A 288,358-nucleotide genomic window follows, 5' to 3' on the forward strand; every position below is an offset into this window, starting at 1 on the left:
ATTTTGAAAAAAAAGTTGGTTTGAATATCATTATTACACGAAAAATTTTTATGGGCTTACTAGCTGAAGATTTAGAAGTAGCAGCAGCATAGTTTCTCCCAGAAACCTGTTTTTTACATCCACAAACAAACTGACCTGAGAACACTGGGTTATAGTTAGACAGCTGCTTATAAAATGGTCAAAGGGTGATTATTGCTTAGCATTAGCTTACAGAATTTATAATGGAAGGAAAGGAGAAATTGATAAACCTAAAGCCATTAGTAATAGTATAACCTATCCATTGAAGAAAACATGGTAATTGCTTATTCACATTTTGAAAAATTACTAGCTCTTCCTGAATTTGATTTCGCCATTAAAAAAATACAGATTGTATTTCATTATCAGCTTAGTAGGCTAGTAGAATCCATATCAAATGGTAATTAGCATGAATATTTAATTTTGTAAGAACTTATGTAATAATTATTGTTGCTGCTTCTCTCTAAGGAACCTGCAGTTGAAAAAGCAAAGCATAATTTTAAGTAAGGAACAAAGGTTTGTGGAATAATTATTCCATCAAAAGTGGTGGATCCAGGACACCCCTCCCTGCACCTCATGATATATAATACAATTTTCATTTTATCAGAAATGTTATGATTGGAGACTTTCCTACAGTTGCATAATGTGACATGCCTGAAAGCTCAGAATTATTATTATACAGGGACCTCCATGGAGTCCAAAGACTCACTGTGGGAAACCCAATCTATCATACCTCTCCTTGAACTATTAACAGACAAAGCACTCGCAACTGACTCTGGCAACCTATTCCGCTCATTCACCACTCTCCAAAAAATCTAGTCCTCACACCTCTACTAATCACGCCTTTATTCAACTTCCAGGGATGACCCGTTGTTCTGGTTCCTCTAGCCAAGTGCCAAAACATTTTCTGCTTCTATCTTATCCCCCCCTTTTTCTCCTATCAACCAATTTCTGCAATCCACACACTTTCAATCTATCTTCATGGGGAACATTCCAAACGATGCCTACCATTTTAGTCACTTGCCTCTGAATCCTTTCCACTGCTTCATCCCCAATAAACTCAGAGGACCAGACTTAAGCACAGCAATCCAGATGTGGGTATATCAAGGCCTTATAAAGAGAATTAACTTATCTCTATTTGTTAATGTGTTCTTCAGTAGCCAAGTAATCTTATGAGCTACCTTAGCAATATATCATCTAAACTTTAACTCTCAGTCTACGACAACCCCTAAATCTCTAGCTTCATCTATGTCCTGGCGTACGGTGCCATTAATGTGATACACGGCTTGTCATCTATTTATCCCAAAATGCATTACTTTACATTTCTCTATTGACACCCATTAACTTTTGCCCATACTCAGCCTATTTAAATCATCCTGCAAGCTCTCCACATCGCCTTGATTAACTATTACTCTACCTAATTTTGCATTATCAGCAAACAATATTTCCTTTTGGGTTATTTCCTATATCATTTATGTACAAATTAAACGGCAATGGTTACAGCACAACACTAGTCACCCGTTTTTTTTGGCCTCGATTCTGCCTCTCCATGTACCAATTTTTGATATCTGTCCAGCAATCATCCACTTAACCAGTGTCATATCCATCTCCATTTGTACTAATTTGTATAACGAGTTCCATGTGGTATTCTCTCAAATGCCTTTGCAAAATCATTGTGTAGCCATTTCCTTTATCCAACTCAGTGCTGTTCCTCTATTATAAAAGTTTAGTAAATTACTGCGGCATGACTGATCCTTCACAAAGCCATGTTGATCCTCATACAGTTTAATGTTTTTATCTACCCATTCTTGAATTCTATTTTTTGACCAATTTTTCTAGTACTTTTATCGTTACCCATGAGATACTGATTGGTCTATAGCCTTCCTTCACTGTATCTCCAAATAGCTATTCGTGACTGTTAGAATTGGTTGCACAGTCTGTTAAACATGGAACGATTCCCATGCAACCATCTGGCAATCACCACCCGACCTTACCCAGCCTGTAAACTTATGATGGCTCGCCACCCGAATTCATCGGTTAAATGAATCTCGCAGCCATATTCAACAATTCTGCTATCACAAAATATCTTATTCTCACTCCAGACAGCGTTACTCATTTGTATACGATAGCTCGATAGCTAGACTCAATGCCACATTTACATAATGTACCTGACTTTCATATGTGCTGGTTTTTTTTTTTCTTCTTCTTCTTCTCCCGAGTTACTGAAAATTTTCTCTTTCTTCTTTAATTTATGAAAACCAGTGTAATTAATTTTTTTCTACACTGCTCAAAAGTTGTTTTATGAATTTTTATAAAAACACTAAAAATAAATTTCATATCTAGCTGCAAAAAAAAAAAAAAAAGGGAAAGAATAGCTATCGAAGAAAATGAAGTAGAATGCAAAACACAGTGAGCATAATAAAACCTCTTGCATCTATTACAATGCTGTGGTTGGGTGCGTAGGGGCCTATTATAATTTTTTTTTTTTTTTTGCAAAGTTGTCCAATTCATGGAGTGGACATTATTGTCTTTTCTAGATGTGATTACTGTTATCAGAAATGCAGAGAATTTTTTTTTTTTTAATCAGTACATATTATTTAACTCATGAATTTTCTTGTTTTGCATTATTAATAAGGTCATTCATAAATTATATAGTTATTTGTATGACGGTAATATAAATTCTAATTTCAGGTGCACAAATTTATCTTTATTATATAGTTTATGGTGTTTAAGTAACCAACATCCATAATTTAACTCTACAAAATATGGTATAAGGACCAAACTAAAAGTGCTAAAAGTCATACTTTTAATTTAGGCACAACTTTCATTAGAATATCATTTTCTTCTATCATTTTCCTAAATTCTTTAGAAAATACCATTCTGGCAAATTCTCCTCGAAACTTCAAACATCCTACACCTCTGAACGGTAAATCTGCTGCTCCTCTCATTCGAAGGCAATGATGAACTGCGAGTAATATTTCTTTAACACATAACTCTGCTTTGTCTCTTTCCATGCCGCATTTTGCTGCCAGTGATGCCAAATTTAGTCTCACAGTAGGTCGGCTCCCTGCAATCAGTACGTAAACATAAAATACTTGAAGTTAAAACTACAGTGAGGAATATTTTAATATCTCTATAATTTTGATATCATTACTGCTCAATTAAATAATATTTGGAAGTATATTGTAATTGCTAGCAATCACTTGTGTTAAAATTAGCTTTTGTTGTCCTTTGTCAGTAATAGTGATGCCTTTTCATTAAACCAGAGTTCAAATCCTATCTAGGATGCAAAGAATCTTTATAAAGGCTTTTCTCTGAAGTTGAAATCTGTTCTGTCAGAGTGGTAGAGTTTCACTCCAGAGTAAACTTCTGATTTTTTTTTTTTTTTATTCTGTAAAATAGTAAAACAACTAGAAAAAAATGTAATTAACAGACATCAGCTTTACAGCCTTTCTTTGAGCCATTATTCCAAATAAAAATAAATCGAACCCTATGGATGTTCTGTTATTAACTGATATATAAATATATTTGTTTAATTACTATTTTTCAGGAAATTACAATGTATACTAGATATTAATTATAATGATTTTAGTTAGTACTTTTCTATATTTTGGCAATGTTAAATTACCATCATCAGGGATCATAAAACGATATATACTCAGGCACTAATATGGGGCAGAAACTGAAGAAAGGTCTGGCCAAAAATTTAACATGGCGCCCCCTAGTGAGGTAAATTGGGTGGTCTTGACTATTGAGATGAAAATCTGAGGATACGTGCTTCCCAAATTTAGGTATGTACAAAACTCCTAACAAAATAAAAATTAACAAAAATCCTATGGAAAAACAACCTTACAACTATTTACAGGCCATATAAAAATTGGCATCCCTTATCTGCTCTACGAAAGACCAACCATACTCCCTAGACCTACCAGGTCCCTCACAGTTGCAAGCTGTCCTACTATGGCCAAACAGGCAAAGACAGTCAATATCAGAATTTCTGAACACAAGGACTACATCCAGTTCCACCAATACAGACTCAGGACTTGCTGACTATGCTTTGGATGCCAATCTCAGGACATGCTGGAAGAAAGCCACTCTATTGCACTGCAGCAAATACAAATATGAGAAGCTATTCCTGGAATCTGGCTCAGCACTCAGAAACTTTCCAAACCTCGACAAATTTGGGTGTATGAAACTGTCCTAAATTTGTGAGGCATTCATCCTCACATAGCCCAATGGCCAAAACCCAATTTTACCCACTAAGCGGCGTCATTTAGGACTCGAGGCACGACTTTGACTTTCTTCAGAGTCATTTGCCCAGTGCTAGTGCCTGCATGCACATATTGTTTTCTGATTCCTGCTGATAGCAATGTAATGTTGCCAAAATACATGAAAGTATTAATTAAAGTTATCATAACTTTATTAGTTATTATAAAAAATGAGCTAATGCCTGTTTATTCCCGTATGAAAGTAGGCGAGGCCATTTAGTCCTATCTACTTTTGAAACCGAGTGTGCAGTTCAATCTCCACTGGTAGCCAATCAGAGATAGCTGGCCCAAGGCTATCATTAATTAAGCGGCACGCAGTAAAGAGACGGTTCAACAAGTGCCGCCACCTCGTGATACCCTAACACAATGTTTCATGTCTGAAAATGGTGTGGGTCTAAGGACGATTTTCTTGAGTTTATGGGACGAAAAAGCCCGCGACAGAGATCGACTAACTCGAGAACCGGTCGAAAAAAGGCTTAGAAAAGATTATTCTGATTTTTCCCTTTCGTTCTGGTTGTTAATACCGTCCACAGTGATGGTATTAACCTTGCCCCAACATGCTTTGCTCATGAAGCTGTACTACCTAAACAATTACAATGCTACACTCCCCAAATTTCGTTGCCTGAACAAATGTCGATGAGGTCCACGATCTCCATGTGCTCTGCAAAGAATGATTAGTAGTTTTAAAAGAACGGGATTGTTGAGAATTAGATCTGGAAGAGGTCCCAAACCAATAATTCACAAGTGAAGTTGCTACTGCTGTCGTGGAGTGGGCCATAAATAACAGTATTGGTTGTGCTGTATCACGACACATGGATGTGCCTTATACAACTGGCTGGAGAATTTTAAGGAAGATTCTGCATTTCTTCCCATTCAAGATAACCCTGATACATGAGTTGCACCTGCAGGACTTTGAAAGTCGACTGACATTCACTTTAACATTCCTTGCTCGAGTGGAGTTGGGCGCTTTGTGGCTATGGGTGATTTTGTAAGGGAGATGAGGCTCATTTTCACCTGAACGGAGCTGTAAATGCCAGCAATTGCAGGGTATGGACTACTTTAATTTTGATTATTAGGGAACTAACATTCTCTATGAATACTATAGGGAATGTAAGTCATTTACCTGTGAATAATCTTTATATTAGTTTGTAAACTTCTAATTTCTCTTTTGTTTACCAAGTTTTTTGTGGACCAGAGAGTACACAATTAACTAAATCAATGTAATTTTAATCAATAAACATTGTCTTTCCTCAGTAGAGCATTCCATAGCCTAATGCCACTTTAGAAATGAATTTATAGAGTATAATTTTTTCTCACAACACCCAGGTGACAAATCTTTTAACCATAACTGATGTGATTTAGGCTTTATGTAATAGAATAGTGCTTTCCGAATTGTAGTAATCCATTCTGTTTGCAACATCACATTCGTGACAGTATGTATTTTTTTCTTTTAATTAGAAGGTAACTTTGTTAATAGCATTTTGTAGGATATATAATATAAGCACAGTTCTTGAAATCAACCTTAATTCTTGATAATCATGCTGTTTGTAGTTATCATGACATCAATGAAAAACTCTAACCGTATGTTTATTTAGAATTAATGCTACTATGGCATTTAAAGTCATGAGTCAGATCTATCTGTCTGTTAACTGCATGCGTTTCTCTTGTGTTAGCTGTTTTGATGGAGGTGTAACCTTTGTTTCCAGTAGGGAAAAAACACTTGTCTGTAGTCAGCTAACTTACTTTTATTTTTCAATTCAAATAATATATAATTAAATATGATGAATACAAATTCTTCTACTATTAATATAGGAATAAATAAAATAATCTGAACGTTAGTTTTATACAGGGTCCTTTCCATTATTAATACATATCCTAGATTAAATAATTAAATAAAAAAAACTCAAAGGTAATTATATGAATAATAGTTTATAATAAGATATTTACATTAATTAATATCTATAAATGTAGCCTTTGATATGGTGGATTATGTTGGATTCTGAAAGGAGTATTAATAATTTTATTTTCTCTTCATTCAGAATCCAACAACACCTAATTATCATAATCTTCCAACTGGTGATGACCTATTTTTTTTTAAGTTCTTTAGGGGTTCCAAGTATGTTGTTCAGTGGGCCTAAACTCGTTTTTTCCCTCCGACATTGTAAAGTTTCCAGTTTATCGTTTCTTCCTTGGTCGTCTCCAGGTTCTTAAGTGCCTGTGATCGTCCAAAGCATCCTTGGATTTCTTAACTATTTTTTCCACATAGAGTGGTCAGCTCTATGCCTATAGTATATTTTGTATGTAAATTTTGTGTGTTCTCATGGCAGATTCACTTGTATGCGGGATGAAAAACCCGAGTTTCCAGGAGAAAAAATCCTGCTACCTCCATATGAGATAACTTAACTCAACTTCAATTGTAAAGGCCCATATAAAGATTCCTTTCGTCATGACGAGAATCAAACCCGGGCCTTTTTCAGTTGAAGGGTACAATGTACCGATTTCTTCCAATTGTACTACAGAGGCTGTAAATGTACAATAGACATACAGTCTTTTGGATAGGATTAACGTTTAAAAGTAAACAAAACTTTGTGTTTATTTCAGGGCTATCTGTCTCTGTATATGCAATAAGGCTCGTCTTGTCAACACAGTGAAGTCTAGCATTGTTGACATTCTCATTTGTGACAAGTTCTACATATTGATCAGTTTCTTCTAACGTGTAGAGTTGCCTCCTATGATAAATCTTAAGACTCCTTGGAAGCGCCATGATTATTATTGTTATAATATTTTTGCAATAATAACCGACTTTTTTCAGTTCGATGTGCCTCTTTTAGAGATCATGGCAATGAATGTAGTTTTAGGCAGCAGCACTGACATAGAAGCAATGCTGCTCCCTGCAATGAATGAGGTCTGAACTCCAAATAATATTTTCTTTATTGTAGTCATGTTATTGTAAACACTGTATGAGGAGATTTAGTTTCATCCCTTTTTTTTAACTTCATATTTTCTAGAAAAAAAAGAGTGTTTGCCATTTTTTTTTAATCTAGAAAATGTATTATGTATGACGTAAAATGTATGAAAATGTACGATGCCTGGCTCAAGTTCCGTAATGGATTTCATTTACAGATACCACTTATTCAAATATTAAACTAACTTTTCAGCTCATCCATACTTTATATCCAAATAATTAGGATGTCATCAACATGCTACCAAATCATTAAATTGTGTTTAAGATGGGATCATCCAAGTTGACTCTTCAAATTGGTGTATCTAGGTTTGTTAGTAGTTGGCTGACCATATTTCCTTGAGACAAAAACGGGACATTTGGATGTTAAAAATGCGACGAGAGTTATGTAATATTCTGTAATCATAAAAAAGTAAACGATAAAAAAGTTTTATTACATAAACATCAGTGATAGAACCCATACAAAAAATTAAGGTAGACGCAGAGGGGACTGTATTTCATTACGATCGTACCATTAATATTTCTCCGATGTAGTGATCTTACACAGCAAATTTCTGTCTTTCAACACCTTATCATAAAACTTCTCACACTCCATGACACAATTTTGTCTTACAACTAACATAGCCATCATTGTCTCAGCACTTAATCTACATTTCTCCTTTGACCAAATACTGTTCATAATAGAAAATATTCTCTCAAGAGATGCTGTACTTCTTGGAAGACAAAGAATAAACTTTACAATATTACAAAAGACTTGAAAGTCTAGGGTTTTTTCGCTCATTTTAGAAAAAAAAAAAACTGTACCCATCTATCAGATAGAGGAATGTTTTCTTTATTCCATGTATCCAACTGCCTCGCAATTAATAGATTTTATGAGGGTCCACTGATCGAATACACGAGTTTCTGTGCGTGTGATGAGTTCATCGTTTAGGCTGTCCCGTATTTCTTTCCATTCAGGTGTCTTCCTTGATAACACCCACTTGAACTTCTCAGTGTTTCCCAAATTGCACTTCCACTTGTTAACATATTCTATGCTGGTTTCATAGAAATTCTCAATTATCTCAAAAAAAAAAAAATAAATAAAATAAAATAAAATAAATAAAAACACGTAGTCTCATTAATTTCTCCTGAAATTACTAATATTTTCAGTTGCTTTTTGACGTCGGTAGTTACAAACACATCATACAAGATTTTCAATGTTCATGGCTACTTCTGTAGCTGAAATATTATCTTTTTCAATTAAGCTAATGTATGTTTGGAATGTAGACACTTGATCTCTTGCAAATGACAACCGCAATTTCAAACAGGGATCTTTAAACAATTTTTGCAACATCACAGGGCATTATGTATATTATTTCTGGGAAAACTCCCATGTTACTCCTCTTAATAAACTATTATAATTACGGCTATTTAGCCTGCATCAGTTTAGAAGTGCCCCTGTTTAAATGTCATTGGCTATTTACTCATGGATTCTTAGGGCATTGTAGGTGTAAATTTACACCTACACCTACATATACTTACATTGTAGGTGTAAGTATATGTAGCATAAGAAATAGAAATTTACACATACCTTTTTCTGGGTGTTGCGGCTTTTCCTCTTTCTGCGATGTCGAAAAACTACTGAGTGTGGGAGGTAGGCAATTTGGGAGAATTAAGTTAGAAAAACCCGGGTTTTTTTTCGTAATATATATAAACATATATATTATATTATATAGGGTGGGGGGAAAAGGTGAAAGGGTTGATTTTTTTAAATAGGGAGGGGGGAAGGAGAGAGGTGGTTGACGGGGTGCGGTCCGTTTCGACTATTCTTGGTCGTGATCTTGTAATCTTGTATGATGTGTTTGTAACTACCGATGTCAAAAAGCAACTGAAAATATTAGTAAATTCAGGAGAAATTAATGAGACTACGTGTTTTTATTTATTTTATTATTTATTATTATTATTATTTTATTTTTTTTTTGAGGTAATTGAGAATTTCTATGAAACCAGCATAGAATATGTCAACAAGTGGAAGTGCAGTTTGGGAAACACTGAGAAGTTCAAGTGGGTGTTATCATGGAAGACACCTGAATGGAAAGAAATACAGGACAGCCTAAACGATGAACTCATCACACGCACAGAAACAGAAGAAACTCGTGTATTCGATCAGTGGACCCTCATAAAATCTATTAATTGCAAGGCAGTTGGATACATGGAATAAAGAAAACATTCCTCTATCTGATAGATGGGTACAGTTTTTTTTTTTCTAAAATGAGCGAAAAAAACCCTAGACTTTCAAGTCTTTTGTAATATTGTAAAGTTTATTCTTTGTCTTCCAAGAAGTACAGCATCTCCTGAGAGAATATTTTCTGTTATGAACAGTATTTGGTCAAAGGAGAAATGTAGATTAAGTGCTGAGACAATGATGGCTATGTTAGTTGTAAGACAAAATTGTGTCATGGAGTGTGAGAAGTTTTATGATAAGGTGTTGAAAGACAGAAATTTGCTGTGTAAGATCACTACATCGGAGAAATATTCATGGTACGATCGTGATGAAATACAGTCCCCTCTACGTCTACCTTGTACGGCCTGTGTACGTTGATAGAGTTCGCGTCACGCTTTATAGCTATTGTTTCCGATATTCACCGATCAAGCATATAAATACATCTTCAAACACACTGACTACAAACTGGTATTCACCACAAACCAAAAACTGGCAAACTTCCCAAAATCCACCAAACCCCACACACAGAAAGAAATATTTGAACAGCACAACGTAGTCTATAAATTTCCCTGCCAACAAGACTGTGACATCACTTACACAGGTTCCGTGACTGTCACATCCCTATTCCAGAACATTTAAACACTAAAAAACGTAACATCAAAAAGAAAAATCGAATACAAAGCACAGGAAAAACGGAAATAGCTATTCACGCCCTTGAACAAAAACATACCCCGCAGATCGACAAGGTCATCATAGTAGACAGACAAGACAATGAAACAATGCTCAGAATATCGGAAACAATAGCTATAAAGTGTGACGCGAACTCTATCAACGTACACAGGCCCTACATAATCTTCGAGGTTTGGAAGCTTCACAACATAAAATTGAGGTCACAACCCCGACCAATAGGCGACAACACAAACACTTCAAAAGCAGAAGCACCTACCCGACCTGACATAGCATCCACTTTCCCAACGTGTTCAGATGACGACCAAGAATAGTCGAAACGGACCGCACCCCGTCAACCACCTTTCCCCTTTCCCCTCCTTATTTTAAAAAATCAACCCTTTCACCTTTTCCCCCACCCTATTTAATATAATATATATGTTTATATATATTAGTCCGCACGGTTAGCCTAGTGGCTTTGCGCTTCGCAACCATATGCAACCATATCCTCAAGTTCCTATCGTCTTCCCATCGAAGACGTGAGGAACTTGAGGATCTTCCTCAGGCATTGCCAAGTTAGTCGGTTTTGGGCGCGGGCAGTAGGGTTTTTCCGCCAGTTTATCTGGCGTCTTTCATCCCGCAAACAGGCAAACCGGACCCATGAACATACGTCTCTACAGTCCAGAATATATCCTCCCAGCGGCAGACTAGGCGACAGGTCGGTTGGGAGTGGTACTAACAAGTAGTCGCATCCAAGTAACACGCAGACCCTGCATAGGAAGCGGGAATAATGCGCAGTGAAAGAAGAAGAAGAAGAATATGTTTATATATATTACGAAAAAAAACCCGGGTTTTTCTAACTTAATTCTCCTAAATTGCCTACCCCCCCCCACACACACACACTCAGTAGTTTTTCGACATCGCAGAAAGAGGAAAAGCCGCAACACCCAGAAAAAGGTATGTGTAAATTTCTATTTCTTATGCTACATATACTTTTTGGTAAATTTACACCTACAATGCCCTAAGAATCCATGAGTAAATAGCCAATCACATTTAAACAGGGGCACTCCTAAACTGAAGCAGGCTAAATAGCCGTAATTATAATAATAACAGGGCATTTTTCTTGAGAAAGAAAATAAGAACGAAGCCCGTCAAACATGCTTAAAATTCTGTCAATTGACGGACCCAAGGAGAAAAATCTGGTATTGGCATGCCTAACAATTTAGCAGAATTGTTTCCTGCAAAGTCACGTTTTTTAGTTCTTCAACTCTAATTGTGTATATATTGAAGTATTTGTACACTTTCACTGCAAAATATTCAATATCAATTGGTAAACAATCAACAGCATACTGGAGACAATTGTGTATAATCTGTGTGCCCCACAACAAATACTGATAATCTGCCTCTCCAGTTCAGTTTCAAGCTTTTGCTATACATTATTTTTGCCAAGTCTTTTGCAACAACCAAAATTGGTGTTCGTGTTATCTGCACACAAAGCAGCATTTTTTTTTTTTTTTTAAATTTTGTAAGGCAAATTTGTCACTTACTTCGTTTAACATAGCACACTGTAAGTCGGCTGTTTCACCAAGTAAGGAAACAAAGTCTATAATTGTGTCTTGAACACCACAATTGGGCAAAAAGTATACCGCACAACGATTGGAAAAAGTTTGATGTCTTTTTTTGTCTAATGCATCTAAACTAACTGTAATACTTCTTGTTTTATTCAAATCCCCCTATTACTTCGCCCAATATGTATGGTGATAAAACGTTTGATTTGGTATGTGCTTAAGAAAATTTTGGTTCATAAATTTTATTTATCAATGTCGAGAAGCAGTCACTTGCGCGAAAACGTTGGTCGTGACGCACAGTATGGTAAGCAACAAGAGCTTTACTTGCTGCAATTTATCGCTTTCACCATCACATCTCACCATAAACGAGCTGATGTTTTTAACTGAAGCCAGAGTCTTTTCAGCATCCTTATGTTTCTGGCTACGTAGATGTTAGCTGATGTCGCTTCTGCCTCCATGAGCAACGGAAAAATGGACATTGTTAGCATACCTCGTTTGTTCCATCACTACACAGCTTGTCCAGTTTAATAAATTTGATGCTTTCTGAGATTGTTATTAAAACTGCAGTTTCGCCTCTTTGACATTGCAAGGAAAGACTTAAAGCGTTAAAAAAATAAGACTAAAACTTTAATAAAAGATATGAAATTTAAACTACCGGCATTGAATAACAAAGCCACCGGTCAGCATACAGACAAAAAAAAAAAAAAAAAACTACAGCAGAACAGACGCTGCGTTCTGAGACGCGAAAGTGTTGCCAACATGTATTTTTTATTTTCTCTGAATAAATCACTGCAAATATCGATATTTAGTATCGAACAATGCGACTCCATGCTTATACAAATTACTGGTATCCATGATATTGATAATACAATGATTATAGGTTATGAATAATAATTTATAATTGACCAATATGAAAGTATATTTATAGTTTTAATTAAAAACGGGACAAAATTGACATTTTTATTAAAACGAAGGGACGGCCTGGAAATAAAGCGCCTCCGTAGCGCAATTGGAAGAACGACGGTACATTGCGCCCTTCGATTGGAATAGGCCTAAGTTCGATTCTCGTCGCGACGGGAGGAATCTTTATCTGGTCGATTTCAATCGATGGTGAGTTAGCCGATCTCATACGGAGGTAGCAGGGTTTTTTCTCCCGGAAACTCGGGTTTTTCATCCCGCATACATACAAATCGGCCCTTCAGAACACACGCAATTTACAGACAAAAATTACTAGTTGTGGTGGTGTTGGAGGTGGGCGGTAGATGGCGTTGATTCGTAGTAGAGGTAAGGTGTAGAGATAGTTGAAGTTGTCCTCCCGCGATGAGTCTTCGGACTCCTTGGAGGTATCAGGAATAATAATAATAATAATAATAATAATAATAATATAAAAAAAAAAAAAAAAAAACCGGTACTGTCCCGTTTAAAATGGTACATATGGTCAGCCTAGTTAGTAGGATAACAATCAGATAGTACTGTATATTGCAAATCCATAATTTTGCTGATGTATTTTGTTATTCCATTTGAAGAAGTCGATGCTGAGATAAATATCTGCAAACTTGTGATGTCTGGAGAAAATTTATGAAACCTTTAGCAAGGTGTATATATTTTTGTGTGGGAGAAGGGGAATAAACAGCTTGTGTTCTTGAAAGGAGCATTTGATATTTATATGCTATATTGTTATAGGTTTTTTTTACCCTCTTCTTCCATGAAAGGGTGTAAACGAATAGTTCGTTAGTAATGGTGACTTTTTTTTTTTTTAAATAGAGAGAGAGAGAGAGAGAGTAAACATAGAACATTTTCAAGACACTTCAGGCTTCCAATAAGTGGGGCAACAGTCTCTCACTGAGTGATGAAATCCCCGCAGCCTTTTGGTTGGAGAGTGGGTACACTAACCACTTGGCCAACCAGGCTAACATGAAGCAAGAAAGAAATGAACAAAGGTGCAAAGTTTTCTCCTGGATGTATTGCTGCTCCCGGCCATTCAGGTGGTATTATTAGGAACCCACGGGAACTGAGGACGCAGTCATTAACATAACTGTAATATGTGTGTGTGCATGTTATATGTATGTATGTAATTAAATAACATATATACGCACATACGCAAACCATTTTGTATGCATTGCAGATACTTATTAAAATTTGAATATAGGATTAACGGTGAGAGTTCAAAGATAGAGTTCAAATTCTGTTTTAAAAAATTTTTAAAACAGAATTTTAAAAATTTTAAACTGTCATTCTAGTTAAGATTAGGTATTTCCGAAGAGCTTCTTAACATTCTTTAAGTAATTTCTCAAGTATGAATGTTGAGTGAAGAATTTTTGTGTTGTTCTGAAGTCCAAGTATTATATACAATCTATGAAATTGTCAAGACGTCGGATGTGGTAATTACCCCTTACCAAATTATATCCACTAGGCTCAGTCATTTCCATTCTCTCAATCTGTCCTCATATTCCACATTCCAGAGACCAGAAACCAACTTAGTCAATTGTCTCTGAACCCTCTCCAACATCTCATCATCCTTTTGAAAACCTGGCAACTATATATATATATATATATATATATATATATATATATATATATATATATATATAAAAGCTAGATAGGGTTTAAAAGCCTCCTCCTATATATATATATATATATAGGAGGAGGCTTTTAAACCCTATCTAGCTTTTAAAGACTGAATGGACAATTCAGTCTCCAGCAGTATCCAATCGCCAATCAGAGATAGCCAATGTCTATCACTAATTATAGGAAGGGAACCCGGTCGAAGAAAGGCTTAGAAAAAGTTCCTCCAGTCGACGACTAGACTCGAACTTATAAGTCTATCTTCGTGCGGTCTTTCGCAGAGGATGCAAGCGCTACTTCCACTGAGCTACACATTCAAGCGCCTCTGTAACGCAATTGGAAGAACAATGGGATATTGTGCCTTTCGATTCTCGTGGCAGTGAGAGAAATCTTTGTATAGGCTTATCCATCGAAAGTGAGTTAGCTAATTTCATAAGGAGGTGGCAGGGTTCTCTCAGAAACTCAGGATTTTCCTCCCGCATACAGGCAAATCAGCTATGAGAATACACGCAATTTACAGACAAAACGTACTGTTAGAGGTGGTAGATGGAGTTGTGTGTTCAAATCTTCCCACAAAAGAAAATGAAATGTAGGCTAAAAGTATAAACAAAAGCATATCAAGGAGGCATCGTTGCATATCAGAGCGACAATATGTTTAATTTTAAATTTTCCACTGAAAAATGCTGTAAGATCAGAAAGGGATGCTGCCTTTAAAGTTGATAGTATTACTAGATGAACCCACTTCAAGTTTGTAATTCTTCTTTACGATAATTTTCACATACGAATCAAGTTAATACATAAAAAATTACCCATCTTCATCAACTCTATGTTATTTAGAGTAACCTGATGCAGCAACATCCCAAAATATATTTTTTCACTAAGGCTATTAGTTCATTGGAGTATGGAATTGAGACAATCGGGAATATTCTGGGACATCTGGTCATCCTACTTGACGACCCATTTCATCACAACCAGTAAATGAGAGGAGTGGGGGATGAAAACAAAATTATTTTAACAAGTACAACACTAATAGCTAATTGGAAATTACTTTTTAATATTTCAAGATGAGTTCAGTTTTTATGTAACACTTTCCTTATTAGTTTTATTTGATGCAAGTTTTTTGAGTCTAATATATCAGCCTAGAAAGTAGTTAAATGTTTATGATGCTTTACTATTGGATATACATTATGGTATGTGTACTTCATGTTCCAAGTCATATAATTTATCAGAGTTGTATATAAAAAATCTTTTAGGGACTGTTTTAAGACAAGATAGTTAAGAATAATGGCAACATAAGTTTGAATGAATGAAATATCAGTACAACGCAAGCATTGGCACAGAGAAAAAAATTGGCACTGAGGGAAAGATCAGTTTTGATGTAGTCCCAGACGTTAAGTGCAAAGCAGGGTGTTTTCATCAGGACATTAAATTCATGTGTTCATTCTGTAAATATGCAGTGCCAATGCTTCTCAGTAGAACATGGACTATAAATTCAGTCCTTTCCCTAACTTCACTTTGGTATGGGAGGGGGGGGGGATTGTCCCTGGTAGTGTAAAATAAAGCTCTTCCTTTAAACTATTCAAAAATAATTCCTCTTTCTAATAATATTATTTAAAATACATATAATAGAGATAATACTTGACCTTCAGAATAGTGGTTATTATACTTCACACCAAATCGATCTTTTAAATATCCTGACATCCAAAAAAGAAGCCTTTGGTTATACAGATACTTTTGTGGATGATGAGATATCGGAACCTTGATTTGTGTCAAAGTGAAGGTGCCAATCTGTGGAACAAGCACAGCCTGGAATAAATAATAAATTTTTTGCAAATCAAATAGCTGTTTTCATATAGTGCTCTAGTATCTTGGATTAATATATGCATTCGCTGATTTGATTAATATATGCATTCATTAGCTGATTGTATATCTATAGGTAATTAAAAGTTGAAGTAGAAAAAGGACGAAATGTATTGATCTGTGCTAATGAAAGGTTATCAGTTATCATACAGCCCTTACAAACTGGGAGTGCCAACCTCTTACATGGGAAGCTTTGCCACACTTTATATGGAAATCCCATCTCAGATTTTGCTCCGTTGTAGAGCACGCCACTAATATTTCCATCAAAAATCTTAAGTACAAATGCCAATTGAAAATTTCTTGGGAGGACAGTGAATGTTTGTTTATGACTGCTTTAAAATTTTGGTCACATTGGATCTTGTAATCTCACTTATCATGTCGAGTGAAATAGGACTATATGAGACCGACACCACAAGTAAGAGACTCATCTTCAGCAATAGAGCATAACACTGCAAAATTGCTTTTTTCCACTACTTGATCAGCATATCCAATCAAGTTGATAGATCTCAGCAACGAAAATTGATAGGGACACAACGGCTGGGGTTTTACAATGCTGTCTCCGCTTGAAAGACCTCAAATCGAATAATTCTCTTCATGTACAGTAGTGTTTATCATTGAAGAAGGAATTCCTCGTCCAGTAGCTGATTTTTCCTGTTGTTCGTAGAGGGATTTTAGACACTTGTCCACACTTTTATAACGGTTTAATAGACTACCATTTTGCTAGTACTGACTTAATATCATAACAGAGGGGAATAAAAAAAAACGTGAACCGCTTAAAACATCAAAGATTTCATGAATGCATTTTGTTAGAATGAAGTATCAATGATGAGGTCTGTAGTAGCAAATACGCACTTACACACGGTCTTAATTTTAGCTGGGAAAATAAGATATATAAAGAGATTGAGGCTATAACTATGGTTAGCCATCCATTTTCACATTTGATTGATCATTATTTAAACCATATAGAAGATACTTTGTATTCAACCATTTACCCCAACCTTCTTTCTCATGTTGCTATATAAATGGTATATATCTGCCATTTGGCCTCATTCTAAAAATGAACTAACCATATTCCTACATCAAGTCAACAGTCTTTTGAACGAGATCCCTTCTCCACAGAAGCATTTTGAAATATGATTGCCTTCTCAAAGAAAGGTCTGATGCCATGTTAAACCAGTATAATTTTGAATTGGAATGAATATCTCTCTTTTCTAAAAGCTTGGGAGATTCTCATCCGATGTAAATATAATACATGATTCATCATATATTTGATATGAACCTTCCAACGCAGGACACTTGCTGTTATTGGTTAACAGATTATTTATTTGTCGTATATATTTTTCTCTTTGAATTACTTGTTTGTTGCATGGAGAGAGAGAGAGATTTGTTGCACGATCTCATGATGGACAAAATATGAACTGGTTTGATCTCCTTGCAACATTCTTCAAAGGATATGGCAAGATGAGGGAAGGGAAGAATATCTGTTTTGGATTTTTAAAATTTGCTCAGTCTACGAGTGCACTTTAGATCATTTTGTCCAAACGTCACTTATGATTGGTGTTAGAAGGGGACAACGTTTCCTTACACATTTTGCCAAATGAAAAATGAGAAAGCAAATTCTTAATGCAGATTATTTAAAATGAAAATAATATTAAATGCTTCAAAAATTACGTGTTCTATACTAAGCCTGCTTAGTATAGTGGCACAATTCCTGCATGGAATTGTGCCACTCCTAAGTGAGAAAGAGAGATCTACAAACGGGTTGTCTGTATACCAAGCTTTAAAAAGAAATAATTTTATTTAAATACAGTTATAGCTACTTTAGGATTTGCCATTTGTAATTTAGTTTAATTTGAAGGATGGTGATGTATGGTCACTAGTTATGAAGATCGGGAGAGACAGATGAAAACCTTAGGATGGCTGTATATGTTGGACAAAACTGCTCTAGGATATTCTTGAAAACATCAAGAATATTTTAACAATTGTTTTGTTTGTCGCTACGAATGATTTTACTCAGTTACACACTTCCGAAAGCGTAGGCTGCATCACTCTCCCAGAGTAGATGTCAAGTCTCAGTTTCAATCTTCATTCCTCTCTTAGCAAGCGAGTGTCTTAAACAGTGTCATAACGATCAGTCCGCAATCATAACTTCATTTCGAAATGCCTCCCCGCCCCCCGAATGAGTTGCTATTTTTTTTGGGAGACCTAGAACCTTTGATAACATACCAACTTTATTCTGATTCATTTGAACATGAAAACGTGAAATTTAATCCTTGGGGTTAGTTTTAATATAACAATAGAATATGATATCAGATGCAGGTTTGCTAGGAAGTATTGTCAAAGATGAAAAGTGATGTAAGATATTTCTGTTCTGGATGGCTGTTATAAAAAAAATTAGCTGACACCTTTTTTTGTTTATTTATAGGGAGTATGAAAGGCGGTTTCAGCCATTTATAACTTTTGGAGATTGAGGATGAAAGTTAAATCTCCATCGATAGCCAATTAGAGACAGCAAGCCCAAGGCTGTCACACCCTTGAGTTTCCTGGCTGTCATACTCTGTACAGCCTGGAAACCTAAGGCTGTCCAGGTTTCCAGGAGAAAACACCTGGAAGTATTTTTTGGGGGGTCTGTAACGCTATTCGCATGACTATTAGAGCGCAAAAGGGTAAAGTGAAAGAGTTGATTGTTTTGGCTGGAACGGATGATTTCAAAGGAGACAAGTATGGTATGAGGATGGACAAAAGAAAATAGAGAGAGAGAGTTAAGATATGAGTCGATGCATAGGTTATGCAGGAGGAAGTATGTTGAATTTGTGGACTGAGGTTGACGGGTGAAAGGACTTGTACAGGAAGGATGGTTTGCATTTGAATGATTTGGTGTTCAGAGTCTGTAAAAAGTATTGCTGAATGAAGTAAAAGTGAATGTACAGAATCAGGGAAACTATATAAACAGGGTCAAATATAACCTAAAGATTTCTTTCGATATGCTTCAAGTAATATAAAATGTACAGTTGGATGCTTCTTGCTTCTGTAGACTAGAAGTAAAGGATGTGATAATAGTGTGCATCGGCAAATAAACTCAATGAGTGCAGGGCAGATAATTATTATGGGGGACTTCAACTATGGGAACAGATTGGAAGAAGGAAAGGACACATGAGAGGAAGGAAATGGAATTTATGCATTACTAAGGGATAATTACATTAGGCAACATGTAATGAAATGTAGTAGGCATTTGAGAGTGCTGGATCTAGCAATTGCATCAGAGAATGTTTCTATAACCAATATGACCACATGGCTACCAACTGGTGAGAGTGATCATATGGTCTTTTGTATGACAAGTTTAGGAGATCTTGAATCATTGCCATGGCATGTGAAACTGTAAGGGCTGAGTGTTGATAGAGTATGGGAATCGATAAAGGAGAGAAGCAATAGCAGATTGCATACCTATAATCAGGAGAATAAATCAAGTGGGAGTTAAATGGATGAATACCATCATTTAGCTGGTGCAAAAAAAAATGTGGTGGGGAATTCACATGAGCAGTACACAGGCCAAAAGGATAAACAATCTGGTAAGAAAGGTAAAAGCAGATATGAAAATAAATTAGCAGCGCAGGCCAAAGATAACCCTAAAGAGTTCTTTCGATATGCTACAAGTAAAAGGAAAAATGTTTATGGTGGAATGATTTTAATGAAGCCGATGGTAGGGAGGTAACTGAATCAGTCGAAACAGTGGAATTACTAAGTGAACACTGCAAGAGTATATCATCCAGGGGGAGATATTCGGTAAAAGATGGCTAAGGCTTATATGAAAACTGAGGTAAATGAACTGGAGGTGCATAGCATAATACAGAACAATGATGTGGATACTGCTATGAGATTAGATGGTATACCAGCTCGAGTTTTACGAGAAGGTGCTAGGAAATTGGCAGTGCCTTTGACCATGCTGTTTAGTCTAAATCTCGGCTCTAGGTTAGTACCAATGGAGTGGAAATAGGGGAGAATAGTTCCATTTCATAAAAGAGGCTCCAAGAGTAATGTAGTAAATTACAATGATTACCATATCAGGAATTGTAGTCAAGGTACAAAAGAAGTTGATCAAGAGCAAAATACAGGAATAGAGTAGACAGAAATGGGATGCTGCTATATATGGGGAAACATGGTTTAATGAAGTGTTTATGTGTGGTTTTATGCCTCAGTAAATTGTTCACATTTTATTATACAGCGAAACTGAGTAGGATAAAGGTAATAGATTCGCAGTGATTCTGCTGGAATTTGCAAAATCTTTTGACAGGATACTGCATGTATTTCTAATCAGTAAAACGCAGCACATGGAGATGGATATAAAGTTGGTGAAATGGATAAGAGTGGGGCTGATGAAGAGATATCAGTAGTTTATTCAGGAGTAGATGGCCTGTGACTAGTGGTATGCCACAGATCTCTGTTTTTGGCCACTACTATTTAATTTTTTCATTAACAATATAATAAAGGATCTGAGATGAACTATTCAGTTGTTTGCCAATGACGAAAAATTGGGTAAATAGTTAATACAGACGATGTCCAAATTTTGCAGGATGATTTGGAATGGCTAGCAGTCTGGGCAGAAGAATGGATATCAGTTTAATGTGCAAAGTGTAATATTATACATTTTGGTGTGAAAAGATTACTAACTGTGTACCACATTGATGGAACTGTTCCCCAGAAAACTAATGAAAGCAAGGATTTGGGGGTGTTAGTGGAAATAAAGTTCAAGTTTAGAGTCAAAAGTGGCTAAAGCAGTTCATTGGATTAGTTGGTTACTGAAGAATACTCTGACAAGCACAGAAAGGACGTCTTGGCCAGTAGCGTGGATAAACCTCTTTATAGAACCTTGGTAAGACCTCATCTTGAGTACTATGTGTAGATCTGATCACTTGTTTCTAGGGGATGAGGAAGAGGTGGCGAGGATCCAGAGGCAAGTGACCAAGATGGTATGAGGTCAGTGGTCTGAACGTTGTGAGGACAGGTTGAAGATTTATGACTTAAAGAAACTGGTTGACAGGCGGAAAAGGGCTGATATTATTGAGACATACAAACTGCTGAAGATTTTTTACGACTCTATGGAGTAGCCCATAATAAACCAACTTATATCGTTGTCTGAAATGGTTTGAGTTCTACAGTCGATTTTTCTTAGTTTTGCTATTAATGAAGAGAAACAGAAGGTGGGTTAGAATTGTAGGTTCCAGGCTTTCCTTTACTGTTAGGTTTAATTTCTTGTCGTGGCTAAGTGACTTAGCTTATTAGAAACCTGATACTGTTTTGATTGTGTGGTTAATCACATCTGCATTGTACGCTGTAGTTGTAAATTGCATATGTTCCTTTGGAGTGAAGTTATATTTCACAGGACAACTCACATTGTTCAGGCCTCTCTAATTTAAAGGCTTGGCTGATGCCGACTGATCTATGGAAGCTTCATGGTGTATATGCTTCTTGTGCTATTTCTGATTATTGCCAGGAGCCAACGATATTACTTAGAAAGTGTGCAATGATGTGAAATTCAGGCTATATAAAGAAGTTATAAAAATTATTTTTTATGAAAAAAAAATACGTTCTTATAATTTCATCATATATAATTCGTATAAAAATCATGAACAATGAACATTATTTACTCGCCTGATTAATGAGTAGGTGATTTTTAACAAACATTCCAACTGCATCCCATATTCTTCCAATTTCTGTGAATCAAAAACAAAGCGATGAGCATGATGGATATAAAACGATCATGAGATGTCTGTGATTTTAAATGTATAAAATTATAAAATAATAATATATACCGCTATATAAAAAGTGATTTTTCATTTTGACACACATCTCGGTATAAAATTTATTTTGTTCATTCTGACAAAATAGCTTAAACCAAAAGACAATCCCTGACTCAAATGTCATTTGCTTTTGTAACAAAACCATTTTTTACGAACTAATGAATGAATTTTAAATTTTGTTTGACTGTTATTTCAATTGTTTTTAACACGTTGCCGAAGTACAAACTATCACGAAAATGCTTCATCTTTGCAAATGAAAAATAAATCCGCTAATGCTTTGTATTCTCTTTTAGGGATTAGGCAAGGCCGTTTTAACAATAACTTTTGAAGACTGAGGGGGGGGGGTTCAATCTCTGCTGGTAGCCAATCAGAGATAGCTGGCCCAAGACTATCACTAATTATTAATGGTATCTGGTGAAGATAGAGGTGGCCAACAAGTGCCGCCATCTCGTGGTACTTAATCCAAACGCTATATTTATTGTCTGAAAATAGCGTGGTTCTATGGTCGATTTTTTTCATTTTATGAAAAAAAAAAAAAAAAAGCTTACCCGTGCTAGAGATGGACTACCTCGGAAATCGGTCGAACGAAGAAAGACTTAGAACATGTTCCTCTAGTGGACTACGAGAATCTTTCTTAGGCCGGAATGTAATAAGTATAATTATAATTTTAAAAAAGAAGAAAAACTAATAAATTTTCATAATATAAATTTTGGCAGATTTTACTGGTTAGAGAAAGATATTAATTTATTATTATTGTATAAATTTGGACTTTTTCAAACACTTGCAGAAATTAGAATATTTATGAAGATAAATATTCGGACAATCCCTCGTCTTGGCTCATTGGGTTTTAGGTATAATATGATGGATGTGAATCTGAGTTTTAATTTCAAGAAATCCTGGTGAAGGTGAAAATATTTCAATTTACCTAGATTAGTAAAGCAATTAGCATCGACTATGGAGTATGCTTACATTCATGCTTATTTGACTTGCTTCGTATAGAGACTCTTATATGACCTATTTTTAATTAAAAAAAATCTTTAATTCGGTTTTCTTGATGAAACCAAGATTTCTCTACACTTTCAAGGATCGTTGTTCAAAAAAAAAAAAAAAAATCCGCTAACGCCTTTTTATTCCCATATAGGGAGCAGGCAGGGACGTTTTTTTTTAGCCCTATCTAACTTTTGAAGACTGAGTGGGCAGTTCAATCTCCACTGGTACCCAATCAGAAATAGCTAGCCCAAGGCTATCACTAATTAAGCGGCACACAGTGAAGAGAACGAAATCAAGTCTTCCTTCATGCGGCCAAGCGCCATGGTGTGCAGACGCCACACCTACTGAGTATATTTTATTAACACTAAAGCATCTGTACAATCAAAATAAATATATATATAGAATTATTTACAATATATACATTTGTACATAAGAATGCTTACTAATTGGCATTTTGATTTACATTTCTTGATATCTTAATAATATATATATTATGTACAATTTATTTTTTCTTATTTTTAACATCATAATCCGCTCAGTGTCTGCTTCTTCCTACAGTCCTTTTTACATGAGCTGAGCAGTATTTTTCTTTTAACCACCTTACCGGCCATTATGAATCAAATACGTATCCTCATACACTTCGTATCCATCATATATTTCAATGTAATATCAATAGCATTACAATTTTAATATGCACTTCGCATCCATGATAACCTTAACGTCTATAGACGTCTTGGCCGGTAGCGTGGGTTTAATGTAACATAATTTACTATCCATGGAATTCTGTATTATGAATTTAAGTTACCAGTCACATTTCTATTTCCATAAATCATATTTCCTTTTTATAATGAAATTCCTATATTTTTGTGGTATATTTCCAATTACATATGGGATTCGATCTACGTTGTTATCTCTTGTGAGGAGACACTTTTCCTTGACCCCATGTAAGGTTTGTTTTAAAATATACAACAATGGATTTTATATTGTTAACTAATCTGACAATATTCATATATAAATATACATATTTATACATGTATGTACATATACACACATATGCATACACATACATATATACCCATATGTATGTGTATGTATAATACGTCTTCTATGCATATGACTATTTTACCTATAATAAATAATTATTCTTTCGGAGACACTTCTTTATAGACCTTTGACATGTTTGACTTGACATATACATTTTGGATTGTACATTATACATATACAATTTGGATTATACATTATTAACTTATCATGAGTGTCAAGCGCTGTTTACATATACCATATTTATACACACACATGTAGTTACTTTACATATCATAAATATTCTTAACATATAATTACTAAAACTTGTTTTTGCAGTATATCATTACATGGTTTATTGCTTCATTATTACCACTTCGAGACTGCAAACTGTCTATATACATATGTAGTGTTTGTTTTAACATAAAAGGAGAGGGTTACATTTTGGCAGAGATTTGAGTTATCCACCGGTTCAGTAAAATGTCATCAAATTCTTCCGCTATATAGACTGTCATTGACATTTTTGATACATAAAACTAAACTACAACCTGTGTAGTTGACAAATATTATGCACAGAACTACAACTAATTATAGTATAAAGCAATTAATGTACAAGTGGTTATACAGCTTAATGAAAAAGTTTACAATATCCTACTGAGCTACACAGGACTTCGTTGTTCCAAGGAAGATAAATTTATCTTTTAAGTGTTCTTATATATTATAAATGTGATGTTTGCTATATGAAGAAGAAAAAGTAAAGATTGGAAACAGTGGAAGAACGGTCTAAAAAGCATGTTCCATCTTTTAACAAAGATGCTTTTACTCAAATTAATTTTTTATCAATTTAAAATTAATTAAAAAATTAATTAATTTTAATCAAAATAATTAGTGTAATTATTTAAAAAAAATAATTACACTATAATGCTAATATCCTATATCACAATTAAATCACTGTTAATTAGGAAAAAAAAATCTGACTAATGTTGGTAAGTCATTCAAATGTGGTTTACAGTTTTATTGGAAATTAAGTTGGCCTAAACAGCAATCTGAATAAAGAACTTAAATTGAAACCACTCACTTATGATAGCCGTCAGCTTGCGGATTTGAGCCAAGGCACCGAACTACATCGGAGCTATCCAATCTCGGAGGATGGAGGTAGAAGCCCGTTTCGCTTTGAAAAACAGAAGAGCCTGAGAACACTGAACTTGGTAAATATAATAAAGGAGAGAGAGAGAGAGAGAGAGAGAAGCGTGATTAGAGAAAGGCTTCTGTACGGTGTCTTAGATCTTTCTAATATCTTTATAAGGTTGACGATGCCTAAAACTCTTTTTTGTTGTTGTTTTGATTTGTATAGTATTTGTATACATTATATAGCACGTATCAGCATTTGTATATATGTATCTGTTCATATTAACTGAAACACTGTAGCAGCTTATAAAATAAAAATAAAGAAATAAAAAATAAAATAAAAAATCCGCTAACGACTTTCATTCCCTTATAGGGAGTAGGCGAGGCAGTTTCCTCATTTAACTTTTTGGAGACCTCCGGAATTTTTTAAAAACATTATTAAATAAGTGTTCACAAATTTTTGTTTAATACTTGCCGTTTTCAGTAACTTTAACGTCCACTGGGGTGAAGACAATGTTTCTGGCGTGTTTTATAAGAGAAGCAATCCCGCTGGACATTGCAAATATCGGAAATTACATAATGGCCGACTATCCGGAAAAACCTAATGGACCATGTGATTTTAATTCTTCATAGCACTAATTTTATGGATAATTAAACAGCCGTCTGTTGTATTGTTGGAAGCTTAACAATTAATTACCAGAACAAATGATTTACTATCATAAAATAGCGTTTGTTGTGAATGCAAAGGCATTTATTCTACTGGCGTTATATTTTTGAAACGTTTTATCGAATCCACTGTTTATAAATTTCTCTTCTTTTTCTTCAACTTTCTGCACCTTTATAGTACTATTGTACTATAGCTTGAACAACATCTCGGGTATCGGGTTAGCGTGAAATTTTTAAAAAATCGAAGGAATATAGCATAATGATTTATTTATTTATTTATTCTTATAGAGTTTCCCTCTTTCCTCCACCTTTCCTTAGGACTGGTTGAGCCCTCCTAATGAGGGATTAAGTATGAATTCTATGACTGTAGATCCGTGTGTGTGCGCGCGCTCACGGGCCGGTTTGCCTGTTCTGAGGAACGAAAATATGAAAATATTTTCAATGCGGACACGAATCCGACCGGCTGAAATGAGGTTCCTTCGAGGGGTTGCGGGGCTGACAAAACTCGACAGAGTCAGAAGCTCTGCAATTCGGGAAACCCTCAATACTCAACCGCTGCTTCTCCGTGTTGAGAGATCACAGTTACGCTGGTATGGGCACCTGGTCAGAATGCCACAAGAGAGGCTCCCTCAGCAGGCTCTCTTTGCCAAGCCAGAGGGTGGGAGGCCACGTGGAAGGCCAAGGACTCGCTGGATAGATTATATCCAAAACCTTGGGTGGACACGTTTGGGAATCCCACCAGAACACCTGAACTTAGTGGCAGAGGATCGTGACCATTGGAAGTTCCTCTTGCAGCTTTTTCCCCCCACAACCCAATTAGGAAGAGTGGGCCTTGAAGATGTATGTATTTTCATAATGGAATAAAAATATATGAGACCGGCTAACTCATCTTGAGTTCAAGGAGACCAGATAAAGGTTCCTCACGTAATGAACGGGAATAGAACGCAAGTCTTTCCATCCAAAGGGCTAGCATAATGATTAAGATTGTTTAATTGCCTGACAGTATACATATATACAGTTCTTATAAGCTCACTTTCCTAAACTTAGATTTTTTCAAACATTAGTATTATTCAAAATACTGAATTTCAGTAAAATACATTCTCGATATAATTTAAATATATGAATATTTATGAGAGAATAATAGATTTTTCTTTATGATCATAATCAACTTTCAGAGTAGAGTACTAATTTCTACCAATTAGTCTGAAATTTATAAGTCATAAATATAAAAGAATCTAACAAACAATTAGTCAAACGAAAGCAGTAATGAACTCTCATATAAAGCAAGATGGTTCGTAGTTCTATAGAAGTATAGAGGACATATGGGAAACACCCCATAGTCCCACACTTCATTACCATGAGATGTCATTTCACAAAATTAAATGCTTGTAACAAATAGTGGTACTCGGACTCCTGAGAGTAAAAGCATCTGTATATATTGTAAATATTATTTACTATGATATATTTATTGTTGGTATAACAAAGTAGTTCCTGTGCAAATGATATTTGCATTCATAGTGCTAGGCTGTCCAAAGAAAGCACGCTCTGGGTTCAATTTTAGTAGCCAACTAAAGGAAATTGTTCTAAACTGCCATCTCAATTGGGTTTTTCGGCCAATAAACTCAAGAAAATCGAGTCTAGAACCCACATTATTCCAGGTAAGGACTATGAGATGGCAGCATTTGTCTATCCCTCTTCAAAGGGATATGAAATTTAGTTTTGATTAATTAAAATATATAAAAACTATCTCATTATCAGAATAAAAGTGAGTCAAGTACTTAAGAAAGTGGAGTTAGTTATAAAAGCGACTACTGGTTTTAATATTATATCAGCATTGTTGTTATTGCTATTATTGTATTGCTTGAAGTTCAGAGGAGTATTCAATATTCAATTATAAACGGTTAAAACGTTTTAATCGGTTGAATAATACAACGCTTAGTGTTTGTGGTAAAGCGAAACTGCTTATTAACGCGTTGATTCTCTTCTGCTGAAATGTCAGATTTAGAATAAGAAGAAAAATGAATGACAATTTTCAAAATTTAATCACAAGTAATTATTTGTCTGCGCGGTTAGCCTAGTGGCTTTGCACTTCGCAACCATATGCCCGGGGAAGGAGGGTTCCAGGTTCAATTCCCGTCGAAGACGTGAGGATCTTCCTCAGCCATAGCCAAGTTACTCGGTCTTGGGCACAGTAGGATTTTTTCCGCTAGTTTATCTGGCGTTTTTCATCCCGCAAGCAGGCCCCGTGAACATACGCCTCTACAATCAAAAATATACCCCCCCCTCCCCACCAGCGGCAGGTTGGTTGGGAGTAGCACTAACAAGAAGTCGCATCTAAGTAACACACAGACCCTGCATAGGAAGAGGGAATAACGCGTAGTGAAAGAAGTCACAAGTAATTATTTGTACATCTCAATGCTTTGTAATACCTAAAGCGTTTTGCAAATAACCTGATATGTATCTTTAATAAATATATTTTGTTCACATTATATCTAAGGCCTGTGTAGTGTTACAGCAATACAACTGACTCTTCTTCTTTTTTAGCCTCTTTCCATCCACTGCCGGATATAGGCCTCTCCTTAACTTTCTATTTATGTTGCCGTAAGCAAGCACCGGAACAATGCACATATTAAAAAACTTTCTTTTTAAGTAAATAGGCAAATTTCCGAACAGATGATCTTCATACAGCCAAACTTAGCTGTCTTCTTCTGTGATTCTACTTATCTCCCCCCCCCCCCACACACACACCCATAAAACTAACGAATTGATCAAGGGGTAGTCCTCCACAATTTCATTACGATTATCCGTTAGCTTTACTTCTATTTGATGTCAATTTGTTATTAGGTCATTTAGCACTTCTTAAGCTTCTTTATTTTTTGATAAAAGAACAAGGTCATCTGCAAAATGTGACAGATTTTTGCCATTGATGTTAGTTTCATAGATGTTCTTAAAGACTTTTAATGTAGTAGAAAACAAGTTGGGTGATATACAATCTACACTGGTTGGAAAAGTTAATGGACACCATAGTGTGAGAAACAAATAGCCAAGGCTTAATATGTAGGACCACCTTTTGCTGCAAAGACTGCAGAGCAATCCTACGGGGGAACATTTTCCACAAGCGCATGACAGCAATTAATGGGATTATTGAACCATTCTTCATGTAGGCATGTAGCAAGGTCCTAGACTAGTGTGGTTTTCTTGACTTCACTCAAGACGCTCCATTTCATCCCAAAGATGTTCAATAGGGTTGGGATCAGGACTAGTGGAGGCCAGTCAAGTGTGGTGGCGTTCATGTCCACAAACCATGCAGTTACAGCAACAGCAGAGGCCTTATGACATGGTTCATTGTCTTGCTGAAAAAGACATTGGTCAGTACCATAGACACACCACAAAGTAGGAAGCATTACATTGTCCAGATCCTCTCGGCGTCCAATGTTCGTGGCACCACAGAGGTCCGAGGCCAAACCAAGAGAAACAGGACCATGTCATCACACCGCCACCTCCGAATTTCATAGCAGGGATTATGCATTCTAGCAATATTCACTCTGCATCTGCTACACCCACACCTGCTAAGCAGAGTGTAGCATAATTCATCGCTCCATAATACAGCTTTTGAAGCTTCCATTCCCATTTTACACCACTGAACACAACAATGCATACTGGCTCGGGTAATATTGGGTTTGCATACTGCAGTCTTACCATGGCAATCCATGTTGTGGGTCTCGGTTCTGAATGTTTTTGTGCAGATTCATATTCAGTCGATGCCCACATTCAATTCAAGAAATTCGCATTCAAAATGTTGGCCGACGAATGGCAGCTTTTACATATTATCCTTCATAGCACTTGAAGTTTACTCCCTGTGCTTCCATCACTGATTATTGACATGAGATAGCCCAATTCTTCAACAATTTGCCCAGCAGATAGGACTGCAACATAGCATCCTATCACAATGCCTCATTCAAATTCCATCAGTTTCCTTTTCGCAGCCATTTCACCTGAACACAGATGCACTGACTTGGGTGCATCATATTCCTCCATTTTATATCAAGAGACCCACAATAGACACCCCATGGCACGATACCATGGGGTGTCTGTTGACTTCTTTCCAAGCAGTGTATATTTCTTGATGTTCCTCAAGACGAATCTGAGCAGATTCGTCTTGAGGAACCGCATTTCTGGCAAGTATGATTATGTAAAGCAGCGTTAATGTATTTGCCAGAGTTGGGTTTTCTGTATACAGAGAACTACAGACTGCCATTAGGGTGAAGCAGAATGAGAAAGTCCAGAAATGGAAGGCTGTTGTTATTGTCAGTCTTTCATTCAAGGCTTGAATTCAAATTCAAGCGGAAAGTTAATTCTTGGGTTTACTGAATTAATTTTCTCAAGAAATTTGTAGAGATCAGACAAGGAAGAGTTCCATATAGCAAAAACATTATAGACATATATGTACCAAATGGATGGACTAGGTGAAAAAACCTGAGAAGAAACAAGGAAATCTGTCTTTAATTAAAAATTCAGATTTCAAGAATAAAATTGCAGGATTATATTACAACCCACAGATTTTTTAAAATTAGTTTTGATGTAGTTTTGCTCTTCACAAACATCCTTCTTGCTGATACAATTGAATTGCTATGTAATGATTTTCCTCCTGATATTGTAAAATTATTCTATAATTTTGTCGTTAATTCATGATACTTGAGTTGTTAAAACAAATTGTTTAAGCAGATAGAAGGCACAGCAGTTGCCTCAATGCTTAGACTGTAAATTAAAAAAAAAAAACACTAACTTTAGTCCTTGGATATCATGTGTGCTATTGAAGTTTGAATCTTTTTCAGGATAGTCATTAGCATTGCTATCTTATAGTCCCTCTGTCATTGATTTGCATCTATTTCTAAATTAACAGGACATAAGATGTGACCACATGCTGAAAAGTAAAATTTCATGTAATCAAAATCGCATTTGGGTTTGAGGCTAGAAAATGGCGATGTTGTCTGTTGCCATCTCTCTCTCTTTTCTTCCCAAAAGCCTTGGTTCATTGATTGCCAGATATATTGCACTTGTGTGTGTATATGCATCAGACTGTTCTATATTTGACTGTTTTTAACATGCCATGATGTTCATGACAAATCATTATTTTGCATGCTAAAAAGGATCAGTTACACGTACAAATCCTATTAATAGATCAGTAGCATAACAGGTTGACTTAACTGACTGCTGAGTCATCATGTCAGTGCACGTGGGGGTAGAGCATTGACTTCTGATGTTTTGATTCAGCCCAATTGTCAGTGGCAAAGAAGCTAGGTGGCTTATTTGCTAGTGGAGGCTGATAACAAACAAGGCTAATATAGCAACAGGAATCTCTCCGATCAACAGTTTGCAGGTTCAAATACTTCCACAGATATGGATGTTAATTGATTTTAGGCAAGAATTGAATTTCTTTCCCCTTGTGTCCCAGTTAGTTGTATGAGTAGGAGGAATGGAGATTGCCCCATCAGCAAAAGGATCAGTAAGAGAGGTTGCTTATGTATATAAGGAAAAGGGTGGTGTTCAAAATTAGTTGAAAGAGGAAATTTAAGTCTTGTTTTTATTAATCAAACTATAAAAGAAATTAGATGAAACAGATATCCCAGCAGTGCTTTCTGCAGCAATTATAAAACATCTTTCTTAGTGGAATTTGTTTTTCTTTTTCCATGTTAACATGGAAAAAGAAATATTAGAAATGAATTAATTGGAAATGGATTCATTACTTGCACTTCTTATGACTGTTCCTGTAAAGACTTATGTTATACTCTCAATTCTTGAATGGGTTGTTCAGATGAGCATTGAGAAAGCAGTCAGATTTATAATACATTTTGTAATGACATTAAAGTGTGAATTGGCTTCTTACTTAAGTTTTCATTAAAAACAAGTACAGAAAGAGATTAGATGATTACCCAGATTTTTTAGGATTAAATTAACTTCTTTTTTCCTACTGACCCAATGTTACATTATGGCAAACATCATTATGTTTCCACCATTACTTCATTACAACATTAATTTCTTTCTCATTTAATAAATACATACATGAATAAATTTTAATGAAATAAAATGCAATGACTACACTGTTTTAGTGAAGTTATTTTTTTTCCAAATCAAATTTCATTGGTAGTACATTACTTGTTTAAATCAGCAAACTACATACATGTACACATGCATACCTGATGGACTACAAAAAATATAACATGTAGTACAGTAATGGGAAAAACTGGTTCCCAGATTTGTACAGTTTGAGAAACGTTGCTTTAAGATATTGGTTATGGAGTAATTTGAAACCTACAAACCAGTGGCGGCCGGTGAAAATTTTAAGTGGGGGTGCTGCATATACAAAAAAAAAAAAAAAAAAACAATCACCACGCCCACGCACCAATAATAAACGTTTCATATATCTCACAGAAATAAGGCGCGTAAGCAGTTACAATTGGGAACGACATAACGTGCAATGACAAGGGCAAACAAATATCGGCGATAGATCGCAGTGCATTTGTTTCGTAATCAGTTACGAATTTATTAATAAATTTACATATTAAAAATTGCTTTATTAAAAATATTCCATCATCATCACGAACAAACATCAATAATAAAAGTTTCGTATCAATAGCAATGACAAGTGCAAACGAATATCGGCATTAGAACGCAGTGTATTTGTTTCATGTAACGATAATTGAAAAAATATAATTATTTTCATATTTTCAACAGTGACATTCGTCATAATTCAGCCTTGCATCTATAATAAATAAATAATTATGTGTTATTTTAACAAAATAAAATAAGATTTACAAAAAAAAAAATGGTTCACCACGAACACGCGCCAATAATAAACGTTTCATATCTCACAGAAATAACGAGCGCAGGCATAAGATACACTGCCCATGCGGCAGTGTATCTAATGACGTAACGTGCAACGACAGCAAACGAAGATCGCAGTGCATTTGTTTCGTGTAACGATAATTGAAAAAATATTATTCTTTTCATATTTTCAACAGTAACACTCGTCATAATTCAGCCTTGTATCTATAATAAATAAATAATTTTTATTTTATATTAAATTAAATAACATAATAAATATATGTTTTTTAACAAAATAAAATAAGATTTACAAAAAAATAGTTCACTACGCACACGCACCAATAATAAACGTTTCATATATCTCACAGAAATAAGGCGCGTAAGCATACTAAAAATACACTACCACGTGAGCAGTTACAGTTGGGAACGACATAGCGTGCAATGACAAGGGTAAATGAATATCGGCGATAGATTGCAGTGCATTTGTTTCGTAATCTAAAGCGTTAATCGAATAATTCCAATTATTAACTATTCAATCAATGTCAAAACATAAGCGGTAACCTTTAACATGTTGTACTGCATTTATATAATGTTGTAAGTATTGTTATTATTTATAAACACAAACAAAATTTAATTTTTTCCTTGGGGGTGCTGCAGTGCTTATGTACGGGCCGCCACTGCTACAAACACTACAAGATTTGTCATTTAAGTATAGGAGGAAGATAATGGGTATAAGAGAAATCCTAGAATTCATGTGTTAATTAATTTGAATAGAGGAACACTTTTACAATGACTGGGCAAACAGCCAGGGAAGATATGCAACCCAAAGGGGCAGAAGGCAGACCACAAGATGAAAAGGTAGGCCTTTATGCCAGACCTGATCAAATTCCCTAGAAATATCAGCAACCAACAAATGAGTTCCCCCCCAAACCTCTCTAGAGTGTATCTATACTCTAGAGAGGTTTGTCTACAGATGCCTCTTCTCAAGTATGCTTGCTATTGATATGAATATACCTTACCTAGTACATTCAGTACGCACATTCTTCTGTAATTTTCCTTTTTATAGATGAGTACTATGATCTCTATTCCAATCATCTGGAATCTCACCTTCATATCACACTTTCTGAATTATGCAGTACAGCCACTGTAAAAAATTCTATATTTCCATATGTGAAAACGTTTTTGGTCAAATCCTACTCTAGCTGTTTTCCACATTAAGTATTGATACGTACTCCTGACTGTTTATCCTTGAATATTTTCTATCACTGTTCTCTCAGTTCTTATTTTAATAATCTTTCAAAGTAATTATTCCATACATTCAGAATATCTTTATCTTCAGTTATTATGCATTTTATCATAACTGATTAATTTTAGTACTCTTTCCTGCATGCACTTTTAAGCTTTTTCACAGTTCCTCAGAACACTGCCACCTTCGCGATATTCATCCTCTTTGTTCTTATCAGTCTTACTATGAGATTTGATTAGCTACTTTTATACACAGCTTAGCTTTCTCATATTTTCTTTGCATTATCTCAGGACATCTGCTGGCTTACTATGAACATTAAATATGCTTTCTTCTTTTCTAGGCTAGCTCTAACTGCTTGAGTAAACCATGAAGTTTGAATTTTTCATTCCTTGCTAACAATTTCATCACATGCCTTCCTGGATGAATCAGTGTTGTCTGTCAGTTTGCTACTGATATTCCAAGGTTTGTTTCTTGTTTTCAAACTCTTTCATTTTTTTCTGTAGTAATATTTGTATACTTGAGTTAGTCAACTTTTAGTCCAACTCTAAATACTGCTCAACTGTTATTTCTTTGTCAATCAAAGTCGAGTAGTCAACATAACTATTAATTTTTTTTTTTTTATCATACTCAACACTAATTGGTGATCATTTCTTATTTCAAATTCTTTATATACTCTTTTATCCTGAACAAGTATGATGATATCACACTGGTTCAGGATAAGAGTAAAGAAAAAATATCCAGCACATTGCTATATGATGTTAATTTTCTACTCAGCTCTTTAAATCTCCCAGAAAGATCAGCTTTTCAGTTATGTCAGCTGCCTTTTCTAATGACTCAAAATATTCCTCCACTTCTTCTTTAGTAGATCTTTCTGTGGGATACAAATACAAATAACTTCTGTTGTAGAATTCCTCATTTTGAAATGTCCATATCACTACTTGAAACTGCCTTGATCAATCAAGAAGTTTATTCTCATGTTTAGTGTTAACTATTATAGTCACTCATACTGCACATAACATTTATTAGTAAGTGGAATTTCACACTTTTTTTTTTTTTTTTTTTTAAACACCACCATCATCATCATCAAAATCCTGATATATACCCCCCCCAAGAGGTGTATAGGATATGATAGTGTAAAATTCGATGCAGCGTAGATTTTTCCATTTTTTATTTACATAGACTTTTACAGGGGTCACATCCAAAATTCACAAAAGTAGACTTGTAATTTTATATGTAAATAACACTAAAAGCCCATGTATTAAAACCCAGAGGAATTACCATGATAAATTGTGTAAACAGAAAATATCTTAAAATGTTAAGTTCAAGGGCAATGCCTTTGAAATTGGAAATATATTGATGTTAGTATTTAGTATAGAGTGAAAAGGAAACCTATTGTATCCTAAGCCAGTCCGATACCACCTTCAAGGTCAATGGTAAGAGAGGGCGGTATACATCAGATGCAATTCTGCTATTCTGTAAAAAGGATTAAGTGTGCACTTAAGAGAACTAGAAGTCCGCAGTAAACAAAGGTCAAGACAGATTGCGCGGGAATGTTCGGTGGTCTCAAACCTTCATCCAGGGTCCAGCGAAAAACCAAATATAAGGATCATAGAAAAAGGATCGTTATCGACACCAGGAGAAGAAAAAGAGGAGAGAGTAATGTCGATCCACGACTTTCGTCCCGTTCAGATGATGCTGAGACGGAAAGCCCCAGGAGCTAATTAATTACAGTAGGAGCAGCAGTGCTGGACCTAATGCATTGCCAGTGGGATGACCTGCATGAGGTGTTGACCAGACGGGAAATTGTGCTCCAGGTTCTGCCAGCCATTCGTCGATGAAATGTCTGTGTTCTTTAAAATTTCCAAGTGAAAACCCAATACCTGATACGAAAAAGAAGCCAGGGAATCTGTAAAGGAAATGTGAACAAGTGCACTATACTGATAAAGAAGTCATGTGAGTTTATTTTTTTTTATGCAATTTTGTCTATGTTATGAAAGACTGATAAATTTATAGAGTTACTATATGTAGTATAATGAGAATAGTTTGCATAAAGAGAAGTTTATATAAAGTGAAGGCTGGAATTTATAGTATAATTAACAAGGCATGATAATTCCTATATTGTAAATGGGCTGATAGTTTTTCTTTAAATTGCTTAATGATGCATGCTTATGTAAATGTCCTAAAGGAAGTTTTCCTCTAAAGTGTTAAACTTAGAGTGGAGTAAGAAGTAGCAATTCATTAGTGTGTAAATTGTATGATTGTTTCAGTATAAATAAACATGTTTGTTTTATTTACAAAGTGTGCTGCCTGATCTTTTACGCAATGCACTGTTTCCAACTAAACGCAATCTGTGAGCTGGGAGTTTACAACTAGATATGAATTGAAGTTAAGTGTTAGCCGCGACTATAAAATATTATTAAGAAGGGCCTTAAGATAGAAAGCGAACTTTACTGGAAGTATTGATATTTCTTATACCACAAAGAAGCCGCTGGTGGCACAGTCATTATATCAAAAATAAATTTCTAGTGATCTCTGGTATAGGTAAAAGAATACTGAAGGTAAAGCGAGGATATAAAAGTTAATAGAGTACATGAAAGGAGATAAAGTTAAAGGAGGGATTAAATAAGATTAATGAAGAACAGAGATATAGTCAAGTAAATTAAAGTAATAAAAAGTATACAATAAATACAGTAGATTTTGCAATGGTGCAACAGCCTTCAGATTACAATAGTACTACATGAAAAATTACGTCATTACTAACTTCCTATCTACAATTTTCCTCCAAATCAGTCTGTTACCTGTCAAGACTCAACATTATCAGATCTTATATTTCTATCTTCTAAGACACTTTTTACTGTATCAATCCACCATATCTTGGTCTTCCTCTGGGTTTTTTTCCTGTCAACCTAGCAGATAACACTTGTTTTGCTAATCTTTCCTCTCCCATTCTGTTTAAGTGACCATACCACCTGAGATTAGCTCTGCTGATGCATTCCTGGATGATGACAATGTCAAGTTCTTTCCTAATATCCTCGTTTTTAATATGATATTGCCACTGATGCCATCTCTTCATGTCCCTAATCTTTCTCAGGGCTCTCATATCTGTGGTCTCTAGTCTTTGGTCAAGTGTTTTACTTCTGATCCAGCTCTCAGATCTGGTTTAAATACTGTTTTGTATACAGCTAATTTAGTGTTCCAACTAATTTCTCTCTTATTCCATATAAATTTATTCAGTTGACTTCCTACCATACCAGCTTTGTTGATTCTATTGTCTATTTCCATATTTAATTTACCATCTTCACTAAAAATCATGCCTAAGTAACTGAAATGTTTTAGTTATTCTATAGGTTCTCCATTCATAATGCAGTTGATATTTTCAACGTTTCTGCCTATTTTCATTGTCTTTGTCATGCTGACCTTCATACCATATCTATTACTCAGTTATTCACTTTAGTCAGGGAATCTTGCAGATTTGTAGCTGATTTATTTAGAACTATAACATCATCCGCATAAAGTAAAGAGCTGAGATTTTAACATCTCCAATCTTGATATCAGGTTTAATATCACTTTCCTTCATAATGTGATTTATATAGATAATGAATAACAGAGGGATAAAGTGCATCCTTGTCTGATCAGATTTAACATTAAACTACCTTCCTGTACTTCCTTCAATTCTAACTGCTGATTTACAACTCAAATAAAGATTAAGTATTGCTTGATATAATGCCCCATTGATACCATATAACTGTAGCGTTTCGAATAGCTTCTCTCTTGGCACCTTGTCATATGCCTTTTCCAGATCTACAAAACTTACATACAGATCTTTGTTATATTCCTATGATTTCTCAACTATCTGTCGTAAAGTGAAAATCTGATCCTAACAGCTTCTATTTGGCCTGAATCCAGCTTGTTCTTCACCAAGCTTCTCTTCCACAATCCTTCTCAACCGTTCCTCAAGTATACTTGCATTATGCCAGCTTGGTTGAGTGGTTAGTGTATCTGTTCTCCAGTCAAAAGACTGCGGGTTTGAATCCTGCCATGGGCATAGCTGTTTGCAATTGTCTGTGGAAATAGTAGTGGTGGTGGTAGATGGCATTGGTGTAGTTGCAGTTAGTTGTAGGTGATGGATTGAGTGGTGGAGACAGATGTAGAGTAAGTGTCCTCCCTCGATGAGTCTGTGGACTCCCTGGAGGTGTCATGTAATAATAATAATAATATCTTACCAGGAACACTCAGTAGAGAAATACCTCTGTAATTATCACATTCAGTTTTATTTTCCTTTTTAATAAATGGATACTATGAGAGCTCTACTCCAATCATTTGGAATTCAACACCAATAATAATATATAAAAAAAAAGCTGTTACCATACTATTGAGCTTTGGCTTAAAGTAGTGTCTTTTTTTTTATTTATTTTATTTTTATGCCCACCATTGCAGAAACCTAATTTCTGTCACTTGTGCATATAATGAGCAAGACACTATAGTGAAATACTTTTTTTATTGATAATACTTGATATAGCACAAAATATATACAAGTTTTGAAAGTTTCAAACTTGATTTTCTCTTTATTAACTTAAGATTTTACTGGAAAAGCAGAATCGCTTTATCATCCTTAAAAGATTATCAAAAGGTTTTCAAACAAAATTCAGAAGATACACAAATTTACTAATAATGAAAGATTCTTAGTATTTTTTTTTTTTTAAAAAACCTCTCATTTAATTATCTGAATGAACAGGAAACTTCAAAAAACAAATAATATTTATACAAACGTATATTTACAAATGAACATTAATGAATGTTCTTTAAATACTTTATATTTTTGTAACTGTATACTACTCAAAATGTGAACTAATACACTACAAACACATAACGCTAATAATTTTTTTTAATATTAGTTGTATTATAGCAAAAGCATAGATGTTCTGGCTTGTATAGATTTTCCTTAAAAAAATTCACGGTAGATTGAATTTATATTTCCTTATTTCTCCATCTCTACAAGCTGTGAAAATACAAATCCCATCTGATACTATTCTATATACTGGATCAAAATCTGGGCCTGTTAGTTGGATTGTCTCCTCACTACCAGGATCACAGAAAATAGATGTCCCATCAGCTAAAATAAAATTTAATTTTAGTTATTATTAATTAACTTTATAATTTTTATTTTACAAAAATTATAAATTAAAAATAAAAATTTTAATTACCATATATGTCAGCATTTAAGGCAATATTTAAAGTTAAGAAAAACTTGCTGAAATATCATCTTATACTTTTGAGTATAAAATCTGAACCTTTGAATTTGGTGATGGAAATCATCTGGTTATTACAGTAATGTGTACTCTGTAGCAGTGGTATATTAGATACATTTATTGTGTTCAAACAGAGTTTTGCATTTATATTATGTTAATTAGAATATTAATATACTGATATTTTAGTATATTAATGGGTTCATTAGGATAAGCATGTTTATTTTTATTTTTTTTTTCCCATGTAAATCCTAATGAAACATTACTAGAGTGATGATCACATGAATTACAAATATACAATACCAAAGATTGATACAAAACAAACAATTTTACTGATCATCTCATACTGAAAGACATCTTTCATAAAGTATAGGCAGAAAAAAAAAAACCTGCTGTGTGCCTACATTATATTAAAATAAAAATAACGTGTAAGAAGCTGTCAGGTGTGAATGCAAAATTTGTGGTCATCTTATATGACAAGTATAGAACAAAATAAATATTTTGAAAAGCAATTTTGGAGTGGTTGCCATAAAATATGCAAGCATATTTTTTCCCTGATAGATAAGAAAGGAAATGTTAATCAGAAGTCGAAAGCTATTTTAATCCCCTAAAGTAAATTCATATAATAAAAATCATTCATTAAATAAAATTTTGGAGATAAGTATCTTTATGTGTCAATTAATTACTTCATTTTTTTGCTAATTTTACTAAAAACTAAGCTAAAGACAAACTATGGAAGATGCCTTTAAATAATCTGAAACATGTTGATTTTTATTAAATAATTCCAAGTTCATCTTTCAAATCAAAAAAAAAAAAAAGTTGTTGCTAAGGCTCTCTTGTTGATAAAGAATTAAATAGCCATTTTCCAATGAATTTTAGTGTTAAGTAAATTTAAAAAAGAAAGTGTATGATGCCAATAAATAGCATCAGGAGAGTTAAACTGATTAAATTAAGCTATTTAGGAGATAAATAATTTTATTAAATCTTTTCTTTCACAAGCAAAAAATTAAATTATTGTGACAACATGGTACAACTTTTCTTTAACATGATCACAACAGGATGATCATAATTCTCTCACTGCCACCCTAAACCATCTGACAAGAGAAGAAAAAATATGCCCTGTGGTAAATCTGTGTAGAGGGGAAACTAATGTGCTTGTTTTAGGATATATTAGAAAACAATAATTAAGGAGAATGCTATATTCGGTAGGTATATCTGAATTATTAAAAAGTGTAAATATGTTAACCATCATTAATGAGCTATGTGAGAATACTTTCACATTAATGGCAAACAAATTATTGATGATTAACATTTCTGATATTATATGTATGTCCTTATAAGTTTCTGGGTGGATTGAATAACAAGTGATCCTATAAATAGCAATAGGGAGGGGATAATCTAATAAACTAATAATGTTAATCAGATGATTCATTTAGGCATAGCAGGAACATGTAGGTTGATGGAGCTGCAAATCATCTTGTAAAATTTGCGGTGCTTGTTATGTTGTTTGCCAGCCTGGCTGGCAGAGTGGTTAGCATATCTGCTCTCCAGCCAAAAGGCTGTGGGTTCGAATCCCGCTGTGGACAATACTAGAGTTGGTGGTCAGCGGTAGATGGTGCTGGTGTAGTTGCAGTCAGTTGGTGGATTGAGTAGTGGAGACAGAGCTGTAGAGCATGTGCCCTCCCTCGATGAGCCTTTGGACTCCCTGGAATGTGTCATTTAATAATATAAACTCTAGATATGCATATGTGCATTTATGATGGCATAGTTAAAAAAAAAACTTATGAGAAGAGTGAGAGACTTCTTTGAAAAATATAAATAACTACCCAATAAATAAACATCAGTTGTTGAAAGTTTATTTTTCACTTGTTAGACTATAATACATTTAGTTTAATCCTTTATATATATTTAATCCTTTAATAATAAATTTAGTTTAATCCTTTATCCAAGTGTGATAAAGGATTATCACACTTGGATTATTAAACATCAGCTGTATACATTTGGTTGCTCAGTAAATAACTATATGGAGGGGATAATCTAATAATGTTAATCAGATGATTCATTTAGGCATAGCAGGAATACATGGGGATTAATGGAACACCAAATCATCTTGTAAAATTTGTGGTGCTTGATATTGTGTATTTATGTTTTTTTATATTTCACTTGGTTTTCTAAGAAATTTTTTCACTGATGATCAGCATGCATGTTTTACATAGTAATAGATTATATAAATAATTTCCAATTATCATTGGAATTATACACCCTTTCGTGAATCCTACATTCATTATATATCCCCACCCCAGAAGCTCTTCTGTTTTATCAATAAGACTTATCTTGCATCTGCTAGTATTTTGTTGTAGATCAACCACTTATAACGCACATAGGAGAATTTATTTTTATTCTGGAATAGATGAATTTTTCTATACTGCAGAAGTAAGAAAAACAAGGAGTTTCGTATCACTAAATACAGTACAGAGACATTTACAGTCCATGTGCTATATTTAGCAACAATTAGTATAATTAGAGACAGCTGAAATTATAGTTCATAAAGAAAAACTCCCCCCCCCATCCCAAGGTAAGTATGCAACATGTATGTAAGCAAAACAGACTTACTGTAGCACTAAACATAGCATCTAACTAAACACGTTTCTCCTAACATCTTCTCTTTTAAATTTATAGAAAATAGGTGTAAGTACAGAAAGCACAATTTATGTAAAGCAAACCAAGATGCACATAATATACCATATATGGCAGAGTATAGGACAACCGGTGTATGAGACGAGGCCTAAATTTTAGGCTATTTTTAGGTTTTAAGCTTATGTCGGTTGTATAAGATGACCCCCCCCCCCCTAATTTCTTCTTTCTTGTATTAATGCAACGTTAGGTATTGTTGTTATATCCATCATTTTTATATCTATGCATATCCGTTATTTTTTTGCATAGCATAGATTTAGTATTTATGCAAATTACCCTAATTAAAACTGATTAGCCCCAATTTTAATTAATTATTAATTTTGCATTTTTTTTTTTTAAATTTTAGGATTATTAACATTATTATCATTTAAAATCACAGGTCACTACTTCCTGAATATAGAAGATATATATATATTTAATTTTATTTATATTTTAAACTTCTAATTTCTTTATTACCAGGATTTAAATTCATAGCTTAATGGATAAGAGTGGAGATACTATTCACTTTATCAACCAAGCTGGCAAAGTGATTATAAAGGTCATCATTTCTTCCCCCCTCCCTCTCCATATATATAATAAAATAGTTTGGATTGATACACCATAAGTTATCATGTAGATGTGGTGTATCAATATGTAACACATACATTCCTAACATGTATCACCAAGGGATGTACATAATGCTATGAGAGTACTCCGTCATTAAGTTTACATAATTACTAATCTTCTGTCCACAATTTTCCTCAACAACTTTCATCATTCCAATACTTACATGTTGTATTTTTGTTGTTTAGGAGAGTTTTAGCTAATTTCTCTCTTATTTCATGTAAATTTATTCAGCTGGCTTCCCAACATACCAGATTTACTTATTCTCTTGCCTTCTATATTTCATTTGTCATGTTCACCAAAAATTGTGCACAAATAGATGAAATATTTTATTTGTTCTATAGATTCTTTATGGAGAATGCAGTTGAAGTTTTGAATATTCTTGCCTATTTTCATTGTTTTGGTCCTTTTAATGCCAAATTAAAGATACCAAGAAATTATATACTTGGTTTAATCCTTTATCCAAGTGTAAGCAAACAAGTTAGCGCATGAACTATTTTCAGGACTGGGGCAACTCGTATAAAAAAGCTAATGACTTCACATCACTTCCCTTACTATCTCATAATGCAATGCATTATGGGAAGGATCACTCTCCAGACCAGTTTTGACTTTTATTGATGTCTCATCAGTGGGAGCCAGACCCAGAGGTGATACTAAGGTTGAATTAATGCAGAAGTCATATTTTCATATATGAATAGCCAAAAGGTGTCACACCTTATTATTAAAATACTCTGGATTAGAGAAAGTTGTTGGAAGTTTTTCACTTGGTTATACTATAAATTAAAGATACCCAGAAATTATATTTTTGGTTTAATCCTTTATCCAAGTGTAAGCAAAGAAGTTGGCACCTGAACTATTTTCAGGACTGAGCTTCTTTATACGAGTTGCCCCAGTCCTGAAAATAGTTCAGGTGCAAACTTGTTTGCTTACACTTGGATAAAGGATTAAACCAAAAATATAATTTCTAAGTATCTTTAATTTATAGTATAACCATGTGAAAAAATTCCAACAACTTTCTCTAATCCAGGGTATTTTAATAATAAGGTGTGACACCTTTTGGCTACTTGTATATGAAAATATGAAATATGACTTCTGCATTACTTCAACCTTAGTATCACCTTTGGGTCTGGCTCCCACTGATGAGACCACAATAAATGTCGAAACTGGTCTGGATAGTGACCCTTCCCATAATGCATAGCATTATATACCTGTAAGGATATGTGCTTTGCATCATCATCATCAACAATTTCCTGATATGTACCCCCAAGGGGTGTTCAGGTCACTTATGACAGAAATACATGATTAAATTTACCTTATTATTAATCCCCATAGTGCGGATGGAAGAAGGGTGTGTGTGCGAAGTGTGACCTGAACGAGGAACTGATGAATGCAAATATGAAATTGATGACAGAAAGTATTAGTACCGATTGTGTCGCGAGCACACGTCTGAAAGAGAAGGATGGTGAGAAAGAGAGGGCCGAAAAAATGTTAAAAAATCAGGAAAAAAGAAAAAGTGCAATTTGAAAATCGTAACAGATGTTAAAAGAGATGAAAGTGAGGCACTAAAAAACGAAATAGAGAGAACATAGAAATGGCGTGATGCAGAAATCGCAAGTGAAAAAAATCGAAACAATAAATGATAGCGAAAAAAGAATGAATGATGGCAAAAGTTGGATGCATGTTAGACCGAAAGTACTGAAACAAAGAAAGATGAATGACAGTAAAGGCGAGAATAATGATAGCGAAAGTTGGACGTATGTTAGTCCGAAAGTATGGAAACAAAGAAAGATAAATGAGAGGGAAAGTGAGAAGAGGGGGTCAAGAGTTAGAAAGATTTAATGATAGAGAGAATGTGTCGCGAGATTCGGAAGGTGAATTGGATTGGATGAGGCAAGAAATGAACTGAATGGGGAATGAAATTAAGAGAATTAAGGTCAAAACTATTAAAATAAATCATGATGGCATGAAAGAGTTAACGAAAGATGAGCAAGTGGCGTTGTATGGCGACTCCATTATTAAAGGTGTGCTAGAGGATAAAATGCACAAGGTATGTTTTTCCAGGCGGTAAAATGAGTAGAGTGATTGAGGCATTGGATATGAGGCGGGAGTGAGCAAAAGAGTTAATTGTATTAATTGTTACAAATGATTTGAGGGAGAACAAAGGGCATGTCAAAATGAATGTCAGGAGACTGCTTGGAAAGATAAAAGAGACATAGTGTGACAGGAAGGGTAGTCAGTGTGTTGCCTAGGTATGATTGTGGTGAAAAGAGGCGGAGAGCAAGGATTATGAATGATATTCTGGCTGAAATGTGTGAGGAGATGGAAGTACAGTTTGTTAATGTGGGGAATGAGTTTGAGGGACGAAGTGAGCTGTATGGGAGTGATGGACTGCATTTGAGTGGTTATGGTGTGAGTCGCTTGGAGAGACTGCTGCTGGAAGGTAGAGAAGTGAATAGAGAGAATGAATCAGATCGAGAGGGGGAGTGATTTGGAAGAGCAGGAGAGTAAGACAGGAGAGATTGAAGAAGTGGAAATGAATGGGGAAGTGAGTGGTATGAGTATAGAAAATGAGAGAATGGGTGTGCAAGAGGAGCAGGGAAATGGGGAGGCTCAGGGTGAACAGGGGTACACAGCGTGAGAAAGGTAGATGCTCAAAGAGGAGGTGAGAGCATGTGTAGGCAGGAAAGAAATGGGATGACCAGGGATCAAGAGGAAACAGATGGAATTGCAAAGGGTTCTGAAATGAAGAAGCAGAAAGGGAAATGGCCCCAGTCCAGCATGGAGAGATCACATCGAGTGAGTGGTATCAGTGGAACTAGCTGTAGATCCAGAAATGAGCTGTTGTATTTGTATACCAATGCTAGAAGTATAAGAAACAAGGCGGATGAAATGGTTGCACTAATTGCGTCTGTGCACCCAAAGATTGTCGGAATAAGTGAGACATGGTTAGATGAGGACGACATCTTGACAGGAATAGAGATGGAAAGGTATGATGTATGTGTTTCGTGAGGAGAGAAGGGATAAAAAGGGAGGGGGAGTGCTATTGATGATAGAGAAAGAGTTATGTCCATACAAGGTAGAGATGCAAGAGGGAAATAGGGCCAGTGATTTTGAGGCAGTATGGTGTGAGATAGAGGTGAATAGAATCAAATACTTGGTGGGATGTTGTTATAGACCTGGTAATGTGGATGGTGGTGATAGTGAAATGTATAGTCAAATTAGCCAAGCAAATAAGAAAAGGGTGATCGTTATAGGCAATTTTAATTATGGCAATATAGACTGGAATGAGGAGATAGCTACTGGAAGTAAAGAAAATGATTTTCTTGAGTTTTTAAGGGATAACTACCTCAGACAGTATGTAACAGAGGGCACATGAGGATTAAGGGTCTTGGATTTGGTCATCTCATCGGAGGATGTAATTATAAATGAGGTGTCAAATCATCCACTAATTGGTGAGAGTGACCATGAGGTGATTACCTGGGTGGTTGCCAGCAGTGCAAAGACCCCTGTGAAAAAAGGGTATATGTGGAACTATAAGGGGGGTGATTATGAAGAGCTCAGGAAACAGCTTGCAGGTGTAGCATGGAATGAGGAGTTATCTGGAAAAGAGATCAATGCAGCTTGGGGGATTTTCAAAAACTATTTAGTAGATGCAATGTCTAAATGTATACCATGGGTGAGAAGGTTTAATAAGGTAGGTGTGAGATGGATGAATAAAGAGATTAAACATGCGATACAGAGAAAACAGGGCATTGTGGAGGCAATATAAGAGAAGTGGAAGTAACCAATTTCAGGAGGTCTACAAAGACCAGACTTGGTTGGTGAGAGTAGCTAAAGAGAGTTATGAACAGCAGTTAGCTAATGAAGCCAAAAAGAATCCTAGGGAGTTCTTTCGATATGTAGCCAGCAAAAGAAAGAATGATTATGGAAGGATGACATTGACTGGAGGAAATGGTATAAAGACAGCTGATGCAGAATGTGTGGTGGAGATACTTAATGAGCAGTTCATAAAGATCTTTAAATCTTGTGAATGTGACTTCATGGAGAGATTGAGAGCAGTTGATGATGGGGAGGAGAGACTGACTAAGTGAGCAAGAGGTGTTTGGGGAGTTGAGTAAACTAGATATAAATAAGGCTGTGGGAATTTGATAATATATCACCGCGTATTCTGCAGGAATGTGCCAGAGAGTTGACACCTGCCTTGACATATTTTTTTAATACAAGTCTTGCACTTGGTCAAGTTCCTAAAGAGTGGAAGGAGGGCAAGATTGTGCCACTTCATAAAGGAGGTGATCGAACTCAAGCATCAAACTATAGGCCTATCTCTGTGTCAGGTGTTGTGGTTAAGTTGTCGGAGAAGCTTGTGAGAACTAGGATCCAGAGTTGGGTTGACAACAATGGTATAATCTTTGATGGACAGCATGGATTTGCTAAAGGGAGGTCATGTTGGTTAATAATCTACTTACTTATTACAATAAAGTGACTGCTTCCTTGGACAGAGGAGAAGGATACATAGTAATATACTTGGATTTCCCAAAAGCTTTTGATAGAGTACCTCATGATAAGTTGACAGTCAAACTAGAGGAGATGGGGTTGGATATTAGATTAGTGCACTGGATTGGAGACTGGCTATCTGATAAGTATCAACAAGTTGTGTATGGGGGTGCGATATCCAGGAAAAGGAAAGTCACTAGCTGAGTGCCTCAGGGGTCTGTTTTAGGGCCATTACTATTTAACTCGTATATTAATGATATTGGCAAAGATTTGGATGGAGATATTCAGTTGTTTGCAGATGATGCAAAGTTGGGACGAACCATAAAGAGTAGTGAAGATGTTGTGGCCTTGCAAGAAGACTTGAATAAATTGAGTGATTGGGCAAGCAAATGGGGATGTGAGTTCAATGTTGCAAAATGTAAGGTTTTAAAATTTGGAAAACAAAGATGGGATGCAGAATTTATGCTTGGTGAGAATATATTGTTGGAGGTAGAGGAAATAAGAGATCTGGGGGTGATAGTGGATAAGGATCTAAAATTTAGGGGACACATTGCCAAAATTGTGAAGACAACACAAAGACTTCTGAGAATGATGCAGAGGAAACTGACATGTAGAAGTAGGGAGATTCTTGTTCCATTGTATAAGGCTTTGATTAGGCCACACATGGACTATTGTGCCCAGATTTGGTCACCGGGTTTTCAGAAGGATGAAGAGATGTTGGAAAGGGTCCAAAGGCGACTGACTAAGATAGTTTCTGACCTCTGGAATGTTGAGTATGAGGAAAGATTGAGAAGATGTAATTTGCAGAGTCTCAATCTTTCCTCATACTTATTATTTGAGGGGAGATATGATAGAGACCTACAAGTTGGTAAGGGGTTGTTATAAGATCAATGGTGGAGAAGTTCTACAGAGAATAGTGGGAAATCAGGGGAGAACCAGAGGTCATCCCTGGAAACTGTATAAAGAGGGTGTGAGAGGCAGGTTTTTTTCGTGCAGAGTTGTGAATGATTGGAATGCCTTGCCTGAGAGTGTGGTGTCTGCAAGGAGTTTGAGTGTGTTTAAGACACGGTATGATGAGATGTGTGTGATAAAAGGACCTCCCAGATGAGTCTTTGACTCCATGAGGTCTTGTTTAATAATAATAATAATTATTGGATACTAAGACAAGTAATTATTATTATTATTATTATTATTATTCGTGACACCTCCAAGGAGTGCGAAGACACATCACGGGAGGACACCTACTATACAACACTCCATCTCCACTACTACACCGAACCTCTACTACCAATCACCCACATCAACGCCATTCACCGCCCACAACTACCACAGCTAGTATTTTTGTCTGTAAATTGCATGTGTTCTAAAGGGCCAATTTGTCTGTATGCAGGATGAAAAACCTGAGTTTCCGGGAGAAAAAATCCTGCTACCTCCATATGAGATTAGCTAACTCACCTTCAATTGAAAAAGTCCATATAAAGATTCCTCCCGTCATGACAAGAATCAAACTCAGGCCTTTTCTAATGTGAAGTTATAAGCTTCTATATACAAGTTGCCCCAGTACTGAAAACAGTTCAGGCACAAACTTGTTTGCTCGCTCTTGGATAAAGGATTGAACCAAGTATATAATTTCTCGGTATCTTTAATTTATAGTATAACCAAGTGGAAAAACTTCCAACCTTTTAATGCCAAATACAGGGTGTTCGGGATAAATTTGACAGTTTCGTAAGGAAAAAGAAAATCTTCTTTGTATCTATTAAATTTAATGAATTGACAAAAAAACATTACAGGCAGAGTTAATTACAATACTATCAACAAGATTTACTCAAAATAACCACCATTAGCATCGATCACAGCTTCAATTCTGCTTCGGAACCTCGAACAAGCTGATGCTACAGTCTCCCTGGGAAGGGCCGCAAAAACTGTTTTAATTTTATCCATTAACTGGGCTTTTGTATTACTGGAAGTGCGATTGGTGTCTTTTTCAACTGCGCCCCATACAAAATAATCCATGGGGTTAAGGTCTGGGGAGTTTGGAGGCCAAACATTTGGACTGGTGAAGTCGTAGAAATTTTCAGACAACCATTTTTGACTTTTCCCAGAGGTGTGGCAAGGGGCCGAATCCTGCTGCCATACATACGGCCTACCATTGGCTACCCTTGTTATCCAGGGCTTGACTACAGTTAGCAACTCCACGAACAAAGCCCGAATTCCAATGCCAGGGTTCTTCAACACCTGTTCCTGCAGATTTGCGAGGAATTCTGCTGTACGAACGCAATCAGATCGTCTGCTAGGGATCTTTCTTCTTGCTACATCCTCGTAGTCACCATTGCAAGTCTCTAGTTCATGCCTGATTGTTTTTACTGTATTCAGGGAGCATTGGGCAGCAGTCGTAATATCCTTATTTTGATGGCGGGCACGAATCATCATGATACAAGTTATTCTCTTCCATGATTCAGGTGGGTTCCAGCTATCCATCCTTTCTGACATCTTGTATATGAATGAAGAAGGGTCCAAACTTTTAAATGAAGAGAAGTGTGTGTTAATACATGTAACTTACGGAAAAATATAATTAATTATAAATATGTCAAATTTATCCCGAACACCCTGTATGTTAAAGCTATTATTCAATTTAATTAAAGAATCCTGGTAACTTGCACTGGATTTGATTAGAATATAACATCATCCACATAAAGCAAAGAGCTAAGTTTGACATTGACATTATGCCACTCCCCCCCCCCCCAATAATCCATGTACATGAAGAATATGAATGGAAATAGAGTATACTTTCTTTTACACCTAATTTTACATCAAACAAGCTTATATATGGACTATTTACTGATCTGCATAAATCTCCATTCACCATATAATTGGAGCATTCGAAATCAAATACAGATCCTTGTATATGAGGGATGTCTTAAAGTGGAAATCTGATTCTAATGTAATCTAATTTGGTCTGAAACCAGCTTGTTTTACTCCAAGTTTCCCTTCCACAAGTTTTCATAACTTCCTCAAGTATTCTTGCATAAATCTTACCTGGAATATTTAACAAGGAAATTTATTCTGTAATTCTCACATTGAGTTTTATTTCCCTTTTTTTTTTTTTTTTTTTTTTTTTTTTTACAGATGGGAAGTGTAATCTGACTTCCTGAATTATGCAGTGCAGCACATGTAAAACTTTTATATCTCTTTATTCAAGCATTTCTGGTCAAATATCATCTAATCCCAGCTACTTTTAAACATTTCAGGTTTTTGATAGCTTTTTTGTACCTAAACTATTGACATGCATTACAAATTCTATTCCTCTTGAATATTTTCTACCACTTCACTGCTTTATTTCACCTTAATAGTCCTTTAAAGTAATTGCTACAGATATTCAGAACCTCTTAAGCTTCAGTTTTCATGTCAACTCTTTCTTCTTTGATTCTTTTTACTTCATTTCTAAGCTTTTGAATAGCCTCCAGAACATTTTATTGCCTTCCTGATATTTATCTTCTATATTTTTACCAAAGTCCTCCCATGACTTTGTTTAGCTATTTTACACATAGCATAGTTCTCTTACATATTTCTCCATATTCTATTCAATATGCTTTCTTCTTTTCCAGGACTGCCTCTTCAACTTCTTGCATCCATCACAGAGTTCTAATTTTTGTATCCTTGCAGACAACTTCACATGCTTCCTTAGCTGAATCAATCAATGTTTGATTCAGAGTTTGCTGCTGAAACTTCTAGAATTTGTTCTTGTTTTTGATTTTTTTTGTACAATATTTGTGCAGTTTCATCTACAGTTCACCTGAAAAAGATGTTCAAGTTTAATTCTTTTAAAAACTTTCTTACCGAATGGTGAAATCCAGATAATTGGGGGGGGGGGGACTACATAAATCCTTTAAGGAATGTGGAGAACCAAAAAGTTTCTGATGTAATGTCCAATCTTGATCATATGGTGTGTCCTGTTAGTAGATATATACTAGATGCTGAAGAAATGATGATGGCATGGCAACTTGGAACATCATCATCAATTTCCTGATATGTACCCTCAAGGGGTGTTCAAGTCACTTATGACAGAAATACATGATTAAATTTACCTTATTATTAATCCCCATCAACAATTTTCCTCCAAATCAGTCTATTACTTTGAGCACTCCAATATTGTCATATCTAACATTTCTGACTGAATCAATCCACCTAAACCTTGGTCTTCCTCTGGACCTCTTTCCTGCCATCTTAGCATTAAACACCTGTTTTGCTAGCCTTTCTTCACCCATTCTATTTCAGTGGCAATACCACCTCTGCTTACATATTCTTGAATGCTAATAATGTCAAGTTACTTTCTAATATCTTCATTTTTAATATGATTCTGCCACTGATGCCATCGGTTCACTCCCCGAATTTTTCTCAGAACCCTCATATCTGTGGTTTATTTCTAATCCAATTCTCAGATCCATAACTTAAAACTGGTTTAAACACTGTCTCTTATATACTGCTAGTTTGGTGTTTTGGCTAATTTCTCTCTTATTTCACATAAATTTAGTCACCTGGCTACCCACCATAACTGTTTAGCTTATTCAATTGTCTATTTTCAGATATAACCTGCCATCTTCACTAAAAACAGTGCCTAAATAACTAAAATATTTTACTTCTTGTATAGGCTCATCATTCAGAATATAGCTGAAGTTTTCTATACTCCTGCCTATTTTAGTTTTTGTCTTTTTATGGCTGATTTTCATGCCAAATTTATTATAAATGTTATTCAATTTAGTGAGTGAATCCTGGAAACTTGCATTAGATGTGTTTAGGAGTACACCATCATCTGCATAAAGTGAAGAGCTAAGTTTGACATCTCCAATTCTAATATCAGGCTTGATGCCACTTTCTTTCATAATGTGATCCATATAGATGATGAATAAGAGCAGAGATAATGTACATCCTTGTCTTATCCCTGATTTTACATCAAACCATCTTCCTCTATATCCTTCAATTTTAACTGCTGACTGAAAACTTAAATATAGACTATGCATTGCTCTGTATAATGTTCTATTCATCCAATATAACTGTAGTGTTTTAAAAAGATTTTCTCTGGGCACCTTGTCGTATGCCTTTTCCAGATCTACAAAACTTAAGTACAGCTCCTGATCATATTCCCATGATTTCTCAATTATTTGTCTTGAAGTTAAAATCTGATCTTGACAATCTCTATTTGCCCTGAACCTAACTTGTTCTTCTCCAAGTTTCTCTTCCACAATCTTTCTTAATCTCTTTTCAAGAATGCCTGCATAAATCTTACCTGGAATACTTAATAGAGAAATGTCTCTCCAATTCTCACTTCATTTTTATTTCCTTTTTTAACCTGTTTTTTTACTCCCTTGTCTTCTTTGTCTCAATAATGCCAATTATGTCCACATGGTACTTTTCCAATTCTTCTGCAAGTTTGATTTCCTTTCCATTAATACTCCTCATGTTGATGGTCCTATCTTCAGTTTTTGTGATGTGCTTCTTCTTCTTCTTCTAGATGTTGAGTTGGAGCTTGTTCCAGTAGCTGACTTTTCAGTGTTCGCTCTAGTTCCATGACGAAAACATCAGGGGACTTGTTTAATTGGGAGACACCACAGCCAACATGAAATCTCATCATGTACAATCATATGCATTTGTGGTTTAAGCCAATAGAGTGTACAATTTGGTTGGCTAAGTCCCAAATTTCCAGCCCATCCTCAGTTATTTAGTACCCAGTAGATACCTACTAACAGGGCGCACTACGTGAAGATTTGGACATTAAATCAGAAGCTCCAGTCGGTTCTTCGCATTCCTGAAAGGTGATGTGGAGATCTTCTTCTAGTTATTTGGCTTTGATCCTTAAGCAATCCAACTTGGAACTTAGCCAACCAAATTGTAATTTGTATTGGCTTAAACAAGAAATGTACATGATGGTACAACATGATGTAATGTTTCTAAACATTATTTAAGAGTGACTGGAGGAAACTGACCAACCTGGTTGGCCAAGCAATTAGCATATCCTTACCCACTCTTTAACGAACAAGCTGCGGGTTCAAATCCTAGCATGGACACAGATGTTTTGTAAAGGTCATTAAGTGGATGATGAATTTCATTGTCCAGTGGGAGACCATAATATTTAACGAATGCCTAAAGTGGCTTGAAAAGTTCCATGGTTGATCTTTTAGAGCATCATTTCTGAATTATGCAAATAATATAATAAATAAATAAAAAATTAATTAAAAATAATGAACCTAAGTCCATCCATGGTACTTATGTACTATAGGTTTACAACCATTCATGGGTGAGAGTCACCTAAAAGAAACTGGTTATAAATTGTATATAATCAAATCCTGTAAAATTTCAATTCTTTTGAATTGGAAAAATAACCCCAGTTCTTAAAAAAACATTTATTTTAGGATATACAAAACCAAAACCTTTACAAAGAAAATTTTGCATGGAATGTGGAATTGAGTAATTCACATTAAAGACTAATGAAATAACAAACTTTCTAAAATAAATATGTATACATGTTGGCAAAGAATTAGAACCTAGAAGAGATTTTAAGTAAAATGAACAAAATAAAGGTAAATCTGTGAGTGAAAAAAATTTGTCTTAAGATTTCAGTGGAAGATGAAGAAAACAGCATACTGAAACACAACTTACCTTTCCCAACAAAAAATCCTTGTTTATAAGGAAGCAATGACAAAGCTGCAGATGCTGTTTCTTCCCATATCATAACTGGTTCCCTATAAAAGAAATTCTAGTATAGTATATTATCAAAGTTTCTTTAAATACACAGAAACAGAAATATAAAACATATTAAGAAACAACTGCTAGGTATGTTTAAAATTTGGCATAGTGTCAAGAACATGAGCTAATAACACTGGACAGACTCCATCCCCCAACATAATGCTGCAGGATTCCAGTGTACTTTTTTTTTTTGCACTGATCACACACACACACACACACTATATATGTGTTCAGGAACATTGACTCGGTTGTTTTGATACATTTGTATAAAGAGAATTTAATGACTGAAACCAAGAATAATTGTAAGGTTTTAATGGTATAACACACTACGAATTTCAGCTTTTGACAGCCTTCTTCAGGTGTCTTTTAAAAATAGGAAACAGCATTAAAATCACTGAAGCTTAAAAAAAACTGAGAAACATAGCAAAAAAATTGCAGTAAATAATTAACATGAAAAAAACGTTGTAGTTACATTTAAGTTGTTCTTTCAATCGTGGCATTGTTTGGTGAGTGCGTGCTTGCAGTCTCTCGTGAACGCCAGCACTGAACAACAGCAGAATGGCTATCTGGGAGGTTGTAGCTCAAATTGTTATTTAAATGTTCATGATTAAGGATGATTTCTCTGGACTCCTCAATTTTATATATATAGTAAAACTAGGTGTTTTATTTTATGATGTTTTAAGGATACTTATAACATAAAGACTGAATAATATATGCACGTAAACACAAGAAAGATATTTAATTAACCAAATATTTTGGTCTGGAAATAGCAGACCATCTTCAGTGGCACTACAAGAACAGTTAAAAAAAAATACAAGGTGGAATACTAACAATAGATCATTTAGATCTAGCATCTAGCGCATAGCTAGAAAAGCATCTAGCTAGGTGCTAGATGCTTTTCTTTCACTACCTTTAATCAAGTCCTCTCTTATAAAAAATTTATCTCCTTTCAATTCATTCGTACCTGCCACAACTATGAATTCTTTCACCCTCTGTTTTTGCACTCTAATACTCTCACTTACATCCTTAAATTTCGCACCCAGTAAGTACGATTTAGTTAAACTCTCATCTATCACTCCTCTTAATAACGAGTCACCATACAACATTCTTTCCTTCATTTCAGAAACTCTCCCACTCTTACGCTTATTTTTCCTTTCAAACACTTGTTTGTTTACGTTAGCCGCATCACTCTGGAAAAAGTTTTGCAGGTGCTCTAATTGCCGCTGTGCATTTTGTATCGCTGCGTGCAACCTAGCGATCTCACTTCCTACAAATAATTCCTCATTTTTTTAATCATTTAAACCATTTTCTCTCTCTGTATAGTTGCTTTCACTCTTTCTTTGATCACCACTCTCATTGTCATCTTGTACATCGCAATTCCCTATCAAGCCACTATTTTAACTCACATTCTGGCTTTCTTCAACCATAACTATCTCACAACCTGACACATACTTCAACTCCTCACTTTGCTTACACTTTCTGCACATTCTCCCACCACTATCACTTTCAATCCAAACTCCAGCCTCATTCGGGAATGCATACATCCCACACACATCACATTGGACAAACTCTCTCACATTACAATTTTTGAACAATGGCGTCGTATTTTTGGACGCCATTATCTTACGTCGCATTGGCGCCATATGCAAATCTATGAAACGTATCGTGAAATACTAAATTAAATAACGGAATTCACACCAAAATCACACAGACACAACAAGCTACCAAAATTAGACAATATTACATTATGATTTAAACCTATATTCTAATTTTCATTCAAAATTATACTTAGCTTTCGGGAGCTCTCTGAAAACACTACCGACCGTGTAGCCATCTAGCAGGCTTATTTCCATGTGGACCATTTAATTATTCAACCAGAGTTGAATGAACTAATAAAGAAGCTTAAAATTATCAAATCTTAGGTTACTAATTTCAGGACTTGAGCATTGAAATTTTCAAGATGGATCAAATTTTAATTTTAATATTTTTAATTTTTCATTCTTTTTCTGATGCTGTCAGATAGTTTCAACTGATTTTTTCATATGACGAACAGTATCGGTATTCTTAATATCAATGGAATAACACTCTAGAGTATAACCCTGATGGAAGCTACTCAAGATTCATTGAGATCAAGTTTCAAAGTGGTACTGCCAAAGACTGAACCTCTTGTTGCTTTGTATCCATCACTTGGAGTTCTCTATATCTTTATAATTCTTTAATTATGACAAAAAATTGAATATTCTAAATATTCAATGCATGCATGTGGGAATCTAAAAGTTTAAGGACCTCTTCCAGATATGCAAAAGGATCACACTAAATACCGCTGCTTTGAGTGCAAATGAGACAGCCACACTAAAACAACATGAATCTTTCTTTCTTCATCCCATTGTCTCCACAAAGGACCATAGAGTAGATATTAGGAAATATTCCCCTTAAATTCAATATTCCTTAAATTCCCCTTAGTCCTTGATTGACACTGCCTTCAGCTCTGTAAATGAAGCACCTGTACAATTTTTTATATTGTCTATATAGTTTATTCTAGGTCTGCCTTTTTTTTTTTTTTTTTTTGACTTTCTGGAGTAAGTCCTTCAAGAACTTGCATCAGTAGACCATTTGATCTGCTGATACGACCAAGCCACATAACCTACTCGCTTCGAATCTTAGTTATGATGTTATCTCTTTGACCTACAAAAGAACTGATTCTTTGTCTTACTTCCAAATTTGTGATGTGATCAGTGTATGGTATCTTTAGGAATCGTCTATAGCACCTCATTTTGGACTGCTGGTTGTTATACCAACATGAGGTGTTAGAAGTTTGGTTAGATATTTGGCAAGGTTATATGTTAGAAAATGTATTGCATCCACAACTGCTCATAGTAGGGAATGGGAAACTAGGTCCTTGTGAACAAAAAAATAAAACTAATTACCATTAATAATATCCTACTACAATTTCAAAAAGAATAACATGTAAGAAAGTTTTAAAGCGAATAAAAGTTGAGCAGCTCTCAGATGTGAACTGTAGACTAAAATACACAAAGATTATTGAAGAAAAAATGAAAGAGTTTGAGAACAGGAATCAAACCTTGGAGATTCAGTGGCAAACTCTGAAGAAAACGTTGATTGATTCTGCCAGAGAGGCATGTGGTGAGGTTGTCTGCAAGGATAAAAAAATCAGAACTCCCTGGTGCACACAGGAAGTTAAAGAGGCAGTGAAGGAAAAGAAGAAAGCATATCAAAAGTTCCGGTCAAATAAGTCAGCTTGTGCTCTTAGAGAATATAGAGACAAATGCAAGAATGCTAAATACTGTGTAAAACTAGCTAAACAAAAGTCATGGAAGGACTTTGGCAAGAATATAGAAAATAAATATCAAGAAGGTGGCAAAATATTCTGGAGGTTGTTGAAGAAGCTTAGGAATGGAGGAAAGATTGCTGTAAAAGGAGTTAGAGATGATAAATGTGACATGAAAACTGGAGAAAAAGATATCCTTGAAGTATGGAGTAATTACTTTGAAAAACTGCTAAATGAAACAAGCAGTGATGACAGCACAGTGGTAAAAAACACTGACCAGGCATGCAGTCAGGAATATATATCCATACTTGAAGTAGAAAAAGGCATCAAAGACTTGAAATGTGGAAAGGCAGCTGGAGTAGATGATATTCGACCAGAAATGCTGAAGTATGGTGGTATAAGAGTCTTACAGTGGCTGCACTGCATAGTTCAGAAAGCCTGGACAGAGGGACGAATTCCCGATGATTGGAGTAGAGCTCTCATAGTACCCATATATAAAAAGGGAAATAAAACTGCATGTGAGAATTACAGAGGTATTTCCCTACTGAGTGTTCCTGGCAAGATCTATGCAAGTATACTTGAGAAACGGTTGAGAAGAATTGTGGAAGAAACGCTTGGTGAAGAACAAGCTGGATTCAGGTCAAACAGAGGTGGTCAGGATCAGATCTTCACTGTACGACAAAGAGTCGAGAAAGCATGGGAATATAACAAAGATCTGTATTTAAGTTTTGTCGATTTGGGAAAGGCATATGATAAGGTGCCAAGAGAGAAGCTATTCAATACGCTGCAGTTATATGGTGTCAATGGGGCATTATATCAAGCAATACTTAGTCTTTATTTGGATTGTAAGTCAGCAGTTAGAATTGAAGTAAGTACAGGAAGATGGTTTAATGTTAAATCTGGTGTGAGACAAGGATGTACATTATCCCCTCTGTTATTCATCATCTATATGGATCACATTATGAAGGAAAGTGATATTAAACATGATATCAAAATTGGAGATGTTAATGTCAGCTCTTTGCTTTATGCGGATGATGTTATACTTCTAAATAAATCCGCTACAAGTCTGCAAGATTCTCTGACTAAATTGAATAGCTGTTGTAATAGATATGGTATGAAGGTTAGCAATAAAAAGACAAAGACAATGAAAATAGGCAGAATCATTGAAAATGTCAACGGTGTTGTGAATGGATAACCTGTGGAACAAGTAAAACATTTCAGCTACTTAGGCACGATTTTCACTGAAGATGGTAAATTAAATATAGAAATAGACAACAGAATCAGCAAAGCTGGTATGGTGGGAAGTCAATTGAATAAATTCATATGGAATAAGAGAGAAATTAGTCGGAACACTAAATTAACTGTATACAAGACAGTGTTCAAACCAGTTTTAACTTATGGATCTGAGAGCTGGGTCAGAAGTAAAACACTTGACCAAAGACAAGAGACTGCAGATATGAGAGTCCTGAGAAAGATTATAGGCATGAACAGATGGCATCAATGGCAATACCATATTAAAAATGAGGATATTAGGAAAGAACTTGACATTGTCAGCATCCAGGAATGTGTTAGCAGAGCTAATCTCAGGTGGTATGGTCACCTAAACAGAATGGGCGAGGAAAGATTAGCAAAACAAGTGTTCTCTGCCAGGTTGGCAGCAAAACGACCCAGAGGAAGACCAAGATATAGGTGGATTGATATGGTACAAAGTGCCTTAGACGATAGAAATATAAGATCTGATAATGTTGGAGTCTTGACAAGTAACAGACTGATTTGGAGGAAAATTGTAGATAGGAAGTTAGTAATGATATAATTTTTTCATGTAGTACTATCATATCCTGTACACCCCTTGTGGGTACTTGGCAGGAATTTGATGATGATGATGATATAATCTTTCATATATGATAAACATTTATCTTCTTATATGAGAAACTTCATTTATCAAGTTCCAAAGTTTCTATAACTCTCTTCCACAGCTGTTATTACAGTTACTTTTGTAACTTAATTGCTAAATAACTTTTAAAACTTCTTTCTCTCTGAAAGCCCTACTAACAGAACTTAGAACCTTCATAACTGTCAGTATAGATGAAGCCCTCAGGTTGGAAAGATTTGGGTTCGATTTCCATCCATGATGTGAGACACCTTTATCTGGGTCTCTTTCGACTAAAGGTAAGTTAGCCAGTTTCATATGGAGGTAGACGGTTTTTTCACATGGAAACTTGGGTTTTTCATCCTTCAGAACAGACAAACTGGCCCCATGAACACACATGGATTTACAGTCATAAAAAATATATACCTAATCGCCCATTAGGAGAGTGGAATGGGGGAGAAAAGGGGGAACCCCATATGAATAAATAAATAACAGAATTCTCTTAATAATAATATGTTATTTCAGTATCCCACATAAGCAGTAGAAGAATGATAGGAGAGCAGGTACGAGTGGGTAGGCACATTAAAGAGGATAATGTGTTATCAAAAGACAGATGCCATTATCGTCAAGCATAAGCTCAACAATACTGTAATTACAGAGTAATTGTGTCCATTAAAATCACCCATAAGAAAAATGGGAGATGTAGTCAAGGTCATTCTGAGTTAACTCAGAACAAATTAGTAAACAAATAGAACATATTATAATAAGAAATCCCACTTAAAAGGGAATACTATAATTTCCAAGTGGTATCCTAAGTGATGCTGAAAAAAAGGGTACTGTTACCCACAAGGATAGTGACATCTCATCTCCACAAGCAGATTCATCTCTAGTTCTGTCCTTATGAATAATAGTGGAATGCTTTAATGGAGAAGGAAGGATCCACACTGAGTTTTAAATGTCTCGTGCAGAAAGAAATAGGTTTATGTTTCTATATTCATAAAATATCATTGATATTTTAGGCATAGAAAAATTCTTACAGTTCAATTGTAAGAATTTCCCTATTCTTTTGGTATTTTATGCTTATCCAATTTCTAAGAGGTTTTATGGATTATTATTATTATTATATATATATTTTTTTTTTCTGGCTTGTGCTTGTCAGTTGATTTTGGAAAGTACAGATGGCCACTGTCCATCTGAAAAAAAGTTTAATATATCATCTGATATGTCATGGTCAGTGCTTGTGTTTACTTTAGATTCACTGAATACAGAAATATCAATTTTTTTTTTTTTTATGGAGGGATCTGGAAGTTTTTCTTTATGTAGTGCTCTTGCCATCATTTTTTAACAAATGGGTTCTCATTTTACTGGATAGTTCTAGGAGTGATAAAATAACAGTTTGGGCAATTAATGCAATGCACAGAGAAGTACTTGCAATCCTAAAGTTCAGGTATGCTGAAATTGTCAGATGGTGAGATGGACATATGGGTTTGTGTCCTTTTTTGATATTTTCTTAATTTTCATCTTCTCAAGAAAAGAGGATTTCAAGTAGCCAGCTTCCTCTTTGCATCCTAATATGCAATGTTCTGTTTGATCTCTAGTATCTTTTTTTTTCATCCTTCCACCTTTGACAAGCTCAGGAATAGAGTAAATGGTCTACCTTTCCAGTTGATACATTTAGGTTTTGCAAAGTACAATTTATTTATCATGTTCTTTACTGCCACACTAGACAGTGATAAAGCATGATAGGCAGTTGGGGATGCTTGCACTTCTGATATTTAAAGCATCTTAGTGAATCAGAGATATAGGACAGTTGAGTTATCCTGCTTATTATGGATGCTAGAGGCTTAGTTGCATCAAAAGTAAGGATGTTATTCCTGGTTGGAACTGGACCACTATCCCTATGTATATGATGTGTCTCATACTTGTCACTCCATGATGTTTAAGTTCTGAATTTATTTCCTCATCTGGAATGTCAAAGAAATCCCATTCTGATATCAAACCTCTAGAAAAGTTAAGTGTTTTATGAGGTGTGTCCAGAAGTGGCATTCCTCCCTCCCACCAGTGATGTTGCTTGCAGTAGTCTGTGTTATTGATGTCATATTTTCACAAGAACATCACCAACAGATATGGGTTCGAATCCCACCTTGGGCATAGATGTTTATAGATGCCTGCTCCAGACAAGCATGTATATCTCTTTAAGTTCATAAGGCTTGTCTTTTTTTTTTTTTTAAAAATTAAATAAAGAAGGGTAATAACAAGTTAATGGGCAATTTTACCTATTGGTCATTAACTTGTTGCATGATGAGAAATAGTGTATATTTATATGTACATATAAAGATATTTTCTGTTATCAGATGACATCTACAGTATTTGTACTTGGCAGGGGCTTGTGAAGATCTTGAAAAAAAAACTTGACGATGGAGAATTTATGCTCAAAGGGATTTTTAGTTTGGTGCCCGAGTTCTCCACTCACCCCAGAGACACACACGCGTCTGACTCATTCCGTTATTGGTTTATTTAACATGAGCTTAATCAAGGTCTAAAGGCCTACTAGACTGAACATTTTTTCACAATGAATTCCTACAAATAATAAATGTTCATTGGAGTCATTTTTCTTTTTGAGGCCTTTTCTCAAAATATAAAACTTCTTATTAACTTCCCTGGGTTTGCAGTGTTTCCTTATTTGGAATACATCTGTTGCAATCATCCTCACTATTTCACTGAGTGTAATTATTCTTACTTCAGGTACTTTTATTACAAGACAGACAAATCTATTACCAGAGAAAGAAGTTTCTTTTACTACTTATAAACATTGTATCAAAATAGAGCTTTTCATCAATGCTACTTTAGAGTTTTAAATTTCACTAATTCTGTCATTGTTCCAATAATTAAAATCACTGGTATCCTTGAGACAGAAGACTAAACTTTCTATTTTGTCTTCCATTCTTCAAACGTTTAAATATAATGTTTATTTAATATCTTCTTTTATTTACTATTCACTTGTTGACAGTTTCAATTTTCCAATCTAAGGATTTTCCTTGCTACGATTCCTTTTTTCAGAATCCTCTATTAACATATTATGACTGTCAAGTTTCTTAAAACTTCCTAAAACAAAATTCTCTGGTCTGGATTCTCAAACTTCCATTCTCTATCTACTTATTTTCTTCCATTTACCCAGGTACTGAACGCTCTCTTTGTCAGCTATCAATCACCCTTAGTGAGCATGCACACTTGTTCCACTAAGCAGCAATTGAGAGGCTACTTATGGCTGGCATGTTATCATCGTTAGCAAACACTTAACAATTGTGAATTTCAATAAAGAACAATGAAATTATTATGACTATCAGATCTAGTAAGTACAACTTGTTTAAAATACTTTAAAATTTCATTTCAACAGAAATATCAATATTGGGCAAATAGCAAGTGCTGATTATACATGGTTACGAAACCAAAACTAATATCTTCTTTTATTATTATTTACATTTAATAAATTTATAAATTTAATTTAAATGCAGTTAATAAAATTATAACATAGAAAAACAATTGTAAAAAGATTAATAATTTTAAATTATGACTATTTTTACACTAGTGAGGTCATCCAGCCACGTTTTACTGAAGTAAGGGGTAGTCTTGCACCGCTTATTTGCTTGAACTGTGATCCATGGACTACCAGGATCTCCTTTCTGGACATCCATGGATCAAGCTGCATGGCATCATGGCAGCAGGGTATTGAATCCCAGTAATGATCATCTGGAAAATAGAAAAGCAAGGGGGAGTGAGGATAAAGGGTGAATCCCATCACTGGGAATAGATTATAGATTATAAATAGCTTTAAAGGTCTGTTGAACCTTTCTAGTAACCATTCATCAGACTGCCCTGTTAGACTTCTTTAGGTTCCAAGTCTCACATCTATAAGTCAATGTTGAAAAACAGCTGCCTCCAGAATCCTCAACTCTGTTCCCGTGGAAATAGAACAATCCTTCCAGATTTTAGACAGATCTCTGACTGTTGTTTTAGCCATTCCTAATCTTCTTCTGATGTCTCCCGAACAGAAATTCTTCACTTTAATATGGATCCCAGGTACTTGAACTTGCTGGCTTCCTCAATTCTTTTTCTGTTAAGGTACACTTATTTCTCAGGAGTTTTTCCCATCTACACTTCTTTTGACAACCATAATCTTTGTTTTTTGTTTTGCTAGGACTGAGTTGAAGTCCTCTGATCTTACTGATCTCATTAACTTTGTCAAGGATTTGTCATCATCAGAGCACCTCAGATTACCGATCAATCTGCCAACTATCCTAATTCCTGTGATAGATTATAAATAGGAAATGTTTAAAAGCACAAGTATGTTTTCTGAAAATGTTATAGTGCCTACTAGTTCCATTCTAATTTACATGAAGACATAGCCCTCAATAAAGCAGCAACTCTGAACATTGTCTTATGAATCTTAATATTAAGCACATTAGATATATATAAGAAGCATTTAAAATTTTTCTGTGAACAAAATAAAATGTATCCTAATAATAAGGAAATAATTTCTAACCTCATATCCTGAATATCAAAAAGATATAACTTTCCATCCTGAGTTCCACAAATGAACTGATTATTTGAAATAAAGCAGCAACAGTTTACAGCTGATGAGCATTTATAATGAAATACCTGTCATAGCAAAATAAATATATAAAAATAAAAAATACATATACACATAAATTACAACTTAAAATAACCTTGTATTTTTAAAACTGAATTATACAGACCATTACATATTTATTAGAGTCTCCTATAGCTCGGTCGACATAGACAAAGCTCACTGAAAGTTTTTCACTTGGTTATATTATAAATTAAAGATACCGAGAAATTATATACTTGGTTTAATCCATTATCCATTATCCAAGGTTGAAGTGATGCAGAAGTCATATTTTCCTATATGAGTTGCCAAAAGGTGTCACACCTTATTAATAAAATACTCTGGATTAGAGATAGATAGTTGTTGAAAGTTTTTCACTTGGTTATATTATAAATTAAAGATACCAAGAAATTATATACTTGGTTTAATCTATTATGCAAGCAAACAAAGTTTGGTTACAATTGGCTAAGAGTTGCCCCAGTCCTGAAAATTTTTTATAGCCACAGATTGATATTTGTTGCATCTGTGAGTCAAAACAGATCCTCAAGTAAAGACAATATTTCTTCAGGTATATTATAAAATCCATACAATCATTACAGATTTCGCAGAATAGTGCCAGCAGAGGTACATCATGATCCATTTCATCATTTTTAGTTCTTGGTCAGCATTTATAAGTGAAGTTGCAGCTTATGATTTTTAACTGCTTACCAGCCAGGTCATAAGCAACAAGTTTTATATATTATGCCTGTAAATGTGTGTTCTTTGGCCAATTTATTTATTCTTAAGTACTGAAAACTCTCAAGGTAGGACAAAATCCTTTCTACTTTCTTTTACCACTGGCTAAATTGACCTTATATGAAAAAAGACCTACATAAAATTGTTCCCATCATAAGTGGGATTTGAACCAAAACTGCTTTCTCAGACAAGTAATATGTGGCTAAACCATTTGCCCACTAAAGCACCAATATATTTAATTATGACAGAAATATCATGCTATAAGATTGTAATAATTCCATAATTATGAGAAGGAACAGTAAACAAAGTTATGGTAAATACATCAATGCTGAAAGAATCATTCAATAGCTATAATAGTTATTTAGAGAAAACTTTTTGTGTAAAATGTTGTTGGTAACACAGCATGAGAGAGGAAGAATCAACCATACTCCAGCTACAAACATGCCAGTTATGACACAGCACAACCTTTATAACCCATAATGGAAGAGCATGTTTCGATTATCGAGGTGTTCTGATTACTGAATTCTATGTATGCGGGCATGTTTTTTAGAAAAAAAAAAACATTTAGTATGATGTCTAGTAAGTACATTATCATACCAAAACATAAAATTTATACATGCATACAGATTTCTTCTTCTTCTTCTGCAGCTTGTCCCACTTAAGTAGGGTTGCTGCTTTTAGTGAGTCTCCTCCACATCCTCCTGTCTTGGACTGCAACCACATCCAAGTTCTTCATCCTCAAGTCCTCCTCCACCAGCTCCCTCCCCTGCATGACATTTCTTCCCACATACTCGTCCTCCCTCCTTATGGGAATGGAAATTATGATGATGCAAATTACAGTATTTTAATCAAGAAAACATATGCATAACATTACTATTATTAATATTAAAAATCAACTGAAATATTCTGACATCGTTGTTCTATTCCAAGTGCCTTTTAAATTTTAATGAAACCATAGAGCAAAAGACAAAACCTCCTGTGTGAACTAAATGCTATATGAGAAGGATTATACTGCATTTATTTCTTTCAACTTCAGAGAAGATGTGATGTGATATTAACATACCAGTGAGATGATATTCCCTCTAATTTTTGCTGGTGCAAAAATGTTACTTGTTACACAACAGCAAAAGTCACAAGCTGCAATGTGATATGCCTAAAACTGCTGACATCATCTTTGTTAAAAGATTTTGTATGTTGCATGCAAAATATTTCTCTAAGAGCAACCTAAATGCTTTCTTCTTCAGCTATTCAAATACTGCTTATGTATGCAGTTTATTTATTCTTAAGTACTGAAAACTCTAAAACTCTCAAGGTAGGACAAAATCCTTTCTGCTTTCTTTTACCACTGGCTAAATTAACTTTATATGAAAAAAAAAAAAAAACACCTATAAATTGTTCCCATCATAGATGGGATTTGAACCAAAACTGCTTTCTCGGACAAGTAACATGTGGCTAAAATTATGCCACAATTGTTCAGCCATTCAACTTTAAATGAATTTGCAGTTCTTTTCTGCTTTAATTTCTACAGTAACATTTCGAGGGTTTAGTGCACTAAAATAATAATGTGATATTTCTCATATTAATGTTGCCTTTTTTTTTGTTTAGCTATAGCCTATAAAACTGGGAGCATTAAATTAATTTTCTTAAATCCATGTAGCTACAAAAATCTCTCACCTTTTTTCATGAGTTCAAGTAACTGCACTGTCTACACAGTAGACATTCTTAAATATGCCTCTGCACCTTGCTGACATCAGCATCATTTTGCCCATAGGGTGCAGGCTAAAAGTAAGTTGGAATGCGTTAAGAGTAATATTGGAGTGGAGACATTGGAGAAATTACTAAATAAAACAAGTAGATATATGATTTATCATATAATTTGTTTTTATAGTATGTTCAAAAATTATTGACTATAAATCAGAAATTCTGAAAGCAAAAATTTTGTGTGCATAGTTACTAGGTACGTGCACTCTCTTTTGACCAATGTGTGTGTGCACGCACGTGCACATGGGCACAGTTTAGAGGGTCCATTGCTGTGAGAAGTGAAAGTGTTTAAATCAATCTCATAGCATAATAATAACATCTCCGAGCAATGATAGAAACTGTCCTCACACCGTTTGGCTAGATAGTATTTCCCAAATTCATTGAAAGTCCCCTCTCCCATTCAGAAACTACATATAATACAAGTTATAAATATCTGTATGCTGTGGTGAACCCTTACAAGTTTTTGTGGAACCTTAGGGTTCCACCAAACACAGTTCAAGAATCAATAGTATAAAGTATGGTCTCTTTCTCATGTTCACCAACTGGAAAAATCTATTTATCCTAATGATCCACTACAGCATCATTTTCCAGTGATTCTTAATAGATCACTGAAGAACAAAATAGTGATCATCATCATTAGAGTATCTTGTACTACTATTATGAACTTTTGTGATATTTTTTAGAATTATTCATTCACAAATAAAACTAATTTTAACAGGAAGTAAAATAAAAATAATAAACTCACAGATTTCTGACTATGTAGTCCCATTCCTCTTAGCAAACCATCTTCACAGCCAAGAAGTAGTAGTTTACCTTTAGTTCCAATTTCACGATCCCCTATAGGATGTACAGTACATTTCTAAAAACACTGATATATAAATGATTAGTGAGATGAAACTGTTTCTGCTGATACATAATGTATTATAAATACACTTTTTTTTTAGCAACAGAGAAGGCAACAACAACCAAAAAAAACATGCTAAAATAAAAAATGAGATTTTTTAATATATATCAATATCAAAACAATTGTTTCTAATTTGAGATTGTTATGTTCCTCTCCCACTCAGGAAACTTCGTGTACACACTTGTTGTCTGTTTATGGTAGGGTCCTTATGATATTTTAAGACCTGTCTGATGATCTCACTCCAGTAGTAAAAGTCAGAAGGACTCTGGAAAATCTTGAAGATTTTGATTTCAGATCTACTGGTACCACAATCAACAAATGGGAATTAAACTTCTACTGAACCATGATGAAATTCACGTGAATGATTTAATGTTTCATTCTTTTCAACAGGCACAGTTAGAAAAAATACCATGAAACAAAAATGTATTTCATAGTTTAATCAAATTTTCTAACAGCTGTACAGATAGCTTCTGATTTATGTTGTTTTAATAAGAATGTTGTTCTGAACCAAGTGATTAAAAATTTGATTGATGTTAAATGTACTGAAAGTCCTACCCAGTTTCTAGAACAGATTATAGTTAAGATACGCATATTGACCATGCTGGACCTTCTTAAGCTCAAATTACAGCAAATATGCAGTCTGACATAGATTCCACAAGGTGCTGGACTGCATCTATACCATACCAGGCTTCACCAGACAATCCATTCCATTAACTGGAAGCAAGATCTGGGAGCAACAGAACTTTGCTCCAAGATCTGTTTTTTCTAACATGTCCCATACATTCTGAATGGAATTAAGATCAGGGCTTTGTGGTAGTCAGAGAAGATGGCAGAAGTCGCTGTTATGCTTGCCGAACCAATGGTGAACAATAGCATTGCTGTCCATGAAACAACTATCACCTGCTGGATAAAACGTGAACATTACAGGATGGACTTGATTAGCAATAATGTTCAAATATTCATTGGAGGACACCTGACCTTCCAGCAATATTAGGGGATCCATTCTGTACCAACAGAATACCCCACACCATGACACCACCTTCAAAATCTTATAATGTTTTAAATTAAGGGGATATAAAATCCACATTGTTTTAAAACCGAATAAGAAACTCAAAGATTGGAATCAGAGAGTTTCATGCCGAATATAGTAAACTATAAAGTATCAGCGAACACTGGCGTGAGCTAATGTAAGTGACCCTAGTACGTAGTACAATATCGGACAACTCGTTGCAAAGGTGGGGAAAGTTCAGATCACTATTCTTAAGTATTTTCCATAATGTAAAAACACATTTCCTAAGAAATGTATGCTGTTATTACATTATGGAGGGAGGTCACTACCCAGACCAGTTTCAGCCTTTTTTGAGGCCTCATCAGTGAGTAGCTAGACCATAATACCAAAGTGTATAGTGAAAAGAACTTATATACTCTGCTATACGAGTTTCCAAAGAGGTGCTACCATTAAGTTACTTAAATATAAATATAAAGAGCCGGTGAGCTCTTTATATTTATATCTTGTAATGTGTTTATAAGGCAAGCTGGTATCATTGCAGTGAATCAATTAGAATCACTCGTACAGAACAAGGTATACCACGACTTGTTGGACCACATGACTTTTTTCCAGTCTCCGGTCATGGTGTTCCTGACACCACTGTAGATAAACTTTTCAGTTCTTCGCAGAAATCAGTAGTTTCCATATAGGCATGTGACTGCCAATACCAATCCTCTTTGATCCTTTTCATTGAAGGCTTTCACAGACAAGCAGAGCTTTCTCTGTTTGTCCATGAAAGCCTTCTCAGATAAAAGCGATCTCATATCTGACAGACTGTCTTAGGACCACAGTTATGCCTCTTAGACAAGTAATTTGAGTTATTTTTCCACTGATTAAACACCCCAGGTATCTCACCTTTTGAGAAACCAGTCAGCTCTGCTGTTTTCAAAATCGTGGCTCCAGCCCGACAGGTACTTATGATAAGCCCTTTGTCAAGCTCGGAAAGATCCTTTGTTTTTTGTATCATCATCAACACCGTTGATGATTACTGACCAGCAGCATCTTAAATAGTTGCCTAGCACACATGGTGATGCACGTGACCCAGTATTTTTCATAAATGTTTTATAAGTGTCATTTATGTACATCTGTATAAAGGTTTCTAAATTCAATGGCTGGCATGTGTATTTTCGATAGCTTCTTCCAAATGCCATTCATACACTTTCGTCACTTCACTCCATGCTGCATCTTCATTCTTTTTACAATGCAAAATATTCTATCCCTTTCAAAAGTCCCTGAGAGTTTTTTCATCCTCAGCAGTAGCAATAGCCTCAGCAATTGTATTTCTTAAATACTACTGCACATGACCAAGTATTCTACATGCTATGTAAGTGATGTTTATGTACATCTGCATAAAAGTTTCTATTTCATTGACAGTATGTGTATAAATATAATAATAAGAATGACAACAATAAATGCCCCTTGAATTTTATTAAATTAAAATGCTGTAGTATTGAAAAAAAATGCATGTTTTCTTTAACTGTTTTTGCAAAATGCAATGGTTCCTATTAGATTCATTTTGTTCATTGTTTGTCTATACATATGCAGATTATTCCTGGACTATAGCTAGACAAATTCTATAGAAATTTTGTATATGGAATTATATAGGAGCTAAAAAAAGCTCCTATATAGCACAGATGCATAGACATTGTAATAGCTTTCATCATAACATATTAATAATGGATAGTGCACATAATATCATGTGCTTTCAACTGAACTGGTGGTCTCTATTTTTGTGTTTTCCTATAATTGTAAGTATTATTTTTCAGGAAATCACAATGTATACTGAAATATTAAATATAATAACTTTAATTAATGCCTTCCTATATTTTGCAAGGTATTAATTCCAATGTTACTCATCATCAGATTAAAACATCTGCAACACTAAAAGCTCTTGAAACCCAGGGAACTGAGAAACCATATATTGAAACACTAAAACATATTTACAATAATGCAACTTCTGTAATTAAATTATATAAAAACAGTGAAAAGTTCCCAATACAAAAAGGCATCCAGCAAGGTGACACCATATATCTCCCAAATTATTTACAGCTGTACTAGAGGAAGTCTTTTAGAAGCTTTTATTGGGAAACAAAAGAAATAAACATAAATGGAGAAAGGCTGCATCATCTGAAATTTGCAGATGATATTGTCCTAATAGCAGATAATCTTGAAGATCTGGAAGAAAGGCTAAATCAGCTAAATGAAGCCTCCAAAGTAATTGGATTAAAAATAAATAGAGAAAAAAAAACAAAAATAATGATGAACAAATACATAAACCATAGAACTGTCAAAGTTGAAAACCATGAAATAGAACAAGTTACTTTATATGTATATTTGGGCCAACTGTTATCCTTTAAGGATTGCCAAAGAAAAGAGATTGAACAAGGAATTCACCTTACTGAAACTTAAATTCACCTTGGATGGATAGCTTATAGGAAAATGAGAGACATATTCAGAAGTGACATCCCTATGAATCTAAAAAGGAAAGCTTTCGACCAGTGCATACTTCCTGTCCTAACATACGGAGGAGAAACAGACTTTAACAGAAGCCCTAAACAAAAAGATGAGAACAACACATCGCATGGAGAGAATCATATGCTAAAAATAACATTAAGAGATAGGAAGACAAATACCTGTATAAGATCTCAAACAGGTGTCATGTCATGGATATTGCAAAATACATTAAACAGGCTAAGAGGAGATGGGCTGGCCATATTGCCAGATGCAGTGATGGAAGATGAACTAGAAAAACAACAGAGTGGAGACCAATGGATGGAGTAAGACAAAGAGGAAGACCAAGAAGAAGGTGGAGGGATGAACTGGAACAAATTGCGGGAGTGAGATGCATGGGAGAGGCAGAAAACTGAGTGGTCTGGAAAATCATGGGGAAGACCTTCGTCCAGCAGAAATAAAAGGTTGAAGAAGAAGATCCATCATCAGGGATCACGAAAACAATGTGTACACAGGCACTAACACTGGGCAAATGAGGCTGAAAAAGACAGCCAAAGTCAGGCCTAGAGTCTTAAATGGCTCCCTAGTGGGCTAAATTGGGTAGTCTTGGCCATTGGGCTGAAGATCCGAGAATGAGGGCTTTCCAAATTTGGGGCATTCTCATGCCCCCAAATTTGTTGAAGTTTTGAAAGTTTCCCAGGACTGAGGCAGATTCAAGGAACAGCCTCTCATATTTGTACTTGCTGCAGTGTAAAAGTGGCCTTCTTCCAGCATATCCTGTGGTGTGTCCAAAGAATGATCAGCAAGTCCCAAGTGACTGTAATGGAACTGGATATAGTCCTTGTGTTCAGAAATTCTGATATTGGCTGCCTGTCTGTTTGGCCGTAGCAGGACAGTTTGCAACTGCAAGAGACCTAGTAGACATCAGGCAGATCTAGGGATGTGACTGGTCTTTGGTGGAGCAGATAAGATGCCAATTTTTTATGTGGTCTGTAAGTGGTTGTAAGGTCGTTTAGGATTTTTGTTAAGTTTTTTGGATATATGGAATGGTGATATGGTGAAAGGAGAGAGGAGGTGGTTGAGGTTACAGCAGGGTTTTGATATGTTTTTTTTTTTTTTTTTGGGGGGGGGGGGGGGATATGAAGCATTTCCGTTGCTCTTGAAATTTTCTTATAAAAGAGTTATAATCAATATATAGCATTTCTGTTTTTTTTGTCAAAATACTTGGTGGCCCTTATTTGTTGTGTGAAAGGCTAATCCCAATTTGTGCTTCCTTTACTTCCCAACATCCTTTACATGTTCAGACATGTGGATCTCTCCAAACTATCATGCCTGGCCTATTCATTACTCTTGTAGCAAATGCTGTTTGTGGACCTATGGTCTGAGTTTGATGGAAAGAAGGATTTGTATAATGCTGACTGTCTGCACTTGTATGGTTTTGATTCCAACAAATGTGGAATCTAATCTCCCAAGCAATAATATCAAATCAATTCAGGAAGTAAAGGTTTATGGGGACCTAAAGGGATGCTACAGTTTCTACATACTAATACCAGAAGTATCAGGAGCAAGAGGGATGAGTTTGGGACATTGGTTAGTGCAACCTCACCAAAAGATATAGACATTAGTGAGACTTGGTTAACAGCAAATCATGTAGTTACAGGGAGGATAGAGAAGACAGGATGGGTAGGGGTGCTGCTGAAGATAACAGATGAATTGCAGCCAAAAAGAATAGGAGACAGTTGGGAGGGTGACTGTTCTTTTGAAACAGTCTGTGTGAGATTGAAGCCAATAAGACAAAATATATGGCTGGTTTGTGCTATAGGCCAGGATGTTCCAGGGATGATGTGGAAAATATGCATCAGCAAATCAGTACAAGTGCAGGGCAAGTAATTATTACTGAGAACTTCAACAATGGAGATATAAATTGGAAAAAGGATCGGTACAAAATTAATGACGGAAAAAAACTCACGTACAAAGATTATTAAATAGTATAATTTTTCTATGTCTATTCCCTTTATGGGAGATAGTACTTTACAAATCAGCTAATCCTTCCTAACTTTTTATTGTAGTGATTTTTTTTTTTTTTTTTAGGAAATTTATTGACCTTTTTAGTTATCTTACACCAGCTACTTAGGTGCTGCTTTTTGGAATTGTCAGTTATTGTTTAATTTGAGCTTAATATGTACTGAAGATGCCTGTGACACCCAGGCGAAAATTATACTATTAAATAATCTTTGTACGCAAGTTTTTTCCGTTGTTAATTTTGTATCAATATGTCTACTCATGGTATACCTCTTTTAAAACTTATGGAAAAAGGATAGATCACAGGGCAAGAAGGAAACAGAATTATACACATATTGAGAGATAATTACAGGAGGCAACATGTGATGGACAGGACTCAGTACAAGAGTATTGGATCTGGTAATAAGATTATAAGAGTTATCCATAAACAAATGTTGCCATGTTGCTTCTAATTGACCATGCAATCGTGACCTGGAATGTTGTAAAACATGAGAAATATCCTGTCAAGAAGGAGTGTATGTGGAGCTACAAGGTAAGTTATTGTTTATGACAAGTTTAAGAGGAAGTCTGAAGCAGTGCCATGGCATAAAAACCTGCAAGGAGAGGATGTTAGCAGTGCACAGGAGATAGTTAAGGGACACCTGGAGGAAGCAATATCAGATTGTATACTCAAGGTCAGGAAGGAGTTAGATGAATAAGCAGCATCATTAAGCATGAGCTGCAAAACAAAAGAAATTGTTGTAGAGGATATATAGGAAGAAAGGTGACCAGCAAGCTCATGAACATTCCAAGGCTCAACCAAGAAAGGTGGCCAGCATGATAAGGAAGGCAAAATCAGATTATGAAAATAAACCATCTGACCAGGCCAAAGGAAATCCCAAAGAATTCTTTTGCTAGATGGAAAGTAAGAGAAAGAATGACTATGGAAAGATAACTGTAATGGGTGCTGATGATGGCAAGGTGACAAAAACAGATAAAATAGTCGAGATACTGAGTGACCACTTTGCAAGGGTATCATCTACGTGAGGTTGCTGCTGTAATATACATGACATAGACTGATGCAGATACAGAGGTGTTCTTAGGAATTGGAGTTCTTAGGATATTGCAGAATCTCAATGTAAATAAGCTGTGGGATTAGATGGGAGATCAGCTTGCATTTTACAAGAAGGTGCAAGGGAACTGGCAATGCCTCTGACTAGTCTCAACTCTGGCTGAGTCACAAGGAAATGGAAAGAAGGCAAATTAAATCCTTTGTAAAGGGTGCTATATCAAATTCTAATCAAACTTGTATCAAATTATAGACCAATCAGTATCTCAGGAGAATTTGAACATGTAAAGGACATTGAGAAGAAAAGAAAGCATGTATCGGGATTAGCCTTCACACAAAAAACAGGTCGGCAAGTATTTTGGCAAAAAACAGAAATGTGTTTATTGTTCAATAATTCTTTAAAAAAAAATTAAAGAAGTCTGAAAAATTCTCGGTAACCCCACACAGTGTAACAAAAACCAAAGTTTAATCCTACCCCAAGTTTCTTGTATTTATCAAAAATTTGAAAACTGCAGAACTGGGATATGACATGCTTTATGCCACAGAACATGTCAGCAACAACTAACTTTGTTCAAATGCTGCACATTAGTTAATCCAATTTTTTTTTTTTTTTTTTTTTTTTTTTTTTGTCATTATGTTTATAAGTACTAGACCAGTGGTTCCCAACCTTTTTCCACTTGTGTACCCCTTTTAAACTCATTTCTATAAATTGTATCCCATGTTTTTAAATACTGACATTTATTGTTCCATAGCTAACGTTTTGCATTTTGTTTACTTTACTTGTTTTTCCATCATTACTGATTATTTTTTGTGTACCCCCGAACGGCCCAGCATTACAACGCGTACCACCGGTTGGGAACCAATGTACTGGACTGTTGATATTTGTAAAAATCTGTTCATGTGCAATTATTTTTTGTAGTTTTTTTATACAAGTCTTGTATCCCAATAATGTGAGCCCAATGACTTACAAAACTTGTAGGGTTGTATCGTTTATTATAATAAAATCTAATTCTCATTAAGAAACATGTGGTCTCCATACCAGAACATGTCATCTCCATACTAGAAGTTAGAATTAGCTAAACCACAGAAATAATAGATATCAACAGAGTTAATCTAAGTTGGTATGGATACTTAAACAAAATGGGTAAGACCCAACAGAAGATCAAGATATAAGTGGAATGATGTATTTAGGAGTGAAGTGTTTTAGAGGGTATTGTGGAAAATAAGTGTTAATCAAAGAAGAGATTTTAAAAATAACAGACTATTTTGGAAGAAAGTTGTTGTCACATACATACTAAGGATACATACCAGAAAATTATGACTGATTACATTAACAAATACTGAATCATTTATTCTAACCACCAGAATGGTATTGTATGAACAGCAAGATTTATTTTCAGTGGACAGATTGGAAAACTTATCTGAACACAACTCACTTAATTTAAAATTACAGGTATTTTACAAATATACCACCACATTTACTTGAAATTAAAATACAAACATTAAAGGAGATTTTCTACTATAACAATTTCTAGCAATGTTTTTAAACTTTTATACATAAAATTTTTTTAGCCAATTTATACCAATGCAATAGTCTTACCTACTGGCTTGTCACGATGACCAAGGGATACAGTAACAGAATTCAGACAACACGTATTTATAACACCACACGCTTCAATTAATACATCTAAGCATATAGCTTGACCACAGTCCCACAACCTAGCTGTCCCATCTTTAGATACAGAAACTATATTACGGCCTCTTTCTACTATTGCTGTATCTGTTACTGCTGTAACAAGATAAAAAAAAAATATTAAAAGTTTCAAAAGCATCAATAATTTGTTATTATTATTAAGCAAGACCTCCAGAGAGTAAGGAACTCATCGAGAGAGGCCACACTATTCGCACCAACTGTCACATCTCTTCTTGAATTCATTCATGCTACTTGCACACACAACATCTAACAGCAATCCATTCCAATCATGCACCAAAAATCTACAAGAGAAAATTCCCCATCCCTTTCTTGACAACATTCATTCTCAACTTCCAAGGATACCCTCACATCCTTTCCCCACCTTTCATAAAATGAATTTACTGAAATTCTGTATAACCCTTTCAGAAGTCTCTCAATTATATCACCCCTCTTTCTCCTATTTGCTAGTGTCTGCAATCTACAAATTCTCAATCTGTCTTCATAATTAGTATTCCACAATCCTGATATCATTTTTTGACACTCTCCTTTGCATGCTCTCCACTGTATCAAGGCCTTGTAAAGAGGCAAATAACTTTGTTATCTTTATGTGTCAAGGTTTCAATTACAATTGCTCTCTGAGTTGTATTTACAATTTTTGTTATATGACCTTGAATTTCAACTTCCTGTCAACTAAAACTCCAAGATCCCTAGCCCGATCAGTTTCTTCTATTTAGAATCTCACCAATATGATACGACATTGGATATCTAATCACACCAAAGTGCATGACCTTACATTTATTAATATTGAACTGACAGCCATTTTTGCATGCCCACAATTCAAATCATTCAGCCTATTCAAACCATTCTGCAAGTACTGCACATCAGCAGCACTCCTGATTACTCTACCTATCTTTGCATCATCCAAATATTCTCCAATTTATGCAGCAATCTTCCATGCTGTATTCTGTCAAAAGCCTTGGCAATATCCAAAAGTATCATGGTGTATCCATTCCCCTTGTCTAAGTGGTAATATTATTATATATTCTGAGCAAGTTGCTCACATTCTATAATAATAATAAAAATCTGATATCCAAGAGACCCATGGATATCAGATTCAACATGGGAACTAATCAAAAGAAGGCGGATGGAAAAAGAAGAGACACAGGGACTGAAGAATACAAGAGATTACAAAGAGAAGTTAGAAGAGTCATCAAGCAGGACAAGGAAAAGTTCTATACTAATAAATGTGAAGAGATAGAGTTCCAGATGAAGAGGCACAATTATAAAACGATGTTTTATTTAGTTCATGACTTAAAGCACAAGTTTAAGCCTAAATTGAATGTCATCAAAGACAGGAATGGAGCATTACTAACAGAAGAGTTGGAAATCAAAAACAGATAGAAAGAATACTATGAAGAACTGTAGTACAGCAGAGTGGATAAAGAAAATGTGGAGCCTTCTCACCAGGAAAAATTTTGATTTGGAACCTCCTCCACTTAAGCATGAAGTTGAAAGAGCAGTTAAGCAGTTTAACAGCAATAAGGCCTCAGGTGCTGAAATCACAGCAGAGTTAATTAAGGTCACAGGGGGATGGAGGTATAACAGTTTCATAGATTGATTACAAGGATATGGGAGGACAGGATCATGGGCTAGAGACTGGAAGAAGTCGGTTTTCATATCACTACATAAGAAAGGTGATATGAAGGCATGCAAGAATTATAGAATTATTAGTTTAATATCTCATGCAAGCAAAATTTTATTGAAGATCATGCTAAATAGGATTGAGGCCAAAGTTGAGGCAGAGATGCCCAAGGAACAAGAAGGTTTTAGGAAAGGTAAGGGCACCAGAGATCAGATCCTTTGCCTTAGACAGATTATAGAAAAATATAAAGAATTCAGACTCCCTCTGGTAATGTGTTTCTTAGACTACTCTAAAGCTTTACTGTGTTGAGCATGTGAAACTGTGGGAAGTAATGAAAAGAATGGATTTTCCTCAACATACTATCAGGTTGATAGCCAACTTGTATAGGGAGCAAGAAGCCACGGTAAGAACAGGGGTTGTATTGACTGACTGGTTTCAAGTTGGAAAAGGAGTTAGGCAAGGATGTTTACTTTCTCCTCACTTGCTTAGCATATATGCAGAGGACATCATGCATGAAGCATTGGACAAGCTCAGGACAGGAGTTAGGATAGGAGGTAGATTGATCAGTAATCTGAGGTATGCTGATGATACAGTACTACTTTGTAATGACATGGAAGAACTAGGACTAATTCTTGACAAAGTTAACAAGATAACAGAGGACTTCAACTCAATCCTAGCAAGACAAAGATTATGGTTCTCAAAGGAAATACAAACAGAGAAGCTCCTGAGAAACAAGTGTACCTTAATGGAGAAAGAATTGAGGAAGTCAGCAAGTTTGAGTACCTGGGATCCATTATTAATATGAAGAATTGCTGTTCAGAAGACGTCAAAAAAAGTTAGGAATGGATAAAACAACAGTCAGAGACCTGTCTAAAATCTGGAAGGATGGATCTATCTCCACGGGAACAAAGTTGAGGATTTTGGATGCAGTTGTTTTTCCAACAGCAACTTATGGATGTGAGACTGGAACCTTACAAAGTCAGATAAGAAAGGGATATCTGCTTTTGAGATGTGGTGTTACAGAAGGCTGTTGAAGATATCATATGCTGAAAGGCATACAAATGAATGGGTGTTAGAAAAGATCAGTAGAACTTTAAGGCTCCTTAAGGATATTGACAGAAGAAAGTTAAAATATTTTGGACACATAGAAAGGATGGAAGGGGGACTTTCTTAGAACAGTAATAGAAGGTAAAATTCCTGGAAAGAGGAAGGGATAGACCATCAGTGAGATGAATGGATGGTGTGTGTGGAGTGACTGATCTTCAGAGAGTTGAGGCCGCCAGAAAAGCAAACAACAGGACCACATGGCGAGGCCTGGTGTGGCACATCGTCGAGCATTGGAGTGACCATATGGCATCTGTAGATGCCCAGTGAACATAGAGAGAGAGAGAGCAAGTTGCTAAAGCATGACCTTCCCTTAGTAAACTCATGCTGTTCATTGCAAAGTACAGATTCTCTGTCAACCCATTTCTGAATGCGAGCCTTAACCAAATTTTCTAAAATCTTCACCACCACTCCTGAGATACTGATTGGCCAATAGTTGGATACATAGGTCTCTGCACCACCTTTGTGCAATGGGATTATCATACATTCTTTACACTGTTGTGGAATCATCCCTGTTCTGAGACTCAAATTATATAGCCTGGTCAAAGGAATAGCCAGTTCAGCTGAACATTCTTTTAGCATCTCTGCTAATATCCCATCAGTTCCTATTGCAGAATTCTTGTTCAGTTTGTGCAACAGCTCTAGTACTTCCTCCTCATACACATGAATTTCCTCATACAGTAAAGAGGTAGTGGTGAGTTCAATGTTGCATATATTATGTTGATAGCTTTTAGCAAAATAGATACTCATTAGTTGAACAATCACTTCTACATCAGTCACCTGCATACCATCTGCATTCAGTAGTTATTCTTTCAAATTCATCCTTTTCTTTTACTTGCAACATAACAATACAATTCTTTTGGGTTGTCTTTAATTTGAAGAGTCAGTTTCTTTTCATACTCAGACGTTTTCAACTCAAACTTGTTATTTCAATTTTTAAACTAACTCTAGTTTACTCGAGCATACTGCAAAGATGAATTACTTGAAAGTCCAATTAATGATATCAGCAGTATGAAAATATATTCTGATATACTATGCCAGAGTTCATGCCATTTGCTATTCACAAGATCTCGGACCATAATATTATTTTTGTTGTTCAGAAAAGAAACTAAACTAAAATTTTTAATGTTCTCACATTACAATTTTTGTAGTAGTGCTTTGAACACACATGTATTCTAGTGATACAAACTTCACTTTTCAGTTACTTGATATGAATAATGGAGTGCTTAAGGTCAAAGCTAGATAACTGGCAGACCTCTGGCCAAACCTAACTCTCTTGTGCTGCACCTGTGCTGGCAATTTGGGATTTAGATGACCAAACTGATCTTATTTGGTTTGAAAGGTTTAACCAGGCAGTGCCCCACCCAGAATTTCATGCTGGCTGGGGCACTGCCTGGTTAAAAAAAAGGCCCATGTTGTTTTCATCAGGGAACCATGGTAAACAGCAAAAAGTCAGCTACTAGAACAAATCCAACTCAACTTCAACAGAGTTCAAGATGAGCACCATCAACATAAGAAGCATCAATGGAAAAGAAATGGAACTAGCAGAGGAGCTGGATAAGTACCAAATCGACATAATAGGTATTACTGAAACAAAGAAGACAAGAACAGGTGAGATATTTCAAAGCAACAAATACAAGATGTTATACTCAGGCAATAAAAACTGGGGGGAAAAAAAGGAGTAGCTACAGTATTCAACAATAAATATGAGGATAATCTTCATGAACAGCTGTTAATATCAAATAGAGTGATGTGAGCAATATCAAAATGAGAAACTGGAAAATGCAACTCATTTGTGCCTGTGGTCTCATAGAAGGTTCTAATAAGGAAGAAGTTAAGGAATTTTTTGAGGCATTAGAAAAAGCATCTAACACAACAAAAAAGGAAAAGCTGATCCTTGGAGATCTGAATAACAGAGTTGGAAATAATTACCAGACATATAGAAATGTTTTGGGAAAATTTGAAGAAAAGAGCAAAGCTAATAATAATCGTAAGTACCTATTGGATTTCTCTTCAGGACTTGGAGTAGTTATTACTAACACCATGTTCCAACATAAAAATGTTCATACATTCACATGGAGAGAAGATGCAAGAAATAAGAAAAGTCTCGTTGACTTTGTTATTGTTGGTATCGAAGTTTGAACCACTGATTCAAACTGAACACTGAACCACTGATTCAAGTTTTGTATACTTTGTATACTCTTGTGTACAAAGTACACAAGAGTATACAAAGGATTTGAAATTTAAAGTATAGTGTTAAGTAGAATAAAATTGAATTTTTTTCTTGTATAATGAAACCTGTGGAAACATATGCCACAGTAAAAATAAATTTATTATGTAAATATTTCATCTTACATATCTAGACATAAGTACAAACAGCAAACAACAATAAGAAATTGAATAAGAAAACAGAGTACATGCATTAAATTGGAATCCCTCTAGGTATACAGTTGCATGTTCATGGATTAAAACTATTGGGCTGAAATTAAAATTAGCTGAAAATTATATATATATGAGATACAATTTATTTAATACAACTGAAGATAACAATTTCCCACACTTTTGGAATAGTGCATCAGTCATTACAATTGAGATTAGGCTGATGGAGGGCTTCAGCACTTTGTTTGTATACATGTTCATGTTTATATATGGATCTATGTAGCAGCTTAGCGTTTTGCCATTGGATCTTGTGGTTAATGTTTTAAATTCCATGTTGTGCCAGGCTAGATTTGTAAGGTTTGATGAGATGGATGTGGTCTTGATGTTCAGAGATACGTTTATTTACAGATCTTCCTGTTTGTTCAGAGTAAGGCAAGTTGCACAAACATGGTACTTGGGATATGCCAGGTGGCATCAGTGGTGAGAGTTTGTCTTTTGGAGAAGGTAGCAAGTTATGAATTTGGTTGATGGGTTTATAGGTAGCAATGAGTTGATATTTTTCATAATTTTTGACACATTCAGAGATGTCTTTAATATAGGAGTCCTGTAGGCTTATTCTTGTCTGGGTTGCTTTATAGAGAGTGGTTGATTATTTTTTGGATTATTGTTTCTTTGACAATTTCCAATTCTTGTTTTAGAGATTCTTCAGAAGAACAAATCTTGTGTGCTCTGTATACCAGGGATTTTATGATGCCATATTTTTGAGATGGATGGTGAGCTGATGTATTGTGGATATAATGACCTGAAAAAGTTGATTTTTGGTAGACAAAAGTGGAAATGGATCCATTTTGCTTATGCTGGATGAGTATATTAAAAAAAAAAAAACCTTTTGATGATTTTTTTCTAGTGTGAACTTGATACAAGGATGTAGGGTGCTGATTTTTTTGTAGAAATTAGTAGAGTTCTGGTTCTGTGTGACTACAAACTGCAAAGATGGCATCAGTGTAACAGAACATCAGTGTATCAGAACACATAGAAGAAAATTCTTTCTTCTATGTGTTCAAGATAAAAGTTGGCTAGGTTATGTGATAAGGGTGAGCCCAGTGCAGTTCCTTCCTCTTGTTTATATATTTTACCTTTCCATATGAAGTAACCTGATGTAATTGTAAATTTGAAAAATTCCACTATCTGATGGAAATTTTGGGTTAAAAATTCTATTGTCTTATTGTGAGGGATATTGTGAAGGGAGAGACAATGTCAAAGCTTACTAACCTGTCTGTATCTGCCAGCTTAATGTCTTTTATTCTTGTATAGAATTCTATGGAATTTTTTATCAAAGCTGAGTGGCCAATGAGGGGGAGAAGAGAAGGTTAAGTGTGTATACAGTGTGTATACAGAGAAGGTTAAGAAGGTTAAGTGTGTATACATTTTTTTGGGTGTCCCAAAAAAATGTATACACACTTCAACAGCTGATAACTCACTTAATTTTTGTTATTTTGCAGGTTTAACAGATTTGAAATAATGGCTGAAACCAGATTAAGCTTTGAGGAAAGAAAATTTATCCTAAAATACTACTGGAAGTATGAAAACGTAGTGGAAGTGCAAAGACAGTTTAGAAGAGAATTTCAATGAGATCCACCTATGAGACTTACTATCACTCGAATTAGAGATAAATTTGAAGAAGATGGAACTGTTCAAAATGTCCATAAGCAACACTCAGGAAGAGCACGAACAGCTACGAGGCCTACAACAGAAGAAAGGTTGATTGAAATGTATCGTCAAAGTTCAAGAAAATCTGTGCGACAAGCGCCTCATTAAATAGGAGTATCAAAATCAAGTGTCCATCACATATGTTGAAGTGCAGTCATTGGAAAAGTTACATTCCAAGAAGAGTACACACTCTCAACGAAGATGATCTGGATAGGAGAATGCAGTTTAGTGAGTGGTACTTGGAAAAATGTGAAGAGGACTCACAATTTCCAAGATGAATTGTGTGGAGTGATGAGGCCACATTTAAATTAAATGGGTCAATTAACCGGCACAATTGCACTTACTGGGCACCTGAGAATACGCATGTAATGGAGGAACATCATGTAAATTTTCCAGGAGTGACGGTGTGGTGCGACTTATCAGCACACAGATTAATTGGACCATTCTTTTTCGACGGTGCTGTAACTGGTGCCAATTACTTGAACTTGCTGCATGAAGCTGTCATGCCACATATTCAAGAGGACTTTTATTCTCAACAAGATGGGGCACCCTCACACTACCATCGAGATGTGAAGGCCTATCTTGATGAGACTCTACCCAACAGATAGATTGGAAGAAAAGGTTCTGTAGAAATCCCCCCGCATTCACCAGACTTCACGCCAATGGATTTCTTATGGAGATTTATCAAGGATAAAGTTTGCACTTCAAAACTGGCAACGGTCGATGACTTGAAAGCAGCAATCAAAAGATAATGCGCCCAGCTACGAGATGAAATGATTCTCAGTGCTTGCAATTCCATTGCTGCACGTTATCAGCGGTGCCTGGACCAGGACGGTCATCAGTTTGAATACAGATGTTGAGGGATGAAAAGTACATTTATGTAGTGTGCTTTACAATGTAAAAGTTAACTGTATTATAATAAATACTAACTTTATGATATCATTCAAAGTGTGTATACATTTTTTTGAGACACCCTGTAGAATCCACAATAGATCTATCTACATGGACAGTTATTTTTATGTAATTTTAGTTTGGTTTATAGTTTATTTGGAACAAAAACTGCAAAGGTCATACTGTGCCATACCAAGGTTACAACTATACATAAGCAGTTAAAGAAAATTGCAAACAATATGCCTGTACAAAAATTTGGTTCCACAAAACAGCATCAACATATAAATATAACCTTGTGTGTGCTGCTGCAGAGAGCACAGCAGCACACAAGGTTAAATGTCACAGTAGTACAGAAATTATCAACAATACAAGTTAATAAACAAAATGCATGTACAAGACACCAAGCCAAGGGATGTAGTATCTACATATAGATAAAATTATAACAAATGTTTTTACAGCAGTACAGATATAGGCAAACAGGAATTATTATACAACATGCATGCATGCATAAAAATTAAATTTAGCAATGTGGTATCTACATATAAATAAAATTACAAGAAGGTTACACAAATATACAGGTGTCCTACAGCAATACATAATCAGTCGAAAAATAAACTAGTAAATAATATATATGTGCAAAAGTTAAGTTAAACAATGCAGTATCTACATATAAACAAAATTACTACAGATTTACAGCAGTGCATAAATAGATAACACAAGTTAATAAACAAAATGCATGTACAAAATCAAGTCAAGGAATGTAGTATCTATATATAGATAAGATTACAACAAATGTTATTACAATAATACATAAAGAGTCAAAGAGAAAATATGTATGTATAAAAATTAAGTTTGGCAATGTGGTATTTACATATTAACAAAATTACAACAAGGTTACACAAATATACAAGATCAAAGGATACAGAACCAAGGTGAATAATATATACATTAGTACTTAACCTCAGAACAAATATATCACAAAATATTACATATTTTGTAATAAATATGGAAGTGAAGCAATACACTATTTACATATAAACAAAATTACAGTCAAATGTGTTTGTATAAATTAATTCTTTGTAAAAAATTAAAGACATCATGCAATCTGCCTGAGTCTGTCAGCATCTGCCTAAGTGTATATAGTCTGGCCAGACTGGCACTCCACCGGAATATGACAAATAGTGAAATGTGTATTACATTTTTAACACATGGGAGGGTCATCAGCCCTCAGTAAATAAGAATGTGTAAGATGACTGTGACCTATGACAGAACCTAGCAAGAACTTCCTCTCTTCTCTTTATACATTAACTAGAATGCCAATTGTTTAATTTTGAGTTTAATGTCATATAATTTATTTGTTAATGCTTCCTGCCATTGAACAATTAGCTTTGATCTTATAATCTGTCTGTAATCTGTTTTATGGTACTGTCAAACAGTATGCAGAGAAAATGAGCTGATTTAGCAGATGCAACGGCAGCCTCGTTTCCCTTAATTCCAATGTTGCTGGGAATCCAGCAATTGAACATCAAAATTAAGGATTTTCATTTTGTGAAACAGGTGTAACACCTCATAGCAGTTTTCTTTTATATGCACAAGTGCAAGCTGAATGGCATGTAACTCTGCTATACAATTACTGCAATCAGGTGGGATCTGGTTGAAGATAGTAATGCCAGGAAACACTGCAGCACAGCCAACAGAAGTATTAGTTCTTGAACCATCAGTATAGATAGGCAAGAAATCAGAGTGTGCTGCTCTGTGTGCATTAAACAATCGAAGGTAGACAGATGATGGAGTACGAGACTTGTAGCTGAAAAAGTGAGAGGTTGCAGGATGGCATGCAAATCTGCCATGGAGGGATGCTGTTATGCTTAGTGTAGACAATGTTGTCAACATTTATACCAACAGCTTGCACAGTCTCTTTAACATACATACCAAAAGGACGTATGGCAGTTTGAAGTGTGTGGTGTTGAGCTTCCTAATGCAGAGAAAAAAGATTAGTTCATGTAGGATGATTTGGGAGAGACTTTATCTTTAGAGCATAATTAAGAGACTTTCCATCGAAGTGATAGAGCTGGTTCATTTGCTTCAACATAAAGACTTTGAGTGGGTGATGTACAAAAGGCACCAGTAGCTATCCATATACCCTGATGATGGATGGAATCCAACCATTGCAAAGTCACTCTGTCTTGCAGAACCATAGATGTGAGACCTATAATCCAGCTTTGAATGTATAAGAGAACAGTAAAGATGGAGCAATGAAGCTTGATCAGCAACCCACTTAGTAGAAGATAGAGTGCAAAGGAGGTTCAAAGATCTCTTGCACTTTTCTCTTAGTTGACAAATATGTGCTAGAAATGTAAGTTTTCTGTCAAAGATGAGTCCCAAGAACTTGGCTTCTGTAGCTACTGGAATAACAGTGCATCCCAGTCTTAATTCTGGGTCTGGGTGAGGAGTGTGTTTTCGATAGAAGTGTACACAAACACTTTTTTCCTGTTGAAAACCTAAACCCATTATTAAGAGCCCACAGAGAAACATGATCAATTGCTTGCTGAAGTTGTCTCTCATTTACCCTCATGTTAAGAGAGTGACAGTAAATTGTGAAGTCATCAACATATAGAGCATTGTTTACTGTGAGAGGAAGCTGTTCAGTGATTGAGTTAATTTTAATAGCGAAAAGTGTCACACTTAAGACAGAGCCTTGGGAAACACCCTGTTCTTGATGATACAGTCGAGATAGCATATTTCCCACTGTGACTTGGAAAGTCTGCCTGGACGGAAAATTTTTAATAAATACAGGAAGGTGTCCTTTGAGACCTAGGTTATAGAGGTATTTTAATATGTCATATCTCCAGGCTGTGCCATAAGCTTTTTCCAAAAAAAAAACTGAAATGAGGTGTTCTTTGCTTCAGAAATGCATCTTTTATACAAGTTTCTAAACAAACCAAATGGTTTAAAGTTGAACGACGTCTACAGAACCCACATTGCGTATTGGAGAGAAGCCTGTTGCTTTCTAATTACCAGAGAAGTCTGGCATTAACCATCTTGTCTAGTATTTTACAAAGACAGCTGATCAGAGCAATGGGTCAATAATTATTTGCTTGTGTTGGAACTTTTCCTGATTTTGTTTACCAAAATCAGGAAAAGTTTTTAAATTCTTTAATAACTCAATTGTCATTGAGTTATTAAAGAATTTGGAAACTCTTCCTATGTAAATATTCTATTGTATAATAAGAAAAGGAGATCTACAGATGATGATGGTAGATGTTTTATCATTTCATAATGAATGTCATCAGGCCCTACTGCACTAAGGTGAGATAGTAGAAGAGCTCTTTTTAGTTCCTCCTTAACAAATGGCTGATTGTCTGGTTCAAGAACATTGGTATAAAAAATTTAGCCTTTGTTTCTCTTGCTGCTCTTTCAGAATTAAAAATTCAGGAGGATATGAAGCTGTTGCTGAGATTCTGGCAAAATTTTCTCTCAAAGTGTCTGCAATAGTTTTGGGATTAGCAATAATACTTCCATTATGGTCTAAGGTAGACAAACAATGTGTTTTATATCTGCCTTTCATTTTTCGGATTTTATTCCATACAATTTTTGAACTGGTCATTTGATTAACTGATGTAGTAAATTGGATCCATGATTGTTTTTGATTCTGACGTCTCACATAGCGTGCTTTGGCTCAAACACGTTTGAAAGCTATAAAGTTTGATGTGGTGGGATATCTACAAAATCCCATGCTCTGTGTTGGTCTTTTTGGCTGTCTGACATCAGTGAAGCAGTAAATTCTGACATAATTTATTGCTTCACTGATAGATGTTTGACTGATGGTATCAGCATTAAATTTTGCAAGATGAGAAAAAGTGTTCAAGTCAACCTGGTCCATTTTCCATATAGGTATCCGTGTGGGTAAACATAGTTCCTGTGAAGACATCGTGCAAAGAACAGGAAAGTGATCACTTCCATATACATTCTCTTCAACGTCCTACATGAGCAGTGGAAGAATATGCAAGGGGAACAGATTGTAAGATCAATTGCAGAAAATGAATGGGTAGGCATATGGAAGAAAGTATTGAGTTTATTATTTAAAAGGGAGAGGTTATTATTATCAAGGATTCTTTCAATGATTCGACCTTATCTATTGTGACTGTAATGGTCACAATACTACCCCACAGAGTATTGTGACCATTACAGTCACCCATCAAAAGTATGGGTTCAGGCAGTTGCGAGATAAGGTTATCAAGATCAATTTCATTTAACTCAGCACTTGGTGGTAAATAAATTGAACATACTGTAATAAGAAATCCCATGGAGAAGTGAATCGCTACTGCTTCCAGAGCAGTATTAAGTTGGACATGATGGAAAGGAATATGACTGCCCACTAGGATGGCTACTCCTCCATGAGCAGGATCACCTCCAATTCTTCTGTCCTTGTGCACAACAGCGAAATTCCTAAAAGTAGGGTCCTCGTTGTTTCTGCAACAAAATCTTGATATCATCAATATTCTGCTGAAATCCATGACAGTTCCATTGTAAAAATTTTCCCATTGTTTTGATTTTTTAGACTTGTCTGGTTTTCAGGAGGTTGAGGGCTTACCTTTGTCATATTTATATTTATCAACTGTTTTGGGGAAGTATGGATGGCCAGTGTCCATCTCCTCCTTTGGGAGGGTATTCAATATGTTTGATGTGTTAGGGTCAGTTGGTAAGTTTAGTTTACTTTCAGTGAATACTGATGTATCCATTTTATAATTTTGGTGAACCATGTATTCTAGGGTGATCTTGCATGGTATGTTCCATAGATCAAGAAACCATCTTTTGATGGTTTCTTGATCTATGGATGTTGTTTTATCCATTAACTAGTTGCGTTTTTTTATTTGACTTTTTGTAGGATCAGTATTAAGCTGGGAGTATGTGTTGCAATCACAAAGTAAATTCATTTTTTGATCATATGATTTGACATTTAAGACTACAGTGGTATTACCTTTTGTCAGCTTTGGCAATAAGTATTTTATTATTTCACTTTAAGGACTTCAAGGCTTTTAATTCTGATGGTTGGGCATCATAGATCACCTTGGTTATTTCAAAACATAGTCTATTCGCTTCATTGCTACACAGATGACCAGTGTTCTTTTCAATGTCGTGTATGAAATATAAATAGGGAATATGTTTGGGCAAAATTGCAACTTATGACCTTGTGCTAGTACATTCAGTTCATCTTCAGTTAGAGGATGACAGGATAAGTTTACAACCCATTTGTCAGCAAGTAATTTGGTTGTATTTTTCTTAGATCATTCTAAAAATTTGAGTATTTCTTATCAAGATTTATGATACTTTTTTTTTTCCAAATGCTTTAGTGCCAGTATTTATTGATATGTTTATAACCATATATAGCAAGTCTTGATTTAATGTATTTGACAGATCAGCTTCCAATTCTGTTATTTTTATGATATTTAATGCCAATTCCTTTTTTGAAACTTGTAACTGATTAAGCAACAAAGAATAACTAGCTTTTTGATAAATTTAATTCAATTTAGTTAAAATTGAATTTCATATTGAAAAGATGAGTGCATAAGAAAGTTTCAAAGCAAATCATAGTTGCTTTCAGCGGTGAACTGTAGACTCAAATACACAAACATTATTCAAGAAAAAAAAAAAGAAAGATATTGAAAACAAGAACCAAATCTCAGAGATTTGATGACAAATCCTGAAGAAAATATTGACTGATTCAATCAGAGAGGCATGTTGAGGTTGTGTACAAGAACAGAAAAATCAGAACTCATGGTGGACTGAGATAGTTAAAAAGACAGTCAATGAAACGAAGAAAACATAATGAAGTTCCTGGCAATTAAGTTAACTTATGAACTTAAAGAATACAGAGAAAAATGTAAGAAAGTGAAGGACTGTGTGAAACTAGCTAAACTAAAGTCATGGGAAGACCTTGGTACAAATATAGAAAATAAATATCAGGGAGGTAGCAAAATACTCTGGAGGCAATTGATAAAGCTTAGAAATGGAGGAAGGAGTACTGTAAAAGGAATCAGAGATGGTAAAGATGACATAAAAACTGAAGGTAGAGATATTCTATATGTATGGGGTAAGACTGCTAAATGAAACAAGCAGTAATAATATGGATGGTAATAAAAGAAAACACTCAACATGAATGCAGTAAAGAATACATATGGGGGGGGAGACTGAAAAATTCTGATAAACACCTAGAACAAAAATGATATTAAAGCAACTGATATAACCACAAGAAAGAACATACGAGGACATAAGAATATAAGTACGGAATGTGGACTCTAGTAGATGATATTCAAGGTATAAAAGTTTTACAGTGGCTACACTGCATAATTCAAAAGGCCTGGTCAGAGGGTCAAATTCCAGATCTCTCATAGTACCTATCTATAAAAAAGAGAAATAAAATTGAAGGTAAGAATTACAAAGGAATTTCTCTACTGTGTGTTCCTGTGAAGATTTATGCAAGAATACTTAAGAAATGGGGTTAAGAAAAAATTCTGGAAGGAAAGCTTGGAGAAAACAAGCTGGATTCAAGCCAAATAGAAGCAGTCAGGATCAAATTTTCACTTTAAGACAAATAATGGAGAAGTCATAGGAATATAATAAGGATCTTGAAAAGCTATATATAGATAAAGTGCCAAGAGAAAAGAAGTTCAAAATGTTACAGGTATATGGGGTAAATGGGACATTATATCAAGTAATGCTTAATTATATTTCAGTAAGTCAGCAGTTGGAATTTAAGTAGGTACAGGAAGATGGTTTGATGTTAAATCAGTTGTGAGACATGGGTGTACATTATCTGCATTGTTATTCATAATCTATATGAAATCATATCATGAAGGAATGCAGTATTAAACCTGATTTCAAAATTGGAGATGTTCATATATCAGCTCTTTACTTTATGCAGATAAAGTTATACTTCTAAATAAATCCAGAACAAGTCTGCAGGATTACTCTGACTAAATCAAATAATTGTTGTGATAAATTTGGTATAAAAATCGGCAATAAAAAAACAAAGATAATGAAAATAGGCAGAAACAGTGGAAACATCAACTGCATTCTGAATGAAGAACCTATAGAACAAGTAAAACATTTCAGCTATTTAGGAAAAATTTTTAATGAAGATAGCAAATTAAATATGGAAATATTAGCAAAATTGATATGGTATGAAGTCAATTGAATAAATTTATAAAATAAGTGAGAAATCAATCAAAACATTAACTAGTTATATACTAGACAGTATTCAAATTAATTTTAATTTATGGATCGGAGAGCTGGGTTAGAAATAAAACACTTGATCAAAGACTGGATACCACAGATATGAGAATTCTGAGAAAGATTAGTGGAGTGAATATGTTCAGTCAATATAGAAACACCACAATTTTTTTACCGCACCGTGTTCTCCACAGCTGAACGCATAGCAACATTCAATAACATTCTTTTCACTTTTGCACATGCTTGGAAATACATTAGGCAACTTCTGCTCCAGTCCACTACTGTACATTGCCATTATTGATTTCAGCACTGGGCTTGAAATGATGAAGTTCTTTCTTCCCAGTATAGAAAAAAGTTATTTAATTATAACTTTAAAACAAACACAGTTGATAACATTTCTTCCTTTTATGCACTGAGGTAAATTCCCTTAATTACTTTCATAAAATGAATACAGTGGTGACTTTTGCTTCTCTCATGATTGACAACATATTTCATAAATAATGTTCATCTAGATAACAGCGTACCAATATTACACCACTTTACTCATACAAAACTACAATTAAGCTCTAATATCTAACTTAAATAAATTTAATTTATATCTTAGCAAGACTTCCATATGCAAAGATAAAAATAATGTTTCAAAACATCTTGCTTGCGACATACAAAAAGAAACGTTTGGATTGGAAGACCAGAAACAATAGTCCAATGTAGTAGTAGAACTATGTTACATACACTATCTACTTGGTGTATGTAACATAGTAGAACTATGTTACATACACCAAGTAGATAGATAAATCTTGACAATTATTTGAACCATTTTCTAAATAGTTCAAATAATTAGGAAAAATAACTATTAAAGTTATTTTTCCATTTTGCATTCATTTATTATTTCTTTTACTTACAGCACAATGATAAAATTCTTTTGGGTTGTCTTTAGCCTGCACAGCCAATTTCTTTTCCTACTCCATACTCATAACTTATCTGGCCTGAGTTTTATATAGTTCATAACTTCTCTCACTCTTATTCTTATGATATTCCTTCCACATCATCTTACAGATCTCGTGTTTGATGAGACTTCACATCCACTTCACTCCCATTCTATTTATTCTTCAAACTCTAGGGACACAGATACTGCAAATTTCTTTGATCATGAGTTCCTTCTTTTGCATACTGCTAAAGAAAGTTGTCTTGCAGCAACCTAATAAATTCTCCTTCATTCTTATGAGATTTCTCTTCTATCCAATCAATGTTTGGATAATTAAAGTCACCCATAATGCTTACTCTCTTAGTACCCATCATGGTAATTTGATGATGCATTTCATCATCCCCAGCAACTGAACTGCAAGGCCTGTGGAAACACTTCACCATACATTTCATCCCGCTAGCCCCATTTCACCAGATAACTCACTCCTCAAACTCACTACTACGTGGGGCATTATTACCTTTATTGCTTTCATACATTTCTATCCTAACTAGAATCAAGTCATCTGATAATATTAGTATTCTCCCTCCTTTCATATCTCTTCTGCCATTCCTAAAAATACAAAATCCTTTATACTTGATTCCAGTTATTATTAAATCTGATTCAGTTTCACTAATGCCAACAAACTAAACTACTCTGTTTCTAATGCTCCTCACATTTGTATATAGACATAAGTTACCTCATTGCTTACTCCTATACTTAAATCTACAGTCTACTTGACACAGTTGGGCAGCTTTCCATTCCCCAGACACTCTCAAAATGCCTCAAATTCCCTTAGCAGATTCACAACAATCCTAAATGACATTCATATCATTATTATGTCTGCACATCCTAGCTGAACATACTACATACACATTCTCAGCATTCCAATTCCTCCAAACTTGATAAATAATTTCCTTTGTAGTATTTCATAATGTTTTAAAACATCGGCATGTAGTAATTGCAACATGTAAGAAAACAGCAATTAAGAACATGCACTTCACTGATAAAAAAATAATCTATAAAGAATGAAAAAAAAAAACAATTGTAGTAAATCGGAGTTTGGTTTTAGGCCATCTCCCAGAAAGATAATGGATTTTTTTTTTTTTTTTACTGAGCGTTTTTTTTAGTAATATAACAGTAGGATTGTAAAATTCATCATCAAATTCCTGACATTTACCGTCAAGGGTGTACAGGATATGATAGTACATGAAAAATTTACATTATTACTAACTTCCTAACTACAATTTTCCTCCAAATCAATCTGTTACAGTCAAGGCCCCAACATTGTCAGATCTTATATTTCGACCTTCTAAGGCAATTTTTACCATATCAATCCATCTATATCATGGTCTTCATCTGAGTCTCCTTCCTACCAACCTGGCAGAGAAAACTTGTTTTGCTAATCTTTCCTTTCCCATTCTGTTTAAGTGACCATACCACCTGAGATTAGTTCTGCTAACACATTCCTGAATGCTAACAATGTCAAATTCCTTCCTAATATCCTCGTTTTTGATACGATATTGCCATTGATGCCACCTGTTCACACCCCTAATCTTTCTCAGGACTCTCATATCTGCAGTTACAAGTACAACATCATCTACATAAAGCAAAGAGCTGACATCAACATCTCTAGTCTTTGGTCAAGTGTTTTACTTCTGACCTAGCTCTCAGATCCATAAATTAAAATTGGTTTGAACACCATCATGTATACAGCTAATTTAGTGTTTCAACTGATTTCTCTCTTATTCCATATAAATTTATTCAGTTGACTTCCTACCATACCAGCTTGGTTGATTCCATTGTCTATTTCCATATTCAATTTACCATCTTCGCTAAAATTCGTGGCTAAGTAGCTGAAATGTTTTACTTGTTCTATAGGTTCTCCATTCAAAATACTGTTGACATTTCAATGCTTCTGCCGATTTTCATTGTCTTTGTCTTGTTAATGCTGACCTTCATACCATATCTATTACAACAGTTATTCAATTTAGTCAAGGAATCTTGCAGATTCGTAGCATATTTATTTATTATTATTATTATTGTTCCGGGAAACTCCAAGGAGTCGACAGACTCATCGAGAGAGGCCCTAACATCATGTCTGGAACAACTATTCAACATTTACACAGTATCTATCATATCTTGCCTTGAACTCATTCACGGTCGTAGCACCCACAAAAGACTCTGGAAGCTTATTCCACTCATTCACCACTCTCCAAGTAAAAAACCTAGCTCTAACACCCTTGTCAACCACGCTCTTGCCCAGCTTCCATGCATGGCCCCTAGTCCTCCCACCACCAGTCATATTTTCAAAAATATCTTCTGGATCAATCTTATAAAAACCTTTCAGTAATTTGAATGTCTCAATCATATCACCCCTCCTTCGCCTATCGTCCAATTGCTGCAACCCACAAATCCTCAACCTATTCTCATAAGGTTCATTCCACAGACCTGCTATCATCTTGGTCACTCGTCTCTGGACCCTCTCCACTTCCTCCCCATCACGAAGAAACCCTGGTGCCCATAACTGGGCACAGTAGTCCAGATGGGGTCTTATCAAGGCTCGATACAGAGGAACAACAACTTGCTTCTCTCTGCATGTTAAAGTATTTTTCATAAGCCAAGTGATTTGGTGAGCTGTTTTAGTTACTTTTGCAATGTGCCCCCTAAACTTTAACTCCCTATCCACCAGTACTCCCAAATCCCTGGCCTCGTCAATCTCCTGGAGTACGGTTCCACCTATGCGATATACTGCTGCTATTCTTTTCACCCCAAAGTGCATAACCTTACACTTTGCCACATTAAACTGACATCCATTTTTCCTAGCCCAGTCCTCCAAACTATCCAAATCATCCTGTAAAATTTTGACATCCTGTGCACTCACAATTGCTCTACCCAACTTTGCATCATCAGCAAACAAGTGAACACTATCTCTCAAATCCTTTCCAATATCATTGATGAACAAATTGAAAAGCAGTGGTCCAAGAACAGAGCCCTGCGGCACTCCACTAGTCACAAGTCGTCTTTTTGACTCCACTCCTGAATAAACCACTCTCTGGTATCTCTCCTTCAACCACCCTCCTATCCATCTTACCAACCCTATATCTATCCCCATCTGCTCCAGTTTACTGATTAGGGTTCCATGTGGTATCCTGTCAAAGGCCTTGGCAAGGTCCAGTAGTATCACTGTAAACCCATTACCCCTATCCAGTTCAGCCGTCACTGTGTTATAAAACGTGAGCAAGTTACTGAGGCATGATCTACCCTTCACAAAACCATGTTGTCCCCCATACAATATCCCATTTTCATCTAACCAATCCTGTATTCTTTTCTTGACTAATTTCTCTAAGACCTTGACAATGATTCCTGATATGCTAATTGGTCGGTAATTTACAACAGCAGTCTTGGAACCACCTTTATGCAGTGGAACTATTTTTCCCTTCCTTCCACCCGCTCGGGACTAACCCAGACCTGAGACTCAAATTGAACAAAATGGTCAAGGGTACTAACAATTCTTTAGCTGCTTCTCGTACTACACGAGCTGGTATACCATCCAATCCCACAGATGTATTGACATTGAGGTTATGCAATAGACTACTCACCTCCACTTCATTCACCACAATTCCCATATAATCTACTGGTTTATTCGTTTCTGCAATGTCACCACCTGGATAATATATTCTTGCAAAGTGCTCACTCAGTAACTCAGCTATCTCAACCGATTCAGTTACCTCCCTACCATCGGCATTCTTTAAAATCATTCTGCCATGTACATTTTTCCTTTTACTTGCTACATATCTAAAAAACTGTTTAGGATTCTCTTTAGCCTGCATGGCCAATGTTCTTTCGTAATCCTTTTTTGTTTTTCTTACCACACTCGTCACCCTTCTGGCCTGCGCTTTATATTGTTCATGTGCCTGCTGGTCACCTTTCTCCTTAAATTCCCTCCATAGTTGTTTCTTTTTTTGCAGCTCAAGCTTAATGGTGTTATTCATCCATTTAACCCCTACTTGATTTATTATTCGGACTCTAGGTATACAGTCAGATTGCTTCATGCAAGCACTTCTTAACTACCTCCCATGCACTATCAACTTCTAGTCCTTGCAGTTGTACATGCCATGGCACTGAGCCAATCAAATTCCTAAGCTTGTCATACTTTCCAGCCCAATAATTCCACATGTACCCTGTCTTAAATGAAAATTCTACACCTTTAGCCACCTCCCAAGTCAAGACCCTATGATCACTCTCACCGATTGGTGGCAATGTGGTCATATTTGTTACAGCCTCAAATCCTCAGATGTAATTACTAGGTCAGACACTCTCTGACCCCTAGTATTTTCCATTACATGCTGTCGCAGATAGTTATCCCTTAATAACCGCATAAAATCCAATTCCTTCCTCCCATGTGTCCTCTCCTCACTCCAATCAATGCGACCATAGTTGAAATCTCCCATAATAATCACCCTCCTTCCACTCATTTCTTCTATTTGCTTGTGCATATTGTCACCACCATCTTTTCCATCACCTGGTCTATAGCAGCACCCAATTGTATATTTAGTTCTGCTAGCCACAATCTCACACCAAATGGCCTCAAATGTGCTCTTTTCTCTATCCTGCAATTCAACTTCTATTCTCCTTGGCTGTAGCTCATCAGCTATCATCAACAATACTCCTTCCCCCATTTTATTCTCTCTGTCATTCCTGAACACACTATACTACCCATCACATTCAATCCCACTAGCTATATCATCTACAGTATTTACAAGTATAACATCATCCGCATAAAGCAAAGAGCTGACATCAACATCTCCAATTTCGATACCAGGTTTAATACCACTTTCCTTCATACTGTGATCCATATAGATAATGAATAACAGAGGGGATAATGTACATCCTTGTTTGACACTAGATTTAACATTAAACCACCTTCCTGTACTTCCTTCAATTCTAACTGCTGACGTACAACTTAAATAAAGTTGTACAATTTTTGTACAACTTGATGTACAAAAAAAAAAATGCCACTGCCACCATACAATAGTAGCATTTTGAATAGCTTCTCTCTTGGCACCTTGTCATATGCTTTTTCCAGATCTACAAAATTTACATACAGATCTTTATTATATTCCCATTACTTCTCAACTATTTGTCGTAAAGTGAAAATCTGATCCTGACAGCCTCTATTTTGAAAGAGAAGCTTGTTCTTCACCAAGCTTCTCTTTCAAAATTCTTCTCAACCGTTTCTCACGTATACTGACATAAATCTTACCTGGAACACTCAGTAGAGAAATACCTCTGTAATTCTCACATTCAGTTTTTATTTCCCTTTACTTATATGGGTTAGATAGGCCTAAATGCCTTGCCTACTCACTATATATGAAAATAAAAAGGTGTTAGCTGATTTTTTGATACTTATATGGGTACTATGAGAGCTCTACTCCAATTATCTGGCATTCATCCCTCTGTCCAGGTCCTCTCAGCTATGCAATACAGCCACTGTAAAACTTTTACACCCTCTGTTCAAAAAGAAATCAAACTTTTCAAAAATAGAAGAAACTAGTGGCACCACCTGTTGTATCATTTTTTTGTTGTCAAAAGCGCAACCTTCATTAGTGTTGTGTCAAACGTTTATGACATTTGTTTCATTAGAAGCCAAGTTATAGTGCCAAGAGTGACAGTGTGTTTTGACGAACGGTCGGAAAATGAGGTTCAAACAGGGACCTACGATTGACTTTCGTGTTAAACTTGGTAAAAGTTTTACCGAAACACATCAAATGCTTCAAAAAGCATACATTGATTGAATGCTTATCCAGTACTAATTATGCAAGTTTTACGAGTGGTTTAAGCATCAAAGTGGTCATGAGACTTTTAAGGACGACGAAAAGCCGGGCTGTCCAAAAACTGGACTGAGCAAAGTTAACACCCAAAAAGTGCATGATTTCATGAAAGAACACCCGAAATCGTCTGTGAGATTGATTGAAGATGAATTGGGGATTTGAAAATCTGTGCACAATATTTTGACCGAGAGTTTGGGACTTCGTAAATTGTATTCGCGATTTGTTCCCCAGAAGTTGACCAATGACTAAAAAATGTATCGAATTGAACACAGCAAGGACCTCATTAAAACCGCTTGTAAGGACTCAAACTTCCTTAAAGCGATCGTTACTGCTGATGAAATGTGGTGTTTTGAGTATGAGCCTGAAACAAAGCGCAAGAGTGATGAGTGGAGACCACCAGAAGAGGGGCATATGAAAAAAAGTCGCTTGGAGAAGTCAAAAGTAAAGACAGTGCTGATTTGTTTCTACGATTCCAAGGACATTATCCACAAAGAATTCGTTCCACATGGCCAAACAGTCAATGGTAAGTTTTATCTCGAAGTTTTGAAGTGATTGATAGCAAGAATTCATTGTGTATGGCATGAATATCATGATGCAGGCAGCTGGTCACTTTTACACGACAATGCACCATCTCATCGTTCGAACATTGTGCAGTTTTTGAGCAAAAACCAAGTTTTTCTGTTGGATCACTTACCGTATTCGCCTGATTTAGCACCCTGTGACTTCTTTTTCTTCCCCCAACTTCATTTGCTGATGAAAGGAAAGCGATATGACACCATTGAAAACGTTCAAGTGGCAGTAACCATGACTCTCAACAGTATCCCAAAAACCGATATAAAAAACTCATTTAACGAATTAATTGACTATACCAAATATTGTATCGAAGCTGAGGGAGAGTATATTGATTGAAATAAATAATTTGAATAATTATAATTGGCATGTGTTTTATTTTCTATCAAAAGTTCGGTTTCTTTTTGGACAGAGGGTGTATACCTCCATAATTGAGCATTTCTGGTCGAATATAATCTATTCCTGCTGTCTTTCCACATTTCAGGCCTTTGACGGCTTTTTCTACCTCAAGTATGGATATCTATTCCTGATTGCATGCCTGGTCAGTATTTTTTTTTTATCACTGTGCTGTCATCACTGCTAGTTTCATTTAGCAAATTTTCGAAGTAATTACTCCATACTTTAGGGATATCTTTTTCTCCCGTTTTCACATCACCTTGATCATTTCTAATTCCTTTTACAGCACTCTTTCCTCCATTTCTGAACTTCTTCAACAACCTCCAGAATATCCTGCAACCTTCTTGATATTTATTTTCTATGTCCTTACCAAGGTCTTTCCATGACTTTTGTTTAGCTTTCTTACATTTGTCTATGTATTCTCTAAGAGCACAAGCTGCCAGGAACTTTTGATATGCATTCTTCTTTTCCTTCACTGCCTCTTTAACTTCCTGTGTCCACAATGGAGTTCTGATTTTTCTATCCTTGAAGACAACCTTGCCACATGCCTCTCTGGCTGAATTAATCAATGTTTTCTTCAGAGCTTGCCATTGAATCTCCAAGGTTTGATTCCTGTTCTCTTTCATTTTTTACATGTTTGTATATTTTAGTCTACAGTTCACATCTGAGAGCTGCTCAACTTTTATTCGCTTTAAAACTTTCTTACATGTTCTTTTTTTCAACATGAAATTCAATTTTATCCTGCTCAAGACTAAATGGTGATCACTTCCAATTTCAAATCCTCTGTACAGTCTAGTGTCCTGCATAAGAGAGAGAAAAAACATCACTATCAACAATAACATAGTCAATGAGACTTTTTTTTTATTTCTTGCATTTTCTCTTCATACGAATTTGTGCACATTTTTATGCTGGAACATGGTGTTAGTAATAACTAGTCCATGCCGTGAGCAGAAATCTAACAAGTATTTGCCATTATTGCTTTGCTCTTTTCTCCAAATTTTCCCAAAATATTTTTGTATATCTCACAAGCATTTCCTACATTGCTATTTAGATCCCCAACAAGGACCAAATTTTCATTTTTTATTGTGTCAGTTGCTTTCTCTAAAGCCTCAAAAAATTCCTCCACTTCTACCTTAGTAGAACCTTCTGTGGGACCATAGGCACAAATAAATCTCATTGCCCAGTTCCCCATTCCCATATTTGCCCACATTACTCTACTTGAGACTGACTGCCATTCAAGAAGATGAGGCTCGTATTTTGTGTTGAATACTATAGCTACTCCTTCTTTTCCTTGATTGTCATTGCCTGAATATAACATTTTGTATTTATTGCTCAGAGAAAGATCTCACCAGTTTTTGTCTTTTTTGTTTCAGTCACTTCTATTCTATCGATCTGGTACTTATCCAATTCCTCAGCTAGCTCCATTTCTTTGCCATTCAGGCTCCTTATGTTGATAGTACCGATCCTGAACTCTGGTGATGTTGAGTTAGGACGTGTTTCAGGTTTTGTTCCGGTAGCTGCCTTTTTTGCTGTTTGACCTAGTTCCCTGGTAAAACAATGGTGGCTTTGTTTAATAAGGTGGCACCCAATTGACACGAAATTCTGTCATGTTGTACCATCATTTTATATTGTTGTTTAAGCCAATAAGAATACAATTTCTAAAAGGCATGGTAGTAAAAATCTTCAGGTTGTTTTCAAAACCCTTTTCTCACTTCTGCTTTGACTTTTCATCATTTACAAAAGGGATATACCATTGAGATGTTTTCAATTTAGAAAATAATGAGTTGAATGAAGGAATGTTCTGCAACTTCATTCATTTAAATGGTTATTCAAGAGATTGCATCTGAAGTGGAACATCTTCCCTACAACTCAGACTACGTTCCATCAGACATTTGTTAGTTACTATATTGAAGACACATCTCGAGGACACTTGAGTTTTACTAAGATGCCTTTTATAAACGTTTGTTATGCATTAGAAAAAAAGGAAGGCTTTATACTGAGAAATTGTGTATAAAAATGACAGACTTGAAACTACCTTTTGTTTATTATTTCACACATCTCTCTTTCTCTTGGATGGGTCCTATCAATCAAAATGGAAGCATTACTTTCATACAGACACACACACACACACACACACACACATATACACAAACAGAAATGAAAATTAAAATTTATAAAACTGCAAATGCAACATTGTTTAATAAATCATACACTAATAAATTATAAAACTTGATATTTATAACTTATATCCATATATAATTTAGAAATTCGTATCGTAAAAGATTACCTGCAGTATGGCCATTTAAAGTAACTGGACAATTTCCAGTTTCTGCTGACCAAATCTTTAACTGCATATCTGCACCACCAGATAATACAACAATTCCAGATGGAAAGAATCGACAAGAATATACATCCCATACATGACCATTCAGCTGCCGCTAGAAAAAAAAAAGTGACAAGATTGGTTTATAACATCTTCTTAAACTGTTGGAATTTACACTCACAAGAGAATCTTATTTTTTAAATTAAAGAATGGACAAGTATGCAAATTATTACAATTATTTATTTAATGAATACTCAAGGAAGCAACATATTAAGGAAACCACCAACAATTTTAGAAATGCTATATTCTGAATTTCACTAACTCTCACTTGGTTAATGTGAGGTGTTTCTATAGGAATGATGAAAATGCTGCAGCAGCACTTCACGAGTAGAGACATCTGAAGACTTTGCAAAAAGGCCCAATGATACCATACGTAATGCAAATGCATGGTTTGTCAATTTGATTTATGCCCTCTTCCAACCCAGGAAGAGGGCATAAATCTGATATTTTGCAAATGACTGACAATGTTGAGCAGCTAAATGAGAATGCTGTAGTTTCATGAAGTGCACTAGCAAAACAATTAGATTTGCCACACACAACAGTAAGGAGAACTTTGTGTAAATCACTGCAATGTTGCATGTATAAACTCAGCCAGCCAAGGGTTGCAAAAAGGAGATGCCAGCATCCAAGAAATGTATGCATTTCTTGGATTGACATATCTGGCCTGAATGGAGAAAGACAGAGATTGTCCTTGGAACATCCTATGGAGTGATGAAGTGCATTTTCATGTTTGTGGAACAGTAAATACTCAGAACTGCCACATCGTGGACGTGTCTGAGAAGAGCTCCTGATTGAGATAAGTTATTCTAGGAATAATTAGGTATATATGTGTAATTGTTTGAGTAAGAGTGGCTGTAAACGTTGTGCGCTACCGGTATTATTAGTGTAGGGGATTTTTCTTGCCTAAACTTAATTACGAAATCGCTATTATTAGACCTAGTAACCTGCAGTGAAGAAAAAAAAAATGGCGACAGCATTGTCATTCCATGATTTTAATTTAGATTTCAGTCGTTCCGTTAAGTGTGAGGTCTGCTATATGTATTCCTTCGATTACATAAATGATTTGTGGATTTTTAGTGCGGATGGAAGAAGGGGTATGTGCAAAGTGTGACCTGAACGAGGAAATGATGAATGCAAATATGAAATTGATGACAGAAAGTGTTTAGTAATGAGAATGTCGTGGGGAACATGTATGCACGTGTGAAAGAGAAGGATGGTGAGATAGAGAGGTGAAAAAATGTTAAAAAATCAGTAAAAAAGAAAAAGAGCGATTTAAAAACTGTACCAGATGTTAAAAGCGATGAAAGTGAGATGAGAGTGGTGCAAGGAAACGAAATTGAGAGAACGAATGAAACTAGAAATGGTGTGAAGAAGAAATTGAAAGTGAAAAAAAATCGAAAGAATGAATGATGACGAAAGTTGGATGCATGTTGGACTGAAAGTACTGAAACAAAGAAAGATGAATGAGAGTGAAGGTGAGAAGAATGATAGCAAAAGTTGGACGCATGTTAGACCGAGAGTACAGAAACAAAGAAAGATAAATGAGAGTGAAAAAATGTGAAGAATGATAGCGAATGTTGGATCGAAAGTACGGAAACAAAGAAGGATGAATGAGAGTGAAAGTGAGAAGAGGGGCCAAGAGTTAGAAATTTTGAAAGATTTAATGATAGAGAGAATGTGTCGCGAGATTCGGAAGGTGAATTGGATTGGATGAGGCAAGAAATGAAATGAATGGGGAATGAAATTAAGAGAATTAAGGTCAAAACTATTAAAATAAATCACGATGGCATGAAAGAGTTAACGAAAGATGAGCAAGTGGTGTTGTATGGCGACTCCATTATTAAAGGTGTGCTAGAGGATAGAATGCACAAGGTATGTTTTCCAGGTGGTAAAATGAGTAGAGTGATTGAGGCATTGGATATGAGGTGGGAGCGAGCAAAAGAGTTAATAGTATTAATTGGTACAAATGATTTGAGAGAGAACAAAGAGCATGTCAGAATGTATATTAGGAGGCTGCTTGGAAGGATAAAAGAAAATAGTGTGACAGGAAGGGTAGTCAGGTATGACTGTGGTGAAATGAGGTGGAGAGCAAGTATTATGAATGATATGCTGGCTGAAATGTGTGAGGAGATGGGAGTACAGTTTGTTAATGTGTGGAATGAGTTTGAGGGATGAAGTGAGCTGTATGGAGCGATGGACTGCATTTGAGTGGTTATGGTGTGAGTCGCTTAGAGAGACTGCTGCTGGAAGGTAGAGAAATGAATGGAGAGAATGAATCAGATCGAGATGGGAGTGATGTGGAAGAGCAGGAGAGTAAGACAGGAGAGATTGAAGAAGTGGTTATGAATGGGGAAGTGAGTGGTATGAGTATAAAAAATGAGAGAATGGGTGTGCAAGAGGAGCAGGGAAACGGGGAGGCTCAGGGTGAACAGGAATACACAGTGTGAGAAAGGTGGATGCTCCGAGAGGAGGTGAGAGCATGTGTAGGCAGGAAAGAAATGGGATGACCAGGGATCAAGAGGAAACAGATGGAATTGCAAAGGGTTCTGAAATGAAGAAGCAGAAAGGGAAATGGCCCTGGTCTAGCATGGAGAGATCACATCAAGTGAGTGGTATCAGTGGAACTAGCTGTAGAAATCCAGAAATGAGCTGTTGTTTTTGATTCCAATACCAATGCTAGAAGTATAAGGATTCATATACCAATGCTAGAAGTATAAGGAACAAGGCAGATGAAATGGTTGCACTAATTGCATCTGTTCACCCAAAGATTGTTGGAATAAGTGAGACATGGTTGGATGAAGACGACATCCTGAAAGGAATAGAGATGGAAGGGTATGATGTGTTTCGTGAGGATAGAAGGGGCAAAAAAGGGAGTGGGAGTGCTATTGATGATAGAGAAAGAGTTATGTCCATACAAGGTAGAGATGCAAGAGGGAAATAGGGCCAGTGGTTTTGAGGCAGTATGTTGTGAGATAGAAGTGAATAGAATCAAATATTTGGTGGGATGTTGTTATAGACCTGGTAATGTGGATGGTGATGATAGTGAAATGTATAGTCAAATTAGCCAAGCAAATAAGAAAATGGTGATCGTTATGGGCAATTTTAATTATGGCAATATAGACTGGAATGATGAGATAGCAACTGGAAGTAAAGAAAATGAGTTTCTTGAGTTTTTAAGGGATAACTACCTCAGACAGTATGTAACAGAGGGCACACGAGGATTAAGGGTCTTGGATTTGGTCATCTCATCAGAGGATGTAATTATAAATGAAGTGTCAAATCATCCACCAATTGGTGAGAGTGACCATGAGGTGATTACCTGGGTGGTTGCCAGCAGTGCAAGGACCCCTGTGAGAAAAGGGTATATGTGGAACTACAAGGGGAGTGATTATGAAGAGCTCAGGGGACAGCTTGCGATTGTAGCATGGAATGAGGAGTTAGCTGGAAAAGAGATCAATGTAGCTTGGGGGATTTTAAAAAACTATCTAGTAGATGCAATGCCTAAATGTATTCCAAGGGTGAGAAGGTTAAATAAGGTAGGTGTGAGATGGATGAATAAAGAGATTAAGCATGCGATACCGAGAAAAAGGGCATTGTGGAGGCAGCATAAGAGAAGTGGAAGTAACCAATTTCATGAGGTCTACAAAGACCAGGCAAAGAGGGTGACTTGGTTGGTGAGAGTATCTAAAGAGAGGTATGAACAGCAGTTAGCTAATGAAGCCAAAAAGAATCCTAGGGAGTTCTTTTGATATGTAGCCAGCAAAAGAAAGAATGATCATGGAAGGATGACATTGATTGGAGAAAATGGTACAAAGACAGCTGTTGCAGAATGTGTGGTGGAGATACTTAATGAGCAGTTCATAAAGATCTTTCAATCTTGTGAATGTGACTTCATGGAGAGATTGAGAGCAGTTGATGATGGGGAGGAGAGACTGACTGTAAGTGAGCAAGAGGTGTTTGGGGAGTTGAGTAAACTAGATGTAAATAAGGCTGTGGGACTTGATAATATATCACCGCGCATTCTGAAGGAATGTGCCAGAGAGTTGACACCTGCCTTGACATATTTTTTTAATACGAGTGTTGCACTTGGTCAAGTTCCTAAAGAGTGGAAGGAGGGAAAGATTGTGCCACTTCATAAAGGAGGTGATCGAACTCAAGCATCAAACTATAGGCCTATCTCTGTGTCAGGTGTTGCGGTTAAGTTGTTGGAGAAGCTTGGGAGAACTAGGATCCAGTATTGGGTTGACAACAATGGTATAATCTTTGATGGACAGCATGGATTTGCTAAAGGGAGGTCATGTTTTAGTAATCTACTTACTTATTACAATAAAGTGACTGCTTCCTTGGACAGAGGAGAAGGATACAAAGTGATATACTTGGATTTTGCAAAAGCTTTTGATAGAGTACCTCATGATAAGTTGACAGTCAAACTAGAGCAGATGGGGTTGGATATTAGATTAGTGCATTGGATTGAAGACTGGCTATCTGATAGGTATCAATAAGTTGTGTATGGTGGTGTGATATCCAGGAAAAGGAAAGTCACTAGTGGAGTACCTCAGGGGTCTGTTTTATGGCCATTACTATTTAACTTGTATATTAATGATATTGGCAAAGATTTGGATGGAGATATTCAATTGTTTGCGGATGATGCAAAGTTGGGACAAACCATAAAGAGTAGTGAGGATGTTGTGGCCTTGCAAGAAGACTTGAATAAATTGAGTGATTGGGCATGGAAATGGGGATGCGAGTTCAATGACTCAAAATGTAAGGTTTTAAAATTTGGAAAACAAAGATGGATGCAGAATTTATGCTTGGTGAGAATATATTATTCTCATATTATACTGAATATAATATTCAGAATCAGATCATCACTTTACGACAAATAGTCGAGAAAGCATGGGAATATAACAAAGATCTGTATTTAAGTTTTGTCGATTTGGAAAAGGCATATGACAAGGTGCCAAGAGAGAAGCTATTCAATACGCTGCAGTTATATGGTGTCAATGGGGCATTATATCAAGCAATACTTAGTCTTTATTTGAGTTGTAAGTCAGCAGTTAGAATTGAAGGAAGTACAGGAAGATGGTTTAATGTTAAATCTGGTGTGAGACAAGGATGTACATTATCCCCTCTGTTATTCATTATCTATATGGATCACATTATGAAGGAAAGTGGTATTAAACCTGATATCAAAATTGGAGATGTTAATGTCAGCTCTTTGCTTTATGCGGATGATGTTATACTTCTAAATAAATCCGCTACAAGTCTGCAAGATTCTCTGAATAAATTGAATAGCTGTTGTAATAGATATGGTATGAAGGTCAGCAATAAAAAGACAAAGACAATGAAAATAGGCAGAATCATTGAAAATGTCAACTGTGTTGTGAATGGAGAACCTGTGGAACAAGTAAAACATTTCAGCTACTTAGGCACAATTTTTACTGAAGATGGTAAATTAAATATAGAAATAGACAACAGAATCAGCAAAGCTGGTATGGTGGGAAGTCAATTGAATAAATTCATATGGAATAAGAGAGAAATTAGTCGGAACACTAAATTAGCTGTATACAAGACAGTGTTCAAACCAGTTTTAACTTATGGATCTGAGAGCTGGGTCAGAAGTAAAACACTTGACCAAAGACTAGAGACTGCAGATATGAGAGTCCTGAGAAAGATTAGAGGCGTGAACAGATGGCATCAATGGCAATATCATATTAAAAATGAGGATATTAGGAAAGAACTCGACATTGTCAGCATCCAGGAATGCATTAGCAGAGCTAATCTCAGGTGGTATGGTCACTTAAATAGAATGGGATAGGAAAGATTAGCAAAACAAGTGTTCTCTGCCAGGTTGGCAGGAAAACGACCCAGAGGAAGACCAAGATATAGGTGGACTGATACGGTACAAAGTGCCTTGGACGATAGAAATATAAGATCTGATAATGTTGGAGTCTTGACAAGTAACAGATTGATTTGGAAGAAAATTGTAGATAGGAAGTTAGTAATGATGTAATTTTTTCATGTAGTACTGTCATATCCTGTACACCCCTTGAGGGTACATGGCAGGAATTTGATGATGATGATGATGAGAATATATTGTTGGAGGTAGAGGAAATAAGAGATCTGGGGGTGATAGTGGATAAGGATCTAAAATTCAAGGGACACATGCAGCAAAGAGTGTGCCTGAACACAACAGTGTTGGCGCAAAGTGAAGCACTTCCCCACATAGGACCTGAAGTTCAACAATTATTGCATCAATATTTCATAGTGTATAGAGTAATCGGTCACTTATTTTCCATGAAATGCTCATTGTGTTCTCAAGACCTTAACCCCGTGAAACTTGGCTTTGGGTTACATCAAAAGCATAGTGTGCCGAGAGCCTCCATAGCTCAGTTGGTATAGAAAAAGCCCTTAGGTCAGAAAGACCTGGGTTCGATTCCCATCCATGACACAAGGAACCTTTATCTGGTCTCTTTCGAGACCAGATAAAGGTTCCTCATAGGAGGAAGTAGAGGGTTTTTTCACCCAGAAACTTGGGTTTTTTGTGCCACAGAACAGGGAAACCAGCCCTGTGAACACACACAGATCTACAGTCAAAAATACATACTTAGAAGTCTCTCATTGGAGGGCACAGCCTTAACCAATCCTAAGGGACGGATGAGGAAATTTGGGAGGAATCCCACATGACAACAACAGCATGGTGTTGAGGCAAAGTTCCTCACTTGGCAGATATGAAAGACAAAAATCACACATCATGTGGAAAGCCTTTCGACAAATCAATTCTGCTCTGTCATAGACAATGCTGTGTGGCAGTATCAGCTATTTGTCCTGCACAAAGACCAACACATTCGTTGTCACCTCCATTGATCATCAAGATCTCCTTGACAGCTCTTTAGAGCATGTCAGTTCTATGTGTATCACATTATTTTAGGAAATGAGTGAAATAAACATTATCGAATAACTTTGTTTGTCACTGACTCTGAATCATTTCACAATCACATACCATTAGGTTCATATCAATGTAATTTTTTCCTGCTCACAGTGCCATATTTCCTCCTATTGGTAATTTTTGAACTAATTTTTTTTTTTTATTGTCAAAAATTTTTCCCCCATGATCTGGTTAGGGACCTACCAAGTTTGAGGGTATTTTATCAACTGGTTCTTTCTACAGATTGCTCTGAATGGTAGTATTTTAATTTGAAACGCCCTGTATATATACATAGGTTATTCATAACAGAGTTTTGAGGTATAAACCAGCAGAAGGAAAAGTACTTAATTTCTTCTTCTCTTCAAGGATTAGACATTTGCCTGTTCCAGCGTCATTGGTCTTCCTATATCTCTTTCCCTTTTGTCTATATTTATCCATCTCTTTTGGCAGCCAATATATTTCCATCCTAAATAGACGATATTTCCATTTCTCTCTTTATTTCTTCATTTTTTTCATTTGCATTGCAAATATCTAGCTCTCTTCTGATGTCTTCATTTTTTATATAGTCCAATTTTGTTCATCCTTTAATTGCTCCTAAAAATCTAATTTCTGCAGTTTGTATTTTATTGTCATCTTTCTAGAAAGAAAGAAGATGAAAGTAAAATACAAGTCCATGTTTCTGTAGCCATTACTTTATAAAACTTTAGTTGAGTTTCTTGTCTTTCTTTTTTATTATTCAGTGTCCTTTTAATTGTTCCACAGATTTTCTGAAATTTCTTTATTTTTTCATCTATATCTTTATCTTTTAGACATGTTATTATGCATCCTAAATAATTAAACTGCATCACCTGTTCTATTATTTTATTTTCTACAACTATTTTATTTAACATGATCCTGACCTTTAAATGCCATGACTTTTTTTTTTTTTTTTTGTCTGAAATTTTTAAATTGTATTGATAAGATGGCAGCAAATAGATCCAGAGGAAGACCAAGGTCTTCCTCTGGGTCTATTTCTGGGGTGATTGATTGTCAGAAGTACTGTACCTTAGAAGAATGAAATGTTACATTTAACAATATTTCAGTGCTGACAAATAATAGACTAATTTGGAGGAAAATTGTTGATAGAGATTAATAATAATAATGTGTAGTTAATTCATAAATTAATTTTTGAATGTCATCTTCATTGTCTTGTAATGTAATTTGATCACCTGTATTCAGCACTGTATTGATAACAGTTCTTCTTCTGGTTAACCAAATACCATGTTTTATTGTTGTTTTCCATATTTTAATAATCTGATCAATATATATATATAGAGAGAGAGAATTGAATGACTGAAACCGAGAATAATTGTAAGGCTTTAATGGTATAACACACTACTAGTTTCAGCTTTTGACAGCCATCTTCAGGTATCTTTTAAAAATGGGAAACATCAATAAAAACACTGAAGTTTAAAAAAAACTGCAGTACATAATTAACATGAAAAAACGCTGTAGTTACATTTAAGTTGTTCTTTCAATCGTGGCATTGTTTGGTGAGTGCGTGCTTATATATAACAGCACTGTATATATATATTGGTTTGACAACCAAGGTTCCACTGTGTGTATATGTATGTATGTATTAGGATAACCAAGTTATTTTATTATAGACTTGGTTATTTTAACTCCTAATCCCAAGTATGCAAACAATCCCAAGTATGCAAACAATTAAGTTTGCACCTGAAACAAAGTTCACGTCTAAAGGTGGTGCAACACCAGGGCAACTCATTGTAAAGGTGGGTAAAGCTCTGATCACTAGTCTTAGTATTTTCCCATAATGTAAAGCACATCTCACTAAAAGATGTATACTGCAATGCATTATGGGTGGGGTCACTACCCAGACCGGTTTCAACCTTTTTTGAGGTCTCCTCAGTGAGTAGCTAGACCCTAAATACCAAGGTTATAGTAATACGGAGCCTAACTTTACCTATAGAAGTTGCAACAAAGTGTTTTTATTTTTAATAAAAATCTCTGGAGGAGATATAGATGTAATAAATTTTTTAACTTGGGGATATTTAAAAAATTTAGTACATCTATATCTCCTCCAGAGATTTTTATTAAAAATAAAAACACCTTGTTGCAACTTTTATAGGTAAAGTTGATAAGGCTCCGTATTACTATAACCTTGGTATTTAGGGTCTAGCTACTCACCGAGAAGACCTCAAAAAAGGTTGAAACCGGTCTGGGTAGTGACCCCACCCATAATGCATTGCAGTGTACATCTTCTAGTGAGATGTGCTTTACATTATGGGAAAATACTAAGACTAGTGATCAGAGCTTTACCCACCTTTACAATGAGTTGCCCTGGTGTTGTACCATCTTTAGACTTGAACTTTGTTTCAGGCGCAAACTTAATTGTTTGCATACTTGGGATTAAGAGTTAAAATAACCAAGTTTATAATAAAATAACTTGGTTATCCTAATATACAATATCCCCAAGTTAAAAAATTTATTACATGTACATATATATACACACACACACACACACACACACAATATGGAACCTCAGTTGTCAAACTTAATTCATTCCCGAAGGCTGTTTGGAAACTGAATTGTTCAAAAACTGAAACCATTTTCCCATAAGAATTAATGTAAAATGGATTAATTCGTTCCCGAACCCCCAGATGATTGTTTATTTAAACCTTTACAACAGTACTTCATGCATAAGTTCGTATACAAACATAATGAAAATGCATAAAATCTTACATAAAAAGAATAAACACAATAAATAGATAAAATAAAAATGAAATTTAACTTCACTTTAACTATACATACAGGAGAGTTGATGAAAAAATATAAGTGGAAGGAGGTGAGTAAGGGAAGTCCCCTTCCATAAAAGCATCAGGTTACTGTCCTGGAGTTTTTTTCTCTTTCTCTTTTCTGTCTCTTGGGACAGAAAAGAAAATGTCCTGTTGGGCATTTTCTTCCAAAATAACCCAGTCTCATCACAATTGAGAACTTGTTGAGTTAGGTATTCTCCTTCTTCTATAATTCTTGTAAAGCTATTGACAAATTTATCTGCTGCTGCTTTGTCAGCACTAGCTGCAGAGGCCCAGTGTCTCTGCTTGAGACACTGGGCCTCTGTCTCACTAAAAACCTGTCCAATGACATTTGTTTTTGCCTGCGTTTTAAAATGTTTCGGAAGTGAGACATGGCACTGTCATTGAAATGGTTTATGATGCGGTTTGCTACAGCTTTGTGAGGGTGATATCTTGCCACAAAACTTTGCACCTCACCCCATTTCGCACACATTTCTTTGATCAAAGAACTAGGCACATCCTCAACCCCTTCCTCTGTGTCTGAAGACATTTCCTCTGCCTCCATCTTTTGCTGCTCCTTCTGAAGATGTTCCGGTTCTTCCATGGTGAGCTCATTCCTGTGATCCTCCACATCGACATTGTCAACTTCCAAGCCCATGCTTTTGTCCAGAGATACAATATCATCGCCAAGAACAACATGCTCAGCCTCAATGTCTCTGTCTGCTACACAGCCTGGCCACAATTTCCTGCAGGCCGAGTTCATCATCCTGTAAGTCACTTGCGCACAGGCTTTGTCAAGGATACTTAAGCAATGGAGGACATTGAAGTGATTTTTCCAGAATTTTTCCTGTGTCAGAGGTCACGCCAAAACACCTTTAAAACAGTGCTTTGGCGTAGAGTTTCTTAAAGTTCGAAATAACCTGCTGGTCCGGGGCTGAATTAGAGAAGATGCGTTAGGGGGCAGGAACTTTACTGTGATAAAATCAGACTCCTTCACTAACTCATCCTCCAAGCCTGGAGAGTGAGCAGGAGCATTGTCCATCACAAGAAGGCATCTAATTGGCTTCTTTTTTTTTTTTTTCTTTCTTGAAGGTATTTTTTCACACTTGGGGCAAGGACTTCATGGATCCACTCAATAAACAACTGTCTGGTTACCCAAGCCCTACTATTAGCCCTCCACATAACAGGCAATTTACTTTTCATCACGTTATTTTTCTTAAACACCCTCTGATTCTCAGAGTGGTACACAAGCAATGGCTTGACCTTGAAGTCCCCACTTGCGTTTCCACATAGCAAAAGAGTCAGCCTGTCATTGGCTTGTGTCCTGGCAATGCTTTTTCCTCCTGAGTGATGTAGGTCCTCTTTGGCAATTTTTTCCAAAATGGGCCGGTTTCATCACAGTTGAACACTTTGCACTTTACATAGTCACTAAATTCTTGCACATATTTCTCAGCAACTTCTCGGTTCGAACTTGCAGCCTCCCCATGCCTAACCACACTATGAATGCCGCTTCTCCTCTTAAATTTCTCGAACCACCCTCTACTAGCTTTGAACACATCAGTATCAGCACTTGTACCAGTTTTTCTTTAACAGGTCATCATGTAATCGCCTTGCTTATTCACAAATTATAGCTTCAGAAACACTATCACCAGCTAACTGTTTCTTGTTTATCCAAATCAGCAACAATTTTTCCACTTCTTCAATCGTCTCTTGCAACATCAGCTCTCTTGATTGCCTCTTTATTTTTGAGTATTGTACATATTGTTAATTTCGCCATACCGAACTGCATAACAAGATTTGAGACACGAACGCCATTTTCATGTTCGGATATGATTTCTTTTTTCATCTCTATCATGGTTCTAACAACTTTTTTTTTCGCTTTGTTGCTATCACTATTCTTCTGTGACCCCATGGTGGCTTAATTAATAATAATTTATGAAAAAAAAAAACAACAAAACACAAAGAAAATCAAGAAAATTCACTGCAAATTCGAGCAGGTGTCTGCACTGAACGAAGGCTGCCGCATAACTGCCGCTTTCCCGCCTTACAGTTCAGCACGCGAAGCAAGTGATTTCCGTTTGCCTGTTCGAGAACCGAAATTCTCTTCAGAAACCGGGACTTTTTTGTTCGGAAAATATGTTTGGGAACTGAATTGTTCGAGAAGAGGCATTTGACAACCGAGGTTCCACTGCACATATATGTTGAATAGAGTTGGAGATAAAGTATATCCCTTTCTAACACCCTGATTAATTTCAATCTCTCTGAATTTATTAATAACTGTAACTGTATTTTTGTATCTTTATATTATATATTTATATCTTATATATATACAATGGTGCCCTAACTGTATGTTATTCCTATTATTGTTTTAAACTACTGTATTGATGATGTCCTAAGATACTTAGGATGAAATATTTACAATTAAATAATTTTCACTGCCGTTAATAGGTGTGTTTCTTTTAATTATGACCGCACCACAGGTTTCGTTATTTAAAAAAGTCCACCTAGATCCGAGTCTTTTTCCAGCATCTTGGCAAAGAATACTTGTTTTGTAAACCTTTCCTTTTCCATTCTGTTTTATGTGACCATATTGTCTGAGGTTAACTATGCTCAATCACTGCTCAATGCTAACAATATCAGATTCCTTCCTAATATTCTGGTTTTTAATATGATTCTGCAACTGATGTCATCTATTTACCCTTCTAATTTTTCTCAGAACTCTCATATTTGTGGTTTCCAGTCTTTGATCAAGTGTTATAATTTCTCTCATATTACATATAAATTTATTCAGTTGATGTGCCAACAACACCAGTTTTTCTAATTCTATTTTCTAACTACTACTTCTTCCTTTTCAGTAATAGGCCTAGTGGCCTGTTACAGTCTCTTTCCATCTTTAAGGCCATCCTCTATTCCTTCTCCCTTGAGGTTGATATCGCTGTACCTCTCTCTCTCTCTCTCTCAGGAGAGTCTTCCTTTACTCACTCATTCTTTCTGTATGTTGTCTCCATCTCACTCTATAAAGATTGAGGTAGTTTAAAACAGATATCACAATTTCTTTTGACTAGTTTATTATACCAGCTATTTTGCACATGAATCTCATTTCAGAGCTTCTCAGTCTTTTTCTATCTGCTTGAGTTATGGTCCAGGCTTCTGAACCATATGTTAATTAATACATTCAAATATCTAGGCTACCACTTATCTTATGAAAGAGAGAAAGCCATGCAACATAAAATAACCAATTATTTAGGAATAATTGGTTATTTTATGTCAAATATTCAATCCCAATTCTTATTCTTGCTCATTAAATTGGGATTGAATATTTGATTGGTAGTTTTTGTTACTCCTATATAATTAGTTATTTTCTGTTGCATGGCTTTCTCTCTTTCATAAGATAAGTGGTAGCTTAGATATTTAAACATATTAACCTGTTCTGTAATATCATTGTTGGCGTAAATTTTGCTTCTGATTGGGTCTTGGCTTTTAAATGCTTTGGTTTTGGAAGTGAAGATTTCCATGTTGTATGTTTTTCCTATTTCATTTAATGAAAAAGCTGCTTGCTGTAGTAATTCTTCATTATCTTCAATTAGAACCTGATCGTCAGTGAATAAAATTGTATTGATGCTGGTGTAATCATTTATGTGAATGCCAAAACTGGTTGTTTCTCTCCACTCTCTTATAATATTATTAATATAGATATCAATGAGGAGTGGAGATAGTCTACATCCTTATCGAACACCTGCATTTATGTTCCGTGGTCAAATTTTTGACCACGGAATATATTGAAAATTACATTAATTAATTGGGTAGGAATGTTCTCATCTCTTAAAATTTCCAGTAGCTTATTATCATTGACTTTATCAAAAGCTTTTTTATAATCAATGAATAATATATGGATCTCTAAATTGAAAATTCTCTTCTTTTTTCTGTCAGGAGCTTGAGTGAAAAAGGCATCAGTGCAGGATCTGCCTATACAGAAACTGTTTTGTTCTTCTCCAAAAATATTTTCATGATATTTGGTTAATTTAGTCTTTAAGAGACATGAATATATTTTATATCTGGTGTTTAAAAGGCTAATGCCTCTATAGTTTTGAGATTCATTAATACTGCCTTTTTTCTTGAAGATGGGGACGATCATAGCATTTTGCCAGTTTTTCTGGGGTAATTGGCTTATTTGTGAATTCTAATAGTTTGTATCTGAAGTTGTCTCCAGAGTAAAGTTCCATATTGATACCATCTTCTCCTGGGCTTCTATGATTCTTGCATTGTTTAAGTGCTAAGTCTAAATCTTCAAGGGTAAAGGAGTCTATTGAATTATTTGCAGATAATGGTTCTGAAAGTAGGTTGTCATCAATTGTTCATAATTCTTTATAGTATTTAAGTCCTATAAAGGTATGGTATTGATCCTGATTGATTCTCTAAGGTTATTATTCACGTGTCTTATAAATTTATATGTTTGAGGTTTACCAATATTGTTTTCTAAATTGGTAATGAAGTTGTTTCATTGAACTCTTCTACATGTTTCTCTTTTTGCTATTGCTCTTTTGTGTTTATATTCAATTTCATCTTCTATTTTGTTTGTGCTTAACCATTTTTTATAGGTCTTCCTTTTTTCATCTATGATTTTCCTGATTTCTGGATCTCAGTTACAAGAATCTTTTTTTCATTCCCAAGATTTCTCATGCTGAATCTCCTATAATATTGCAGAGATTATTCCACTCTTCATAATAGATTCATCTGAGGGTAGTTGCTGTAATTTATCACTTATTGTTTGCTGATACTACATCACCAGCATATGCTAATACCTTATTTTCCTTCATAGTTGAAGGAACTGTTATTCCTCACACAAAGTGTATATTGTTGACTTCCTGCAAGAAAGGTTCCAGAACCAATGCAAAGAGTAATGGACTAATAGGGCAACCTTGCTTGACTCCTTTTTGAATTTTGACCAAGTCTGATTAGAAACCCATTAACTAGGAGGTGGGTAGTTGAATTGGCACAGACTCCTTTAACACGTTCATTGCCAATCACGCGATATCGCGTGATACGAGTTCTCACCTGCCGGCCAATCACACGTTATCGCGTAGATGTCGCTAACTAAATAAAAAAATTTTAAAAAATTTGGCCACCACACGAAATTCCAATTTTCAGCTTGGCAATGAACGATATTGCGTGATGCGAGTTCTCACCGAACGGCCGATCACGTGTTATCGCATGGACGTTGCTAACTAAATAAAAAAATAAAAAAATTTTGGCCACCACACGAAATTCCAATTTTCAGCTTGGCAATGAAAGTGTTAATAACAGATGGCAGCTTTTTACCCTTGCCAATTTGCTGGAGGATGTGGAACAGAAAGGAATGCTGGACATTATCAAATGTCCAGCATTCCTTTCTGGTCTACTGATAGCACTGCCATTGGCTGCTTTTTCATATTAACTAAGCAGAGTATTATGTAGCAGAAACAGATTAAATTCTACTGCTCATCCTGAAACTCCATACACCTATATGCTTTTAATTATGTATCTCATTCATATTTTGAGCCTGTTATTGATAATGTGGAAAAGTATCTTGTAGTCAGTATTAGATAGAGAAATAGGTCTCCAGCTGCTGATTAAGGTATGTTAGGTTTTGGAATGAGGACAGTATGGCTTGCTACAAATTCACTTTGTACATATCCTGACAAGAGAAAAGAATTAACTAGAATGGGAAGAATAAAATCCCTTAAAATAAAATTCTTGATTTAACGTATTTGACAAGTCTGTTTTTAGTTCTGTAATATTTAAATTGTTTGTTGCTAATTCATGCTTAGAAACTCGTAACTGATTGAGTAGAAGGAATGACTTGCTTTTTGATAGATTTAATACATTAAATCAAGAATTGCTATAACTAATTATAACTGTCTCAAAGAATTCAGGAAAAAAAAAGCTTTTGATAAAAGCAATAGTGCTCCACATATTAAATACCTTAATCTATTAAATCGATCAAAAAAGATCATTAACAAATTACCAACGGAAAAATGGATAGTCAATTTATCTAACCGTCAACTAACAAAAGATGAATTAAATGTTCTAGCAAGAGGCTATAAATTTGCGATTTCACCTAAATGTTTCCCATATTTAGACTTTATACATAATATAGAAAGAAATGTCAACCATCTCTCCAGTATTGAAGCCAACAGACTTCGATTTGAAGTATCTAAAGTGATCTACAATGCCAAACCTTCGGAATTAAATATCCCACCTTCAGAATTGAAAGCTATTATTTCCTTAAAACGTAATAAAAACATAATCATTACCAGAGCCGATAAAGGAAATACCACTTTGGTTCTTGATACAAACTCATATGACCGAAAAATGAATTTACTTCTTCGAGATCGTAATACTTATGCCAAATTGGATTATGATCCTACAAAATGTCAACTCAGAAAATTTAATAAGGTACTTAATGAAACTTCCTCCTTAGATGAAGAAACAATCAAAAAACTTAAGACATACCATGCAAGAGACCTCCTAGAATTTATGGCTTACCTAAGCTACACAAAACTAATGTTCCACTTAGACCCGTCGTAGACTGTATCAGCAGTCCAACTTACAAGTTATCAAGATTCTTATCTAACCTCCTCCTCCCTCACATAAGCCACTCAGTCTCTTCAATCAAAAATTCTACTGAGTTTCACACAAAAATTAAAGACATTCAACTATCAAAAACTGACTTGTTAATCAGCTTCAACATTGTCTCCCTCTTCACAAACATTCCCCATAAAGAAACAACAGAATTACTAACTCAAAATTTTCCGTCTGATATAGTTGAATTGTTCATGTTTGTTATTGCATTATATTACTTCACCTGGAAAGGTCAACTTTACAAGCAAGAAGAAGGAACAGCAATGGGATCTCCTTTATCACCAAACCTAGCAAACTTGTTTCTAGAACACCTTAAGGAAAAAGTATTCACTTTTGAACCCAAACCAAAAATTTGGTTAAGATATGTCGACGACGTATTTGCAGTCTGGGATCATCCATAACATGAATTACAACTGTTTCTAGATAAAATTAACCTTCTTCATCATCACATCAACTTTACGTTAGAAAAAGAATCTCCACAGGGTATCTCCTTTCTGGATTTACACATCCAAAGAAAAGAAGATGGTTCCATCGCCACGTCTGTCTTTCGCAAGCCTACATTCTCAGGTCACTACATTCACAATTCTTCCGCTCATCATCCATCTCAGAAATCTGGCATTATTATTATTATTATTATTATTATTATTACCACGGGCTACTCCAGGAGTCCTTAGACTCATCGAGGGAGGCCCTAAACATCATGTTCACACAGCTCTTCAACATTCTCACAGTATCTATCATACCTTGCCTTGAACTTGCTCACTGTCATAGCACCCACAACAGACTCTGGCAGCTTATTCCACTCATTTACCACTCTAAAAGTAAAGAACCCAGCTCTAACACCCCTGCTAACCACGCTCTTGCCCAGCTTCCATGGGTGTCCCCTAGTTCTCCCACCACCAGTCCTGATCTCAAAAATATCATCTGAATTAATCCTATAGAATCCTTTTAGCAATTTGAATGTCTCAATCATATCTCCCCTTTTTCGCCTATCAACTAGTTTCTGCAACCCACAAATCTTCAACCTGTTCTCATATGGTTCATTCCATAGACCTGCTATCATCTTAGTCACTCACCTCTGGATCCTCTCAACCTCCTCCCCATCAAGAAGGAACCGAGGTGACCAAATCTGGGCACAGTAGTCGAGATGAGGTCTTATCAGGACTCGGTACAGAGGTACAATAACTTGTTTTTCTCTGCTCGTCAAGGTATTTTTCAACAACCAAGTGAGTTGATGAGCTGATTTAGCTACTTTCGCAATGTGCCCCCTAAACTTCATCTCCCTATCCACCAACACTCCCAAGTCCCTGGCCTCATCAATCTCTTGGAGTACAGTTACACCAATGTGGTATACTGCTGCTAATCTTTTCACTCCGAAATGCATAACCTTACATTTTGTCACATTAAATTGACATCCATTCTCCTTAGTCCAGAACTCCAATCTATCTAAGTCATCTTGCAAGACTTTGACATCTTCTGCATTCACTATCGCCCTACCCAACTTTGCATCATCAGCGAACAAATGAACTGTCCCACTTAGACCATTCCCTATATCGTTAATGAACAGATTAAACAGCAGCAGTGGTCCAAGAACAGAACCCTGTGGCACACCACTAGTCACAGGCCGTTTTTTGGACTCTACTCCTGAATAAACTACTCTTCGATATCTCTCCATCAACCACCCAGCTATCCATCTCACCAACCCTATATCCATTCCCATATGTTGTAGTTTACGGATTAGAATTCCATGTGGTATCCTGTCAAACGCCTTTGCCAGGTCCAGCAGTATCACTGTAAACCCATTTCCCTTATCCAGTTCAGCCGTCACCTTGTTATAAAACTTGAGCAAGTTACTGAGGCATGATCTACCCTTCACAAAGCCATGCTGTCCTCTGTACAGTATCTCATTTTCATCAATCCATTCCTGTATTTTTCCCTTGACTACTTTCTCCAAGACCTTGACAACAACTCCTGATATGCTGATCGGTCGGTAATTTGCAACCATAGTCTTGGATCCTCCTTTATGCAGTGGAACTATTTTCCCCTCTTTCCACGCCTTCGGGACTAAGCCAGACCTGAGACTCAGATTAAACAACATGGTCAAGGGCACTGATAATTCATTAGCAGCTTCATGCAAGACCCGTGCCGGTATACCATCCAATCCCACAGATGTATTCACATTAAGGTTCTGTAATAGACTATTCACCTCCACTTCATTCATCACAATTCCCATATAAACTAATGGTTCCTTCATTTTTTCAACGTCACCACCTGGATGATATACTTTTGCAAAGTGCGCGCTCAGTAACTCCACTATATCGACTGGTTCAGTGAACTCTTTACCATCGTCATTCCTTAAAATCATTTTGCCATGTACAGTTTTTTTCTTGCTTGCAGCATATTGAAAGAACTGTTTGGGATTCTCTTTTGCTTGCATAGCTAGTTTCCTTTCATAATCGGCTTTTGCTGTTTTTACCACACTCGTTACCCTTCTAGCCTGTACTTTATACCGTTCGTGTGCCTGCAGGTCACCCCTTTCTTTAAATTCCCTTCATAGTTGTTTCTTTTTTTGCAGCTCAAGCTTAATGGTGTTATTCATCCATTTAACCCCTCCTTGTTTCACTATTCGGACCTTAGGTATACAATCAGCCATAACCTCCTGTAAATGCTCTTTGATCACTTCCCATGCTCTATCGACGTCGAGCCCTTGCAGTTGTACATGCCATGGCACTGATCCAAGCAATCACCTAAGCTTGTCATACTTGCCAGCACGGTAATTCCACATATACCCTGTCTTAATCACAAATTTCACACCTTTAGCCACCTCCCAGGTCAAGACCTTATGATCACTCTCACCAATAGGTGGCAACATGGTCATATTCATTACAGTCAAATTCTCAGATACTATTACCAGGTCAAGCACTCTCACATCCCTAGTATTTTCAATTACATGTTGTTTCAGATAGTTATCCCTTAATAATTGAATAAAATCCATTTCCTTCCTCACATGTGTCCTCTCCTCCTTCCACTCAATGTTACCATAGTTGAAACCCCCCATAATAATTACCCTCCCACTCATTTCATCAATTTGTTTATGCATACCATCTCCACCATCTATTCCATCACCTGGTCTATAGCAGCACCCAACTGTATATTTTATTCTGCCAGTATCAATCTCACACCAAATAGCCTCAAATGAGCTCCTTTCACTATCCTGCAATACTTCAATTCTCCTTGGCTGCAGTTCATCAGCTATCATCAATAACACCCCTCCCCCAATTTTATTCTCTCTGTCCCTCCTAAACATACTATAACCTACACATTCTATCCCACTAACTATATCATCTTCCGTCAGCCATGTTTCACTAATGCCAATAACCTGTGGCCAGGAAGAGCCAATCAAGGCCAAAAATTCTTCCTTCTTGTTCCTAATACTCCTGGCATTAGTATACATGAATTGCAGTGTTCCCTTTGTCCCACCCCTATCTTGATGCGTTATTCTAAATATCCCATTCCCATTTTTTGTCCTTATTGCTGGCTCAGGTACATTATATACATTTTTACACTCAACTGTCTCACTGATGTCTGGATATCCACTTCCCCCCCCTCCTTGGTAGTTCTAGTTTCCCTGGTTCTGCACATCCATTTTCACTTCATTCAGCAACACTTTTTCCAGTCTCTGCACACCAAGTCCATTCAAATGCAGTCCATCCATCTTGTATAAGTCCTTTCGCCCATCAAACTCATTCCACACGTCCACAAATTCCACACCACACCGTCCGCATAACCTGCGCATAATATCATTTGCGATTATGGCCCTCCTTCTAAACTCCTCTCTGTCATACCGCGGTAACAGACTCACCAATCTAACTCTGTCACTCTTTTCTTTCGCTACCTTTAACAATACTTTCAAGTCCCATCTCATAAAAAATTTATCACCTTTCAATTCATTCGTACCAGCCACAATTGTTATTTCTTTCACCCTCTGTTTTTGCGCTCTAATGCTCTCACTTACATCCTTAAATTTCGCACCCGGCAAGTACGATTTAGTTACACTCCTATCTATTACTCCTCTTAATAACGAGTCACCATACAATACTCTCTCCTTCATTTCGGAAACTCGCCCACGCTGTTTATTTCCGTTAGCCGAATCACTCTGGAAAGAGTTTTGCAGGTGCTCTATTTGCCGCTGCGCATCTTGTATCACTGCACGCAGCCTAGCGATCTCACTTCCTACAAATAATTCCTCATTTTTTTTATCATTCAAACCATTTTCTCTTTCTGTATAATTGCTCTCACTCTTTCTTAGATCACCGCTCACATTGCCATCTTGTACACCGCAATTCCCTATCCCTATCAATTCCCTATCCTTATTATTATTAAATCACTAGTTTCCAGAGCACACAAATTCTGCTTCTCTGAAGAATCTTTAAACCAGGAATTAGAAGTAATCAAAAATACAGCCATCCTAAATGGATATAATCCGAAAACAACTCAAAAAATCATCAGTCACTTCTCCACACATCAAACCAGACAGGAAGAAGTCTATAGGATTCCCATACCTTATGTCAAAGGCATCTCCGAACGTCTTTCTAAAATTATGAAGAAATACAATTTTGTCACTACTTACAAACCTATCAACCAAATTTCCAACTTATTACCTTCTCCTAAGGACAAACTCTCACCTTTGATGTTGCCTGGCATTTATGAGATTCCATGCTCATGCAAATTGTCTTACTTTGGACAGACAGGTAGGTCTGTTCAGAAATGCAGCTCGGAACATCAAGACCACATTCATCTTTTTAAACTGCAGAAATGTGGCCTCTCTTAACACGGAATTGAAAATCCAAACCATAGGATCCACTGGGAAAAGTCTAAACTTATACATAGATCTTTATATAAACATGAGCATTTATACAAAGAAAGTTCTGAAGCCCTACTACACAGACCAAACTTAAACTGCAATGACGTTCTTACTATTCCTAAAGTATGGGAAATTGTCATACAAAATTGTGTTAAATAATTTTTTTTTTTTTTTTTTACTTCTGTAACACATTACGCACAAGATTCTATTGTAATCATGTGCCCTAACTGTATGTTATTCCTATTATTGTTTTAAACTACTGTACTGATGATGTCCTAAGATACTTAGGATGAAATATTTACAATTAAATAATTTTCACTGTGGTTAATACGTGTGTTTCTTTTAACTAGGTGGACTGATACAGTAAAAAGTGCCTTGGAAGAGAGAAATATAAGATCTGGCAATACTGCAGTCCTGACAGATAACAGATTAATTTGGAAAAAATTTCTGATATGAAATTAGTACTAACTGAAAAGTTTACATCATTACAATCATAATATCCTGTATACCCCTTAAGGGTAAATATTGGGAATTTGATGATGAGTACTGCATTAGCAAATAATAATGCTATGGATATGAGTTTTATAAATTTAGAACTGTTACTCCGCTTAATAAAAATTTTATTGCAGACAGGTTTTAGATGAATAACATGCATTTTATAAATGAAAATACAAATATTTTCAATGGAAAACATTATTCTATCATCCACAGTTTGTGTCACACTTCAAGAATTTTGCAAAGTGTCATTTTTCCTCCTCTCATGTTTAGGACTTGTCCCATAGCTTCAAATATTGTCTCACAACTTTTATGTTGAATTTAAATTGCTAGTAATTTTTAAACAAATATCTTTGACTCTGCAAGTTTTAGAATGCTATATACCAATTATTCAAACATTTCATATGCAAAGAGCAAACTTGTAACAAATCTCAAGGGCAAAATTTTGCTCCACTTCACAAAAAGCCACAAAACTGATTTTAGCTGTAGATGATCAGGACAAGACATGGTCACAGTCTTTTGACAGACTGGTTAAATAGGTCCTCTTAAATGCTACTCAGTTTTCCAATAATATAAAGAAAATAAAACAAAAAAAAACATTTAATGAACTGTTATTATTTCTGCTTAACAAATATATGAAAATTAGATATTACTGCCAAGTCTAAATATACACTCAATGGACAAAACATTAGAGATGGGGTGATGGGAAGTTGACATTGGCATTCCACATGCAGAGTGAAACGTACCCAAACTGAACACAGATAGTAAAGGCAGACATCGGGGCATCTCAACAGTCTATCGCAATCGACAACATGGGTAAATGTGGTGTGGTGATCTTAGTGACTTTGATCGCGGATGTATTATCAGTGCAAGACAGATGCATTGATTCTATTGCTCAAGTGGTAAGAATCCTAGGGTTCTCGATGGCAACTGTATCAAGGGTCTACTGCAAGTACACCATCAACGGACGTACCAGCACCCAGTGAGCAAGTGGTGGCCAATCAGATGCCACTGACTGGTGTTGATGTAGATTGTCCATGTTTATATAGACCAACCACAGGGCAACAGCAGCACAAATCACATCCACTTTCAATGTTGGAGGTCCAAGCAGTGTCAGCAAGCAAACAGTACAGTGTACCATGCATAGGAGCTGACACCCTAATTGTGTACCACTGTTGACAGCTAGTCATCAGACACTCCACCTTGCCTGGGGTCGAGACCATCAAAACGGGACCTCTGCAAAATGGATGAATCCCGTTTTATCAGTTGTGCCGAGCTGACAGAAGGGTGCAGGTGTCGCATCTACAGCATGAGGCCATAGTTGTTATTCCAGGTCGGCTCTGTGATGGTTTGAGGAGCCTTCTCATGTGACACATTAGGTACCTTAATGTGTCTGGAGAGATCCTTAAATGCCACAAGCTACCAGAATGTGCTAACTGATCACCCACATACTTTCATGGCCTTCACACATCCTGCAACTGAATGGTCTGTTTCAGCAGGACAATGCACTGCCCTACCAGGCTGCAATCACCCAGCCATGGTTCAAAGAATATTCATCTAAGTTTGGGATCATCCAGTGGCCCCACAGATTTAAATGCAACTGAATCTCTTTCCCTCTCTCTGATATGTCGTAGAGCGAGACATCAGATCCATGTATCAGAGACTGATGCCTGAGGCACAGTTGTGGACAATGTTGCAACAAGCATGTCTGGAATTATTTCCGGCATCTGGCACACTATTAGGTACATGGTTTTAATGTTTTGTCCATTGTGTGTATAGTATAGTACAGTACTCAATTTCCTAGAACCAAATTTTTTGGTTCTAGGAAAATTCGCCGTAAACATCTTCACCGTAGGAAAATTCACCACAACATTTTCATCGTATGACATTTTGCATTAATTTTTGTAAATAATCAATGGATGATAAAGGTATTATAAATTCATTAAAAAGGCCAATTTTTATTAATGTGAATGTCAGTGATACATAACATTATGAAATCATTTAAAAATTCTGCAAATTAAAAGAGATGCTGCGTAAATAATTAACTTTTTTTGCTGTGGGTCGTCAATTCAACAAATCCATCAGTAACATCGCTCATTGGAAAAAATGCTAATGCTGTGAAGCATTTAATTTTTGTGTTGAATTCAGCATCTGTTCGATAGCGTAACTTGAAATCAATGGCAACAATTTTACGATATAGATTTTGTACCATATGAAATAAACAACCTGTTATAGTTGTTGATGTTAATATGTTAGAAAAAGCGTTGATAGTTGCTTTCTCGAAGTCAACCATTAATGTTTCGGGATCTAATGATGAACGTAAGCCCTTTAAGGCACTGAATAATCTGCTGTAAGTTAATTCTGATTTGCCAGGAAGCAAAGCAAAAAGCTACATGGAATCCTTAGGGGTTTCATGCCAGTCCCAAGCCTGGATAAAGGAGGGGGGTCGGTCAGATGAGTGTCGATGCTCTGACAGTAAAGAAAAAACATGATTGGTATCTGATACACATACGATAAACAGCTACAACATGCCAACTTGGACGTCGCCTGGATCAACAAGGTCCGCGATACCATATCATACTCATTACCTTCAATTCTTCAGTCAGTTTCCCATTGCTATCTAAATCCAGCTTTTTTCATATAACTCACTACAGTATCTTGTCCATCGCTGTACAACTTTATCTTTATTCATCAATGCTTTGCTTTTTTTTGTCTTTAACTGTATTCTGTTTTGGGTGCCACCTTCTATTAATAGTTCTAATCATTTTGTACACCTCCCTAGTTTTATATTCTCCATAGTACTGTTCTATATTATTGCATTGGACTTCTAACCATTTCATCTTATCTGGCTGACTGCTTTTTTCACCTCATTACACTTTCTTCTATATTCTTTTCTTCTGTACTAACTTCAGTGTTTCTTGTCTAATCCATTTCTTTTTGATCTTTTCTTCTTCTGGTACTGTTTCTTCAACTGCATCTTCTATCGCCTTCATTACTCCTTTCACTCTTTGATTCGAATTTTTTTCTTTGTCCACACTTTTAAGTTTCTCCTCTAACACTGTTCTGCACTTTCTTCCTATTTCTGCTTCACTTGTTCTTGCTCCCTTCTTTTCTGATGATGGGGTTTATATTTTCTTTTTTAATTTCAACTTGATGTTTGCAATCACTAAACTATGATCTGAGTCTATATCTGCTCCTTGAAAAGTTCAACACTGCTGTACTGATGAATTCCATCTTCTTTTAATCATATCAATCATGTTCTTGGTTTTTCTATCATTTGATCGCCACGTCCACTTTCCACACTCCTTTTGCTGGAATCGTGTTACAGATCATCATATCGTGGTCCACAGCAAATGCTAACATTTTTTCACCTCGTTCATTTCTTTCTCCGAAATCATATTTTCCCATGACTCTTTCCTAATGATCATTATATATTCCGACTTTGGCATTCAAATTTCCTTCAATAATTAGTACATCTTGTTTTGGTATTGTTTCTATTGTCTCTGTCAGATCTTTGTAAAATAAGTCCATATCTTCATCTGTGCTGTCAGATGTGGGTGCATATATCTGGACTATTGATATATTAAATGGCTTTGCTTGAAATCTTGCTGCTATGATTCGTTCACTGACTATATGTCAGTGAACGACATATAGTCAGTTGTCGTATGGTCATGCCATGACCATACGACATAAAGTCATATGGTCATGGCATGACACCAAGCATGAAGCAGGAGTTGGTTTCCTTACAAAAATAGCTAGAAATGCACTCTCAGGCTACAAACCAACTCCTGCTTCATGCTTGGTGTCATGCCATGACCATATGACTTTGCATCTATTTATTTTTCCTGCTGATGTCCATTGCAACTCCACCAGTCCTAGTATATCACACCAATATCTCTTCATTTACTCGTGAAGTAATTCCAGTTTTCCTGCCATCCAAAGTGTCCATACATTCCATGTTCCTACTGATAACAGTTCTGTTAGTTTCAGTTTCTGTTGCCTTTTGGAATCCCACTTTTCGATTTAAACCCCGATCGCTCAATTGGTATCGTGGACCTTGTTGATCCAGGCGATGTCTGAGCTGGCATGCTGTAGCTGTTGATCATGTATGCATCAGATACCAATCGTGTTTATTCTTTACGGTCAGAGCATCGACACTCATCTGACCGACCCTCCTCCTTTATCCAGGCTTGGGACTGGCATGAGACCCCTGGCAAATCAGAATTAACTTACAGCAGATTATTCAGTGCCTTAAAGGGCTTACGTTCATCATTAGATCCCGAAACATTAATGGCCGACTTCAAGAAAGCAACTATCAATGCTTTTTCTAACATATTTACATCAACAACTATAACAGGTTGTTTATTTCATATGGTACAAAATCTATATTGCAAAATTGTTGCCATTAGTTTGAAGTTATGCTATCAAACAGATGCTGAATTCAACACGAAAATTAAAGCTTCACAGCATTAGCATTTTATCCAATGAGTGATATTACTGATGGATTTGTTGAATTGATGATCTGCAGCAAAATGTTAATTATTTATGCAGCATCTCTTTTAATTTGCACAATTTTTAAATGATTTCATTATGTTATATATCACTGACGTTCACCTTAATAAAACTTGGCCTTTTTAATGAATTTATAATACCTTTAATCATCAATTTGATTATTTACAAAAATCAATGCAAAATATCTTACAAAATATATTTACACCGTATATGTTTTACGGTAAAAATGTTTACGCCAAATTTTCCGGTCACCCTCAAATTTATGATCATCCAAAAGGTATTTTATACAGTGAAGACTTACCAAGGCCACTGGAAAAGTGGTGTGTAGATGATGAAAATGAAAGAAAAACAATGTAATGATAAAGAACTTGATATGATTAAATTACTGAGAAATCAATATGACATTTATTACTTTTTGAATTGCAATGTTCAACAGTCACATTCTTTTAAAAGAGTAAAGTTTGATTTTTTTTTTTCTTTATGAAACCATCCAAAGATCACTTTGAGAATGTGTTGATACAGTGAAGAAATGGAAAAAATTGTAGAAAAGAGGATAAAGCTATAGCAACAAACTATACACCTACGAGATTGCACAATACAGAATTTTTACTTCATGAGCTAAGTAAGAACACAGGAAATCCTTTCTTTCAGGAACGCAGGAAATAGATCACATGTTTGAGAATGAACACCACAGGAGCACAATTGTAGCATTAGTCTTTTTCCAAGCATGCTACATCTAAAACACTTCTAACTTCATTGGCTCACCTGTGTCTTAGTTGTACCATGAATCTCTTCCCCATCACAAAAACTTGTTTGCAAATCTTTTATTTCCTATGTTGTTTTATGTGATCACATCATCTTAGATTAGCTCTGCATACACATTCTTGAATATTAATAAATGTAGTTGTTTCTGATATCTTTGTTTTTAATATGGTTCTGCCATTGATGTCACTTGTTTTCTCTCCTAATATTCCTCAGAACTCTCATATCTCTGGTCTCCAGTCTTTGATTAACTCTTTTTTTTTTTTTTTTTTTTTTCTGACTCAGCTTTTCAATCCATATGCTAAAAGTATTTTGAATACTATTTTGCAAGCTCTAGTTTGGTATTCTGATCAATTTGAACTTTGGTTTATATATATTTAAAAATACCCTCCCCCCCATTATTAAGATCGTTGTAAATCATCATCTAATCCAATATCTAAGGTATATTACATTATGATCATGTGAGCGGATGTGAGAGAGACAGAAGTGAGGCTTATTTTGTCTTTGCTGCATTTACATGTGAGCCAGCAAATGCAAAACATAATATATAAATTATACATTGCAGTTTTGAATAACTTCATTTTCTTCAAGAATATATCTTTCGTAATTATCAAGGTATTATTATTATTATTATTATTATTTGACACCTCCAGGGAGCCCAAAGACTCATCGAGGGAGAGTGTGCCAACAGCATTGAACGATTGGTCCCCTTCCAACTACTAACCATGCTCAAACTTACTTAACTGAGCCATTAGTAGCGGAGGCTCTACCATCGACCAACCTTTGCTGGCAAGAATATGCTCACATATAAACATATTAAGAGTAATTAAATCACTGATCAGGAAAAAAGAAGTGGTCTTATAAAAAGTGAGCAATCTAGTTTCAATAAATGTGGTTATTTAGTTTAAAGTGCTAAATAGCTACATAAGATTTTGAATATTACAATTATTAAATCTTGAAAAAAGAACAAAAAAAAATGACCTTTTGAGTAAAGCAACTACAAACTCTAAGAATTTGTTGACATACCCTGATTTCTCCAGTGTTTGTATCCCATATGTAAAGCTTATTTTGTGAACATACTGATACACCAAGACCACCAGGTGTAACATCTAAACCAACCACCTGTAAAAAATAAGTTATTTCTGAGGTTAGTTTAATAATAGAAAAAACATATTTCAAAACTAATTAAAAATAGAAGTTTACACTTACTTTAGTGAAAATGTATTATTAAATTACACGTTTTATTAATATTAAAAAAGATTGTTTCATTAATGAGCTACAGAATGCTTAACACAATTGCAATACAGGTTGAAAGGCCATTTATTTTAATCTCTTTCCTTAACTAATAATACTATAATCTACAATTTACATGATACTGTTGGATTTAATTCTCTCTTCATATGAAAGATATTCTTCTTTTTCTGAAGCTTGTCCCACTTTAGTAGGGTCGCTGTTTGTAGTGTGTCTCCTTCATATCCTCAACCACATCCAAGTTCTTCATCCTCAAGTCCTCCTCCACGATCACTCTCCATCTCTTCTTTGGCCGCCGTGCGTCCTCCTCCTCTGCACGTTCATCTGCATGACCTTTCTTCCTACATACTTGTCCTCTCTCCTCATCACATGACCAAACCATCTCAACCTTGCCTCCTGTATCATTGCTCTTAAGTTCGTAACTTTCACTGTTCCTCTTACATGGTCATTTCTCAGACGATCCTTTCTGGTCACACCACACATTCACCTAAGCATTCTCATCTCTGCTACCTTCATCCTGCTGATGTTATTTTTCCTCAGGGGGCCACAGTTTCCATAGCATACATCATAGCTGGTCTCACTACTGTCCTGAAGATTTTGCCTTTTAGATTGATTGGCACCCTCTTATCGCATAAAACTCCAGGCATCTCATTCTCTCTCTCTCTCTCTCCAGTTCCTCCATCCTGCTTGTATCCTGCATCCCACTTCCTTCTCAGCCTCTCCATCCTCTTTCACTGTTGAACCTAAATATCTAAAGTCACTGACCATCCTCATGACATTTCCTTCCACTGCTAGATCTGTCTCTTGGCTGACATTCACTTTGGAACATAATACTCTGTCTTACTTTTGCTCAGTCTCATACCTCTCTCTTTCAGTACTTTCCTCCAACTTTCCAGTTTAGCTGCTACTTCTTCTCTTGATTCTGCACACAACACGATGTCATCTGCATACAACATAGTACAAGGCATGTCTTGTCTCACTTCCTCCGTCATCACCTCCATCACAATATTAAACAGAAAAGGACTTAATGCTGATTCTTGATGCAAGCCAAACGTGACTTGAAAACTTTCTGTCTCTCCCAGGTAGGTCCGAACTCTTGTCATCACATTTCTGTACATCTCCTACACCAACCACACATATTTCTCCGGTAAAAGATATATAACATAAAATAACACACTTATGGATCATTTTCTTAAATAAAACTTGCATACAATCAGTAGTTAACTCTCACAATAATAACTACTATTATAATTTGTCCACTGTAACAAACTACTAAAAGTCCTAACCAAAGTCTAATAGGCACAGTGCTATTGAAAAGGAAATTATTATAACAAGCTATCCACAACAACCAGTTCCTGTAGTCCCTAACAAATTTGCTCCAGTGAGCCACCTATACATCAAACTAACAACCAAACAAGCTGCTGAATCATCAAAAAATGGCAAAATGACCTCAGTTAATTCAATATCTGATTGAATCCAAAGTAATTCCATTCTCCCTGCCTATGAAATATAATTTTGCATAATTTTCAGTTCCATCATCATCATCATCATCAAATTCCTGACATGTAGCCTCAAGTGATGTACAGGATATGATAGTACTACATGAAAAATTTACATCATTACTAGCTTCCTATCTACAATTTTCCTCCAAATCAGTCTGTTACTTGTCAAGACTGACTCCAACATTACCAGATCTTATATTTCTATCACCTAAGGCACTTTGTACCGTATCAATCCACCTATATCTTGGTCTTCCTCTGGGTCGTTTTCCTGCCAACTTGGCAGAGAACACCTGTTTTGATAATCTTTTCTCACCATTCTGTTTAAGTGACCATACCACCTGAGATTAGCTCCGCTAATGCATTCCTGGATGCTGACAATGTCAAGTTCTTTCCTAATATAATCGTTTTTAATATGATATGGCCATTGATGCCATCTGTTCACGCCTCTAATCTTTCTCACGACTCTCATATCTGCAGTCTCTGGTCTTTGGTCAAGTGTTTTACTACTGACCCAGCTTTCAGATCCATAAGTTAAAACAGGTTTGAACACTGTCTTGTATACAGCTAATTTAGTGTTCCGACTAATTTCTCTCTTATTCCATATGCATTTATTCAATTGACTTCCTACCATACCAGCTTTGTTGATTCTGTTGTCTATTTCCATATTTAATTTACCATCTTCACTAAAAATTGTGCCTAAGTAGCTGAAATGTTTTACTTGTTCCACAGGTTCTCCATTCACAACACGGTTGACATTTTCAATGATTCTGCCTATTTTCATTGTCTTTGTCTTTTTATTGCTGACCTTCATGCCATATCTATTACACAGCTATTCAATTTAGTCAGAGAATCTTGCAGACTTGTAGCAGATTTATTTAGAAGTATAACATCATCCGCATAAAGCAAAGAGCTGACATTAACATCTCCAATTTTGATATCAGGTTTAATACCACTTTCCTTCATAATGTGATCCATCTAGATAATGAATAACAGTGGGGATAATGATGTACATCCTTGTCTCATACCCGATTTAACATTAAACCATCTTCTTGTTCTTCCTTTAATTCTAACAGCTGACTTACAACTCAAATAAAGACTAAGTATTGCTTGATATAATGCCCCACTGACACCATATAACTGCAGCGTATTGAATAGTTTCTCTCATCACCTTGTCATATGCCTTTTCCAAATCGACAAAACTTAAATACAGATCTTTGTTATATTCCCATGATTTCTCCACTCTCTGTCGTAAAATGAAGATCTGATCCTGACAGCCTCTATATGACCTGAATCCAGCTTGTTCTTCACCAAGCTTTTCTTCCACAATTCCTCTCAACCGTTTCTCAAGTATACTTGCATATATCTTACCAGGAACACTCAGTAGGGATATACTTCTGTAATTCTCACATTCAGTTTCATTTCCCTATTTATATATGGGTACTACGAGAGCTCTACTCCAATCATCGGGAATTCGTCCCTCTGTCCAGGCTTTCTGAACTATGCAGTGCAGCCACTGTAATACTTTTATACCACCAAATTTCAGCATTTCTGGTCGGATATCATCTACTCCTGCTGCCTTTCCACATTTCAAGCCTTTGATGACTTTTTCTACTTCAAGTATGGATATGTATTCCTGACTGCATGCCTGGTCAGTGTTTTTTATCATTGTGCTGTCAACACTGCTTGTTTCATTTAGCAAATTTTCAAAGTAATTACTCCATACTTCAAGGATATCTTTTTCTCCCATTTTCATGTCACCTTTATCATCTCTAACTCCTTTTACAACACTCTTTCCTCCATTCCTAAGCTTCTTCAACAACCTCCAGAATATTTTGCCACCTTCTTGATATTTATTTTCTATGTTCTTGCCAAAGTCCTCCCATAAGTTTTCTTTAGCTAGTTTTACACAGTGTTTAGCATTCTTGCATTTGTCTCTGTATTCTCTAAGAGCACAAGCTGACTTATTTGCCAGGAACTTTTGATATGCTTTCTTCTTTTCCTTCACTGCCTCATTAACTTCCTGTGTCAACCATGCAGTTCTAATTTTTCTATCCTTGCAGACAACTTCACCACATGCCTCTCTAGCTGAATCAATCAGGGTTTTCTTCAAGGCTTGCCACTGAATCTCCAAAGTTTGGTTCCTGTTCTCAAACTCTTTAATTTTTCCTTCAATAATCTTTGTGTATTTTAGTCTACAGTTCACATCTGAGAGCTGCTCAACTTTTATTCGCTTTAAAACTTTCTTACATGTCATTCTTTTCAATATGAAATTCAATTTTATCCTGCTCAAAACTAAATAGTGATCACTTCCAATTTCAAATCCTCTGTACACTCTGCTGTCCTGCACCAGGGAGAAAACATCACTATGAACAATAACATAGTCAATGAGACTTTTCTTATTCCTTGCCTCTTCTCTCCATGTGAATTTGTGCACATTTTTATGTTGGAACATGGTGTTAGCAATAACCGGTCCATGTCCTGAGCAGAAATCCAACAGGTATTTGCCATTATTATTAGCTTTGCTCTTTTCTCCAAATTTTCTCAAAACATTTTTGTATGTCTGACAATCACTTCCTACTCTGCTATTTAGATCCCTAACAAGGACCAACTTTTCCTTTTTCATGTCAGAAGCTTTCTCTAGAGCCTCAAAAATTTCCTCCACTTCTACCTTAGTTGAACCTTCTATGGGACCACAGGCACAATTAAGTCTCATTGTCCAGTTCCCCATTCTGATATTTGCCCAAATCACTCTACTTGACACTGCCTGCCATTCAAGAAGATGAGCCTCGTATTTTGTGTTGAATACTATGGCTACTCCTTCTTTTCCTTGATTGTCATAGCTTGAATATAACATTTTGTATTTATTGCTCAGAAAGATCTCACCAGTTTTTGTCTTTTTTGTTTCAGTCACCCATATTATGTCGATCTGGTACTTATCTAATTCTTCCACTGGCTCCATTTCTTTGCCATTCAGGCTTCTTATGTTGATAGTACCGATCTTTAACTCTGGCGATGTTGAGTCGGGGTGTGTTTTCAGATTTGTTCCAGTAGCTGACTTTTCACTGTTCGCCCTGGTTCCCTGGCGAAAACAACGGGGGCCTTGTTTAACCGGGCGACACCCCAGCCGGCATGAAATTTTGTCATGTTGTACTTTTGTATTTTGTATTTGTATTTTGGTTTAACCAACAGGAATACAATTTGGTAGGCTAAATTCCAAATTGCCAGCCCATCCTTGTTCATTCAGTATCCAGGTAGATACCCAACATGGTGCACCACAAGAAGGTGAGGATTGGACATTAAGTCAGAAGCCCTGGTCGGTTCTCCGCATTCCTTTTAAGGCTATGTGGAGGTCTCCTCTCAGTTATACAGCTTTGACCCTTAAGCACCCCAATTTTCAGTTCCTTTATCCTGAAATACTTAATTGTTAATTCTATAATTTCTGTCACATGTGAAAGCCGTGAAACTTACTTTAATATGTCTAATGTACATGTTCCATTAAAGCTATTAATTTTTAATTCTAATACACTTCCATTTAGTTTCTATTAATTCAAAGCTTCCAGTATTATAGCTACTCAAAAAAAAAAAAAAAATTCTTCCCTGTATTTTCACTTTGTGTCTGCTACTTATAATTTTCAACAATAAATTCTCATTTTCTGCACAACTTCAAAGTAAAAAATAGAACACAAAAAAAGAATCAGAGTGTTTTATAGTTGTCATAAATCAAAGCACATTTTTAGAACAGGATTTATTTTGAATAATCGGATAAAACAATTAGTTACTAGTTTTAAAGCAAAATCACCAAGACTTTGCAGTTTGAGGTTAAGAGGAACTTTCTTTAATTACTGCTCATGCATCAACTGATGAAAAGGATGAGATATGAATAATATTGAGAAATATGAATGCCAAGATTGGTAGAGAAAATAAGTATAGACCAATAATTGGAAAACAAGGATTACATGATGAAACTAATGATAATACACAAAAACTCGTCTGCTTTGCAGCTGAGTACAATATGACTATTGCAGGTACATTATTCCACCATAAGAACATCCATAAAATAACATGGAAATCTCCTGATCAAATCGATCATGTCATTATTGATGTAAAACATCTATCAGACTTATTAGTTGTCAGGTCCTAACAACTTTGATTCAGACCACTATTTAGTGATAAATAAATTACGAGCCAGAATTTCAAATGCACATAAGACTTGAGGAGAATGCCTACAGACATTCAACTATGATAAACTTAAATATTTAGAAATAAAACACAGAAGTTCTTAAACAAATGTGAAACCCAATTAAAGCAAAAGAACATCAAAATTATTGAAGATGTTAATACAAAATGAGCCTGTGCAGCTCAGTGAAAGTGGTGTTTGCACTACTCAGCACTAAACCGCCCAAAGATGGACTTCAAGTTTAGTCGCTGACTAGCGGAACTTTTACTAAGCCTTTTTTTTGACCGGTTCCTGAGTTAGTCTATCTCTGGCATGGACAAGAGGGTTTTTCTCCCAGAAACTCAGGTTTTTCATCCCATAAACTCAAGAAAATCGGCCATAGAAACCCCACTATTTCAGACATTAAAAAAATATTGTGTTAGGGACCATGAGATGGCAGCACTTGATGAGCCATGTCTTCACTGTGGGCTGCTTAATTAATCATAGCCTTGGGCCAGCTATCTCTGATTGGCTACCAGTGGAAATTGAACTGCTCACTCCAAAAAGTTAGACAGTGCTAAAATGGCCTTGCATACTCACTATACAGGAATAAAAAAGTGTTAGCTGATACAAAATGGAACACTTTAAAAAAAAAAAAATTCTTCTAGATTCAGGTAATGTCATTCTGGGTAAAGCCAGAAAATAAAGCATGATGATTGGTTTAATGCTGAGTGTGTGGCAGCTACATTAAAAAAGAATGAAGCTTAAAAAAAAATCATTTTTTTGTAAGCTTCATTGAGGTCAGCGTAACAGGACAATAGTTTGATGGTTGACTGTTATCTACCTTTTCAAGAACAGGCTGAATAAAAGCTTGCTTCAAAGCAAGCTTTTGCATAGCTGCCAGATAAGTATGATCAAAAAAGGCACAAAGGAAATGCTGTTAAAGAATATAAAAGCGGAGGTTCTTGGATGATCAATTTAGAAATGCTGAACATCTTAGGGTATCCAACGAAAGCAGGGCTTTCTTCAGAAAAATAAATATAGGTTTTAAAGACTTTAAATCTAGAATCACTCTATGTAAAAGTAAAAGTGGAACCCTGCTAAGTAACAAAACTGATATATTGCAAAGACGGAATGAACATTTTGATGAATTGCTGAATCATGAAAATACAGATAGTGAAGAACTTGATGTCACTTCAAGTGGCAATCAAGAAATGATTGAACCTCCATCACTAATTGAAATAGAGGAAGGGCTTAAGAAACTGAAAAATAATAAAGCAGCTGGACCAGACTCAATACCATCTGAACTCCTGAAGAATGCAGGTACAGTTGTTACAGAAGCAATTCATATTTTACACTCAATCTGGAGTAATGAAATGCTCCCCTCAGAATGAAAAAGCATAATATGTCTCACACACAAAAAAAGGAAATATTCTTGAATGCTCCAATTATAGAGGGATAAGTCTACTATGTACTGCTTACAAAATATTCTCGAATATCCTATTTAACAAGCTATCCCCTTTTGTTGAGGGAATTATCAGGGATTATCAATGTGGATCCAGAAAGGGAAGGTTCACTTTAGAACAAATATTCAATCTTCAGATTCTTGAGAAATGTAATGAATATGGTATCGATACATACCACCTTTTCATAGACTTTAAAACTGCCTATGAGAGTATAAACAGAATGCTACTCATAAGAGCCATGAGAGATTTCAACTTCCAGGAAAAGTTAGTAAGGCTTACTGCACTTACTCTCAAAGAAACAACATTGAAAATTTGAATCCAAGGAAGTTTTTCAGAAACTATGGAATTTAAAAATGAAGTAAGACAAGGAGATGCCCTGGCTAGTCTTCTCTTTAATATTGCTTTGGAGAAAAAAATCAGAGATTAAAACATTAATACTAGAGGAACCATTTTTAACAAATCCTTGCCTTTGCTGATGACACTGATATCATAGCAAGAACACCCATAGCCCTAAAACAGGTTTTTTTTTTTTTTTTTTTTTGGCATTAGAAAATGAGGCAAAGAAAATGCACCTTATAATCAATCAAAGTAAGACCAATGGATAAGACCTATACTTACCCATTGGTCTATGTTTCGGATGCATATGTATATGCCTATACATATGCATCCAAAACATGGACAATGTCTGTGAGCGATCTAGAGGCCTTTTGAATTTTTGAAAGAAAAATTCTACAAAGTATTTTTGGTGGTATTCAAATTGATGGAATATGGTGAAGAAGGTCAAACTTAGAACTGTATCGTGCCAATAAAGAAACAGACATTGTGAAGTTTATCAAAATTCAACAAATGAAACGGGCAGGCCATAAAGTGAGAATATGTGATGAAAGAAATTCCAAAAAAGTATTCTCACATAACCCAACGGGAAATCAACCATGAAGAAGGCCCAAATTACGATGGATTGACAATGTTGATAGAGACTTCACACTTTTGAAAACCAAAACGTGAAGTATAACTGCCAAACAAAGGACAGAATGAGAAAAAGCTCCTTGAGAAGAACAAGGCCCACACAGGGCTGTAGAGCCACTTAAGAAAAAGGAAGCTGACAATCCATTCACAGAGGGAAGGAGGAATACCATAAAATGGTAGCTAGGTAAGAAAACCACAATGCCAGCCTCAATGAAATTCCTTGGAAAAATCAAGACGAGTTTCTCTGAACGTTTCCACGGCTTGCATCCAAAGGTGGGTAGATAGCTAGGAAAGTTGCTGTGGAATGAGAATGGTGGAATTCATATTGCTGATCACTAAGTGATTGGTGAGTCTCTAAGCAGTGGAACAACGGTTGCTGATTAACTTATTCATTTTTTTTGAGTATTGAGGTCAGAGTAACAGGGCAATAGTTTGATGGTTGACAATTATCTTCCTTTTCAAGAACAGTATGAATAAAAGCTTGCTTCAAAGCAAGCTTTTGGGTAGCTGCCAGATAAGTATGATCAGTATTTGATGATGGTATTCCTTTAGTACAACTAAAGGAATACCATCAGGTCCAGGAGAGACATTGTAAAATTGCTGTAATATATGTTCACTACCCTGCTTTGTCTTTACTTTCTCTTTATCGTTAATGGTTTGCTGCCTTAACTTCCAACTGCCGCCACATATATTTTATCTCCCACACTCTACAGTCTAACAAATTTATTTGTTTAACGACTGCACCAGTTAGACTATATAACGAGTGTGGGGGTATAAGATCTTAAACCAAAGATAAAGCAAATATCGTTCGTATTACCCACTTAATATTTATTCTAACCTAAAATTAGTCGTGACAAAATAAAAATCGTATGTATTTCTCTTATGCAAGTTTGAAATTTTTAAGGATAGTGCATTGGCATTTTACAGTTCATTATGTTGTTTACAAACCATTCAAATTAAGCCAAAAAGAATGTTTACAGAGTGATACAGTATGTACACAAAGTTGTCACAATTTCCTTGCCACTCTAAACTTTAGTTCTGAGCTAGATTAAGATCTAAACATAACATTTCTTAAATTAAGGGGATATTAAATCCCACATAGTTTTAAAACCGAATAAGAAACTCAAAGATTGGAATCAGAGAGTTTCTTGCCGAATATAGTAAACTATAAAGTATCGGCGACACTAGCGTTAGCTAATGCAAGTGATCCTAGTACGTAGTACAATACCGGACGACTCGTTGCAAAGGTGGGGGAAGTTCAGATCGCTATTCTTAGGTATTTTCCATAATGTAAAAACACATTTCCTAGGAAATGTATGCTGTTATTACATTATGGAGGGAGGTCACTACCCAGACCAGTTTCAGCCTTTTTTGAGGCTTCATCAGTGAGTAGCTAGACCTAATGCCAAAGTGTATAGCAAAAAGAACTTATATACTCTGCGAACGAGTTTTCTAAAGAGGTGCAACCATTAAGTTACTTAAGTATAAAGAGCTAAAAAGCTTCATTTCGGCAATGAAAACATTACTTAAATTAAGGGGATATTAAATCCCACATAGTTTCTTTGAGTTTCTTATTCGGTTTTAAAACTATGTGGGATTTAATATCCCCTTAATTTAAGTAATGTTTTCATTGCCGAAATGAAGCTTTTTAGCTCTTTATACTTAAATAACATTTCTTGATTATGAGACATGCACTGGTTAAGCCTAATTTACCATTACTATACAATGTCTCATAAACAATTTACATACAATCTTTACATACATTCACTTCACATACTTTCAGTAATACAACTACTTACAAGTCCCTTTTAGCAGACAGTCTTTCTAATGTTCCATGATAATCTTATTCTTCTCTTCACTTACTGCATTGCTCCTCCTTTCACGTTAATTTCTTTTCTTGCTCAAGAAGTCGACCGTCCCTTTCTTTATTAGATCCTTATTATAGCGACAATATACAGCTCCTTTCTTTCCCGATGACTCGACACAATATGTCCCCCATGGCAGCAATCTAAGTGGACGACGAATGAAGCTTCTCTTTCAATTCCCAACAATGACGATGATATTAGGTAAGAAAAATCCTTGAGAATCCTGGAGATGAACAAATGAAGCGTCTCTTTCACTTCCCGACCACGAATGGTTATGATCTCAAGTAAGCGAATGTCTTGAGAAACCTGGAGATGAATGAACGAAGCTTCTCTTTCACTTCCCAACCACGAATGGCAGTGATCTCAGGTAAGAGAACGCCTTGAGAACCCTGGAGATAAAAATTCCTTTCTGACAAGCTGTCTTATATAGGCCTAGTTTTCCGTTTGGCACATGCGTGTGTTTCTCGAAGCTGGTTACGTACTCACCTTTGGGCATGTAGATGTCACTCTTCGCATGTCTTTCGAATTCCTTCTCCATGGCACTCGTTGAGCTTTGGATATGATGACATCATTCTTCGCAAGTCTCTGTAACTTTCCACTTATGGTAATCCTCTTAACTCTTTACTAATCTTGCCATTAGACTTGATGACTTATTAGTTTTACAAGATGATCTCATGTGCCACATTATTGTAACAAAGGCTGAATACAATAATTTACAAAAATTATTATTTGAATGAACATTTAACAAATCTTTTTAGTACATTTTTCTGAATTAAAAAACCATGTGAAACTGAACATAAGTTATGAAGTTACTTTTCATGAGAGACTTTACATTATTGGTATTAAGGCTAGTGAGTATGTTTCTGATGTCCTTCTGGCAAAATTTCAGGCATATTGTGGATAGAGTGTGGAAAGGTGGGAGGAATCTGCCTTGGTCGTCTATACAAGAGTTGGGGAAAAAACTGATGTCAAGAGTTCCTAATCTATAAATGCTACCTTATACCATCAGGATGTGAGAGAGGTCACTAGACAAGGCTTGACTGCCATCTGGACAGGATACAAGCTTAGTGCATTTGGCCCTTATAAACTCAAAAACAGAATTTGCATGTATTGTCAACTGTTTGGAATGAATCCAGCTCATTCTTCTCCAAGTTTTGATTCCACAATTTTTCTCAGCCTATTCAAAGTATGCTTGCATAAATCTTTTCTGGAACATTCAGTAGGAAAATTCCTCTATAATTCTCGCATTGTTTTATTTCACTTTTTACAGATGGATACTATGACAGCTCTATGCTAACCACTGGAATATGATCTTATGAACGTGCCTTCTGAATTATATGGTGTAGTCAATGTATCACTTTTATGCCTCCATTTCTGATCAAATATCCAAATGCCTTTCTAAACTTCAGGTTTCTACTGCTTGCTTTCTAACAAATATGGAAAAGCAGCCTGGAGAAGATGACATTTATTTATTTAATTTTATCTTGGTTTCATCCTTTATCCAAGTGTAAGCAAACAAAGTTTGCTTACACTTGGTTTGAACGTGAAGTCATTTCATATACATATTTATATATGAGTAACCCAGTCGCGAAGTGACTTCATGTGCAAACTTTGTTTGCTTACGCTTGGATAAAGAATATCCAATAATATAATTTCTTGGCATTTTTAATTTATAGTACAACCAAGTGGAAAGTCTTTCAACATCTTTCTCTAATTCAGAGTATTTTAGTAATAAGGTATGACACCTTTTGACTACTTGTATATGGAAATATGACTTCTGCATTACTTCAACCTTGATATCACTTCTGGATTTGGCACCCAATGATGAAACTTCAATAAAGGTCAAAACCCTTTATCAAAAACTACTACATCAAAACCTGTAGTAGCCCTTCCCATAACGCATAGCATTATACATGTCCATAAGATTATGTGTATTACATTATGGGATACTAAAGCAATCGATGTGAAGTTATCAGCCTCTATATACAAGTAGCCCAGTCGTGAAGTAACTTCACACACAAACTTTGTTTGCTTGCACTTGGATAAAGGATGAAACCAAGAATATAATTTCTTGGCATCTTTAATTTATTTCAGTTAACTACTTTTACATGTAGTCTTCTTACATTTTTTTCTGTATTCTCCTAGGGAACCTGTTGAATCAATTGCTAGGAACTTCTAATATATATATTTTTCTCAGTATCTGGATGGATACTCAATAATGCTCTGCACCACGAGACGGGAGGACTGGGCAAAGCTAGAAGCGTCCAGTGGATTTTTTGCATTCCTTAAAGGCTGTGTGGAGCTCTCCATCCAGCTTAAATTTGATTCATAAGTGACTCCATTATAATTCCAATCACGATAAAATTGTTATATGGAAAAATCATAACATGTTCTGATATTTCATTAAACAAAAAATCATAAAATCACTAATGTTGCTGTATCTAATCTAATCTAATCACTAATGTCGCCAGCAAAGGCTGGACGATTGGTAGAGCCTCTGCTACTAATGACTCACGAAAAAAGTTAACCAAGTTTGAGCACGGTTAGTAGTTGGAAGGGGTTCAATCGTTCGATGCTGTTGCCACACTCTCGCTCGATGAGTCTTTGGACTCCCTGGAGGTGTCAAATAATAATAATATACACTTACTTTTCAACTAAAGATTTATGAACATTTATCATCTATAAAATACTCATATGCACAGAATATTCATACCAAGTTAATTGCCAAGAAGTTAAAATATAGAATATTCATTACAAATATCCATTAAATAGGCATGTGTGCTCCCTACACACACAAACACAAGAGACAGTACAACTGTTGGAAAGAAAAAAAAGTTGTGCATCATATATATAAAACTGATATTTAAATATTTTGAGATTTTTCCCCTTATAAATGTTATTGCGACCTTTGTATCTCATTTTCTCATGATTATTACCAATTTTACCTCCTTACCTATTTTAACTTAGTAACATGTGTGTGTATATATATAAATTATTTATATATATTTATTTATATATGGGTGTGTGTGTGTGTATATTTCTTTTTTTACCTGCAAAGTCTCAACCTATCAACAATGCTATTCTAAAGAAAATTCAGTATAGCAAACCTGTCATAGAATACCATTTCTTTGGTTCCTATAAGTTTGCTATAGTGAAAGCTGACTGTACGAGAGAGAGAGAAGGAGGGGGATCAAATTTAAATGTTATATATATATATATATATTCTGTAAAATGCATAAACTTCAAAATATGAAGTACTATTCTAACATAAGTTCAAATAAGAAACTGATACAAAAAAAAGTTCCACAAAATAAGGTTAACCCATGCATACATGCTGCTCTTTTGAAACAAGCTCAGCAGTTTAAGAAATTCTAATATATAGGAAAATAATATTCATAACTATTACTTACACTTTTCAAGTGAAGTTTAAATGATAATAGAGGTGCCACAAATGTGCATTTAGAATTGGGATCTTCATGATACAGGATTACACGCTTCTAAATGAAAAAGTATTATTTGCAAATGACATTAAAATATTAACAGATGAGCTTCTTATTAATGATATTCCAGTAGATATTTTCCACTATTTGAATTAAGCATTTTCTATACAAATTTGTAAAGTAAATGATGACAGTTTGTTTTCGTGTCTGTTTTAATTATGTTATAGAAAAATAAAGCAGAAAAGTATAGTCATCATAAAATGGAAAATTTAACAGTCTAAGGGAAAAAAAATTCTCAATTTCATCCAATGCTCCCTCTAATTTTTGCCAGCCCTTGTGCACACAACAAACATTTTATGTGCAAGTTTCCAGTTCTAGTCTCAAACTCAATGCATACAGTATTCTGTGCTCATAATAGTGAAAGTAGCAGGCCATAAACTCTTAATTTGATATGCCTAAAACTGGTGACAACATCTTTGTTAAAATATCTTTAAGTGGTATGCTAAAAAGGCATGGTCACAGTCAGTAGCATTTGCGATGGAAAAGAATATAAGCTTCTGCTATCTAGTATAGTTGAATGTGGCGTTTATATTTATTTATATATATATATATATATATATATATATATATCTATATCTATGATACAGTGTTTATATAGCATTTATATATATTTTTAGCAATTAGTTTAGTAGTTACTTGGCAGTAAGGAATGATGGCAGACGCAGCAATCACAACTGGCATGTCACGAAGTCCTCCGCCATTTAAGAACTCTATTATACGTAACATAATAAAGGACTTTGTGGCATGTATGCTTCCCGGGAGTTGGATATGTGGCCGGTGAGAGAAGAGGGAGTGCATATATACAAAATGCAGGCAGTGGGAGGAAATCAATGAATTAGATATTTCGATAACTGACCTAGTTGCTTCAGGAAAGGGAAATGAATGGCAAGTAAGAGCGACTAACTTGCAGACAGGGATAGATGAGCTGAAAGAGGAGGTGGAATGTCTTGTGAACGAGATGAGAAGTATGAAAGATGAGATAAGGAGAATGGAAGAGATGAATGCAAGACGAATCAGATTAGGAGTGAGAGAAAGTTTTGGGAATGATAGAAGAGGAGAGAATAGAAGCAGTAGGAGTGAGGGAATGAGAGAGAGGTATTCATAACTATTACTTATTATACCTCTCTCAAATGTTATTTGAGAGAGGTATTCCCATACCTCTCTCAAATAACATTTGAGAGGGGGTATGGGAATGCTAGAAAAGGAGAGAATAGAAACAGTAGAAGAGAGGGAGTGAGAGAGAGTTATAGGAATGATAGAGGAGGGGGAGAATGGAAACAGAGAGAGGAAATGTGAAGGAGTGCTGGAACTAGGGATAGAGTGATGCCGGGACAGCAGGTGAGTAGAGGAACACAGAGAGAAAGGGTTAGAGGAGAGAGTGAAGGATGCAGGTGAGCAATTAAGGAACAGAATGGTTAGGGTGTGATGTATGGAGACTCAATGATCTTAGGTGTGCAAGATGCGATGCCAAAGATGTGTTTGCCTGAAGGGAGATAGAAAATGTGGTAATGTCAATTAAGAGGGGTGAAAGGATAGATGAAATGATTGTCATGGTGGGTACAAATGATTTGAGAGGCAATGTAAATCGGGCAGCGAGAGATCTGATATTCTTGCTTGAGGTTGTGCAAAAGAAAACACAGAGAGGGAAGATTGTGTGTGTTTGTTGCCCAGGTACGATAGTGATGAGTTGAGCAGAAGCAGTAATACTGAATAGCATAATAGCCAGAATGTGTCAGAAGAGAGGACTGGAATATGTGGATGCTTGGAGAGCATTTGAGGACAGAGGGGGAAGTGTGTGCGAGAGACAACTTGCATTTGAATGAGGAAGAACGAAGGCATCTGGAGAGATTACTGTTTTCTGAACGCGTCAGTGTGTCAATGCAGGGAAATTAGAATTCCCAGGGTGGATGGTAGCAGGGGTGGCCTCTTGTGAGAATGGGTGCTTGGGGGCGGTGGGGGGGGACGACATCAGATAACACTGAGCCCAGTGGGCTCAAGAGGAGACAATGACAGGTATAGAAGCAGTGACATTTTTATGCTCTATACTAATGCCAGGAGTATCTGAAATAAAGGAGATGAATTGGTGGCGCTGGTAGCTTCAACCTGGCCAAAGGTTATTGGGATCTCTGAGACATGATTGACAGAGGATGATATAATAACAGGAACTGAAGTGGCAGAATAGGAAAGGAAAACATGGTGGTGGAGTACTGCTTATGATAAGTGATGACTTATGTCCTTTAAGAGTGGAGGCTTTGGAAGGCAAATGGTTTTGAAAGCATATGGTGTGAGGTAAAAGTGGGCAAGACAGGATATTTAGTGGGGTAGTTGCTATAAACCAGGGAGCACAGAGGGTGGGGACCAAGAGATGTTTAGGCAGTTGGGCTCAGTAAGAAGAATGATAGTTATGGGGGATTTTAACTATAGCAGTATAAGTTGGGAAGAGGAAAATGCATGCAGTAATAACAGGATGGAATTTCTAGAATTTCTGAGGCAACATGTAATAGAGGGAACAAGAGGTTCAAGAGTTTTGGATTTGGTCATAGCGTCAGAAGAGCTGATAATAAGTGAAATGACATCTCTCCCACCATTTGGGGAGAGTGACCATGTAGTTTTGACTTGGAGGATAAATAGACATGCAGGTGTATCAAAGAAAAGGAAACGTATGAAATTATAAGGCAGATGATTATAATAGTCTTAGGTATCAACTAGGGGCAGTTCCATGGAGGGCAGAATTGGAAAGCCAGGATATCACTAGTGCTTGGGAAACTGTGAAAGAATATTTGTTAGCAGCAATACTAAGCTGTATTCCACGAGTGAAGAAGCGGACACAATTTGGTGTAAAGTGAATGACAATATCAAACAGGAACTGCGGTTGAAAAAGAGATTATGGAAAAGATATAAGGAGAGAGGTGGAGGGCAGATACATGAAGAATATAAGATGCAGCCCAGGAGAGTGACCACTATGATGAGGAAGGCAAAACTGGAATATGAGAAGAGATTGGCACTAAGATCCAAAGAAAATCCTAAGGAATTTTCTTTGGATCCAAATACTGAATACTCTGGATACCAGTAAAGCTGTGGGACTGGATGGTATTTCACCACAGGTTTTGAGAGAATGTGCTAAAGAACTGACAGCTCCATTGACCTGGCTCTTCAATAAAAGTCTACCTGTGGGAAAGGTACCCAAGCAATGGAAGGAAGGTAAGATAATGCCGCTACACAAGGGTGGTAGCAGACTGGAAGTGTCTAATTATAAGCAAGTTTGTGTGTCATCAGTAGTTGTTAAGGTCTTGGAGAAATTAGTAAGGGACTATACAGAGCATTGGGCAGATGAGAGTAATGTTATTTGTGAGAATCAACATGGATTTGTTAAGGGGTGCTCTTGGTTTAGTAATATGATTGCCTTTTATAATAAAGTGACAAGAGCAGTTGATGAGGGAAAGGCATATGCTGCCATTTTTTTAGATTTTGCAAAGGCGTTTGACAGGGTGCCACATGATAAGCTGATATTTAAGTTGCAGCACATGGGTTTAGATTTCGGGTTAGTCAACTGGATTCAGGATTGACTGTCTGATAGGTATCAGAGAGTTGTGTATGGTGGGCAATATCAAGGAGGCAGAAGGTTACAAGTGGTGTTCCACAGGGCTCAGTACTGGGACCTGTATTGTTCAACCTTTCTATCAATGACATTGTCAATGGATTGCAAGGGGATATTCAGTTGTTTGCTGGGAAGGGTTATCAGTAATAGTGCAGATGTGGCAGCCCTGCAAGAGGATTTGAATAAACTAGACAGATGGGCAAATGAATGGGGGTATGAGCTTAATGCAGCAAAATGTAAAGTCTTGAAGTTTGGGAACCACTGATGGGAGGATGCATACTCGATTGGAGGAGCTATACTTCAGGAAGTAGGGGAGACAAGAGATCTGGGGGGGGAGGGTGATTGATAGAAAACTGAAATTCAGGGAGCATATTGCAAAGGTGGTGAAGGTAACCCAGAGGATTGCTGCAATACTGAGAAGGTCACTGACCTGCAGAGATAAAAGAGTTATCATTCTGTTATATAAGACCCTGATCAGACCACACTTAGACTATTGTTCTCAGGTTTGGTCCCCAGGATTTGAAGGGGATAAATTAACTGTGGAAAGGACACAAAGGTGGATAACAAAGATGGTTTCAGGACTGTACAATGTCAGTTACGAGGATCGACTGAGGGAATGTGGACTGCAGAGTTTCGTGGATAGAAGGAGAGGTGATATGATCAAGACTTTTAAACCGTTGAGAGGCAGTTACAGGGTAGACATTGGGGGTGTTCTTTCGCTTGGTCGAACAACGGGAAGGAGTGATGACAAAGGGGGCCATCCCTGGAAGTTACAAAAGGAGACTTATGTCAATTAACATTGTCAGTTACGAAGATCAACAGAGGGAATGTGGACTGCAGAGTTTGGTGGATAGAAGGAAGAGAGGTGATATGATGTCGAGCGGTATTGAGAGGCAGTTACAGGGTAGACATTGGAGAGTTCTTTCGCTTGGTCGAACAGCGGAAAAGAGTGATGACAATGGGGCCATCTCTGGAAGTTACAAAAGGAGAGAGTGTGAGCAAGAGAGTGAGGAGTGGTTTCTTTGTATGGAGGGTGGTTGAACCATGTAATGCATTGCCTGAGAGAGTGGTCAGAGCAGGAACGGTCAATGGGTTCAAGGAATGGTATGATAAACTTTGTGTTTCTTAAAAATGACCTCCCACGATGAGTGTTTTGACTCCATGGAGGCCTGAATAATAAAAATGATAATAATAAATATTTCTATTCATTTTGTGAATTTTGAGAGTTTAATGCACTAAAACTACTAATGTAATATTTCTCATATTAATAATGCTCTTTTTTCGTCTGGCTGTAACCTGTAAAATTGCAAGCACAAAATTAATTCACTGAATGTGTAACTACAAAAATTCATGACAGTTTGTACACGTTCAAGTGACTGAACTATCTAAGCAGTAGACATTATACAAATATATCTCTGCGACTTGCTGATTCAGCATCAGTTTAACCACATGCAACAGGCTAAAAGTAAATAATTACAGTGTATTAAGTATAGTTTCTGGGAAATTCCCAGAAAAAACAAAAAAAAAAAGCCGTTAATTATATTTACAGTGTATTAAATTGGAGTGGATTAGAGTAATAGTGGAGTGGAAATACTGGAGAAATCACTAAATAACATATGTGGCAAGAATGATTTATCATATAATTCGTTTTTATAGTAGGTTAAAAAATCATTGACCATAAATTAGAAATTCTGAAAGCAAAAATTTTGTGTGTGCAGTTACTAGATGTCCACCCTCTTTTTGACCAGTGTGCACACAGCTTAGAAGGAACATTGATTTCATCTCATATCTAGTTCTAATATCTTGTAATGGTGGCAATACATAATACTAACCATTTACCTTATTAATCAATATATTTAAAGAAGCAACAGTTGATCTCATGCAAAAAATTCCACCAGAGTCATCAGATCAGAAGAGTTTTTAAGGATTATAATAAATTTGCAGTCATGTTGGGGAATGTTTACATGAAACAGAAACCACAGAGAAGAAGTGGAAAATAAATTCCACCCTACTCCAAATCAGAAGCGCTTTTAAGGATTAAAAAAAAAATCTGCAGTTCTGTTAAGGAATGTTTATATGAAAAATCATCAATGAAGAAGTGGATAACAAACGAAACTTCACACATTACAAAATAAGCATATTCGATTAAATTACTGGCATGTGTGATGGATATAAAATATAGAGCAAAAACAGCAACTTTTCTCACATCTGAAATGCAACATATAAAATTTTATAAAACAGAGATTTTCATTTCCTTGAAACACTATGAAATCGTCCGAACCTGAACCAAACAGACTGTATGCCAACATCCAAATTTTGGGAAGTGATCACTATTAATTGTTCATAAGTTTTTTTAATCGATAATTAATTATTTTAAATTTGTTTATTATTATAATAACGGCTAATATAGCCTGTTTGTGTTTAGGAGTGTCTCTTATTTTAAATACATTGGCTATTATTACTCAAAAAAGGGGGTATATATATTTTAGGGAATTATGGGTGAGTATAGAAGGCAATTATAGCAGAATAAAAGAGGGAAAAATTTTGTACATACCTTGTTTTGATTCCAGGATGTCTTCCAATTTCATGATCCTGCTTAAGGTTTTTATAAAGGGGGGGGGGGGGGGAGAGGAAGGAGGAAGGGAGCTTGGGTGTGTGTTTTGACGTGGATTATAACCCGGGTTATGTATTAATAATATATATATATAAATATATATATATTACTGTGTTTAGGGGCACATTTTGTGGGGGGGAAGGAGAGAAGGGGAAGGGTTTACTTATGTGGAAACTGGGGCAGGGGAGGGGGTTAACGGGATGCGGACCGCTTCGGTCGACTGACCATCATCGGAACTTTTTCGGAAAGTTCCGATGATGGTCAGTAGACCAAAACAGTCCGCACCCCGTTAACCCCCCCTCCCCCTGCCCCAGTTTCCATATATAAGTAACCCCCTTCTCTCCTTCCCCCCCACAAAATGTGCCCCTAAACACGATAATGTATATATATTTATATATATATTATTAATACATAACCCGGGTTTCCAAATTTATTTTTGCATGTCAAAACACACCCCCATGCTCCCTTCCTCCCCCCCCCTTTATAAACAACCTTAAGCAGGATCATGAAATTGGAAGACATCCTGGAATCAAAACAAGGTATGTACAAAATTTCGTCACCTCTTTTATTCTGCTATAATTGCCTTCTATACTCACCCATAATGCCCTAAAATATATATATCCCCTTTTTTGAGTAATAATAGCCAATGTATTTAAAATAAGGGACACTCCTAAACAAAAACAGGCTATAATAACCGTTATTATAATAATAGCGTTTAAGAGGAGTAGCATGGGAATTTCCCCAGAAACTATACCTAATTTAAATTTATTTATTTCAATATCCAATGTTGAAAGCCACTCTAAGGCTTCCATTGACACTTCATGTATCTCCTGCAGTCTGTGGAACCAGCAAAAGGGGCAGTCACTGATGATATGTTTGATAGCCTGTAGAGTATGGGTGCAGTCACAGTAAGGACTATTTGCCATATTCCATTTATGTAGTAAATAGCCATATTTGCCCTGGTTCACTCTGATTCTGTTGACAGTAGTCCACAGCTTTCTAGAAAGGATAAAGCTGGGCTGGTGGCTGCAGGGGGGGGGGGGTCTTTCACAAGAGAGCCATTTATTGGCAAGTTCATAGCCCATTGTTGGTTCCACATGCCGTAGGTTGAAAGTGCTGGGTCAAAAAAGACTCCGGTTATGTCCCAAAATGGGTACCTTCAGGTGGGTTCTAGGGAGATTGATGAGGACTGAGTGGAGAGGCAGCAGGGAGTTAATTGTGATTTTCTCCAGTTCATTTAGTTCATGTTGTCTTCGTATATTTGGTGGGGCTATGTTGGAAAGCACTGGTAGCCATGGAAGAGGGGCGGATTTCAGGGTCCTGCTAATCGTGCACATGGTTATATTAATTTAGGAGTCAATGATGATCTAAAATTATTTTAACAAATTTTTATAATAAAAGTTCAAGATTGGTACTATCAACATAAAAAGCCTGAATGGAAAGAAATGGAGCTAGCTGAGAAATAGGATAAGTACCAGATCGACATATTAGGATAAAAAAAAAGACAAAAACTCATGAGATCTTTCTGAGCAATAAATACAAAATGCTATATTCAGGTAATAACAATCAGAGAAAAGGAGTAACTATAATATTCAGCATTAAATATGAAGCTAGCTAATCTTCTTGAATGGCAGGCAATATCAAGTAGAGTGATGTGTGCAAATATCAGAATGGGGAACTGCACAATGAGACTTATTTGTGCCTATAGTCCCACAGAAGGTTCTACTAAGGTAGAAGTGGAGGAATTTTTTGAGACTTTAGAGAATGCAACTGACATAATGAAAAAGGAAAAATTGGTCCTCGTTGGGGATCTAAATAGCAGAGCAGGAAATGATTGTCAGACATACAAAAATATTTTGCAAAAAAAATTTGGAAAAAAGAGCAGAGTTAATAATAATGGCAAATGACTGTTGGATTTCTGCTTGGTACATGGGCTTGGTTCATGGAGAGAAGTGGCAAGGAATAAGACAAGTCTCATAGATATGTTACTGTTGATAGTGAAGTTTTCTCACTAGTGAAGGACAACAGAGTGTACAGAGGATTTAAAATTTGAAATGATCACCATTTAATCTTGAGCAAGATAAAATTGAATTTCATATTGAAAAGAAAAACATATAAAAAAATTTTAAAGCAAATAAAAGTTGAACAGCTCTCAGATGTGAACTGTAGACTACAATACACAAACATTATTTAAGAAAAAATGAAAGAGTTTGAGAACAGGAACCAAACTTTGGAGATTCAGTGTCAAATCCTGAAGAAAACATTGATTGATTCAGCCAAAGAGGAATGTGGTGAGGTTGTCTGCAAGGACGGAAAAATTGGAACTCCATGGTAGACTCAAGAAGTTAAAGAGGCAGTGAAGGAAAAGAAGAAAGCACATCAAAAGTTCCTGGCAAATTCTCTAAGAGTACAAGCTATTAGAGAATGCAGAGACAAATGTAAAACTAGATAAGCAAAAGTCATGGGAAGATTTTGGTAAAAACATAAAAAATAAATATCAGGAAGATGGCAAGATATTCTGGAGGTTGTTGAATAAGCTCAGAAAAGAGAAAAGAGTGCTGTAAAAGGAATTAAAGATAAAGGTGACATGAAAACTGGAGAAAAAGATATCATTAATGTATTCAGTAATTACTTTGAAAAATTGCTAAATGAAACAATCAGTGACATGACAGTGAAAAGTGCCTTAGAAGGCAGAAATATAAGATCTGATAATGTTGGAGTCTTGACAAGTAACAGATTGATTTGGAGGAAAATTGTGAATAGGAAGTTGGTAATGATGTATGTTTTTCATGTAGTACTATCATATCCAGTACACCCCTAGATGGTACCTGTCAGGAATTTGATGATGGCAATGATAAAAAATTATTTTAAATAATTTTTATCTACACAACTTACTAAAATTGTTCCTTTGAACTTCCTGAGTTCTAAATGTTCTATCCTTTCAAACAACTTCACCACATTCTTCCCTGGTGGAATCAATTATTTTCTTGGATTATTCTATTAATGAATAATTTTGTATATTCGAGTGTAGAGTTCATCTCTGAAAGCAGTTCGACTAATTCTTTAAACATGTTTACATGTTTTTCTTTTCAATACAACATTCAATTTTATCCTGCTCAAAAGTAAATGGTTATCCCTGCTATTTCAAATCTCTTATATCCTTTTGTGTCCTTAACCAGCATGAAGCTAATGAGTGAATGAGACTTTTCTTATTTCTTGTGTCTTCTCTGCATGAATTTTTGCACATATTTATGCTGGAACATGATATCTGTAATGATCAGGGCATGTTCTGAACAGAAATTCAGCAGGTACTTGCCATTCTTATTAGCTTTGCCATAGTGATATTATTTAAGGCAATTACATTTAGAAAACTATTTGACTTTAGGCTCATCTCTGTTGCTCTGCTTCAATCTTACTTACCATGTAGTGTCTGTGTGCAAGTGTCAGTTTGTTCATTGTTCCTTGATAATGGCAGTTTGACTTTAATAAAATATTAAGTTATTCTAATTTATATATAGTCCACATCGTGATTTCCTTAAATAATATCAGTATGAAGAACCAATGTATAAGCTTTAATACCAGACATATTAGCATTACTCCTTTCTCCAAATTATCCCAAAACATTTCTGAATGTCTAGTATTCATTTCCTACTTTGGTTAAGATTTCCAACAAGTACCGTCTTTTCTTTTTTCTCTATGTTAGCTGTCTTCTCTAATGACTCGAAAAATTCCCATATTTCTTCCTTAGTAGAATCTTCAGTGGGACAATAGGCACAAATAAGTTGCTTTCTCAAATTCCTCACTTTGATGTTTTTCCACATCACTTTGCTTGATACTGCCTACCATTCAAGAAGTGTTGAATGCTATAACTACTCCTTCCTTTCTCTAATCATTACTGCCTGAATATAACATCTTGTAAAGATTATTTAGAAGAATCTCATCTGCCATTGTCTTCTTTGTTTCAGAAACACCAATTATGTCAACATGGCACTTCTCTAGTTCTTTTGCTAGTTCCATTACTTTTCCATTGATACCTCTTGTACTGATGTGCCAATCTGGAATTCTGCTGATCATGATATATAATTCTACTTATTTAAGGCTATATATTTCATCTTGTTATAGATCATCAACTGTGGTGACACTGAAACAAAGAAACGTGTACAATCAAAATAATTGATTCTACCAGGGAAGAATGTAGTGAAGTTGTTTGAAAGGATAGAACATTCAGAACTCAGGATGTTAGTCAGTCATGTAAAAGAAGAAAGCACATCAAAGGTTTTTAGCAAGTAAATCAACAATGTGCTCTGAGAGAATACAGAGAAAAATGTAAGGAAGTAAAACTGTGTAAAAGCAGCTAAACAAAAGTCATCGGAAGACTTTGGTAAAAACATTTTAGTATTATCAGAGACCTGCAGGAAAGCAAGGACTCATTGAAAGAGGCCATGATATGCAAGGAACTGGAACTCTATGTACTGTTTCCGATTCCTTACATTTCTGGCATCTCAGAACCCCCATTTCCAGAATTCTTAAGAAATACAATTTAGTGGCTACTTTTCTTCCTGTCAACAAATTTTATTACTTTATCAATAAATTATCACTTTTGATGGAAACAGCATGGTTTCCATCATCAAAAGATAATCAGTCTCCTCTAGCTCTCCCTGATGCCTACCAAGTTCCTTATGACTGTCATCATTCTTACTTTAGACAAACTGGATACTCTGCAGAAAAGAGAATACAAGAACACCAGTTGTACATTAGCAACAGTAAAAATCTGAAAAATTCGGCTTGGCACAGCACAGAAAGACACAGACCACAACATCCTATGTTCTATGAACATACCAACATATTTCAGTGATGTTGGTATGCTTGTTTAAAGAAAGCACTGAGGCCTTACTTTACCACATAAATTCTTTCCCTAAATCGAAATGATTGTCTTTCTCTATATAAGATATGGAAAAGCCTTATTTTAATCACATACTAATATGTTTTTTTTTTAAACAACTAATGAATTTTCAATATTTCCTCAGTTCTACCATTGCATTGTTTTATGTATAACATCACGCGCCTCTTACTTTTTCAAATCAATCAGTTGTTCACATTCTACTTTGTAATTAACTATTGTTGCCACTGATGGCCTGTAATATTCAAGATGAAATATATGGCCTTAAATAAATAGCATTACTTATACCCTGTGTTTTTTCATGTTAACTGAAGAAACCTCTCATGGCACAAGTATCTCTTAAACAACAACTGATCATGATATGGAGTTAATATTCTTCAAAAAATATCACTAATCTAATAGTTTACAATTATACAAAGTTATAAATAAAATAAAAAACATATACAACTAGACAATAAAATAGCTAAAAAAACTTCTCTTAATAATCAGCAATTCTAATGATAAAATCATTAATATAGCAATATAATAGCAATAATTGAAATAGCAATTTTCATGCATATGACAGTGTCTTGATTTCAGAAATACACAGAAATACTGTGGAAAACAGAAAATGACTACAAATGATCATGTTCTGACCATAAACAATGTATTTGAATTTAGTTATTTCCTCATTGACTTTAAGCTAAATCTGATTATAGCGGAGGGTCTTAGGTATTTAAAAACAGACAGAATAACTGCATTATTATATATGAAATATGACATTTATACTAATACAAAGATTATTTACATTATATATAAAAAAATCCTACAAATGTTATTTTATATCCAAGTCCTTTGTAGCATTGTTTTTCATATATGTATAATGTGTCTGCTTCATTAGTTAACTTTTGACAAAAAAAAAACTTTTGAGCACATTAAAACTAATTACAGAATATATTAGCAATTTAGGAGTAATAATTCTGAAAATATAAGGTGGGGGAGGGGGGGGAGGAGAATGATCTGAAACAAGTAGGACTAATATGTGGACCCTGAGTGATAAAATGAACTGGAAAAACAGCTGTGTGTCTTACAGAGCAGATCATGTAGCAAATCCTTAGATGGAACTTATATTAAACAATGTGGTATTAAGAAATCTCTTATTAGATTGCAGAATGTTAACAAATCTTGAATACATCATTATCCTTTTTCAATATGTCTTCAGTATGTGTACTGAATATCATGATTGTCCAACCCAAGGTTTAATGACCAACTAGTTTCCTAGGAACAATTTTTTTTCTTCTTTTCTTTTCTTTTTTAACCCCCAAATTGGTCTCTTATTTGGTCAGCTCTTATATTTTTATGAAGTACTCCTAACTCCACCAATTCACTATACAAGGCATGTTCAAAAAAGATCGAACTTTTGCTATAAAGACTTTATTGCTCATTTTACAACATTTTAAGCACTGTCGCCTTCAAAGTAGTCCCTTCTACTGGTGATATACCGTTCTCAACGTTTCTTCGATTGTTGGAATGTTTCCTGGAATGCACTTTCTGTGATGGGTCGCAGTGGTCTTGCTGCATTTTCCTGAATCTCCTCTATGGTTTGGAAACGACGTCCTTTCAAAGTGGTTTAAGTATGGGAAAAAGGAAAATGTCTGCTGGGGCTAAGTCCAGAGAATAGGGTGGATGGGGCACAATGGATCTGATGTTTTACCACATAACTGTAGATGAGGAGCAATGCATGAGCCGGCGCATTGTCGTGGTGCAACATCTAAGTCTGGTTTTTCCACAATTCAAGCCCCTTCTTGTGCACAGCATCCCTCAAATGTGCTAAAACTTCCATTGTACAACTCTTTGTTTACCATCTGACCACATGGTACAAATTCATAATAGACAATTACCTTTCCAATCAAATAACACAACCAACATCACCTTGATCTTTGACTGACTCATCCATTGATGCTTAAACCATTCGTAGCACTGAATTCAGCTCATACAGTCCTCCCTGTATGCTTCGTTAAGCAATTAAAATATCTCTGTAAAATTTTTACCAAGTTTGCAGCAAAATTTCAGACACACATTGTTCTTCAAACTCTTTCATTGTCACTTTATCACTAATCCGATGAACAATTTGTGCACGTGCTCACTTCAGCGGATCTAACTCGACGGCTAATGCTCATACCAGAATAGGGCAAATGGCAGTTTGTTGCCAAAACCTGCCGCAGTTTGTGCACTATTTAAAAAGTTCTGTCTTTTTTGAACATACCTCATATCTTATTCTTCTTGCTAATCTTGAATTTCTTATTCTGTGCAGATTTTAACATTGCACAACACATTGTTTTCTGGAATATATACTTTCAAGGGGTATCAAATATGACAGGCAAACACACTATTTCATTACTAGTTTCCTATCAACAATTTTGTTCCAAATTGAATATTTATAAAAAAATTATTTAATGCAGTTCTCACAGTTAGCTTAAACTGCATACCCTTGGTGATTGAAAACTTCTCTTAATGAACCCTTTTTCTAGATCAACACTGGATGCATTAGAAATTAGTGCCTGATTAGAAAGGTAGCTTAACAGTTAATTTAAGCTACCTCTCTAATCAGACAGTTTCCAACGTGAAAACAGACACTCTAAAAAGTGTTTCTTTTGTATTTTTAACTTCTCCCTAATGAACAGTTCTGTACACCCGAGTAAAGAATTCATGATTAACACAAATTTCTACTCCGTGAATAATCCATAACCACTAAACAGAACATACGAAGAGGTACATAAAAATAACTGGAATCTGAACTTGGCGTGTGTTCGCATTTTCTAGTTACAGATGATGTCATTAGGCAATGTGAGTATGCAGTTTTCCACACCAGTCTGGCAAGTGGCGTCATCCTGTGTGGACTGCTTCGCTGTTCTGGCTACTTTTCTTGTAAGTGTTTACAAGTAAGTTTGGCGAGTTTGTGATGTATGACCACAAGGAACAGAGAGCGTGCATAAAATTTTGTTTTATTTTGATTATGGCTGATTGATTAAAACTGCCTGAAACTACTGCTATACTTCAGCAAGCCTTTAAAGACAACATTTTAAGTAAAAGGCAAGTGTACAAGTGATTTTCCCATTTCAAAAACTTGTCAGTTGAAGAAAAACCACGATCTAGCCCACCTTCAACAAGCAGAAATGATAAAGACATCAGAAAAAGTCTGCCAGGCTTAATGTTGGTTTTTTTTTTTGTCAAAAGACCATTAAACAAGTTTCTGAAAAGATGAATTTGTCATGGAGTTCATACCAACAAATTTTAACAGAAGATTTGCAAATGAAATGTGTGTCTGCTAAATTTGTGCCTCATTTGCTCACAGAGGATCAAAAAAAAAAAAAAAAAATTACGTGAATGGTTGCCAAGATTTGAGGGAGCACGTTCTTAATGACCAGAACTTTCTTTCAAAAGTTGTGACCAGGGATGAGTCTTGGTGCTACGGTTATGATCCAAAAACAAAAAAGCACCAAGCCAATGAAAACATGCAAATTCAGCAAGATCCAAGGCAGTCAAGTATGATCAAATGTCAAGACAATGTTTATTTGTTTTTTTTTATGTGAATGGAATTGTACACAAAGAATTTGTTCCTCCTGGACAGACAGTAAATCAACATTTTTATCTCAACATTTTGAGAAGACTGCGCAATAGTGTGCGACGAAAACGGCCAGCAATGTTGAGTAGCAGAGATTGGTTGCTGCATCACGACACTGCCCCAGCCCACACGGCCTTGTCTAACAGTTCTTGACAAAAAACATGGGAGTTGTTCCCCACCCTCCCTACTCACCCAATCTCTCTTCATGCGACTTTTTTTTTTTTATTCCAATGGATAAAGAAAACCATGAAAGGCAGCAATTCGTTGATGTGGGTGAAGTGAAAGAAAAGTCGCTGAAGGCCATAAACCATATTCCAGTTGAACCGTTCCAGAACTGTTTCCAGCAGTGGAAAAACGTTTGGGATAAGTGCATTGACTCACATGGAGAGTACTTTGAAGGATTAGAATATGGTATTTATAAACTATAATAAAATTTAAAAAAAAATAATAATTCTGGTTATTTTTGGGTGTCCCCTCATAGTTGTTAACTACATAATAGCTATTTAACTAGTACAACATTATATATTATACTAGTAAATAATAGTACAAACATTAATGAATAAAAATATAATTATCATATGTTGTACATGTACAACATGTAATGATTCATCCAACTCAAATGGCATCACTGCTATCCATATTCAGCAGATAATTCAGAGAAATTTGAGCTCTAGATCTGTTATGGATTCATGTCTCAAAAGTTGTTAAAAGATGAGACATGTCAGGAAAGAAAAATGTGAACTTTATAACTTAACTGAACATTTCAAAATTTATGAAACTTCAACAGTAGTAATTATTAAAAATCATACTTTCTTAAAAACAGTGATGGATAAATGGGAATGGAAAGCAATATCATATATTCTTTAATAGCAAAGGTGCTTTAGTGAATAAACTGATATTTCAATTGTGCAATGTTAAAAAAAATCCTGTTCTATTTCATTTATATCTTCTTTGCTTATGATCAGTATATTAATGCTATCGTTATCATCCAATTCCTGTTATGTATCTTCAAAGGATGCACAGGATACTATAATAGTATTACAAGTTTACATTACTACTAACTTGCCATCAACAATTTTCCTCTAAATTAGTTTGTTACTTCTCAGGACACTGGTTGTCATATCTTTTATTTCAATCTTTTCAGCATTTCTAACTATCAATCCACCTAGATCTAGATTTTCTTACGTCTTTTTCATACCATCATATAGAGCTGTTTTGCTAACCTTTTATCTCTCATTCAATTTAAGTAACCATACCACTTCAGATTATTCCGTACATGAATTCTTGAGTTGCCAACAACAAGTTTCTTCCTTATACTTTCATGTAGTTCAGTGGAAGTGCCATATGCCGTCTGCTGCACTAGACCACCCGAAGAAAGAGTGCCTTAAGTTCTATTCTAGTTGCCAACTAGAGGAACTTTTACTAAACTTTTTTTTTTTTTTTTGACTGGTTCAAGTTAGTCAATCTTTGGCACAGGCAAGCAGGTTTTTTCTCCTAGAAACTTGAGTTTTTCATCCCTTAAACTAAAGAAAATCGACCTAGACACCACACTATTTTCAGACAGTAAACACAGCGTTAGGATTATGGACTACAAGATGGTGGCACTTCTCAAATGTCTCTCTTCACTGGATGCTGCGTATAATTAGTGATAGTCTTGGGCCAGCTATCTCTGATTGGCTACTGGTGGAGATTGAACTCTCCCCCCTCAGTCTCCAAAATTTAGATAGCTAAAAGTCTCACCTACTTCCTATATGAGAATAAAAGGTGTTAGATGATTTGATTTACTCATATGATTTGTTTATTGCCCTCCAACTCTCATAAACATAAGTTAAAATCGGTTTGAACGATGTCATATATACTGCTAGTTTAGAGGTCTGGCTAATTTTTCCCTTATTCCATCAAAGAAGAGAAATTAAATATGGAAATAGACAAGAAAATAAACTTTGCTTATTTTCTTGTCTATTTCCATGTTTATTTTCTCATCCTCATTAAAAATATCTACATATATGTATTGTTTTATTTGTTTCCAATTCAAGATGCAGTCAATTTTTTTTTTTTTTTACTGCCTATTTTCATATAATAAATTTAGTTTAATCCTTTATCCAAGTGTGAGCAAACAAAGTTCGCGTCTGAAAGTATCTTCAGGACTGGGGTAAGGTGGTACAACACCAGACCACTCCTTGCAAAGGTGGAGCAAGCTACCAACACTCCTATCTCAGTATCTTCCATAATGCAAAACACATCTCCTTGCAGATATGTCTAATGTTATGCATTGCTATATGCGAAACTAGTCTGGGTTGTGGCCCTTCCCTTAATGCATAACATTAGACATATCTGCAAGGAGATGTGTTTTGCATTATGGGAGATACTGAGATACGAGTGTTGGTATCTTGCTCCACCTTTGCAAGGAGTGCCCTGGTGTTGTACCACCCTACCCCAGTCCTGAAGATACTTTCAGGCGCAAACTTTGTTTGCTCACACTTGGATAAAGGATTAAACTAAATTTATTATACTCTAACCAAGTGAAAAATAAACTTTCAACGCCTATTTTCATAGTATATTTTTATTGCTGATTTTTTATACCAAATCTGTTACAGCAGTTATTCAATTTAGTTTAGGAATCCAGAAGATTTGTACTAATTGATTTATGAGTAGAACATCACCTGCATAAAGTAATGAGCTGAGATTAATATCTGCAATTTTGATATTAAGTTGAATACCACTTTCCTTCATAATATGATTTACATAGACGATAAATAATAGTGAAGACAATATGTATCCTTGTCTTACATTAAACTGCCTTCAGGCCCTTCCTTCAATTTTAGATGCTGACTTACAACTTAAATATAGACAATGTATTGCTTTTTGTAATGTCCCATTTACTCAATATAATTATAGTGTTCTGAGCAGCTTTTCAAGAATAAAACAGGCACCATCAACATAAGAAGTATCAATGGAAATGACAGGGAATTGGCAGAAGAAGCAGCACTGCTTTTAATTAGATTATATAAAAATTCATCATACAGTTTTTGAATTATCAGGATTTTTCTCTTTGTACTTTAATTTATGGAAACCAGTGTAAATCTAAGAAGTGAAGAGAATCTCAATACTTCTTCTGATATATAACAAACAAACAATATAAATAGCTGTTGTATATTATAACTATTTAAAATATATTATAATTATTTATTTAAAGTATATTATTGTTATCCATAACTATTGTGACGTCAGCAGCCTCTATATACATAAGTAGATTAGTTGTGAAGATACTTCATGTGAAAACTTTGCTTGCATATGCTTGGGTAAAGGATTAAAAGAATATAATTTCTTGTTGATTATAATATACAACACAAGCAGCTACTTTTCATTTTTAAACTTACAAACATTTAGACAAAGTTATATTATGAGACAAAAGTTTTTCATCTCTCCTTGAGAGAAGAAGCAACTAAACTACTAACTTGTCAAAGTGGAAGCTTTTCTCCACCAATATAGCAGAAAGTGTGTAAAGCAATATTCCCAGTTTGAAGGCAAGAGTAAGCTGCATCCACTGAATAATCTTATTTTGTATACAAGGGAAAGAAATATACATATATAGACTCCAACAGTAATGAAAATTTAAAAATATATCAAAACTAATAATTTCACAACCATTATGAATTGTTTGATTTGTATTATAACATATTTCATACTTTAGCCAATTCCTAAATAGTATTTTTTTTCTTTTCAAAATTTCTGCTTTGACTAAGGCTATAAGCCTTTTCAAGAAGCCAAATTGGCTTCTTGAAAAGGCTTACAAAATGTTGCTGAATTCCTTCAGGGATTCATACTAAGACCATACCAGTAATAACATATCAAACAGAATAGGGTATTTTATTTTTTCATAAATCAATATTTACTAAAATAAAATAAAAAATGTTGATCTTTTTATATTCATTGCTTTAAAAATATGTAATGAAAGCAAATTTCTTTGAGCAGCATAATATATACTAAGTTTTTTTATAATTAAGTAACTGGAATGAAGACATTAACTAAGTAAGTGTGCATCATTAAGATTATTATTAAGAATATTATATTCACTATAATAAAAATTATCAATATATTGTATATAACTCAAATCTGGCTTCTTTTACCTTTCCAAAGTTTTCAATTCTGAATCCTTCAGATGCCACAATACTCGGGAGCAGAGTTCGAGATGAAGTAACATTTGATATTTCACCATGTTTTCCAACATTTCCTATGAATATCTGCAAGTTAATTCATTTATGCTATTTTTATGAAATATTTAATATTTATAAAAAATCAAATTTAAAAGTACTTTTAAAAAATAATTGCTTGCTATGGCAAACTTGCTCACTATTACAAACTACCAAAAAGTTCCAACCAAAGTTATTATCAATGCTTTGGGGACTATGGCTGGGAATTTTGTTACAAAAAAGAAAATTCACTAAAGGAATTTAACTACAACAAATCTTTCACTATAATAAATTGTTCCCTTAGTCCCTATATATAGGGACTAGTCTCTTATATATAGTCAAATCTCACTATAGACAAGACAGGGGAAGCAATGATAAATGTAAAGGAAAAGTGGTGAAAAGAGAATTTAGCAAAATTCAACTAAATAGATGGCAATCAACCTGGCTACCATCCTTTTACAGCTGAACACATATTCTGCTGAATGCTGCAAAGTAGCTACAGAAGATGACAGAATAAGCTTATTAGTATGCTAGAGAACAGAATAAGACATAAGTCATTAATCAATCTGATTGCGCTAATGAACAGAGTTCAGGATTTTTAAGAGGTTCTGGCATACCTCCTCAGAGAATAGTATAAGAAAGGCTCAATTTTATTATTATTCTAAGTTGGAAAATCTCTTATTTGAGGGATCTGCATATTATAAACTGAGTTTTTTTTTTTCCTGAGAAACAGAAATGAATTTTAGAGATTTTGAGTTAAGCAGTAGTGTGAAGATCAGCATTTACATTTCAGATGTATCTTTTTTCACACTGCAAGAATGATGAAATTAAGAGAAAGGAGTGCATATTATGAAGTAATTAACCTTCCATTATACATTGGGCAGCTCACCATGTCTCCTCTGATCTTTTGGCAGAAAAACATTCAGAAAAATCTTCAATTAGTGTGGACACAAATAAGTCTCCAGAGACCAGAACATCCATTCAACATTGCCTGTTCAAGCTGATGTACTTGTCCTGGCAACTGCATAACAGCAGTTACCAGAAGCAAGACAATATACAGTTCATTCCTAAAAAGACAAACATAAATTAGCCAACAAATTATCATCCCACTTCACCTCAGTCTTCTCAAAAAACAATGGAGGACATCAACAGCTAACTTTATTACCTGCAGGCATAATTTTTTTACTCTCTTGCTCTCTGGTTTTGTATCAAGAACCTCTTCTGCTGTTTGTTTTATTACTTTGCTTATGTCCATTCTTTATTTATATCAGAAGAGAGAGGAATTTAAGATGAATGCTGAGTGAATTCAGTTTTGATTGAGATTTCTAATGCTGTTTTTTCTGGAGCAGGTAGGTTTATCATTTCTTTCTACACATTTCTGTTCACGCAGTTTTTTCTTTTTCATTTTGCTTGTACTATTGTTTTTGAATTTACCATAAAATGGTCTGAATATATATCATTACCTTTTGTAATAACTAACTGCTGTCTCTTATTTGTAAACAGTTTTTTGTTTATAGTCTATTACTGATCATAGTCTTCTGATACTCCATGTATATTTATGGATAATTTTTTTCAGAAATATGTGTTTATGATTTTTAATTCATAAAACGATAAAATTTCTCGGTTTATTAGTATTTTGATTTAAATTTGTTCTCTGTATCTGCCTACAATCTGGAGTATACTTTGGTTCCCCACTCTAGCATTAAAACTTCCATTAAAAACCATTAAAACAATTATCAATAATCTTTTTCTTTTTTTTAATTACATTTCATCAACTTTTCTAAATATTAAAATAATTCATTTTCATCTACTTTTCCTTCTTCTTCTGGAGAATATATTCCCTCTACTGTTAGATAAGCTCTTTTAAATTTCAGCCTTACAGCTGCTATTCTTTCATTAATAATAGTGTACATCTTAATTCTTGTCTTCCATTTTTGATATCTATCATTATAGCTACCATACCTCACTCTTTTATTCTGTTCTACACCATATCATTACATAATCTTCCATTTCTATAGTTCCCCGTAATTTTTTTTTCTTAGTTATTACCACTATATTTATCTCTCTCTTTTAATCGTTTGTTGAGTTATGTTTCTTTCTTAAGTCCCTAGCAATCCAAGTGGAAACATTTAGTATATCTGTTATTTCAAATTATTTTCCCTTATTCTAGATGCTGTTGTTCTCAATAAATTCATCCGTTTTTGATTTTGGACGCTTCCAAGTATATCTGTAATTTACAAGAAGAGGTTACCAGACTTTTGCTCAACCCCAAACTTGAGCACCAGGGTACCACCTCTCCCTTGTCCAGCTAGGGTGTCCTTACTGTAACTATACTATCACCAGCATAGTTCTCAAGGTTCTTGGTAAATCCAAACTCACTACAATGAAGTGGAGATAGCATCAAGGAGAACTATTTGTCTTAAAGTAAAAATCATGTTCTGACAACAGCACTGTATGATCTAAACCTAACTTGCAATTCAAGTTTCTCTTCAATTTTTATTAGATTATTCTTGAGCATGCTTGCATGAACCTTACTTAGAACATTCAGTAGGAAATTATCACATTTATAGGAAATCTATAATTCTCATATTGTGTTATTTTACTTTCTTTTTTAAAGACAGATGTTAGGAATACTCTACTCCAAATGTTTGGAATTGACTTACTAAATTATCCAGTGCAACCACTGCAATTTTAACACCTTTATCATCTTCTGATCCCTTTTGTACTGTATCCTCCATATTATTATCTAAGTGTTTAGAATTTAAATGTCTCTAAAATTTCAACAAACACAAAAACAACAGTAACAATATAGCTACAAAAATACTAATAAAAGTAATGTCAACTATTTTTTTTTTTAAGAAATTAAAAACATCCAACTTGAATAAACTGCAGTATCAATAGAATCATTGGGATGAGCTAAGGAGATGTGACTGCAAAAGAGAATGCTATACAGCTCATGGGCATCTGGATTGATTTTGACATAAAGTGTTCTGCATCTACATGATGGGCAGAACTTGAATGGATCTGATCAGACATTGGAGAGAACCGTTTTGTATGAGAGTAGGAGAAATAGACTTCTTATAAGGGAGCATATTAATAAAGGGAAAGTTAATAGAATGAGCATAAGAGTGATTGAAAAATGGGGGGAGGAGACAGGTGAAATGGCAGAGAAAATCTCAGGTCACTTATTTGAGCATTAGAATTGTTTAAAAACTATGAAATCATAAGACAAGATAGGCCTACAGACCAAAATGGAGGAGAGCTTCTGACACTAATCTGAAACTTGTCATATAAAGTTGTTGAGTTAGACATAGTATCAGAAGGAACTGAAATACAAGGAATCCAAATACTGGAACCAAGTAAAAAGCCATTAAACATATTCAATTGTTATCATCCTCCTGACAAACCTGGCCCAAATCTTTCCATCTATCCCATCTCATTGAAGAAAACTCCATTATCTTAGGAGACATGAATAGCAAACACCTGTTATGGGGTTCTAAGGAAATAAATCCAAGAGGAGAAAACCCTGAGTAATTTCTTAGATGAAACAGGGCTAATAACTCTCAACAGTGGAGAACCTACTTATCTGTCTCATTCTTATGGTACAAAAGATGCCCTAGATATCACTGCAGTATCTCCTGATCTTCACAACAAAGCTATTTGGTCTCTTTTGGAACCAGTAGGAAGCGACCATACTCCAATATTAATCAATCCGAACCCAAAAATGACTAGCCCCACCCAAAAAAAAAAAAAAAAAAAATCATTGGAACTTCCAGAAGGCAAATTGGAAGAAATACAAGGATGAAGTAAATAAAATGCTGAAAGACCACACATACCATAATGACTTAGACAAAGACTATATAACTTGGAAGAATACTATCCTAAATGCAGCAAAGTATCCCAAAGGGCTACCAGGAGAAAAGTTATTTCAAACTACACAAAGGTTCACCAGGAACTTTCCAGTAAAATAACTAAACGAAATGAATTATTTGATATCGTAAAAATTGAAAGCTCTCCAGAAACCAGGATTGAGTACAAGATAAATGCTGAAATTAAACAAAAATATAATATATTACAAAGAACTAGGTGGCAAGAATTTTGCCACAACTTAAATCCAAACACTTCAGATACCAAACTTTGGAAACTGACTGCTAATTTACAAAGAGACCTACCAAAGGCAAGTGAGACTAACACGCTAAAAGATCCATATGGAAATATCAAAATTGGAGATAGAGAGATCTCAAATACCTTGGCCTTTCATTTTCAAAATATAAGCAAACTAGAGATGAATACTAGGAAAGACCGTCAAATATCAAAACAGGCTCAACAGCAGAAAAATGCTGCAACTCCCCAAAATATCAAAACAAACTATTCTGGGATCCATTTAAAATCTCTGAATTGGGAGATTGCCTTCGAGAGACTAGATATAAATAAATCATCTGGACCAGATAACATACAAGGAATTATGATCAAACATCTTCCTTCCCTAGCGCTATATTGGCTACTTCGCCTATACAACAATAGCCTAAAACAAGGAAAAGTTCCGAAAGACTGGAAGACAGCCACAATCATACCAATCTTAAAGCATAACAAACCGCAAGACCAACCAGGAAGTTATAGTCCAATTTCACTGACTTCAATTCCAGGCAAATTAATGGAAAAAACGATACTCCAATGTTTGAATTACTATCTAAACAAAAATAGTATACTACCACATTTTCAGGCTACCTTTAAAAGAAATCACTCAACAACTGATCAACTTTTCTACTTAACCAAGACAATTCAAGATAACTTCCGGACCAAACCTGCCAAATCCACCATTGCAGCTTTTATAGATTTTAACAATGCCTTTGACAAGGTGTGGAGGCAGAAACTCTTTTCCAAACTTTGTCATATTGGAACAGAAGGGAAAGTTCTTAACTGATTTATGACTTTCTAAGAAATAGAACAATTCGAGTTAGAATAAATAATACCTTTTCCAAGAAAGTGAAAATAAGACAGGGACTCCCTCAGGGTAGCATTTTGAGCCCACTCCTTTTTTCCATCTACTTAAATAACTTAGATAAAAATATAAATAAAGAAACAAAGATAGCTATAGTTTGCTGATGATTTGGTCCTATTCTCATCTCACAACAACCTAGAAACAGCAGAAGGTCACTTAAACAAAGCCATTGAAAGTTTAGCTACATACTGTGAAAACCAAAAAAATCAAAATTAACTCTACTAAATCAGAAATCTGTGTTTTTACTATTAATAACCACCTCAGAAAGTGGAGACCAAAGATTAAGCTAAACAATCAACTAATTACATTTAATGAAAACCCCAAATACCTTGGAGTTACTCTGGATCCATCGCTAAGCTAAGCTTCAATAAACATATCAACAATGTTGCACTCAGAGCAAAAAGAAGACTAAATATCATGAAAAGTATTCCACTCAGGTAAAGAGTGGGAAGCCGATGCTAAAACCTTAAAAGTCACATATACCTCTATTATCCGTCCCATAATGGAATATGCTTCACCAATCTGGATGCAAACATCACAAACCAGTTTAGACAAGCTTATAAAAATTCAGAAAAATGCAGCTAAAATCATATGTGGACTAAGGAATACAACTCCTGGAAAAATAGCAGCATTCAAATCCAACCTTGTTCCTTTAAAAATTAGGTGGCAAGAAAATCTTACCAAATTTGTAGAAAAAAGAGCCAACCTTGTACATCGTAGAACAAGTGAACTTTTTAAAAACTGGAAACCAACAAACAGAATACAGAAAAAATCAACAATGCATGAAATCATAGAAAATAAAATTCCCTTGGATTGTCCAAATAAAATAGCCGACTACAGCATTTCCTCCAAATCAAGACAGGAAAAATATAGTTATCAATTCTGAAATAGGGAAACATGAGAAAAAAAGCCTAGAAAACCCTGAAATCTTGAGATCATTATCCCTTTCAAAAATAATGGAATATGGACCTGACTCAATAAAGATCTACACAGATGGCTCCAAAAATCCAAATGGCAATTCTGGGAGTGGCATACTGATCTATGGCTCTCATAATATAGAACTAAAAACAACTAACAGTATTGGATGCAACTCATACCATGCAGAATTAATAGCCATTAACACAACACTGCAATATTTGGACAAACAAAACCCCAAGGAGTTTATACTTTTCACAGGTTCCTTAGCAGCCCTTCAAGCTATTAAGAACTGCTACACTAGCCATCAAGAAATACTTAGAGACATAGCAAAAAACATAAACAAACTACATAAGGATTCCGAAATAATCTTCCAATGGATCCCATCCCACATGGGATTAAAGGGAAATGAAACTGCAGATGAAGTAGCAAAAATGGCCGCAATCAAGTGATACCACAGATTTCGATTTTTTTAAAACCACCCAAAAAGAAAACATAAAAAGAACAATTCTTCAGGAAATGACTCACCACTGGCACTCAGCAGAAAATCCAGGAGCTACCATCTACTCCCAGTTTAATCGCAGTGCCACTACCATGATCTCTCACCTCAAGACCGGCCACACAAGACCAATCAAGTTTAGCAATGGCATAAAAGTCTTCCCCACCTGCAAAATCTGTAACATTGAGAAACCATCACCAATGCATTTGCTAAACTGTATGAATATTTCCAAATGTGAACTCTATAACAACCCAGAAAAGGTGCTGCATAAAATACATGAACTTGACCTCTATGATCTGGTGTAATAATACCATGGGATAAAAAAAAAAAAAAAAATAATAATAATAAAAAGAATTGTTAAAAGCAGTGTGGTCAGCTGTCATGAATGTTTATACATAGTTACTAAGGACAAAGCATTAGGAATAAATGAGAGGAATTTTGGCATTAGGCTTGATATCAGAATTGGAGATATTCAACACAGCTCTTTACTTTATGCTGATATTATACTGTTAAATAAATCCACTACAAGTCTACAGGATTCCTTAAGTAAACTGAATAATTGCTGCAATGAATTTGGTATGAAAATTGGTAATAAAATGACAAAAACTATAAAAATATGCTAAAACGCTGGAAACGTCAACTGCATCCTGATTTTTTTTTTTATTATTATTATTTTTTTTTTTTTTTTTTATATGTTGGGCCCATATACGAGAGGTTGGCTGGTCAACCTATAGTACTTTAGTACCGTATATGGGTAGTGGGATGGGAAAGGAGAAACTTGTTGACATTCGATTTAAAAGTCTGTATATTGTATTCCTTGGGAAATACATCAGGGAGAAGATTGTTCCACAGTACAGCGGTAACAGGGATGAAGGAGGAGGAAAAGAAATTTGTTCTGTTAGTTTCAAGGTGTACTGTGAAAGGATGTTGAGAGATAGCTGTACATGTTCCAATGGGTTTAGTACAGAGGAGGAATTATTGATGCTGTTTCAGATGAGCATTTACCATGAAAATATTTGTAGAATATACAAATTGCAGAGACTAAACGTCTATGTGAAAGTGAGGGGGAGGGAGTTGGTAAGAGATGGATCATTTATCAGTCTAATTGCTCTCCTCTGTATTGAGTCAAGCATTTTGAGGGAGCTTTTGGGATCCCCACTCCAAATGTGGGAACAGTATTCGATAGCTGGGCGGATTTGTGATTTGTATAAGGTTAACAGCTGTTTTGAAGTGAAGTAATGTCTTGAGCAAAAGAGAAAGCCTAGTTTTTTTTTTTTGGAAGCTGAGGATGCAATGGTTGTGATGTATTTATGCCATCACAACCATCAAAATTTCATCTTGTCTGGGAATTTGAGTGTTATCAAAAATAATACTGGGGGAAAATGGTTCTTTTTTTGTGGGAAATAAGACAGAACTGGGTTTTACTAGCATTGTAGTTAACGAGGTTATCTGAGCCCCATCAGAGGATGTCTTGGAGGTCTGAATTAAGGGAAGTTGTGTTTGATATTCTGTGGGTTGAAGTGAGTTGTATAGGGTAAGGTTTATCAAATGAAAGGGAGGAGTGTAACGTGCTGTCATCTGCAAAACTGTGTATTGGGTTGGAATGGAAATCTATAGAACAAGTAAAGCATTTCAGAAATTTAGGCACAATTTTTAGTGTGGATGGCAAACTAAACATGGAAATAGACAACAAAATTAGCAAGACTGGTATAGTAGAGAGTTGAATAAATAAATTTATATGGAATAAGACAGAAATTAGTCAAACACTAAACTAGTTGTATGCGACAGTGTTCATACCAGTTTTAACTTGTGCATCTGAGAGATGGGTTAGAAATGAAACACTTGCTGAAAGACTGGAAACACTGATATGAGAGTTCTGGGAAATATGAGAGGAGTGAACAGATGGCATCAATGGGAGAATCATATTAAATTAAAAGCAAGGATATTGGGAAGGAGCCTGACCAGGACTCAATAAATATGCTCAACTCTTGCTGGCAAGTAGCAGCAGACTGGGCAAAACAGAATTTTTTTCATCATCATCAAATTCCTGCTATGTACCCTCAAGGGGTGTATAGGATATGATAGTACTACATGAAAAAAATTACATCATTACTAACTTCCTATCTACAATTTTCCTCCAAATCAGTCTGTTACTTGGCAAGACTCCAATATTATCATTATCAGATCTTATATTTCTATTGTCTAAGGCACTTTGTACAGTATCAATCCACCTATATCTTGGTCTTCCTCTGGGTCGTTTTGCTGCCAACCCGGCAGAGAACACTTGTTTTGCTAATCTTTCTTTGCCCATTCTGTTTAAGTGAACATACCACTTGAGATTAGCTCTGCTAACGCATTCCTGGATGCTGACAATGTCAAGTTCTTTCCTAATATCCTCATTTTTAATATGATATTGCCATTGATGCCATCTGTTCACACTATAATCTTTCTCAGGACTCTCATATCTGTGGTCTCTAGTCTTTGGTCAAGTGTTTTACTTCTGACCCAGCTCTCAGATCCATACGTTAAAACTGGTTTGAACACTGTCTTGTATACAGCTAATTTAGTATTCCGACTAATTTCTCTCTTATTCCATATGAATTTATTCAATTCATTTCCCACCATACCAGCTTTGCTGATTCTGTTGTCTATTTCTATATTTAATTTACCATCTTCGCTAAAAATTATGCATAAGTAGCTGAAATGTTTTACTTGTTCCACAGGTTCTCCATTCACAACACAGTTGACCTTTTCAATTTTCATTGTCTTTGTCTTTTTATTGCTGACCTTCATACCATATTACAAGAGTTATTCAATTTAGTGAGAGAATCTTGCAGACTTGTAGCGGATTTATTTAGAAGTATAACATCATCCGCATAAAGCAAAGAGCTGACATTAACATCTCCAATTTTGATATCATGTTTAATACCACTTCATAATGTGATCCATATAGATAATGAATAACAGAGGGGATAATGTACATACTTGTCTCGCACCAGATTTAACATTAAACCATCTTCCTGTATTTCCTTCAATTCTAACTGCTGACATACGACTCAAATAAAGACTAAGTACTGCTTGATATAATGTCCCATTGACACCATATAACTGTAGCGTGTTGAATAGCTTTCCTCTTGGCACCTTGTCATATGCCTTTTTCAAATCAGAATTTTTTTTTAATTAATAAAAATAACTTTCTAAACAATTTTTTTAACTTTAAGAAAACACAGAAAAATGTATGTAAAAAGACTATTCTAGTAATACAAATTAATGCAATCAATTATATTTTATAAAAAATCAATTTTTTAAATGTTCTTTCTTTTTCTTAGCATTATATCACGCTTGGTGCATGGTCCACTGATTAATTAGTTGTGTCTACTTCTCCCATGGTGACCCACTCCATCTTGGGAGAGTGTATATAATTGTATGAGTAAATGTATGAAGGTGAAAGACAATCACAACCATCCATGCCCATGGCAGGATTCGAACCCACAACCTTTTTGGCTGGAGAGTAGATAAGCTAACCACTCAGCCAACCAGGCTGGTTTTTAATGTTTGTCCCATTCTTATTATTTAATGACTTCTTGTTGGAATTGCTTTTACACAAAGGAAATGTTCTCAAAAATAATGATAGCACCACTAATGACTTTATAGAACTATTGACTTATTGAGAAATATCATTAAAAAATATTGGAGTGGGGGGAAGAGTCATGGGTAATTGTGGCAAGTAGGATTTTGCATACTTTATTAAGTCCTGAGTTTGACATTGTTAGCAGCCAGGAATGTGGAAATAGAGCTAATCTTATGTGGTATGGTCACTTAAACAGAATGGAAAGGAAAGGTGAGCAAAATTTGTTGCCAGAATGGCAAGAAAAAAAAAGACCCAGAGAAAGTTCAAGATCTACTTGGATTGATACAATAAGAAGTGCCTTAGAAGGCCAAAATATATGATCTGACAATATTAGAGTCCTGACAGATTAACAATATCCTTCCCACCCCAGGGACCATACCAGGAACAAGTCAGCTAGCTAGTTATTCACATGTGATGACATTCATGAATATGATCACTCCCATACTTCATAAAGTTTTGGGAGTGAAGCTGTTTGCTAGAAGACATAGCAGGATCACAGATGCCCCTTCCACACTGAGTTAGTAAGACAATCACACAATTACAAACATCCATGCCCATGGTGGGATTTGAACCTACAGTAACTTGGCTGGAGAGGAGATTTGCTAACCATTCCACCAAATAGGCTGGCTACCAGGAATGTGATGATTTTTTTTTTTCTTATATCAATCCCACATGCAAAACGATACAAAACATATAACACATTAATGCCACATAAGTTTGTGTGTATGTTTGGGAGGGGGTAGGCAGAGTTTTCTTAATTTTTATATTTTATTTGCAGCATTAACAACCTGCTTATGCTGCTTAAACAAAACTGTTTATGCTGACATAGTTGATCTGTTTGGAAAGAGGTTAAAGAGTGGAGCAGGTAGTGTAAGCAAGCAACTTGTGGGCATGCCTTCCACATAAAGAAAGTCCCCAGTGTCCAATCTAGTGCATAGCCTCAATAGTTCCTCCTATATACCACCACACTCTAACTCAATTCAAGCACAATATGGCATAGTAAATGACTACTTTAATTTTTTACCAGCTAGTCAGGAAGTCTTCTGAATGTACCTTACTAGTACATTCAGACCCATGTAACATCTAGCTGATGGCCTGTGGAACCATGGTGCTGTATCCTCAAATGGCAGAAGACAAGGGGTCCCTATAGGGATACCAATGCTACATGTAAAAAGAAAGGGGAGGAAAAGAAATTGGAAACCCAGCTCTGGGGGAAGCACACATAACATCAGCCCCCTCCAAATAAGCCAGGATGTGGTGTTTCACCAGATGATGAAAGTTGTCTAGTACCTACAGTACTAGATATGTGCAACCTGAACCAAAAATTACCGATTAGTGAGATCTGGTAAACAGAGGAGAATATTCAAATACATGGAAAGGCTTATGTGCTCACAGTAAATGTTATTTATTTTCACAGTATTGATGACAACACAGAATGATAAGAAAATAATATTTATTAACTTATTTGCTATTATTTTACTGGTATTATAGCCAGCATCTTCAGAGCACAAAAACAGTTTGCCACAGTAAGCGAAAAAACAATATGGTATAACAGTGGAACTAGTTTAAAAAAATTGTAACAGACAACACAAGGAACTAAAGTCCTAATTAGGTGCCATCTATGTTGGAAAAACAGAGAAAACAAATATTAATTAGATCTTAAAATGACTGTCTCCCAGATTTCTGGTAAATTTATATAGCCAAACTTGTTGAGGTTTGAAGTATATTTTAAAGCTTCTGTTTATTTCAAAAACAATCTCTCTGACCTATAATGATTTCTGTGTAGCACTTTTGTTTTCTTCCAATTGATCCTGTGTGAAGTTGTATCCAAGGCAGGATCTGCTAGATCCAACTTGCCATAACGATAGTGCCAGATGTATTTTTTTATGTTCACTGTTGACATTCAAGTGAATGTCAACAGTTCTTCCTGTCTGTCCATAGTAAGCCCAGTCACAAGAACAGAATAGTTCATAACTCCGAATGTGATAAAGAAAAGAGTTTACATTTAGGTGAATGGATGAGAGTTGCCAATTTGACATAAGGTTTAAATATGGTGTGTAGCTGATATCTATTGAGCACTCAGATGTGCCTTGAATGTATAGGATGGTAACAGTTTTGCTGCAGTCTAGTCTGAGTGATAGGCAATGCTCTAAACTCCCCAGAAATCCCCTCTATTATCTATAAAACAAAATGATCCAATTCTTGTGTATAAAATACTTCTTCAGATGTAATCTACAAAACAATCAATTCACATACAATTATAAAGATGTATAATGCAATAGCGAAGCAGCTGTCTTTTATTATTTAAATGAATACAAGATTAAAAAACATTATTCATTCAAAAATTGAGAGGAAGTTAAGTTTTGTTCTGGGTTGTCAGAAAATTGTTTTTTTTTTTAATATTTACTTGTTTGCTTAATGATTTGGCAACTTCATTACATCAGCAATAACTTTTAACTATATTTTTAAACGTTTTATTCTTCTGAAGTGTGCTTATAAAGATATACAAATGTAGCACTCACCAAAAACTTTGCATGTTACCCATGCTTTTCCATGAGGTTCTCTGCAAAGTAAAAAATAAACGAAAATAAATCAAGAAATGTACATATATTTACAAATAAATTATTTCTATATCATAACTCCTATATAGTTATATAACATAATCCTGGTGGTAAAATATTGTGTATTTAAGCTGCTGACTGTTATATTATCTCATATTATCACTTAATGCAATGAAATCAAAGAGGTTTAATGCAAATTTTTAGATTACGACCCAACTGACTCCTACAAGAAAACATTAAAAATATTACTTAAAAATGCTATCTCATGGTGCTCTGAATTAACTAAAAAACCCAAATCTTTTAATTCTCCCCCCCTTCAATAAGTATATATAAGTTTTCAAAAAATTCATAAACCCAATAACTATCTCTGTCCTATAATACATGCTAATGACTCCCTGTAAATTATCAAAACAACTGTTAATGCCTATGCCGTCCACCACTCCCAAATGGCCATACTTCATCTTTTATATTAAAAAAATTCTAACCATTTCATCTTTTTAATTCAAAATTTAGTTGTATGTAGTTGATATCAAGTTTAGTTTTGACATCACTTCTTCATTGCCAATATCCTCATTTCTGACACATTAGCATTATTTAAAAATTCCCCTACAGCTCCTATACTACTGATGTCTTCAATTTTGTCATCAGTGGAAAGATGCCATATATAAGCAGAAGATATAACAATGGGCTCTCCTCCCCTAGCAAAGTTTTCTTTTATGAGTATTATTATCAGACTTCCACAGTCAACGACTCATCACGGGGGTCCTCAAAAAAAAAACACAGCTCACCATACCGTGACTTGAATGAATTCAGTCTCCACATCCACCACACTTCCAAGCAATGCATTCCAACTACCTACAAATTTTCACACAAAAATCTACTCCTCGTCCCCTTGCTCACAATCTCCTTACAACTTCCAGGGATGGCCTCTTGTTCTCTGTCTCCACCAATTCTATGAAAAATCTGATTTGTATTAATCCAGTAATAACTCCCTTCCCAACCTATATTTCCTGATCATGTCCTGCCTCATCATTCTATTAACTAGACTCAGCAATTTGCATTCTTTCAATCTGTCTTTATGCTCATTTTAGCAAAATGTCCCTGAAATTTCAAGTCTTTATCCACCAACATCCCCAGATCCTCTACGATATCCACATCAATCTTATAATCTGCATCCCATCTATGCTTCCCAAACTTTAATCCTTACACTTTGCTATGTTCAACTGGTAGCCCCATTCCTTCATCCATTCAAGTCCACTTATAAGACAACATATATTCTATTCCTCATAGTTCTCCCCAACTTTGTATAATCTGCAAAACAACTATATATCACCATTCAAGCTCTTTCCAGTATCACTTACACAGAAAGGAAACAGCAATGGCTCCCAAACAAACCCTTGGGGCACACCACTAGTGACATCATTTTTTTCCTCTTCTGGAATAGGATACTGCTCACTCATACACAACTTACTGATACCTATCAGACAGTCAATCTTCAATTCAGTACACTAATCTACTATCCAACTGTTCCAGTTAATTACCACAAATCATATGGCAATCTACCAAAGGTTTTAGCACAATCAAAATATACAACTGTATATGCATCTCCTTTATCCACTTCACCTGTCACCTTGTTATAGTAAGTAGATTGCTAAAACACGATCCTCCTTTAGCAAACCTATGCTGTCCATCAAAGAAAATGCTGTTGTTGTTGTCAACCTAATTCTGAATCATGGTCCTCACTAGCCTCTCTAATGCCTTTACCACAACTCCAGACAAATATATTTGCCTGTAATTCAAAACCTTATTCTTAAAGAATAAATGATTATAGTAAGATGACACAAATGGATGAAAGTAGGAAATTGGTAACTGCAGAAATAGGGAGGGTTTTGGTTCCATTGTATAAGGTCTTGATAAGGCTTGTATGGATTATTATACACAGATTTTATCCCCTGGTTTTCATGGTGATGGATATTGGGAAGGATTCAGAGAAGACTGACTAAGGTGATAACTGTCCTTTGGGATGTGGGATATGAAGACAGACTGAGGGAATGTAGTTTGCAAAGCCTTGTGAATAGGAAGAAGAGAGGAGATGATTGAGACATTTAAGTTGGCAAGGGTTATTACTGGATTAATGTGGAAGAAATTTTAGAATGGGGAAGGGAGCAGAACAAGGGGACATTCCTGGAAACCATATAAGGAGGGCATGAGCAGGGATATAAAGAGCAAATTCTTTTCATGGAGAGTAGTTGGTGAGAGGAATGCATTGCCTGATACTGTGATGAATGTAGATAGATTGAATGAGTTTAAAGCAAAGTTTGATGGGCTTTATATGTAACAGTGTGTGTGTTTCTCACATTGAGTCTTTTGACTCCATGGAGAGTTGGTGTTAATAATAATAATATATAACCCTCTTTATGAAGTGGAATAATTTTGCCCTCTTTTCACTTATTTGGAACTTGGGAAAAGCTAAGACTCGTGTACATTCCCTCAAGACATGCAGTGATATACCATCAAGTCCTACAGCCTTACTGACATCAAGTTTACTCAATTTCTCATATATCTTCTGCTCACTCATCAGTGGCTCCTTCCCTACCACTATAATGTTCTGGTTGATGTTACTTTCACAACGATAAAATACCTTTATGAATTGCTTTTAATATCTCTATATCCTCCTCAGTTGTTATCATTCTGCCATTCTCTTCAACAAGTAACATCTTTCCATAATCATTCTATCATCTACTGGCCACCTATTGAAAAATCTGCCTAGGATTTCTTTGGGTTTTATTAGTTAACTGCTGCTCATACTGCTCTTTTGCTACCCTTACCAAGGAAGTTAACTCTCTTGCTTGCTCTTCATACTCCTGGTGCAACTATTACCACCACCACCACTGTTCTTATACTGCCTCTTCTTCTGAACTGCATTCTTTCCTTTAGTGTTACATGGTGATCAACATTCGCTTCAGACAAATTATGGAGACTACAGCCATGTTAGAAATAATTATTTTAATTTCCTGATGTTTTGACCTTCATATTAAGGTCAAAACATTATCATCTGGAGTATAGACATATATATACAGAGACAAGTTATATATACTGTATTACATATCACACTGTATGTAATACAGTGTGATATGTAATATCACACTGTATTACATACAGTGTGATATTACCAAAGAGACAATGGTTTGATCAATGGTTATTCTACTAGACTGATCTCTAGTGAAAAAAATAAAATAAATAAATAAATAAAATAACTACATCAAAGCTATATTCTATTTATGACATCATCAGAGAACAATTTCATATAGATAATTTTATTACAGAAAAGTGATGTCCTAATTTAACATGAGAGTTCTTATATTAGAGTTAAGATCCTGGATTACTTATAATCGTATTTATAATTGACTCTTAGGCAGAAAGGTTATGCAGATAGAATATGTGCCTTCCATATTCTTGGGATTTTTAGACCATCATTATTGTCAAGATTAGGATGGTTGATAAGAATTTCACAGGCCTCCTTAAAGTTACGTTCATACCACATTTTGGTGTGACATAAACAACAGGTGCTTTTCCAGTCAATTCTATGTAGAGTATTCAGGGTATGATCAGAAAGGTCGGCTTTACCATAGTTATTAAATTTAATGTGCTGTTTATGTTCTTTTTTCTGATAGGAATTGTGTATCCTTTTTCTCCTATATAGAGCAAATTACAGGTGCAATGAATACAGTATACTCCAGGGTGAGCCAGCAGAGGGAATGGATCCTTGGATGAGTTGAGTAAGTTCTTTAATTTTGCAGGAGATTTAAAGGTGGCTTTAAGGTTGTATTTCTGTAGTATTCTGTTTATTTTATCTGATATCCCTTTAATGTATGGAATGGTTACAGTTTTACTGTAGTTTAGTTTAGTTTATTTATTTATTTTTTTGGTGAGGTCTTGTGAAGAATTTTGTTGATAGTATTTTGGCTGTAGCCATATTTTAGGAAGGTATTGCTAATAATGTTACATTCATCTTAAGTGCTTATTCATTACAACAAATCTTCAAATCCCTGTTTTTTAGTGTGTTAATGACACCTAGATTTGGTGTTTGGTGGTGGTAGGAGTTTATGTGTATATATATTGGCCAGTATGTGTAGGCTTCCGGTAAACACTGAAGGAAACACTGCAAGAAGGAAGACATGTGACAAGTGTATCTAGAAAAGGAAGCATGTTCTGCTTTTCAATCTCAATCATGAATTATATGCATTTGTGTTGTTTAGGTGGCTGAGGAATGTGTCTAATGTCCGGGGCCATGGGACCAGATATCAAAAACATTATCAACATATCTAAGCCAGACTTTGGGTTTTAAGGGAATCTAGGGCACATTACTCAAAAGCTTCCATATAAAAGTCAGCAACTGGGGGGGGGGGGGGGGGAATAATGGTGAGCCCATGGCTGTGCCTTCTTTTTGTGGGTAGAAAGTGTTTTGCCACACAAAATAGCTAGAATGTAGTACATGTGCAAAGGGCGCTGTGATACCTGTAACAGAAGAATTGTATCATTGACTGGAACATTTGTGAAGAGGGCAGAGATTCTCAACTGACTAAAAAATCACTTTTTTCCAGTGTGATGTCTTTGATTTTGTTTACAAGTGTTGTGTGTTTTAAACATAGAAGGAGGAATGACCAACCAACTCCTTGAGTGTTGATGCTAGTTTCTTGGCTAGATGATAATTGGTCTGTCTAAACCTTCGACTATCGGCCAGAGTGGTACATTTTGTTTGTTCATTCCCTGAGAATTTATAGTTTACCAAAGATTCACAAACATAACGTACTGCTCCAATTATCATCGAGAACGTGTGTAAGTTTAGCGTAGGTATTCAAATATGATAATGACGTGAATATCAATGAATGTGATTATGAATCTGGTGAAGGGAGGGATCTGTATGCTTGGGTGTTTTTGAGTGTCCCTTGGAATGGAGAAAGAAAAAGTTGCTCATCTAAACCAAGCAGATGAAAGCATATGAATGAAAAAAGCCAGGAGGTAACTTGTTACGCCAATACAAAAATGCCAGGAGCATCAGGAACAAAGGGACTGAGTTTGGTGCATCCACTTTGGTGAATTTTGTAGCCTAATATTGTTGGCATTAGTGTAATTGGGCTCTCAGTCAGATGTAGTAACTGGAATTGAGTGTAGAGGACATAGTATTTTTAAGGACAGAAGAGATAAAAATATGAAAGGGGTAATATTAATAAACAGATGATTTGAGTCTAGTTAAGGCAGACTCTCATGAAAATAATAATAATGTCCCATGCAGAAATGAGTTTGCGGCTATCTGGTATAAGTGGAGCTAACAGGATAAAATATGTGGTGGGGTGTTTTACAGACCTCACAGTTCAGTTGCTGGTGAGGAAGAAATGCATCAAATTACTCTGATAGCACTAAATAAGTAATCATTGTATCTTAAACTTAGATTTGATCAGAGAGAGAGAGAGAGAGAGAGAGAGTCAGAAAAGGTCTCAGTTAAGGATACAATTATTTTCAATCAGCTGGTAACAGTGATTATGCTGTATTAACCTGAGAAGTAGCTAGGTTTACAGATGTCCCAATTAGGAAAGGTTACATGCTGAAACTAAGGAAAATACCATGTTCAGTAATTAAATGGTAGGATATTAGCAGTGCATGGGAAGCATTGAAAAGACGCTTAAATAATGCAGCATCTAATGTAAAAGATCAATAAGAAGATGATGTGAAAGTAATACCATGAGATAAGAGTGACAGAAGTTATAAAATACATAAAGTGCAGGCCAAAAGGTTATGAGCATTATATGGAAAGCTAAGTTGGAATATAAAAAGAAATTACCTATACAGGCTAAAGGCAATCCAAAAGAATTTTATCATTATGCTGCAAGTAAAAGAAAGAATGAACGTGGAAGAATAATTTCACTGCATGCAGATTTGCATCTGCTTCTTGTGTCAGAAGCAGAAGCAAATGTTCAAATAATGAGTGTCAAATAATGAGTTCAAATAATAAACACAGAACAGAGATAGAGGTGCATAAGGAGGTTCTAGAGATGATGCATAACCTGAATAAGAATTCAACACGAGAAACAAATAGAATATCAGCATGCAAGCAAAAGGAATGTTCAGTTGGACTGGCTAGACCCTTGGCATGTTTGTATAATTTGAGTGTCAGCTCAGGAAATATCCCACAGGAACGGAAAGAATGTATAATAATCCCATTGCACAAGGGTAGTGAAAAGATTGTTACATATAACTATCAACCTATCAGTATCTCTGGAGTTGTAAAGATTATAGAATGGTTGGTATGAACTCAGATAGGGAAATAGGTTAATAGACAAATTCAGTTGAGTAAAGAGTATGGGTTGGAGGTCATTGTCTAAGCATTATACTCTTAGTTTATAATAATGTTATGGCTGAATCATATAAAGGAAATGGATACACTATATATATATATTGTTGAACTTTGCTAAGGAATTTGAGAGAAAAACCATATGAAAGGCTGTTGCATAAACTGGGGAATATAGTCTTGGAATATAAGCTATTAACTTGGAAAAGTGGGTGGCTGAGGGACAGGCATCAGAAAGTGGGATGTGGGAAGGGGGGGGAGAATCTGCCATATTTAAAGTGACCAGTTGTATAGCCTGTGAATCAATCACTGGACAATAGTTGTTCAGTCTATACATGAAGAGTAATGGGAAGGAACTGACATGTTCAAAAATTTGTTTGTTAATGCAAAAAATGGCAATTAGGGATGGTAGTGATATTAACAAACAAATTTTTGAACATGTCAGTTCCTTCCCATTACTCTTAATGTTATTTCATGACACCTCCAAGGAGTCGAAAGACTCATCGAGAGAAGGCACCTACTTTATAACTCTCTGCGTCCACCAAAACTACACCGAACAGCCACTAACATCACCATCTAACCAATGCCATCTACTGCCCACACCACCAGTACTTTTTGTTTGTAAATTTGTGTTCTAAAGGTCGATTTGTCTGTATGTGGGATGAAAAACCCTGATCAGCTAACTCACCTTCATTTGGAAAAAAAAAAAATTAAGATTCCTCCCATCACAACAAGAATTGAACTTAGGCTTTTCCAATTGAAGGGTGCAATGTACAGTCATTCTTCCAACTGCACTACAGAGGATATATTGCATCTATGATTCAAAAGGCAGGAAGCGTGGGCAAATGATAATGGTTATCAATTCAATTCAATTCAATGTTAGTAAGTGCAAAGTTATGAACTTTGGTATGATGAGCTATTCGATGGCATATTATATCCTATCAGTGGAGACTATGCTTGAAGAAACTGATGAGGCTAGGATCTTGGCAAATGTCACATAGCAAAAATTACAAATACATTTCAGAGGATAGCTGCAATGTTGAACTGAACATTGACAAGTAGGGAGAAGAAAGTAACTTTGCCTCTTTACAGGGCCTTGATACAACTGCACCTAGACTACTATGGTATGCCCACAGATACGAGATCCTTCGACATTTCTGCACATGTCAACAGGAGGATCCATTCCGATAATAGGGTAATCAATCCATATTGTGGGATGAGTTGTTTATTATTACACGTCAGAAAATTAACTTCACTTTTATGATCATTGTAGTTTTTAAAGTGGTAACTATTTTGCTTGTATAACAATGCTGGCAACCAATTCGTACATCCTTCATTTCTTTCTCCCCTTCAGCATGAATTGACTATTCTTGGCCCAAAGCCAAGCGAAGCTCTAGCAAGTGTGGGTGTACTATATGTATAGATTTGGTCTCCTGGGATCAGAGGGGATAAAGAAGCTGCAGAAAAGCTGCAAAAAATATTACTAAAATAACAAAAAATAACACTTATTTGCTAATGTTGCTGCTCTGATATTTACACCTAAAACTAAATTTAGTTCGAATTAAAATGAACTTTTTTCCAAATTATATTAAATGTATTTAAATACCATACCTGGGTGTGTACTTTTAACAAGGGATACATGATGTTTGGTACCAAAGCTGACTGAGCCAAAAAATGTATGGTAAGAAAAAGCTGAAAATGAAGATTATCCTTTAATCTGTATATTAATGACACAGAGAAAGATTTAAGGGAGATATTCAGTTTGCTGCTGATGCAAAAGTGGGGAGGGTAATAGTTGATAAAATTCATGTAGATATCTTGCAGGATGATTTAAATCATCCTGCAAGGCCTGGTTGGCTGAGTGGTTAGCATACCTATTCTCCAATCAACAAGCTGCAGGTCTGAATCCCACCAGGGAATTGGATGTTTGGGATTGTCTTTAAGTGAGAGATGAATTTCATCACCCAGTGTGAGACCACTGCTCCACTTATTGGAGGCCTGAAGTAGCTTGAAAAAGTCCCATGTTTGGTCTCTAGAGAAGGGTTGCTGGACTACGTAAAAATAAATTTAAAAATACTAAAAAACATATAAAATTGATTTTAAAAAAAATAGAAAAACTTTAGCTCACCCACTGTACAAAACTTACTATAGCTTAGAAAATAAAATTCCATGGATTTGGAGCAATATACCAAAAATAAATTGGCATTGTGGGCAAAGGATAATGGTTGTCAATTATATATTTGGTTTAATTCTTTATCCAAGTGTATGCAAACAAAGTTTGCGCTTGAAGTATTTTCAGGACTGGGGCAACTCATGGTAAAGGTGAGATAAGTTCTGATACTTGCCTTAGTATCCCATAATGCAAAACATCTCCTTGCAGACATGTATACTGCTATGCATTAAGGGAAGGGTCACTACTTAGACCGGTTTCGACCTTTATTGAGGTCTTGTTAGTGGGAGCCAGACCCAGAGGTGGTGATACTAAGGTGGAAGTAAATGCAGAAGTCATATCACCATATACCAGTTGCCAAAAGGTGTCACCACTCTAATCACTCACATTCTCTAATCCAGAGAATTATTACTAAAATTCTCTGGATTAGAGACAGTTGAAGATAATGGTTGTCATATTTAATGATACAAAATGTAAGGTTATGTATTTTGGGTTGAAAAGGTTACATACTGTGTATGGTACTGGACTACAGGAAATTGATGAGGCTAGGGATTTGGGTGATAATAGTGAACAGGGAGTTGACATTCGTAATTAGTGTGTTAAAAAACACACTAACAAGTAAAGATGGGAAGGTTATTATCTCTTTTCATAAAGCTATTATTTGATCACCTGGGTTTCTTGAGATTAAGAAATGCTGGAGAGGATTCAGAGATGAGTGACTAAGCTGGTGACAGCTCTGTGAAACACTCCCGATGAGGAGAGGTTGAAGGTGAGTGGGTTGTCAAGTATAGTGAATATGCAGAAAAGAGAAAAAAATCATAAAATCTTACACTTATGAAAAGAGTTCTATAAGAATGACACAAAGGAGATTTTTCAATACATGACCAAGACCCTAGAAAATGTTTAAAGGTGGTGCAGAGTAGCTTTTTTCACTTGGAGAGTGGTGAATGAGTGGAAAGGATTGCCAGAATTAGTTGCAGGTGCTTCCCTGACAGTGAATAAGTTTAAGGAAGGTGTCATGAGTACTGTATTTAGAAAGGTTGTGTCGGTCTCTTATGATGAGTATTATGACTCCATGGAGGTATCCATAATAATAATAAAGAACAAATGTGTGAACATAAAGATATATAATCAATAGCCAATACATGACAAAAAATATATATGTGAATGGAATAATGAATAAAGTAGATAATGAATTTTGAAGGATTAAGAATTTTAAAAATTTGAAAGCTAAAAAGTTAAAAGAATAAAAAGGAAAAACTGTATAAAATATATACAAAGCCATTGATATAGGCCTGTGCGAATCAGTGGAAATGGCATTTGCTTCCACAGCACTATGCCACCTGAAGAAAGATCTATATTCAATTCTAGTCACTAACTAAGGACCTTTTTATAAGTCTTTTCTTCAATTGGGTTCCAAGTTAGTCTATCTAGGGCAAAGTCAAGCAAGTTTTTTTCTCCTGGAAACTCAGACTCTTCATCCCATAAACACAAGAAAATTGATCGTAGAACCCATACTATTTCACACAATAAATATATCATGTTAGGGACCACAAGATGGCAGCATTTCTCTGCATCTCTTAAGTGGATGCCACTTAAAATTAGTGATAGTCTTGTGATAGCTATCTCTGATTGGCTACTGGTGGAGTTTGAACTTCCCACTCAGTCTCCAAAAGTTAGATAGGGTTAAAAACAGCCTCAGCTACTCCCTATAAGAAAATAAAAGGCATTAGCAGATTTTATATTACATACAAAGCTAGCAGCAAGAAAGAGTGCTGGCCATTTTGAGGGAATTATCTTCAGATGTTATAAATAGTTTTGCCTAACACCTGAGGACAATTCGCATGAAACAATCACTCATATAATTTCCTACTGTCTATTTTATTCATTATCTCTCAGCAATTAATTCCATTCATGCTTTGTTTTGTTTTAGCCACTGAGTCTATATCTTTACATTCACATATTTGTTCTTCATATTCCAAACTTTTTCCTACTATATGCTTTTCAATTCAATCAGTTCAGTACCAAACATCATATCATCCCTACCTTCTTAAAAGTATGTTTTCCCAGCATGCCATTTAAATGCTTTTGGAGTAATCTGTAAAAAAATTCATTTTAATCAGAATTAAATTTGGTCTTAGGTCAGAATACATGGGCAGTTCCATTACCAAATTATAATAATTATTATTATTTATATGTGCACTCCATGGAGTCAAAAGAACCTTTGCGGAAGACCCATTCTATCCATTAACACAATACCTATCATACATCCCTTTAAACCTATTCACTGTTGAAGTGCTCACAACACTTGTGGCAATCCAGTCCAATCATTCAACACTCTCCAAGAAAAGAACTTAGTCCACACACACACCCTTACTAACCACACTCTTAGACAACTTCCAAGTGGGATCCCATGTTTTACCCCTGCTCTCCATGTATTGAAAATTTTCTTGTGTCAATCTTATAGTATCTGTTTAGTAACTCATAAGTTTCTATCATATCTCCTCTCCTCTGCCTCTCAGCTAAACTCTGTAACCCACACACCCTCAATCTATCCCCGTATGGAACATCCCACAGACCTGTCACTTGTCTCTGAATCCACCCCACCACTTCCCGATCCCCAAGAAACACGTGATGAAAACTGTGCACAGTAGTCGACATATAGCCGAATCATAGCCTTATAAAGAGAGATAATAACTTTGTTTTCTTTACTTGTTAGTGCGTTTTTCAACATCCAAGTAATTCCTTCAGCTAGGAAGTATTTTACCTTGGGTATAATAAATGTTAAAAAATACCAAGCAATTTTATACCTGGTTTTACTCCATTTCCCAAGTAAGCAAACAGAGAAACAAGTCAAGTTTGTGCCTGCATGTATTGGAAGTCTAACTGACCCTCAAAGTAGTGCAAGACCAAGGCAGCTCTTGGTAAAAGTAGAATAAGCTCTGTGCTTTGCATTAAGGGTAAATATTAAGATTAGTGATCAGAGCTTATTCTACTTTTACCAAGAGCTGCCTTGGTCTTGCACTACTTTGAGGGTTAGTTAGACTTCGAATACGTGCAGGCGCAAACTTGACTTGTTTGTCTGTTTGCTTACTTGGGAAATGGAGTAAAACCAGGTATAAAATAGCTTGGTATTTTTAACAATTCCTTCAGCTATTTTCCAACTGTTGCAATGTGCCCTCTGAACTTTAACTCTTTGTCCACCATTATCCCCAAGCTGCTAGTCTCATCAATTTCCTGCAAACCAATGCCATCGACATGATACACCATATGCAACCTTTTCAATCAGAAGTGCATAACTTTACATTTTGCAACATTAAACTGACAATCATTATCCTTTGCACATAATGCCAATTTATTTAAATCATACTACAGGCGTGAAAGCTAGATTTTTCTTTCCTTTGATGAATCCTTGATTTCCTGAGAGTTAGATGTCACTAATAATAATAATCAGACATCAACGGGCAGTGAGCCCATGGTTCGTGATGAATAATAATAATACACACAAACACATTTCCTTTTCTCTTTTTTGCAATTAAGAAAAATATTGTTTTCTGATGGTTATTATACAAATGTTCCCTTTAATAACTTAAAAACTTGAGATCCGAACTGTCCCCGATGGGATCAAGCCTTCACATTTTCTTTTATGGTCCATACCTGCCGGCATGTTATTGAACGTATCTCATCATTATTACATATGTCAGCGTTCATGTAAACAAATATAAAATAATCCCACTTTCCATATACTTTCGGGAGAAATGATTTAAAATATTTGGGTAATGCGTAAAATGAACAGTGACGTTTATTATGGAATCTGATGATTACAGGGAGGATGTGATTACACTAGTGGCATAACAAGTAATGAGAATTAGAATAATTAAACCTATAATTACTGTACCGCAAAACTTCGTTCCAGTCACACTGCACACCAAGAAATGGCCTGCTTACTGTCGTAGGAGCCATTATTGTTATTTTAGGGAATCGAGAAAACCGCGATTTTGCGTTACTAACAATATACTTCAAAGATTACCATACAAAATAAATAGATCATTATTTATACATTGACTACAGAAAAATCTTAACAAATTCGTCAATATCCAGTAAAGGTTCCATGCATGTTTGTGTGTGTACGCATGCATATACTGGTGAGGGAGGCAATCTGAATTCCTGTCAATTCAAAACACAAAAATACAGCACATTTTTAGCAGAAAAAAGAATTTGATCTAAATATTTTTTGAGTTAGAGTTCATAAATTTAAAAAAAAGAAATAAATGTTATTTTTGAACAACTGAAGAAAACTTTATTACGAAAACAAGAAACGTATAAAATAAAATAATCAAATCAGCTAACGCCCTTTCATTCTCTTTAAAGGAGTAGGTGAGACTGTTTCAGCCCTATCTAACTTTTTGGGTCTCCTTAGCTCAGTCAGTATAGACGAAGCCCTTTGGTCGATTCCCATCAGTGACGTGAGGAACTTCATCTGGTCTATTTCGACCAAAGGTGAGTTAGCCGGTCGCGTAGGGTTTTTTTTTCACCTGGAATCTCGGATTTTTCGTCCATAAGAAGAGGCAAACCGGACCCGTGAACACACATGGATTATAGTCATGAATATGTCCCAGCTATATGCCGGTCCCGAGCACGATAAAATTGGGTGGTTGGGAAAAGCAATGGTGAACTACCCTGTAAAAAATCTCACCAGAAATACTTTGTGGACAATGCCTACAAATGCCAAACTACGGTCGGAAACGACTGAAAGGGCAAGATCAATCAATCAACTTTTTGGAGACTGTGTGCGCAGATCAATCTCCGAACCAAGCAGAAATAGCTTGCCCGAGACTAACACGGATTCTAAGCAGCAACCGATGAACAGAATAGTAAACAAGTGCTACTGTCTCGCGACCCTAACGCTAATAGGGTATGTTATTGTCTGATATAGTGTAGATACTCCAGTCGATTTTCTTGAGTTTATGGACGAAAACCCGAGTTTTGGAGAAAAATCCTCTTCTTCATGCCAGACCTCAACTTACTCAGGAGTTAGTTGAAGAAAAGCTTAGAAAACGTTACTGTAGTCAGTGACTAGGGTAACTTTTTTTACTACTACTAAGATACGGAGGCCTTGAATTAAAATAAAAATTAACTATTTCTTACCATCCAACTAACTATCCATTCCTATCCTCCTCAATTTCAGAAGTAGTATGTCATCGATAACAACAACAACAACAACAACAACAACAACAACAACAACAATAATAATAATAATATTATTATTATTGTTATTATTATTATTATTATTATTATTATTATTATTATTATTATCATTATTATTATTATAGGACAAAATAATAATTCTCAGCTACTGGGCGGGTCTGCAGGTGGTGGATAGTGGAACGGCTTGCAGATATGTAAGCTAGCTGCAATGAGGGGAAACCTGAGCAGACCCAAACTGAGGCGATAGTGCTAATAGGGCATTACCAAACACTGTAACATGGTCAGGTCATCATACAATGATCATACCGCATTGTCCGTCGCGCGGGTTACCAAGGGACACGTTTGGGTTTTAGGCAAAGGGATCCGTTCGAAAATTATGTTACAGTCTCCTTTAGATGCAATTCCTCAGCACTCTGCAAAAGTAAACTCCATCAATGGCTCGCTACCTGTTTGGGGAGGTGTTTAGGCAGCACAAAGAATCGGGCTGCAAAAGGACGGAAATAGCAAAGACAACGGCACCAGACTATGGCTTTAGGCAACTGGAACATCTTTTCTCTGACAGGGAAGGAAAAGGAACTGGTCGAGAAAGCCAAGCGCTACCAACTAGATTTAGTCGGGCTTTCTTCGAACAAGAGGAGAGGCTCTGCAACTGTCGACTTGTTGAGGGGTGGAAGCTCTACTACTATTCTGGTGTGAGCTTGACAATGTTTGATCATGCAGATGTGGGGATACCCACAAGCCCCCGGCTGTCAGACTGTGTTGCTAAGTGAATCCCATCCCATTGGGGGGACGAGTATGTGTGTTAAGACTCCAGATGAAACCACAACTTGGCTGTACTGCAAGTTTACGCACCTAATCTGGAGTCAGAATACTCTGCCTTCTTAGAGGGAATGGATGCTGATTTGACCAGTTGGCAGACATGGAATCAGTCCTGATAATGGGTGACTTCAATGCACATGTTGGAACAGATGACCAGACATGGAGGGGGTGTAGTTTGGAGGAACGGAGCCCTTGACCTTAACGCGATTGGGTTGAAATTATTGGACTTCTGCTGTACAAACAGACTGTCTATAATGAATACCTTCGTCCAGCACTGAGAAGTCCATAATATACCTGGTACAGGGACACACTTGAACAAAGGTCTCTGATTGACTTCTTTATAGTCTCAGCAGACCTATTTTACTCAGTGCTGCTCCTTCGGGTAAGGAGAGGGGTCAGAACTGTCAACTGACTATCACCTTGTTGTCTGCACTCAACAGTAACAGAAACCGAATGCTACTATCAACGCTGGTGGACCTAAGCAGTTGATACCGCATAAAATGGGAGGCATTGGAAAATGAGGTTGTGAGGAATAAATTTACAGATAACATCTCCTCTAGGGTCAAAGAGATTCCCAGACATACTGCAGATGTTGAGGAGTGGGAGCTGTCCAGAACAGCTGTCACTGCCTCTGCACTCTCATGCTGTGGCAAAAATCGGCTCGGCGTGGTGATGGGCAGTGAAAAAAGGACACCTTGTTGGTACCAAGAGGTCCAAAAAGCTGTCCTGGCAGAAAAAAAAGAGGCCTACCTAATATGGCTTAGAGTCAGGTTATACACTGAGGTGCGAAACGCTGCTGCTGAGGCAGTAAAAACAGCAAAGCAGAAGGCTTGGGAATCCTTTTCGAGAAAGATTAGACTCATCCTATGCAAATGTAAACAAGGTATTCTGGCAGACCATCAGTCGCCTTCGAGGGAGGAAATCGTGCACAGCAAGGGCAATTAAGGCCTCTGATGGTGCACTTTAAGAGAGCCGTCTTAACTCAGATGGCCTGGCAGCTGTGGAAATCAAAAAGGTACAGATCGGGGTAATGACTGCTCTCACAGCTGAAGAGGCCCCATTTAGCAATAAAATCGCTAAATTCGTGCAGGGCTGCTGGTGACGATGAAATTCGACCCAAAATGCTAAAATCCATAAATCGAGAGGTGTTCTTTGTCTGACTCGAGTGAGGCAGGCTGCTTGGATATCTGAGCGAGCACCAAAGCAGTGGCAGACAGGTTTCAAGAAGGGAGACCAGAGAGATTGCAGCAACTATCCTGGCATCTCTCTGCTCAGCCTGTGAGGAAAGTATATGCTAGGTGCTTGGAAGGAGCATAATTGAGTCATAGTTCCAAGAAGAACAATGTGGCTTTCATCCTGGTAAAGGCACAACTTCACTTTAAGGCAAGTCTTTGCGAAATCTTGGGAATATGCCAAGAATGTCTACACATGTTTTGTGCACTTGGAGAAGGCATATGACCCGGTTCCTCGGGATATGCTTTGGCAAGCAGTACAGGAGTATGGTTTGGATGGCCAACTATAAGCTGCCATCAAGTCCATGTATGAATGCCCAGAGTTTTGTGTCAAGGTAAATTGCACAATGTCTAAAATCTTGCACAGCCTCCGTTGGTCTCTGACAAGAGTGTGTTCTGTCATCTCTCCTTTTCATAATATTTATGGACTGGATTGATAAGCACAGCCTAGGCAGTGAGCGTGTCAGAACTGGAAGATGTAGCATTGGATGTCTGCTTTTTGCAGATAACATAGTTCTGCTTAGCTCTTCCACAGATGACCTACAGTGGATCCTGGATAGGTTTGTAGCTGTTTGTGCAGAAGCCGGGATGAAGATCACTGTGTCCAAAACGTAAACATTTGTAGTCTCAAGACAACCATCCCAGTGCACTCTACATGTGATTGGAGTCCCACTGAGGCAGGTAGAGTAGTTTAAATACCTTGGCGCCATATTCACGAGTGATAGAATGTGGGACGTAGAGCTAGATACTGGAATCGGCTCAGCAAGCACAATATTGCGGGAGTTTAGTCGTGCGGGAGTTAAGAGAGAAGTCAAAACTGGCTGTGTTCAATACAGTTTATCCCCGTCCTTACCCATGATCATGAGAGCTGGAAAATGATTGAAAGAAAGCGGACACAAATCTAAGGTTGAAATGAGGTTCCTTCGAGGGGTTGTAGGGCAGACAAGACTCAGTATGGTGAGAAGCTCTGTAAATTGGGAAACCCACAATACTCAACTGCTGCTTCTCCGTGTTGCGAGATCACAGTTACGATGGTACGAGCACCTGGTCAGAATGGCACAAGAGAGGCCCTGCAAGCAGGCCCTCCTTGTGATTTGATGGACGGCCACTGGGAAGACCAAGGACTCGCTTGATAAATTATATCCAAAACCTTGGGTGGACACGTCTGGGAGTTAAGCCAGAATACCTTAGCTTGGTGTCGGAGGATCATGACCATTAGAAGTCCCTCTTACAGTTACTGCCCCAACAACCCAATTAGGAAAGTTGGGCCTTGTAGATGGATGGATTATTATTATTATTAAAAAAAATTAAAAAACTAAACGCCTTTTATTCCCTAATAGGGAGTAGGTGAGGCCTTTATACCCTATCTAGCTTTTGGGGACTGAGTGGGCAGTTCAATCTCCACCGGTAGCCAATCAGAGAGAGCTGGCCCATGTCTATCATTAATTATAGCAGCCACCGATGAAGAGGCTGGCAAACAAGTGCTACCATTTCTTGGTACCTAACCCTGACAAGATATGTCACTGTCTGAAATAATGTGGGTACTACGGTCGATTTTCTTGAGTTTACGGGACGAAAAACCCGAGTTTTCGGGAGGAAAAACCCGCTTGTCTGTGCCAGAGATCGACTAACTCGGGAACCGGTCGAAGATAGACTTAGAAAAAGTTCCTCCAATCAGCGACTAGACTAGAACCTATCATCATCATCATCATCATCATCATCTACAAGTAATCCTTATAAGCAAATGCAGAAATTTGTATCTATAATCACACTTTCTCAAACTTTAAAAAAAATAAAAAATAAATAAAAAAATAAAAAATTATACAAAAAATTCTGTTTGATCTTCATTGTTAATATTGGAAGAACACGTGTTGTAAATACATAATATAAAGGCAAAAAAGTAATATTAAACATTTTAATTGAAATCCAATGTAGGAATTGCAGACTTAGTGCTGAACTCTGTAAAATTATAAGGTGCAATGTCACACAAGATGTTTATTGTATGTATAACTATTTTAGCAATCAATAAAAAAAATAATAAGTAAATAAATAAAAATATTATTATTATTATTATTACTACTACTACTACAGACCAATAGCTACACTACCAGTCATCTCAAAAATTCTAGAAAAAATAACACACACCAGACACTACAGAACTATTTACAGAAGTACAACATCATCTCACAAAACCAATACGGCTTTCGGGAAACAAAAAACACCATCTCTTTATTAGAAGACATCGCCGACACATTAAACAAAGCTCTCGACAAAAACAAGTATGCCTTTCTTATACTGCATGGCTTAACCAAAGCATTTGATACACTTGAACATGACATACTATTCACCAAACTATACTCAATAGGTATAAGAGGAACACTGCATACATGGTTCAGGAACTACCTCTCAAACAGAACAAAAGTAACAAACATAGGTACATGTCACAGCCGGGTATACAAATAAAACACAGTGTTCCTCAAGGTGCCATGTTATCACCCACTCTATTCAACATATACATTAACGATGTTCATAACATGCCCATAAGAAGTCAAATATTTCAGTACGCAGATGACATCGCACTACTAGCAATCCACACAGACATCAACACGACTCTCTTCAAAGCACAACAAGACCTAAATGAAATCACAACATACTTCTACCAAAACGCAATTCTGATCAACGGCACCAAAACACAGATGTTGATAATACACAACCCAAGAATTATGCGTCCCGCACCACTATCGATACACTGTCACACATAGTGCTGCATTAACAACAAAAATACCTGCCAGTGTCCCGAAATCAAACCTGTAACACATGCAAAATACCTTGGTCTCTATTAGACATTATTCCATCTAACATAAAAAAACTCCTATAGCAGGGTATCTGCGAATCCCTACTCAGATATGGTATAACAATCTATGCAAACACATCAAACAGCCACATAAGAAAATTAGAATCATTACACAGGAAAATTGTGTCAACAGGATTTGGATACCTTACACGCAACAACCAATATCCGACCAACACATGTCGATACACAGAATCCTGATCATTAAAAACCTGAAACACTACATGACATTAACAAGGAATTACTTGAACATCACTTATAGAAACAACAGAAACACATATCGTATAACATGACCTACAACAACTCTCTACATCCCTACACCCTTCAACAACTCATACAGTTCTTTTGTGAGATCACATCAGATACCCACGCAACTCAACCAGGGCCGGCCATATAGGGGGGGAGTATAGTAGGTGCAATGCACCCGGGCCCCACCATCGAGTGGGCACAGTCGGTACACATTTGAGGAAATGTATTATATTTCGAATGTGGTTTGTTTGTTTTGTTTTGTTTTCCTGTGCCAAAATCAATTGCAGGTAAGAGGTTTTACAATACGTTTATTTGGAATCCCTTAATTTTTATCTTTGAAAAATATTTTAGGGCCTCAAAAGGTTTCTTGCACCCGGGGCCCTTTATAGAGAAAGCCGGTCCTGAACTCAACAACTTACCAAGAAATTTAAAACATATAAATAACTACAGAACATTAAAACACGAACTCTGGAAAATATATCAACAATGTTAATATACCATTAACACTAATATACACATCACAAATCACCAGCATCCAATGCCTACATCCCATACATAACGGTAACAACAACATAAATAATGAAGGCTAACTCCCACTCTCTTCATAAAAGCTTACCCAAGCTTCGAAGTAGGTGAAATTAACTCGCCTCACTCATCTACACGTAATTCTTATAATCAAAGAATGCAGATTATGTAACAAAACAGTGAGTAAAGTATATAACAATAAAGAAGATACTGAAGATACTGATTATTATGTGATAATATCATTAACATATATTACTATGTAACATAAAAATAATGTAATAAATTATTCTTATTATTAAAAAATTATGTAAATAATGAGTTTACATTGTATGTTTGTGAGAATTAAGAAATATAATATTTTAATTGCATATGTGTAAATACTTTGTATAATCACACTTTCTCAAACTTTGAAGAAAAAAAAAATAGTCAACTACAACATGTAATATGATATAACTTGTGTGACTCTGAACTATATAATCGTAAATTATTACTCTGATTGTTATTTTAAAAAAATAGCAAAAAAACTATGTTATCATCATTATTATTGAAATCCCATTATATGTAGCACTCAGTGCTGAACCTTGTTAAATAATATACTGAATGTTATTAAAGATGATCATTGTATATATGTAAATATTTGAGAGATCGATAAAAAAAAATTAAAAATTATTATTATTATTGTTATTTAGAGCCTGTGTAGCTCAGTGGGTGTGGCGTTTACACACCATAGCGCTTGATCGCACGAAGGAAGCCTTTGTTGCGAATCCACTTTCTTCTAACCATGTAAAAACTAGAGCAGCCACTGGCCAACACTCACAAACTGCCCAGCTTCAATCACACTAAACTAACTTCCCATCAGTTTGAAATATCAACAAGTTAAATTTTCTCCCTAATTACAGTCATGGCCGAGCCGTGTGGTTGTGCAGATTGTGCACCGCACAAGGGCACATGAAAATAGGGGCGCCATTTCACCACGGGAAATAATAAATAAATAAATAAATATATATATATATATATTTATAAATACCCTGGCGTATATAAAATATTATGTGACTGCGATATTCCTTATTTCGGGCAGACAGACAAATCTGTCGAAATGCGTATGGAAGAACACATGAGAGACATTACTTACAAGAGACAGCGAGCAAGTGCATTATCAAGTCATATCCTCTTCTCGGCTAATCCTAATGATAATAACCAAAGTCACAAAGTCTGCTGGAAAAATCTACAAACATCTTCCGTTGCAGTGACGAAATAGAGAGAAAAATTGTGGAATCGAGAGAAATCATCTTCAATCCTGTTCATCTAAATAACAACTTAAGCTACAACCTCCCGGATAGTCATTCAGCTGTAATCATGTACTGGCGTTCACGTGATGCAGCAAGCACGCACTCTCCCAACAATGCAACAAACGAAAGAATAGCTTCAAATACCACTAAAACGTTTTCATGCTAATTATGTATAAAGACTGTCTATGTTGTTCATAGTCTTTTAATCCTCAATGTTTAGTGTTTTTCTTTTATAATGTCACATGAAGAAGGCTGTTACAGGCCGAAACTAGTAGTGTGTTTATATTACAACCTTATGTAATGTGGTGTATATATATATATATATATATATATATACACCACATTTTCACATTATATATATATCACATTCATAAAAGCGGAATGAGTTACTAAATATATGAAAATAATTGTTCTCAAACAGCAGCAGTATATCTGAAGCTGTAAGCATACATCTATCTTGGAAATCACCAAAATATTAGATTGAATTTCCTAACTGAGGAAATCCAAAGTAACACAGGTTCACTCTTCTAGTCAGGAGGTCAAAACCATTACAAATCCCCTATAGTTAGTCATTTCCATTATTTCCGATGTTCAGTTGACAGTAATAGCCAGAAAATAATGATGTGCACTTTTCTAAAATCACACAAAGAAAGTACATTATAAATTACTTTATTCTGATAATCTCCACTCAATGAAAGTATCGCATCTTTTCTTATCATTATTATCATCATCATCATTATTTGACATATCAGTACAAACAAGAAATGACCGCATATTTTTAAAAGATATTTCAGCTAGTTAAGATCGGTGGCAAATTTTGAAATAGCTATGTACTTTTAGTACAATAAAATGCATGAGTATGCTGCCTAACCTAAGCGCTTTCCGTTCGTAACAATTGTGTTATGAACGATACTGAAAATATTTTTTTTTTAACATCAGCAGATTAATAGGTGGATCCTTCCCCCACAAAAAAAGAGAAAAGGTGGATTCTTATGCAAAGGTCCGGTTTTACTATTAGGCGAACTTCTGGGAGCCAGATTTTGCTACATATTTCGGGGGAAAATTACAACCTTCGAAAAAAATTGGTAAAACCTTGATTACTAATTAAAAAACCAAAAAATTAGATAAGTCAAGCCGTCCTGCTGCTCGCTGATGATCCTACATATTTTCGCAATTTTTCCCACGAGTTTCTCAAAATTAAAACTTAAAAAAAATTACACTCGCTCTAAGATGGCTCAGGAACGACTCACTGGTCTAATAATAATAATATCTATATAGCATGCTATTGCATCTACAATCAATATAGATGAATTAATTCGAAATGCTTGAGGCTGTTTAATGCGACTTCTGAAGGAATACAACCATTCTTTCTCAATAGCATTGAGAGTAATCTAAGCTTTTATCATTTACCTCCAGCTGAGAACATTATTGTCTATTATTTCGGAGACAAAGTGTTTCCTGGGAAAAGAAGTTTATTTTCTAGTGTTTGTGATGATGAAAATATAAAAAATTATATCCAGTCGCAGTAACATTGTCAGTATTTGATTTTTTTAAGAAACAAACTGCCACTCCACTACTGAATTTGTTTATTATTATATTTTATTTTATTAACTGGGAATAATGTCAACACACACCCACAAAGAAATACGCCGGAATTCGCCGAATACAACAATATTCTTGGTATTCTTATTTTAATAAACGTTAAAATGAAAAAATAGATATTGATTACTGTCTAGTGAAAACTTGCAGTAGAAAATTAGAGTAGTTCTTTATAATTCATGGGAGAGAGAGAGAGAGAAAGGGGTTAATTGGAAATGTTCATAATTAGCATAAATTCTGATTCAGTCTGTGCAGAATATCGCTCATATATTTTCTCCATATCTACGGAGTTTCATATTATTATTATTATTATTATTATTATTCAGGCCTCCATGGAGTCAAAAGACTCATTGTGGGAGGTCATTCCTAAGAACATAAAGTCTGTCAAGACTCATCGAGGGGGAGGTTCCCCCCCTAAGAAATACAAAGCCTATCATACCACTCCTTAAACTCATTGACCGTTCTCGCCCTCACTACTCTATCAGGCAATGCATTCCACAGCTCAACCACCCTCCATGCAAAGAAACCACTCCTCACCCTCTTGCTCACAGTTTCCTTTCGTAACTTCCAGGGATGGCCTCTTGTCATCACTCCCTCCCGCTGTTCAGCCAAGGGAAAGAACTCCCCAGTGTCAACCCTGTAACAACCTCTCAACAGTTTAAAAGTCTCAATCATATCACCTCTCCTTCTTCTATCCGCCAAACTCTGCAGTCCACATTCCCTCAGCCGATTCTCATAACTAACCTTGTACAGTCCTGAAACCATCTTTGTCATCCGTCTTTGTATCTTTTCCACAGTTAATTTATCCCCTTCAAATCCTGGGGACCAAATCTGAGAACAATAATCCAAGTGTGGTCTGATCAGAAACTTATACAATGGAATGATAACCCTCTTATCTCTGAAGGTCAGTGTCCTTCTCATAATTGCAGCAATCCTCTGTGTTACCTTCACCACCTTTGCAATATGTCCCCTAAACTTCAGGTTTCTATCAATCATCCACCCCAGATCTCTTGTCTCCCCAACTTCCTCCAGTATAACTCCTCCCATAGAGTATGCAGCATCCCATCGATGTTTCCCAAACCTCAAGACCTTACATTTTGCTGCATTAAACTGACACCCCCATTCATTTGCCAATATGTCTAGCTTATTCAAATCCTCTTGCACGGCTACCACATCTGCACCATTACTAATAATCCTTCCCAGCTTCGCATCATCCGCAAACAATTGAATATCCCCTTGCAATCCACTGGCAATGCCATTGATATAAAGGTTAAACAATATAGGTCCTAGTATTGAGCCCTGTGGGATCCCACTTGTAACCTTCTGTCTCCTTGAAACTTCTCCACCATACACAACTCTGATACCTATCAGACAGCCAATCCTGAATCCAGTTGACCAATCTGACGTCCAGACCCATGTGTTGCAACTTAAATATCAGCTTATCATGTGGCACCCTGCAAATGCCTTTACTGAGTCTAAGAAAATTGCAGTATATGCCTTTCCCTCATCTAATGTTCTTGTAACTTTATTATAAAAGGATAGCATATTGCTAAAACAAGAGCGCCCTTTCACAAATCCATGTTGACTCTCACAGATAACATTACCCTCATCTGCCCAATGCTGTATACGGTTCCTCACTACTTTCTCCAAGATCTTAACAACTACTGACGACACACAGACTGGTCTATAATTAGACATTTCCAGTCTGTTACCACCCTTATGCAATGGCACTATCTTACCTTCCTTTCATTCCCTGGGCACCTTTCCTGCAGCCAGACTTTCATTGAAAAGCCAGGTTAAAGGTACTGTCAGTTCCCTAGCACATTCTCTCAAAGCTCGTGGTGAAATACCATCCAGTCCCAAAGCTTTATTGACATCCAGAGTTCTCACTATCTGAAACACACTCTCCTCCTGTACCTCTAAACCTTGAACCTGCCCTATCCCTCTAACATTAAAACTGACTCCTCCAGGATGAAATACTCCAATAAAGTGGTCATTGAACAATTCCACTATATCCTCTGCATCACTCACTCTATTCCCATTTTTATCCCACAATATCATTCTTCCACAGTCATTTCTCCTCCTACTGGTCACATATCTAAATAAATTCCCTAGGATTTTCTTTGGATCTTAGGGCCAATCTCCTCTCATATTCCAGTTTCGCTTTCCTTACCACACTAGTCACTCTTCTGGCTTGTGTCTTATATTCTTCACGAATCCTCTCTACACCCGTCTCCTTATATCTCTTCCATAGCCTCTTTTTCACATGCAATTCCTGTTTAATATTGTTTGTCATCCACTTTACTCCAAATTGTGTCCTCTTCTTCACTCGAGGTATACAACTTACCATTGCTGCTAACAAATATTCTTTCACAATTTCCCACGCACTAACGATATCCCGGCCTTCCAATTCCTCCCTCCATGAAACTTCCCGAAGTTGACGTTTAAGACTATTATAATCACCTGCATTATAATTCCACATGAATTCCCGTCTCTTTGATACTCCTGCATGTCTATTGATTTTCCAAGTCAAAACCATATGGTCACTCTCTCCAACTGGTGGGAGAGATGTCATCTCAGTTATTATCAACTCTTCTGATGCTATAACCAAATCTAAAACTCTTGAACCTCTTGTTTCCTCTGTTACATGTTGCCTAAGACATTTTCCCCCCAAGAATTCTAAAAATTCCATTCCACTATTGCTACATCATCTTCCTCTCTCAATATACTACTGTACTTAAAATCTCCCATAACAATCATTCTTCTTGCACTTGCCAAACTTAGCTGTCTAAACATCTCCTGTTCCCCATCCTCCGTGCGATGAACGATGATATATATATATATAATCGTTCTATATATATATATATATATATATATACATAGAAGATCGTTATATATATATAGGGGCCATCCATGGAAACTGGATGGCCCCTAGTCCAAGAGAGTGTGGTCAGCAAGGGTGTTAGAACTATGTTTTTTACTTGAAGAGTGGTGAACGAGTGAAATAAGTTTGCCAGAGTCTGTTGTGGGTGCCATGACTGTCAATGAGTTCACTGTGTGGATGTTGAGTAGTTGTTTAGAGCCTTCCTCGATTAGTCTAAGGACTCCTTGGAGTTGCCCGTAATAATAATTATAATAGTTGCAAAAAAAAAAATACTTATTTATAAATATTAAATTCATGCTATAAAAACTAGAGGCTGCTGAAAAATTTGTGAGGCCTCCCACTTCCATTTGAAATACATTGTTTTTTCCTTAGAATATAAAGCTAACAGGAACTGCTGTATGCATTCCATGAAATTAATGTATGTAAGTGTACCATTTTTTTTGCTGGACGTATATACACGTCCAGCAAACCTGGATAGTTATTATTTTAGTTATTAGTGGTTATTTTTTTTAATTTTAATATGAACTGATATGAAGGAAATACCTGGATAGTACAACACCAAGCATCTCATAGCCCACCTGGTAGTGCAACACATAGGCAACTCATAGTAAGGGTGGAGCAGGCTCCGTTCACTGTTCTTGGTATTTACCCATAATGTGTCGCCCAGCCTCCTAGCAGCTGTATTACTGTTTTTCATTATGAGAGAAGGTCACTACCTAGATTGATTTCAACCTTTACTGAGGTCTCATCAGTGAGTAGGTAGACCTAGATTTAATATGAAGGTTTTGTAGCAGAACAAATTGGGATGTAATGTCACTTAATTTTAATTATCATTTTATATTATAGAGTATATATATATATATATATATATATATTAAAAAATCAGCTAACGCCTTTTTATTCCCGTATACGGGGAGTAGGCGAGGCCATTTAGCCCTATCTAACTTTTGGAGACTGAGTGGGCAGTTCAATCTCCACTGGTACCAATCAGAGATAGATGGCCCAAGGCTATCACTAATTAAGCGGTACTCAGTGAAGAGAGACGGCTCAAATGTGCCGCCATCTCGTGGTCCCTAACCGTAACACAATATATTTAATGTCTGAAATAATGTGGGTTCTACGGTCGATTTTCTTGAGTTTACAGGATGAAAAACCCGAGTTTCCGGGAGGAAAAACCTGCTTGCCCGTTCCAGAGATCGACTAATTCGGGAACCGGTCGAAAAAAGGCTTAGAAAAATGTCTCTCTCTATATATATATATAGAAGAACGATCACAGACATATTTAATGCACGAATTCCCAATTTCAAATGTAACTATTAAATAAGCACTTCGTAGATTAAAATGTGATATTAACAATATATCATGTTCATCGCTCTCTAAATGCTGCTATACAAATCGCCCGCGAAAACGATGATCAAAAGCGCCATCTTACTACAGCTGTTGCATTTACTGGCCATCTTCATCCACGTGGTGGTGGTTGCCAGCTGTAGGGAGTTAGTTGTTGTTCGTGATATGTGTGCATTCGTTTTGTAAAAAAAAAAAAAAAAAAAAAAAATATCTAACTTTGTCCTCTCTTACTTAGTATGTGCTGCTTGTATTGGTTATGTTTGGATCTGTATGTATGTATTTAGGAATTGTCCATTGTATGGAAACCGACGCTACCATACAACCCACGACATCCAGCAATCACACCGACGTTGTCTGCGTATGGCGGATACCATGTTCGGTTGCATTTTCCTGCCAGTGACGGAACCGTAACAGTAGCCAAAAATATGGAGTCATGATAGCGTTTGCGTGGTGATAGCAAACACGAAACGAATACCCAACTCATTTTTGCTTCATTTCTGGTATGCTGGTTTTATTTATATTCTCCTCAGTGCTGCTTGTGCTTGTTAAGTGTTATCGACTACTATTCAACCGACAACATTGCATCGTGCATGGGATATATTTAGTTCACCGCATATGCCCTTCCAGCGCCCGTAATGTTACGAAAGATACGTCAGCTTCTCTAACAGGTTTCATCTGTGGTGACATCTAGCAAAAATGCTTCTTATTTGTGTTATAGCTGTTTTCTTTATATCCTATGTAAGTTCAGTTCCTCTGGTAAAGGAATGTTCGTTTCAAAATCGGCGGGCGAATTATTCATGATGCTACCTCCTCTACACATCGGTGCGTCATTGTGACGTCTGCCTGATGTAACCCTCTCTAGGGTTTCCACATCACAGTGATAACCAGGTGACCAGAGCCAAGCAAAATAGTCCATATGTGGTCTGACCAATGCCTTATATAGAGACATTATCCCTTATCCCCCAGATGTCAATGTACTTTTTATCATAGCCCCTATATAATGCACAGTCTTTGCATCGTGCAATGTACCCTCGGAACTTCAGTCCACTGTTCACCATCACTCCAAGATCTCAAATCTCATCCACTTCCTGAAGTACAGTTCCACCAATTCATTATGTAGCCTTATATCTCTGTATCCCAAAGTGTAACACCTTGCATTTATTATCATTAAAACAGCTTCCCCATTCATTTGTCCAAGCCACAAGTCTATTCAAATCTTCCCATAGAGAATTAACATCAGCACTATTCTTGATAATTCTACCTAACTTTGCATCATTGGCAAACATTTGAAGATCCCAGTCTATCCACATGAAATATCATTAACAAACAAGTTAAGTAGCAAGGGCCCAAGAACAGAACCCTGAAGCACACCACTAGTCACCTTCCTTTTCTGTGACACAGCTCCCTCATAACAACTTGCTGGTATCATTCAGACAGCAATCTCCGATCCATCTAACCAATGTGCTATCTATTCCTGCCTTCTAGCTTGTACACCAAATTATCGTGTGGTAATCTATCAAACGCTTTTGCCAAGTCCAAGAATATCACATGATTCTCCCTTATCCAACACATTTGTCACCATATCACAAAACATAAGCAGATTGCTAAAACAAGACCTACCCCTCACAAACCCATGCTGACCATCATAGAGAATGTCCATCAACCGAATAACTCAGTTTTTCCAACACTTCGATCACAATTGCAGATATACAGACCAGTCTGTAATTGGAAACTTAAGTTCTCAAACCATGCTTCTGGGGAGTGATTATTTTGCCTTCTTTCCACTGCAAGACTTTCATTAAATAACCAGGCCAAGGCTAATTCTTTTGTACATTATTTAAAAATACATGGCGATATGTCATCCATTCTCACAGCATTATTAACATCTAACCTAGGCAACACTTGCTACACCTCTGATTTCTTCACCTTTAATTCTCCTAATCCTTGCCTCCCTTCTACATGCTGCACAGCATCATTCACACCACAATGATATACACTGATGAAGTGTTCGTTAAATAATTCCACTATATCATTTGCTATGGTTACTCTGCTTCCATAACTATCCACCAGTGTCAACCTGCCATACTTATTTTTCCCCTTGCTTGCCATATAGCAGTAAAATTCACTTGGAATTAGCTTTGACCTTACTGGCCAATCTCCTCTCATATATTCTATTTATATAATGTTGCTACTAATTTAGTTGAGCACACATTTTAATTTAGGCTATGCAATCACAATAATACTTGAGAGGATCAAGAGGTGAGTGACCAAGATGGTGACACATCTGTGGAATGTCCCTTATGAGAATAGGTTGAAAATTTGTGGGTTACAAAAAATAACAAAATTGATTGATAGATGGAAAAATAAAAAGGGGGAGGAGAATATCATAGTGATATTTAAGTTACTTAAATGTCTAACTGGTTTTGACCTTTATTAATATAGGTCTCATCAGTATACAAGTAGCAGTCTAGTTGTAAGATATTTCATGCACAATCTTTGTTTATGCTTGAATAAAGGATAAAATAAAACAAGTATATACGATTTATCTATTATAATTTATTGATATCTACTAGTCAGGTCAATCAAATCCTTATTGAAGTCACCAATCCATTCTGATTTCTTTTCATTTAAATATCAGCATTATGTCTAAATGTTATCTTTATGTCTTGGAAAATCTAAAATCTGAAATCCCCTCTAACTAATGCTTAAAATTATATCTATTATAATTTATTGATATCTACTAGTCAGGTCAATCAAATCCTTATTGAAGTCACCAATCCATTCTGATTTCTTTTCATTTAAATATCAGCATTATGTCTAAATGTTATCTTTATGTCTTGGAAAATCTGAAATCCCCTCTAACTAATGCTTAAAATGCAAATGAGTTGCTAAAAGAAGATCTCTGAGCAAACTTGTACTGTTTCCCAATATTTTTTGTCTTTCTCTAGAATTCTTATATTCATCCTACTTCTGCATGCTTCAAGAATTATTACATATGAGAAATACTTACTTTTATTTAAAAGCTGTGTTAGGTTGGTCGATTGGTAGAGCCTCTGCTACTAATGGCTCAGTTAAGTAAGTTTGAGCACGGTTAGTAGTTGTAAGGGGAACCAATCATTCGATGCTGTTGGCACACTCTCCCTCGATGAGTCTTTGGACTCCCTGGAGGTGTCAAATAATAATAATAATAATAATTTATTGAAGTATGTGTATTTTATTAGAGTTAAGGACTAATAAAAGCCTTGTGTCATGATTCAAAGTAACATTAATTTTTATTCTTCTTCAGCCATTACATGTCCATTTTAGCTTTTTGTTCATCCTCCACCTAGTGATATGCTTTTTTCTTTTCCCTCGGGCCTCTTTTCTCTGTTAATTGGCTTTGTGATAGATTCTCTTATATTTCCAGCTCTTTACATGAACTAATATATTCACTCTTTTCTGTAGTGTCAGATTCAAATATTCTTATTATGCTGTATGGTAACATCTTTGTTATTATTATTTTCATTAATTTATGAATCACGGTGTCTCCATAGCCAATTGAAAGAACAGTGGAACATTGCATCCTTCGATTAAAAAAGACATTGATCCAATTCTTGTCTTGACGAGGGGGAATCCTTATGTGGGCTTTTTCAATTGAAGGTGAGTTAGCTGATCTCCTATGGAGGTAGCAGGGTTTTTTCTCCCAGAAACTTGGGTTTTTCATCTTGCGTACAGACAGATTGGCCTTCAAAACACACAATTTACAGATAAAAAACACTGTTGTTAGTGATGATGGGCAGTATAGAGTAGTGTCGTAGTACAAGAATTAAGTAGTAGTGGAGAGGGCGAGATGTATTTAGCAAAGCAGAGTGCCCTCCCGCAATGAGTCCTTGGACTCCCTGTAGTTGTCACATAATAATAATAATAATATGTGGAAAGGATTCAGAGGCGAGTGACTATGATTTTGGGTGGTCTGTGGAATGCTCCCTGTGAGGATAGATTGAGGGGTTTGTGGATTGCAAAAGTTGATTGATAGGCAAAAAAGATGGGATATGATAGAAACAGGCTAGAAGGGTTAGAACAAGAGGTCATCCCTGTAAGTTGGGTAAGAGTGTGGTTAGCAAGGGCATGAGGACTAGATGTTTTGCTAGGAGAGTGGTGAATGAATGGAATGGGTTGCCTGAGTCAGTTGTGAGTGCTTTGTCTGTTAATAGTTTCAAATAGAGGTATGATAGATATTTTGGTAATAGTTAGGGCCTCCCACAATGAGTCTTAGGATTCCATGGAGGTGCCTGTGTCATAATAATAATATTAATATTATTAGATGTTAGATAGGAACTTGACTCCATTAACATTGAACAGAGTTAATCTAAGGTATAGTCACTTAAGTAGAGCCCCCGTAGCTCAGTCAGTATAGATGAAGCCCTTTGGTCGGAAAGACCTGGGTTCGATTCCCATCTAAGATGTGAAGAACAAGGTGACTTAGCGGGTCTCATATGGAGGTAGGGGTTTTTTGTCCCCCAGAATAGGCCAACTAGTTCCCGTGAACACACACCTACAGACATAGGACACATTGGGAGGCATAGGGCCAGCCACCTCATCCTCATGATGGTCATGGTTGTAAAGTCCACAGCTAAAGAACATCAGTGGTTTGCGAAAAAGCTTAAGACAAGATGACAATAGTCACTTGAGGGCACCTGCTCTACACAATACCATCTATGATAGTGACACATCCATCACCAAAGAATGCCACAGTCCATGCAATAGAATGGGGAAAAAGATTAGCAAAGATTTGATCACACGTTAGCAAGAACCCAGAAAAGCAAAAACTGCTGGTGATAGTCCCTTTTTCTATCCTTTGAAAAATCTTTGTAATATGAAAATGTCTCACTCTATACTCATAGTCAATGTTTCACAATCCTGATATCATTTTTTAAATTAAAGTTTCTTCATTCTTACAAGATTCCTGCAGCCAGATTTTTTCTGATTAGAACTTTTTCAATGGAACTGCTATGCCCTTATTGCTACAGTACTGGTTGTCTTCACTTTGTAATGTATCCCTAAACTTCACATTTCTATTTACCATTATTTTGAGATCCCTAGGTCTACCTATAGAGTATGCACTTCCCATCTATGGATCCCAGAGTTCAAAGCTTTCCCCTCAGCTATACTATTCAGGCATCCAAAATATTTGCCTCTCTTTTCAGCTTCTGAAAGAGCCATAACATCAACTTCATTACTAATAATCCTCCTCAGTTTCATATTATCACAAGTAACTGTAGAACTTGTTAAACTGTTGGACTCCCTGGAGGTGTCACATTATAATAACAAGTAATCCCAGATAATATTAACATGAAGACTAAATAGTAATGCCTTGAGTACCGACAGTGGAACTCCTCCACCACCTCTCCCCCTGCTCCCAATACTCAATTTTTTGGTATGTCTGACAGCCAGTTCATTAGATTGATATTTGAACTCATTCATTGCAATTTAAATATCATCTTGTCATGTGACAAGATATTTAACTTGCAAATACTTTTTCAAAATTCAGAAAAACAACAGTATTTGTAGTTTCCTCATTAACTATACTTGTTTCTTTATTATATAATCCCATCAATGCCAAAGTTTTTTTTTTTTTTTTTTGTGTATGTGTGACTCAGTCCAGCAGTGTGAGAGGTCCTGTGTTCAAATCCTAGACAAGCCCTTCAATACCTTTTGTGGTCTATGAAAAGAAAGAAGGTTAGTACTCCTGATAAAGACAGACTGGCTTCTGGAATTAATTCATATGAGATTAAGGCTCGGCTGCTTACTTCACAGCACGTGATCAATTTTTTTAGTTGAAGGGATATTACCAGATTAATGTGGAGGAGATATTTTCATAGGGTAGAGAGAGAGACAGAGGAGAACAACAAACCATTCCTAGAAGCTATATAAAGAGCATGAGCAAGGGAGTGAGGAGCAGGTTCTTTTTATGGAGGGTAGTTGATGAGTGGAATGTATTGCCTGAGAGCAGTAAGTGCAGAAACTGTGAACTGGTTTCAGAAACAATTTGATATATTTTTGTGTGCGAGTGTTAACTTCCTGCGATGTGTATTTTGACTTCTTAGCAGTCTGATGTTAATAATAAGGTGACCAGCTTACTAAGACAAGAGTGCTCCTTAAAGAAATCATGCTGATCTCCATAAATAATATTTTCATCATCTGTCCAGTTCTATAATGCATTCCTACTAATTTTTTTCCTTAAATCTTAACAACTACAGAAAAATACAAATGGATCTGCAGTGTGCTGTTGCCATTTTACCACCACTTATGCAGCGACACTGTCTTACCCCTCTTATAGTATCAATAGCTGTTACTGTTCATTAGCATATTGCCTTAAAACATGAAGTGAGGTCTCAACACCATGTTGTATCTTAAGTACCTTGAGCCATATATTTCTCGTGCAGCTACTCTCTCTCTCTCTCTCTAAACACATACACACACACACAATACACTTTTTTTTTCACCTTACATTTCAATCTTTCTCAATTTTTCATGTTCTACTGACCTCTTTTACTTCAGATTCTTTTATACATTGTATTGCCTCAAGCTGTGTTTCTAAGTCTATATACCTGCCTTCTAATTCCACATGACTTCCTTTTATCCTATTCTCAACTCAGGACTGAGATTGCGCTCACAACTAGAACAAGGATGCCATCTCAGTTGAAATCTGTCATAATTACATGTTCACACTTCCTGAACTAACTTGCCTAAAGATTTTTCTCCTCATTGTCTTTTGTTCCATAGTCTATAGCAGCATTATTTTTGTCCTGTCTGTCATACCCTTGCACCATACACTCTGAAACCTGTCATTGCTATTTTCTTTTTGTTTCTCTCTCTCTCTCTCTGTGAGAGAAGGTGTGAAGCTTATGTGTTATCATATACAGTAGAATCTGCTTATTGTGTTCCTGGATAATATTATCAATCGGCTATTATTATCATATTGTTATTGTTATGTCTGTTCCAAAACACACCATTTAAAATGAATTAAAAATAATCCATTTATTATAATCAAAGTTTTGGTTATTGTTATCAAAATCCTGAAATATTTAGCCTTTTGCATCTCAGAATTAAGAACTTTAAGGATTAATCAGGAGAAAATTTGACAAAGAACATTTTTGTTGAAATTTGACTTTTGTGTTAATCTTCTTTTAATCTTATTCTTCTGTAAATCTTAAATCTTCCAGGCAAATGCAGGTGGGTATAAATACAGTCGAATTGTAATTTTTCAAGTTTATTTTTGTGACTTCTTTCAGTAAGTGAATTTGACTTTAAGTGCTCGTTAAAACAGCCCTTAGCATTATGGCAGAAGCAAGAAAAAAAGTAAAGATATAACCTTTATGTTGTTTTAATTTTAGAAGCTCCTCCAACCAATGCCCAAATGCAAGAAGTCATGGTGTGCAACATAAAGCAACGAACTTTGAAAGGCATTATGGGTGAGCAATTTATTCATGAAGTACACGACAGACAACACCAGATAAGTTTTTAAAATAAATTTTATGTTGTTGCTTATTAAAAAGTTATTTATAACAATAAATTAAATAATGTTCATTATAATAAATTGGAATAAATGATGCAATTTTTTATATCCTCTGCTTAATGTTATCATCTGGTTATTGTTATCGAAAAGTTACTGTCCCAAAGTGATCACAATAAACAGTGTTCCCTCCCCTGTCCCCTTGAAATACTTTCTTTTAGCTATTTGCATACCAGTAATCTACCAATAATCCTGTCTTGTCAATTTTATCTCTGATGCTTTCATAAATAGTTTATTTCAGATGTTTTATACTTTTATTTTTTTATGATTGATAATTGAATGTCATACATTAGGTCCTTTATTCTGGTTCTACAGATACAAGAAAAAAAAAAAGTAAGGGGGGGGAAGTTATTGCAAGTTATGTATAGAAATGCATAATTTGCAATAACTTTACTCCCTACATAAAAATCTCACGTACTGGAATCTTTTACGTAGGATAGTTCACCAGCATACTCCTGTGGACACATCAAAAAGTCATGGTTGTGATATCAAGTTTATAGTACTAGACATTGTATATAAGCTTGACTTGTAAAAATTTAAAGGTCATAATGGCCCATTCTAGATTTTTAAAAAATTCACCATTTGAGATAGGAAATACATGTTTGCAACAACTTTCAACTTCTAACGTTTTTTTCATTATTTTTCCAAATAACTCTTATTTGGCAAAATACAGCACAGACACAAGGAGCATATAAATGCCCTTTCTGTCTGTAAATGGCTTTTCAGCTAAGATGGATTGGCTAATCTCATGTGGAGGTGACATGCTTTCTTCTGGAAATTGAAGTTTACTTGGTGTGCAAAACAGACTGGCCTGAAAACACACAAATTGACAGACAGCAAACTATGATTATAGGATTGTTTGGCCATTGAACCTGATAAATAAGGGAAAAAATGGGATAAGATAAATATTCTCATCTACATCTCTAGGTAATGAAAGAACTCCAGTTTCTGCATACTCTTTCTTCTAATGTGCAGTGGTACAGATAATACTCTCCAAGGACATACACTGTAGGGACCCAGATCCTTCCCCCCATTTGATGACACTGTAGCAGAATGGTGTTCCACAAGCCAGCCACTGGATACTGCATAGGACTGAGCCTAATAGCTATGGATTACATGGCTTCCCAATCAGCTAGCAGAAATTCTGGTGCCACTTACTTGGAGGGAGTCCAAGTATGGCAGCATGTGGAGAACCGTTGAGGCCACACATGGACATATTTAGTTACCTTTGTGTTGTGGGTGATATATTTGTGAGTCTCTTTCTCTCCTTGCTTTGCAGTCTCATTATTTCTTCTCTACACTAACAGTGAACTGCTCTAACCAAACAGTTATACTGCAAATCATAAAAACTTTTGCAAAAAATATTAGAAAAATTAATAAAAATCCAATAAAAAAAAACCAACAGACAAAAAATTCTTACAGAAAAGTTTCCACATTGATTTTATCAACATTTGTAGCCCTGGGAGCAACATAAATGATGTTCACAATTACCACATAGTCACCCAACCAGGGCCTATTATTTCCAATGAAATCCTAGCTGGTAATCTTGACCTAATTTTGTGCATTCATCAGAACTTATATCTTATTGCAGAGAATGCAAAACCCTGAACCCCCCCCCCTCCCCATTTTTTTTTTTTTTTTTTTAAATGTTGGGCCCATACACAGGAGGTTGATTGATCAACCTATAGTACATTAGTACCGTGTATGGGTGGTGGGTTGGGAAAGGAGGAATTTGTTTACATTTGATTTGAATGACTTGTATTCGTTGGGAAACACAGCAGATGGGAGACTGTTCTACAGTGCAGCAGTTGCAGGGATGAGGGAAGAGGAAAAGAAATTTGTTCTGTTTGTTTCTAGGTGTACTGGGAAGGGATGTTGTGCAGCAGCTGCACGTGTTCCAATGAGCTGAGTACTGAGCGGGGGAATTATTGATGTTATTTCGGATGAGCATTTCCCATAGAAATATTTGTAGAATATACTTACTGCAGAGACCAAACGTCTGTGTGAAAGTGGGGGGAGAGAGTTGGTAAGGGATGGATCATTGATAAGTCTAATTGCCCTCCTCTGTTTTGAGTCGAGCATTTTGAGAGAGCTTTTAGGGACCCTACCCCATATTCTGGTTCTCTGCTTATTATATGTTGTTGAATCGACCAACCTTTGCTGGCAAAGGGTGGTCAATTGGTAGAGCCTCTGCTACTAATGGCTCACGCAAAAAGGTTAAGCAAGTTTGAACGCAGTTAGTAGTTGGAAGGAAATCCGTCGTTCGATGCTGTTGGCACACTCTCCCTCAATGAGCCTTGGGACTCCCTGGAGGTGTCACATAATAATAATTATTAAAATTATAATAACGGAATTAACTCACTTAAAATATTATTTATTAGTATCATTTTCGCCTGAGTATCACAGGCATCTTCAGTACATGTATAAAGCTAATTAAACAATAACTGACAATTCCAAAATCACCACCTAAGTAGCTAATGTAAGATAACTGAAAAAGGTCAATAAATTTCCTAACTTATATAAAAAAAAGGATAAATAAATAAATTATATATATATATATATATATACACACACACAATTAAAAAAAGATAGAAAAGATTAGCTGACTTATAAAGTACTATCTCCCACAAAGGGAATAGACGTAAACCATCGCCTGTGATACTCAGGTGAAATTATACTAATAAATAATATTTTACTTGAGTTAATTCCATTATTATAATTTTAATTATTATGTCTACTCACGGTATTTCCTTACTGAAACAATAATAATAATTCATTTGTGATGCAATTACCCCTCCCACCCCATTATGCTAAAAACTTGTGCTCTAGAGCTAACACGAATCATCTTTTGCTTCTTCAGTTCTTTCTGTTACAGTCATCTACCCTACAACATGGAAACAAAGCCACATTCAGTTGATTCGAAAAAGGGGATGGAAAGATAAAAGTGAGCTAACAAAGTACCATCTAATTGCATTTACTTTACTTCGGTTTTCTCAAATAAAAAATCATAGATGGTCCTGAAGCAAGAGGGATTGGATGGCTAACTTTAGGTCTCTAAAATCACAGATTCACAGCTGATCTTGTAGCCTTTACTATACACTTTTGTACAGAAGGCCATGGAAAGGTTGAAGAAACTTATGTTTTTACTCTTAACATTTCTGTGGCATTTGACTGGGTCTGGCACAGGCTTCAGCCTACTACCATACTATATGTCTTCTGTCCTTTGCAACTTAGTTGCAATCTCTCCTATAGCCTTTGCTGACTGCATGTCATAGTAGATGATTTTCTCACCAGTGCAAGAATAGAAGTAACCGTGGGCTATGTACTCTACTACTATCTTCCGCTCCTAAACTATTTTCTCTCACCAATGAAGGTTAAATAAGGTAGGTGTGAGATGGATGAATAAAGAGATTAAGCACGCAATACAGAGAAAAAGGGCATTGTGGAATCAGCATAAGAGAAGTGGAAATAACCAATTTCATGAGGTCTAAAAAAGACCAGGCAAGGAGGGTGAATTGGTTGGTGAGAGTAAAGAGAGGTATGAACAGCAGTTAGCTAATGAAGCCAAAAAGAATCCTAGGGAGTTCTTTTGATATGTAGCCAGCAAAAGAAAGAATGATTATGGAAGGATGACATTGATTGGAGAAAATGGCATAAAGACATCTGTTGCAGAATGTGTGGTGGAGATACTTAATGAGCAGTTCATAAAGATCTTTCAATCTTGTGAATGTGACTTCATGGAGAGATTGAGAGCAGTTGATGATGGGGAGGAGAGACTGACTGTAAGTGAGCAAGAGGTGTTTGGGGAGTTGAGTAAACTAGATGTAAATAAGGCTGTGGGACTTGATAATATATCACCGCGTATTCTGAAGGAATGTGCCAGAGAGTTGACACCTGCCTTGACATATTTTTTTAATACAAATCTTGCACTTGGTCAAGTTCCTAAAGAGTGGAAGGAGGGCAAGATTGTGCCACTTCATAAAAGAGGTGATCGAACTCAAGCATCAAACTATAGGCCTATCTCTGTGTCAGGTGTTGTGGTTAAGTTGTTGGAGAAGCTTGTGAGAACTAGGATCCAGAGTTGGGTTGACAACAATGGTATAATCTTTGATGGACAGCATGGATTTGCTAAAGGGAAGTCATGTTTTAGTAATCTACTTGCTTATTACAATAAAGTGACTGCTTCCTTGGACAGAGGAGAAGGATACACAGTAATATATTTGGATTTCGCAAAAGCTTTTGATAGAGTACCTCATGATAAGTTGACAGTCAAACTAGAGGAGATGGGGTTGGATATTAGATTAGTGCATTGGATTGGAGACTGGCTATCTGATAGGTATCAACAAGTTGTGTATGGGGGGTGCGATATCCAGGAAAAGGAAAGTCACTAGTGGAGTGCTTCAGGGGGTCTGTTTTAGAGCCATTACTATTTAACTTGTATATTAATGATATTGGCGAAGATTTGGATGGAGATATTCAGTTGTTTGCAGATGATGCAAAGTTGGGACGAACCATAAAGAGTAGTGAAGATGTTGTGGCCTTGCAAGAAGACTTGAATAAATTGAGTGATTGGGCATGAAAATGGGGATGTGAGTTCAATGTTGCAAAATGTAAGGTTTTAAAATTTGGAAAACAAAGATGGGATGCAGAATTTATGCTTGGTGAGAATATATTGTTGGAGGTAGAGGAAATAAGAGATCTGGGAGTGATAGTGGATAAGGGATCTAAAATTCAGGGGATACATTGCCAAAATTGTGAAGACAACACAAAGGCTTCTGGGAATGATGCCTCCCTCACTCCATTCCCAAAGACTCTGCAACTATCATCTATTCAAGAAACAGATTAGCAGATTTTTATATATATATATATATATATATATATATATACATACTTACACACAGCACTTTTGTACCATAGGTCTTGTGACTTATGTGTGGGTGTAATATGTGCCTCTGTGTGTGTGTTTAAACTTAGTTTAATGGCATGTCACATCCAAGTAAGTTTACTCTGCACAATTAACCTGTTCGTATAAACTAACCTACTAAACTTATAATAAGATGCTTAAGTCTATTGGCATAGTGTGCTATGTCCATCAATTGAGTGCGCTTTCTTGCCATGGGATTTAAAAAAAAAAACGTTTTTGGGAGGGAACCTGCTGCTGCTGCAGATCTTTGATGTCATTGTTATTGATTTAGCCTTGGAGACTTCAGAATATAGCTTAGCTCACTGATAATGTTAAGCTGTAGATTTTTCCAACTTCTTGTGGATGGGATTATCATAAAATATAAAAATGTATATTAATATATGAATATACAGTAGTATATTCATATGTTAATATTATATTATATATTATATATCTGTATATTTTCAATATTATATATTTAATAATAGGGTCATTCCAAGTAAAATCATCAGACGACATGCATATTCCATTGCATGTATAAATGAAACAAAAAATTAGACCACTAGCTTACTCAGTATTTAATATTGGTGGGGGGGGGGGCTGAGTTGAGTAGTCGATTTGAGAATACACATTACGCACGGCATACGACCTATGACTGAGCATCTGCGATGTTGGCTAATTCATAAGTAGTATAGAAATAGAAGATACGACACAACATAAATTTAAAAAAAAATGAATTTTAATTAAGAAAAGATTTTTGGAAAATTTTCTAGTGTTTTTTTTCTCTTTTTCTTTGGGGAGACAGGGCCCCTTGCCTTCCCCCCCCTCTGGGTGTGCCACTGAATTAGACTACTTGTGGATTCAACTTAGAGTCTATAGAGTAGAGTATAAAATGGGGGTGGAGAGCACTCAGAACACCTACAGCAGGTGGCTGTCGTCTTTAATAAAATTGGTTTGTCAAAAGTGCAAATAATTCAAAACGGTGTATGCCTCGAGGATACCTGGGGAAAAAAAGTTCTTTCATCTGAAGGATAGTATAACCAATTAATTTGCTTTCATCAAAATACAAATTTATGTAGCTTCAGTTTAATCTTTAATTTGATTTCACATGGAATGACTCAATGTATAAATACTTCAATTAAAGCACCATTATTTACATTATGCTGTTCTAGTTGTTTATTATGCTTTTCATATTTAATAGACTAAATGGGAAAGAAATGTGGAAGGAGTTTTCGAGTACGGCAACAGAAAAAATTAAAACAATCAGATGCACTTGATGATCCTAATCTCTCGACTTTCCATAATGTATATATTTATAAACACTTGATGATCTGGATGAAAAAAAATGGCTTTGTGCCATCAAAAAAATTAAAGCCTGTTGTTTTTAGTGGTATGTATCATATATTTATTCTCAGAAAAAAATAAATGGAATTTATAAATTCATTACTATACATACAACTCCATAACTGGAATGCATAAAACTTTTTAAAGAATTCTCTATATGCAACATGTTATAAAAAGATGAGAGGTATGTATTTTATCTAATTCAAACACTTATTAACATATAAACTAATTGAATAACTCCTTCCCTTCCATTCAATCTACTTCTGTTCTTTGGAACAGAAATTGTTCCAATCTTATAGCTGGTATGGAAAGTTTTAGCATTAGCATCTAACATGCTTAACAGCTAATACGTGTTAATTTATTTCTAATCTATGTAGCATAGCATTATTCACACCAGTATGAAATATAGTTGATTCACAATAGAGAATTTGTAACAATCGCAGGAATAATTTTCTTTAGTAGTTTGTATAAATGGTGTTTGTATAGTAAAAGTCTACTGTACAATGAATTCATGAGAACTTATTAAACAGTTTCACTACATCATCTGTAGTGGTTACTTCACCACTATGACCTTCTATCATTGTCACCTTTCTGTGATCATTCTTGCTGTTGCTATATAGGCCTTGAATTTTCTCTAGCATGAATGGACAGTTTTCTCTCATGTCTTTTTTCTTTCCATAATCGCTCAGTGATTATGGAAAAGGTATGATTTCCTTATGGTATTCAATCATTTATTATAATTGCCAAAAGACCAACTAAGTTTATCTCCTATGGAAACGCTATTATTACTGATCTCAGACTCAATTATTAACTCAATTCAAAGAAAACATAATCATTGTCTGTTATAATTGAAGTCAGTTATTATGCCAATTATATACAAAAAAAAATGTAATAAATCAAATATTATTTACAGTTATTATATCACAGAGAGTCAGGGAATCTAAATTATAAAGGGAGGAATGTTATGAATGTGAGTGTAAGAGCGACAATGTTATATAACTGTGTTCATGAGGGTAATGGACTTTGTCATGGAAATGTTGATGAGGAGAGAATGATTTCAGCTTTGTGTTCATCTAGTTCGGACCCAACAAACGTGTGTAAAGATGTCTACATGTATAAGGGATTAGAGAAGAATAGAGATCTGCAAGTTGTCCAACTGTGTCAGGCAGACAAGACTATACAAAAGAACAAACAGGTAGATTATTATGTCTGTACATGAATGATAGGAGTATCAGAAACAAAGGAGTAGAGTTTGTTGCCTTAGTCAATATGTTGCGACCTCAGATTGTAGGTATTAGTGATACCTGGCTATCAGAGTCAGACCTACTAACTGGTATCGAGTGTCAAGGGTACAGTATTTTTAGGAAGGGTAGAGAGGATAGGAGAGGAGGGGGGGGGTGCTGCTAATGATATCGAATGACTTGAATCCAGTTAGAGTTGAGACCTGTGATTGTAGTAGTAGTACTACTACTAACCATATATCATATGGCAGTGAGTTTGAAGCCATCTGGTGTGACTTGAAATCTAAGAAGATCAATTACATAGTGGGGTGTTGTTGCAGACCTGGTGGATTGGCTGCTAATGATGAAGAAATGCATCACCAAATAGAAAAGATGAACGTGAAAAGAGCAATCATAATGTGAGACTTTAATTATCCAAATATTGATTGGGTAGCAGTAGAATCTCATGAGAAGAATGAAAATGTATTTATTGGGCTGTTGTGGACAACTTTCTCAAGCAGCATGTGACAGAAGGAACTTGAGGTCAAAGAGTGTTAGATTTGATTATAGTGTCAGAGGGCGTTTCAGTTAAAGACATAACTGAAATTGGTGACAGTGATCATGTGGTACTCACTTGGGAAGTGGCAAAGTTTATGAATGTTCCACTCAGAAAAGTTTACATGCTGAACTACAAAGCAGGAAATTATGACCAACTAAGGAGTATACTGAGTTCAGTGGAATGGGATTGGTTGCTGGATGGAAAGAATATCGACAGTGCATGGGAAGCATTTAAGCAATGCTTAAATGATGCGATATCAAAATGCGCTTCGAGAGTTCTAAGAATAAATAGGGTAGGAGTCAAATGGATGTGCAATCTTATTAAGCAAAAGATTCGTAAGAAAAGGACGATGTGGAAGGAATACTGTGTGCGTAAGGATGACGTCCATTATGAACGTTATAAGCAGCAGGCCATAATAGTTGCAACTGTTGTATGGAAAGCAAAGTCTGAGTGTGAAAAGAAACTGACTCTGCATGCTAATGACAACCCACAAGAATTCTCTCAGTATGCTGCAAATAAAAGAAAGAATGAATATGAAAGAATAACTCTTCTAAATCCAGATGGCGTGAGGGGTTACAGATGTAGAAAAGAGGTTGTTCATCTAACGTGTGCCCATTTTGTTAAAAGCTATCAACCTGGTGTATGCAACTTTAAGCTCACTGCTACCTCTTCACTGGATGAAGAAATGCAGGTGTATAATAACAAGGTATTAGAGCTATTTCACAAATTGAATAAGAATTTGAATTGAATATTTCACAAATTGAATAGGGACTGATGGGATATCAGCAAGTGTGCTAAAAGAGTGTTCAGCTGAACTGGCTATTCTCCTGATCAGGCTGTTTAATATGAGTCTCGTAACAGGGAAGATTCTGCAGGAATGGAAGGAATGCATGGTAATTCCATTCCACAAGGGTGGTGCAAAGACCAATGTATTCAACTATCAACCAATTAGTATCTCAGGAGTGGTGGTGAAGCTTTTGGAAAAATGGTTACGGCTTGCATTCAGAAATGGATTGACAGCGAATTTCTACTTTGCAATGAACAACATGGGTTTACTAAAGGAAAGTCATGTTTTAGTAACTTGCTCACATTCTATAATAATGTTACCATTGAACTAGACAAGGGGAATGGATACTTTTGGATTTTGCTAAGACTTATGACAGAATACAGCATGGTAGACTGTTGCATAAATTGAAGAAAATGGGTTTGGGTTCAAGAATATTATCATGGATAAGAGGATGGCTCACTGACAGATATCAAAAATTGGTATATGGGAGATGTGAGTCTGCAAAATTTAAGGTAACAAGTGTGTACCACAAGGATCAGTGCTTGGTCCACTGTTATTCAATCTTCAATATTCTATACATTAATGACATTGGGAAAGATATGATAAGCAATATACAGCTATTTGTTGATGATGCAGAGATGGGTAAGGTAATCAGGAATGCAGCTGATATGCAGTACTTGCAGAATGATTTGAATAGATTGGAATTATGGGCATGGGGAAATGGGTATCAGTTCAATGTCAGTAAATGTAAAGTTTCACTTCGGCGTGATTAGATATCCAGTGCTGTGTTATATTGGTGGGATGAGGCTAGGGATGTTGGAGTGTTAGTAGATAGGAAGTTGAAGTTCAGCGGCCATGCTGCAAAAATTGCCAATACAACTCAAAAGATAATTGCAATGCTTAAACAAACGTTCACATGTAAAGATAAGGATGTCAATTTGCCTCTTTACAAGGCTTTAATAAGACCTCACTTGGACTATTGTGCACTGGTCTGGTTTCCTGGTTTCCATTGTGATTCTGATATATTGGAGAGAGTACAAAGGAGAGTGTTAAAAATGATATCAAGATTGTGGAATACTGATTATGAAAACAGATTGAGAATTTGTAGACTGCAGACACTAGCAAACAGGAGAAAGAGGGATGATATGATTCAGACTTACACACTTCTGAAAGGGTCATACAGAATTCAAAGGGGTGACCTGCAGGCACACGAATAGTATAAAGTGCAGGCCAGAAGGGTAACGAGTGTGGTAAAAAAAAAGCAAAAGTGGATTATGAAAGGAAACTAGCTATGCAAGCAAAAGAAAATCCCAAACAGTTCTTTCAATATGCTGCAAGCAAGAAAAAAACTGTACACAGCAAAATGATTTTAAGGAATGACGATGGTAAGGAGGTCACTGAATCAGTTGATATAGTGGAGTTACTGAGCGCGCACTTTGCAAAAGTATATCATCCAGGTGGTGACATTGAAGAAATGAAGGAACCATTAGTTTATACGGGAATTGTGATGAGTGAAGTGGATGTGAATAGTCTATTACAGAACCTTAATGTGAATACATCTGTGGGATTGGATGGTATACCGGCACCGGTCTTGCATGAAGCGGCTAAGGAATTATCAGTGCCCTTGACCATGTTGTTTAATCTGAATCTCAGGTCTGGTTTAGTCCCGAAGTGTGGAAAGAGGGAAAAATAGTTTCACTGCATAAAGGAGGATCCAAGATTACGGTTGCAAATTACCGACCGATCAGCATATCAGGAGTCGTTGTCAAGGTCTTGGAGAAAGTAGTCAAGGGAAAAATACAGGAATGGATTGATTAAAATGAGATACTGTACAGGGGACAGCATGGCTTTGTGAAGGATAGATCATGCCTCAGTAACTTGCTCAAGTTTTATAACAAGGTGATGGCTGAACTGGATAAGGGAAACGGGTTTACAGTGATACTGCTGGACTTGGCAAAGGCGTTTGACAGGATACCACATGGAATTCTAATCCGTAAACTACAACATATGGGAATGGATATAGGGTTGATGAGATGGATAGGTGGGTGGTTGATGGAGAGATATCAAAGAGTAGTTTATTCAGGAGTAGAGTCCAAAAGACGACCTGTGACTAGTGGTGTGCTGCAGGGTTCTGTTCTTGGACCACTGCTGTTTAATCTGTTCATTAATGATATAGGGAAGGATTTAAGTGGAACAGTTCATTTGTTCGCTAATGATGCAAAGTTGGGTAGGGCGATAGTGAATGCAGAAGATGTCAGAATCTTGCAGGATGACTTGGATAGATTGGAGTTCTGGGCTAAGGAGAATGGATGTCAATTTAATGTGACAAAATGTAAGGTTATGCATTTTGGGGTGAAAAGATTAGCAGCAGTATACCACATTGGTGGAACTGTACTCCAGGAGATTGATGAGGCCAGGGACTTGGGAGTGTTGGTGGATAGGGAGATGAATTTTAGGGGGGCACATTGCAAAAGTAGCTAAATCAGCTCATCAGCTCACTTGGTTGTTGAAAAATACCTTGACGAGCAGAGACAAGCAAGTTATTGTACCTCTGTACCAAGCCTTGATAAGACCTCATCTCGACTACTGTGCCCAGATTTGGTCACTTCGGTTCCTTCTTGATGGGGAGGAGGTGGAGAGGATCCAGAGGCAAGTGACCAAGATGATAGCAGGTCTATGGAATGAACCATATGAGAACAGGTTGAAGATTTGTGGGCTGCAGAAACTAGTTGATAGGCGGAAAAGGGGAGAAATGATTGAGACATTCAAATTGCTAAAGGGATTCTATAGGATTAATTTAGAGGATATTTTTGAGATCAGGACTGGTGGTGGGAGAACTAGGGGACACCTATGGAAGCTGGGCAAGAGTGTAGTTAGCATGGGTGTTAGAGCTGGGTTCTTTACTTTTAGAGTGGTAAATGAGTGGAATAATCTGCCAGAGTCTGTTGTGGGTACTATGATGGTGAGTGAGTTCAAGGCAAGGTATGATAGATACTGTGAAAATGTCGTATAGTTGTGTGGACATGGTGTTTAGAGCCTCCCTCAATGAGTCTAAGGACTCCCTGGAGTCGCCTGAAATAATAATAATAATAATAATAATAATTTCATTTGATGAAATTTTTCGATTTATGGAGGGTGGAGAAAGGACAAGAAAGCATCCATGGAAGCTGAGAATGAAGGCTGCTAAGAAAGAGATGAGGGCTAGATTTTTCTCTCAGAGGGTGGTGTGTGATTAGAATGGATTGCCATTGGATGTTGTGAGTGCAAGCAGTGTGAATGAATTCAAGAATAAGTATGATAGAAGGTGTGTGGAATATGTGGCCTCTCTCGATGAGTCACTGACTCCCTGGAAGTCTCTTAATAAAAATAATAATATATATGACCTATAAGGATTACTAAGTTACTTACATATTTTCTCTCAAATAAATTGCTCATACAAAATTAGAGATAAATGTGCAGTGAGCTCAACTTAAAAGTTTAACTCATAATGACAACCATGTAAGCTAAGATGTAACACTAGCCCTTCAAACTACACTTTTTACAACAGAAATAAAACTTCTGCAGTTCTGAGTGGACTGAACAGATTAAATAATCTCATCAATATTCAGAGTTCAAGTTATGCATGATTTCGTTATTGGCATTTTCACCTATATGCGTTTCATTATTATGGTACCTAAAAACTATTGCTGTTTCCTATTCCCATCTGCTGAGTCCATTTTGTGATCCTACTGCCTTATTGGTTTATGCAGTATTGTCTATCTGTAAAAAAAAAAAAATCTGCTCCCTTTGAGCAGGATGCCTAGCAAGAGAAAAAAACAAATTAAACTAAGTGAAAAGAAGAATGTGAATTAAGACCATATGAAGAAAAGGCCTAGGAAATCCCATTCTTCAGTGATAAAATTGGAAGTTCTGAATCTTGATAGAGGTGAACATAGCATGGACATTCAGAGGGTCACAGGATTGAGTGATTCTAGTGATAATAGTTGATGCAACTTGCAAGAGTGCTCAATTCTGCATGAATCTGAGCATGACCAGAGTATCGAAATCTCAATGTCATGCAATTGAAAAAGCAGAAAGGATATGAGGATCGAGCACTACAACCAGCAGAACATGCTTTTGTTTGGAGCAGTCATATGAGAGAAAGCAAAAGATTTGTATGAAGATCTGACAAAAGATGAAAAGCAACCACTGAAGTTTGGGTAGTTTGACTGCTATGAGTTGCTATGCCTTCCACAATCTGAACATGGCTGCCTAAGCTGCAGCTCATGTTGCCATTGAAGAATTTCATGAATTTCTCTTCAAAGATAAGATAGCAGAAGAAGGTTACACACTAGGAAGTTATAATCAGAAATTAAAAACTACAAGTTGGGTTTCAATTGAGAGATTATCAAAAAAGATAGCCTTCACCCTCATACAAGTCTTCAACTTTAGCATGCCAGCTAAAGATGTAGTTAAAATGTAATCATGAAAATAAAGAACTACATACTTTAATAGTTATTTGTTTTATACATACTGAATATTTCATTTACTACTTTTATATCTTAACATGTATGACAAATAGGTACATTTTTTTTTATTAAATTCATCTTGAAAGGTTGCAGTCTACTTGGAAACACAACCTTTGTTATCCCATGTTATAAGCCTCCCATTTGACAGATTTTGATATATGCAGCAATTCTTGAGAATGCAATTACCACATGTATCAAGTTACCTGCATTAGTAACAGTTCATTTCACCTTCAACATGAGAGAAGTAGAGAAACAAAACAGTCCTTCCTAGTTGAGAAAAAATTCAGACAGAACACTGCTTTCATTTCAAAACAGAGAATACAATTTCTTACATAACATAATGGAAGTACATATAGTTTCTTCTATTCCAATCACTGTAGGAATTATCAATAGTTCTTTTACTTCAGTTGAACAAATTCCTGTAAGAAGGCTTGAAAATATTGGCATATACCAGTTGCCATTAATAGAATGTAAATCTGTGCGCTTCTTAAATAAAAGCTCAATCCTTAAATTTAATGAAAATTCAGGATCCAAATTATTCCATACTTGAATTTACCCCCCCTCATTGTTATGTTATCTTTCTCACCTCTCACTGTTATTCTTCTCTGTTGCTAGTCAATGAAATGCTATGATTATTATAATTATTATTTTCATCATCCTAAGACCCCATGGAGTCACAGACTCATCTAGGAGGTCCATTTTGCTATACACACAGTTCATCATACTGCACCTTAAACACATTCAAACTCTCCACAGACATCACGCTCTCAGGCAATGCATTCCAATCATTCAAAACTCTCCATGTAAAAAACCTGTTTCCCACCATTTTATGAAAAGCCTCTTCAGTGTTAATCCTATAACAACCCCTTACCAACTTGTACATCTCTATCATATCACCCCCCCCCCCCCTCTTTCTCCTATCTACTAGACTGCAAATTGCATTGTCTCAACCTTTTTCTACATTCCAGAGATCAGAAACTATTTTGCTGAATCGCCTCTGGACCTTCTCCAACATCTCTCCATCCTTTTGAAAACCAAGCGACCAAATCTATGCACAGTAGTCCATATGTGGGTATCCATATCAAGGTATGGATACCCACATACCTGATATGGACAGTAGTCCATATCAGGGCCTTATGAAATAGAACCAGAAATGGATCCTTCCTTCTAAAAGTCAGTGTGCTCCACATCATTGCCAGAATTCATTGTGTTTTCTTTTCAATTTTGGCAGTATGTCCTCTAAATTTCATATCTTTATTCACCATCACCCTGTGATCTCTTATTTCCTCCACCTTCAACAATATATCCCCACCAAGAGTAAATTCTACATCTCATTTTTGTTTTCCAACTTTTAAAACCTTACATTTCACAATATTGAACTGTCATCCCAACTCCCATGCCCATTTAGTCAGTCTATTCAAGTCTTCTTGCAAGGCTACAACATCTGCTCTACTCCTCATAGTTCATCCCAACTTTGCATCATCTGCAAACAACTATATTTCCATTCAAATCTTCTCCAATATCATTAACATACCAGTTAAACTGCAGTGGCCCTGAAGCACACCACTAGTGACTTTCCTCTTCTGGGATATTGCTCCCAAATACACAACTTGTTTATGCCATCAGATAGCCAATCTCCAACCTAATGCACTAGCTTAATATCCAATCCCATCCACTCTAGTTTGAATATCAATTTATCATGCAGTAATCCATCAAAAGCCTTTACAAAGTCTAAGTACAATAAGTAAGTAGATTACTAAAACATGACCTCCCTTTAGCAAATACATGTGTCCATCAAAGATAATAACAATTGTTTGCAACCCAATTCTGGATCCTCATTCTCACCAGCCTCACCAACACTTTAACCCAAACACCTGATATATAGATTGCCCTATAATTTGATGCTTGAATTCTGTCACCTCCTTTATGAAGCAGTACAACCTTGCCTTCCTTCCATTTCTTTTTTGAACTTGATCCAATCTAAGATTCATATTAAACAAATATGTCAAGGCAGATATCAACTCCCTGGCACATTACTTCAAAATACGTGGCAATATATCATCAAGTCCCACAGCCTTGTTAATATCAAGTTTGCTTAATTCTCCATATATATCTCTTCCTCACTCCCAGTCAGCCTCTCCTCCTCATCATCCACTGCTCTCAAACTCTCCATGATGAAAGACTTTTACAAACTGATCATTAAATATCTCAACCTATACTCTCTGCAGCAGTTGTCCTTATACCATTTTTCCCAATCAATACCATCCTACATAATTGACCTTTTTTGACCTTTGGAATATATTTACGCATTGCTTCTACTAAATTGTTCTTGAATATCATCAAAGCAGCCTTGATCTTCTTTCCATCCAATCAAAAGACAATTATTATGGGTTACTTTAACTATGGGAAAATCAATTGGAGGGAGGAAAGGGGGTCATATCAAGATGGAAATGGGATTTATACAGTTGCTAAGAGATAATTACATGTTATAGAGGGGACAAGAGATCTGAGGGTGTTAGATCTGATAATAGCATAAGAAGATGTATCCATAACCAAGGTAGACACTCTGCCTCCAGTTGTGGAGAATGACCATGCGGTCTTGTTCTGGGAAGTTGCCAAACACATTCAATTCTCTGTCAAGAAGGGGGTTTATGTTCAGTTATAAGGCTGATGATTATGAGAGACTCAGGAGTCATCTTGGAACAGTGCCATGGCTTGAGAAGCTACAAGGAAAGAATGCCAGTAGTGCATTGCAAGTGGTCAGAGATTGCTTGAAGGTAGCAGTATCAGCCTGCATACCCAAGGTCAGGAGGATAAACCAAGTGGGAATTAAGTGGAGGAATAGGGATATAAAGCAAGAGCTGCAAAAAAATAAAACATTGTAGAGGAAATATAAATAAAAAAGTGATTGGCATACTCATGAGCAGTACAAAGTGCAAGCAAGAAGAGGACTAGTCCAAATCAGACTGTGAGAGAGAATTAGCCAAACAGGCCAAAATAAATCCAAAAGAGTTTTTTTGCTATGTAGCAAGTAATAGGAAAAACTACTGTGGTAGAATGACTTTAAACAATACTCATGGTAGAAAGGTGACTGAACTGAAAGAAATAGTTGAGTTGCTGTATGATCATTATGCAAAGGTATATCATCCAGGTGGTGATTTTCCAGTTGCTGATGTTACAAAGGTATATATCAACAATGAGATTGATGAACAGGAAGATGTTCAACACATTAAAAATATGAATGTGAACACAACAGTGGGATTGGATGGCATATTAGCCCATGTACTGCATGAATGTGCAAGAGAATTGGCATTGCCTCTAATGAAATTGTTCAATCTAAATCTCAGCTCTGGCAAGGTTCCAGAAGAAGAGGGTAAAATAGTTCAGCTTCATAAAGGTGGCTCCAAAACAGAGGTAGCAAACTAGAGACCAATTAATATATCTGGAATGGTTGTTAAAGTATTGGGAAAGTTGGTTAAAGTCAAAGCCAACATTGGGTGGATAGGGGGTGTGATACTCTATAGTGGGTAGCATGGCTTTGTAAAGGGTACTTCCTTTTTTTTAGTAACTTATTAACATTTTATAATAAAGTGACAAAAAATTGGATAAAGGAAATGTCTATACCATGATACTACTGGACGTTGCAAAGGTATTTGATAGAATACTGCATGGAAAAACTATTACAAAAGTTGGAGCAAATGGGAAAGAATATGAATCTAGTTGTATAGATAGCAGTGACTGATAGACGGACACCAGAGAATATTATATAATGGAGTGAATCTAGGAGAATGAAAGTAACTTGTGCAGTATTTGAAGGTATAGAACCTTCAGATACTGCACTAGTTATTCAGGAGCCACTACTATTTAATTTGAATATCAGTGATATAGGAAAACATTTGAGGGGGAGGGTACATTCAGTTTTGCTGATGATGCAAAACATTGGGGAAGGTAATAGTTCATAAAGAAGATATAGATATCCTGCAGGATGATTTAAATAAATTGCAGAAAAAGGATAATGATTATCAATTTAATGTTGCAAATTGTAATGTTATGCACTTCAGGTTGAAAAAGTTTCATATGGGGGTATCATGTTTGATGGTACCGGATTGCTGGAAATTGATGAGGATGGGCACTTAGGGATAATGCTGGACAGAGAGGTGAAGTTCAGAGGGCATATTGCAATAAAATAGCTCAATGGCTTACTTGGATATTGAAAAATATGTTAACAAATAAAAATGGGAAGTTATTTTCTCCTCTTTATAATGCTATGATTTGGCTGCATCTTGGCTACTATGCACAAATTTGGTCATCTGGGTTTCTTGGGGACAAGGAGGTGGTTGAAAAGATTCAGAGATGAGTGACTGGTGACAGGCCTACAGAATGATCCCTATGAGGATAGATTGAAAGTGTGTGGGTTATAATGTTTAGTTGATAAGTGTAAAACAGGGAATATGATAGAAACTTTTAAGATAATTAAAGGGACTTTATAAAATTGATGCAAAGGAAATTTTTCAATATATGACAAATAGTCAGAGAACTAGGCTTCATCTGTAGAAGTTGTGTAAGAGTGTGGTTAGTAGAGATGTGCAAACTATATTTTTTCCATGAAGTGTTCATAAATCCAAGTTTCTAGGCAGGACAGTGTTGTGAACTGACACGTAGGTGTCAGTTCTGATAGGTGAATGAACAGTACCGTCGACAGTGTAGCACAGAGGGAGCCTGCCTCATGGCACGACTTAATAAGGGCGCTTGTTCAGCCATATTGCAGTAGACTCCATTGCTACGCTAACAATTCCTGTTAGCATAGCAAGTGTAGAAGGAAGTTTTTCCAAGCTTAAACTAATTCAAAATTATTTGCAACCAGCAATTACACAAGAAAGATTGGTTGGTGTAGCAACTATATTGATAGAGACGGACATAGTTTATAATTTAAATTTAGAAGAGCTTATAAACAGTTATATTGTGCGATATCCCTGTAGAGCAGACATTTAATTATTATGTAATTGTTTTGCATTAATGTTTCTCTTGTAATAAAAACAAAATAACAATTGGAAATTTTCTTATATTTTTGTCTTATAATCCATCAGGGGTGATATTTAATTTTTTGTCCTCAGAGCACAATCTAATCTGGCGACGGCCCTGTGAATGAGTGAAATGGATTGCTAGAATTAGTTGAGTTTCACTGACAGTGAATGAGTTTAAGTAGAGGTATGATAGGTTTGCATATAATATTTATTTTCAGTCACTCATGATTAGTCTCGGACTCCATGGAGATACTGTATAATAATAATAACAGATTTTTTTTTAAAGTTTTTTTCCCTCAAAATTTTTTATTTTAATTTTTTTTTCCCTCAAAAATCATTATAACAGATTTCATATCTGAAATCTGTTATAATGATTTATGTTAGGAATATGATGTTCCCAAGTCAGTGCAACTGTGTCTGGGTGAAATGGCTGCAAGAAAGGAACTGATAAAGTTTGAAAGAGGTGTTGTGATAGGATGTCATGTTGCAAGCCTGTCTGTTTGTCAAATTGTTGATAAATTGAGCCATCCCAGGTCAACAGTCAGTGATACTATATTGAGATGGAAGTGCAGGGAGTCAAGTGCTACCTGCAATGGATTACCCACCATACTCACTGAATGTGACGATAAGATGCTATGAAGGATAATGCAAATACTGCCATTCATTGGCCAACATCTTGAATGCAGAGTTCCAGGCATCTGTTGGAATACAAATCTGCACAAAAACATTCAGTTTTTGCTTCGAACTTTTTTTTTTTGGAAAATTTTGGTTTGAACTTCATAATAAAAAGAAAAATAAATACAAAAAAGTTTGGAAAATATTCCGTCGAGCAGTGTTCAGAGGTGAACTGTAGACTCAAATATACAAATATTATTATTAGACCTCCATGGAGTCAAGTGACTCATTGTAAAAGGTCCTTCATCTCACACCTACACAGCTGATCATACCATGACTTGTCTTCACTGTCTTTACACCTACCACACTTTCAGGAGGTATGGTATTTATCAATTTTATAAGTTTACATCATCTGTTTGCAAGATGAAGTCTGTCTGTCAGTACCTACATCAGTATTGTCTTATATGATACAAAACACTGTAGATCTTATAACCTTAGAAATCAAAAATGAAAAGATAATGTGAAAAAGAAATTCATATTTATTTTCAGGTATAATGATTCATGCATTGATAATGAAGAAGTAGCAGTGTGATTGCTTTATGGTAGACTATTGTACACAATATGATTGCTTCACTGTAGCCTAGCCTTTACACTAATGAATGAATTTTTATAAAATTTTTATTTTTATGCTAATTAATTAATTTTAACTAATTAATTCATAACCGTTGATTTTATGGAATTAAAATTCATATTTATTTTCAGGTATAATGATTCATGCATTGATAATGAAGAAGCAGCAGTGGTAGCCTATTGTACACAATGTGATTGCTTCACTGTAGCCTAGCCTATACACTAATGAATGAATCTTTATAAAATTTTTATTTTTATGCTAATTAATTTTAACTAATTAATTCATAACAGTTGATTTTATGGAATTATGATTTAATCCTGCATCTTTACATTTGTTGACGTTTTTCTCGACTGTGAATAGTACCATGTACAGTCTGTAAGTGTTAGGGTGCGTAAGTTTGATAAATTTTAACTTTTTATTATAAATTTGTGTATATTTTATGGTATTCAATGATAAAATAGACTAGTATCTAACTAACTTTTTCTTTATTGCGAGTTTTTTCAAATTGCTGCAAATCTCAAAAAAATTTCCAGTATATTTATTGAAAAAAATTAGCATATAAGTGGACTCATGCAATTCAAACCCATGTTGCCCAAGGGTTAACCGTATATAGAATTTGTACAGCAGTAGTCCCAAAACAGACCCTTAGGGACCACCACTAGTGATGTCACTTTCCTCTTATGGGATATCACTCTCCCATACACAATTTGTTCTTATCTTTCAGACAGCCAGTCTCCAATCCAGTGCACTAATCAACTATTCCTTGACCCCATCTATTCCAGTTTGATGACCAGCTTGTCATGTGGCAAATTATCAGAGACTAGAAAAATCCAAACATACCACTGTCTATGCATCCCCTTTGTCCAATTTATCTATTACCTTGTTATAGTAAGTAAGTAGATTGCTAAAACATGATCCTCCTTTAGCAGACCCATGCAGTCCATCATATTTGACATCAAGTTTACTCAGTTCCTCATATATGGTACGGTGCAAAAAAAGTACTGAACTTCGACACCCCCCTTTCTGTACACATGCTATGAGAGACACCATTGAACTGCATACACATTAATATGTTGTTTTAAGGATACTTGCGACATAAGACTGAATGATATAATCACGTAATCACAAGAAAGATATTTATTTAACCAAATATTTCGGTCTGGAAATAGCAGACCATCGTCGGTGGTATTACAAGAACAGTTTAAAAAATATACAAGCTAGAATACTAACAATAGATCGTTGAAATTAGAACATGCCGCGTGATGTTATATCACTAAGTATGAAACGAAATATTTTGAAGTAGAAACATGATTGAATTTGCTATTAAAAAAAAAAAAAAAAAAAAAAAAAAAATTAATGGGTAATCTTGATTAGGCTTTCCTTTTTTTTTTTTTTTTTTTTTTTTTTTTTTTTTTTTTTTTTTTTTTTTAATAGCAAATTCAATCATGTTTCTACTTCAAAATATTTCGTTTCATACTTAGTGATATAACATCACGCGGCATGTTCTAATTTCAACGATCTATTGTTAGTATTCTAGCTTGTATATTTTTTAAACTGTTCTTGTAATACCACCGACGATGGTCTGCTATTTCCAGACCGAAACGTTTGTTCAAGGAAAGCGTGGAGGCCTTGCTCCATCATCCCAACCTGAATCGTAATGACTGCATATCTATATCAAAAATCTGGGAAAGCCTAATCAAGATTACCCATTAATTTTTTTTTTTTTTTTTTTTTTTTTTTTTTTAATAGCAAATTCAATCATGTTTCTACTTCAAAATATTTCGTTTCATACTTAGTGATATAACATCACGCGGCATGTTCTAATTTCAACGATCTATTGTTAGTATTCTAGCTTGTATATTTTTTAAACTGTTCTTGTAATACCACCGACGATGGTCTGCTATTTCCAGACCGAAATATTTGGTTAAATAAATATCTTTCTTGTGATTACGTGATTATATCATTCATACACATTAATAGAAAAGCATGTGTAGAGTCTATACCATTACATTTAACTGTAGCAATGGTGTTGACGTTGGAAGAAAAGACATTTATTGTTGAGTGTTATTTTCATTTATACAAAGTTGGTAGATCAAATGGTCCAAGCTTATGACATGCTTGTGAGCAGTTTGTTTGTCATTTCTGTAAGCGCACCTCGAGCAATAGTGTCATCATTGCCTTAATTGAGAGGTTCTGACATACCAAGAGTGTTCTGCTGCAATGCAAAGGGCATTTGGGGAGACCATGAACTGTTAACACAAATGAGAATCACAGGCATGTGCTGGAGCAAGTAATACAGTTATTTCTTTCATTTATGCTTTAATTCCTTCAGTCTGTTTTGCAATCATTAATTTGTAGTCTACAAAATAGAACACTTTCTACAAATCCATACTTTCTCTCGTCTCCTGTTCAGTATCTCCACAAACATCTTTTCACACACATTTTGGCACACATACATGTTGCACTCATGACATCAAACCATTTTCGAAAAGTCTGTATCGATAATAGCATTCTCAAATCCACAAAGCCAATAATCATGCAGACATAGTTGTTATTATATGCCATCCAGTCGTTTTCGACTCTTGGTGATCTTGTGAACAAAAGCTCTCAATCCCACTCGACCTCTTGTCCTTTCTTTAAGTAAGTTCAAGGTGGTGCTCTTTCCTCTTCTTCTCATTACCTCAATCTTTCGCAGCATAACTGCCTTTTCCAATGATTCATCAGCTTGCATAATATGACCAAAATACATCAACTTCTGTTTAGTGATCATCGCCTCCAAGGAGCATTCTGTCTTTATATTTTTTAAAACTTTCTTATTGGTCATTCTTGCAGTCCATAGGATTCTTAATCTCCTCCACGCCTGTAATTCAAATGAATCAATTCAGTTTCTGTCTTTCTTCTTAATAATCCAGCTTTCACATCCATACACTACTACTGGAAATACCATTGCTTTGACAATTCTAACTTTCGTGGCCTTTCTCACACCTCTAGTTTTCATAATTTTTGTCAGGTTTAACATTGTTTACCATATTTACCATCATTTCTGATTCTCAACTCCAGTAAATTATAACTTTCAACGATTTCTGTTTCATTTCCCTCTATTATAAATTCATTTAAATTGGCAGAAGCTATCACTTTTGTTTTGCTGATGTTTAAATTAAATCTGCTTTTTTACTTTCTGTCTTAACCAATAGAATCAACAGCTCTAGATCTTCCTTAGTTTCTGCTATGAGGGTTGTATCATCTACATATCTTAAATTATTTATTTTTCTGTCACCAATCTTAATTCCAGCTGGATCTTTGTCTAAATCAGCCATTCTCATAATATATTCATTATAAATATTAAAAAGGTAAGGCGACTGCATACAACCTAGCCACACCCCTGTTTCTACTTGTATACTGTCTGTTTTTATTTCTTATTATTGTGTTTATTATACATTTGCATTTTATTATACTACTGTATAATAAAATGCAAATGTATCGCCAGTTATTACACAAAATAGCACTTATCTTTTCTGCAGCCTTCACCAACAGAAATGAGTTCAAATCCCATCTAGGAGGAAAGAATCTTTGTTAGGCCTTATCAATTGAAGATGAGTTAGCTGGTCTCATACAGAGGTGGTGGAAAGATTTTTTTTCCTACTGGAAACTTGGGTTTTTCATCCCACAAAATATCCCATAAAGTTGCACCTCCATAGTGCAATTGGAATTGCACTACGGAGGTGCATCAATCAATTCTCATCCTGATAGAAGGAATCTTAATATGCATTTTTTTCAATTAAAGGTGAGTTAGCCGATCTCATACGGCAGGTTTTTCATCCTGCACATAAACAAATCAGCCTTCAGAACACACAACTCACAGACAAAAATACTAGAGTGGTGGCAGTGGGCAGTAAATGCTATTGGTGTAGATGATGATGGTAGTGGCGGTTTGGTGTAGTTGGTGGATTACGTGGTGGACGCAGAGAGTTGTAGAGCAGGTGCCCTTCCTCGATGAGTCTTTGGACACCTCCAAGGAGTGTCTTAATAATAATATTAAGAAATAATAAATAAAAAAGAAAATAGCCAAGCTAGCCAGAAGTACATGTAATTTACAGACCTGACATGCTAGCCTCATATCCTTCATTACTTCAGCTGTAAAATAAAATTTTAAAAAAAAATTTTTTTTTAATCATCAAAAACATGAAACGTGGAAAGGCAGCATGATATTTGACCAGAAATGCTGAAATATGGAGATATAAAAGTGTTACAGTAGCTGCACTGCATAATTCAGAATGCCTGATGTTCAGAAATTTAAATTCTGGACAGATGGAGTAAAGTCCTCATAGAACCCATATATACCAAGAGAAATAAAATGAAATGTGAGAATTATAAAGGACTTTCTCCATTAATTGTTTTAGGTATGATTTATGAAAGCATATTTTACAAGAGGCTAAGAAAAAGTGTGGAAGATAAACGAAGAAGAAGATTAGGAGTGGGTAAAACAAAGTCAGAGACTTGCCTAAAATCTGCTGGAAGGATGGATTTATCTCCACAGGAACAAAGTTAAGGATTCTGGATGTAGCTGTTTTTCCAACAGTTACTTATGGATGTGAAGCTTGAACCTAAAGAAGTCTGATAGGAAAAGGATAGCTTCTTTTGAGATATGGTGTTACATATACTGAAAGGTAGACAAACAGATGGGTGCTAAAAAGGATCAGTACAACTTTAAGGATCCTTAAAGATATGACAGATGAAAGTTGAAATACTTTGGACACATTGAAAGGATGGAAGGGAACTTCTCAAAACATTAATTGAAAGTAAAGTTCCTTGGAAAAGAGAAAAGGGGAGACTGCCAGTGAGATGAATGGATGCATGGTGTGTCTGCAGTGACTGATTTTCAGAGAGTTGAATCCTCCAGAAAAGCATACAATGGGACCACCTGGCAAGGACTGGAGATGGATGGAACTAGAGGAAGAACAAGTTGAGTGCTGGCAAAATAAATATCAAGATCTGATTTCAACTTTAAGACAAATAAATCAGAAATCGTGGGAATATAACAAGGATCTGTATTTAAGTTTTGTAGATTTGGAAAAGGTATATGATGAGGTGCAAAGAGAAATGCTTTTCAAAATGTTGCAATTATATGGTGTATACTGATTATTATATAGAGCTATTCTTAATCTAAAGTCAGCAGTCAGAAATGAACAAGGTACTGGAAGATGTTTTGATTAAAATCAGGAGTGCTACAAAGGTGCACACTGTATTCACTTTTATACACATTATCCACTTTTATTTATCAGTTGTGTGGATCACAGTATGAAGAAAAGTGGCATTAGGCCTAATATCAAAGTTCAACTATTCAGTTCATCTCTTTATGCAGATGATGTTGTATTTTAAATAAATCAAATATATGCATGCAGTATTCTTTAATTAAATTGAATAACTGCTTTAAAAATTCTGGTATGAAAATCGGCAATTAAAATATTAAGGTCTCTACCAATAGGAAGGAACTTTTTAAAACATTAGCGTTAAGAGAACTTGCAGAACAATAAAACATTTTAAATTAAAGATACCAATAAATTATATACTTAGTTTAATCCATTATCCAAGTGTAAGCAAACAAAGTTTGCGCCTGAAGTATCTTTTAGGACTGGGGCAACTCGTGGCAAAGGTGGTATGACTTCACATCACTTGCCTGAGTATCCCATAATGCAAAACACATCTCCTTACAGACATGTATTATCACTACCAAGAGCGGTTTCGACCTATATGAGTTGCCAAAAGGTGCCAATATAGAAAAATATGATTTCTGCATTGCTTCAACCTTGTATCTCACCTCCGGGCCTGGCTCTCACCGATGAGACCTCAATAAAAGTCGAAGCCGGTCTGGGTAGTGACCTTTCCCATAATCCATAGCATTATACATGTCCGCAAGGAGATGTGCTTTGCATTATGGGATACGAAGGCAAGTGATGTGAAGTCAATACCACCTTTGCCACAGTCCTGAAAGATACTTCAGGCACAAACTTTGTTTGCTTGCACTTGAATAATGGATTAAACCAAGTATATAATTTCTTGGTATCTTTAATATATAATATAACCAAGTGAAAAACTTTCAACAATAAAACATTTTAACTCTTTAGGCACAATTTTTTTTGGAAATTGGCAAATTAAATATTGAAATATACAATTAGAATAAGCTAACTAACATGAGAGGAGTTTCAGCTGAATAAATTTATATGGAGTAAGAGAGAAATTTGTCAAAACACTAAACTAGTTATGTGCAAGACATTGTTCAGAAACAGTTTTAACTTATAGTCCTGAGAGCTGGGTTAGAAATAAAACATTTGATCGAAGACTGGAGGTCCCAGATACGAGAGTGCTGAGAAAAATTATAGGAGTGAAGATGACATCAATAGCAGAATCATGTTAAAAATGGTGACATTAGGAAAGATCTTCACATTTTTATTATTCGGGAATGTTGAACAGAATGGGAGTGGAACGATTAGAAAAGTGGTATTTGATTGCCAGTAAAAGACTCAGACGAAGACCAAGATCTGAGTGAATTGATGTAGTTATAAGGCCAAAATATAGCCATATCCTGATCATATGACACATCAGGTTCCAAATCATCGTCATATAGCAAATCGAAATCAGTCTTTTTACTTGTAGATGCATTTAGTAGCCTGTTTAGTTCAGTTGATTTAGACAAGCCCTTTGTTTAGAATGACCTGGGTTTGAATCCCAGGTATTTCCAAACAAAGGGCTTGTTTAAATCAACTGAACTAAACAGGCTCCTATATGCATCTACAAGTAAAAAAATAAATAAATAAAATAATAATAATAATAATAAAGACTGATTTAGATTTGCTATATGACTGCAGTTTGGAACCTAACTAGTTTTCAATGAAATGGTGAATTAGCCAGTCTCATAGATAGATGGAGGGTTTTTTCTCCTGGAAACTCAGGTTTTACGTCCCTCAAAACAGTGAAACTGACCAAAAGAAAACATGCAACATACAAATATTGGACACTATAGGAATAAGGGTTAGCCTACCCCATTCCATCCAATTGGGTTTCAAACACTTACACAGTGAAGTGTGGGTCTGTGTATGAGTATAAATTAGGAGAAGATGCATGTTATGGTTTAATAGCATTTGTAAGCATATATGTGCATGACTGTAGCACCTATTTACATAAATAAAGCATTTATTTACATAAGTTAAGAAAATGAAAAAAATATAGAAACATTGAAAGGTGGATCATCTTTGCTTAACTCTGTATATTTCTCTATAACTTGCATATTGGTCTAAAATATGCCTTATCACTTAGTTCAATCATTTTAATCTTGCTATCCAATGTAATATGTTTACAAATCTTCCTTCTTTTCAATTGAGGTAACCCTCAAGTGAAAAGAAGGAGAACTTGTACAGTATACATTTACATTGATTATCTGCCATTATTAACAACAGTAAATTAATAGTTATAAACAGTTTATAATTCACTGCAAAATACCAAAACACAGAGAGAGAGAGAGAGAGATGTAGCAAGCAGTGACTTTATAAATACATCTGTGCTTAAGTTGATTCCTGGCATCATGCCACTAGAACTGATATAAATGTGCATTAGTTATAATTGAAAATTATCACATGATGACAATCATGCGATGGTCATCATAAAGTGAAATGTCATAGGCAGGGCTTTACTGTATAAGATCTGGTAATGTCAGAGCCCTGACAGAAACAGACTTTCTTTTAGGAAAACTTGTGACATAGTTTGCATATTATTTACATGAAATAATATATACATACATATATATATATATATATATACACACACACACATATCAATGCATATTATTTACATGAAAACACAAGGCAAAAGTAATATTTATTTGATTAGAAAGCCATATATTTTGGTCTGAAACTTACGGATCATCTTCAGTGACAGTTGAGTACAAGATAGAATGCAAACAGTTGATTTATTTGAAATAGAATGAGCTGCATAATGTTATATTTCCAGCAACATTATAACTGTAAAAAAAAAATATATATATATATATATAAAATAATAATAATTTGTAGTGTCATACTCTACAGATCACCCGATAGATACAGCATCCTGTTAGTTTCTTGAGACTTTATGACTTCATAAAATACCATTCATGGTTTTAATAGCAAGTTTAAAAAAAAAACAAAAAAACTTAATAATACATTATTCTAATCAGATTTTACCATATTTTTGATCAAGATAGGCAGTCATTCTGATTCAAGTTCAGGCAGTTGCAAAGCTTCAGCACGCTCCTTAAATAAACGTTCAAATTTGTATTGACAGTGATGGAGTAGGTGTGTTTCAGACCAAAGAATATTGTAGTCTTTGTCTATTCTGTGTTGATCCAATCCAGATTTATTAGATTTCCTATGGTAAATATATGATTGATGTTTTTGTATTCTCTTTTCTATTGAGCATCCAGTTTGTCCAAAGTAGGATAGATGGAATCACAAGGATATAATAAATTTAGTTTAATCCTTTATCCAAGTGTGAGCAAACAAAGTTTGTGCCTGAAAGTATCTTCAGGACTGGGGTAAGGTGGTGCAACACCAGGGCGACTCCTTGCAAAGGTGGTGCAAGCTACTATCACTCCTATCTCAGTATCTCCCATAATACAAAACACATCTCCTTGCAGATATGTCTAATGTTATGCATTAAGGGAAGAGCCACAAGGAACTTGGTATACACTTGGAAGAGACATCTGTGAGCATTTATCTTTTGAAGAGGGGGGGGGAAACAAGTTGAGAGTTTGTTGATAGGTATAAAAGTAACCACTAAATCGTATTTCTTCAGAATTCTGGAAATTGGTTCCAAAATGCCTGAAATATATAGGATTGGAACTTGACTTACTGTTTCCTTGTTGTTTAGTTTGGATTTGTAGGAGTCAAGCAGATGTTGTGTAGTCCTTTCTGAGAAACCATTTAATTTCATATATTGTTTGTATTTGGGTTGGCTCAACATGGAATAGACAATATTCTTTGATTTGAAACACGCCTACTACATCACTGTTGATGCAAATTTTAACGTTTATTTAAGGAGAGTGCTGAAGCCTTACTTCACTGCCCGAACTTGAAGCAAAATGACTGCCTATCTTCATGAGAAATATGGGAAAGTCTGATTAGAATAACACATCATTAAGTGTTTTTATTTTATTTTTATTTATTTATTTTTTTTAACTTGCAATTAAAACTATGAGTGATATTTTATGAAGTCATAAGGGCTCAAGAAACTAACAAGATACTGTATCTATCAGATGATCTGTAGAGAATGACACTAAATTATTTTTTATGTACAGTTATAATATAGCGTTGCTGAAAATATAACATCATGTGGCTCATTCTATTTCAAATAAATTCATTGTTGCATTCTACCTTGTAATCAATTGTCATTGCTACCGAAGATGGTATGTAAGTTTTAGACCGAAATATATGGCCTTCTGATCATATAAATATTACATTTGCCTTATGTTTTTGTGTAAATGAAACAGACTAGTGGGTAGGAAAATTGTCAGTAGGAAGTTAATACTAATGTTAACTTTTTATGTGATAATATTATAATTTCTTGTATATCCCATGAGGGTACATATTAGGTATTTCATTTGGAAGATATATATATATATATATTACTTTCTGCAGTAAAGTAAATTTCTGCTATTGTTTTTTAATAGACACTGGTCGAGGACTTTTGGCATGTGAAGCTATTAGAAGTGGAGATTCACTTATTGCTGTCCCACATAAACTACTTCTTACACCGCAACTAGTACTGAGGAGTTATCTCCAATCCTTTTTCAACTTGTAAGCAGTTGATTTGCATTTCTCAAATTCTGATATCAATGCATATTATATGTGCAATTTTACTACAGTAAACCCTTTAAAAAACATCTTAAAACTTGTACTTTTGATCCAATCATACTGATCATGTATGTATACTTAGCGATCACCACAGGATAATAATACAAATATAATCAGAAACCAAACTGATTACTTGCTAATTAATCAACGATTTTGAAGTTCCATAAAAACTACAAAAACCTATCCTAGTGCAGATATTGCTTCTGATCATAGACTGAAAGAAACATCAACAAAAAAGGTTTGATCTAGGAAAGTTAAAAAAAAAAAAAAAAACCAGAGATAAGAAAAAAACTGAGTCGAGATCTGAATCGAGCAATAGCACTTATCAAGATTGATGATGTCATGAGGGTTGATGAATCATGGGACAAATTAAAATCTGTCTTCATAGAGAAATGTGCCAATACTTTGCTTCCTGATGGAGCAGTAAAAAAGAAAGATTGAGTAACTAATGAAATTCTTGCTCTTAAAGAAATAGAATTTCTACAGGAAAAGCATGCAATCTTAATCTACACAAAAAAGCTGAAAGAGGTCTCAGGTATATTTAAGAAAAAACGACTGTGTATCCTTCGAAATAAAAAGGGAGAAATAATATCCAAAAGGAAAATACAAGAATGGATGAAATATATAGAACTCTTTACTGATAACAAATAAAACCCAGAAAATACTTATGAACAGATGGGAGGTCCATGCATTCCAAGATCAGAGGTAGAATATGCACTGAACTCAGCTAAAAATGGTAAAGCCTTAGTCCCTGATAGAATACAAACAGAAATTGTAAAGTTATTAGAATGTGACACCATTACTATATTAGTAAAGCTATTTAATAAGATCTACGATACAGGCATAATCCCTCATGATGAAGGTCAACTGTAACCAGTCGACCTTCATCATGCTACTTAAAAAAGCAAATGCGAAAACTTGTAATGACTATAGAATGATCAGTCCAATGAGTCATGTTCTCAAAATGTTTCTGAAAATAAATCAAAAAAGGATATACAGAAAATGTGAAGACACCATCAGTAATACCCAATTCGGCTATAGAAGTGGTTTGAGAACGAGAGAGGCCCTTTTCTGTTCTCAAATGTTATTTCCAAATACGTAGTGACCAAAACAAAGAAGTATTTTTGCTTCATCGACTTCAAGAAAGCATTTGACAAAGTCCAACATACTAAAATGATTGAATTAAAAAGAATTGAATTAGATGGTAAAGATATCAGGATCATCGAAACCTTATATTGGAACCAAAAGGCATCTGTTCGAGTTGATGATATTATTACACACTCTATTAACATCAAACGAGGAGTAAGGTAAGGATGTGTGCTGTCACCTCTCCTTTCTAACATACACTCAGAAGACATATTTCAAAAAATCTTAAAGGAAGAGAGGAAGGGATTAGGGATTAATGTAAATAGTGAAATCATCAATAATATCTGATATGCTGATGACACAGTTCTCCTATTTGACAATATTCAGGATCTTCAAAATCTTCTTGGACTAGTGAATGAAGATAGTGAAAAAATGGGATTAAGAATAAATATCACCAGAACTAAATTCATGATCATAAGCAAGAAACCAATTTTTAATTCAGCACTTTCTTTAAACAGGAAACAAATAGAAATAGTGACAAAATTTAAATATCTCGGATGCTGGTTAAATGAAGAATGCAATCCAGAAATGGAAATAAAAGTTAGAACTGAAATGGCAAGAAAAAATTTTCTCGTAACAAAATCAACACTATATAACTGCAATTTAGAGCTTAGAGAACACATGGTTAAATGCTGTGTATGGTCTGTACTGCTGTATGATGCATAAACTTGGACCTCAACTTATAAAAAAAAACAAACTTGAAGCCTTTGAGATGTGATTATGTAGACAAATGTTAAAAATCCCATCGACAGCAAAAATGTCCAATCAAGAAGTAGTGGAACAAATGGGGAAATCATGTGAACTTTTAGATACCATAAAAAGAAGAAAAACTGCGTATCATGGTCACCTACTTCATAATGAAAAATATAAGATATCCTTTCTTTTAGGCTTGCACGGTGATCCGAATGCATTTTTGGAAATTATGGAGACAACTACCGTGTTTGAATAAAAACTTTAGTTTACTATTACTAAAATTTTACAATTCGACGTTTCGACCTTTATGTTAAGGTCATCTTCTGGAGCGTACAAATATACACAGGAAACAAGCTATACCACAATCATACTGGTTCGTTAAAGACACTGTGGTAGCGGTTAGTCAGTGTCTTTAACGAACCAGTATGATTGTGGTATAGCTTGTTTCCTGTGTATATTTGTACGCTCCAGAAGATGACCTTAACATAAAGGTCGAAACGTCGAATTGTAAAATTTTAGTAATAGTAAACTAAAGTTTTTATTCAAACACGGTAGTTGTCTCCATAATTTCCAAAAATGCAAAAATATAAGATACTTCAAGTGATTATAAAAGGGAAGATAAATGGAAGAAGAGGACAAGGAAGATGAATAAAATCTTGACTGGCAGACATCAGTGGAGTGGCATGAACTCTGAGGGACTGTTCAGAGTGGCTGAGGATCTCAAAATTTGCCAAGGTGATTGCCAACCTCTAATATGAGATGACACTCAAAGAAGAAGATACTGATTGTGTAATCAATATGATTGCTTGATATATTTTCCTAAGGTTGGTTTGTTATCTTGATGGATCAAGAGAAGAGATAAATTGTTCTAGTGTTCTAACTTAAATAAGTTAGAACAACCAAGTGTTCATTATTCCACATCTGACAGATTTGTACAAAATTTATGGGATAATACTTTAATTAAATGTTGCCACTATAGATTGTCATAGTGCACCATACAGTGGCATCATATTTACATTCCACTTTACATCAGGCTCTTCTTAGACAAGAAAAGTTTTTTTCTCCTGAAAAAAAAACAAAAAAAAAATTCCTACATATATTACTGTCAGCAATAACAGAATATGACTTTAATTTCTTATATTCTCTAAAGTGAATTAATGCACTTTAGGTTAATAACCCCATAATTCAGAAAAATTATCTGTAGAATCCTATTTCAGACAATAATATACTCTTTTGGATTTTGGAATAGGGAAGGTGCAACAGTTGCCTGTTGTACAACTATATCTCTGAAGTTGTGAAATCAGCAGTGGCTATGAACTCAACTACTTATGACTAAGGTAGAGACTTGCTGCCTGCTAATTTCCAGAAAAATGTAAGAGATAGAAATTATTAGCTCTAACCAGAATGAATGCTAAAAACCTAGTGTGATTTGCATTCATTGTAGCCCGGTAATGCCATTCATTTAATCGTGCTGTACTTCTGGTATCATCAGCAATATTTTCTAAAGGTTAAACAAAAATCATTCAGCATTGTTTAGCTGAATGGTTTTTGTTTAACCTTTAGAAAATAGAGTGACATAAACTTTTTTTCAGCTTGACTTTGATTTGCACAATTGAAATTAAAAACAGCAAAAACCAATTCCTAATGTAATTATTCAGCGAAAAAAAGTATAAATTGAACGTGATTGCTTATGGATCAAAGCAGATAACTGGGAGGAAACTTCTACATATCCTGAAAGGAATGTAGGGAACTGACCATGTTTTATGACCAAAATGTTCCACCTCACCCTGATGTTCAACCTTCTTATAGTGTGCCTCATTAATATGTCTCAACCTGGATATTGAACAAATTATGGTGGTCTGGCACTTCAAAACTTAGCAGAAAACTCCAAGCAGAATTTCCTCCTGATATCTCAGCCCTTTTTCAGTTCACTATGAACTCGGGCTATTTTGTTTGGCAAGGAAAATTCCACAAACCAATCAAGAATACAAACATGCCCCCCCCCCCAGCTAACTTTTTCATGGAGATATTTGAAAAGAATGTCCTAAATTCCTCCCATCTTAAACCCACTATTTGTCTATGTTATGTGGACGATGTGTTTGCAATTTGACCACATGGTTGGGACACCTTACACAACTTCCTTTCCCATTTGAACAGCCAACATCTAAGGATCCAGTTCACAACAGAAATAGAAAGCAGCAATAGCCTACCCTTCCTAGACACCCTAGTTACAAAACAACCAAATGGAACCCTGACCTTTACAGTCTACAGACCCACCCCCCATACACACAGGTAGATACATCCATCAGCAGTCAACCCCCCCTTCTAACAATTTGGGACTATAAAAACCTTAGTCCACTGGGCAAAATTAATTTGCTTAGATAACAATGCACTCAACACAGAACTCACCAACATAAAAAACACGTGTTTGGCCAATGGCATACCCACACCAGCCCTCCCAACATATTACAGTAAATCTATCATCATCTCCTATATCCGGGGCATCTCAGAAAAGGTGGCCAAGATATTAAAAAAATACAATCTTGTGACCATCTATAAGCCACACAAAAAGCTAGCAGCCCTTATCCACTCCCCCAAAAACAAAAGACCCTCAAGATTGGCAGATCATGCCCTGTATAACCGGCACAACATCCATTGGAAAAGAGCCACCTTACTCCACCAAAGCAAATTCAAGTTCGAGAGGCTTTTCCCTTGAATCAGCTGCAGCTCTCACCAACTATCCTAACCCAAAGAAATATGGTTGTATCAGACTCCCCTCCCCCCATTTGGGAAACCCTCATTCACAGACAGTCAGCTCAACAACCAAAAATACCTAACTGAAGCCAATGGATGATGTAATTGTGAGACTTTGGGTCTCCCTGTACCTCTCCGGTTTTTCTTTATTACTGAAGTGTCTAATCTTTCTCCTTTGGAGAAAGATTAGACTCATCCTATGCAAATGCAAACAAAGTATTCTGGCAGACCATCTGACGCCTTCGAGGGAGGAAATCGTGCACAGCAAGGGCGAATAAAGCTTCTGATGGTGCACTTTTAACAACCGAGAAGGATATCCTCCACAGATCGAGGGAATACTTTGAGAGAGCTTTCTTAACCCGGGTGGCCCAGCAGTTGTGGACATCCAAGAGGTGCAGATCGGTGCAATGACTAATCTCACAGCAGAAGAGGTCCATTTAGCAATAAAATCGCTAAAAATCGGGCAAGGCTGCTGGCGATGATGAAATTTGGCCCGAAATGCTAAAAGCCTTAAATCGAGACGTCTTCTCTGGCTGACTCGAGTGTGTCAGGCTGCTTGGATATCTGGGCGAGCACCAAAGCAATGGCAGACAGGCATAATAATACCAGTCTTCAAGAAGGAAGACCAGAAGGATTGCAGTAATTATCGTGGCATCTCTCTGCTCTGCCTGCCTGGGAAAGTGTATGCTAAGTGCTTGGAAAGACGGTGCAGGAGCATAGTTGAGTCAAAGTTTCAGGAAGAACAATGTGGCTTTCGTCCTGGTAGAAGCACAACTGACCAAATCTTCACTTTAAGGCAAGTCTTTGAGAAATCTTGGGAATATGCCAAGAATGTCTACACATGTTTTGTGGACTTGGAGAATGCATATGACCAGGTTCCTTGGGATAAGCTTTGGCAAGTAGTACAGGAGTATGGAGTGGATGACCAACTATTAGCTGCCATCAAGTCCATGTATGAATGCCCAGAGTTTTGTGTCAGGGTAAATAGCACAAAGTCTGAACCTTTCACAGTCTCCGTTGGCCTCCACCAAGAGTGTGTTCTGTCACCCCTCTTTTTCATAATATTTATGGACTGGATTTATAGGCACAGCCGAGGCAGTGAGTGTGTCAGAATCGGAAGATGTAGCATTGGATGTCTGCTTTTTGCAGATGACCTAGTTCTGCTTAGCTCTTCAACAGATGACTGCCAGCGGACCCTGGATAGGTTTGTAGCTGTTTGTGCAGACGCCGGAATGAAGATCAGTGTGGCCAAAACTGAAACATTTGTGGTCTCAAGACAACCATCCCAGTGCACTCTACATGTAAGTGGAGTCCCAATGAGGCAGATGGAGAAGTTTAAATACCTTGGGTCCATATTCACGAATGATGGAAAATTGGATGTAGAGCTAGATACTCGAATTGGCTTAGCAAGCTCAATATTATGGGCGCTTGCACTTTCTGTAGTATTGAAGCGGGAGTTAAGCCAGAAGGCAAAGCTGGCTGTCTTCAATATAGTCTATGTCCCCATCCTCACCTATGGTCATGAGAGTTGGGTAATGACCGAAAGAATGCGGACACGAATCCAAGCGGCTGAAATAAGGTTACTTTGAGAGGTTGCGAGGCTGACAAGACTCGACGGAGTCAGAAGCTCTGCAATTCGGGAAACCCTCAATACTCAACCCTGCTTCTCCATGTTGAGAGATCACATTACGTTGGTATGGGCACCTGGTCAGAATGCCACAAAAGAGGCTCCCTCAGCGGACCCTCTTTACCAAGCCAGAGGGTGGAAGGCCAAGGACTCTCTGGATAGATTATATCCAAAACCTTGGGTGTACACGTTTGGGAATCCCACCAGAACATCTGAGCTTGGTGGCAGAGGATCGTGTCCATTGGAAGTTCCTCTTGCAGCTGTTGCCCCCACAACCCAATTATGAAAGGTGGGACTTGAAGATGTATATATGTATGTGTATGTACTGAAGTGTGTCTGTGTGCACATGTCTAATATAAGTGTATTAATTCCTGATGATGCCAATTTCACTTCGGCAAAATATAGGATAATAAGTTCATATATTAACAAATACATTGTTCATCATCATCATCAAATTCCTGCCATGTACCCTCAAGGGGTGTACAGGATATGACAGTACTACATGAAAAAATTACATCATTACTAACTTCCTATCTACAATTTTCCTCCAAATCAGTCTGTTACTTGTCAAGACTCCAAGATCATCAGATCTTATATTTCTATCGTCTAAGGCACTTTGTACCATATCAATCCACCTATATCTTGGTCTTCCTCTGGGTCGTTTTCCTGCCAACCTGGCAGAGAACACTTATTTTGCTAATCTTTCCTCTCCCATTCTATTTAAGTGACCATACCACCTGAGATTAGCTCTGCTAACACATTCCTGGATGCTGACAATGTCAAGTTCTTTCCTAATATCTTCATTTTTAATATGATATTGCCATTGATGCCATCTGTTCACGCCTCTAATCTTTCTCAGGACTCTCATATCTGCAGTCTCTAGTCTTTGGTCAAGTGTTTTACTTCTGACCCAGCTCTCAGATCCATAAGTTAAAACTGGTGTGAACACTGTCTTGTATACAGCTAATTTAGTGTTCCGACTAATTTCTTTCTTATTCCACATGAATTTATTCAATTGACTTCCCACCATACCAGCTTTGCTGATTCTGTTGTCTATTTCTATATTTAATTTACCATCTTCAGTAAAAATCGTGCCTAAGTAGCTGAAATGTTTTGGTTGTTCCACAGGTTCTCCATTCACAACACAGTTGACATTTTCAATGATTCTGCCTATTTTCATTGTCTTGGTCTTTTTATTGCTGACCTTCATACCATATCTATTACAACAGCTATTCAATTTAGTCAGAGAATCTTGCAGACTTGTAGCGGATTTATTTAGAAGTATAACATCATCCGCATAAAGCAAAGAGCTGACATTAACATCTCCAATTTTGATATCAGGTTTAATACCACATTCCTTCATAATGTGATCCATATAGATAATGAATAACAGAGGGGATAATGTACATCCTTGTCTCACACCAGATTTAACATTAAACCATCTTCCTGTACTTCCTTCAATTCTAATTGCTGACTTACAACTCAAATAAAGACTAAGTATTGCTTGATATAATGCCCCATTGACACCATATAACTGCAGCGTATTGAATAGCTTCTCTCTTGGCATCTTGTCATATGTCTTTTCTAGATCGACAAAACTTAAATACAGATCTTTGTTGTATTCCCATGCTTTCTCGACTATTTGTCGTAAAGTGAAGATCTGATCCTGACAGCCTCTATTTGGCCTGAATCCAGCTTGTTCTTCACCAAGCTTTTCTTTCACAATTCTTCTCAACCGTTTCTCAAGTATACTTGCGTAGATCTTGCCAGGAACACTCAGTAGGGAAATACCTCTGTAATTCTCACATTCAGTTCTATTTCCCTTTTTATATATGGGTACTATGAGAGCTCTACTCCAATCATCAGGAATTCGTACCTCTGTCCAGGCTTTCTGAACTATGCAATGCAGCCCCTGTAAGACTTTTATACCACCATACTTCAGCATTTCTTATAACAATGCATTTCTTCAAATACATTGTTAATTTCCTTAAACAATATATGATGGTTTGAAACTTAGCGAACCAAATTGTGTTCTATATTGATTTAAACTCCAAATAGTGGTACATCATCATCAAATTCCTGATATATATACCCTCGGGGGATGGGGTACAGGATATGATATTACTACATGAAAAATTTACATCACTACTAACTTTCTATCTACAACTTTCCTCCAAATCAGTCTGTTGCATGTCAAGACGCCAACATTATCAGATCTTATATTTCCATCATCTACATCACTTTGTACCATATCAATCCAGCTATATCTTGGTCTTCCTCTGGGTCGTTTTCCTGGCAGAGAACACTTGGTTTGCTGATCTTTCCTCGCCCATTCTGTTTAAGTGACCATACCACCTGAGATTAGCTCTGCTAACGCATTCCTAATATCCTCATTTTTAATATGATATTTCCATTGATGCCATCTGTTCATGCCACTAATCTTTCTCAGGACTCTCATATCTGCTGTCTCTAGTCTTTGTTCAAGTGTTTTACTTCTAACCCAGCTCTCAGATCCATAAGTTAAAATTGGTTTAAACACTGTCTTGTATACAGCTAATTTAGTATTTTGGCTAATTTCTCTCTTATTCCATATAAATTTATTCATTTGCCTTCGTACCATACCAGCTTTGTTGATTCTGTTGTCTATTTCCAAATTTAACTTACTATCTTCACTGAAAACGTGCCTAAGTAGATGGAATGTTTTAATTGTTCCACAGGTTCTCCATTCACAACACAGTTGACATTTTCAATGATTCTGCCTATTTTCATTGTCTTTCTCTTTTTAATGCTGACCTTCATACCATATCTATTACAACAGTCATTCAGTTTTGTCAGGGAATCTTGCAGACTTGTAGCAGATTTATTTAGAAGTATAATATCATCTGCAAAGAGCTGAGATTAACACCTCCAATTTTGATATCAGATTTAATACCACTTTCCTTCATAATGATATCCATATAGATAATGAATAAGAGAGGGGATAATGTACATCCTTGTCTCACACCAGATTTAAATTTAAACCATCTTCCTGTACTTCTTTCAATTCTATCTGCAGACTTACATCTCAAATAAAGACTAAGTATCGCTTGATATAATGCTCCATTGACACCATATAACTGTAGCGTATTGAATAGCTTCTCTCTTGGCACCTTGTCAAATGTCTTTTCCAGATCTACAAAACTTAAATACATATCTTTGTTATATTCCTATGATTTCTCAACACTCTGTCATAAAGTTAAAATCTGATCCTGACAGTCTCTATTTGGCCTGAATCCAGCTTGTTCTTCACTAAGCTTTTCTCCCACAATCCATCTGAACTGTTTCTCAAGTATACTTGCATATATCTCGCCAGGAACGCTCGGTAATGAAATGCCTCTGTAATTCTCACGTTCAGTTTTATTTTCGTCTTTATATATGAGTACTATGAGAGCTCTAATCCAATCATCTGGAATTCGTCCCTCTGTCCAGGCCTTCTGAACTATGCAGTGCAGCCATTGAACGACTTTTATACCTCCATACTTGAGGGTCGGATATTATCTACTCCTGTTGCCTTTCCACATTTCAGGCTTTTCATGGCTTTTTCTACTTCAAGTATGGATATGTATTCCTGACTGTATGCCTGTTGAGTATTTTTTACCACTGTGCTATCATTGCTTGTTTCATTTAGCAATTTTTCGAAGTAATTACTCCATACTTCAAAGATATCTTTTTCTCCTGTTTTCATGTCACCTTTATCATCTCTAACTCGTTTTACACAACGAATTAGAGATGTTAAAGGTTTTTGCCAAAGTCCTCCCATGACTTTTGTTTAGCTAGTTTTACACAGTGTTTTGCTTTCTTAATTTGTCTCAATATTCTCTAAGAGCACAAGCTGACTTATTTGCCAGGAACTTTTGATATGCTTTCTTCTTTTCCTTCACTGCCTCTCTTACTTCCTGGGTCCACCATGGAGTTCTGATTTTTCTATCCTTGCAGACAACCTCACCACATGCCTCTCTGGCTGAATCAATCAGGGCTTGCTACTGATTCTCCAAGGTTTGGTTCCTGCTCTCAAACTCTTTAATTTTTTCTTGAATAATATTTGTGTATTTTAGTCTACAGGTCACATCTGAGATCTGCTCAACTTTTATTCGCTTTAAAACTTTCTTACGTGTTCTTCTTTTCAATATGAAATTTAATTTTATCCTCCTCAAGACTAAATGGTGATCAATTTCAAATCCTCTGTACACTCTGGTGTCCTGCACCAGGGAGAAAACATCACTATCAACAATAACATAGTCCATGAGATTTTTCTTATTCCTTGCCTCTTCTCTCCATGTGAATTTGTGCATATTTTTATGTTGGAACATGGTGTTAGTAATAACCAGTCATCCCATGTTCTGAGCAGAAATCCAACCGGTATTTGCCATTATTATTAGCTTGGCTCTTTTCTCCAAATTTTCCCAAAATATTTTTGTTTGTCTGATAATCATTTCCTACTCTGCTATTTAGATCCCCAACAAGGATCAACTTTTCCTTTTTTATTGTGTCAATTGCTTTCTCTAAAGCCTCAAAAAAATCCCTCCACTTCTACTTTAGTAGAACCTTCTGTGGGACCATAGGCACAAATAAGTCTCATTGTCCAGTTCCTTCCCCATTCTCATATTTGCCAACATCACTCTACTTGATAATGCCTGTCATTCACGGAAATTAGCCTCATATTTAGTGTTGAATACTATAGCTACTCCTTCTTGTCCTTGATTGTCATTACCTGAATATAACATTTTGTATTTATTGCTCAGAAAGATCTCACCAGTTTTGTCTTTTTTGTTTCAGTCACCCCTACTATGTCCATCTGGTACTTAACCAATTCCTCATCTAACTCCATTTCTTTGCCATTCATGCTACTTATGTTGATAGTACCGATCTTGAACTCTGGTGATGTTGAATTGGGTTAAGTTTTAGGATTTGTTCCAGTAGCTGACTTTTGCTGTTTGCCCTGGCTCCCTGGCGAAAACAACGGGGGGGGGGGGCTTTTTTAACCAAGTGATGCCCCATCCGGCTGTAAGATGCTACTGAATTGCCAGCCCATTCCTCATCCGTTCAGTATCCAGGTAGATACCTAACAGGGTGTACTACGAGAAGGTAAGGATCGGACATTAGGTCAGAAGCCCTAGTCATCTCCGCATTCCTTTGAAGGCTATGTGGAGGTCTCCTCTCAGTTATATAGCTTTGACCCTTAAGCACCCCTTGTGAATCGTGTTGGTTGGGCATCACTTAGTTAACAAGTCCATGTTTTATCAAGGAATCAGAGTGAACAGTGAAAAGGTTGCTACCGGAATAATCAAGTATTCCAGTACTCATTAGAAACGAAGCCATTACCTTTAGTTGAAAGGTGAAATCAGTGGAAAAGAAATGAAGTTAATAGAGGAATTACAGAAAAACCATGGTGTCATTATTGGTGTTCCTGAGACTAAATGAATTGAAATGCTTCTAAATAATAATTATAAGATGTTAAATTCATCAATAATGATCAGGTAACGAAAGAGTTTGGGGCATGGGTCCCATGCTACCAAGCACATCCCCAGGTTGCGGATGTCGGAATGGCCTCTGGATACAGAGGTTAGCTGCGAATAAACAGGGAAACCTGTGAATAAGCAGTCGTGGACAATGGGACGGCATCTACCAACAGGAAGTGGTGAGATAGACAGTGGCATGGTTATCTCTGTAAAAAGCCACACATTTCCACTGATGGGGATGCGACATGGCAAGATGTAACTGCCATTAAATAAGTTACAGTCCTCTGGAAGTTGGGACAGCAACAACTTTTATCCTGATCAGCGGAAGATCACCATAAGTGACAACGGTGTTAAGGATACTCTGGTAAGTGAATAACCACAAAGAATGAGAAACGGCTAGCACACTGAGCCTCTTTAGAAGGCTATTGCTGGACAAGGAAGGTAAGGGGATACCACCTTGTTCTATTGTTCCCTAGTAAGATAGCAGTATGGATGGACATTCGAAAAAAAAAAGAAAGAGTAACTATAGTATTCAATGATATTAAATGTGAAGATATGAACTTCATATTTAAGACAACCAGTCTGAAGTATTGAGCAATGAAGTTGTGGTTACACAAGAAGATTCTTGCAGAGAAAATGCAGAGGAATTTTTTAAATCATTAGAGAGGATAGTTGATCTAAAGATAAAGAAAAGTTGGTTCTTGTTAGATTCCCCTTTGTTCTCCTTGTTGGAGAACAAAGAGAATGTAAGATAGGATATCAGGAGGTTGTTGAAAAGGATAAAAGATAATAGTGTGATAGGAAAGGTAGTCAATGTGTTGCCCAGATATGACAGTGATGAGATGAAGCAGAGAGCAAGAATTACGAATGAGATGTTAGCAGAAATGTGCAAAGAGAAAGGAGTGCAGTTTGTTAATGTTTGGAATGAGTTTGAAGGAAGAATTGAATTGTATAAGAGTGATGGACTGCATTTGAATGGTATTGGTGTAAGTCATTTGGAGAGACTACTACTGGAAGGGAGAGTAATGAGTGCAGAGAATGAATCTGGTCAAGTAAGAAGCAGTGTGAAATATTAGAAGAGTAAGGAAGGAGAGATTGAATTGGTGTTTATGAATGAAGAAGTGGGTAGCACTGAGTGTAGAGAATGAGAGAAAACTATGCAAGACAAACAGGAAAATGGAGAGACTCATGGTGGACAGGGGAACACACCATAAGAAAGGTTGATGCTCCAAGAGGATGTGAATGTGTGTGTGTGTGTAGACAAAAAGGGAAGAGAGGATGACCTAGATGAAGGGAAAATAGTTGGATTTGAAGAGGGTTCTTTGACAAGTAAGGAGAAAAAGAAATGGCTCGATGAAAGTGTGGAGAAGTCGCATCTAATAAGTGGTATCAGTGAAACTTATAGATCCAGGAATGCTAGAAGTATCAGAAACAAGAGAAATTAAATGTTGCATTGATTGAGTCTGTTCATCCAAAAATTGTTGGAATAAATGAAACATGGTTGGATGAGGATGACGTTCTGACAGGAATAGAATGGAAGAGTATGATATATTTTGTGAAGATGGAAAGGGTAAAAAGGAAGGTGGAGTGCTATTGATGATAGAAAAATAATTATGCCCATACAAAGTAGAGATGCAAGGGGGAAATAGTGGTTTTGAGGCAGTATGGTGTTAGATAGAGGTGAACAGAATGAAATACTTTGTTGGATGTTGCTATAGACCTGGTAATGTGGAGGGTAGTGACCAGGAAGTGTATAAGCAAATGATAAAATAGTTATCATTATGGGTGATATTAATTATGGTAGTATAGATTGGGATGATGAGATAGCAACTGAAAGTCAAGAAAATGAATTTCTTGACCTTTTGAGGGACAACTACCTTAGGCATTATGTAACAGAGGGCACATGAGGATTGAGGTGAGATTCTCATGTTGGTGAGAGTGACCATGAAGTGATTACCTAGGTAGTTGGCAGCCATGTGGAGATTTCTGTGAGCAAAGAGTATATGTGGAACTACAGGGCTGGTGATTATGTGTAGCATGGAATACAGAGTTGGGTAGAAAGGAGAACAGTGCTGCTTGGGTGATATTCTAGAACTATCTACTTACCTACCTACCATCCGACGTTACAGCCCGTTGTGAACCTTAGCCTCCTGTACTACTTGCCTCCACAATCTTCTATCCTTGGCTAATCTTTGCCAGTCTTTCACTTTCATAATAGTCAAGTCTTGGATTACGTTATCAATCCATCTTAATCTCGGTCTTCTTTTTTTCCTTGTTGCATATATCTTCTCTCTCGGCATTCTTCTTGGTATACGGAAGTCTTCCATTCTCTCTACATGACTTGACCATTGCAATGTCTGTGCTTTTATGAACCTAACAATATCTTCTTCATTTAGTATCTGACCGATTTCTTTATTATACCATATTCCCCATACACTGTTTTCTTCAATAGGTCCATATATTCTTCTTGTAATCTTCCTTTCAAATTTCCTCAAACTGTTTGGTTTTTTTCAGTAAGAGTCCAAGCTTCACTTCCATATATAACCACGGGTCTAATGAGCATTTTATGTATAAGTATTTTAGTATTTTTGCTTATTAGCTTAGTTTTAATCATGCTCATATTTGCATGGTATGCTTTATTACCAGCTTGAATGCGTTCTTTAATTGCTATGGTTGATCGTGCCTCATTCTCAACCATATCTCCTGGATACTTAAATCTGTATCCATATCCCCCTTCAAAAATTTTCTGTCCAACTTGTAGATGCAGGTTTCTTCTTATTTCTGAAGTTGACATCACCATATATTTATTTTTATTTACATTGATCTCTAATCCCATATCATTAGTTTTTCTTTCCAGTTCATTATACACTTCAATTAACCATTTCTTAGTTGATGCGATGACTATATCATCAGCATAAGCACATTTGATTTATTAAAAATTGTCCCTCTTTGATCTAAATCTTTAATTGCATAATATAAAGCTATGATGCATAGTGTTGTCGATAGTGCATCTCCTTGTTTTACACCTTTTTTAAATTCGAAGGGTTCACTAAATTTATTATCTATTTTAACTTTTGCTTAATTTTCTGTCGTTCATTTCCAGCTTAATGTTTTTTCCATTGTTATCATTACTAATATGATTAATTTTAGTCTAATTCTTTCATAGCCTTTTGTAAACTATCTGTTTAGACTGTCAAATGCTTGCTTAAAGTCTATAAATAACATATGTAGGTCTATTGCATGCTCAAAACATTTTTCCATCATCTATCTGATAATGAAAAGTTGATCAGTGGTACTTCTATTTGATCTAAATCCATATTGGTATTCTCCTATTTTCTTTTTGGTAATTTCTTTAAGTCTCGCATGTATTATGGATGTAAGAATTTTATAAACTACATTAAGTAACATAATATCCCTGTAGTTACTACAGTAAAATTTATCTCCTTTTTTATAAATAGAGCAGATTATGTCAACATTCTAGGTCTGGCATTTCTTCCTTGGACCAGACTGTTGAAAATATATCCTGTAACACCAAACATATTGAATCCCCTCTGTATTTCAGTAATTCTGCAACTATATTATCTTCTCTTGGTGCTTTATTATTTCTCAATTTTTGTATTTTAGCTTCAATCTCACTAGTTGTCAGTGGTTTTATGGGGTTATTCTTTTCTACATCATTGTCCTTTCTTGTTTCTAAATGAATATTTCTCCTATTTTATTCTCTGTTTAATAAATCCTTAAAATATTCTGCCCATCTGTCTACTATTTTCTTTTCTTCTCCTAGTAAATTTCCTTTTTTATCTTTACATCCACTAGTTCTTGGTTGAAATCCTTTTTTCGTTTTTGGATGTCAGCATAAAATTTTTCAAGAACTATCTAGTAGAAGCAATGTCTAAGTGTATTTCAAATGTCTGAAGATTAAATAAAGTAGGTGTGAAATAGATGAATAAAGAGAAGCATGCAATACAGAGAAAAAAGGCAACATAAGAGGAGTAGTAATAATCAGTTCCATGAAAAATACAAAGAACAAGAAAGGAGTGACTTGATTGGTAAGGGTAGCAAAAGTTCAGTATAAGCAGCAGTTAGCTAATGAAGCCAAAAAAAAAAAAATCCCAGGGAGTTCTAATATATAGCCAGCAAAAATAAAACTAATTATGGTAGGATGGCATTAATTGGAGAAAATGGTATAAGAACAACTGCTGTAGAGGATATAGTAGATATTTAATGAGCAGGTCATAAAAGTTCTTCATCTTTGTGAATGTGACATCATGAAGAGTTTGAGAGCAGTGGATGAGGAGGACAACAGGCTGACTGTGAGTGAAGAAGAGGTATTTGATGAATTAAGCAAACTTAATATTAACAAGGCTGTGGGACTTGATGATATATTGCCACGTATTTTGAAGGAATGTGCCAGGGAGTTGACATATTTGTTTAATATGAATCTAAGATTAGGTCAAGTTCCAAAGGAGTGGAAGGAAGACAAGATTTTACTGCTTCGTAAAGGAGGTGACAGAATTCAAGCATCAAATTATAGGCCAATCTGTGTGTCAGGTGTTGTGATTAAAGTGTTGGAAAGATGTGTGAAAAACAGAATCCAGAATTAGGTTGACAACAATATCTTTGATGGACAGCCTGGATTTGCTCAAGGGAAGCAAATTTTATTTGCTGATTTTCATCATATTTGTTACGGTAGTTATTTAGTTTGGTTAAGGAATCCATTCTTGTACTGGATTTATTTAAGAGTATAATATCATCTGGTTGAAAATCACAAATTTTGAATCAGGGCTAATGCCACTTTCCTTCATGATGTGATCTATATAGACGATAAATAGCAGGAAAGATAATGCACATTTGTCTCACAAGTGATTGTACATCAAAAACAATCTTCTTGTACCTCCTTCAATTCTAATGCTCATTTATAATTCACATATACACTATTGCTCGATATAATGTTGGTTATATTGAGAATATATAAAGCACTACAATATAGGCTCAATATAACCTACACTATATTGTAGCGCTATAATCTTGATAACACCACTGCAGCATTTTGAATAGAGTCATGCTGTTTTTGTAGTTTAAATTTTTTGTATTTTCTATTTATCTTAAAGTGAAAATCTGATCCCTTTGGCATGAATCCTGTTTGTTTTTCTCCAAGTTTCCCTGCTCTAATTTTTCTTAGTCTCTTTCTCAAGTATGCTTATATGAATCTTTATGTGGAACACTTAGTGAAAATTACAGAGGAATTTCTCTACCCAGTTTTATTTTCCTTATTACACATGGATACTACAAGGGCTCTACTCCACTCATCCAGAATTCAGTTCTCTGACTAGTCCATCTGAATTATGCAGTGCAGCCACTGTAAAACTTTTATAGCCCCATATTTCAACATTTCTGGTTGAGTATCATCTACTATAGTCACCTTCTTATTCACTTTTTGAGCTTTTTCTATACTGAGTGACAGAACAGTATACTGTTCTGTCACTTTGTTTCATTTTAGCAATCTTTCAGAGTAATTCATGTCACTTTAATCATCTCTGATTCTGTTAATGGTACTCTTTCTTCCATTTCTAAGCTATTTCTAAGGTAATATATGAACACTTCAACATAATTGGAGAGGTATCTTAGTAGATCACTAGAATGTCACAAAATAGCCCAAGGAAGAGCAAGTTCTAGATAGATGCAGTTTATAGTGAACTTATTAAACTGGACTTATTAAACATTTAAGTTAATCTTGCAGTATTGGAGACCTAACTTAGATGAATTTGCAAGAAAATTGTTGTTACAAACATACACTGAATATTTTCTATATGATTACTATATTTTCTAAATGATTACTATAGTAAGAATACACTGAATATATCCTCAAGGGTATATTCAGTGTATTCTTACTATAGTAATCATTTTTAGAACAGACTTGCTCCTTATGACAAACTACTGAGAGGTCTTAACCAAATTCCCTTAGGTACAATACTGCTCTAAAGGAAATATGCTGGTGAGAATGAAATGTGTCAAAAAATTATACATTCAATTCTCACTACAGGAATAACTGTGGACAAGTTTCAGTCTCATTCTCTTTTGCGTTAGACTCAATGGTCTGTCACAGCCAAGCAACTTGGCCTCTTACAAACCTGATATTTATTATGATAGAGCAGTCAATCCTGTCTGTATCATGCACTATGACTGTAAATTGTGTATGTTCTTCTGACTAGTTTGCTTTGTGGGATAAAACCCCAAGTTTCTCGAAGATAAAATAAAACTCTGGAATCCCTATATTAGAGTGGCTAACCTACCACTGGTTAAAGTCCTGATACTTGTTCTTCGTGTCCTAGACAGGATTCAAACCCAGGTCTTTCCAGCTAGAAAGCTTCATCCAAGATCTACATGTGGACAATTCTGAGAGGTCTATTTGAATCTCTTTATGATTCTATCTATCTATATATATATGTTCATTGGACATCCACAGATGCCGTATGGTCACTCCGATGCTCAATGATGTGCCACACCAGGTCTCGCCATGTAGTCCTGTTGTTTGCCTTTTCTGGAGACTTCAACTCTCTGAAGATTAGTTTCTCCACACACACACACACCATCCATCTCATTGATGGTCTACCCCTTCCTCTTTTTCCATGAACCTTACCTTCAATTACTGTTCTGAGAAGTCCTCCTTCCATCCTTTCAATGTGTCCAAAGTATTTTAACTTTCTTTTGTCAATATCCTTAAGGAGCCTTAAAGTTCTAATGATCTTTTCTAACACCCATTCATTTGTACACTTTTCAGTATATGATATCCTCAACAGCCTTCTATAGCATCCAAAATCCTCAACTTTGTTCCCATGGAGATAGATCCATCCTTCCAGATTTTAGACAAGTCTCTGACTGTTGTTTTAGCCATTCCTAACCTTCTTCTGATGTCTTCTGAATAGCAATTCTTCACATTAATAATGGATCCCATGTACTCAAACTTGCTGACTTCCTCAATTCTTTTTCCATTAAGGTAAACGTGTTTTTCAAGAGCTTCCCTGTTTGTATTTCCTTTGAGAACCATAATCTTTGTCTTGCTAGGATTTAGTTGAATTCCTCTGTTATTACTGATCTTGTTAATTATGTCAAGAATTTGTCCTAGTTCTTCCATGTCGTTACAAAGGAGTACTGTATTATCAGCATACCTCAGATTAATGATCAATCTACCTCCTATCCTAATTCCTGTCTTGAGCTTATCCAATGCTTCATGCATGATGTCCTCCGTATATACACTAAATACAAGTGAGGAGAAAGTAAATATCCTTGCCTTACTCCTTTTCCAACCTGAAGCCAATCAGTCAATCCAACACCTGTTCTTTCTGTGACTTCTTGCTCCCTGTACAAGTTGGGTATCAACCAGATAGTGTGTTCAGGAAAACCCATTCTTTTCATTACTTCCCACAGTTTCACATGCTGAACACAGTCAAAAGCTTTAGAGTAGTCTAAGAAACACATAAAATATAAAGAATTCAGACTCCCAGAGGGAGTTTGAATGCTTTATATTTTTCTATGATCTGTCTAAGGCAAAGGATCTGATCTCTGATACCTTTCCTAAAACCTGCTTGTTCCTCGGGCATCTCTTCATCAACTTTGGCCTCAATCCTATTTAGCATGATCTTCAATAAAATTTTACTTGCATGAGATACTAAACTAATAGTTCTATAGTTTGCTTTTATATCTCCCTTTTTATGTAGTGATATGAAAACAGACTTCTTCCAGTCTCTAGCCCATGATCCTGTCCTCCCATTTCCTTGTAATCGATCTATGAAACACTGTTATACCTCCATCCCCTGTGGCCTTAATTAACTCTGCTTGGATTTCATCTGCACCTGGTGCCTTATTGCTGTTAAGCTGCTTAACTACTCTTTCAACTTCATGCCTAAGTGGAGGAGGTTCCAAATCAAAATTTTCCTGGTGAGAGGGCTCTTCCACATTTTCTTTATTTACTCTACTGTACAGTTCCTCGCAGTATTCTTTCCATCTGTTTTTGATTTCCATTTCTTTTAGTAATGCACCATTCCTGTCTTTGATGATATTCAATTTGGGCTTAAAATTTTGCTTTAAGTCACGAACTAAATAAAACATCCTTTTATAATTGAGCCTCCTCATGTGGAACTCTATCTCTTCACATTTATTAGTATAGAACTTTTCCTTGTCCTGCTTGATGGCTCGTCTGACTTCTCTATATAATCTCTTATATTCTTCAGTCCCTATGTCTCTTTGTTTTTCCAACTGCCTTCTTTTGATTAGTTCCCATGTTGAATCTGATATCCATGGGTCTCTTGGTCTTCTTATTGGGACGAGATACTTCTTGACTGTATCCTGTATTATCACTTCGATTCCTTCCCAAATCATTTCTTTAGTATTATTATTATTATTACGTGATACCTCCAGGGAGTCCAAAGACTCATCGAGGGAGGGCACCTAAATTATTTATGATTAACTAAGTTGTTGTGGTACTACTTGTTGCACAATAAACTCTGGATTACTGATAATCTAGATGCATATATAATTATCTTTAATTATCCTTTCATCATCCATTATTTCCTCATGAATTGATATGGTTCATGGTTGACATGTCAGCCATGAAATTCTAAGTGTTCTGACAGCACAAAATGTAACATCTACATTGGCAGAAGCAAAATTTCACTATGGGGAAAAGGAGATTATCATATTGTTTTCATGCTCTTATTATCATAATTTCTACAGTCAGTTGTTTTATTTCAGATCCACAAGTTAAAATATCATACAGATTTATTCAGATGGTCCCTCAGCATGACAACTTTTTTTTTTATTCTGTTACCAATTTCCATATTTAATTTTTCATCTTCATTAAAAATTTATCAAAATAACTGAATGTTTCACTTGTATAGGTTTCCCATTAAGAATGCAGTTGATGTTTTCCATGTTTCTATTTCCATAGTTCTTTTTTCTTGTCAGTTTATACACTAAGTTTGTTGCTGTCTACCAAATGTGTTTATAGTGGATTTATTTTGAAGTATAACATAATTTGCATTAAAGTGAACATGGTGGTACTTGTTGCATGATAGACTTTGCATCACAACATAAATTAGAGATATTAAATAGCTGAGTTTAATATCCCTAATTTTGATATCGGGTTTAATGCTATTATCTTAAGAAAATGACCAGTTCCTGTTAGATCCCACAGTCATGTTTCTTGAACCACTCTGAAGATACCACTGTCAACAGTAATATAATCAATAAAACTTATTTCTTGTTTGTTTTCAGCTTTATAAAGATGGATATGAGAATTTCAGCAGATTATCTGCACTGAGTGTTCCAAGTAAGATTTATGCATTACTTGAGGCTCAAAATGTAAACATGGGGATAAACAGTTTAGGTCAAACTGGGGTCAATTGATAAGCTCTATGCATTGACAGAAAAGTAGGAATCATCATGTTTCTCAAAATTTACATTTACTGACTTACTTTTTTTCTACATGAATTTTTACTAAAGTAAGCATATTATGTTTTTTTATGTTGTTTTTGGATCAGTGTTTGTAGGAAAAATCTGCATAATAAATTAGAGACCAAGAATTGAATTCTGGATTTGGTTAGGTGGGCCTTTAACATATATCTTAGCAATTTCATCAAGGCATATTTAATTTCCATGTCAGAAATTAAATATGAACCTGAACATATGACTTTTCTTTTAAGATAATTTAAGTTAAATATACCTGATTCCAAAAAACTGTGTTGTTAAAACCAATTTCATTATTTCAGTTTAATTACTCTTTTGTTTTTGCAGGATACATGACTCGCTAATTCCTCAAGAAACATTGGCCATTTTTCTTATGTGTGAAAAGATAAGAGGAATTTCGTCATTTTGGCATCCTTACATTAAGGCACTGCCTACATCATATGAGATGGCAGTATATTATCCAAAGCGTGTTCTTAATAAACTTCCTCTAAATATTTGGGATGCATTGATGAAACAACGTAAACAAGTGAGCACATCTTTTCAAAAATTAAAACAAATTTTATCTACATTAGAACTTGCATTTCCAGACTTTTGTGGAAAATTTTCATATCAGTTGTACTGTTGGGCATGGTGTAGTGTTAACACAAGATGTGTTTACTTTGATTGTGGTAGACCTTACTGTAATGGAAGCTATTGTGGTGGTCATCTTGCATTAGTTCCCTTTTTGGATATGTTAAACCATTCAAGTAATGCCAGTGTAAGTATTTGTACATTGTCCAAAATTCATACGAATAAACTGATTAATCTCCATTCCTTCCTTCCTTCCTTAGTGGAGGTTTTATTAATAATATTTCAATAACTCTTCTGAAACTCTTTTTGTATTTTTATAATTTTTTTTTTAAGTCTGTCATGCAGTAATATATATATATATGTGTGTGTGTGGGAAGATTGATTTACTCGGTTGATATACATTTAAAAAAAAAAAAAAAATTGAATGACTAGAAACTGAGAAAAATGAAAACAAAGTTTATTAGCACAACTAATTTCAGCTTGTATCAGCCTTCTTCAGGTGCACATTAAAAAAAAAATAACCAGTAAAACATAGAGGAAATAACTGTAAACATCATGGAAAGTTAATGTATATATTTCAACGTTGAAATGTTGAAGTCTATGCATTCAAAACTGTTCTCTCATTGACTTCATTGTTGGGCATATGCATGCATATAGCATCTCGCAAATGCCAGTATTTGATTGTAGCACAATGACAATCTGAAAGTTTGTAACTCAGGTTGTTGTTGAGATGTAGGGGTTGAGAATGATTTTTTTTGATTCTATTATCTTCCTTTCTAATTCATCGTGGCAATGGAAAATGTTATTCGACTTGTCCCATAGGACTGTATGGCTAAGGTTTACTTCATTAGAATTGGCTGAGAACAGAACATGACTAGACAAAGCACTGGCTTGTGTCCTCCTGTAACTGACGTCTCTCTCTCTCTCTCTTATGTTCTTCAATGTGTGACTCAATCGATTTCTTTGTTTGGCCAAAGTAAGGTATATCACAGTTGCACCAAATCTGGTAAACACTGGGATATTTAAGGTTGTGATGTCTAGGTTTCGGACGACTCACTAAGGAGCGGATTTTCAGAAGAGGAGTAAATAAAGTTCTTATGTTTTATTTCCTAAGAACCTTGGCCAGTTTGGGGTGCGACAGAGCTTATGTATGGTATAGAAATATTACCTTTCACACTATCGGTCTCTTCATTATTGCGAGCAGGTGAATTTAATAGGAATTTGTCATTTGTTTTTTGAGAATAATCATTTAGTTGAAAAGTAGAGCTGAGAAAATTGAGTTCTTTATGAAGTTCTATCTCATCATCAAGAAGAGAGCAAGCACAATGTCCTAGTGTAGAAATCATTCCAAACTTTTGAGGAGGATAATGGTGAGATTGATTGTGGAGATATCTGTTGGTGTGCGTAGCTTTTCTGTAAATCGAGATTTTTAGTTTCTCTGAGGAACGGGTCAGTTTGATGTCCAAAAAAGGAAGAGAACCATTAGCTTCAAACTCAGCCGTAAATTTTAAAATACATCCGAACATAAAATTTTTATGTTCAGATGTTGATTATTTAGATGTTCTAGGAAGTTCAGGAGAGATTCATGGCCATGGCTCCAAATCAGGAAAATGTCATCAATATATCTTTTCCAAATTCTTGGTTTTAAAGGATAAGAAGAGATAGCTTTAACTTCCAGATCTTCTAATAGATGTTTGCAAGTACAGGTGACAACAGATTACCCATTGCAAGACCATAATTTTGTTTATAGATGGTATCCTGAAACTTGAAGTATCCTGAGTGGATGCAATGAGTAAGTAAGGCCATGATCTTTTTAGATAATTTATCTTTGAGTAGTACAAGAACTTCGTGTGTAGGAACATTGGTAAATAAGGAGACAATGTCAAACCTAGCCATGATTTCATCTTCCTTAATAATAATATCTTTTATACATGATACAAAATCTGCGGAGTTTTTAATAAAAGACTATGACTTACCAAAAAAAAAAAATATATATATATATATATATGGCTTATTGATTTCATTATATTTATTTACATCTTTTACAAAGTGAAAATGGTATATTTAATTCAGGTTAAATCTCATTAAAATGAAACACTTGGGACTAGGCAAATCACTTTGTTATGCTGAAATTTTATTATACTGGATAAGAAAAGAAAACAAATTATAAATTCGTTAGAATTCATTATTTTAGAATAATCTTATAAATGCAAATAATCATTGCAAGGTTTTATTTGATTTATTTTTTATTAAGAAGTGAATTATTTTTGACTATCTCATATTTTTAGTAATCATTAAAAATTTTATTTTAATATCATTTAATTTCTGTTCTAGAAAATATTTTCTGGGACATCAGTAGTAGAGGACATATATGCATGAACTTTTTAAGACTGTTTAAAACTCTCTAAGAGTGGAAGTTCTTCATCACTCAACAACATTTCGTCATCATCTTCATGTAGGCATTATATGGAGAGGCCTATATGTACAATATTTAGTAATTTCCTGGTCTGCAAACTTGTTTTTAGTCAATAAATTGTCATCTGTTTCGGTGTAATCTTCATAATTAACTGTGCTTGGAACTCTTGTAATAGCAACTATAGAATTCCACATTTCTCTAACTTCCGTTCCATTTCCATTCCAGTCATCTCTATTATAGTTGTCGATATTTCAAGACTGCTGTTTGCAAGAACTGACTTGAAGCTAATGGTTGACTTTTTTACAGACCATCATGCCACAATGATTGTACTATAAAAACAATCGTAATTTATTGTTTTTTGTGCATTATAATTCTTTTTAGTTTTGGTTTTGTAATCATATATGATTGGCACTACTATGTGTTATTAGAAATTGATATTAATGTTTAAATCAAAAATGCAAAGTGTTTTAGATGAAATGTGATTAGGAGATATCTGAGAGTAAAAGAAAATTTTAAAATAATTATGATTCTAACATTGATATTGGCAAGAGAAGTGTCAAAATACTCTCAAGGCAGCTCAATTTCTGAAAGTGGTGTTTAATGTGCACCAGCTCCTTATGCTAATAAAGAAAATCCTTAGATAGTTCTGCAAGAAAGCTCTGAGGAAGGACAGAAGAAAGTTATTAAAAAGGAAAGGATAAATAAGGATATGAAACAAGACTTGATAGGACTGAAGGAAGACAAAGTAGTTAATGCTGTAGAATTGGAAAGTTCTGTGGATAAAAATACGTTTATCCCTAAATTATTCAAAACATAAGTCCTTTCAAGAGGAAATTATGTTCGTAAGTCACAAAGGTAGTAATGCTGAGGGTGCCCAAATAAATTCTCAAAAGGAGGGAGAGCAAATTGAAGACATTAAGGTAGACAAAGTAAATGAGGCACCCAAACAACAAAATTGGGGAAAGTTCAGTATGATTGTAACTCGTACTAAGAGCTATAAAACAAGAATATTTGTTAATAGGAGTACGAATCGCCTAAATTTAGATAAGCCCACAACTTACGGATAAAAATAATCTGAAGGGGGGCAATGAATATAAATTTAGGAATAGTGAAGGTAATCTCCTGAAGGCGTGGGAAAAGAATTTTTTTTTTTTTGAGAAAGATTAAGCCTTTGTAAAATCTCTCATGATAAGTAATTTCATAACTTATCTTGTTGGTTTTACATGTTTTTAATTCAGGAAAAAGATATGTAAAATATCCATTGAAATAATATTTTTCGCAATTCATCATGTTCAGCCTTTGTTACAATAATGTGGCACATGAGTCAGCGAGTTTATGGTAAGATTAGTAAAGAACAAAGAGGATTACCATAAGTGAAAAGTTACAGAGACTTGCAAAGAATGACAGTGTATCCAAAGGTCAACAAGTTCCAAGGACAAAGATTTCAAAAAGTGCTTGAAGATGACATAAACATACCCGAGGGTGAGTTTAGACTAGTTTAGAGAAATGTGCATGTGAAAAAGACGGAAATCTAGGCCTATATAAGGCACCCCATCAGTAAGCAAATTTATCTAGGATTCTCAATGCTTACTTTTGCCAGTGATCACTCATGGTTAGGAAGTGAAAGAGAAGCTTTGTTGATTGATCTACAGGATTCTCAAAGCTTCCTCTTATCCGAAGATCACCGCCATTCGTGGTCGGGAAGTGAAAGAGAAGCTTCATTGGTTCATCTTTAGAGTTCTCAAGGCATTCTCTTATATGAAGATCACTGCTATTCGTGGTCCAGGTAAGGAAAGAGAAGCTTTGTTCATCGTCTATTGACCCACAAGGGAAACATTGTGTCGAGTTGCAGGCGTAGACTTCTGTGGCTAATTGGTTCAAAAGATATTTCGGCGATTACACCACATTTTTTAATTCAGTTATTCAGTTATATAAAACACTGAAAGTAGGAAAGTATGTATAGTGAATATATGCAAAGATTGTATGTAATATGTTTGTGAGACATTGTTATATATATTTGCTCTTCCTTAAATATTTTTTTCTTCCTTTATGAATTGACCTCTCTACAATAACTACATGACTTATAAAATTTCCCTGACTCTAATATCTGTATCACTTCTTATGATACAGATATTAGAGTCAGGTGAAGTCCTTCACGTGAAGGACTGTTTGTGAAAAAGGAACTTGTAATTGTATTACTAAAAGTATGTATAGTGAGTGTATGCAAAGATTGTATGTAATATGTTTGTAAGACATTGTTATATATATTTGCTCTTCTTTAAATATTTTTTACTTCCTTTATGAATTGACCTCTCTACAATAACTACATGACTTATAAAATTTCCCTGACTCTAATATCTGTATCACTTCTTACGTGTTCATTCTATAAGGAAAGCAAATTCTTTATCTCTAGTCGATTCCTAATTTTACTCACGTGCTTACCCTGACTGTTAAAGGTCATTCCTTGCTAAAAGGAACGAATCCTTTAATTTCTTTCTGGGGCTATCTCCTCTTCAGATATTGACAAATTTATTTTTTAAAGCTGCACCAGCCAATATCTTAGAGTGAACTCTTATTCAGGGAGACTTTTCCAGACCTTTGGCGCACATAGGTGAATAAATTTAGTGCTTAAACTCATAAATTAAATGCTCTACTGTGGCTAAGTAAATTCTGGTTTGCAGTCGTAACCTCTATAACATGTTATGCCTTTCTTTCAATCCCCCCCCACCATGGTTCAGATTAATGACTGGTAGTTTTGGTTCATATCACAGGCAAAACTCAGGTATAAAAGAAAAAACATATTTATTGGAATCTAAAGACATAATATACACTTAGACCAATCTCACTTTCAATTGGTTCAAGGACATGCTAAATCAAACTTTTTCAAACTGATTAATACTCTAATTCATGAACAATGAATCCTTCCTTTGAGTTAGAGACTTAACACACATAATATACACATTATACACTTCTACTCAGTTTTCTACCTACTATTTTAGTCTTGCATAATAAACTAGTCACAATCATCTATAATTATTCCTAACAATTTGTCTTATGGATATCAGCCACTGCTAAATAATCACTTAAAGTTCTCAAATACTGTCCATACTTGATTAATACACTACAATGATCTTTCCCTTTTTCTGACTGGGTAATTATACAACAAAATCTGTACTTTACCATTTCTTGGGGCAGGGTCTCCAGGTCCATCTGAACTGTCCTTCTTTGTTTGAATTCTCTTTCGATACTTCCATAAGCCTGCATCCACGTGGTGGGTCACTATGGTCATCAGATTAAACTATGCTCTACACCTGGCGTTTTTTTTTTCCTCGTCTATTCTCGATCTGTTTCAGGCCATCCTTGTTTATAGCTGCCGGTTCATAATATACGTCCGCGATAGTATTCCATCGGAACTTTCAGCAAAGGCAGCATGTGCCGACATCTCATGCTTTAGTACCAGCAGAAATTCAGACATCGAAGGGAAAGGCGCACCCTCCGATATCGAATTATCGCCAAGAAACACCATCGGGAACCACCGGTCCACGAGAGAAGTCAAATCATCATCCAGCAAAACAGGTGAAAAAAGCCTTTAGAAAGGGGTGCAAACCCTTTTTATTCTCTCTCTTCACTTCCCCCCTTTTTAGCACCCTTTTACTAGCTGCGATAGCGCCCTCTTACTACTTTCTGCGATCTTTTCCTGCCCACTACTGTCTTTGTCTGCGGGCAACTTCTGCACATCGTGAGATCATAGCAGCGTCTTCCGGGAAACGAATGTGCATCGCTTTCCGAGATTGCCAATGCCTCAGGCTCGCCTATGACCTTTGGACTAATGTTTACATCTGATTTACCCATTCATTGTATACATGATGCATTTCGTATAATACTAATTTATACACGAAGTTCTTTACATGGTATTACAATTCTACTAAAAGGAGGTAATTCTATTTCTATTTACAGTTAGTACTTTATTTCTTCTGCTTGAGTACAAGTTTTTTTCTCTCAGCTGATTTTTCTGACTTGTTAAATCCTAAATGAATTGTTTCTTTAATAAAGTGCTTCATTCAGGATGTAACAACATTATACAAGAAATAGCAATTTAGGCTTAACCAGCATGTGTCTCATAATCATGTAATGTTATGTTTAGGTCTTAAACTGGCCCAGAACTAAAGTTTAGAGTAGTAAGGATTTGTATTTACTTTGTGTGTGTAACTAGATTTGATACTGTAAATACTCTTTAGATTTAAATGAATGGTTTGTAAACAACACACTGAACTGTACTTTGTCAATGCACTATCTCTAAAAAATTCTAACCTGCATGAGAAAAGTATATACGAATTTTATTTAATTGCCACAACTGTTTAAGGGTAGAATAGATTAAAGCAGGGAATACGATTAAGATATCTGCATTGTTTTTGTATTAACATCTTATGCTCTCACTCTCAATATATAGTCTAGCTAGTACCATCGACAGGGTGTAGCATAGAGGCAGCCTGCCTCACGGCGCAGCTTAATAAGGGTGCTCGTTCAGCCATATTGCGGTAGGCACCATTTGCTATGCTAACAATTCCTGTTAGCATAGCATGTGCAGAAAGAAGTTTTTCTAAGCTTAAACTGATTAAAAATTATTTGCAAACAGCAGTGACCGAAGAAAGATAGTTTGGTCTAGCAACTATATCGATAGAGGTGGACATAGCTTATAATTTAAATTGAAAGACAAAGACAATGCAGGTATTACTAAATATAATATATATAATTTGACAATGCCGCAGCCATTAGAATATATGCCGTAATTTTTACATCTTCCCAAAACTTTACATCAGTGAAATATGCACCTGAGACATAGGTGCATATTTCACTGATTTCTTCTATTTTGTTTAACAAAATTAAAACTGTAGTACCTAATGATATTTCAAATTTGATTTATCAAATTAAGCTAAAGAATATTTTTGAATTAGAAATTTCTGCTAATAAGCAAATGAACTCTTATTTCATTCTCCTATTTTCTTTTGAAAGTTTGTTATCCAGATAGTCTTTTCTTTCAGAATCCTCTAATCCAAAAGTGAAAGTAACATTTAAAATTGGTTTCTTAAAATCCTTGTGTAGACTAGAATACTGTTTGACAGGATGCATCAAGTATACACATGCAACCACTTAAAGAAAGGAAAATAATTGCAACATGTGAACTGCAGAGTTTGGTAGATAGAAGAAGGAGAGGTGATATGATTGAGACTTTTAAACTGTTGAGAGGTAGTTACAGGGTTGCCACTGGGGAGTTCTTTCGCTTGGTGGAACAGCAGGAAGGTGCGATGACAGGGAGCCATCCCTGGAAGTTACGAAAGGAAGCTGTGAGCAAGAGGGTGAGGAGTGGTGTCTTTGCATGGAGGGTGGTTGAACCATGGAATACATTACGTGATAGAGTGGTGAGAGCAAGAACAGTCAATGAGTCCAAGTCGTGCTATGATAGACTTTTGTGTTTCCTGGGAAGGACCTCCGACGATGAGTCTTTTGACTCCATGGAAGCTTGATTAATAACAATAATTTTTTAAATCAGCTTTATATATATTTTTCATCTTTTCACAGAGGATATTCTTTCAATGTCTTGCACTAATGTAGTAGAACACCCAGTACAAATTTATACTGAGTGTTCACCTTAGTAATGCATTACTAAGAAGTTGTCTGCACAGTTAGCCCAGTGGCTTTGCACTTCGCAACCATATGCCTGGGGAAGGAGTGTCCTGGGTTCGATTCCCGTCATCGCCGTGAGGAGCTTAAGGATCTTCCTCAGCCATAGCCAAGTTATCCGGTCTTGGGCGTGGACAGCAGGGTTTTTTCCCCAGTTTATCTGGAGTTTTTTCATCCTGCAAGCAGGCAAACCGACCTCGTGAACACACGGATCTACAGCCATAAATACTTAACCACCCCATGAGGGGGCTCAACTTGCCCCAATAGGGATAGGGGAGAAAAGGGAGGAAACTCCATATGAATAAATAAACTAAGAAGTTAATGTTTCACTAATAATGTGCTACATTATTGTTAACAAAAAAGGGAATGAATGTCTTTAACATAAATTTACATTACTGTCATAACAGCTGTGAATTAGAACAAATTACCAATGAAATTATTATAATTATCAGAGATATGGTTAAGCACATTTAATCCAAGATGCTGCATTTTTTTTCTTTAAACATAAATATCAATTTCTAATAAGGAACATGACAGGCATAATTAGTATGGTTATGAACCTGAATCTGAGAAGAATTGTAAAACACAAAGACATTTGTAAAAATATTCATATTGTAAATATGATTGTTTTTGTGATGTTCTTAGTAACACTTAACCTCTCAAAACTAATTTCACCAATAACATTTTTGAAAGTTGACTCCTCTGATGTATTTAATGTTCAAATTATGTATCAAGCAATTATGAATAATGAGGATTTTTATTGCTGGGTCTTTTCATTTAGGTATCCAAGTTTTTTAGTTATTTATTAAATATTAATTGTGTCATCCAGGCATGTTTGTACAGTAATCACCAGTAAGTGATCAAATATTCTTAAAACATCATTTTCTGTTGCAATAAAACAAGACAATTACATGTTGTTTTGATTTCTTCCCTCCTCTGCATAGATCTCCCATAACAGTGAGGTGTATAGTGAGGAAGTAATTGACATAACATCCTCTTCTCATCAGCCTTTTAATTTCACTAGCACACCATTCATTAACTCAATCCTGTGGTACCTTTTTCTTATATGTAGATTATTCTAGGAGCACTTTCATGGTATTCTTGAAACCATCAAGCCATCCAAACATTCATGAAAATTACTGTGTCCAAAAATTTCCCAAAATCTAATGTCTTCATGCATTATTGGACCACTAATTGGGATATTTCTTGAGTGAAAATTTTAAAACCATGAAAAAAACAGCTTTATCAATGCCATCGCATAATGTCCCAAGGCTCTCTCTTCCTAATCTTGCCCTTCAGTCTTTTAAAATTATAGACATTGTTGAAGGACCAGTGCCAAATTCTTTTTCATTAATTTTTTTTTTCTTCCAAAATTGACAATTTTTCTTTTAATTTGAATTATTGTCATTTTTTGTTATCTTTGCACGTTTTAATAGTTGCCGAAATACAAAAAAATAATGAAATCATTTTGTTATCTGCATTAATTCTGACTATACATGATACAACATACTCAAGAACTGGAGACCAAACAAATCTATCTATGGAGTAACTCTTGATAATACAAATAAAATGGCACCACTACTTGAAATACAGAGGTATTCTGAATAATGAGGTAGGGGAAGAGGTAGTAATATTGTTTTCTTTCCTGCAGTCTGTTATCTTGTTTATTTGTTCATTTCATGATGGATTTTTGTGCTGAACTTAGTAATACTTAACCATTGTCATCATTGGCAATGCTGTTAAGGTGAAACTAGTCAAATTTAGCCAAGGTACCCTGTGTTTATCTACAATAAATAAATGTAATTGTGTTTGTGCACAGGTATGGAGTTTTATTTTCATCAGTGATAAATATTTGTTATAAAATTTTGATTCATTATAATGAGATCTGTTTAATATATTTTATTAAGTTTCTATAAACACAAAAAATTATTTGTTATTATGATAACAAATAATTAATAATAATAATAATTAATAATGTGCAATAAGTTTATAACCTTTTGTGGGTGAGATTCCCATAACAGAACAGCGATAAAAGTTACAAGGAAACTGGTATCATTTATAATTAGAAGAAAAAATACACGTATAAACCACAGTGAAAATTATTTAATTGTAAATATTTCATCCTAAGTATCTTAGGACATCATCAGTACAGTATTTAAACATAAATTAGGAATAACATACAGTTAGGGTGTATGAGTACAATAGAATCTCATGAAAACGTGCATAACGTGCTAAAGTAGTACAAAAAAAAAAAAAAAAAAAAACGTTAATTATTTAACACAGTTTTGTATGATAATTTCCCATACTTTAGGAATAGTAAGAACGTCGTTGCGGTTTAGGTTTGGTCTGTGTAGTAGGGCTTCAGAACTTTCTTTGTATAAACGTTCATGTTTAAATAAAGATCTATGTAAAAGTTTAGCCTTTTCCCAATGGATCCTATGGTTTAGATTTTCAATTCCGTGTTGAGAGAGGCCAGATTTCTGTGGTTTAAGAAGACGAATGTGGTCTTGATGTTCCGAGATGCGTTTCTGAACAGACCTGCCTGTCTGTCCAAAGTAAGATAATTTGCATGAGCATGGAATCTCATAAACACCAGGTAACATCAAGAGTGAGAATTTGTCCTTAGGAGAAGGTAATAAGTTGTAAATTTGGTTGATAGGTTTGTAAGTAGTGGCAAAATTGTATTTCTTCATAATTTTAGAAAGACGTTCTGAGATGCCTTTAACGTAAGGTATGGGAATCCTATGCACTTCTTCCTGTCTGGTTTGATGTATGCAGAAGTGACTGATGATTTTTTGAGTTGTTTTGGGATTATATCCATTTAGGATAGCTGTATTTTTGATAACTTCTAATTCCTGGTTTAAAGATTCTTCAGAGGAGCAGAATTTGTGTGCTCTGGAAACTAGTGATTTAATAATGCCAGATTTCTGAGATGGATGATGAGCAGAAGAATTGTGAATGTAGTGACCTGAGAATGTAGGCTTGCGAAAGACGGAAGTGGCGATGGAACCATCTACAAATCGTCAACTCAGAAAATTAAATAAGCTACTTAATGAAACTTCCTCCTTAGATGAAGAAACAATCAAAAAACTTAAGACATACCATGCAAGACCTCCTAGAATTTATGGCTTACCTAAGCTACACAAAACTAATGTTCCACTTAGACCTGTCGTAGACTGTATCGGCTGTCCAACGTACAAGTTATCAAGATTCTTATCTAACCTTCTCCGCCCTCACATAGGCCACTCAGTCTCTTCAATCAAAAATTCTACTGAGTTTCACACAAAAATTAAAGACATTCAACTATCAAAAACTGACTTGTTAATCAGCTTCGACATTGTCTCCCTCTTCACTAACATTCCCCATAAAGAAACAATAGAATTACTAACTCAAAAATTTCCGTCTGATATAGTTGAATTGTTCAAGTTTGTTATTGCATCAGGTTACTTCACCTGGAAAGGTCAAATTTACAAGCAAGAGGAAGGAACAGCAATGGGATCTCCTTTATCACCAAACCTAGCAAATTTGTTTCTAGAACACCTTGAGGAAAAAATATTCACTTTTGAACCCAAACCAAAAATTTGGCTAAGATATGTCGATGACGTATTTACAGTATGGAATCATCCCGAACCTGAATTACAACTGTTTCTAGATAAAATTAACCTTCTTCATCATCGCATCAACTTTACGTTAGAAAAAGAATCTCCACAGGGTATCTCCTTTTTGGATTTACACATCCAAAGAAAAGAAGATGGTTCCATCGCCACGTCTGTCTTTCGCAAGCCTACATTCTCAGGTCACTACATTCACAATTCTTCCGCTCATCATCCATCTCAGAAATCTTGCATTATTAAATCACTAGTTTCCAGAGCACACAAATTCTGCTCCTCTGAAGAATCTTTAAACCAGCAATTAGAAGTTATCAAAAATACAGCTATCCTAAATGGATATAATCCCAAAACAACTCAAAAAATCATCAGTCACTTCTGCATACATCAAACCAGACAGGAAGAAGTGCATAGGATTCCCATACCTTACGTTAAAGGCATCTCAGAACATCTTTCTAAAATTATGAAGAAATACAATTTTGCCACTACTTACAAACCTATCAACCAAATTTACAACTTATTATCTTCTCCTAAGGACAAATTCTCACCCTTGATGTTACCTGGTGTTTATGAGATTCCATGTTCATGCAAATTATCTTACTTTGGACAGACAGGTAGGTCTGCTCAGAAACGCATCTCGGAACATCAAGACCACATTCGTCTTCTTAAACCGCAGAAATCTGGCCTCTCTCAACATGGAATTGAAAATCCAAACCATAGGATCCATTGGGAAAAGGCTAAACTTTTACATAGATCTTTATTTAAACATGAACGTTTATACAAAGAAAGTTCTTGAAGCCCTACTACACAGACCAAACCTAAACTGCAACGACGTTCTTACTATTCCTAAAGTATGGGAAATTATCATACAAAACTGTGTTAAATAATTAAGGTTTTTTTTTTTTGTACTACTTTAGCATGTTATGCACGTTTTCATGAGATTCTATTGTAATCATGCGCCCTAACTGTATGTTATTCCTAATTTATGTTTAAATACTGTACTGATGATGTCCTAAGATACTCAGGATGAAATATTTATAATTAAATAATTTTCACTGTGGTTTATACATGTGTTTTTTCTTCTAATTATGAACGCACCACAGGTTTTGTTATTTAAAAAAAAAAAAAATGGTATCATTTATGTCAGGAAGCTATTCCTTTTTTCATGATGAAACATGTGGACTGCAGAGTTTGGTAGATAGAAGAAGGAGAGGTGATATGATTGAGACTTTTAAACTGTTGAGAGATAGTTACAGGGTTGTCACTGGGGAGTTCTTTCGCTTGGTGGAACAGCAGGAAGGTGTGATGAGAAGGGGCCATCTTGGAAGTTACGAAAGGAAGCTGATGTTCTTCTACATTAGTGCAAGACATTGAAGGAATATCCTGTGTGAAAAGATGAAAAAAATATATATAAAGCTGATTTTAAAAATTATTATTATTATTCAAGTTTCCATGGGTGAGATTCACATAGCAGAACATTGATAAGAGTTATAAGGAAACAGTTCAAGGAGTGGTATGATAGACTTTGTGTTTCCTGGGAAGGACCTCCCACGATGAGTCTTTGGCTCCATGGAAGCTTGAATAATAATAATAATAATTTTTAAAACAGTACTCTTTGTATTTTTTTTTCATCTTTTCACTGAGGATATTCTTTCAATGTCTTGCACTAATGTAGTAGAACACCTCTTCCTTTCGTAACTTCCAGGATGGCCCCTTGTCATCGCACCTTCCTGCTGTTCCACCAGGCGAAAGAACTCCCCAGTGGCAACCCTGTAACTACCTCTCAACAGTTTAAAAGTCTCAATCATATCACCTCTCCTTCTTCTATCTACCAAACTCTGCAGTCCACATGTTTCATCATGAAAAAAGGACTAGCTTCCTGACATAAATGATACCAGTTTCCTTATAACTCTTATTGCTGTTCTGTTATGGGAATCTCACCCACAAAAGGTTATAAACTTATTGCACATTATTAATTATTATTATTCATTGCAATAATAATTCATTGCAATGAAAACTGTGGGTGAATGGAACATATTATCAAAATATGTTGTTAAAGCAGGAAATGTTAATTTAAGATTCAATCTGATCAATATGTTGTCTGTTGAATGAACCTTCCACGATGAGTCTACTGACTACATGGAGATTAGTAATAATAATTACCACTCTCCATCAATTACCATGATGATGATAATAATAATAATTAATAATGTGCAATAAGTTTATAACCTTTTGTGGGTGAGATTCACATAAGAGAACAGCGATAAGAGTTATAAGGAAACTGGTATCATTTATGTCAGGAAGCTAGTCCTTTTTTCATGATAAGGAGAAGGAAGAATGATTATGGTAAAATAACTCTCTGAATGACCAACCATTGTTATCAATTTATATCATGGCATGGGGGAAGGAGTTTTATAATTTCCACCTATTAGCTTAAAGAATCCCATAGGAAGGTAAAGTAATCTCAAGCTTCAACTAGGTAGTATTGCTAGAGTACAAGATAATGAAATTCATCTTCCACCTAAACTAAAGTCGATTGAGATGATGGTAGATGAAATTCATCGATCCATTTCTGAATCAGTCCCTAATCTATTTCTCCAGGTCTTCATATATTTAATTCATTATGAAGATTTCAGGTAAGTGACATGAATTTATGCCTGTGTAACATTTAGAAATTTAAATGTTCATTCAAGTTTGACTTCAAATATTTTGTCATCCTCAGCTTCCAAAAATATACAACCAGGTATGTCTTTTAAATTACTCTTCAGTATTTTGGCTGTGTGGCAAGTAGGAGGAAAAGTGATATGGACAGATTACCTTGTTGGATGGAGGTGGGAATTGGGTGACGAAAGCAGATGACATAGTTCAGCTATTTAATGATCCCTTTATTAGAGGGTTTAATCCTGGTACTACAGGCTTTATTCCTAGAAGGATAATGAGTGGTAAAGTGTTAGAAACAAATGAAGAAGATGTATCCTGAATACTAAGTATGATAAATGCCAGTAAGGCAGAGGGACTAGATGGAATTTCATCATGTGTTTTAAAAGAATATGCTATGGAACTGCTGCCATTAACTTGGCTGTGTAATGAAGGTCTTGCAATGAGATAGGTTCCTGTAGAGTGGAAGGAGGGTAAGATACTACCTTTGTATAAGCATGGCAGAAGAATGGAGGTATCAAACTATAGGCCTGTTTGTATTTCTTCTGTAGTTAAGATTTTGGAGAAATTGGTAAGAACTCATATACAGAATTGGCCAAATGAGGGTTATATTATTTATTCAGGCTAGCATGGATTTTTTAAAGAACACTCTTGTTTTTTTATTATTATTATTATTTCGTGACACCTCCAAGGAGTCCAGAGGTTCATTGAGGGAAGGCACCTACTCTACAACTCTCTTTCACCACTTCCATCCATCACCAACACCATCTACTGCCCACCACCACTAGTATTTTTTGTCTGTATGTGGAATGAAAAACCAGAGTTTTTGGGAGAAAACACCATGTTACCTATATATATTATTAATCTGGTTACCTTTTACAATAGAGTAACAAGAGAGTTGATCAGGATAAGGCATATACTGTAAATTTTTTTTATTATTTTTCCAAGGTATTTCATAGGGTGCCACATGACAAGTTTTAAGTTGCATCGTATGGGTTTGGATATCAGGTTAGTAGATTGGATTAGTGATTGACTCTCTGATAGATATCAGAGAGTTTTCTATAGGAGAGCAGTATCAGGGATTAGGAAGGTTACAAGTGGAGTTCCATAGGATTTGGTACTGAGACCATTACTGTTCAATCTTTATGTCAATGATATTGTCACAAGACTACAGAGAGATATTCAGTTTTTGTAAATGGTGTGAAGCTTGGGAAGATTATTAGTAACAGTTTTGGTGTTTTGGCTCTTCAGAAGGATTTGAATAAGCTGGAATGGTAGGCAAATGAATGGGGATGTCAGTTTAATACAACTAAATGTAATGTTTTAAAATTTGAGATCCACAAATGAGATGCTTCATACTCACTTGGTGGAGTTATACTGCAAGAAATGGAGGGGTGATTGTGGATAGAGATATGAAGTTCTGAGGACATATTGCAAAGGTTGTGAAGACATCTCAGAGAATTGTGATAATGTTGAGGAGAACATTGACCATGAGAGATAAAAGTGTGCCGATTTCATTCCATTGTATAAAGCTTTGATCACACCACATCTGGATTTCTGTGCTCAGATCTGGTCACTGGGATTTGAAGGGGGATGAAGTAATCTTGGAGAGAGAGAGAGAGAGAGAGTGCATAGATGGATAACAAAAATTATGTATAATGATGAGTGTGAAAATGAAAATGAGTGTCTATCCTTATAATCAACATTGTGCACTCATTTTTATTCAGACTGCAGAGATTGGTGGATAGAAGACAAAGGGGGATATGATCAAGACATTTAATTTGTTGAAGGGTTATCATATTAAAACTGAAGAGATTTTTCGTATGGTGGAATAAGAGAAAAGAGTGAGAAGAAGGAGTGGGCATCCCTGGAAGTTGCAAAAGGGAGTGGTGAGTAAAAGGGTAAGAAAGTTTTTTTGTATGGATTGTGGTAGGCGCATGGAATGCATTGCCTAAAAGGATGGTGAACATGCAGACGGTGATTGAGTTTAAGGAGTGGTATGATAGACTTTGGTTGACTAGTGTTGACCTCTCATGATGAGTCTTGTGACTCCACGGAGGTCAGGAAATAATAATAATAATTTATTAAAATTTTATATTAGTCTTTTAACTTAACTTTTGATTGGAGATAGTTACCAAGCTTTGCTATTTTTTTTTTCTATTATCTGAAATCAAGAGCAACATGAAACCTTAGATTCAGAAAATCCATGTGTCAATTCTGAATTTTCATTTTTATAATTTATACTTCTTTCCTATGTCTGTCTCCTTTTACTGTTTGTACTTTTTGTGTTGTCATTTTGTCTATGCTCTTTGTATGGTTCCTATCATACAAATGTCCTTTGTGTTCTGTTATTAGTGATTATTAAGATGTCATTTTGTTAGGAAATTTAGTTCACTGTCCTGAAGGCTTGAGCTTTTACCATTTTCACTTTGTAATAATGAACTTAAAATAGCATTGATTCTGTGAGACTTTCCCTAGTAATATCAAATTTTGTTATAATGGTGTTTGCTACAGTGCATGTGTGTCTGCTGTAAATGTTTTCATTCTCATAGTTCATATTTAGATTTAAGCTAGTATACTTACACTTAAAAGGTAGCAATTATTAAGCGCACACTTATAATCTTATTATTTTTTGAATCTTCCACCATACGTTACATGTTCAACTTACTGTGATTATGTGTTTTAAATTATTGAAAACCCACAGGTTATATATTAGAATCCAAATCATTTATTTTTATATATAGTTTAAAGTCACTGATTTTTATTATAGATTCTTATAATTCAATATTTATTTCAAATTATTTTGTATTATTATTAACATTTTTAAATATGAAAATTGAAACATTTAAGTTGTTTAAACAATTTACATTTGAAAATTTAGAAACAATTTAAACTTAAATTGTTCCTAAATGGCTTCATCCTTCAGAACAACCATCTTTCTCAAACAATTTTCAAAATTTTCTAAACAATTTCAGGTTCGAGCTGGTTATAATAAAGAAACAAGCTGTTTTGAAATAACTGTACAACAGCATTTCAAAAAGAATCAACAAGTATTTATAAATTATGGCAATCATGATAACCAAAAGTTATTGCTTGAATATGGCTTCATTATTCCTAATAATCCTAATGACATGGTTCTTATTACAACTGGTAAGTTGATTTTTGATTATTGTAGAAATTATGAAATCTGAATATTTCATTTAATTCATTTAATTGATACATCTTATGTATAGCAATATGTATTTACATACAGTGTGCAGGTGCACATCTTTATATCATAAGATGCTCCTACTGCATTGTGCTGACTATGTGCCAATACTTATTTGTTTGCATATAATAAATTGAACTTTAAATTCCTTCTCATTTTTTTCATTTGTAAATCTCTAAAAAATGTTGGAAAGTGAGGGAAACATGAGCGATTCCTCTTATCTACTTCTTCCCAGCAGAAGTAGAGCCAGCTATCTTTATGTATAAAATAAGTAATCCTGGAAGGAGGTGGGGGAAAATCACATAGCCAATCTGCATGTTAATACTGTGTCATCCTACTTATATATTTGAGTGATTATCAATGTCAGCATGTTTTTGCTACGTTCTATCTTAAACAAAAGAAAATGATGGTACAACACGATGAAATGACATACCAGGTGGAGACGTCACCTGGTTAAACAAGGCTCTTGCTGTTTTTGTCAGGAAACCAGAGCAAACATCGAGGTCAGTCACTGGAGCAAACTCCAAATAATCAGTAGAATTCAAGATGGGCACCATCATCTGTACCACAATAACAAATCAGATCAAACAAATGTAAGTGCTGTATTCTGGCAACAATGAGAATCAGAGACAGAAAGTAGTAGATATAGTATTTAACACAACATGAAAACAAGCTTCTTGAATTGGAAGCAGTATTAAGCAGTGATATTATTAACATCTGACCTCCATGGAGTTAGACTCATCGTGGGAAGTACACACTATCGCACACAAAACTCATCTACCCATGCCTTATACTGATTAAATATGTTTACATTTGCAATACACTAAGGCAATGCATTCTACTCACTAACCACTCTTCATGCAAAGAACCTACTACTCACTCCTCTGCTCATACCCTCCTTATACAGTTTCCAGCGATGGCCTCTTGTTCTATCCCCCCCTTCCTCCCATTTTATAAAAAATCTCTTTCACATCAACCTGATAAGATCTCCTGACTAGTTTATATGTCTCAATGATATCCCACCCCTCCTCTTCCTATTCACGAGGCTTTGCAATTTACATTCTCCCAATCTGTCCTCATACTCCACATTCTAAAGACCACTGACCACTTTTGTGAATCTTCTCTGCACTCTTTCTAACATACCTTCGTCACCATAAAAACCTGTTGACAAAATCCATGAGGCATAATTCATGAGGCATGATCAAGGCCTTATACATTGGCATCATAACCTTTTTATTTCTGCATGGCAGGGTCCTCTGTATCATTGCCATAATCTGATGCAACATCCTTACTATTTCTGCAGTGTTTGCCCTCAATTTCAGGTCCTTGTCCTACACCACCACTCCCAGGTCTCTCATCTCCTCTACCTCCATTAGTTTCTCCACCAAATGTATACTTTGCATCCCATCATAGTTTACCAAATTTCAAAACCTTACACTTTGTAACATTGAACTGATAGTTCCACATATCTGACCAATTCATGCAATCTATTCAAGTCCTCCTGTAAAGCCATAACATCTGCTTGACTTTGCATTGCTCTACTGAATTTTGCATCATGTGCAAACAGCTGCATATCACTAGTTAAATTCATCCCAATATCATGTACAAATTGATCAGCAATGGTCCCAAAACTGACCCCTATGGCACCCCACTTACCTTCCTCTTCTGGGATATTGCTCCACCATACAACTTTCTGATACCTATCTGACAGCTAGTCACTCATCCAACTCAGAAGTTTGTTATCCAATCTCATCCATTTCAATTTATTTAACAGCTTGTTGTGTGGCAGACTATCAAAAGCTTCTACAAAAGTACAGTGCTACCCCGAAGTTACGCAGTAGGTGGGACCAATAAAAAGCGCATAAGTCGAATTCGCATAACTCGGGGTATAATTTTGCATGTAATTTATATATACAAACATACAAAATATTAGTTAATTGGGACCAAAGGTTTACAAAAACACCTATATTTTTTAAGAAATATAAACATAATTGTAGTTTTTCATACATAAAAAAAGAAAGTTATTTCGATGTCGATGGTTTCATAAAATCTAATAGATTCATCTGACGGCATAATGTCTTTTTCTTGTCACGCAAAATTTCTTCATAGCAAGCCAATGATTTTTTTATTCCTTGCCTTGTGACTATAATTCGTTCCTTGTTAGAATCTATGTCCTCCAAAATCTGTAAACCTTTCTTAATTAAGCTGAGACCTTCTGTTAATTTTGCAATTGTCATGTGCTTTTCTGGTAGAATTGGATCTGAGGTTTTGATCTCTTCAGTAGCACTTTGTTCACGCATTTCTATGAGCTCATCGATTGTAAGCTCCTTGTTTTGCGAGTCTAACAGCTCGCTGACATCTTCACTGTCGACTTCTAAATCTAATTGCCTGGCAAGGTTGACAACTTCTTCTATTGCCTCAGCAACTTGATCAGTTTCTGGCAACGTTTCCTTTTCACATTTAAAAAAGGATGGACAAGGTTTTTTGGGAAATTTCACCCCAAGAATCTCCGATAATCCTTACAGCATCTAAAACATTAAACTGTTTCCAAAACTCTTTAACAGACAGGTGCTCATTTTGCCTCATAGCTTTATTCAGACTTCCAAATGAACGGCGTGTGTAGTATGCTTTGAATGTTTTGATAACTCCTTGGTCCATCGGTTGAAGTAAGCCAGTTGTATTTGGAGGCAAGAAAACAACTTTTACGCGTGGATCAAAATCAATTAAAGTTGCAGGAAGGTGACCAGGTGCATTATCAATAATGAACATAACTTTAAATGGAATTTTTTTAAACTGGCAATAACGTTCAACTTCAGGTATGAAGTGGTGACCAAACCAGTCTTCAAAAATAGAAGCTGTCACCCAAGCTTTAGAATTTGACTTCCAAATCACTGGCAAGCCAGCTTTAGATTTTTTTTTCAGAGCTCTTGGATTTTCGGAGCAATAAATTAAGAGAGATTTTAACTTGCAATCACCAGCTGCATTTCCACTAAGCATTATTGTCAACCGGTCTTTGGAAGCCTTAAAGCCAGGAAACGTTTTTTCTTCACATGCGATGAAAGTTCTCTTAGTCTTATCAAGCTGGTTTCGTCTACATGAATATGGTTTGACTGCTATAGCTACCTTCCTTGATGATAGCCTTAAGTGTCTCAGGAAAAGCAGACGAAGCCACTTTATCAGCGCTTGCCGCCTCTCCACTCTCCGCAATGCTGTGCCAGTTACAGTGATTTTTAAATCGGTTGAACCAATAATTACTGGCCACTTCTACTTTTAGCCTCTCAAAAATCAGCTTGGCTTGGTTACATATTGTCTTTTGATCAACTGGACAATTTTTTACTCTCACTTGATTATCACACCATAATTTAAGCATCGTTTCCATCTCACCAATAATCCCATGACGTTTACGAATTATACTTGAATTCAATGGTTGGGCATTTTTCACAGCAGCGAGAATTCTTTCTTTATCTTTCATGATTGTTCTTACTGTGGATTCCTGTAGATCGAACTTCTTTGATAGCTCACAAATTTTCATTCCACCTTCAAAATCCTTAATAGTGTTGAGTTTTGTTTCCAAAGTCAATGTTTTTCTTTTCTTTTCTTGCTAGCTGTAGAAGAATCGGACTTGCTTCTTTTGGACAACATTATTATTTTTTATGTGATGAAATTTTTATCAAGACAATAACATTAAACAGTCGCAAGGTTTGTAGACTAAAAGTCGTGTATGAATGGAGACCGCGCGAAACACGTCAGTGCTTGTTCACAGCATGTGTGACAATGGCGAATGCGGCCGGTGCCGGAAAGATATGACTAGTAGTGAAGCGGGATGGGAATACGTACATATGAGAAACCGCATAACTCCGAATTCTCATAAGTCGGGGTATGACTGTACTGTGCAACCACAGATGTGAGACCTTCGACACTTCTGCGCATGACAGAAGAAGGCGAATCTATTCTGATAATAGGGTAATCAATGCGTTTCGTGGGATGAGTGTTTATTTTTATATGTTGGAAAATTAGTTTTTCTTTTATGAAAATCCTAGTTTTTAAAGTGGTAACTATTTTGCTTGTACAACAGTTGGAAAATTTTACATATAAAGCATGTGATTTCACGTGTTGGTAATGAATTTGTACATCACCTTATTCTTTTCTCCCCTTCAACATGAATTGACTCTTCTTGGCAAATTGCCAGCTGAGGGTCTCATCTGTGGTCGGACAGTATATTGCTGTATATGCATCTCCCTTGTCTGAGACATTTGTCACCTTGTTATAGTACATAAGTAAGTTAGTAAAACATGATCTCTTTTCAACAAACTCATGCTTGATAACAACAGAGAATACTGCTGTTAACATCCCATTTTTGTATTCCTACTTCTCACCAATCTCTCTAGTACCTTCACCACAACCCCAGATACACAGATTGGCCTATAATTTGTAACCACAGCATTATCACCACCTTTATGCCGTGGAACAATTTTACCTTCTTTCCACTCCCTTGGAATATGTGCTGTTATAAGACTTCTTAAACAGGCATGCCAATGCTACTGCCAATTCCCTCCTGGACCATTCCCTTAAGATGAGTACTGATATGTCATTAAATCCTATTGCCTTATTGACATCAAGATTATTTGTTTCCTCAAATACCTCCTGCTCACTCGCAATTAAGCCATTCTATCCTATTTCCTCTACACCTAAGTTTCTCATGATTTCACCCTGATGAGGATGAAACACCCTTATAAAATGATCACTGAATACCTCAAAAATGTCTACTGCAGCATTTACCATTCTACCATTTTCATCCATTAACATCATCTTATTATAATCATTCTTCCTTCTACTTGCCACATATCTAAAAAAATTCATTAGGGTCTTTTTTTGTCTGATTTACCTATTTCTGCTCATACTGCAGTTTGTTGTCGTTAATAATTGTGTCACTCTCCTGGCTTGTTCTTTATGCTCTTATATAACTGATTATTGCCATTATTCATCTTGTACTGCCTCCACAGTGCCTTCTTCCAGATTCCATGCTTGAGTCCCTCATTCATCCATTTTACCCCTACCTTATTCACCCTTTTGACCTATGGAATACATTCACACATTGTTGCTGTCATGTGGGGAAGAAATTTGAGCATGAACTTGATGCGGCGGTGATTAATACCCTTGGAGGGTAATGGATGGCAATGCTGTAGCCAATGAAGTTTTAACTGAGGCTCGGCTATTTTGTGCCTCCATAACGCAATTGGAAGAATGACAGTACATTGTGCCCTTCGATTGGAATAGGCCTAAGTTCGATTCTCGTCGCGACGGGAGGAATCTTTATCTGGACTATTTCAATCGAAGGTGAGTTAGCCGATCTCATACGGAGGTAGCAGGGTTTTTCTCCCAGAAACTCTGGTTTTTCATCCCGCATATAGACAAATCGGCCCTTCAGAATACACGCAATTTACAGACAAAAAATACTAGTTGTGGTGGGCGGTAGATGGCGTTGATGGAGATGATTCGTAGTAGAGGTTCGGTGTAGTGATTGAGACAGTTGTAGGTATCCTCCCACAATGAGTCTTCGGACTCCTTGGAGGTATCAGGAATAATAATAATAATAATAATAATAATAATGTATTTGTTTGTCAGTTCCCAAGCAGCATTTATTTCCTTACTACTCAACTCCTCATTCCATGCTATAGCCCCAAGCTGTCTTCTAAGCTTGTCATAATCACCAGCCTTGTACTTCCATATATATATCCTTTCCTCACAGAGGTCTGTGAGGTAAGGATATCCTTTCCTCACAGAGGTCTGTGAGGTAAGGATATAAAGACAATCACTTCATGATCACTCCAACTGGAGGAAAGTGCAAAACCCCACTCATAATTACATCCTCTAATTAAATGATCAGATCTAAAACTCTTGATCTTTGTGTGCCCTCCTTTACCTTATCAGAGATAGTTATCTCTCAAGAACTCTAGAAATTAATTTTCCTTATTCCCAAATGCTGTCTCTTCATTCCAACTATACCACCATAAATAAAACTGTCCATGATAGTTACCCTTCCTTTGTTCACTAATCCAAGTTGTTTATACATTTCTTCATCACTGCCCTCCACATTCCCTGGCCTATAACAACATCTAACTAAATATGTCTTCCTGTCGTCCTCCACTTTGCACACGCTGCCTTGTAACCATTTCCATCTTTCATGTCTACCATAGGTGGACATAATTCTCCTGCTATTGTCAGCAACACTCCCCTCCTCCCTTCTTGTCCTTTCTATCCTTGTGAAAACTGTTGTATCCTTCCATTTCTATTCCCATTAGAATATCATCATTCAACCATGTTTCACTTATTCCAATAATTTTGGGGCGAATATACTCAATCAATGAAACTGTTTCATCTCCTTTATTTCTGATACTTCTGGCATTTGTAAGTAAACACAGCAGTTCATTTTTATGTTTATAGCCAGTTCTATCCAATGCACTTGTTGGTTTGATTTCCCCGCCACACTTGCCCAATCACCTTTATCACCGCTTACCATATATCCACTCAGTCTCAACTTCCCATATCACAATCTATTCTATTTCTATGATAATCATCCCCATACATACTTCACTGCCACTTCCAACACCCACTTTCCCTATCCCTGTCTACCCAGACTCTCCTCGTTTCCCTGTTCCTCTTGCATTCTCATTCTCTCTTCATCTCTCACACTACTACTACTGTTTCCACTGCCAAGCACTTCTGTCTCTTCAATACCACTCTCCTGATCTTTCATTTCGTCTCTTACTTTTGATTTCTTGCTTACATCACACACTTCACTTGCATCTAGTTCTCCAGTGCACTCATTCCAAAGCCATTCAAATGCAATCCATCATGCCTGTATAATTCCATTCCTCCATCAAACACATGTCATATATCCACAAACACTGCAATGTTTCCCACTATCCTGTTATCTTTTACTCTTCTCAATAACCTCAAGATATTTGCTCTTGCATTCTCCTTATGTCCACTTAAATCATTTGTTCCCACAACCACCACTAATTCTTTTGGTCATTTCATCCCCATATCCAAACCATGAATTATCTTGCTCATTCACACTCTTGGATAGTAGACCTTATGAACTCTCTCATTAACTAATCCTCTAACAATAGAATCTCCATACACTGCTATTCTCAAATCGCTTGTCACCTCTTTTACCCTTTTTTCTTTCTTTCATTCTATTCTTTTGCACACTTTCATTAGTTTCCACTAAACATCTAATATCACTCTGCATATTCCTCATTTCATTTTTCATTTTGAATAACTCTTTTATCAAATCTTGCATTCGACAGTTTTATTCTCTCACTACCTCTTGTGGGAACTTCCGTTTCCTCATTTATACTTACTTTCGCTTCTACATTCTTGCGTTCCTTCACTCGCTCAGTCTCACTAGCTTTCATTCTATTTCTGTTTCTTTCAATTATGCTATCTTTCATTTCTTCAGTCTGTTTCGCATTCATTAACTCATAGCCTAATAAAATATCTCACTTCATACAAATCCATACTTTGTCTTGTCTTCCATTCAGTCTCTCTACAAAGACATAACATCAGTCATAACATCAAACCATTGTATAAATGACTATGTCATTAACGACACTTGATTTTTGCTGCGCTCATCTAGTCACACCTGTCAACACACGCCTGATTGACTTCGTGAGTACCACCATTGTGTTCTGTTTAAAGAAGGCATGATTCAAAATTTCAGTTAAAATTTTGATGATATGTGCAAACATTAAAATGAGGAATTGAACAATGAGACTTATTTGTTGTAATTAATCTAGTATCATGGTGCATAGTTTCCTATTCAGTGATTCCTGATGAAGTATGATATGCTGAATAGCAATTAGTTGAAAAAATAAATAATGTTACTTTTAATGTGGTTATATTTGATTCGTTACAGTGGATAATAGAACTTACAGAAGTAATACCATGAGGTCCCACAGAAGGTTCTAGTAAGGAAGTGTAAAAATTTTTCGAGTCATTAGAGCAGACAGCTGATATAAGTAAAAATTAGTCCATGTTGGGTAGATCTAAACAGCAGATTAGTAAATGAGTACCATACCCAGACATACATAAATGTTTGAGAAAATTTGAAAAAAGAGCAAAGCTAATAATATTTGATTATTAATTATGTCTTTTTTATATGTATGTTTTTATATAATCTGTAAACTGCTATCAGTATCAAACATGGTACTTTTCAAGTCACTTGAAATGCAAGTGGGACTACAGTCTCACACCAGCAATGAAATTTGTCAAGATATTTGGAATCAATAAGCATCTTAACAAAAATTATCAAAAATCCACAACCTAATTACATGGCGTAGGGAAAGTGGATGTTAGAAGTAGTGATGAATGTGTTTGAGTATGATCAGCATAGAAAAGGAATGGAATGGATTGGGATGTGAATTGGGTAGTTGAGAATGAAGTAATATATATATATATATATATATATATATATATTTTTTTTTTTTTAACCTTGGGAATAATATATATAAGGGTTACCAAGTAATTTTATAAACTTGGTTATTTACTCCTAATCCCAAGTAAGCAAACAGTTAAGTTTGCACCTGAAACGTAGTTCAAGTCTAAAGGTGGTGTAACACCAGGGCAACTCATTGTAAAGGTGGGTAAAGCTCTGATCACTATTCTTAGTATTTTACATAATGTAAAGCACATCTCAATAAGAGATGTATACTGCAATACATCATGGATGGGGTCACTACCCAGACCGGTTTCAACCTTTTTTGAGGTCTCCTCAGTGAGAAGCTAGACCCTAAATATCAAGGTTTTAGTAATACAGAGCCTTATCAACTTTACCTATGCAGATTGCTAAAAGGTGTTTTTATTTTGAATAATCTCTGGAGGAGATATATGCATGATGGTTTTCTTCCATCTAATTCTGTGCAAGGTATCCAAGACATAGTCTTCTAGACCTGACTGACGATAATTGTGATGGCAGGTGTAATTTATTTGTGTTCTTATGGGTCGATGTTAACAGATCTCCCAGTCTGACCACAGTATGATAAGTTGAACAAGGAACCATGTAAACATCTGGAATAAATAGAGAGAGGAAAAAGTGGATCCTTAGGAGAGTGGAGAAGCCTAAATATTCATTTAAGCAGTATATAAAGGAGGACATATGAGGATTGAGAGTTTTAGATCTGATTATTTCATCAGTGGATGTAATTATGAGTTGGGTTTTGCACTTCCATCCAGTTGGTGAAAGTGATCATGAATGGCTAGCCACAACCCAGGTGATCATGATCACCTGGATTGTGGCTAGTCATATAAAGACTTAGGTGGGGAAAGGATATAATTGGAAGTAGGGGACTGGTTATTATGACAAGAAATAAATGCTGCTGGGGAACTGACAAAGAAATACTCAACAGCATCAATGTGTTAATGTATTTTGAAGGTCAAAAGGCTGAATAAGGTACGTGTCAGAATCAGTTGCATGAAGAGTATAAAAGAGCAGGCCAGGAGAGTGATTCAGTTGGTAAGAATAGCAAAAGTGCAATATATGAGCAGAAATTAGAAAATCAGGCCCAGAAAATTGCTCATGAGTTTTTTCAATATGTAGCAAGTAGAATCACTATGGTAAGATGATGATAATGGGTGAAAGTGGGAGATTGGTAAATTCTGCAGAGGACATTTTCGAAGTTGAGGAGATTAGGTCTGACACTTGATCTGACTACAGAAGTCAGATCAAGTGTAGAGCATGAAATGAGAAAAGACTTAATGGTGGGTGAGCAAGAGGTATGAGGAGTTAAGTAAGCTAAATGTCAATAAGGTAATAGGACTTGATGACATATCACCAGGTATCTTAAGGGAACATTCCAAGGAGATAGCATTAGCCTTGGCCTAGCTGTTGAACATCATGTTGGAGGCTTAATGGATTTTTTACAACACTCAAAAGAATTAAAATAGAATTTAATACTTCCTATATTTCGTCCTAGTTACTAGGACATCTACGGGGATTACAAAAACAATTAATGTAACATATACACAAATAACAAACAATACTAAGCCCAACCACGTGGGTGACACTAAAGTCCTATCTAGGTAGAGCACCCTCTAAGGGCAGTAGTAGGTGGCCTGGAATGTAAGGTGGGAACTCTGGTGATGAGTGTTTCCCAAATCTTCGGAAGCTTAATGCATCCGTATTTATTGAGATTTGGTTGGTTTTTGAGAGCTGCTGCTGCTTCTAAAAAAAAGTCTCTCTTTTTTGAATTTGCTGTGGTGGAGCATGGTGGTTTTCTTCCATGATACCCTGTGGGTGGTGTCCAAAACATGGTCAGCCAAGCCTGAATGGCCATAGTTGTGTTTGAAGATGGATGCTGATCTGCCTGTCTGTTGCTGGGCATTACTCCGCGAGCAAATCGCACGGCTCTCCTGAAGCTACGTAAAGAAAAAAGTATCGTCATCATCAGAGCGGATAAGGGTAATGCCACAGTCGTCCTTAATACCAGTGAATACAATCATAAAATGAACATTATCCTCCGTGATCACGCTACCTACATCCCGCTAGAACACGACCCCACAAAAACACAAGTTAAGAAACTAAAAATCTTACTCAAAAAAGTATCTTCCTGGCCCCCTGACGTCACGAAAAAACTCAAACCTTTCCGCTCCCCCCCCCCGAATAATACGGTTTACCAAAAATCCACAAACCCAATTCCCCACTCAGGCCTATAGTAGATGCCACCAATGCATCTTGCTATAGACTATCTAAACAGCTGGCCAACTCTCTGATCCCCCTCACCGGAAGGTCCCCTTCCTATATAAAAAAACTCGACCCACTTTAAAGCCCTCACAGAAAATTTAACCTTGAATAAGACAGACATATTGGTAAGCTTTGATATCTCCTCTTTGTTTACCAGTATTCCCTTAATTGACACCTTTATTTCTCTCTTAGAAAACGTTTTTCCCTCTGACATCTTAGATCTCTTTTCCTTTGCCATTAACTCTGGGTATTTCTCTTGGAACAAAAAAATCTACAAGCAGATAGAGGGAACTGCCATGGGTTCCCCCCTCTCACCCCCCTTGCCAATTTCTATATGGAAGATTTCGAAAAACGAGCCATAGACTCAGCCCCACTCAAACCTTCTATCTGGCTAAGATATGTAGATGATGTGTTCTCTATTTGGCCTCATGGCCCAGACACGTTAGACTCCTTCCTCAGTCATCTCAATAGTCTACATCCAAGAATCCAGTTCACTATGGAAAAGGAAAAGAACAATTGTTTACCCTTCCTAGACACCTTAGTCACACGCCTGCCTAATGATACACTTACCTTCACCGTATACAGAAAACCCACACACACAGGCAGATACATTCACAAACTCTCCCACCATCACCACCCCTCTCAACAATATGGCATTATTAAAACTCTTACCAAGAGAGCCCACAATCTTTGTTCCAGTGGAACCGCCCTCACTACTGAGCTTAACCACATACACAGCACTTTCCTCTCCAATGGCTACAGCGATCACAGTATCAAAAAAATAATCAACTCCTCCCCCATTCCCTGTCCTTCTCGTCAACAAGATTTTAAAAATGCCATCACCATACCCTACATCCGTGGCACATCCGAAAAAATAGCCAAGATACTAAAACAGTACAACCTACACACAGCATATAAGCCCCACCGCAAACTTGCTACCCTTATCCATTCTACGAAAGATCAGCTCCCTCCTCTCTCTCTGCCTGAAGTTTACAAAGTACCCTGTTCCTGTAAGCTGGTGTACTTTGGACAGACAGGCCGATCAGCATCCATCCGTCTAGAGGAACACAAGTCTTACATCTTCAAACACAACTATGGCCATTCAGGCTTGGCTGACCATGTTTTGGACACCACCCACAGGGTATCATGGAAGAAAAAAACCACCATGCTCCACCACAGCAAATTCAAGAAAGAGAGACTTTTCTTAGAAGCAGCAGCAGCAGCTCTCAAAAACCAACTAATTCTCAATAAATACAGTTGCATTAAGCTTCCAAAGATTTGGGAAACACTCATCACCAGAGTTCCCACTTTACATTCCAGGCCACCTACTACTGCCCTTAGAGGGCGCTCTACCTAGATAGGACTTTAGTGTCACCCACGTGGTTGGGCTTAGTATTGTTTGTTATTTGTGTATATTAATTGTTTTTG

General features: G+C 35.8%; 2 protein-coding genes and 1 non-coding gene across 7 annotated transcripts in view; 2 read left to right on the top strand and 1 right to left on the bottom strand.

Moving 5' to 3' along the window:
• Positions 1-38,261: 38,261 nt before the first annotated feature.
• On the bottom strand, positions 38,262-185,987 carry LOC150096252 (proteasomal ATPase-associated factor 1-like). 2 transcript variants are annotated; one of them, XM_090408880.1, is made up of 11 exons: positions 185,727-185,987; positions 173,271-173,311; positions 160,639-160,742; positions 141,703-141,789; positions 128,113-128,208; positions 100,014-100,164; positions 74,914-75,099; positions 66,586-66,677; positions 63,261-63,376; positions 53,472-53,554; positions 38,262-38,893 (listed from the first exon to the last, which is right to left on the bottom strand). In XM_090408880.1, the coding sequence occupies exons 1-11, from the start codon at positions 185,789-185,791 to the stop codon at positions 38,733-38,735; spliced, it is 1,182 nt and encodes a 393-aa protein (XP_090265006.1). In that variant the 5' UTR covers positions 185,792-185,987; the 3' UTR covers positions 38,262-38,732. The 2 variants fall into 2 exon arrangements, with proteins under 2 accessions (XP_090265006.1, XP_090265005.1); XM_090408879.1 differs by having other exon boundaries at positions 74,914-75,102.
• A 13,982-nt stretch (positions 185,988-199,969) lies between these two features.
• The window catches only part of LOC150096253 (SET domain-containing protein 4-like), a 151,405-nt gene continuing 63,016 nt past the window's right edge, over positions 199,970-288,358 (top strand). The window contains exons 1-6 of one of the 4 annotated variants that reach the window (XM_090409102.1): positions 199,970-200,331; positions 207,208-207,326; positions 213,488-213,679; positions 236,678-236,804; positions 258,372-258,801; positions 275,954-276,128. In XM_090409102.1, coding sequence (XP_090265228.1) covers positions 213,496-213,679; positions 236,678-236,804; positions 258,372-258,801; positions 275,954-276,128 — 916 coding nt within the window. In that variant the 5' untranslated portion in view covers positions 199,970-200,331; positions 207,208-207,326; positions 213,488-213,495. The remainder of the gene's footprint in view (positions 200,332-207,207; positions 207,327-213,487; positions 213,680-236,677; positions 236,805-258,371; positions 258,802-275,953; positions 276,129-288,358) is intronic. The other 3 variants (XM_090409100.1, XM_090409103.1, XM_090409101.1) reach the window with 3 other exon arrangements.
• LOC150096254 (U6atac minor spliceosomal RNA) lies at positions 205,528-205,646 on the top strand. The gene has a single exon (XR_016550002.1). It is a non-coding gene; the product is annotated as a U6atac minor spliceosomal RNA (small nuclear RNA).

The sequence above is a fragment of the Typopeltis vanoorti genome, chromosome 19, assembly GCF_054136105.1.
Source record: "Typopeltis vanoorti isolate ZY-2024b chromosome 19, IOZ_Tvanoo_1.0, whole genome shotgun sequence".
Classification (NCBI taxonomy): domain Eukaryota; kingdom Metazoa; phylum Arthropoda; class Arachnida; order Uropygi; family Thelyphonidae; genus Typopeltis; species Typopeltis vanoorti.

Excerpts from the sequence above, each read along its gene's own strand:
- LOC150096252 (XM_090408879.1), bottom strand. The coding sequence starts at position 185,791 with ATGGCTCCTACGACAGTAAGCAGGCCATTTCTTGGTGTGCAGTGTGAC. Across the intron at positions 160,743-173,270 it reads GGTAACATGCAAAGTTTTTG|GAAATGTTGGAAAACATGGT; the intron begins GTGAGTGCTACA and ends AGATATTCATAG. Across the intron at positions 75,103-100,013 it reads TTTAAATGGCCATACTGCAG|CAGTAACAGATACAGCAATA; the intron begins GTAATCTTTTAC and ends ATCTTGTTACAG.